The 288,358-nt window shown below is 35.5% G+C and overlaps 1 protein-coding gene across 1 annotated transcript; it reads right to left on the bottom strand.

Moving 5' to 3' along the window:
* Positions 1-146,200: 146,200 nt before the first annotated feature.
* On the bottom strand, positions 146,201-284,471 carry LOC150099522 (core histone macro-H2A.1-like). The gene is given in 10 exon segments (XM_090403370.1): positions 146,201-147,579; positions 156,183-156,354; positions 172,555-172,729; positions 187,309-187,398; positions 203,013-203,103; positions 217,270-217,362; positions 230,408-230,641; positions 247,804-247,851; positions 247,853-247,911; positions 284,187-284,471. Coding segments are annotated over 9 exon segments (1,125 nt in total). The 5' UTR covers positions 284,359-284,471; the 3' UTR covers positions 146,201-147,579; positions 156,183-156,191.
* Positions 284,472-288,358: the final 3,887 nt, after the last annotated feature.

Below are 288,358 nucleotides of genomic sequence, written 5' to 3'. Positions count from 1 at the left end.
AAATCGTTAACATGATTTTCAATATGTTAATATTCTTGAATTTCCATTTTTCATATTATTTAAGTCCAGTAAGAATTATAGTAATTTTAATTAAACTAGGTCCTCAAAACGTATTTTGCATATGATTCTTCTATTTTGTTTGGCTGACTCTGCGCATCCACCCACCCACCCACACATGCTACATATAAACCTAAATAAAACGAAATTAACACATTTATGATTGTACACAAAATACACTATATTTATTCTGCTCTCTTGATTTTATCTTTGATATTCGGTTATGTAGTTTAGTCGTTGGTTAAATTCTATCATTTTACCAGCAGCTTAACTGCATATGCAGTTATCACAATTGGTATCCGTGCCATCTATCGGCAAAGGAGAGAACTTTTCTTATAATTGAATAATGATATTTCCTTGTTAGGTTATCTCAGTATACAATTCACATGAAACAACAATTTGCATATTTTTATTAATCATTTCGAAGTTCATGAAACCTCATCTGTGACATTTTTATGTTGGACATAGCTGAACATAATAGTTACATGATCGTGAATATGACGCTGATTACCCTAGGAACTGCCTCTCAGAAAAATATGCTAAAATATTGCAACTGTTAAACGATATAATAGGTTTGATAACCACTAATCTTATGTTCAACAGACCTAATAGAGAGTGACCGTTTGCAGCCACTGGGCTTAAATCGATGAAAAATCTAGCTCTTTGGGAACATAACACCATTATGTTTCGATTATGGATCCTTATTGAAGCCATAAGAATCTAAGCAGCAGACAGAATGTAGGCCAAAAAATATATAATCTTGAACATCTTTCTCTTCGAATAATAACCTTTTGACAATTAAATCTGACCGGTGGTAGTGCTATCATCAGCACAATAAAATCAATATATGTAATGTTATGAGAAGATAAGAATTAATCCTACCGATAATTATGTTCAAGTCCATGTATAAGACAGCGCATCTAAAGCACAGATCTAGATATAAGTCAGTGAATTATTATATTTTTATTTCTTGTTAGCAAATATACCTCAGTTTCTGATGTAGGTCAATAGGAAGTTAAAATCTTCATTATTTAAACAGAATTAGTAGAGAGTTAAGCGTGCATTCTGCAATGATATTTGCGATGTGTAGAGCAATTTTGTTTAGTTTGTTTCTTATTGCTAAGCCAACATCACAGCACGTGAGCCTAGTGGCAATTATTCAACCTATCGCACGAGTGACTATTATCAACGAAAGGGGTCGAACTTCCTGACAAATAAATAATCCCTTATTTATGAGGTGGCTACCGGGTGTTTGTTTGTTTGACCACTGATTTACGAAGGCGCCTCTGGTTACGCGTAGAAAACAGATGGGCGGTCAACGTATGACATCTGGGGTAGTTACGGGGAAATAAAATAACAAGTGTGGAGAGGAAACACGATTTCACTATCGAGGTAAACTGAGGACCGGAGGGAGGGCGGAGAACTTGTCCCATCATTAAATGTGTGTTTGCACAAAAATATATCCAGGCTGATACAGTCCAATTTGCGCTTGAACTAAATAAAAAAAAATACTTAAAAGTTCTATATGAATTGTAATTTATTGGGAAAAAATATTAACTATGCACTTACAGTTTTACAACGCCACAGTAATTAGGCACATTTTGTTTTTAAAAAAAATATATTAAATTTCATTTTAAAATAAATTTCAGAGAGAGAGAGAGAGAGAGAGAGGAACCAAAAGGAATGAATCCCAACTTTTCTTTATCTGCCCACAAGTTCAACGCTCTCAAATACGATCCCTATCTCATTACCCCTCAAGCTTCTAATAACTAATTATCTTCATCACTTTCTTTAGCTACCCAATCACTTATCCACTGGGGAAGGGGTGATTTTTGTCGGAAGGTTTTTGTGTGTAGCGGTCCCTTAGTCATAAGATGCTTGGCCACCCCTGCACTGCACGTTCTAAACCAGTGGAGCATCCTATGGTGGGGATTCACTACTACCAAAATAATAAAAAAAAAGTAATCTATCTGTTGGCCTCCAAACTAGGGATCGCTCTAGCGAAACCCCTCTAATTAACACAACTCGTTTATTGTTAATTATGTGACCAAAATCTAATTAATGTGGATAGGGCGAAAGGTCAAAGGTTCAGCTTCTGTAGGAAGATACAGTAAGAAGAATTGAAAAGTCTATAAATGGGTGTTTTCCATCTATTGGATTTCTTGCAATTGTTTTATCACAGTACCACTACGTCTTTTGATGCTTTATTTAGTACTTCTATTTTTAAATGATCTGCTTTCATATTCAGTAAATGCATTTTAATACCGTTTTTAATATATGTTTAATTATAGCTCCTAAGCAAAAAAAAGTTGGACTTAACTAATAAATTCCAGATGCGTATAGAGTACTTATCTTTTAAGATAATTATTCTCAGAAATGGTTTCACTAAAGAAATATTTAGTGTTGAAACGAATGATGTTTTTGTATATTTAAATATATCTGTTAGTCGAGATTAGCTTTTGTTAATATCCCACTTTCAATATGCTATTTACAATACTCCAGGAATTGGCTGTTTCGACATGCTGCTAACACCATCAAAATACAAAGAACCATACAACACTTGCGCCATCTAGTTGAAGGACGAGAACCATTGTTAGGCACAATTATGTTGTCACTTTCAACGAAGGCCTATTCTAAGAGCAGCCGACATTACAACAATGATGGCTGCTAGTGCGTGCCCTTTATTTTATTGTTATTTATTTATTCATATGGCCAATATTTGTGAAGTGCATTTGGCTCCCTCTAGTGTCGTCAATGCTTCTTATTATTGCTATTATATCTTTGCTATTTCCTTTGCTCTCTCCATGCTGAAGGACGTACGATTAGATAGTATTGGGCTGCTATCTTCTTAAATCGCTTCATCTTCATCCATATAGACATTCTCAAACAAAAGCTTTCCGGTACAATACGGCTTTCCGTGTTGAGAATGCAGACACGCCCTTTCGTGAAAACGATTTTCACTGTCAAACCTAGGTCAACGAGGCCAACAGTCTTCCATGGCTGGCATTCAACAGAATAATCCTATTTTATGTGCCATTTGTGCATGTGGGTATGCGTGCACGACCACTTTTTTTTTTTTTAATACTGCACTATATTCTACTACCCTGATTATATTTAGAGAGTATTTTTTATTTATTATACGTAGGTATTAATAAAATTATCGATAAATATTCTTATATTCTAATAATACGTTTTCCTACAGGTGGAGATTTTTATACACTAATCATCACACATATTATAAGTTTATCTGTAGATCATGTATAGTAATAAGATGGGGTTTCATAATACTAGTTTTAGGGATTCATCATTGTGCAGCCTGACATCATAGTCAAAAAGTCCCAGTCAGTATCACAATATAATGTCGCAGCTGGGAAATTGGTTTCCACTCTTCTAGTTTCGCAAGATTTAAAAGCGATAATCTGAAGTAGGATTTCCAGTATATATATATATATATATATATATATATATATATATATATATATAATATTACCGACATTTAGTCTTCAGTTCTGGAGATTATATATGGAACTTTTTCAAGTCATCTCAGGCCTGAAGTGAAAGGTGCTTGGAGGTTTCATTGATGCTCGAGGGTTGAGCTTATATTTTCAGTTTAGCTACGTACACTATACCGTAGCATTAGAAAGAAAGATTGCTACGATTATTAAACATCGAAAATATGTTGGTAAGATAACTTTATTTCTAAGGAGCTTGCCAAGTGCTTCTTAAAGCACGTGACTAGTGCCATAACTAGAGAGAAAAAAGCAGAGCGCTTTTGCAGGTAAAGTTAAGGGTGTTAGATAAACAGTAGTGTTTGATGCTTTACATACTAATATTGGTAGAAGTTTTAAAGAAATAATCTTTACGTTATTTCAATAAAAGTGAATAGCGAATAATTATTATTTCGTTCTAGGCAAAAAATCTGGAGGGGAAGAGGAATGTAATTTGCCGAAATTTCTGATGGGAAACTGTTTTTGTTTTATCCTGACTGATTGTCTTTTTATATTTAAATGGAATGTAGAAATTTATTTTAGCATTTAAAGTTAATTTTCATTGACATTTAATGTCATGAAGTTTGAAAGGTTCTGAATCTTCATTCCTTATTCTTAACATTTCAATTACGTGCCGAAATTAACCAGCCCAACGCACAAAAAGTTATAAACCTATATATAAATTTAGTAGTGTTAAGGGGATAATGATGGGTAACCCCTGCTGATATAATATGAAATTTTTTCCAGCCACTTTTGGCTTCCATTAAGCCTAGTAGTGGGCAATCATCTGCCACCTAAAATCATTCATGCAAGCCAAGAAGAATTTGAATCCGGTCTGCTGGATGGAGAGTGAGACACTATCCGCTCAACCAACTAGATCGGTAAACCTGGCGTGCTCATTAAATTTAAATATAATCCTCTGAGTAGTTACATTCTTAGCAGGTCGTATGACTTTTATTTAAATATTTATTTAGACATTATTATTCCTTTGCTCGGCTAAATTCAGATACATCCGGGGAAACTTTTTTTTTTTTTATGAATCCTATCTACAAAAGGCTGTTCGCCTGTACTACACACCGTATTCATTAAGCTAATACTGTGAATGGTCTAAGGAATAATTCAGAAGAATTCTGCTCTATATATCAACATCTTTTTAATCCGCCGTGATCATATTCGATTCCATGTGTGATATTTCTTATAATCCTATTTTTCTTAGACCTCTAGCACGTTTTCTCTCATAAGTAACCACCCAATATATACATCAAATGTGACACCTTACTAGGACAAACATCTGGCTCGCTGTCAAGAAAGTTGTCCACTACTGAGTTTACTCTAATTAGGAAGAAATAAGAAGAGAAAGTCCTTTCTACAAATATGAAATTTTTCATCTACTGAAAAAAAAAAAAAAAAAAATTTACATTCTCTCTCTTCCATCCCAACAGGTTTGCTAGAAATACAGATGGTGACCACAATCAGAATGCATACTTAGTATTTAGCGGACAGGTGCACCTGTAACAAGAAAAATAATGTGTTGAAATTTTACATTTATCATTTTTGACCTGCAGTGACCCCAGGCCTGATGTGAGTTTCAATTTTTCCAATATAACTAGTGTTTTCAGAAAAGATTGCACCCAGCTGCTTAAGATGATAGCTGACAAGCTGCATCTGGCATAATGTTTTGAACATATATTTGCTCTTTCCGTTCTTACAAAATGTTATTGAATTCACTTTAAGCTTCTTAAAAAATTGAAGGAAATTAACTAGCTTCTGGTTTTAGTTATATTCAGAGTTTCAATTATTTTTTAAGTATTTTTAAAAATGAATTTTAAAATGAAGTGAATTTTAATTTTAAAAATTAATTAATTTTTTTCAAATAATTAAATTCAGCCGCGTAAATTTGCAGTCAGTATTTATTATTGCGCTACCGAAATTAAAAATCGCTCATCATTCATTAAAATGATAGAATTGCTTTTCAATATATTAATCAGGGTACAAAGTAGCATTTGGATGAAAATGAACTATAAATCAATACGTATTCATTAAAAGTAGATGGAAGACTTTGGTTCTTATTTGGTTCATCGCTATCAAGCATAAACTTCGTAACCTAGTCGGTATCGAAGGTGCCCTTTGGTCGGAAAGAACTGCGTTCGAATTCCCTTCAAGACGCGAAAAGTCATTATAGAGGTTTTTCAGCTGAAGGGGAGTTTCTCAATTGACAGACATAATACATTGACTTCGTAGCCTGAGTTTTGTCACCGTAAAAACGACAGCCATTAAGCAACTCGACGGTCCTGATGGTTAACAGCTTATTCTTAGCCGTGAATTATAAGTAGAATTTTGATAAAGTGTGTTTATCAAAATAGTACTGTTTGGTGATGAGGCGAAAAATGATTAAAATATTTTCTCTATCAAAGAATTTCAAAATTTTAAATTTCATCAAAAGTTATTCTCCTAGAGAGAATCTGTTAATAAACATGGACCGACATGATTACATGCTTAATTCATCACATGCATAATTTCAAAACGCGTACAAACTTAAAAAAAGCCAGCGGTTAAACTAATTCTTGGTAATGTAGTTATAATGCAGTCAGAAGCTGTAATAAGGTCCGAAATGAATCGTAAAATAATATGGTATATATAATTAATGAAACGGATTTCCTGTTAGCAGAGTACATAAAATCACCAATGTTTTATAGGCCTGTGGGCCGATAAAAACAGATTCGTTTCGATTATATCCTCCCCACCTTTTCTGCAAAACCTCACCCAGTGACCTAGTATAACCGACGAGAGTTCATTAATCCCTGTTTAACAGAATGCTGCAATTTTGTCTCGGAAAATGTGTCTCATATCTCACAAGTCTAGGGTTTGACACAAAGCAGTGTGAAAACCTGTCATCTCCACCCAAGGAAATTCAAAGGAAATTTGTGTGTGTGAAACCGAATCTTGCTTAGGAAACGTATTAGTAATACATCCGTACTGGAGAGTGGGAAGGGGGAGATCAGAAAACGTGTTCAGCGAGATTTTGCAGCAGGTATGTGTGTGCGCGCGCACACACATACCTGCTGCAAACTTTATGCATACTGTAATTAAGTGTTAGTATTCTGGGTTCTAGGAGAATGTTAACAAAATGCTACAAAAAAAATCTGGTAGTAATAATTTAGTTCTATATAACTGTGTTTGAAGGCGTATGTAATATTAATGTGACTCATACCCACGAAAGGTGGCCTTGTAGTACGTAAGTACCTTGAGTGGGTTAAGGGTTTTTATTTTATTGTATGTTTGGTATAGGTACCAAACATGACACATTTTCAAGTCACTTCAGGCCTTCAATAGGCGAGTGGTGATCCCACACACACTATAGGGAATGAAATTCATTTCCCACCTAAAGACATTCACAGAACATCCATGCTCACAATGGGATTCGACCCTGCAGCGCACTGATTGGAGAGCGGATCTGCTATCCACTCGGTCAACAAGGCCGGCAATTCCCGAAATATAGAAGCTAGCAGATAATGATTTGCACAGAATTTCTATGCCTATTATATGAACTCTTTTTCTGTAACAATTAGTTGAATGAACTGCAGATTCTAACCATGACTGGTCATAAGCTTTCTGGGATCTGGGCCATAAAATAATTCAGCGTGTCTTTTAAATTAAATTTTTATGCATCACTGCTTTTTTTTAAAAAAAAAAAAGTTGTATCAAGCAGATGTCTCGTTCCTTCATTTTTAGTTTCGGTCCTTTTTCTGATTACAGACTAGATAGTCTGCTAATTTCTAATTACATCTGATTTCTAAGTACATTTAAATACGATCTTCAGATACTCTTAGCGGAATTTAGCAGTTATGCCTAACTACATGAAACATATTTTCTTTGGTCATTCCGAAAGAATCTGCAGAAATAACGAGGAACAATAAAGAATATTTGCCAGCGCTATGTCCTGAAGGATCAAGACTAATAGTACACGTACTTTCTTCAGAATTAGAGAAGATGCATATAGAAGGTATGCATGTTACATGTGTGATATCTTCACATTTTAAGGCTTTCAACATAATCTCCATTCAGCTTATTACTGCTGCACGACGTTTGCGCAAGGCTTGTATTCCTGCCGACAAAAAAAATATATATATATATATTTGATGAAGCGGGTTACTTCAGCAGAAACTTCACCAGTGGTGATGAAGCATTTCTTTTGGAGTGGTCTTTTCAACTTAGGAAATAGATCGAAGTTTGGAGCAGTCCTACCAGGACTATAAAGGGGAGAGGGAGCGATGAGCTCTTGACCTTTCATGCTTTTTCATAAGATTAGGTACTCCACATGACACGTGGTCTATTGTCTTATTGTCATCTTAATATCATTGGTCCTTCACTGTGAATTTTCGTAGAAAAATCCTGACATATTCGTTACTGGGTACAAAATGTCTTGTAGAAGCTTCCTGTAACATGCTACTGTTACAGTTGATACTACAAGTACTGTCTATCGCTAGCACTTAACTCTTATCTAGTTTCTACTGTGAGATTGACTTTTCAGTTGTGGTTTAAAATCTAGTATCCATGTTTCGTCTATGGCAATGTTCAGAAGCTGATCGCCTTCAGTCCCATAAGGATGCAGCAGTTCTGCAGCCCTCCTGCTAGTTGCTTACTAGTCTTCAATCAACTGATGTCGAACCCATTGGCCGGCAATTTTTTTTTTTTTTAAATGTCCATCAGAATTTTGAAATTAAATGTGCTCGTGTTTTCTTCATTTGCAATTTCATCATGGAGTCTTCCAATAGGATGTTGACGATAACCATTGATGTGTCATTCGTAGCTGTCGCTGACCTGCCACTTCATAGATCGTCTGTAATGCTTATCGGGCCTTCACGGAAGCTAGATGCCTCGCGACATTGTGTTGCAACCCATAAAACATTTTGATCATTTGGGTTTTTCCACCTATTGATTAATTTGAATGCACGAACACTGTTCATTGCGCAATATCCGAACTGACTCAGATTTTCCTTTCAAATTGAAGTCTTATTTCACTGAAGAAATACCAGAAACAGAAAGCAAGCACGCAAATCTTTTATTCGGTCTGGCTTACAGTGGACGTCAGTGGAAACTATTGCATCATCACATTAGTCAGCATGCGCAGTGACATAAGCAACAAAATCCCACTTTTTGAGTGTCGGAATCCATACTGATCAACTGCAGGTTTTTATGCATTTTGGAGGTTGACTTCTCTGTCATTTTAGAACGGATTAAGAGGAAAAAACAATGACACAGTAACTCGCTTGTAAAAATCTGTACAAAAATAGAAATAAACATCTTATTTAATCTCTTATAGGTAATTCTAAAATTCAATTTAAAATCGATTAAAAAACTTAAGCGAAAGCAAGTCAAGTCTATTTTCTTCTCCGTCCTTACAAAACACATTAAAAAATCAAGTTAGAAAATCAGCACTATATAAAAATTAATAATCTTAATTTAAGAGCCCTTTAACGGTTTCAAAAATTTTGAAATGTTTCTTCCAAATACTTGCAGAAACAATATTTAAATAAATGAAAGAAGTGACTAACTCAAAAATTTCCACATCCCTTCTTCCCTCAATCTCCAAATGAAATGTCTACTTTAGTTTTTTGCAGTAGGGAATACAAAACAAAGCATCACCTAAAAGAAATGCATATATTTTCCCTTCGGCAACTGTATTATGGGGTGCATATACAGTTGCCGAAGTAGGAAAAGAACATTCCAAGTATATTTTTCCGTATAACAGATAATTCCTTAGGATGCTTGTACTGAAACGTTATGAACAGAAGGAAAAGAGAAAACAATGTCCTCAATTATTAATTTTATTCTTTTGGTACTGAGTGTGTAGAACCTCCATAGTTCAGTTGGTATATTGGTTGGAAGGATCCAGGCTATGACGTGATTTGTACAGGTGGTAGAAATTTGTTTAAATTTCTGTTAACTGTACAATGTAGTACTTTCTATATATAAATGCATAGAAAGTACTATATTGCACAGTTAATAGAGAGAATCCTTTTTTTTTTTAAGATGGCATGGAGTCGTTTCTCAATGGTATTTTCATTCAACGGTCATTTATTGCACAGTAAGCTTTTTTTTTATCTGGACTGGAAACAAAACAATTATAAAATTTGTAAAAAATAAGTTCGGTTAGTGTTGCTAATCTTATTTTAACTTGATCTGGCATTTGATGGACAGGACAACAAACTGGAAATCCGTGATGAAGAAATTCCCTTGCAACATAAGCCTTTTAAGTTAATTATGATCAAATATCATCAAGATTGTTTCATCCATAAATACGAGAATAAGAAAGTTACTTATTTAATGTCGAAATACAAAATTAATTAATTAGCACATTGAAGTTCAAAATTGCTTGTTGGACAGTTTTAGATACAAGTCATTACAAAACATGAGCCCTAAGTTGGACCTTTTGTATGGTTACCTTAATTTCATCAAATGCGACGAAATTAGCAATTAACGATTTTTTTTTATTTATGAGTGTTTACTGCTTTTACAAATATAAAAACATTCTTAGTCAATTTTTATCTATCTGGAATATTATTCTTTATTAAAAATAAAAAATTGCAATTGTATTTGAATTCAATATCTTATTAAAATTACTCAGATACTGTGCAGTAAATTATAATTTGTAATATATAAAACAAATGATACTAATTAACCTGTTAAAACAGTTGGCCATTTTATATGCTGGATTTTTTTTTTTTTTTTTTTTTTTTTGTTACAGTATGGAACTATAAAAATTAAAACTTGCGTCTTCCACAGCATAAAACAAAATGCGACGTTATTATATTTTTCTTTTATTATTTCTTATGATTTTTTTTTTCATTCTGTTTCTGTTCTGCATTACCTAATCTAGCTAAAGCTAAATAACGATATCACTTTTTCTTTAAAGTGGATACACACCCATCTTAAGAAATAGTGGATGATCACACACTATTAGGGAAAAGATAACAAGAGATATATGGCGTAATTTTGCTTAATGTTCTCAAGCACGCTTTCTGGGTAAAAAGAAGAAAGGGAAAAAAAGATCAGGGTTGACAGCTAACGTGATAATTCTACGTCACTCAAAAAGCAGCTCGCATTGGTAATTAGGGACATTTGGGGATGACCGACCAGGATGATCAAGTACGCTGCATGACAGGACAGGAGAACGTCACGTTAAAAAAGAAAAGTTAACTGAGTGTGTCGATGAAATACTCCAAGAAAGACGGAGTTCACTAACCTCAAAGATCAAGCAAAAGTCTGGAGAGATACACGATAAGTAACCACACCTGCCAAGGATCAGAATGAGATGAACCAGCGAAGTTGGCGGCTCTTTCTTTGAGATACGTTTTACTTCTATTAAGTATATTATTTGCGTGTATACACGTCCCGTGAATATATATTCATTGTTTGATATATATACGCCAGACACAGTTACAGGGGGATGGAGAAGGAGCAGTATCGTTAATCTTTCATACTTATCTGTGTTGTTATCTTTGAGCGTCTGCATGAGATACGCGCGGTATAATAATATCCTATGTCTATTTACCTATCAAAACAGAGACACCGATCTATGAGAGTGAATTCCGAAACTCTGCGATCATTCACAGTGCCATTTTGATGATGAAAATAATTTTCATGAGTGCTTAACATAAGAATGATATACAGAGGGTCATGAATAAATAAAACTCTTCACTGTTAACAAGATGTGCGACATCAAACTAAGAAATGACACCGATTTGCATCGATGAAGGAATATAAATGAAAATACCATTAATATTTAATGTATCTAGTTATTTTAAGTGCGTCTGTCATAATATCGGACAGACGTCGTGTAGATGACATCTACCAGAATGTCGTTTTGCTGTGATGGACGATGACAGATGTTCCATTATATTCGCATTAATTTACAGTTGTTAGCTCCTGTCTTTTTTTTTTTACTAGAGGAGTTTATAAACTTGTCTCGGGGACAAGTAATCTCTTCAGGGTATTAAATATTAAGGTATTAAAATTAATGATTTGTTAAGCGCGTTTCAACCATCCTTAATTTTTAAATATTTGTTTAGTTAAACTTAAAGGTCATATTTCTAAGTAGTAGCATGAATTCAATGTTCTTGTTTTTTTTTTTTTTTAGAAAAATCGCTAATGACCTTCATTTTTGTTCTTCTGGGAACGAATCCTTTATGGCCACGATTAAAGATGTACTATATTATGTTGGACCTTACACTAAATGTTCATGTTCCTACACACGAGTATTTTAGCCCATTCCTCCAATAAATTTGACAGTCAATTTCTGTAAGGAGATTGACTGTGTTAGTTTCATCCTCAGTCCTTCGCAAAATGATCATTTTAAATTTTGTTTCGTCTCCTGCGTGGTTTTCTGGTTTTTATTAAGCAGCATGTTTAAACCTGAACGATCTGCTGAGTATAAGTCTGAGTGTAATGTCGGTTATTTTAAGAATACTTTTATTAAACATTAATACATAGAATAATGAATGTCAGTCTAATCTTTTATTTGCACTAATTCTTCGAAAACATTTATGCTTGTTCATAAATTTTCTAAGATTCGGACAGTAGACTGTGATGTAAGTCTGACCGTTGCACTTCCATTTCCTCGAATCATGAGCCATAATCGTTGCAGTATATGGCGCATTTTCACGTTGATACTCAACTGGATCTGTATGGAATCGCCATAGCATAGGTAATAGAGCCTTCGTAGCTCAGTCGGTATAGACAAAGCGTTTTGGTCAGAAAGGCCTGGGTTCGATTCCCGTCCATGACGTGAGGAACCTTTATCTGGTCTCTTTCGACTAAAGGTGAGTTAGCCGGTCTCATACGGCGGTAGAGGTTTTTTTCTCCCGGAAACTCGGGTTTCTCGTCGCTCAGAACAGGCAAACCAGCCCGTGAACACACGCAACTGACAGATAAAAAATACATTATAACCAAGCGCTTCATGCTGGTTTCATAAGATGGTGCCGTACTATCCATATGGGACTCACGGCCGCTGTATCATCATACGCTAATTAATTAATTAGCATAAGTAACACACAGAATTATCCAGAATACGAATATAACATTCGGCGGTGAAATCATTCCTGGAATTACACTCCACAGTTACCACGTCCAAGAGATGGGATTACACTCCAGAAAATAACATTTTCTGACAATCACTATTCACATGCATGCCCATCTGATTGAAGATTATATATCGTATTTCTTCACTCCATACCACAGCTTTCCAACGAATTTTCGTACCATTTCTCTCGCTTTAGTTTTCACTTAAGTGACTGACAAATTCATTTAAAATTCTAAAAATTCTAAAAATCCCTTGCCTTATGAGCGATCCCAAGTATTAATGCTATCACAACCTGTCTTCAAGAATATTCTTTAAGAGTGATGGAATACAACTACCTATCTTTCTTCTTCTTCCTTTTCCCTTCTTTTACCTTGCGGTGTCGAGGGTTTTCTATTAATTTAATCGCAGCCGTACACAAGAATAAGGTGGTTAGCCCTATTCCTCCCAGTGTATCCTGTGTTTGAAGAAGCGTTGAGTTCTCAAGGCCGGTTTGCCTGCTTGGGGGATGAAAACCCCCAGATAAACTGGGGAGAAAAACCCTGCAGTCCACACCCAAGATCGGCTAACTTGGCTATGGCTGAGGAAGAGCCTAAGCTCCTCACGTCATCTACGAGAATCGAACCCAGGACACTCCTTTCCCAGGCATATGGTTGTGTAGCGCATAGCCACTCAGTTAACCACCTATCTTTATGTATTATTTATCACTTCTCTGTACTGACTTATATACAAAGTAGTTGCTTATTATGGATTGCATTTGCACATTTCGGTTAGCAAGTATGAGTAGAATGTTAATCGCAGCATTCGCCTTCTAATGTTTTGTATTTGTTCTAATTAAACACGATCTCGTAAATTTTTATGTGGCTTTCCGCATATTATATTGGCACGGAGAATTTCTTCTTTTTTTTTTCTCTCTTTTTTTCCAACCTGGATTAGTCTACTGCTGGACGAACTAGGGTCTCCCTCAGTTTTCTCTTTTCAGCATTCTCATCCATTGCACTTCAGCAATCCTAAGAATTTCATGTTGCAATCTCTTCTCTGGTCTCTCATTTTGCCCACTGCCATCAATAGGTCTCCATTCCGTTAATAATTCAGGCCATATTGTATTGTTATATCTTACAATTTATGTAATAATTAATTATGGAAGTGAATATTGTTATTTATCAACGGATTAACATCGATAAACAGTTGTTTATTTACTCAACAGAGAATTTTATTACCTGCAAATAAATCTTAATGATAAGATGGCATAATATACAGTATAAAAGTGTAAGTTTTGTTAATTATTACACTCTATTTATCACCAAAAAGAAAGCTAAAATAACTATAGAAATACTTTTTTTAACACTTAAATGCTAATAACTTTTATCCTCTCTTATACTGAGTCATCTTATTACGGAGTGAAGGGTTTTCCTTTCCAGAAACTGGAAAATATCCGAGCCCTTTCCGGGCCCTTTGTGATATAAAAATTGGAAACGTTTGGAATAGTCCTTTGCTCAGCACCTGGATTCTACAAGCAGTTATGAGCAGTAAGGATATGAGCATTTCAAAGACAACCATACGTCTATGTAGCATCACTGTAAGTAAGCTGCAAGATTTGAATCGTTGAACCATTGTCTACCAAAAAGAGTGGCAACAAATAAAACATCTAAAGAAAGATTTCGGTGGACTGATGGTGACTGTCGCTTACCTGCAGCCGAAAAACATGTTCTGATAGCAATGGAAAGACAGAAGATTAAAGGGAGAGAGACATCTTAATTTACAGATAGCTTCATTCAGTACATTCTATACATACCTCTACATGCGTAGTACATTACAAAGTGCCAACTCTGGCATTTAAAATGGACGTTCTCAGCTGTCAAAAAAAGGAAAGCGCCTTTAATGACATAAGGAATAAACAGATTGGACAAGTGCACTAAAAGTGTCACGTGATGTAGTCAGTGTGGGAAAAAAAAAAAAAACCACTTGACGTATACATCATGATCCATCACCTCTGCCCATTGATGCAACACCCAGATAGAGATCTTAAGAAAACATCTGTATGACGTTTTCTTAAGAAAACGTGGTTAAGAAGACACTGGGCTATCGCGTTTTAATTCTTTTCATCTCAATTCAGTTCATTTCAATTCGTTTTTTTTTTTGATATCAAGCATTAACAGAATCCAAAATATGTAATTTAATTACAATAAATAAATGCTAAACATTCATACATGTAGGTACGGCATTTCAAATTATGCGTGTAGCTATACAAATACAGTACTGTTGTGCGTACGTTTATTTGTCCAGGCAGACGAGAGCATCTCACTGACTTACATAACCCATAAAACATTTACCATGCTGACGTTTTATATAAAAAGCGGTTGTGTTGATCTTCATTTTTGTTATCTTGTCTTATTTCAAATTTATCTTCCTTATTAATACTGCACAATATGCCAAAACGAAGTAACACTACGGAGAGTGATGTCACTTTAAAAATATAATTTAATTAATTTAAAAAAGTGAAGAGGAAACAAAATATGAGATCATAAACAAGCTTTCAAAAATCATTAAAATCATCGTTCATTTTTTTTTAATATTTTTTTTTATTGAGAAATATGATCTAAGCACTTCAACTGTGTGTGCTATTCTACACATTTAAACTGTTCTTACTTTAACTATTTAAATATTACTTTGTTTTTGTTTCAACTATTATTTTCTTGACCTTTAGAAACGGATTAAAATTAACTTATCAAGTGGGAACTATCTGTGCTTGAGAGCCGGTAATTTGGATAATCGGGTTTGTTACAGTATCGAAACTATTAAATCTAAGTAGTGGGGGCTACATATGTCCAAACGATAAGAACGTAGAGCTAATAATAATAATAAATGAGATTATTCACCAATTAAATTATTAACATTTCTCTCTCTGTCTCGATCTCAGGAGTATTTATAAGAACTTTTAGCTGAAGGTAAGCTGGTCTCATGCTGGTCGTTTTCCTCCCGGAAACCCGGATTTCTTTCTAGAATCGGCAGAAGAACATGCGCAATTTAATATTCTTAGTGACCGTAATCTCAACACCTGCCTTTAGTAGGTTGCTTAACCTTGAGTGCTTAAAATCCGATGTTTATTTTATTTTATTTTATTTATTTAGTTTTAGTTTTTTGCTGGATCGATGCACGTTGACTGCAATACGGAGAATAGATGGGCCGCTGATGCAGTCCATGAACCATGTTTTAACGGATTAAATGCACGATGATACCTAATATAATACACAGTTGAGGCATGTCATTAGCATCCCTGAAAAAATAAAAATTTCTAAAACGAGGTACATTAATTGTTCACAATTACTCTGTTTTTATATGAATTCGGGAAAAAAAATAATACAGAACATTCTCTAAAACTAGCTGATACATTGAAATTATCCTGTCCCATATCTCTTAAACTGAGATCGACACGTACACTCCACTAGTTTGTGTGTGAGAGAAGGGAATGAAATCTTCTCGGGATTTTATTCCAAGCTATTCTTTAAAATAATCTTCATCATATCAATCTGTATTCTTAACAAGTTTTGTTTAGTTTGATCGGAATTACTGTCGAAGCAAGTAAGGCAACGAGGCCAGTGGATTCTGTCTGCTAACTGCTGCGTGTATCTTCTTGCCTAGTTTGTCTGTTTCACGAGATGAAAATATCCGAGTCTGCTAATTCACCTTTAGTTCAGAAGAGCTTGTAAAGACTCTTCGCTTACTAGAAAGACATTTTAACAATAAAGATTATGTATTTTTACGAATACACAAGAAAACCAACCCCTTTTTACGCCCTTTCTGAGGACCTTTCCAAGCAGTTTGATTCTAGGATTTTGACGAGCTCATTTCCACTTGTGTATAACATGTCAATAAACTTGTGTATACTTAAAGTACCTAAAGTACATATTTCTGTTTAAAATGAACGGATGAACATCAGCAATTGCTGTGCAGATTAGTAACTAAGTATGGCAAACTGAACGTGGGATGATCGAAGAGTCCTCATAGGAAGACTCTTCGGTAATATTGCTGCAGTCTACATAGTTAAATAATATGGTACATCTATTCAAAGGGTGGATTAGTCTAGTTTCATTTTCCTTTAGAAACAAAACAGGATAAGGAATATAAACGTCTCCATATGGATCAACCAATCATGAACAGCAAGTAGGACGCGAAGAACCTTTATAAGTTTTTTTTTTTAATGTAAGTTTGTCGGTCTCATATGGCTGTGGCAGTTTCTTTTTTCCTCCGGAAAAAAAAAAAAAGAAAAAAAAAAGAAAAGAAACTGTTTTTCATCTCGCAAAACAAGCAAACCGAACCTGAAAACACAGTTGAAAGTCATAATACACTCGTTTCTCAGCCTTAGTTGCTTTGACCGTAATTCAAAAATAACCCACAGCGATGTTGACCTTATCTCTTTGGATTATTCATCATGGTAATCTTTCGTTTGAAGTTAAATAGCATAAGTTCACAGGCTATAACTTCAGAAATAAGAATTGTTATACTTTCATTATTGTCTCGTTTTAAGTCTCACATTCTCTTGAATGTACTTTGGGGAATTAAAAGGATATTTCCATGCCCGATATCCCGCTGCTGGAATTTATGATTGATATGTGTTAGTCACTGTCCATTCATGGTTCGTTTAAAAGTGCCAACTAATTTTTTTGGCTACTATATATAATAAATCTTCCCTCGAGGGGTTTTGATATGTTGAATTCCTTGAAGGGTGATTTGTTGTGAGTTTCCCCTAAAAGAACCCTGCTGCAGTGAGATTAGCGGTGTTGTACCGATGATCTCTATTGCTAGAAGTAAATTGTGCGACCAGTAGGACTAGGTGGCGATGACAGTCTAATGACCTTTGGAGCAGTTTTTTTGTTTCCTGTACCTGTTATCTTTGACGCAGGAAACTGGTCCTAGCATGTGCGATGCTCGAATGACAGCGCGTGCCTACCCTTAATGCCTACCGCCAATTTTTTCCTAACTTCTCGCCTCTCTTCTCCCCCCCCCCCCATGTTTCTTTCTCCCTTCCATTCCCGTCGACCTTCTGCCGGATACTGAAACGCATGCTGACGTGCTGTAGAACTAACGGCAGGGATGTTCAGGTAGAACGAGCAGGGCGTGGTGGTCGGCCTGGATCGATCTAATTTGAAAATGCAAAACAGACTGTTGCAAACGGACCTTCGAGTTAAGGGAAGGACGGATGCAAAACCTTCTCTGGCTTCCTCAAGGTTACTGGGCTATATGAAGATCCGCCAAAAGGAGGTAGAGGTCAACCGGAGCTCCGGCGAATACCTGGATTATGGTGGCCTTGAATGCCCCACAAACGGTACCGCGCATGGTCTTGGGTTCGGTCGATACTGTCTGCTAGCAGGTTTAATTGCTGTATTAGCAAGGAGTTGTCTGTGCTGCAAATGAGAGTTTGGAACTGGCACTTGAGTGACGTGTGGCGAGTTTGGATACTCCCTTTTTCCAGTGACGTATTAATACGTAATTGTGGCGTCATTATCCTATGGCTTTGTGCGCGTGTGCGTGTGTGTGTCTCTTATTTTCTTATTTTTATCCTTTCTGTTTCATACCGTCTCTTTCCATAAAACTTTTTCTGTTACTTGTTTTCTCAATTTTTTATTCTTTCTATTTCCCTCTCCCTGTTGTCTTCAGTTTCTTTTCCCTTTTGAAAAGCTTTAAGATGGAATGATACATATGTCACGTGCATGTACTCAAAGTTTATTAGAGACCATACCATGAAAAGAAAAAGAAAAGAAAAAAAAAGAAAGAAAATAACAAAAAAATTTGTTCAGTCTTTAGAGCAATTGGAATAAATTAGTTCCTGAATAATCACATAAACCTTTTTCTATGGCTTCTAAAACTGCTGTTTCAGCTAAGTTTTTTTTTTTTTTCTGTCTCTCACTCACTCACGGGTATACTCGGTTATTTACGTAGTTTAAAAGGCTATTTTTTCCCCTGATAATCATGAGAATAGAGGGGATACTAACCAGTGGTAGTTATTAAGAATATTCCTTTAACCATTTAAAATACTACTTTGATTAAAGTAATAAACATTATGCCATCAAAGGGAGGGGAAATGGTTTCTAGCTTTCTGTTTCAAAGGTAAATGGAAAGACGAGGAAAAGTTGCGAATTTTTTAACCGTCGTTTCAATCCAATTTACTTTGATTTCTGTGTTTAGATATATTTTGCACGATGAGTTAAGTTCATTTTGTCCTATCCACCCATCCTTAAGCATATAACAACTCTTTTTTGGCAAGATGGAATTTATTGAAATTTAAGAGGTGGGATGCGTTATGCATACTAAAATTCTTCGAATAATCTTAATTTTAGTTTCAATCGGACTGTTTTAGTGGCAGAATTAGGCAAACGTAATGTTATAAGTACTATTACGATTGCCTTGAATTATATATCCAGACTTATTTCTTATCTAGAAAATATGAAATAATTTCACTGTTCGGTAGAAATCGATTTACAGAATATATCCCGGTTTTCTGTATTTCATGTACTGTAGTTATTTATTGCCTTGTTTCTCGATTCGATTTATTAAAATTTTCCCCCTCTTGTCTTCTTATTCTTCCTTCCTTTAGGAGAAGAAAAATCACCCCACATTCGGCTGTAAAATGTACTAAAATTCTCTCTACTACACCAACTTTATTCTCAACATTTAGTGATACCTTGAAATTATTTGTGGTGATTAAGGGATATTTGAAATGCTCTACCTGTCAGTCTGCTTCCTCTAGCAAAATCGTCCCAATTCAAATATTTACTGACGAAAGGGAAACTTCGCCTAACTCGTTTTCAAATATTCAGCTTTTGAATCACTGAAAGGCTGGGAAACTATTGATGATAAAGGCGTGTTCTAGAGAGAGACGGATGAACTCGGGACAGTGACATCCGGTCACGAAACATAAAGTGATCAAGTCTCTCTCTCTCTCTCTCTCTCTCATTCCCTCTCCCAATTGCATTCGTATAGATAACGGCCATCCTTGAAAATATAAACCAGCAGCTCGATAGATATAAAATACTGGACTATGTTGTGCATGTGTACGAGAGATTGTCCAGCTACATTAATAATTAATAGAGACATTAAAAATTTATTCCACAGAAAGAAAAATCTAAAATCGAAGCCATTTTTTCTCTAGAAATACAAAAGACTATCTGAATCCTATTTTAAAATACGATTTGCTAACATGTTTCTGTTTCTCTTAAAATACTGTAAAGTATTGGTTTGTCTTTTCCAGACAAGAAATTGTTATACTGCTGCAAGATTAAAATTGCCAGGAGGTATACTGACTGAGCCCACTTTCCCAATCTTTGTAGTCATCAAAATATGTAGACGTCCTCCAAGTGCTGTTCCTATATATTTCACATTATTACATCCATGATTACGAAAATTTAAATGTAAACTTAAAATGTATTTAAATTTTTAAAGTAAAACGAGGCTTTATAAGAATATATCTCCCCCGTAATTTCATAAAAATTTGTCAAATACTTTTGACCGCAGTAGGTTACAGATATATTGACATAACCTTTATATAAGGTAATAATTTATTTTACGTGCACAGTCCGATAATACTCTTCAAACCCAAAGCTATTACGTGTCACAAATCTTGTTAATTTTTAAAGAGAGAATTTACTAAAAGTAAAAACGGAAATCTAAATTTTGAAGATTTTTTAATTATTTATCATTATTTAGCTCGAATCCTGAGAAAGCATGGATGTTTATTAAAAGTCTATTCCGGACAAATTTCTATAGCTTTTTGAGTTTATAAATTGTTTGTTTTAAAAAATACATTTTTATTACAGTGATAAGCTCATAAATACTACTATTTGTAATCAATTGCCAAACCTTAGTCCATTTAACTTCTATAACCATTTTTATTATATATCACATTTATTGCATCATATCCACTCATAGTAGTACTGCATAATAGAAATGCATTGCCTACCTGTTAGCCGGAGAGGGTATTCACTCTCTCTGGCTAACGTTGTGTGTTTGAATCCCAGCGGGAGCATGGATGTTTTGTGAATGTGTCTTTTGGTGGAAGACGAATTTCATCTCCCGGTGTGAGATCACCACCCTGATTATTAGAGACCTAAAGTGACTTGATGGGTCTCCGGAGCAGGGTTACCATATTACACCACGGTACTGATAGTACTATAGGATAACTAACGTTCATTGCTCTGATTCATATTTAAAAAAAAAAAAAAAATTAAAACTCTCCCCAAATTATGTGGTTACTTTTTACGTACTTAGAAATTAAAAAAAAACTGCAACATTAATAATACTTATTATTAAATAGGTTCTTAAAAGAACCAACCCCTCGATGCGAGTAAGTGATAGCTTCTTCAACGACTTCTCTTTATAATACTAATAAAATAGAAATAATCTCGAATAGCACGATTTCATATTGTCGTACAATATTAGATTTCATTCTGAAAATATGTTAAAAGCAGTAACAGAGGAACATTTGATAATAAGGAATGTGTGCAAAATAGTATTCCGTATTAAAGATCTTTTATATACCCAGATGGTAATCTTTTAACTCCAAAACGTATAACCTTACACTATATTAAATTGGCATTCATTCTTCTCTGCCCATACTGCCAATCTCTTTAAATTATCCTGTAAAATATCAACAAACTTTGGATGGTGAAGGGGTAAATGAGTTTTAAATAAAAAGTGTGCATTCTAAGGCCAAGGAATGGCAAATAATACATGTTCGGAACGAGACTGATTCATTTCTTCAACACAAGGCTGGCAACAATGACCCTCTCTAGTACAGATTTATTAACATATCATTAAGTTTTTAGTATACACATGGGACATATACAGTATTTATTAATTAGTTTTGTTTCGGATCTGCATTTTCAACATATTAAATCTTTTTTATACATTATACCGCAGTTTCCAATCGCCCCTCCCCCCTTACACACACATATACACACTCTCAAACTTCCTACCATTGTTAAGGAAACTGTTGTGAGCAAGGAGACGCTATACTTAATAAATCTCTACTAGACAGGCTCATTGTTGCCAGCCTCGCGTTGAAGAAATGAATCAGTCTCGCTCCGAAATGGGCAAGAATGTGCGACATGCGAACTCTCTTTCCACTATTCACTGAAATTGGCGGGAAAAAAATGTCCATCTGTACCAGTGGGTTGTAAAGAAAGTGGGTGCAAGCAAAGACGCGCTCACGCGCGCGCTTGCATAGGTTAGGTTTCATGAAGCACATCCTGAGGTGGTGTTCTGCTAATAGGCGCAATCAATATACCTTGAGGGGTACTGGGGTTGACAACCAGGTGGTTGCTACCGCGACTCTCTCTCTCTCTCTGCTTTGCCCTGCTGCTATGCGGGAACTAACATTTTACCTTTTTTTTGTCATTTTTTTTTTTTCAGACTTGTCAGTAGCTGTCGGCCATGATTTCTCGGGAGAATGTCTTACAGTAGGGAGAATGAAATGCGAAACACGGACATTTACCATAAATTACTTTTTCTCGGTGGTGTCATAGTATGACATCCTGAATTGCGTTTCTGACACGCTGGTTGGTCAGATAAAGCCTCATTCCTTTTTCTTTTTTCTTGTTTGTTCGGTTTTTTATTTATTTATTATTATTTTTTAGGTAAACATATGCACTTTTTTTTTTTTTTTTTTACACACACATATATATAATGCAGATAAGTTTATCTCTACATATATGTGCTTATCTGTCCTCTATCGGATTCTCACTTACCTTCCGAATATAAAACCCAGAGCAAGAAAAGAAAACTCAACAAATCATGCTATTTCAGATATGTTCATTAGGTTCATTGGGCATAATGAAAGTTGACTAACGAGTTAATAAAAGCGTAAAAAATGTTGATTTATGTTTTTGAAGAGCTATTTTTTCATTTTTTCCATTATTGTATTAATTATTAATTCATTATTAATTAACACTCAATTAATAATAAATGTAATAACGTTAATTGTTATTTATTATGAGTTTGTTATAATATTGTTTCAAATTTGGACTGGTCGGCCGAGTAGTTAGTGTACCGCTCTCCTATCAACATGCTACACTTTCAAATCCACCGTGGGCATGGAGGCTTGCGAATGCTTTTAGGTGGGATATGAATTTCATCGCCCAGTATGACACCACTGTCCCGCATTTAAAGGAAGCTTTGAAACGACTTGAAAAAAGTTCCATATTTTGTCTCTAGAGCAGGGTTTAGGCCAGGTAAAAAATGAATTTACAAAATTACAAGAATTAACAAAAATAGAAAAGATCCTTAGCCGCCCAAGATAATAATGTACTAGAGGTTTATAACCTTCCATGGGTAGGATTCACATTAAAAATTAATAATATGAATTATTAATTTCATGCTTCATTGCAAAGTAAATAACGCTTCCGGAAAAATGTGTTCGAGACTATTTTATTAGATTTTATGACATTTTTATGAGTTTAAATGAAAAAATCGGAGATCACGCAGAGAACTCCAAAACCACAGACCGATTAATTCATCGTGGAATTTTTAAAAAAATCGATTTTTTTTAATTCTGTTAATTTTTTAATTTGATATAAGACACAGCTGGACGATATACTGAGAGTACTGCATGGAGGAAAACAATCACGATCATATTGTATATCATACGCCGAACCTCCTTAGCTCAGTTTATAGACGAACCCTTTGGTTAGACAGATCCGGGTTCGAATCCCTTCTGTGATGTGAGGACCCTTTATCAAGTGTTTTCAATGAAATGGAAAGTTAACCGGTCTCATACGGACGTAGTCTTTTTTTTCCCTTGGGAAATTTGTTTTTATCATCTTTTGAAACAGACAAACTAGCCTAGTGAATACACAACATACAGGCATAAATACTTGTCCTCGGGAGATATAGCAAAGGAATGGCAAGCCGGCTGCATTAATTGCCTGAAACCTCTAAGTAGGTGACTCATTCCGTCTTGGACGAACGAGAATGGAAGGATAGATAATAACGCTATATGTGTAACACGAGATTCTTTTCCTCCACCTCCTATAAGGTGACTTGTGCTTATTCACTCTCTCTCTCTTCCTCTTAGTCTCCCTTTTTTATTTTATTTTTTCATTTTTAAAATTCATTTTTATTATGATTCTTATATGTGCACAACAGAACTAATATGGTCAACACCATATGCATCCCATCCAGCTAATCTTAACATTCGTTACATTGATATCACTTGTCAATCATAAACAGTAGCAATAATTATTAATGATTTTTAGTGTAATAGTAATACCAACATCTTCTGTCTGCGCAGTTAGCCTAGTGGCTTTGCGCTTCGCAACCATATGCATGTGGAAGGAGTGCCCTAGGTTCGATTCCCGTCGGCGACGAGAGGAGGTTAAGGATCTGCCATAGCCAAGTTAGCCGGACGTGGACAGCAGGGTTTTTCTTCCCCAGTTTATCTGGAGTTGTTTTATCCCGCAAACCGGCCCCGTGAACACACACGGATACAGTCAGGAATACTTAAGACGATCCCTCCAGCCATAGGTCTGAATTGTCAGCTATGCCGGTCCCGAGCCCGGATAAAAATAGGTGGAATTGAGGTGGTGCCGTACCTCCCCGTAAAAGGGGCTCACGGCCGTTGATTCACCATACGAAATAAATAAAACTAACATTTTTAAAAGTGTCAGATTATTATTATTATTATATTATAATTATCGGCCGTCCACCAAGAGACTTATGTTCATCAAGCGTGACACGACATGAAATAAATTAACGCCCATATTTTTATACCAGGATATACACTGCTCTGAAAGAAGTCAACGAACACTATATTGTTAAGAATAAATAGCCATCGCGCCCACCTTAATAAGATGCAGGACCTCCTTTCGATGCGAAGATTGCAACAATCAATGGGAACTTTGGACCATTCTTCCCGTAGGCATGTAATGAAGTCCCGGACTATTGTGGGGGACGTACCTTGACCTCACTCGATGCTCCAGTTCATCCCACAGATATTCAGTAGGGTTGAAATCAGGGTTCTGTGTAGGCCAGTCAAGTGTGGTAACGTTCATGTCTCTCTGTCTCTCTCTTAAAGTTGCATAAATTCACAGATTCTATAACCCGTTTATACAGACTATTCCACATATTTTCTACTGGAAAGTAAAAATGAATTTCATCTATTTGTTCTTTCTTCTTCACTAACAACTTTTTACTATGTCATTTATAGAGCCTTGTTCTACCCAAGGCAGCAAACTTCTGGTATCTGTCTTAGACATTATATGCTCTGAACTCATTATATGTCTTTCCAACCAAAGGGCTTCGTCAGAAGCGACTAAGTGGAAGTCCCTTATACCTACTTTTCTCCCTTCAAGATTATTTTAATTAAATCAACAATTTGCTGAGTTCCATTAGTTGTCTTACTACTGAGTAATTTTTGAGCTTGAATTTAATCAAACTGGTTATTTATCTTTAATAAAGATTGTCTTTTTTTTAAGTTACAGATATTTTAATAAATACCAGTATCGTTTTTGAATATACTCTCTTTAAAAGCATCCAGTGTCATTCGCAATAGCCTGGGCAAGGACTTAAAATAAATAAATAAATGAGATTTTTCAATTTGCTCATACGTTTTGTTAGAGCTTCTAAACTAGGGGTTCTCAACCTTTTCCAGTGGCGTACCACTATATTTAATTCAAGATATTAGATGTACCAGTAAGCAAATCTGTTTTCGTACCACCCGGCAGTGGCTCACGTACCACCATTGGCACGTGTACCATAGGTTAAGAATCCCTGTTCTAAACAATCATTCCTGATATAATCTGATATAAGCATTACAGCAACAATAAAAAAGGAAGAAATAAAAAGGAGTCCTGGAAGATTTCTGTATATATACACAAAAGATTGCAGAAACCAAAGTAGTTCCGTATATAGGTAGGGAGTCAAGGAAAAAGTAGAAATATGTTAATATATTTCTTCAACAGCTAATCATTGTAGTTTTTGGAAGAGATGGCGTGAGGAAGGCTACTCCAAAGAACAGGGATAAACGGAACCTTCCAAGACAATATACAATGGATGTTACTTGTTAAAGACAAGTTTTAAGCACAATTGATAGGATAGAAATGGAAAACTTGCTTATTGCTGTCCAAGATATTTAGGACTCTTTTTTTTTTTTATTTCTTTCTTCCTAAAACTAGAACAGAGGAGATGTGGGATAAAGTGTTCTTGTATTGTGAGAGGTAATTTGCTGTGCTGTTTATGCAGGAATTAGAGAAAGAGAAGAAGAAGAGAGGATGTCAGGAGGTCTCCCTTATCTGTGGGCGATATTACGATTGTATATCGAGACTCAAGAGTCATTTGAACGAGAAGGACGCTTTTTTTCTGCATTTGGCTCTTTCAGAATCAGATTTGTATTTTTAATGACTTTTTTTTAAATTGTTGCAAGCTTCAGTCTAAGTTAACCGCAAAACTTCAGTTTGATCTCGAGCCATTTGGAACATCCTGAATATTTTCATGAATTGCCTTGACGCAACCTTTGGCGAATCAAGGCTTGAATAGTAGTTGGAGATTTTGTTTGGAATGAGGGAGATGATGACCTTCATTCCAGTTAGAATTATTTCTGTTATTCAGTGAGCCGGTGTTTGGATCCACGACTTCTATTCCACCGTTTCAGTACCATCACGGAGATCATTCCACTTGACACTATTGTTATGCCAAAGGCTGAAATTGGCTGGATGAAGGAGATTCTTTTTGGACGAGGTTATGGTGTAAGTTATCATGGGGGGGGGGGGGAGACATCGACTTCGTCAGTATATTTGGAAGAGGAGCTGGTTAAGAAAAGATTAGGAGTGTTGGTAGGATGGGGATGTAGTCTTTGGTGGAGTAGATAAAACTGTTTTTGTTAAGTTTGCAAATACTTCGGCATTCCTTTCACTTTGATTAGTGAAATTGGAGCAGGGAAGCGAGTTAGTGTTGTGGACATTGAAGTCCTTAAGAAAGATAACCTCTCTCTTCGAGTGTTTGGATTGTTAGGAAATTTAACTTCAGAGATATTATTCGAAGATAAATAAATTGAGCTTCAGAGATAAATATTCGAAGAGATCAGAGTGGTTAAGAAATTTTGAACCGAGCAGATCAAAAAGAGGGTCAGGTTGGGTTGTTACGTTCAAATTATTTAAGGCTGTGAGACTAGCGTCATAGGCACTCTGGCCAGATTGCCTGTTTTACTGGAAAACTCAGGTTTCCGGTAAGGAAAAACTCTGTCACTTCCTTAAGAGCCCGGCTATCTAACCTTCAGTTGAATCAAAAAGAGATGTCGATGTTTAGCATTCTGTGAATGGAACATACATCAGATCTGACAAATGTACATGTATCTTGTGACGAAAGTAATTGTCCAAGCTCTTTTGGGATTTTACACCTCCCATTTAAGCATTTCAGAGTGAATATCATTTATTAGAACTCTTTCTACCTTCAAGATTTGATAATAAACTCTGTGCAGCATTCCCCCCTATTCGCTGCTTATCATTGGATCTACCATTTAGTAACTCTTCAAAACAATTATTTCGATTACTAAATTTAAGACACAAATTATGAAGGGTGTTGGGCATGTTGGATACATTTCATGTAGTATCTGCACAATACCAAATAATGATCTGCACAATTATATTTCCCTCAAAAATAAGGATTTTTTAACCATTATTAAGCTCTAAAGGTGATTTAGCCTTCTTAGCCTTTTTAGCCCTAAACGCGAGTTACCAGTCTTGTACGAAAGTGGCAAATTTTTTAATAAATTTTTAATAAACTTTAAAAAAATTAAAAACGTTTTCAGAATTTTTTATAACTCTTATACGGAAAATCAGAAATTATTGTCACTATGGAAACATGGACGCATGACGTCACATTGGAAACATCACTGACTCTGCCAATATACGTCGCGGAGAACCTACTATTACTATGGGCACAGGAATAAAAATCACGTCCGTCTTAAACAAACAGAGCTCCTTATATACATAATCAATGATTTACTATACTTGATAAATAACGATTGATAAAATTGGCTGGAAAGCTATTCAAGCTAAATAAAATCATACTATAGGCATTTACTAGTTCGGGACATCAGTGTGATAAATTCTCTCTCTCTTACAGACACACACACACACACACACGCGCGCGCGCGCAAACACAGACCTATATTCCAAGGAAGTTTATACATCATCGTATATATTATTGTATTTTATTCTGTTGGACTTCTGTGCTCATAATTAATATTTCAGAGGAGTGAATTTTGCGTGACCTAAAGATACAGAAACTGTCATTTAGGTAAGTGTCATCGACTTATGCATGCAATCAATATTCCAGAGGTTTTTTTATTATTTTTTTAGTGCCTAACAAACTCAAGTTTGTTTTCCCTAAAGGAGTTTACTTAACGTATTGGGGGAAAATTCCATAAACAAGGTCGTTTTTATATTTGCTGCTCTGGAGAAAATTTTTTTTTTGCCTAATGAAATCAATTTAAACTTATCTTGACGTGTAATAATGATATTCATAGACATCTACATCATGGAATTTTTCTGAAGGACACACGAACACTAGCGAAAGTATGGTGTTAAAATTCTGATCAGACAGCCTTTGCCAAAACGTGACAAAGTTGTTTGCATGCTAGTAAAACTTTAATGACTTTTCCCTTCGACCATTGAACTCTATCGATCTGAAGATAACAGTTTACAGGTCTACCATGAATATAAAATAAACACACACACACACACACACACACACACATACAGAGAGAGAGAGAAAACGAGAGTGTTTTAAAAATGATTCAGTTTCCCCCTCTCTAGTTATCGCATTTATTGAAGGCAAAATAATAATATTTAATCACTTTTTAAATCTGCTATTATGCAATTACTAAGGTTAAACCTATAATTATAGTTTGCCTTTAGCACGAATGAAATAACAACAAAAGTAAATACGACAAATAATTCCTTCAAGCTCTTTTATTCCCTATTTGAAAAATAAAAATTGCTTTATGTGATATAAGAGTGTAATTATTATGCTTATTGACGGTATGGTATGGATGTTGATATTTTACATATAAGTTGACAAAATAACTATTGAACATACTTAGAATTTGAAATAAGTTGTTATCTTGTGTATACTCTCGATTTCTTCCATCATGCAAGAGTACTTTTTTTAAGAAGTACTTTTTAATGCAAAACTTCTATGATTATATCAAAACTAATATGATTTCGTTTGTTAGGCCTAACTTGTTTTGTTGTTAGTATTATATGATTCTATTAAGAGGGCAGGTAACAAAGCCAGGTTTAATTTAAACATCAACAAAACAGAAGTGATGGCTTCTGGCAATTTAAACGAATTTATAATAGAAGGAGATAAAATAGAAATCGTTGAAAGTTATGATTTTCTGGGGTCCAGAATCAAAAAGGGTAGTAAATGTGAAGATGAAATTAAAAGGATAGTCATGGAAAAAAAAAAGCTATGTTAAACTTGACAAAAATTATGAATGATAGAGGTATGAGTGAGACTACGAAAGTTAGAATTGTCAAAGCAATGGCATTTCCAGTAGTGATGTACGGATATGAAAGTTTGTTTATTAAGAAGAAAGACAAAAGCGAATTGATTCATTTGAATTATGGGCGTGGAGGAGACTATTAAGAATCCCATGGAGAATGACCAAGAAGAAGGTTTTAGAGAGTATAAAGACAGAATGCTCCTTGGAGGTGATGATCGCTAAACAGAAGTTGATGTGTTTTGGACATACTGTATTATGTGAGCTGATGAATCATTGGAAAAGGCAGTTATGTTGGAGAAGATTGAGGAAATGAGAAGAGAAAGACCACAAAAAGAGTTGGATGGACAAAATAAGAGAACTTACCAACTTCAACTGACAATAGCTGAAAAAAAGGACAAGAGGCCTGTCCTTTCGGTTCATCCAATCTAATATACGGAAGTAGCAATGTTTTTCACCTCTCAAAGCATTTAAACCAGTCAGAGAAAACATGCAGTTAATAGAGACAACTTATTATCTCACAGCCTTAGTTCATTGCGTCGGACGCAATTCAAACGAATACAATGACCATCACCATCCTCGTCTTGTTAAAAACTTGTTAATGTGAAAGAAAAAGTGTTTCCTCCTCATAAAAATGTTTATCTCGTAAAACAAGGTTTTAAATTGCTAAACCTGATTATCATTATTATATTGAAAAAATTTATTAATTGCTATTTAATTTATAAAATTGACTTACTGTTTCACGGCCCTACTCTTAGTATTTTAATAGACAAATTGACAAATAAATTACGCAGTGTTTATTATTATTATTATTATTATTAGTAGTAGTAGTAGTAGTGAGAGAGACCTCCAGGGAATCGGGGACTCATCGAGGGAGGCCACATACTACACACACACCAGCTATCATACTTATTCTTGAATTCATTCACACTGCTTGCACTCACCACATCCAATGGCAATTCATTCCAATCACGAATCACCCTATCGAGACAAAAATCTGTCCTCACCCCCTTCTTAGAGGCATTCATTCTCAGCTTCCAAGTATGTCCTCTTGTCCTTTCCCCACCCTCTATAAAATAAAAAAAATTCCATCAATTGATATCCTATATGAACCTTTCAGAAGTCTGTAAGTCTCAATCATATCACCCCTCTTTCTCCTGTTTGCTAGTGTCTGCAGTCTACAAATTCTCAATCTGTCTTCACAATCAGTATTCCACAATCCTGATATAATTTTAACACTCTCCTTAATTTTCATAACCTGATTATTATTATATTATTTTTTTTTATTAATTGCTGTCTAATTTATAAAATTGGCCTACTGTTTCACGGCTCTAGTCTTAGTATTTTAATAAACAAATTCCCCAATAAATTGCGCAGTGTTTATTATTATTATTATTTTATATTTTTAAATTGACTCACTAAATGTCACCATGGCGTATGTGGAACAAAGTGGGCCTTTGGCAAGCAATTATTCACCCAAAAACGTTGACGTTTCCCTCTCGCAAATCTGACAAACTGGCAGTGATTGAGTTGGCTGACTAAAATAACTTGTTCGATGACTTTAAACTGCCTTATTGATAATCCTTAATAACCCGCCTTCTGTTGCGGAAAGCTATATTTAAAATGTAATAGATTCCCAATAAACAATCACAAAATTTAACCCTCCACCAAAGGCATTATAACTGATGGACAAATTCATATAGTAAATCTAACTTTATTGTTGTTGTTCCTGCCGTGTAATTTCTAATTTTTGTTTTTTATGCTTGTATTGTTCAGAAAAATTAACGGTGCGTTTTAATAACATGATTTTTATGTTTTATGACACTAAGTAACAATAAGCAATTTAATGTAGCAATGTGTCTTTCAATTGTCAGTTAAACATAAAAGTTATATGCAAATTAGTCCTATGATATAGCTAGCGACTGTCTACCCAATGAAATTTTCAAGGTAATCACTCTTTGTGAAAAAATGAAAAACTAAAACTAAAAATTCCTCTGACCGACAAAACAGTGTTATTGCCATTTGCTTACAAAATCTACTTTGTGGAACACACAAAGCCAACCCGCATTGGATTTGCATGCTTCATCTTCTGCTTCCTAGAGCAACACAAGTAACGCTTCACTCCATTTGGGTTTCGTTCGGCTGCATCGACAGCCTTCCACTCTGCTACCAAACACGTGTTGCATAATTTTCTTCAAAAAAGATCAAAGAAACGAAATAAGACTAAACAGGTGTTCTCTTTTTATGACAAAAGCCGACTGTCGTCTTTAATTTATCTTTCTTCCTCCCTTGAGTTCGTTATTTAATTTCAAATAAACCTTCAGCAGACCGTACACCATGACATGTGACGATTTTTTTTTTTACATTTTTTTTCTTTCGGCCGTGAATTATCTGTTGGTTTTGTATCCTCTTTTATAGTCAAATTATTATTAAAAATCACTTTCAGTTTGGAATAAAAATAAATTTTTCATCTCATGGCTAGAGGATCTTTATTATTGTGAAATATAAAAACTATTACCTACCATAGTGAACTTTTCAGAGACTGAAGAACATGTACGTTTTGTATGTATGGCAGTAAAAAAAATAAAAAAAAATGCAATAAAAATAAATATAAATACAAAAAAAAATTTAAGTTATCAACTCTTGATTTTTTTTCACATACATTGGCGGCACTTGCGCAAACAGCGCTTTTTTGGATCATATTTTTTTATTAAAAAAAAAAGATTGCTTAATCTACCGAAAATAACAGATGCTCGATTTTTCGACGCATCCAGTAATTAGTGGTTAAGAAACAGGAAAAGCCTCTCTTTAAATAACCTCGCAGCTGTTTAAAAGTGCATCACTAGTCCAAATGGCAGACGTAAAACCAAATAATTAACTCATTAGCTCAGGAAGAAATAAAACATCACTAATATTCCAGCGAAAATCAAGTGGTTGATGAGATCATATTACGGATCATTTTTAACTAAGAATTAATTATACCGCGAACTATAAAACAAAAGCAAAATAACATGATCCCTCTACCTTAACGGATCATGTCGTGAATTTGCACGCTTTCCTGCCAGCCTTTAGCGTAGATAAAGCATTTATAGAAATATGCAGGTGGTGCATCTCACCTGCTCTTAACGCTGACGGAAAATTGTCTCCCGTGATTAAATCTACTCAGTATAATAATATTATTAATGGGATTGGCATGAACTAATAGCTTTTAAAGAGAGACGCGTCAGTGAGTGGGAACAATAGGTTTAATTGGCGAAATATTATTGGATTTTATTAGTAACCAAATAACTGTAGAACATATCAAATAATGGTTTTAATGATGCAGTTTATACAAAAAAAAAAAGTTAATTTGTCTGTCGAAGTTACAGTTTGGACAAACATGTATCAGAACAATGCATACAAGAAGAATTTAAACTGGTTTTGAGGTAATAAAAGAATATTTCTGTGAATAGTATTTCTGATTGCAGCATTCTTCACTGAAGACAGGAAAATCATATTGCATATGTCCATTTTACTATGATAAAAACATCGGCTTAATTTAACTCTCTGCTATGGTTACATATTCATAGCTGAAATAATGCCTCGTGGATAATGAAATTAGAAATTGATATATCACTATAGTTTTGCTTATGAACACAATGTGTGTTTCTTTAATAATATCAAACTGCCCCATTTTCATAATAGCATTCATAAAGTTTACTCTCCACCTGTACTCTAAATGCTTATTGAGTTCCACATTGACATAAGACAGGAGAACAATCTTTTTTTATTGCCATTTCTGGACTCATTTTTCTGATAGTCCTCGCTTATGTCTAAATTACTGTTCTGTGTATTTCATCGAAAAACAGTGAAGTCAGAATCTAACTAGTAGCTAATAATATTCTATATTATAATACCATTCCGTAGTTCAGTCGGTTTCGATAAAGCCTTTTGCTTGAAAAGGCATGGGTTCGAATCCCGTCTAGAACGTGAAGAACCTTTACGAGAGTTTAAGGTGAGTTAGCTGGCCTCATACAGGAGCGGGTTTTCCTCCCGAAATTCTGTTTTTTTTGTCGCAACGCAACTACGCAAACTCAACAAGGAGAATACACACACACACACACACACACACACACGACTTATCCCAAAAGTATGGTTACGAAAGCCAATCTAGGCGAGTTACCGAGCTTTAAAAACATTGATATTATGAAGTTTTTTTCAGTCTAACAGACAAAATCCGATGGTCAACCGCAGTAAATCTGGACAAGAAAAAACATTCTGTAGAACAAAAGACATTTGTATGAAACTGCACAGAAAGACAAAATTCTATACTGGATTTAGAGAGCTGAGGAAGAATGCCTGCAATCCTCATATAGCGAACAACAAGTGTTACAAATATAGGCAGAAAAATGCAAAATTTAATTCTGGAAATGACCATAACGGACTTGAATGATTTCAGTAATTCTGCAAATTATACCTTTAACAAAGGCATTTGGACCAGGAAATTTTGCTCCATTCGTTCAACCACAGAACATGGCTGTATCAGTATCTTTGGGCCAGCTGCTCTAAAATATTCCAGATGTTCACGAATTGAATCAGGATTTTGAGTATTCTAAGGCAGGCTTTCCATGTCATTGCATTAAACTACATCCCCCTGTTATGTACCTTCTGCAAAATCTTTTCATCAATGATGATGAAAGAGATTTCGGATAATCCATTTAGATCTTCATGTATCATTTCTCAAAACAGTCTCACTTTAAGACGCTTTCTTCATAATTCTATTGTGACTAATGTTATCGTCTCAGAAACGCTATATTTCATATGCCGTTTCCTCTGCCAATGATTATGCAGCCTGCTACATAGAAGGGTTTAGATATTTTTAACGACTTGTTTTGCTTCAAACTATCCAATCCAGATATGTTGTCATCCACATGCCAATGACCTGGAATATGGATAACATCACATCTGAATGTGTCTACTTTGCTCTCGGATTGATGCATCCAAATACTAGTTGGAAAAGTTAGTGAAAACTGAAAATAAACCTCTTCAGAAGCCCTCAGCAACGAAAAGCTAATGCGCCTTCGTTAGCTTCATTACCTAAAGCTAATGCGCCGTCATTAGGTGGCGCTCCAGGAATATCAAGCTATTTTTAAGTTGATATCATAGAAATCAAAATTATTTTCCATTAGAGTAGCAATAACCGTGACATGCTTCTGTGGAAACAGTTTGATACGACCAATCCCGGTTGTTGTCTGAGTAGTTCGCTTCATATTGAAAAGGTCTGTAACAGTTCCACAGAAGCATGTCACGGTTATTGCTGCTCTCGTGGAAAATAATTTTGATTTCTATGATATCAACTTAAAAATAGCTTGATATTCCTGGAGCGCCACCTAAGCAGTCGTCAGAATGATGCGACATTAGTCCTTCATTTCGGGGTTAGAATCGGTTAGAATCAACGCTTTTCAGTTGAAGGCAGTAATATTAAACCGTCTCGTACGAAAGTAGCAGAATTTTTTCGTTTCGGAAACTCGAGTTTTTCATTCTACAAAACGAACAAATCAGTCAGAGAATATACGCCGTTACACTGAACTTTATAACCTTATTTATTTCAGCTGTAATTCTAACTAATCTCAATCAGCTTTGACAGTCCTGAAAAACTGCATCTTGCGCTGTCTGTTTGGCGTATCCATCCTCTAATGACAGATTTGTAGATTATCCAACTGAAAAAAACATCGCTGCTACACAGTACAAAACGTCGGACGGCATGCAAGTATAAAACTGCACTACTCAGCAAAAAACAGAAGTTTTAAAAAATGGTAAACAAACAAATTCTCTACTTCCTCTGTTGAGGAAATTAGATCCCGCAAAAGCATTGTCACACAAGTGACCTGACCAAGAGGGGGGGGGGAGAGCAATCCTAGTATTCTCGTACTGGGGAATGTTCCATTATTTACTGTCTGCCTTTTATAATAGTAGTGTTACATTGGAAGATGAAATGTTTCTATTAAGTCGTTGTACAACCACTTAACTTTGTTAAGTTGTTGTAAGTGGTATTCCAATATTGTAAAATGTCTTGATCATGATCCAGCAGGTATTCCTGTTTCTTGCAGTCTCCGATGTGATCTCTGTAGGGGATTGGCGGTAAGATTTTATATCACAGCCTCCATTTCAATACCATCTTGCGCTGATAATTACTAGCCTTGTGCTTCCATTTACCATGCCTTCCTTGGTCGGTTATTGCCGTTTTCGGATCCGTTGTCTAGGCACCTTCTTATTTCAGATTCTTCTTACCCATTTTTCTGTCCTCCAGCAGATCAGTTTTCTGATATTCTAGAGTATCTAGACCCTAATCTTGTTCCTACCTATACTTTTGTGCTGAAGGTAGGCAACCATCAGCACAAATGTAGATACTTTGTCCCTTCAGACTGTTCCTGACGCACTATATTCACTTCATGTAAGTTCTCAAGTTAGTTTGTCTGTCTTGCGGGGTTTAAAAAAAACCTGTATTATCTTTTACACACACACACACGCGCGCGCGAAAAACTACCCAAAAGTTCTAAGCCTGTCGTTACAGATTCAAAAGAGCAATGTGAAATAGAAAAGAGTTTGCCTCAGATCTTGTTTTGAATTGAAATAGGCAAAAACTACTTGAGAGATCTTTGCAACATTATAAATAGCATCATCTAGATCAGTGCTTCCCAAACTTCTGGATGTCAGGGCCCCCTTTGGAAAAATTAAAATATTTCATGGCCCCTCTCGAAAAAAAATTTTGGCTTATAAAGAATTTTTTTATAAGTCAAAAATATATAAGACTTTCATTTTATAATTATAAAATGAAAGTCTACAGGTGATAGTAAGCCCAAGATGTAGGCTTAATATATTGATTGACACAGAAACTGAAACTTTGAGAATACTGGCTAATTTATCTCACCTTCAGACCCAAGCGAATCCGTGTTTAGAGATGCAAGAAGGCAGAAACAATTTCAAAAGAACAGTGCTTCATTATTCTTTGTTAAAAATGAATATACATCTTCAATTAGCACAGGCCAATGCATACAGATCCTAGACCGTGGAGAAACAGAAATCATTCCTGTGTGTGTGTCGAAGTCACTCTACACGCTCTCAGTCCGATGCATAGGCTATGGAGGATGTCTATAGAATGCCTTTTATCTGCATTGTACCAAAGAAGAAGTTTGGAGATGGCAGTGTAAATATGTAGTATTGCTCTCCTGGTATATGAATTTCATGTATTGGTTGGTGCATGTACGTAGCGCATGGGCCACGATCATTGTTAGATACTACCTTAGTGTTCTATCATCGTGGCTATTTTATAGTAATTAGCTCTTACACCTTTCAACATGATAATTCTTCATGTCTGGCAGGTAGTAATGATTTCTGAGTTGAGGTTGGGTTAGAATTAAGAAGGAAAAAAAACACCCAGTTTGTTAATTGTCTGTGTTCTGCAGCTGTTTTGTCTGTTTTGCAGAAGAAAAACTCAGAGTTTCCGGAAGAAAAACGCAGGTGACACAAGCTAACTAATCTTCACCTGAAAAAAAAAATGACCTTATAAAGGTTTTCTTATTTCTTAGACGGGATTTGAATACAAATCTTTCCAAGCGAAAAACAAATGATGCCTCCGTAGCGCAGTTGATCGCTACGGAGGCACCGTTCCGGAAGGAAAATCCCTATCGCACACAACACCTTGGGAGGCTGAGCAATTCACTTTCCATTGAAAAGTCCTCATTTTAAAGATTCGTCGCATCCTAGATGAGATTCGAATTGTTTGTTTTTTATTTGGAATTACGAGTACCTGAGGCTATGGAGGCCGGTGTACTATATCTGTTAACACGCAGTTTTAATTGTGTGTGTTCTTCTGGCTGGTTTAAAGAATGAAAAATCTGAGTCTCCAAGAGGAAACCCCATTCTACCCCCGCATGAGGCCGGCTGACTCATTTTCAGCTGAAAAGCCCTGATAAAGGTTCTTTGCTTCCTAAACAGGACTCGAACCCAAGTCTTTCCATCCAAAGAACATCGGCGATACTACCGGCTGATCTATGAAGGCTCACGGAATTCAAATCTAAAACTATCTGACCTGAAGGATCCATATCGTGACCGACTTATAGATGCATTTCAATGATTGTAAACACGTGGTTTTGAAGGAAATAGCATCTGACCTGAAGGAGAGATATCGTGACCGACCTATAGATGCATTTCAATGATTGTAAACACGTGATTTGAAGGAAATAGCATCGGAATACTATAGTGTCCGGCACAGATTTCCGACCTGAATGAGCGAACATCAGTGGGATAAACCTGAACAGCGTTGTATTCATTGTATCCATTGCATGTCCAATAGGGCTTTTTTTTATTAGTGCTATTTACTAATGCTTTAAAATAGCCGAACACAAGATTATCAACGTTCTACTAGAAATTAGTGGAAGGTCTTGCATTAAACAAAATATGCATGTACCCTATAACTTATGGTAGGTTAACGTTATTTGTAATATTAGAGAAATACTATTTTTTTTTCCTAATAAACTCACCTTATTCTAGATACCAAATTCGGTTTATATGTTACTTCGTGCTTAAGCAAGGTGATTTGCTGCACGGGATGATAAAAATCATCTGCTCCCTAAAAGCATTCACAAAGATTCATGTCGAATCGAGATTCGAATCCACAATATTCAGTGGCAAAGCAGTAACTTTATCTACTTATTAACTAGCATGAACGAAACAAGCAGAAACCTTTGTAATTTTACCGATGTCAAAATTCGCTGTTTGTTTGTGCAGTTCCTTTGTGCTCTTTAATAACATTTATGTACTGAAGCTGTGAGTTTGTTGTTAACATCTGGAGTGGGTTTGACCATTCCATTCGCGTTTTTACGGCTGACGGATTCTCTATTTTATACAGGAAGCTGTACTATTTATGATGGGCACGTAACAATTTGCATTCCGTCATAAATTATAACGTTGGCGGATTCATTCATGAAGTGAAGACCACATTGCCAATGGACTCTTATTTGGAATTATTACTCAGAATGTGATGCTAATATATTATGTATGCTAATTTCACGTGTTCTTCTGGCAGGTTTGTTTGAAGAATTCATGAAATAGATGGAAAAAAAACCGACTTTCAGTGAAGAAAAACCCTACCACTCCTGTATGAGACCGGTAACTCACCTTAAGTATTCTATATTCTCATGTAAAGATTAAGCATTTTAATATTGTTCATAGAACGATAAGTAGCATCGAAATTAACAGCAGGTATATATGTATTACAAAGTTTTTCCTGTGGTTATGCAATTACCAAGCACCAGTAAAGTTATGATCGGAAACAATGATAAGAAAGCGCATTTCGAAGAATTCGTAAGATTTTGCGAAATTAGATTCTTTATGTCCATGCGTATACATTTTATAGCTTCGTCCTGGTGGGAAATAAAGTATTGAACTTCGGTATTTTGAATGTTTGCCAAAATTTGTTGAGCCAGACATCTCAATTTTGGTTTCAATCTATTTTCAATGGATTTAGCAGAATGTGTTGAAATTATATGCCGTATATGTCAGCATACAGCTTCGTATTAGACTATTTTTAGGTTTTAAGCTTATGTCGGTTGTATAAGACCACTGCTTCCCAAACTTCTGAATGTCAGCGCCCTCTTTGGAAAAATTAAAATATTTCACGCCCCCCCTCGAAAAAAAATAATGAAAAAGTAATAAAGAAAGAATTAAAAACATAAAAGAAGTTTAATAACAATTTAATGTGATGGATGTGTTTCAATACTGCTAAACAAAAAGTCAATATCAGGTAAAATATATGAAACTGCAATGCTTAGATTTCTGCTTTGAAATGCAGAAATCTAAGCATTGATTATATAAATAAGCATATATTTACTAATATTCATTAAGCGCAGAAATACACAGGAAGCAAAATTTGTGAACCACACCAATGTGTGATTTTTTTTCCATTAAAACATAAAAAAAGAAATAATAAAAAATAAAAATTAAATACGTTTATTTTAAGATAAAAAAATCTACTTAGTCTTAAAACATTTTCAATTTGTTTTCATTATTTCACAGCCCCCCCACCCTCAACAAAACCTACGGTCCCCAAGGGGGCCGCAGCCCACAGTTTGGGAAGCGCTGGTATAAGACAACCCAACAATTTCTTCTTTCTTGTATTAATGAAACGTTAGGTACTGTTGTTATATCCGTTATTTTTATATCTATGAATATCCGTTATTTTTTTGCATAGCATAGATTTAGTATTTACGCGAATTACCCTAATTAAAAGTGATTAGCCCCAATTTTAATTAATTATTAATTTTACGTTTTAAATTTTGGGATTATTAAAATTGTTATCATTTAAAATCATGGAACCAGCAGCAAAACGAAGAAAATATGAAGCTCGATTTAAAATAAGGGTAACTGAAATGGCAAAGCAAACTAATAACTGTGCTTCTACAAGAAAGTTTGACATAACCGAGAAGATGGTAAGAGAATGGAGGAAGAACGAAAATATTTTTAAAAAATTGCCAAAGAAAAAATGTGCGATGAAAACTGGGATCACCCGATGGCCGCAACTGGAAAATCACGTTGCAGAATGGGTATTCGAACAAAGGCAGAATGGTTATCTTGTTACAAGAAATATGATTAGAGCATATGCACTAAAATGGTCAAGATTGAATCCGGATGAAAGTATAGAATTTCAAGCTACTTCAGGATGGTGTAATCGTTTTATGAACAGACAAAATCTGGTAATACGACAAAAAGCAAAAATTGCTCAAAAACTACCAGCAGATCTTGACCACAAACTTACTAGTTTCCATAAATTTATTATTCAGTTGAGACAAGAACATGAAATTCTATTGTTAAGTATTGGAAATATGGATGGAAATTCATATGAGCTTTGATATGATAAGCAATAAAACAGTGGAGTCTAAAGATAATAAGAGTGTGCTAGTTCGAAGTACAGGTCATGAAAAAACATGGTTTACGGATGTGATGTCATGTTTGGAACCAAGTTAAAACCAATGATCATCTTCAAAAGTAAAACTAAACCTAAAATAAAATTTCCTTCAGGTGTTTTTGTATATTTTCACGAAAAAGGATGGATGGACGAAAATGGTGTGAAATTATGAATAAATAATGTATGGAAAACGCGACCAGGCGGTATAATGAAGAAACGCAGTTTATTAGTGTTGGATATGTTTCGTAGTCATTTAACTGAGAATACTAAAAGTCTTCTAGAAAAAATAACACAAAAATTGCTGTTATACCACAAGGTGGTTTAACTTTTATATTGCAATCACGTCTGCTTGAACAAACCATTTAAAGATCACATGCGAGAAGAGTGGAATAATTAGATGTTGACTGGTGAAAAATCATTTACAAACGGTGAATCTATGCACGCTGCATCACTTGATATGTTGTGCAATTTTGTGATTAAAGCATGGAATAAAGTAAAAGTGGAGACTGTAATAAAATCATTTAAAAAGTGTGGTATCTTTAATCTTATGGACAGTACGGAAGATGATCTGTTGTGTGGGACACTGATGACGATGAAAACGAAATCAATTCACCGGATTTGAAATGAGATCCATATGACGATCATTTAAACCAGGGCTGTCCATAAGACGGCTTCGTGGGTCGTATGCGGTCCGCGGTGCGATTTTGTGCAGCCCGCCTGTGGGGGGTTTTAAGTTTCACGAGCGAAAAAATAAAATAACAATTTGAACCGAATGCGTATTAGACATTTTAATTCTATCCAGTGGCGGCTTGTACATAAGTACTGCGACATTACAGCATCTCCAATGAAAAAACGAATTTTTTTAAAAATTTTGTTTGTGTTCATAAATAATAACAATGCTTACAACATTATATAAATGCAATATAATATGTTAAAGGTTACAGCTTATATTTCGACATTGATTGAATAGTTAATAATTGGAATTGTTCGATTAACAATTTTAATTAATAGCTTTATAATAAAATAAATAATAAATCTAATAACTTTAGATTACGAAACATATGCACTGTGATCTAACGCACTGTCGGAATTATCAAGTTCGATCAGCTGCGGCTAGACTCTCTGATATTCGTTTGCACTTGTTACGTACAGTAACAAGTGAATCCGACACTGCTCATTGAGCAGTGTCACTACCAGTGGCGGCCGGTGAAAAATTTAAGTGGGGATGCTGCATATACAAAAAAAAAAAAAAAAAACTTTTTTCCCCTAATCAGTAACGAATTTATTAATAAATAAATTTACATATTAAAAATTGCTTTATTAAAAATATTTCATCCTCACCACGAACAAACACCAATAATAAGTTTCGTATCAATAGCAATGACAAGTGCAAACGAATATCGGCGTTAGATCGCAGTGCATTTGTTTCGTAATCTAAAGCGTTAATTTAGTACACATATAAAGTAATGTGTTAAACATTTGAAATGGAACGTTGTGAATTTTAGTGTTTTGAAGATTATGAACATATAATCACAACGGAAAGGTCTAAAAGTGTGTTGGAAGTCTAAAAAACTTCACCATAAAGAAGACATGTATTATTCGATAAACACTGTGGAATTCAAAGAAATGGGCTTTTGTAGCATGACAGTGCTTTTCCTCACAAATCATTACGTGGGTCACATTCACCGTATATTGTGTAACCGATATGCGGAATAAGTAGCATGATATCGGAAGAGTTTAGAACTTTATAACTTAAGAGTGGTGCATCTAAAGGGATGATGTCCCATTATTTTGTTTTCAAACACGGCGTTCCTATTTCTCTCCCTTTTATATCAGATCATTTATAATTTGTAGCTGTTAAAAATCCCAGTTTAACAGGTTCATATTTTATTTTCAGTTTTATAGAATTACGTTGATTCTAATACAACCTGTATGATTTTCAGCTGAATTTAGTTTTAAATGTTACCAATATCATCATTATAGTATTGATATACGTAATGATGAGAAAGACATATTGTTACGTGTTATTAACAAATTTCTTTATGCATTAAGCTCAGCGCAGCTTGTTACGGCCAAATAACCCTCGTTCGGTATCGATGATGACCTTTTGGTCGGAAAAATCTAGGTTCAAATCCTGTCTAGGACGCGAGGAACTTTTAATAAGAATTCTTCCACTGAAAATGAGTTAGCCATTTCAAAATTATGTCATAGGATTTTTTATTCAATACGCTTGGGTTCTTCATCCTGCAAAGAAGCTTGCCAGAGTAACACACGCAATTTACAGACATCATACAGGGCATCATAGCCTTAGTCGCTTCGGCCGTAATTCTAACCAGCCAACCACAGAGCGACTTCTCTTCTTATAAATTTAATTTTGGTAGTATATAATACTTGATAAGAAAATTATCTTCTTCTAGGCATTCATATTGATTCTAGCATAAGCAAACAATAACAGTGGATACACGATGTATCTTCACGACTACATAGCATAACGAAAGCAATTGACTTCACTCAAATTGCTCTAGGCATCCCACAGTTCAAAGAAACTTAGGACGCTTATATTACAGTGAGTGTAATGAGAATGGCTTCCCAGATAGTTTTTGATAAGTATTGATATCTTTTCTCAGCGGGATGCTAGTTTCATGAAGATCATTCGATTGCGTCGGGTGAAGAACTATAACTCACAAATTGCATTTTATTAATAATATTAAACCACAATGTATTTTACCATTTAAAAAGTTTGTGTTATTGAAGTGCATGTCATGAACTTGTATTGAAAAAATAATTTTAAACATAATTAAAACCTAGGTTTTCGTCACTGAAACTCGTCATAGATAATTTGACAACGGTTATTTGTCGAACCGGGATGATAGAAATCAAATCTTCCGACACGGATAGTAATCTCTTACACTCTCAACTCTACCAATAAATTTTATAATGCAAGCTTCCAAGCATATAGGCTGCAAGGCAGCTTGTATTCTTGAAGGTTTGAAGTGGATCTATTGCTTTCGAAACGCTGGATAGAGTATTAAGAGGTTCGATGTTTTGCACAGTTTTGCCTTTACTTTTCTTTGTCTTTTTCTGATATTAACATGACTAAACATGTAACATTATTAAAAACGAAGGAAGACTTTTGGTCATTGATCAAATTCGATTCATATTGACATTCTTCTATGACTTCGTGTGATGGCTAATAAGTTGGTATTATGGTCAACATCTCAATATCGCACAGTACAATGCCATGCTCGCCTGTAACCAAGCTAAGCAAATTTTAGATTCCCGTCTCCTGGAAATGTGAAGTCTCATATGAAGTACAGAAAAATGTAATGCTATTATAATAAAATGACTTAGGAGTATAGAAAAAGGCTCACACATATTTTAATAAGCTTCACAAATGAGCTGTTTTAGTGATGAAATCACTAGTTTCTTTAATTCAGACGAAAACATAAGGAAATAAGTAAATAATATTTATTTATTTAAAGCCATGTATTTCAGGCTGAATATATGGTTTTAAATAAATAAATATTATTTACGTATTTCCTTGTGTTTTCGTGTCTATTAAAGCACAAGTGAATTAAAGCACCCTGTAGCACAAGTATCTGTTAAAGAACAAAATTACTAGTATTTTGGGTGAAGCTATAATTTTTCTCCTCACTGCTACTCTGTTTATAAATCCATCCAGAATCAAAAGTGGTGGATGAAGAGTATACATCGATTGGAAATTATTCATTTTTTCTTATTTTGTCTACTGTTTTAGTTGATATTAATGTAAATAAAATGGGCACCCCTCTCAAAATAAACTATTTCAGTTGTTTTTCAAAAAATCAAAAACAAATTTTAAAATAGACAATTTGGCCTAATAAACGCTTTGCACAGCTATCTATAACAGTATTTTTAAACATAAATACATAAATCTATGTAATATAAAATTGAAGGAAAAAATCTTGAAAGAAATTTCTTAGGTAGTCAAGCAGAATCATGAAATAAATTACGTTTTGAAACTTTTAAATGAAATACATAAATATGCATAAAAGCCATTTGCATAAAAATAAGGTTATAAGATTAAATTTCATGTAATTAATACTTTTGAACTAGGAAAAAACTACTTAAAAACCACTAGTTAAAAAAACGATGTTCCGAGTTGCTAAGTAGCATCGAAAATACTTTAAAAAAAACCCCATTGAATTGCACAATTAGAATGTACTATCATATTCACGAGGGAAACTAACAAGGATTTTATTTACGTATTAATGGGGCAATATTTAAGGAACACGTACGCACAACATAACGTAGGTATAATTGGGGAAGCGAAATCATTGTTAGTGCTTAAAAAAATTCATTTACAACCGATATAAATTAATCATGCATTAGAGTTTATCATATAGCCACCAAACTATCAATAAGTAGTCAATCATTAATCACGACGTCGGCAATGCAGATAAAGAAATAGGGATAATAAGGATTTTACAGGGATTAACTAGCGTGCAGGTTACGTAAGTAGGTATCATTACATTTCCGTTTTGAGACCACCAAATCCATTCGCATTAGCCAATAAATCCTGCTGAATTTAAATTATTTTGAAAATTAGCTGCACTTCTAAGTGCGGTCTTCTCACTTTTAGCAGATTCTAAGGTGGACCGAAAGAGTGACACAGTTTCCGGGTCACTAGTACCATCCAAGATGCACTAAATACAAAATACACTATATAGAATGCCACGTGCAACACGTCACATGCAAATACGCTAAATGCTTACCTACAAAGTTCATGTTGCGAGAGATTTAATCCACTGCATCCGTTATAAAATTCCTTGGATTGTTAGTAACAGTTTTACCTGTAGCGTATTCGCCGGTCACTATGAGAAGGTCCACTAAGCAATGCAACACTAAGCGTACAACACACAGGCGCATGTGCTAGATTCCTTCACACACCCGAGCACACATTGTGGACAGGTGCATCTGATGGTTGCTCTATTACTTTTTCCGATCACCACAGACAGCTGGTGAGATCACGTGACATAGAATTACACGCTTTGCAGCCCTGTGAAGGTTTCTTTCCCTGCATCGCTAGTAAGCCTTGCAGTGGTTTTCCACTCATAACGGGGAGAGAAAGAGAGAGAGCGAGAGGGAATAGAAAAAAAAAATCAAGTACCAATAAAAATAAATGAGCCTCTAATTTGGGCACACAGAAGGAAGGAGGGTCGTTTGAAGTGTTCAAATATATCCCGCATCAACAGACTGTACTAGGAGGAAAGTGGGGGTAGGGGAGGGGTAAGTCCGGACAACGCGGGAGAGCGTTTCGTGTCGGGAGGAAATGGCTTCCATCGGCGGAAGTTGGTGATAAAAGTAGCTGACGATCCTCGGGTTGTCACCAACGCTCACCCGTGTGTGACCCAGTCTCGGCTTAAGCCTACCTGAAAACAATGATGACTTTTCGGTGCATTGTTTGTGTTCCTCGTGCAGAACTGCTCGTTCGGCCACGCCCTTGAGTCTAGTTGCACCGCTAACGTGCACACGCTTGGACTTTCCCAGATAGTCGAGAAGGGCCGTATCTGAAACCCCTTTCCCCCCACCGCGACGCTAGATATGTGGCTCCGATCGCACATTAATTGATGCTAAAACATGTTAGGAGGTGTGCCAAGAGCAGGAAGCGGACAGCAGCTGCTCATGCGCAGAGGCGCGCGACCTAGCAGAAATAACTACCTCTCTCCGTATTAAGACAGCAGTTGGCTGTAGACTAGAAGGCCGCATCGCCCCAGAGCGTTACGCCGTTCAGATAAGAGCGAGACAGAATACAAGTCGACTGTTACAATACTGTCTCACCTTGGAGAGGTAGTCTGGGGCATTAGTAGCCAAAGGAGGGTTGAACGGGGGGAGGGTTGCAGGAAATTACACGACCATAAGAAACAGCATGTTAATGGCCGCTCTTCTACTCATGCAGACTGCGCGTCGCTAGTCGCCGACTTTTTTTTTTTTAATATAAATCTGTGATGAGTTTTCTTTAGCTCATCACAGAATGACCCAGAAAACACCAGTTTCAAGTGCTTGCGTGTGCCTGCAGATATTGTAGTCTCTTTTTCTGAACGAATGAATTTCCTCTTTTTCCGATAGATGTCACTAGTGCATTATGAATGCTATATTTATTTGACCTATAGCAAAACGCTATCAATTTTTTTTTATGCAATTTCCACTCAAGAAAGGTCGTAAACCTATAATACATAAGTACCATCGGTGTGCTACGGATAATTTTTTTCCATTTTTTTAAAAAAATGTTTATATATTTTTGTATTTTAATTCTTTTTACACAGTCTGGCAACCCTGCTCTAGAGATCAAACATGGAATTTTTCAAGCCACTTCAGGCCTCCAGTAAGGGGGGGGGGAGATGATCTCACACAGGGCGATGAAATTTTTTCCCCACCTAAAGACAATCAAAAACATTGCTCACGGTGAGATTTGAACCGCAACTGATGATGACCACTTGGCCAATCAGGTTTTACTATGACAATCGAATATAATTAATACAATCCCAAAAAACTGCCCGAAAAGTACATTTTGATTTAATCTGATCTCTTTTCATTTCCTGATCTAGGAAAATAGTAAATGCGTAGGTATGTGTTGAGGGGAGAAAGAGAAAGACAGAGAGAATAAATAATAAGCAATGCGATATACATTGAAAAAACAATGTGCCATTATTTCTTCTTCATCAGAAATGTAATACAGGATCTATGCTGTACATTAAACTTAATAACAACGAACCTTGTAATAAAACAGTTAAGATGACTATTAATTAGAAGGACAGATAATAAATGTCTATTGTTATTTTAGAGTCCGCGCGGTTAGCCTAGTGGCTAGGCGCTTCGCAACCAGATGCCTGGGAAAGGGGAGTGTTCTGGGTTCGATTCCCATCACCGACGTGGGGCGCTTAAGGATCTTTCTTAGACATAGCCAAGTTAGTCGGCCTTGGGCGTGGATTTCAGGGTTTTTCCTCCCGCAAGCAGGCGAAATGGACCCTTGAACACGCGCATCTACGGATATACATCCTCTGTTCAAAAAGAAACCGAACTTTTCGAAAATATAAAAAACTAGTGGCGCCACCTATTGTATCTTTTTGTTGTCGAAAGCAGCAATCTTCATTAGTGTTGTATCAACTGTTTATGACATTTGTTTCATTAGAAGCCGAGTTATAGTGGCAAGAGTGACAGTGTGTTTTGACGAACGGTCGGTCGTCACGATATTCATACCGTACGCGACGAATTCTCGCTATCAATTGCTTCAAAACTTCGAGATAAATTCACCATTAACCCTTTGGCCAAGCGGAACGAATTCTTTGTGGATAATGCCCTCGAAATCAGCATTTTCTTTACTTTCGACTTCTCCAAGCGACTTTTTTTTTTTCGGATGCCCTTCTTCTGGTGGTCTCCACTCAGCACTCTAGTGCTTTGTTTCAGGCTCATACTCAAAACACCACGTTTCGTCACCAGTAATCGTTTCAAGGGAGTTTGAGTCCTTACTTACGAGCGGTTTTAATGAGGTCCTTGCAGTGTTCAATTCGATACATTTTTTGGTCGTCGGTCAGCTTGTGGGGAACAAATCGCGAATTCAATTTACGAAGACCCAAACTCTTGGTCAAAATGTTGTGCACAGTTGATTTTGGAATCTCCAATTCATCTTCAATCAATCTGACGGACGATTTCGGGTTTTCTTTGATGAAATCACGCACTTTTTGGATGTTAACTTCGTTCAGTCCAGTTTTTGGACGGCTCGACTTTTCGTAATCCTCAAGCGTCTCACGACCACTTTGAAATCGTTTAAACTGCTCGTTAACTTGAGTACGGGATAATCATTCATCACCGTAAACTTTTTTAAGCATTTGATGCGTTTCGGTAAAACTTTTACCAAGTTTAACACAAAAGTCAATCGCAGCTCTCTGTTTGAAACTGATTTTCCGACCGTTCGTCAAAACACACTGTCACTCTTGGCACTATAACTCGGCTTCTAATGAAACAAATGTCATAAAGTTGACAGAACACTAATGAAGGGTGCTGATTTCTACAACAAAAGCTACAACAGGTGGCGCTACTAGTTTCTTCTATTTTCGAAAAGTTCGGTTCCTTTTTGGAAACCGAACCTTTGGGAAGCCAACCTTATCCTCGGGACGGGTACGGCTTAGAAGCGCTAAGGATAGCCTCGTAAGGATGGCACTAGGCCTAATACGTGAAGGGAAGAAGAAGTTATTTTATAACCAAACTGGTAACAGATTTTCTTTTTAAACTTAAATGTTTTGAAAAGGATGTATAATTTTCTTAAATGAAACTTGATCGTTGCGTAAATGCAAAACACCGAAGAAAACACACACACACATACACACACACAACTTGAACTTGGCATTTAAGCGAAATTTTTTAAAAGAAATATAATAAATATTCAATATTATTTTTTTTGTCTGTGTAATGCAAAGACACTATTAGAGTAATAGTCATTATTTTTTACACTTCTCATATGTGATAAACTAGTCGTGTCACTAGCGCATTAAAGATATAGGATCTTTAATGCGCTAATGTACTTTTCAGGCAGTTTTGTTGGATTGTATTAATTATTAATTATAAAGAAATGCCTACAGCATTTTTTTATTTTTTTTTAAATGGATATTTTTAAATATATACCTTAAATAAGTATGAGAAGGCGAGTTAGCCGGTCTCATACAAAAGGGGAAGTGTTTTCCCTCCCGGAAACTAGCGTTTTCGCCCTAAAACAGGCAAATCAGCCTGAAGAATAGACGCAATTTACAGACATTGGATACTGTATGAATAGGGATTAACCATCCTATTCCATCAAATTTGGTTTCGAAAGCTTGCATGGTCTACGCACAAGGTACAAAAGTAAAAAAAAAAAAAAGAAAAAAAAAGGAAGTATTTATTATTATTTTCTTATGCCTCAACAGCGTCTTGATCACAGTCTTTAAAAAAAAGTCCTGAGACTATTCACAAACGCTCTGGTGACAGCTGATTCCAATAATAGAGTTACATATGCTTCAACAGCTCAAATAATATAAAGCATAATTTTAATTTAATTTATCTGTTCCAAATGAACAGATAAATAATCGATTTTCCATTGTTGGTTTCTACTGCTTTAGCAGCATCTGAAAAGTCTTTTTTTTTTTTTTTTTTTTTACTTCCCTAAAACAACTGGAAAAAATTAGATAAAAACTTAGAGAACAAAGTGAAAAAAAAAGTGTGTCGTAGCTTTCTATGGAAAGATGCACCAATTATCCTTCTCCAGGCTTTACGTGCCACCCCACATGTATTCTGTTTTAGTCATCTTCGTTGCCATCATGTTTGGTCCGTGGATAGCATATTTGCTTTCCAACCTACAAGCTGTATGTTTGAATCCAGTATAAGCATATGAATGTTTGTATTCAGGTAATAAATGATTTTCATCGTCTAGTATGCGCCACCACCTACCCTACTTATTGGAGTGCTTGAAGCGGCTTTAAAAATACTATGTTTGGTCTCTAGGGCATGATTTTCAAACGATCGAATCTTAGTCCAGTAACAGTACTGTTATGCTATTGGTTAATAATCGAAACTTAAAAACGTGGTTTTTCTGAAATACGTTCATTGGATGATATAGCATCCATATTTGTCACACACACACACACACACACACACACACACACACACACACACACACACACACACACACACACACACACACAGTCTGATATTCATTTTTATTTATGTTTTTTTACGTGAATCCACCCATTAAAGAGATTGTAAAACATCGCATATTAATACATCATGGAACCTGCTCTAACTAAACGTGGAACTTATTCAATCCACTTCGGACCTCCAGTACTCAGGATAGTGTTCTCACACTATACAATGCAATTCATCTATCACCTAAACATATTCACAAAAAATCCATGTCTGTAGTGGAATTTGTACCTGCGACCTATGGTTGCTAGTCATTTTATAAAATGACTATTACTGTTATGCATAACGGCAAAATCAATATGGCAAAGAATCACGTTATGTATAAGTCCCTTGCAATCATACTGGTTAATTCTTCCTGCAATCGGTTGCTTCTTTTCTTTCTTTAATTATTAAGTCGTGTTCTCTATTGGCAAAGTAAATTGGCGTTCATAACATAATTTTTGTAGACTATGAAAGCTGTTAGCCCGAATGTCACACTCTTCCATTTTCGACAATTATGTACGTACAGACCCGTCTTTTTTTTTTTATTTGTTTGTTTGTTTGATTTGATGGGGGAGGGAGTAATTCAGAGTAATTTTGTAGCCCCACTATATCCAATGTTCTATATAGTCATTTTGATTTGATATGATGATAATTTAATTATTCAAATATGCAATTTTTAAAAGGTGTGAATTCAGATATTTTACGTAATTAATTAACTTTGAGTTGACAGAATGTTCGTTGTATATTAAACATCGCAAATGCTATTAAAACAAAAACTATTGAAAAGTCTCAACTGAATTTTCTTTAGCACAATCATAAAGAAAATGCACTATTGCAAATTCTCCACTGTGCCAAAGCATTTTCGTGATCTCTCCGTGTTTGCTATAATGAGAGCTGACAGCGTTCACTTATCTTCATAAAGAGTCCATTTTATTATTGTTTGTCTTCTTGCATTTAATATAAAACAAATTCTCGCCTCTTTTAGTCAACATATCCTAATGTGTCTGTGATGGAATTATGGCTCCCGCCTTTATTTGCCTAGGTTAATGGATGCCAATAAGATCGAGGGAATTTATTTAGAGAATATTGGCTAGTGTGTTGAGGGACTGTATCATCAAGAGTCAGCTGATTAGCTAAAAACTGACAAACTTATCTAGCAGGAGACGGAGAGTAGATTTAATTCAAGTTATACGTTCAAGGCGTACAGTATATATGATCGATAGCGATAGTTTGCACAATTAGCTAAATCAGATAACTTTAGAAATACAGTAATTAGTTGTTAGTTGAAAAATAATTAGTTATGAAGGGTTAATTAAAATTAATCATTGTACATTAGATAATGATTATCGAATATATTTTCAAACTATCAGTCCATGGAATTCATGTAGTTCATCTCCTGGGTTTTTAATTTAATTTTTTAAATTTTTCCCAGATGATTACCAACTTTGTAATCATTTCATCTTCTTTTTTTTTTCATGTCATTGTATGTCCCATGCTTATTGCCCACAGTGCTATCTCTGATTTTAATTATTTTCTAGTATGCGCGTGTTATACTTCTATATACAGGGTGTTCGGGATAAATTTGACATATTTATAATTAATTATATTTTTCCGTAAGTTACATGTATTAACACACACTTCTCTTCATTTAAAAGTTTGGACCCTTCTTCATTCATATACAAGATGTCAGAAAGGATGGATAGCTGGAACCCACCTGAATCATGGAAGAGAATAACTTGTATCATGATGATTCGTGCCCGCCATCAAAATAAGGATATTACGACTGCTGCCCAATGCTCCCTGAATACAGTAAAAACAATCAGGCATGAACTAGAGACTTGCAATGGTGACTACGAGGATGTAGCAAGAAGAAAGATCCCTAGCAGACGATCTGATTGCGTTCGTACAGCAGAATTCCTCGCAAATCTGCAGGAACAGGTGTTGAAGAACCCTGGCATTGGAATTCGGGCTTTGTTCGTGGAGTTGCTAACTGTAGTCAAGCCCTGGATAACAAGGGTAGGCAATGGTAGGCCGTATGTATGGCAGCAGGATTCGGCCCCTTGCCACACCTCTGGGAAAAGTCAAAAATGGTTGTCTGAAAATTTCTACGACTTCACCAGTCCAAATGTTTGGCCTCCAAACTCCCCAGACCTTAACCCCATGGATTATTTTGTATGGGGCGCAGTTGAAAAAGACACCAATCGCACTTCCAGTAATACAAAAGCCCAGTTAATGGATAAAATTAAAACAGTTTTTGCGGCCCTTCCCAGGGAGACTGTAGCATCAGCTTGTTCGAGGTTCCGAAGCAGAATTGAAGCTGTGATCGATGCTAATGGTGGTTATTTTGAGTAAATCTTGTTGATAGTATTGTAATTAACTCTGCCTGTAATGTTTTTTTGTCAATTCATTAAATTTAATAGATACAAAGAAGATTTTCTTTTTCCTTACGAAACTATCAAATTTATCCCGAACACCCTGTATTATTATTATTATTTTATATTATTATATACTTCATATTATTGTTATATTCTTTTATATTCAATTCCTTGATATTGTACGATTTTCTGGATTTTGGTTATTACATCGATAATACCCTAATTGACATGTGAAAATTAGCACTTTCATAAAAGCCAAACTAATATATGGAAATACAGACTCATCACCATAACACTAAAATTCGTCTGTACAAAACCGCCAGACAAGTCATATTTACGTATGGTTCCCAGACATAGAACATCACTGCTCAACGCATAATTGATGTTATCAGTGGCTTTAAGATAACATGCATTCGATCAATCTTGGAAAAACCATATTCCTAATGCTGTCATTCTTGGGGAAAAACCAGAAAAAATCTTAAAACCAAATTTAGAACAGTTCAGAAAAGGTCAACATCGGTGGTTGGGACTCAAAGTTTGATGTCGCAATCACCTCATTTGACATTGCTGACATCCATCCTCCCTCACCTATGTTCCATGTTCTTGCTTCATACAAACTTACAAATGGACGCAGAGGAAGGGGAAGCCAACAAAGCGGTTTTAGCAACACATAAGCAAAGTTCTTTTTTTTTGAAGATAACATTCATGCACCAATTGAACATCAATTGCACATAGCAAAGTTAGACTCACCTTCATTTAATAGACTTTATGTCCGCAAGCTGTTGTTATTCGCATGTTTCTGTATACATTTTCTTATTCATACCCGAATAAACTATGTACTTTTATTACACTCGACTGTTCGATGCCCAGCTGACTCAAAGTTGGGGGATTCCTCGTCAAATGCAAGGGTCGTACATTTATTCTTCGGGATTCGAATTCCGTAGACGGGATGAAGAACTTTTATAATGGCTTTCAAGTCTATCACCTCATCCGAGAGCAAAAAAATGTTCAAGGCTCAATCTTCCGAGTAAACGGGGATGCAGACTGTCTTTTAAAACACCAAAGGTATCATTCAGCAAGGGACGGCAATAAATTCTCAAAGCTATGCGAAGTCCTTGAGAAAGTTGAAACATCGAATTAATAGTGTTCGTACCGAGGGATAGCTACCAAGAGCTATTCAAGAAATTGGGCTTGCATGTTTGGAATATCCTCTTTGTAGTCTCCTGCAATTTGCTCCATAGTTATTTCCTAAATTGCATCTGACGATCCTTTTTTGAAAGTGACTCACAGATGAAAGCAGAGGTGAGAAATATGATTTCGAGATAACCTGAAGAGTTTTACTACGTTAAAAAAGGAGGGAAAGAAAAGAAAGAAACTTACTATACCGTGGGAAAAATGTATTGAAAGAGGCAGGAGATTGGAAGAAATACGTATATGAAACTAAGAAATAGAGGAAACAGTGAGGTAGAGACTTCAAACCGAAGATCCTCTGTACTTCAGTCGTTTTAATCATTTGGCTGGAAATAAGTGGGTTCGAATCCCGTCTAGAATGTGAAGAATCTTTATCTAGAATTTTTCAACTGAAGGTGAGTTAGTCAATCTCATATGGAGGTAGCAGGGTTTTCCTCCGGAAAATTTGGGATTTTCATTCCGGAAATAGGCAAACCAGCCAGAAGAACACACTCAATTCACATATCTGCATGCATGAGATCAACCAGCTATAATAACAGGATAATGGTATATCGACGTCAAAGTAATTTTTCAAATGAATGTTGATTATACAAACAATGGATTTTTTAAAGTAATGCGTATAATTACATATAATTAATATATAACTTCTAGCTCTAACGGATGCGTGATACATCCGTGTAAACGGATGTATTATAAAATTATAAATGGTATAATTATGTAGTTCGGCCATAGCCTTTCACGATGTATTGAGACATCGATTTCAAAAAAAGGAAAGGGTAAAGACCATTCGAGAGTAGTTTCACAAAGTTGGGAACTTCTCTGAACAGAGGCTCTTATCCAGACGATCTACAGATGATAAACGAGAGGAGCGAGGAAATAAATTCGGTCCCTATACCTCATGCACTGTTTGGGCCCTATTAACTATAATATTATTGTCCTGAGAAAGGGCAATAATGTTATAGCTGACATCATCCTTGGCGCAAAAGGCGATGGTAAGCTGGTCAGAAGTGGTGTTTAGGTAACAACATTCATCTTCCTCAGCGACGATGAGAGATTCAACCACTTTCACAATAAACATTCATAAACTGCTGGTTTCCTGCTTTTCATAGCTGCGAGATTTCAAGCAAAAAGTGATAGGAAGATGCGTCATTCATATTCAAAATTTAAAAGTGGGAGGAAATGTAGGTGAATTAAACTGGCTATTGTTGTTGTTGTTATTTGAAATTACGGCCGAAGTAACTAAAGCAGAACAGTCTATATTCTCTGGCTAATTTGACTGTTTTGACGCAGAAAAAAAATTGAGTTTCCTGGAGGAACACCCCTCCAGGAAAAAGGTGACTTTATAGTCTTTATAGTCACCAGTCTTAATTTCCATACTTTGCTTCATAACCGAAAAAAACATCTTGAAAGGGCAAAGATTTGAAAGCATCCAGTTCGCTTTAAATAAAATCAAGTTCACTTTGAAAGCTGTTATCAATGTTTTGAACATCTGCCCTGCTAGCTTATTTCCGAAGAAGATAGTTAGTGTATCAGTATCAACATACTTAGTCTTGTTGCGTCGGCTGTTTCATTACTTCATAGCTACACCTCGTATATATACTTTACCACCTGCATTATCAACGCCATCAGATGACTAAAGTAGCATATTAAGTGCGTAAAAATTATCACATCATTAATACTCTACTTACACAAACAATGTTGATATTCACCTCACACCAATTGGCATTATCGGAATGGTGAAATAGGAAGACTAAAGACTTCATAAAATCTGGCTGTCGATGTGATAATATCAGAAAACTTCTAGCAGAGTGAAGTAATCGTTTTCATGGATTTCCAGATACAGTGTATCTAAGATAATTTCTAGAAAGTGACTATCAAAGTCGTATACTAAGAACGCTTGACGTCATCAATAAATCAGGATTACTCTGTATCATCTTGTTAGTTTGCAATGTCCAGCGATAGTCCGAAGTGATATTTAGAATTTCAACGTTTGCAAAATTTCATTTTTGAAATATCGCTGTAATTTTAAAAGCATCGTGGCGAAATTATAATTTCCACAGAATCGATTAAATGATAAAAAAACAATTACAATTACAATTTATAGTTTATTTGGAGTCGAGTTTAATATGGCTCATCTAGTTGGCAGCGACTAATTTTTGCTAAATAGGGATATAATAGGGATATTTCACTCTTATTTGATAAGCCAGAGGTAAAGTTAACTTTATTATTTATAATAATCAAATTGTATTGTTAACAGGTCCTCCCCCCCCCTCTCTCTCTCTCTCTCTCTCTCTCTCTCAGTATGTATATATGTATAATTAAAGGACTTCTCCTTGTTTCCGAAGTCATGGAAAAGAATGCTTCTGCCACCATTCACTTCTATTCGTTGACATCCTTTTCATTTTGATGTAGACGTAGAATTTTGATTTTCTAATCGCTTGTTTCAGAAATTTCTGTCTTGGCCTTCCACGCTACCGCCGTCTCTTATCAGTCACCTTTCCTTAAACAATCATTTTCAAGAAATTACTCTGCCTCAAAAGATGTCCTGTCCATTTTTCCTCTTCTATTTTCTACGGTCCTAATCATATTTCTATCCTCTCGTTTACTCGTCGGAGTACTTCCTCGTTGGTTACATTTTCTGTCCGTTTAATGTTTAGCACTCTTCGCCAACACCATAACTCAAATGCTTCCATTCTTGTAATGTCTTATTTTGACAAAGTTTACGTGTTTCACTTGCATAAGGAGCAATATTCCAAACATATGTTTTATGGATTTTTTTTTCATAGTTCTAAATTTATGTTGGAGGAAAATAGCTATTTCATTTTTGTTGAAACTTCCTTTGCCACTGAAAGTCTACATTTTATGTCTCTTTCACTTCTACCATCCTTTGTTATCACACTTCCTAAATATATAAAACTTACAGTACTGTTTCACTGTTCAACGAGATCTTAGCAGTGGCTGGTGTAAATATACTTATTCTGTAAATATGCTAATTCTAGGAGCTTGTGTGTCCACTTACGAGAAAGGAAAACCGAAGCACTTAAAAAAAATGATCCGAGACCAGTTTCTTCAGTGTGAGTGAGCTGAGGGGGGGGGAGTGAAGAAAAAAACCTTAAGGAAACTTTTTATAAAGATATTCAATCCCTCGCGGTCCTTACACTCATTAAACTAACAAGTTTCACACCTGCAACTACGTCCTTGTTCGTAGTCAAATTTTGCACGTATTAAGGACATAAATAGCAGATCAAACGTGTTCATGCATTGAAACGATCTATTCAACAATTCGAAACTTTTTTTTTGTGGCATGTCGATGAAGTTGTGCTTTCGATAGCTATAATAGGTAGGAGGTATTTATTAATAGAGATTTATTTAGCAAGCGAGTACTCTCTTGTTGCATTCCTGATATTTATGGCATCGGTTGACATGAAGCATGGTGCTCCCATTAACCGGTTTATCAGTCAGTGTGTTGCTTATCGGCCTTGCCAGGTGCGCTGGATTTATCAATCTGTCATTAGCTCGAAGATGGCTTTCTTCAGTATCGTGTTTCTAGAAAGTTTTTCTTTCTCCTCCTTCCCTCTTTAGTTTTATATTTGAAAATATGTAATATTCTAGTTTCGGTGCATATCTTAAAGTGATGTGATATTCAAAATCGAATGATAAGCTTAATTTCTTTCTATACAAAGAAACAAATTCTCTAAGTAACATTCATTTTGTTCAATGAGCTGTTTGCTTCATTTCCTTTGTATTAAACTACTTTTCCAGTTCATAATGTAGACTGTTTATGAAAACGATAATAAAATATTTCGTCTCTCGCTTAATGGTACAACAAACTATTGGAAATTAAAACACTTTAAATAGTTTCAATTTCCCAAATTAAACGAGAGTTTTAAAGAAAGATGGTGTCATCTGGGTGTTCAAAAATTATTTAGCGATTACCCGATTTCATTGTGAGATCACCTCTGTACGTTGTTCTGTCGAAACAAATAATTGGACAGGTTAGATCAGGTTAGACTGCGCTCTCTTCCGGAGCAAACGGAAAATAGTTGTATTTAATGCCAGTCTAAGAGCTAACAGAGCGAAATTCCTCTCTTGCCGGAATAAAAGAGAGTAAAAGTATTTTTCGTAGAGTAGGCCAGATACGACCTTGATGGCCGATTCCGACTGTCTGCAAATGTTTGTTAGAGATAATTAACCAGATTTCACTAGGCCTAATTGCATGGTTTGTTTGTTTACTTCCGTTTGGTATCTTCAGTCTTCTACCTTTCTGGGTGGGTAGGGGTGGGAGACAGCAAAAAATACTTTTCCCTGTTTAGGGTGGAGGTACCTCCCCTTTCCCTCTGTGCGTAGAACTGCGTACAGTCCTTCGTTACCATTGTGACATCACTTCCGATACATTCCATCCATGATTGCTCATGTGCGCACGAACAGGTTCTAGTGGGATCACTGACTCCCGCCACGTGCGGCAGACACTAGAAATTGACGAAAACTAATTTTATTCCGCCATAATTAATGCCCGTCATCTAGTAAATGAAAGTCTACAAAGGTAATTACACCATTTCACGAGGTCTACGTACTGTTGCGAGGAAGAGCTGATACGCGGCGCATCTCTCTCCTGTTTAACTCCGATGGCCGCCACTGGTCAAACTCGAGTCAGCAGTCTAAACGGCCATTGCGATTTTTCAGTCCGCTTTCCAGTTGTAAATGTTAACACATCAGGAACTCGAAATATTAATTTGACAACATAGAAAACTTTCTTTTTTTTCTTTTTCTTTGTATTATTGGATTATCGTTTTGATACATTAATTGATAAATTCTTGATATGTTTACTTGCACATCAGTAATCAGAATAAATTTATCAAAATAAATCTGATTACTGATATGCAAGTAAACTTCTTCCCACGCCTGAAGAAGTCGGACAATCCGATGAAACATGTTGCGTTTTGAATAATCTTAATTGTTATTTCTAGTTCTCGGTTCTAAGTCAGTATATATATATATAACGTGACATTTTGGATTATATGTAGATGATCTACTGTTGGCAGATCAATCCCAGTCGCGTGAACCATTTGAAGTCAAAGAATTGCTTTTTATTTTAAATCTCTATGAGACGTATAGTAACCAAACTAAATAAAAAATAAAATAAAATAAATAGATATTATATTTCACAGTAAGTCTATACATCTCTCAGATGGAACACTTTTGACTGCTAGTTTATAATACGGAGTTCTACAATAATGACGAATTCCATTCATGATTTCTACAAATAAGTGTGAACCTTAGAAACTGCTGTAAATCTGAGCAAGGGAGTGATATAGTTAGTTTCTACGGGACTGAACCAATACCCCACCCCCACCCCCACTATCAGTGACACTCTGTTTATAAGAAGAATTATTAAAATTTCATGGAATAATGAAAGGAATTCAGAACTATTCAGAAAAAAAGTGTATTAGATTCCTCCATTTTCTTTTAGTAATTTACTTTATTTACTAAGACTTTTGTATTATCCTACTTAAATTCCTTATCACATTCCTACAGCTTTACCTTAATTTTGTTTTAGACATTTTTATATTGCTTCCTTCAGTTAATTCCGCACTTTTTTCATCACTATTAATTAAATTTCATAGTACATGAACTAACATAATAAAATAAAATAACAATGAAATTAACAATTGAACATAAAAAACTGATAATTAAACTTTTCGTAAATTATACCCTTGCATGAGCACATTGTTCAATTTTGTAAGTTCTAATAATCATTAACGTCAGTAATATAATTTTTTAATAAATTTTATACTTGTAATCATTGTCTAGTTATTATTAATTGATAATAATAATAATAATAGTGTTCAGCTCAGTAAATAAAATTTCTATTTATTTATTTATTGGAGGGAGAGGATAGAAGTCAAAGAAATATATCTATATATATTAATAAATTTATATATAAAATTTCAGTGATTATTTTTATACTTAAAATAACAACAAACAAAAAAAACGACTCAGCATTCAATAACTAATTACAGGTAAATGAACTTGTATTTACTTGGAAATGAAGTCCAGCGATGTAAATGTCAGCATACATACATACATACATACATTAGAAGCGTGGAAAGTAGGGTGGCGCCATCTGGAGTTAAATGTATGTCATACAAAATTTTACTTCGTTTTATTACTATTGTTATTATTAATATCTGAATTGATGTTTATATGGCTTCCTTGGAAAGGATGAAAAATAGTAAAATATCAATACTATATAAGTAAAACACTAGAAATATGTCACTTGCAAACTTTAATACAGCATTTTTCTTTTATTTTTTTCTTATAAAATCATTCCCTATATATATAAATTATTCTAGAGGTTTAGCAATAATCCAGACTTCGATATTAGAAAAAAATTCCACCTCATTTGCCATAAATTTCTAATCATAATTTTATTACAGCTCGAAGTTATTTTGAACGCGAATTCCCTCAGTATATAATGACGTTAGTGGCGTATGTAAGTCACCGTATGCTATGAAAGAAAGCATCCCCGAGGTCGCTGAGTAAACAAAGGACTGTATTTGAGAGCGAGTGTGGGCGTTGGGCAACTAATGTAAGTACATGGGAGTCGTCTAAATGTATCATCAAAGAAGAGCGCAAGGAATTCGGATAGTTTTATATCACGGGCCTACCCTAAATAACTAAACATTCTTGACAACCGCATTGTCAAGGACTGGGATGGTTAAGAACCTCGTTTAAAGTCTTTTCCAGGGTGGTGGCTAGTTTAAGAGACAGAAACATCTTCATTGTTAAAACACTTCTAACAAATGTAGCATTAACAAATAGTTCCAAGGCTGGGTGGACCGTTAGTAAAGTTGTTTCTTCTCTACATTTAGTAAACAACTTGTACTCCGCCCCATTGCATCTCTAGCAAATCAAGGTTCCAAACATTAGAAACGGGCGGAATAAGATGAAAGCAATGCATTATGCGATGAACAATATTGATAGCCATAATCATCTTCATAAAGGGTATACCTGACAGTGTATGACTGGATAAAAACTCGTCTTCTCTACGGGGACGATAACAAAACAAATTGTGGGAAGGTAGATGACCCAAAGAATAATTATATTGACAATCTTATAAAAAGTTTTTTTTTTTCGTTACTTTCAATATCTACTGGAACACTTCATCTCTAGAGCAAAGTAAACATAATGGTCGAAGGAAGCAAGAAGCAGAAGGATATATTAAGGATCTGTTGACGGAGAATCGGACATTTCGAAATAAAAGAGTAGGATATATTTGTTTACCAGACAGTTTGATATCACGGGTCCATCTTAATTAACCAAATGACACCACGATATTAGTTATTGCCCACTGATAATAATAACAACTAGAACCTGTCATGTATTTAAACTTGTTCAGAGGTTACAGGGGAGACGGTCGCGAGAACAGCTGCTGGGCCAACAGAAAATGGCTTTATAAGATGCGATATCATCGCTTTGCAGCTGCTTAAGCTCACACTCTTTTTTATCACTTTATGCAGCGTTATGATTACGAAATTGCAAAAGCACTGGATCTTGCAGGGGTTGCAAAGTGAATCAATGGTTAATCCACATGTGTAGGTATTCGATAGACTCAAATGGATATGGAATTAACCACGTTTTCAGGAGGACTGTACTAGTGTAGAGCAGCTGTACTAGTGTCGGAGTCATCCCTGTGATCGATACTATTTCCCATATGCTGTATATGTATTTTCACACGCTCTACTTATAATCACTAAAGGCAACAGCACAATCGATTTCATTTAGGGATTCAGTTTTGTTTTTTTACATACAGTAAAAAAAAAAAGTCTGCTTGAAAAGCATCGGGAATGGATGGATTATTTTTATAACAAACTGGCGATATAATTCGATGTCAACAGCGTACTTGTTATTATGAGAGTGCAGGACATGTCTGTGCATATCCTCGTTCGACAAGAATCGACACAAGAAATTCCGAAAATATGAAGAGGTACGTAATTTTGTTCGAAATTAATTATGGAGATTAATGACATGTAGGCATGTGCTAGTCAATTTTAACCAAATATCCAATTATGAAATGCGTTTCAGAAAAGTTCCTGTCGCATTTGCTAACTAACGAGCTCGTAAGCGCAGATTTTTACAAATATTTTGCAATTGGTTAGAAATAATGGCTAAAGCGTATTTGGAAAGGGCTTATTTTAAGGGAGACTAAACTGTTGTAAATTTCATATCATTTGCACAGTTAGTTCGTACATTTCACTTTCAAATCTTCATTATCATTTTACCTAATTCGTGATTACAATTCTGTAAATGTAAGAAATTTATTGTTGAAGGATGTATAGGGGGGAAAAAGACTATTGAATGAGAATTTTTTTTTTTTTTTTTTTTTTTTTTTTTTTTTTTTTTTTGCAAAATTTTAAAGTGGTCCACGTATTAAACTACGTAGGGAAATATAATTTTCTTTGAAGAGTTAGTTTAAAACATACTCTGTATTCTTATTCTTTTATTTTATTTTATTTTTTCCTTTCTTTCTTTTCTCCAATTCGCCACGAATTCCACTGCTAATAACATATTTGCTTTGGCCAACCAATTTTGGTTATCGAAACTCTATTCCAGCGCAAAATTGCTGACCCTTTGTCGATTTCTGCTTGAGCAGTGCATTTTTGCAAAACGTCGTAGGCCAGTCGATTTCACTTATACTTGAAACCATCTCAAGAGTGAGAAATTCGTTCGAAGTTGGCCAGCAGTCACAATCATAATGTGCATTAGCAAACCAGCCTATGTTGGTCGAATAGATACCTGCTCTTCAGCCACAACAGGATGTGGGTTGGAATCTCACTGTGGCATTGACGCTTGTGAAGTCTTTAGTTAGAAGATGATTTTGTCATCTGTGAGATCACTATCCTTGATTATTAAAGGCCTGAAGTGGATACAAAAAAATTTTCATGTTTAGTCTGTAGAGTAGGGAGGGATTATCTAACCTTTTGCCTATTCGTGGTACGAGAAGTTCGATAGATTTACGACCGTTTAGGAATGGGATTCACATTAAAAAATATATAGTTTCAGTAAAATATCCGATGTATACTCACCTTGTTTGATTTACCTACTAAGGAATAATTATTTAATATAGAAGTGCTAATAAATATCGATAAAGTAAATATTGCTAATCTATCTTTATCAATAATAAAATAATATTTATTAGTAATAAATTTTTATTTATATTTTGATTGCATTATTGTCTTAATTACTTCATTTGTTTTTGCAATATCCAAGCATTGTGTTTTTTTGGGGATTGTGAACATATCTTTGAACTTTAGAAACACCTCGTTATAAAATAAATTCCAGGTAATTATAGTGTTATTCCATATATCTTTAATAATATGGAGTACAAGGCAATATTTGCCATTTCGATTGGAGTGATCTGGGTCAGAATCTCATTCTCTTTATAAAGGATTCAATAATCATTTATAAGGACGTTTCAACAGAAGGTGGAATGCATCTCATAAGAAGGTTTTGGTTTTTCCTCCCGTAAACTCACCAAATACGAAACTGCCTGATACGATGAAACTGAAATGGTTTGTGCATATTTGGAAAACAGATCTCATAAGATAGATAAAACGACTCTATCATAGCAACTTTTAAAACCATTTCTCGATTCCTAACGTGAAATTTTCCTGGTCTTTGCTGTATGTGGCCAACTGTATTCCACAACTGAGATGAAAACGCGATCATAGTTGATTATGCGAGAGTGTAATCGATATTGTTACATTCAGCATACTATGTAAAAATAAAAATAAACAAAATGCCCGAAAACTAAAATATATGCTCGGGCCGACTGCATGGGTGTATGACCGAAAAAAAAAAAAAAAGGAAAAAAAATCTGGAAGGGAAAGAAAGATTGTCACTCTAGGGCCAGGTGTCCAACACAACCGCTGTACCAGTAGCTTTAACAATAACACTGGATCAGCTCTTCAATTTTCGTCTGAGCTGTGTTTTTGTGTGCACATTAACTTTCCAACCGCCACTGCGATCTGTCAAATAATCCCCGAGGATGGATACTTTCTGACATTTACTTCATATCCACGCCTTCAGTTGCCTGTTACAATTACCTCGCAATCTTTCCAATTACTATCGACTCTACTTGCAAATTTCCAGTTTTCACTTGTAATTCAGTGCATCGAGTACACCAGCGGGAGGTCTATCCATCACTCTTAACTGCCAAAGGTGCTGTGGTGGTGACAGTTGGAGTTACAGCTATGCCAGGAATGGTACCCGATTTCGATGTTCTCCAAAACCAACTGGATTCTTAACGTCTTAATAATACATCAGGTGCGGTACGTGACTTTTCATAAATTCGCTATCTTCCTTTTTTTTTTTTTTTTGTAGACATTAGTTTGGAGCAGGAGTATTCGGAGCAGTGCTGGGTATAGTTCATCGCTTAATTTGCTATGGCTGTGCACTGCGATTCCACGATTGTTTTATCAGTAGCTTCACAGAGATCATTAATCCGTTCTACACTTTGGCATCGCTCAGATATTAACGGTCACTTTTTTTTGCATGGTAACGCGTTCACAAAGTTTTCAATCCTGTTTTGCTCATTGAGTACCACCCCCAAGTAAGCTCGTTGCAAAAGGTAGTTTCCCGGACTCTTGTGAAATATATACGTTAGACAGACCGGCAAGAAACACCTTAACTATAGATCAGAAGACTACTCCATTTGACCTTGGACACTTTGTTTTTTTAACTTGTAGTGCCCTTAAGCGGTACCTGTATAGTGTAAGCCAAGTTCCGGGACTGCAAATTGCTCAGGCCCGTCAACTGCCGGGCTCCCTTTTTCTAAACATTCCTGAGATAATTAGATCGGCCTTTTGGTTCGTCTTAATTGCGGAATTTATCTCACCGTTTTACGCCCTCCCCCTTCTATGTTCGTATAACGACATGCAGTAGTTGCATAAAAAATATAAAACAAGCGAGTACACTTATTAAATCTCAATTCCTGTCAGGACAACAATAACATGTCCTTCGGAGATTTTTTTTTAAAAGCGGTTATTGTAAATGTAAGAGAGATTTAGATCTAGTTTCTATCAAATATCATTGTTTCGTTTAAAGGCGCCCGAGACTGGCATTCGAAAGCATGACGTATTAAGTGTTGACGTGTATGACAATTATATAATAGAAGCCTTACGTCATGTTCAATAGGCATTTATTGTTTTTTTTTTTCTTTAATTTCCAGTATAATAAAGACACAGTATGATGAAAAGATAAACGGGAATTGGTAATTTAAGGGAGGAAAATGTTATATGGAAGAGAGGATGCAGATAGTAAGAAATACTCATAGCATCCTCATGCATCTAGAACCCCGCAACAACATTCCCCCCCCCATACATTTACTCCTTTAGATAAGTATAGGAAATTATATATGAAGTTCATCTTCGTACTTCTATATAATGGAAAGCTATTTAAAACGGTGAAAGATAGCTGGATATATTTTGATTTTTTTTAAATATAAGAATACATGGAAATAAAATTGCACATTGTGACTAATATTAACTTAAGCATTAAACTAACTAAAATATATATTTAAACATTTATTTATTCATATGGTTCCCCCCCCCCTGTTCCTCATTCGTCCCTTAGGACTGGTTGAGCCCTCCTAATGAGGGATTAAGTATGTATTTTATGACCGTAAATCCGTGTGTGTGTGTGTGTTCACGGGCCGGTTTCTATTCTCAGAGACGAAAAATCCGAGTTTTTTCAGGAGAAAACTTTCCACTTCCGTATGAGACCGGCTAACTCACCTTTAGTCGAAAAGACCAGATAAAGGTTCCTCACATCATAGACGGGAATCGAAACCCAGGTCTTTCCGACCAAAGGGCTTCGTCTATACCGACAGAGCTACAGAAGCTCATTTAATCTTTTTTTTTCTTTTTTCTTTTTTTAAGTTAAGGGATATTATATCCCATATTGTTTCTTAGCCGAATAAGAAACTCAAAGAGTTTCATGCCGAATATAGAAACTATATAAAGTTCGGCGATTCGAAGCGTAAGCAAATACCTGGATAGTGCAGCAACTGACCCTTGAAGGTAGTGCAAGCTGAGGCAACTCATATAAAGGGTGGAGCAAGCTCCGATCACTATTCTTGATATTTACCCATAATGTGAACTTAACTCCTAGGAGCTGTATTTTGTTCAACATTATGAGAGAAGTCACTACCCAGACCGGTTTCGACCTTTCTTGAGGTCTCATCAGTGAGTAGGTAGACCTAGAAATACCAAGTTTGTAGCGAACAGAACTTACATCCCTTCTATGAGAATTGCCAAGAGGTGTCCTATTAAATTTATGCCAAGAGATGTCTTATTAATGAAAAGCCTTTGGCTCTTCATTATAATTAATCATTTAAAGTAGGCTTATTTAATCAAACACACACACATATATATATGTTTGGATTATTCAGGATTTTACATGATGGTGTTGGGGCCCCTTTGTCAAATGTGTTGCTTGGTTTTGGAGTCACGCTAGGGGGATTGAAATGCGACACTAATTGCTTTGTAGCCTTATTTTATTCCACCGCAAAGATCACAAGTGGCATAATTGACGAAGAAAGCGAGTTGCAAATTCTTTCTTTTACTTCTTGGCCTACATCTGAACACCCACGTCAGCAGGCATCCAATAATCAGATTAAAGCCGCACCGGCAGAAGCCACTAGTTATAGATTCCCCTTCTTGGCTCCGGGTTCGTCGCTAAAGCGCATTTCTAAAGACCATCTACGGTGATGGTGTTCTCCGTCACGACCGACTCCGCCTCTCACGTGGCATGGCCTACCGCCGTCAAAGTCAGAGCACGTACCTTGAGTAACGCGCTTTCAGAGTTCGTCAATCAACGCTGCTCCAAACTGCAGGGAGAGTTTTGTTCCCGCGCACTTTTTCCCACACCAACGCTGCGTCGGTGGTACGGGAGGTCGCGTTCGTGGCCACTGTTTGCTTAGCTCCTTGGCCTCCGTCTACGAGAGGTCACTGGGTTTATTGTGTCAGTCGGGGTCTTATTTCGGGCCATTGCTCTGAGCCCTGTCTTTACTTGCGCTTGTACCGACAGCATACCAACTCCACACACCTACTTATCCCTCTCCGAATGTGAAATCTTCATCGTCCCATGCTTCTTTACCCCTTTAGGGCCTCTGTCCTCGTTTCTAAAATAATGTAAATAAAAACTGTCCTGAATCCATCGACTTCTCACAGCAGGAGCCGAACTTGAAGGGGGAATTAACCGATGATTATCCCATCTCCATCGGTCTTGCAAGGGGGGGGGGGGGGGTGACGTGAGTGAATAATGGGAGGAAGAAGGTTCCAACGATTAACGTGCTGATTTTAACAAACGAGAACGATCAGCTATAACTTGGCGATGTATTTATCCCACCGTCGCCTCTTCTGACCGACCTTAAGGTACATCCCATCCTTCTGAGAAACTGCAAACCCACCTACGCCTAATAAATGCTGATACCACATCGGTGGATCACATGGATTGCTAAAAATAAAATAAAGTACTGTAGTACAAAAATTACAACTCTATGATGGAGATACAACGAAAGAGCCCCTATTATATTTCTTTATTTTCTTCATTCTCGTTTTATGTTTAATTGCATTTTTCGGGTAGCAGTGTTACTCGAGATGGTCCAGGTGGATGGATGAGGTTTGTAGCCGAATCGCAAGTTGACTTACATCCGGCTGTGGAGGTCATCAGGGTTTGGCAGCATGTTTCGTCTATAGTGAAGAAAAAGCATGCTCGGAGAATGCCGGAATGTACGGGGGTTGCAAATAGGTGTAACGTGGAAGTCCATAAGGCAGTCACGTGCCATAGCTCAAGAACATTTTCTCCTACCTTAGTTTGATGAACAACGACTTTGTAACATTTCGCCGAATCATTAACAATGACTAATAACCCGGTGCTAACAATGCACAATTACTCAGTTCACGTGAGGCCATTAGATAGACAGGAACGCACAAGAGAGAAGAGACCGAGAGAGAGAGAGAGAGAGAGAGAGAGAGAGAATTGCTATGTAACGTCTAAAAAGCTTCTCAAATTAGAATGATCGAATCTGCTGAGAGTGATGAAACAGAATACATATCACACTACGAAAATAATGGTTATTGTTCGTCGGATTCAGATATGGTAATATATCTTAATAAAAGTGGGGTTACTCCACAATGTGACAGTACTAATTAGAAATCCCCTCTCTTATTCGGTGATGCATTATATATATATATATATATATATAGGCTTTAGCCAGAAATTAATTAATTTACCCTGTCTGTATTAGGGAGCGGGGCGACGTGGTGAAGGAACTCGAAGTCCTCAGCAGAAGAAAGTTAACTGAGCATCATATTGATATAAATTCTAAACCCATTTTAATTTCCTTTTATTAATTATCCCCGGATCACTACTATATTATTATAACTAAATTATCAGTGGGACGTATATGGCACTTTTGACACACGCGCAAATATGATAGTTAAAAGACCAGAGGCAAATCAAGCGAGTGTCGAATCCCTCAGCCGCCAGGAACTCCGAGCTATATGGAAAAATTAAAAGAGATGATCAATAAGAAAGATATAGATATTACGCATTTTGATGATGAATTGCAACAGTTTCAACTATTTTTAAAAGAAGATAAGACGAATTCAACACTATCACACAATTATGTCAGGCTGCAAGAGAAATACCAACTTTTCCGAATGTAGACATTTTAGGGGCTCCGTAAATTTTACTGCCTGAGGTCTTAAGCCGTCTTAATCCGCTCTCCTAGTGAAGACGTAAATTCATTGCGTTAGATTCAAATGATTCAATGGTTGTTTGCCATTTATTATAATTATTTTAGTCTTTCACTAGAAAGCATCTACAGTGAAATGCATGATTTTGTAAATTCCTGTTCTAAATATAGTAAATTTGTAAAAAAAAAAGAAAAAGAAAAAGAAATGAAAAAAAACGTTTATGGCCAGTTTCATGTTTATGATGGGAAATAGAGCACCAAGAATTTTCCCCACTTATCTCAAACAGCTTGCGTTGTTCTTACTCATATCTATTCCGCACTCTTCCTTTTACCTCATCCTTTTTATTGTTATTTTTAAATTTTAATTATTATTATTATTATTACTATTTTCAGGTACACATTTCAAAGCAATACAAAGTATTCAATAATGCTAATTACATATCGGTCATCTAATTAAACTCTTAACCAAACTATACTGATATTATTTATCAATAATGCTCCAATGCTGAAGTGGTCCTAGCCTCTAACCACAAAGATTCTTTCCAGAACAATTCAGTAAACTACATCTTTTTGATGCATTCAGGAGCAAAAAAAAAAAAAAGATAGGAAAAATATGTGTTCAAATCTTGGATGATGTCATCAGGATAATGCGCTTATTCGCTTAGAATTGCTAGCGAGAGTTTTTTTATTATTTTTTATTGAATCTATCAGGTATGTGGCGCAGTCTTCGTAGTAATATTTGCTCTATCAAATAGCAGCTAGTTTATTCATGAATAGGTTGGAAACTAAGGTGATGTTGCTCTAGTGGGTAATGCTATTCTCTAATCAATTCCATCGAAGCAAATGCATCTGCTTCGGTTTAAGCAGAATGAAATTGAATGCATTGCAAGCAGAATGTGCTGCAACTGTGCAGAGCCAGACTTTCATAAGACTTATGAAAGTCTGGCTCTTATGAAAGCATATGAAAGCTCTTATGAAAGCTTATGAAGTCTTATGAAAGCCAGACTCTCATAAGAACTCTATGGAAGCACTCTAGCCTTCAATTTTTTTTTTTTTTTTTGAAGATAACAGTTATTGTACGGAATTGGTAAAAGCAAGCGCACGGCATGTTATGACGTTTATGATTGTTGTCTTAAAAACTATTTCTTCTATCGTAGGAATATGTGCGATTTTGCGATGGCATAACATATTTCACTGGAAAATGGATTTTGGTTATAACAGTGATTGTCCAGCAATTCAATGCTTGACAGCAATATCTTCCGTCTTCTACTTTTGTGCATTGCTTCCAAGGTGCATCGTTTCTGTATCCTCCTCATATGATGAATATTCTGTTATAGTAGCTCGCATGCGCGCGCGCGCACACACACACACACACACGTACATCATTCATTCACAAGCAGAATATTTAAACTGGCTTACTATTATTGTTGGCGATCATATTTCAATACTATTTAATGACATCTAATTTTTTTTTTTTTTTTTTTTTTTTTTTTTTTTGAGCGGTAGCCGACTTAGCCCAGTTGGTAAGGACCTTTGGTTTGAAAGGCCTTGGTTCGAATCCTGTCTAGGGCACGAAGAACCTCCATAAGTACCTCTCGACTGGAAACCTGTTAGGATGTTAGGATTTTCTTCCCGAAAACTTGGGTTTCTCATTCCACAAACCGGGCCAGATATAATACATACATCGTTATCATATCCTTAGTTGTTTTCGCCATAATTCGAAACAACCCGACCCAACCTCTCTCTCTTATCTAGATTATTGCAGTTTGGAGCGAACTTTTTACCAAGTATATCCAGATGTAACTGTTAACCATAAGCATATTCCATTGATAGCATATTTGATTGTTCACGTGAGCTCACCAGTAAATAAATAAAAACAGGATCCGCGGATAATTTTGTCCGGTTTTTTTTTTTCTCCCATTATGGATATACATTATGTGTAATTTTTAACGTCTAAAAACTATTTACTGTTTACAATGAAAAGAAAGAAAGGAATGTTCTTTAAAAAAATCCAACGCTTCCTATCGCCAATAATAGCTGAAATGATACCTACATATAAAAAGCAGAGTAAGTAACAAGCAATAGTTACCATTAAAAGACAGATTACATATCTGAGCTAATTTTGAGCTATTCATATTTGAGCTAATCCTGACTCTTATGTCTGTTATTAGCATATATTGTAATAAATATATTGGCTGGTGTGCTTTTGGGGAAAGGAAAAGCCCAAGTATCTGGGCGATCCGTACAGACAAAAACACAAAAAGTACAAATGAATAATTATCCATTTTGATGACGCTGTCAAAAAAAAAAAAAAAAAAAAAATTAGGTGTTTACTGGCATATATCATAAAACTAGAGTATTACTCTTGTGTTCTATTATTTATCCTGATGAAAAATTATTTCAAAAAGATCAAGAGAATGCTGATGAGATTGAAAATCCCGTCCTTTCGAACATAAGAACATAACTTATCGTTTTTTCGATAAGCTATTCTGGCACAGTTAACAATTTATACTGATGGAATCGTCAGTCAGGTTAAATTATCTATCGAGAGAGTGTTTCTACACACTCTGATTGAAAGACCAACGAGTGTCGAAACACGTTAAGTGGTGTGAAAGATCTGCAAGGAATAAAACTTCCCTGCTTCTGAGCTAAAGAGGTAGGTAGCTCTCCGAAATCTCAAAGAAAGCACTGCTAGGGTCTCCAAAAGTTTTCTTTATACACGCATTTAGTAATATGATAGTCGATGTAACTGGTTCAAAAATCTGGCTTTCGATTAGTTCCACTGAATACGTGAACGAATTGTGTAATTTTCCGGAAGTCGGAAAAGAGATTAGAAGCGTTAACAGAGTAACTCAGATTGCAGACTGGTTTGCCAATCTTTTAATCAGATTTCAAAAATTTACCTTATAAATATCCTGTCCTCTATTTTTATTTTTATTTTTATTTTTTGTTAATTAAAATAGTTCATATTATTTGCCTAGACGAGCAATTTTTAGTCTTAAATGCAATCGCTTTTCATTTTCTGTCTAGATGCAGTGTATTTTGCGCCATCTTGTAGAGAAAAAGGAAACTAAAGTTAAAAAATATCTTCAAATCATTGCATTACATAAATTCGTGCTAAAATTAGTTCATTACAATATTTTAAGTAATAATTCCAATATCACATCTCATCTAATTTTCATATCTCGAAATCAAAGGTAACATATTAACACATATTAAAATTCGATAAGTGTTAACCTGGTAGTTAAATTGTCTGCTGTAGTGCCGAAATTCACGATTGCTACCATGGTTACGCTTTAAGAAATCCAAGCGTTACCATGGTTACCCTCTTTTAGCAGTAGAAGCCATTACGTAAACACGGGTTTAAGTATATATATTCTTTTTTTTTTTTTTTTTTTTTTTTTGTATAACCGGCTGGTCCACTACCGGTGTCGCTAACAGTGGAGAACGACCATTCTCTATACGTATTCTTTTAGACAGTCGCGCTCCGTTGCGTCTTAGCGGACCAATTTAGTTTAACCGACAGTGGGGATAAGGGGAAGGGGGGGAAGCAGCCGCTGCTGCTGTTTCCGTTCACCGATGGTCGGCTGCACCACCTGTGTGCGCGCGTGTATGTGTGTGTGTGTGCGTTCTACAGACACAACTAGCAGGAAATGTCATTTGGGATACAGAGAAACGTTTGAAATGTTGGCAAAGATGGGAAAACATCACCCAGACATTGCATCCTGATACGTATGTGTTGGGCACGCTAGGAGGGGTCTGTTTAAGTCGACATTTGGAACTCATTCGTCATCGAGAGGTCGTCAGTATTGATATAACATGTCGGATGTACACGAATACGACTCGGAAAGAGATATTATGTGTATGACAAGTTGGGATGGTGTCAAGGATAGCACGTTCTTCTTTCAAAAAAAGTCCGTAATTTAGGTGTGAAAAGTTATCGCAGCTTGATATCAGGAAGTTCTAGAGGACGTCCGTGAATGGATAGGGCTAGACATTCTATCGACGTAAGGAAATAATTGGAGACTTCCGCATGGTTGAATCCTCTTCTTCCTTCTCATTGTTTTCTACTATCGTAGGGATGTGATGATTTCAGTTCACTAACAATTAGGACAAGGCCAGGATGGCCTACGGTCTACAATTGAAGAGTACTAAGATTTTAAACAATGGTAAGAATGGGATGAGACACCTGCGCCCCCTAGTTACTCGTTTCATTGACAAGCAGGAAACTAAATGTTTATTTAGTTTTCTATGCAATGAATGTAACTCAGAAAATATCTGAATGCACTTAGCGCCATCTGGTGAACTATAATGTGGTATCATGTTCGGTAAATATAATGCTGAGTATCTCTGTACGAACACAAGACTAATGTTTATTTAGTAGCGAGTCTGTTAATGGATGAAATGTAACAGTCAAATCTTTTCCAGAAGAAAAAGGACATTGATTTGATACTATTTAATGCTCTCTCTCTCTCTCTCTCCTTTTTTTTTTTTTTTTACTATGGCTTGTAACCTTTCAAATTACAGCAGAATGTTCACGATGGCAATACAATACATTGCGTCTATCGCTTCAAATTGAATGAATGGACAGAAACTATTAGGAAAATAGATCCTGCTCTATTTTTATCGCACTAATACATTTCATTGTCTGAATTAGGTAGGCTGGTTTATTAAACTCTTTAGAGACTGGTACTATACTACGTAAGGTCATGTATTCGGAGAAAACATAGCCAAGGACTAGCTATCATTATTCTCTGTTCTTAATAATTTCTCCATCATTGGAGATGCTATTATAATAATTAAATGATTATGTAAACTTATCGTGTAGTAATATCACAGTCTTTTATATACATCTCTTGAGGATATATATCAGAAATTTGATAAAGAGGAATAATTAATATATGATGATATAACAGCCTTGAAACCCATACGGATAGGTATGGCACCATCTTATTTATTTATTATTTATAGAAATGTATTAGTTTGTACATTTTGTGAATTATCTGGTCAGTTTGTTTGTCTTGCGCGATGAAATAATAGAGTTTCAGGAAGGAAAAAACCCTGCTATCTTTTCATAAGACTGACTAACTCATCCTTACTCAAAAAGTCCTCAAGAGATACTTCACGTCCTTTTAGATGGAATTCAAGTCCGTCTCTACATCCAAAGGGCATCATCGTTACCAACTGACCTACGAAGACTTTTTATTATAATAATAATAACCGCTATGTAGTATGCACGCCTGCTCGATAGCAGACGCTATAAAACTAATACTATACGCAGCACTAATGTGTTATATATTCTACAGCCTCTCACTTCTCACTAATAATCACTTCCGGAGTTTCCCCATTGATAAAAAAAACATTATGGTTAAGAAATGAGAACACGACAGACTGTTATTGTTTCATTCCTGGTTTGTAGTTAGGACCTGGGCTGCACTTACACTTCATCATCCAGTTTTTTTCTTGGGCTGTTGAACTAATATTGAACCAACGACAAAATTAAGAGAACTTTTTTTTTTTCACGATATTCTTTTATTTTTAACATTTTCTCCAAAGGTGAATATCAAATATAATAAGTATTTTGTTATTCAAATTTAGAGTAGATCAATTTCTACAACTTAACAGGTTCGTCATCATCCTCATCGTTGAAATGGCGGGCTGTTAGATGACTGAAGCCAGGCAGTTGTATGAGAAGGTGATACGGTGGCTTAATATGTTGCGAAGTGTTGTCTTTCGGCACTATGAACACTTTTTCTGGAGAGAGACAGGAACCATTATTGGCCAAGGTCGCTAAGGGCTACGTCACCGAGAACAGATCACTATTTAGTCCTAACACCAAGTCTGAAACCAGTGATGTCTTATCACTGACTGTCTGTTGAGGTTGCTGCGACCTCAGGGGAACACATTTCCAACCAGATCTATTAAGGACTCAATTCAAGTGAACTCTATGCATGGAAGCCCCTGTTTTGTATCATATCAACCACAAGCCACCGCAGAGTTCGTCGAAACTGGTGCCATGAGCATATGACGTGGGACCCTGACAAATAGCACATAGTATTTTTCTCTGTTTAGTCCAATTTTAGCCTAGATTTCAGACGTTGTTTAATCTAGGGAGAACGGGGAATGCGCCACTATCCCTCCAACATAATAGATATTTACGCTGGAGGGGGTGTTCTCATATCCTTTAATCGAGCATGATCCGCTGCTGTCAAGCTGTTTATCCGGTAAAGGGATCATACGCCGTACTGATGTTATGTGACCATATTTTTGAGCATATTGTATCGACTTCTGTAATGTGATCGCTTTGGTAATCCACATATCTCTATGCAATGTCTATTATACTTGTCCGTCTTTTTTTCGCTGTCTCTTCATCTCATTGTTATTCTCTTGTATTATATCTTACCAGATTTTGTACTGCTTCATCGCTTAAGTATTTTTTAAGTATTTTGATAATTTTGTCGATTTTGTATTATGATGTAGTCTTGTGCCTAGAGAAAAATAGTTCCATATTCCTAAATATGTTATTTAACTGTTACATCATAAATGAACCCCCATCTGTAAAAAGTTACCTGAGACCAATAATAACAGAGGTTCCAGGCATAGGGGGATACTTTCCTAGTTTGGACTAACCCTCACCTTTTTGGTGCCTGACAAAATGAGTCTCAAACGTTATATTTATATTCCAGACAATTATGTATGCCTTGGGTGGAAGATCAACATAATCGCATCATATCATACTGCAAGAGCTGTTGTAGTGACATGATTTGAGAAAATGCGAGTGCGAACGTTAGACTAGCCAGTACAGAGTCCCGATATGGATCCTATGTAATATTTATCTTAGGAAGAGATGGAACATCTTGAGAGAGAGAGAGAGAGAGAGGCCAATGATGCAACAGGATCCGATTGTCATTTTGGCGGAGGAAGAGTATGCAGTATATATGCGTCTATTCAGAAAAATTTAATAGCAAACTTATTCATGAGGTAACTGAGACCAAATGGAGGCCAGTGTTTTGGAATGCATGAAATTAAACAGGTTTTTAAACGCACGTGTGAATATAATTTTTGCAAAATGGTGTGGTTAGCTGAATGTTCTTCATATATACAACTTAGAAAAGACTTCATTACTGACCATGAAAAGTAAAAAAGAATACTTACCCGAGGTAATTATTATTACTACCTTGGGAAAGTATTCTTTGTATCACTTTATTAATAATTACCTGAGGTAATTATGAAAAGTCAAAAAGAAATATAACTGTAAGCGGATTTACATGAAAAACAAAATAGAACGTCCTAAAACTTTTAATCCATTTCACAAATATATTGTGGTCCATTTCCATATGCCTTCAATTATTCTGAACCTTCTGATTTTATATCTTTAAATTTCAACTTTCTCCAATCCTACTTTCCTAACAGTAAAATCATATTCGTTTTTTATTTCTATATTCTTCACTTCAAATGTCTTCCTTTTCCAAATGCACTGATTTAGCTGATGGAGAGGCGATTTGTTGTTACCTATCTACAGCAATCGGAGACGCAACATCCATCTTTCAGTTGAAAAGACCGGGTTCGAATTCCGTTTAGGAGTCGAGGAAGCTTTCAACGGCCTTTTGACTGGAGGATGAGTTGTCCAGTCTCATACGATGTGATAAGGTTGTCCCGCTTGGAAACTCGTGTTTTTTGCGCTTAATTAAAAGTAATTGCATCACCCACGATCTCACTGAAATAGTTACATACCTACCAGAAAACTGTTTTCTTTCTAATTTAGTTTATCATCTAGGTAGTTCAGCTCACAACTCGGTAATGGCTTTCTACTACTCCTCCTCTCCTCCATGGAGAAATGCTCTCATGGAAATTTTCAATCTTAAGTTTTGTTGGCATTAAAAGAATGCGAATGGATATGATTTTTATTTCTTTTCTTCATTTCCTTTGTTGCATTAATGTTCTCAGTATTCTGAGCATTTGCACTGATCACACTAAAACAGCTCTTATAGGTGTGAAAACTTTATTTTCAATTACACTTTAAATTATCATCTTCATTCTAAGCTTGGTGCCAAGAAATGCTGTTGAAGAAAAAAACAAGCTTATTATAACACAACTGACTGTACCCGAAGGATTTGTTTCACTTTCTTCTGATTAACGACGCTAGCGGTAATAGTTGCAAACAATTTATCACCATGTCGAAAAAAAATTATTTTGAAAAGGCCAAAGTAGTGAAACTACATTTTGCTCAGTGGAGGTTGGACTTCTGCTTCCTTGCCTAAGCTATTAGTAGTAATTTTTATCTAATTCTTCTTCTTTCACGTCTTCTGCACCTACAGAGAACGAACGGCATTCGTCTTGCGTTTTACTTTAATTTTTGCATTGATCATTTTCGTAAATGACTTCCTATCAATCCATACATGCTATATTTTTAATGTTTCGTCTCCACAGTGTGCTTTTGTTATGTATCCTTTTTTTTTATATTCTTCTATTTCGTTGATTTATCCAGCATCTTAAAAATTGACCCATATCCGACCTATCCCTAAGAAGGATAAGAAAGCTTTTCCATCAAATCAGCGTTCTGTTACATTCCCTTTAGTTCTTTCAAAACAGCGCTGAAGGCCATTAATAGTTAACTGTAATAATTTTCGCGATTGCCTAAAATCCTTTCATCTAAAATATGATCACTAATATAGATTTCGATCACTTCCTACGCACTAAGAATCATTTTGTTTGAATCACCTACCTTTCGATTGTAGTCATGAAAATATTCTTAGAAACGCAAGTGGTTGTTTTTGATATCTCGGTGGCATTACGTCTTGCTTCCTAAGGCCTTTATGTTAAACACGACATGATCTTGATTTTGTAGTGCTATATTGTGGCATCTTTTGCAGCTGGATTGTCAGGTTATTCTCTGGTCTCTCTCTCTCTCTCTCTCTCTCTCTCTCTCTCTCTCTCTCTCTCTCTCTCTCACACACACACACACACACACACACACACACACACACACACATCTGTTATGGTGAACGGACATTTATCTTCGAACTCCTCAACTAATGCCCGAATACCTACCACAGAGCTCATCATATTCGCTTCCTATCTTTATATCGATGATCTTGTTTTTTTCATCAGACCCGCAAATCCATCACAGTTTTTCCTGTTACATACATTGCGCCTCTCTTTCTCATTTTAGGAGACTTTCACAACACAAATCAACATGACCTCGAAAATATCTGCCTCTGCCACATTAAAGGCGCTTCTTCAAACTTGGAGCATCTTTAACATCCAGTTTTTTTTCTATTATAAACATAACATATATCGACTTCTTTGTGTTAAAAGCAATTAGATTCTTCTGCTCCAGATGTTACTTAATTTCTGAACAACTATTAATACTATACCAATCACAAACCTCCACCAAACTTTAGATATTGTTCATGAGCGCAGGATTTCCTAAATTTTCTAAAATTCTTGAGTCTGTAGAGATGAAAAATTAAGTAGATTAATGACTCTTCTCTTACCAATTCATTGGGCTCTGCCGTTATTTCTTCATATATTTCTGCAGATTGGCATCAGAAATTGATTCTGTCTCTTCGAAATCTGCCAAGAACATGATGCTACTCTCTCACTCACTCACTCACATTTCAACTTCAAACGCACATAAAAAATTTTTCTACCTCTTTCTACATTCACCAAATCCGCGTGCTCCTTTGGAAGAATCTCTTTCCTTATGTATCTCCTAAAAAAGCTTTTCTACCTTCGATTCGTTTACAGTCCTAGTATACGATAGATTGAGTAATGTTTGCGTTTGCGATCACTATAAAAACAAAATTTAAAAGAAAATACGCAGTAAACTCGCCGGTGAATGAAGTGGGAATGCAGCCTCAAATCATACTACAAATTTGGCATGATAGAAAGAGAGGGGGAGAGAGAGAGAGAGAGAGAGAGATTAGCAAAACTCTGACTGATAAAGCACCTAAAATTATGTTTGAAAATTTTCCCACTACCTGGAAACAATTTTTCAATAACACAGCCACACAGAACACGCTATCCTTGTTATCTGTAATAAATAATTGAACCGTATAATAATATAATATAATATACAGAGGTATCCGCTAGTAAAGGAATATCTATCATGACGAGGATTCAAAACGAAGTTTCTAAATGCATATAACGAGAGAGAGAGGTGCATCGTTTCAGATTAATGGAAAGTGAAGCCTCTAGCTACTCTGTTCTTGTCACTCCAGTAATATAGGTCATCGACCACGCTTTTTTAATGTTTATATTGCAGAAATCACAAAGTAGTAGCAGCACAATTACCGAACTGCATTATCATCTGCGATCATTTAATACTGCCTGGTAGCGAAGTATTCGACCATCATTAATTTTGATGTAACAGCACTAAGGCAACTTTAGTGTGCCTGAGAGGGCACCTGAATCAGTAAACAAGTCGAGCAATCAGAACAAGAAGGTTCATTATCGATCACTTTTATAACTCGTTTAAGTCGGGCTGATTTCTTGGTACACATTCCATTGATGGGATAAGCTACGATGCCTTTAAACGAATACTGTCAAGATGCAAATTATGCAAAAGAAGGGGAAGACTAACAAAACATTAGTACATCATTAAATGGAGTTCGTTAGTTGTTGTAAACTTGTTCTCGTGTTTGTGTGTATGTATTCGCTTTATTATGACGAAATTCCTGAGCTGAGTGTTATTGTATACATTTCAAAACGCAATAAATATATGTTTATTTATCGCAGTGGCGTAGCTACAGTACAGTGCTCCCTAAGGGTGTGCTGGGAAAAGTATTTACCAGAATGGATTAAAGATGCACTGTGACAACCTGCGCACGCATGTTGTAAATATTGTAAAAGAATTTCGTGAAAAAAAATGTTTCCCAATTGTAGCTTCCCTTGTAGTGTTGGGATTTTAGCTCTATAGACGTTTTTCTTTACTCCTCATTCCAAATTTGAAATAATTTCAAATAATTAATTTGAAATAATAAACATTTGACAATGTAAGTGGGATTCCTGAAACAACTTTAAATGAAAACGATTTTCACGATTTAATCAATTTAAAGGCTTTATGTTGGTCTGTTCAAAATGACTTTGTTCTTTACGAATAATATTCTTCTGAACTCACCTAAATACCATATTTAGAGCCTATGTCGTCAAGAATTAATATAATTACATGATATTGCTGATTAATTTTTTTAAAACAACCTTATTATTAAAAAAAAACCTTCAGTTACGAACAAAAGATCCTCAAATGTCTCTTATTATCCAAATAAAGTAAACAGAGTTCCTTTAGCTCTAACTTTGAAAGACAACTAGCCTCCATTCGTCAAGCCTTCACTGATAGTGAGCCCAAACTATCAAGTGATCAAGGCTTTTCAAAGGAAGAGAGAGAGAGCAGCTGATAACTGCTGCCATCATGGTCTTAAATTCTAACACTTGTATTATTGTCAGTAATAGTAAATTCTACGGTCGATTTTTTTGAGATGTTGAAATCAAAACACGAGTTTCCTGGTCGGTAAAAACCTATCTGTCCGTGACAGAGAACGATTACTCGGAATCTGCCGAAGAAATGCCCAGAAAAAGTTCCTCTAGTCTTCGACTAGAATCGAAGCTATAACAGTTTTTCTTCTGGCTGCTTAGTGCCGTGGAAGCAAACATCATTTCCACAGGACTATTAAACAGACATCTAGTGGAAATCGACCATGCTCAAAAACTGATGCATAACCGAGTCAATGTGCATGCTCAGTGTGGAAAGGAGGAACACCAATATCCCACAAAAGTGGGACACTAGTGTTGGGTCTTCTACCTACAACACTGCTAACTTGACAATGACAGTGAAGCTAGGTCGAGAGTTATTTTCAAAATGATAAAATAGTAATTTTCATTCACGTAAATATAATGAAAACCCAAACTCAGGAACTAAGGATTGAGGGAAGGGATATCTAATTCCTTAATGAATTCTGTTTGAGTCCAACACAACCGCATGCATAAATAGTTTTCTTGTAAGCAGTAATTCTCCCCAGTGGTGTTGGAGCTAGACAAAAAACTCTTCAGTTCTCAACCTGATAGTTGGTGGGTAGCAATGCTACTTTGCTAGGGAATAGTAATTAAAAACAAGGCGGTATCCCATTGACTTCCTGGTCCAACAGTAAGTATTTATGTCTGCAGATATGTGTGTTCACGGGGCTGGTATATATATATATATATATAAAATCGCACAAAAAAGACCTAACTTACGTTGAAAAATTAGGGATACGTTCCATACTTTTCTAAAACCGCATAAAACCGAAGCAATGAATTAAAATAAACCTAAAATAGCATTAAAAAGAGTATAAAAATTCAGCAAAATAAGAATGCCTAAGTTTGTTTTAAAGCTTTATTCATTTAATTTTATTGAAAAGTAACAATTTTTTTTTTTTTACATTTTGTCATCAGAATTATCGTCGCTATTTGACAATATTCGGCAACGTTTGCGAACGTGCAAAATCACTTTCATCACCAGAAGAGATAGTCAGCGCATCAGATCTGTATGGTAAAGGCAATGGTTCTTCATAAACAGAATTAGCTTCACCCTCGTTCTGTGCTGATTTTTTCTTCTGTCAATGTAATCAGTGATTAAACTTTGCGATGATGATTTTTCTAATTTTTTATACAGCTCTCGATATCCAGATATCCAGTTCTTCAGCTCACGTTGGAATTTAAAGGCTCGTTCAGAATTTGTGTCATTAACAAGAAAATGATTTTCCAATTTATTGCACAGTTCAAGACCTTCTCGAATTATACTTGCACTCATTTCAATTTTGGTTTCGTTCAGGGCATTTATTGCAAAACAAACTAGGAAAAACAATAGAGTATATGATGCAATGTTGAAGTTTAATAAGAAGACGCTTTATAATGTTCAACTTGCCATCAGATTTTTGCGAAGGAAAAAACCATCAGAGTTATTCGAAAGAATGAATGGTGTAGCTTTATCATATTCATCGTGATAGTTCTAGCGAAAATAACTGTAATATTATCAACAGAAAATTCTATTCTCGATATATGGATATCCAGATACTTATTTCAATATGCTGTATGATTTTGAACTTCATATCTACTGTACGAGTATTTTCGGTTTAAGGTACAGCAGATCACATTATTTTGTAGGAAAATTTTAACTGTTTAAATTGCTTTCAGAGCCTGATAGAATTGTAATGGTCTTGGTTAGACCTTGAGTTTAAGTTTGTGTTCCCATGAAGCATTTAAACTAGTTTGTTTTTGATTGTTGTTACTATGTTCGATGCGATCTTATAGGTGTCTGCAGTATTTTACTTTCAAGCTCTCCATTTATGTCTAATCGTCTCAAGGAACCTTATGCAACTTAAGAAAATATCATACTCCAAATTTTCTTGTTTTCTTGAAATCAATTGAACAACGAGACTCTCTCTCTCTCTCTCTCTCTCTCTCTCTCTTTCACACACACACACATTACATTTTAGTCTGATTCGTTGAAGTTTTCAAGAGATGAAATGTAAGAAATGATTGTAATTTAGCTTTGTTCGAAATCAGCTGCAGCAACTTGCAAAGTCTGAGGATAAGAAAAAAAAAAAGACAAAAAGAAAAACGAAAAGGACATTTTGGGTTATTTTCAAAGAACTCTTTATCTTTCATCGATTGAATTAATGCTTCAAATGTGACAGATTGTATCTAATTAAATGTCTCTAGGAAATAAACTTTGCGAATCAGTAATAGTTTACTTAAGAACCAGAGTTACAGCAGATCGAAACGTAGCCTTAATGATTCTTGTAATTAAGAGTAATCAATGACTTTGTGGAGTAGTTAGCTTAGGAGTCACTACCGTGACTCTTGATTGGACAAATTATTCTCATAAGTGCATAGGCCAATGATGCATAACCAACCCATATTACCACCTTAGCTTAGTTTATTTCATTGTCATTTTGGTTCGTAGCTTGGCCTTATGGATCTTTGCAACTAAATTATTATTTGAGTTCCTTTGAATGGTACGGTAACTACTTGTTCAAAAATTATGATTTCGAATATTAGGTATTACTTCTTATCTGAACAACTTTTGTCCTTTTAAAAATCTAGATGTCTCCCAATGACTGCTCCCAGAATTGGACGACGAAGCTTCAAAAACCTTAATTAATTCTCCGTTCTATTCAAAAGAAGAGCAGCAGCATTGACTAATGACTCATTCTAAGATGCTCAGTTTCTATATGATGCCTTCTACGGGTATTTCTAAGGCAATTGCTCAGCTGAATTTTCTTGTCGAATTCTCTTTTCTGCTTAAAATTCAGCTGACGAATGACAATATGCATTTTCTATTAACAGTCAACTTCGAATTATACCCTGTACTAATTCCTCGTTGTTAATCTCCGGTAATGCAGCAAGGAAACTACAATCTACATTATGAATATCAGTTGCTCAAGGCAACTGTCAGAAAATTTTCTATGGTTTATCCTACCCTTCGTTCACACACGACACTATGGATATTTAACCTTTGACCTTTCATCGGTACGGACGTTTTAAAATAATCATAATAAAAATGAGCAAGGAAATTATATTGGACACAATAAGAAAAGCTACGTTTTGTAACAGCATTCCTGGAGAATGAGTAGTTCATATGTATGTGTGTCTGTACTACGAACAAAAATTACTTTTGGACTCTGGTCCAGAACTAGATGAAAACTTATGGAGTTTGGTAATAAACATATCTGTTGAAATTTATCGACACATTTCCAGTTTGTTTTCAGTCGGAATTTGCAATGGCGATAATAGGCACAATAAAATTATACAGTATCTCCGCGTCGAAATTTCCTAAACCGAACTGTAAACGTTGATATACTCATCGTATTTCTATAACAGCACCACAACCACTTGTAGAACTCTTTGAATGCCATACTTTTTTGCCGATATGATGATGATTTCACAAAATCGTGATTGGTCTCGTGAAAGCTATGGACATTTTGGAAATTCATTTCTGAACAGCTTCAAGCTGTATTGTGTCTAAATAAACAATTATAAGTGCCTGATTAAGTGATGTATGATATATTATTCTAATTATTATTATGACATGACACTCCATGGAGCCCGAGGGCTCATTGAAGGAGTTTTTCTTTAAAATTATGACTGAAGTAACTAAGGCTATGAGGCCAGTGTTGTCTGTTGTGACGGTGTGTTCTCTTTTGGTTGGGTTGCCTGTTTTGAGGAATGAAAAATCCCGAGTTTTCGGGAGAAAACTTCCGCTAACTCCATATGAAATCGGCTAATTCACACGTGCTCTTTATACTAAAAGTGTAATACATCAGTGCCATCTGTGTGCAAAAAATCAGCTTCGAACAGTTCACTACGTGAACATGTACGTCGTGGTATGAGACTGCTATTACAAAACGCCATTTTATGAATATCTGCGATTCTTTAAAATAAAAAAGTGATTGTTTACGATTCCTTTGTTCAACTGTGCTTAAATGAGGATTGGTTTAAAGTAAGATTAAATTATAAATAGTTTATTAAGGTGGTAATATATTTATATTAGCGTTAGCCTGTTATTTTAATTTGTCTTGGCATCGGAACGAAAGAAAAAAATCGAAGATTCGTTTTGGCTGGTAGGCCCACCTGTGCGTAACAACTGTCAGATGCGGAGTTATGCTGATCATGCAAAACGCGAAAGTGACGAAGTTATATTATTTGTAAGCAGTGCTTAGAAATTAGGGGTAAGTATAACAAATAAATTTCAGGCTATTGTGCAGTGTACTAAATGCTGATTTTAGGAGGAATCTAACCTAGGATTATCTGATTGGTTATTTTTATTTTTTAGTATTCACAGTTATGTCATCGTATGTAATACGAAGTAACGTAAATGTTTATTAATGATTTAGTACATTTTACATGAATTTTGTGAAAAAAAAATAATGTAGTGATTCTTTAGGTGAAAATAGGGGATATATTAATGAATGGATTGAGTAGGAGGATCTCTTGCTTGTGTTATATAAAGATTTCGTTTTAGGTAGTATGCGATTTAGGTCGCTCGGCATAGACCCTACCATTCTTATTTCAGGCCAGAAGTGGTTGAAAAGGTACAATGTTCAGCCTCTATAGTAGGGCGTGCGCATTACGTACGCCATAATTCATCCACATCACTAAATGTAGCTTAGAATTTAGTCTTTTGTGGTAGAATTCATAAAAAGTTGCCAACATTAAAGTCTAACGACGATTGTTTATTTTATGATTCTATGGTATGTTTGCGTGGAATTGGAGTAAGTAAATTCAGCTGTCTCTAAGGGAAATAATGTAATTCGAGGTGTTTGTCAATGAGATCAAATGATTTAAAACTGGTTATTTATAAAAAAAAAAAAAAAAAAAAACTACCAACCTTCATGCCGCTGAATCAAAATTATAAAGTTTATATTCATAAATAAAATTCTCAGGATTAACAGTGACAAATTCATGATCTGAGCAATGTCAGCTAATAAGATTAAGTACTGTGCACTATACCTACAGTTTATTAATTTGATTTCACTGTGTTCATAATCAGAAATGGTTTTGTGGCGATAGTATCCATCTAACTACTAGTGGATCTATCACCTTGGGCAAGGCCATAAAATTCATATTTTATATATATAAAGCAACGAAACAATGGAAAATTTATAGCGCTTCACTGGAAATAGGGGTGAAAAGTATTCCAAATCATAATAGGAGAAATGTTGGGATTAACCAGCGGAGAACGTCGAAATTCTGCAATGAATAGTATTGTATTGTTGGCAGTTTTTGTTTTTTACTCAGATTCAAACGTAAGACTGTAATGATGTGGGGGGGGGGGGAAGGTTCCACGCCGCTTTCGGTATTTATATAAATTCTCGAAACTTAATAAACTATTTTAGTTTAAACGTTTTGGATAATCGAAGTGCATAAATCATAATGTTAGAATAAACCAAATAAGGGAAAGCTAAGGGCACATTTTATTGCTTATCAAGGAAGATTCAGACTATGAGACGACGATATATTGATTGCAGTCCTGTTGGAGGGTGGGAGAGGTTCGAAAGAGTACAGTGCTAATAAGCATGGAGTTGACACAATTGTGTGTGTGTGTGGTAACGTGTTACTGCAGTGAAGGGAGGTAGTAATAAAGATAAAAAGAAAAGCATTCTTAATGGGGGATTTTAATATTGGAGATACTGATTGGGAGAATGAAAGAGTTGATAGTATAACAAGTATTAAATATTTGGAGCAACTTCGTAATAGTTATTTGAAGCCACATGAACCTATTAGAGGGGGATTCTTGTATTTTCGTTATACCAGAGGAATTAGTGATGATTGGATCATATTTAATTACTAGAGCCCTGATAGCGATCATTTGACCTTGGAACTGAAGTTAAGACTTACAGGAAAAGTGATAATTAAACATCAGGGTTCGAATTTAAGGTATGATAAGAGAATTAAGGAATTTCAGAATTTACTGAAAAACAAATGAAACCAATGCAAAATGGGTAATCCTGGCGGGAAATTTTTGCATAATTTTATGTCTAAGTTTATCCGTGTAAGTTGATTTCGTAATAAATTTAGTTCGCTAGCTGAATAATCAAATTCTAAAAAAGAAAAAAAGCGAGTTAACTGGTAAAGTATGATAGAGTAGAGTATCATATGATCAGCGTTAGTCTCGGTTGCTAAATAATTTAAGTGCAAACATTAGGAGTAAAATTTTTCTCATCTTCGATGACGTGTTCATGTAAGCAAATTCAAGTATATGCACTTGCATAAGTAGAGATAGCATTGCATGGATGTAAGGAAAATTAAAATCTTTTTTTGAAGGAGTCGGATGCAAGGATTTCTGTATTTTGGATAGAAAATTTATTCAGAAATTGACTAGTGAATAGATCGTAAGGAAAATGAAGTTTGTACAAGTCTTGGTCAGGAGAATGGATTATGACTAGCAACTTTACTCACGCAGGTTTTTGATGGAATTGATTCACGTGGATTTATAAGATAGCAAGGTTTGTTGAATTTGGCGTAAATATGAAGAGGAGAGAATGTTATTAGAGTAGTTATCTCCGATAGCCGAAATGTAAAGAAAATCATGCGATTATCATGGCTGGAATACTCAGAAATATTTCATTATAATTGGACTTAAATGGAGAGAGAAAGTAATGGCTTGGACGACACCTAAAGGTTTCTTCGCTCAACCGAGTTGATCGAGTGCTACCAACAAAGCACAGATCAGCTGCGGTTTAGAAGCTGTTGCTTGGCTGACATTATTGCTTTAATTTTAGAATGTTAATTCCTTCCGCAATTTTAGCAAAGCAGTACTGACAGCAAACAACAATACCACTAGTAAAAACGTCAGACAAATATTTGCATCTAAATTGCAGCTAATCTCTTGCTTTTCAGTACTTGGTCCACTTTTGAAAAATGAGATATTTTTAGGCTAAGTCTTTGGCTAAGAGTTAGTAATTCGGAAATCCTACTCGAGAGAGAGACCAAGCATAGCATATTTTCAAGCCATCTTCTAGCCTTTAATGAACAGAGTGGTGGTCTCACACCAACGACAATAATTGTCTACCTTTTTAGACTCACAAATATCCATGCCAGAAATCGAACCTACAACCTTGTGGTTGCACAATGGGTGCGCTGTCCACTCGGTGTAATTATCGAGTAACTGTTTATCCGGTAATCAATTTCATATAATTGAATTAACGTGATTGTGAAAAATACTTCAGTCTTAGGTTCGTGAAAACCATAAGGCATATTAAATATAAAATTCTTAATATAGAAGAAATTTAAAATTTTTCTTATTTTATAAAGTTTACTTGTCGTGCTTGTTTTAACTGCGCTCACATCTCATTGTACTATACCATCACTCCATGCTTTTTTTTATATATATTTTTTTCTTTAGAAAAAGAAGAGCAAATGAAGTGTAGTGAATCAACTACTATTAAACTATGAACTTTAATTACGACGTGAACCGAATATAAGACTGGGTATAATTAGAATGAATTCGCAGTGTAGCCTATTTTGGCCTCGAGTTAGAATTGTGCGAACTGTGCAAGGACAAATACACTTCGAAGGCATAAGAACCTTTTAGCTCAGAGGAAAACACGAGACATGATTTATATGTTAAATGTTACCACTGTAGACACTTATTGTACCCTTTGAATAACGTACAATTAAAGAAACATACAAAAAAATAAACTATCAATATTTAACGATCGACATATTTCTTAATATTTGAGATTAAGGATCGAATTCATCAGAAGAACCCAAATACCAAACACGACAAGTATAAAATTTAAATATGGAATTGAAGAATCAATTACAGTTCAGTAACCTGCTGTAATTTGTGTCACAAAGGGCACCACAGGGTGAACGTTTCACCATTTAACGATTACTTAAAGAGATAAGGGGACTTACCAGCAGAATAATTCATGGTACTACCCGTTCTGCACTCCATAAGGTTACCTAGCCCTGGGCTGGACCACACGTATGTCAAGTGTTCAATTTCCAGTAATGGTCTCTTGCTCTGGCACCTGTCAGTCGCGTTTGGGTTCGTTAAAACTTCCAAGCTGAATGCAGCTATGAATTTCAACAGCTTATTTTCGATTCAGTTTCTTCAGTTGTTTCTCAAATCGCTGATAGGAAATAATAATCATACTATTATAACCATGATAATTTGCTATATCCCCCCCCTCCCCATCCATCACAGTGCACTCGCTAGTTTTTAAAACGTGTCTACCGTGTCTAATGATCTTTGTGTTGCGGTGCATGAATTACAAGTATACTTCGGTATTTCATTTCATTACTTAAATAATTTCCATCTCAAATGCTGATAGGGAAAAATATCCTTCCAACGTGTTTTCTTTGTGTCTTGCTTTAGCTTCGCGTACTTTTTTTATACTTCAGCTGACGAAAATTTTAACGTCATTTTCCTCAGTTCTGAAGTTACTATTGCGGTAGGTGAGTACACAAATATCTCCATTAAGATAAATCTAAATTAGGAATCTCAGACTCCGCGTCCTTTTGCTGCCACCATTTCATGTACATAATACAATAACAACTACGTGTTTGATTTCTGGGTGAATCAAGGTGGACGATCCATTTGTACAGATGACTGGAGACGAAATTGCTGCCATTCGAATATTTTGCTGTTGTTGAGTCTATATTCGATAAGTCAATTTAAATAAATTCAGTTTCGTCAATGCAGAAGAATTGCTTTAATGAAATATAGCTGGCGGTATTTTTGAATTAGAATTAAAGCAAACTGTAAATTGTACCATCCAAATCTACAAAAATAAATAAAATAAGATCACAGTTGAGCAAACAGAAATAGCCAGCATGTTTCCATTAGTTTATATTTTTTTCCTCGTCTCTTTTAACATTTTTGAAAAAAAAATTTTTTTTATAGAACTGTTGCTGCTATTTTGCACTGTATGAGGCAATTTTGTTCATCTGTGTAAAATTGTAAAACTTGTCAATCTTCGTAATCCCAGAAGCTGGCTGCATCAAATCGATCCTGACTGTCACCATTTGCATTTCCTGAATCATTAGGTATGGTAGAGGGCTAGTTTGATTTCTGCTATGATACAAGAAATATAACGAACATGAAATATAACGTGAAATTTCGACAAGACAATTGCCTATTAAAGACGTATACCAAAGAGAATGCCTGTGATTGTCTTTAAAGTGGGAAATGAATTTGATCACCCAGTGTAAGACACCATCTGGCTGCTTATTGGAGGCCTGAAGTGGCTTGAAAAACTTTCACGTGTGGATGCGCCGGATACCCGGTAAACGTCTCTTACCCGAGTGCATAACCCCAACTATGAAATTCGGAGGTGGCGATATGATGAATGGTCCTGGTTTGGCGTCGGACCTCTGTTTGTAGTGCCATGAGAGCATTGAACTCCGAGAGGTATCTGTACATTCTGGATAATGCAGTGCTTCCTACTTTGTGTCGTTTCTACGGAACTGACCATTGTCTTTCACCAAGACCGTGTGATAAGGCTGCTGCTGTAACTGGTGGTTTATGGACACGAACGCCACCATACTTGACTGGTCTCCACAGAGCTCTGACCTCAACCTTATTGAACATCTAAGGGATGAACTGTTAAGTCGTTTGGGATCAAGGGACGTCCACCCCAAGTCCAGGACCTCATTACATGCCTACAGGAATAATGGTTCAAAATTCTCATTGATCGCTATCGTACACTTGTGGAAAGTATGCCCTGTATGATTGCTACATTCATCGCAGCGAAAGGAGGTTCTACATTTTATTAAAGTGGGTGCCATGGTTGTTTTTTTCCTGACACTGTGGTGTCTGTTGACTTCTTTCCAAGCAGTGTACTATTGGTTTACAACCTTTTGTGGATGGAAGTCAAATAAAAAAAAAATTGAAATGATTAAATTTTGCGAATGTTATTTCTATACATACTTCAAATGGTTTCATCACAAATGGTATCCATCCGCTTTCTTCAAAGTTAATAAAACGATATGTACCTGGATTCGTTCATTTGTTATTCAACAGTAAAAGAAATGTCTTTTCTCCTGTTTATTGATGTTTCTATTCTTTACAATTGATTTGATTCACCAATCTGCATCTACTGGAATTACTTTCGAAAAATACTTGAAAATCACGCTCATTGGCAATTCCATGCAGCTGGGGAAGTTGCTAACGTCCCCTCGTGTATTTTTTTTTCTCTTAAGAAATTCTAATTGCATGCTGGTACTGGTTTTCTACGTAGTATAATCTCTACGAGCAAGTTATGTTAAAGAACTAAAAGATCCAGTTAAGCTCTTGTTGAAGTTTTTGTATTGACCTACACAAGCCAAAGGCTAACCGACTTGTGCATTACGATAGTTGCCATTTGCCTCCAGTATTGAGCACAGTATTTTACAAAGGTGTCTGCTTGTGTGCGTGTTTATACAGTAGTAATAAAAGTAGGAAACTACCAATTACTTCTCATTTCTTCGTAAAAAATTACTGCAGGGGGACTTGATTATATTTTAGATTTTCTCCGTTGAAGTCATCAAGAAAGGGTTTACAGCCTCATGCCCATTTTACCATAAACTTCTTTCGAATTTCCCGTCAGCAGCCCTTCAGGGTGGGCGGCGGCAGTTAGAATAGTGTCCTTATTAGTGACTGCATAACGATGACATCGACCTTCAGGTCGAACATGATATATTGTTTGAATCTCTCACTACCCTACTCTTCTCTTTTTCTTTAAGAACCATTTCGTATTTGGACTGGAAGAAGAAAAGTTTTGTTCCTAAAATGTGGGTAATAAACTAATTTTAAAAGTATAAACTGAAGAAATTGAGAATTTGACTCGTGTCATAAGAAATAAATACTGTGGGAAAATTTAAATCTTGAATTTTAAATTCTTAGCTTGACGAAAAGGGAAGATAGCGTTTAGAGTAGCTCTGCTGCGTTTAGTTACTTTCAGCATGGGCACGTTTGTCCAATCGATTCGCCTTGCCGGAAGCATTCCTTAGTGCTGACTACATTCATGCACTTCTTACTCCATTTTACCAGCTGGATATGTCGTTCTTTGACCATCCTCTCTCTTGTATGAAGATATGGAAGTAATACTGGAAGAAATTTGGAGTGGTTAGGGAGGTGTCGGGAAAGAATATCCCGACACCTCCCTTGAATCTTTTCCGAAAGGATTTGAGCAACAAATCGCACGGGAAAACCGTTGAGTCGTTAGGAGGAAGAGGTTTAATTCATCGGGTATTTCGAACTCAGTCTTGTTGGTTATTTTTAGGCATTTAAAGGTTTCACAGTATCGATGGGCATTGATAGCAATAATGCCACATTTCATTACCGGCTTCGGATTAAGAAGTCATTACCATTTCAGCAAATCGTTAAATGCTACATGGATAATCCCATAGTTTCATATGGGAGTGTTCCTCTAGTATTTACATGAGAGATCGAGAAAAGTGTTCACAACATATTCGGAAATGAACATCCAGTCCAAACTTTTCATGTGCGACTTTCATATCTTTGGTCCTCTGAAAGCGACATTTACTCAAAGCATGGCGTTTTCATTTATTTGAAGTGGAGAAAATGACAAGCAATTAGTTTAACTAGTGTGCATGTTTTGCTTAAAAATAAAAGGATTTCCACCCACTCAAAATATCCTGATCTATTCCTATACCAAATGGCAGCGAGCTTTAACGTATTGGTCTTACTATTAGCCAAGTTCCAACTGTTCTTAAATGGGAATTATAAGAATCATTTTGCGACTATGCTGCCAGAGAAACTGTTGCACTTCAATTTCCTGAAACTTTCTCCACATTCTCTGCAATATGGTATAGTGTATATCGTGTTGAGATATCATCTAAGTCCTTTTCATAGAACCGCCACAGAGAATTGTCCAGAAAATTAATATAATGTTCAGTGTCATTTTTTTTTCGAAAAATACTACCATAGATCGTAATCCAAACTTTGGATTACGATATATCATACCATAATGTCACACCACGGCCATCACACTAAACATGAGATGATACAATCTGAAAAATAACGTGCTCTAGCTGTCACCATATCCACTCATGTCCACTTGATTTGAAGGATCATGATTAGCGACTCCATAGCATAGCCTTTCAACAGTCTACCGTTGAAAGTGCTTCTGTAGCTTACTTGATTCGACAAAGCCACATGATTGGAAAGACCTGGATTAAGAAGTGAATATCAACTGAAAGTAAAGTAAGCTTAATAAACGTATATACGAGTAAACAGCATTTCGTTATTATTATTGCAACCAGACCTCCAGGGAGGCCACATATCACTCTCACCACTTGTCATACCCTCTCCTGTATTCACGTTTATGGATCCGTATGGTAAACGTGATTACGGAATCACGTTTACCATACGGATCAAGCCTTGGTCCTTTGTTATTCAATTTTTACATTAATGCCATTAGGAAGGATTTGACATGCGTATGGCTGTTTGCTGAGGATGCAAAGATAATCAGGAATGTGACTGATATGCGGCAATTGCAAAATCATTTGAATAAACCGGAATTGTGGGCATGTGAAAATGGTTGTTATTTCAATGTTAGTAAATGCAAAGCTATGCACTTTTGTAATGAGATATTCAATGACGTATTATATTTGAGGGCTATGTTAGAAGAAACTGACCAGGCTGGAGTTCGAGTTTTAGTGAATAGGAAGTTGATGTTCAGCAGTGGCGAAGTCTCCATGCTTGCTGCGCAAGCTCATTAATTGAGAAAGAAGTAATATTTGTTTGTTAATAAATGCATGCATTTATAAGCATTCCATTTAGGCTTTTATTTTTGTAGACAGAAGACGTCTTAAGCTTGCGCGGCAATAATGGAGCTTTGCGTTGTGTATCGAAGGCCGATGCTTGCTCGTCTAGTCAAAGCTACCTTGGCTTGCTCGGCTGTATGAGCTTCCAGGTCCTCGCTGTAGCACTGTGATTTCATGCGTGAAATCACAGTGCTACAGCCATTTCAGTGGAAATGGCTTTCATAGCCATTTCCACTCCCTTCTTAAACACAGGCCATGCGCAGTCAAAGTGCTCTAGCTAGTGAGCTTCAGCCAGCCTTTACAAGTGTGCGAGTTGCTTGGGAAAATTAAGTTACAACCAACTTTTTATGACGATGTTATTGACCAGTTCATAAAGAAGAACCGTAGGGTAGAATTGAAGTAGCTAAATTGAAAAAGATAGAATATCATTTGTAAAATAAATGTACATAAATTTCTAAATATATAGTTTTAAATGGTCAGTAATTCATTATTTCGCTAATCAGACTTCAATCACACCTCTCACTTCTGAATGATAACAAGAGCAAGCGTGAATTTCAAGACCAGCATTCGCCTCTGATGTTCAGGTGCCATATAGCAAAGATTGAGAATACAACTCAGAGGATAATATAATCCTAAAACGAACATTGACATGAAAGAATATGGAAGTCATTTTGCCTCTTTACAAGGCTTTGATTCTACCTCTTTTGGACTGTGCGCAGATCTGATATCCTAGGTGATGCAGTAGAGAGGATGTAAAGAATGATATCAGGACTTCTAAATGCCGGCAGGTGTATTCCCGTAAGCTCTCTGGTCAACTTATTTTTACAAAACTTTCATGGTTTCTACATTCGGCTTTGAAATAATGCTGGATCTAATATCCACTTGATTTTTATAATTTTTGCATCGCCAAACTGAAGCCTTTTGGCTCTTTATTTTAGTAAATAACTTAAATAAATAAAACTTTACAATATAAAATAAGGTCAGGAAAGAAGAAGGAAAGTTTTTTTCGGAAACGACTTGGACTGATATTAAAACTACCTCATCCCCAAAGGAGTAGTTATTCATAATCCTGTTTTTTGTCACCTACACCAAATGACACTGAAGATTCAGATCGCTTTATTGGATGTAATAAATGCAATCTTCTGACTGATTTAATAAGATAAATAAACATGAAAATGGTATTGCAAAAAACATTTTTCAAAAACAGTGTATGAATCGAACGTACAGTGAATTAGCTGCTAAAGAAGTTTTAATTGGTGATGCAATGCTTATTAAAGTTACGTATTTTTTTTTTTTGTTTTGTTTTTTCAATTGTTTTAGTTTCTGCTATTATACTGCCTCTAACAGTTCTATTAAGTAATGACAAAGCAGTTTCATCTCCATGCATCACCAACGAAGATTTACTAATTGTTGGCACGTTATCTGTATATACAAAACTATGAACGTTTTTCCACACAGAAATCATAGTAGAGTGAAGGAAAGCACATTACTCACATGTAGCAGCGGCAGAAGAAAAACATATAAAACAAACTTCCATTACGGAGGGTTAAAAAAAATTAAACAGCAAAAAAGTATAGTTCCACGTGCTCAACTTTCACCTCAGCCTTAATTAAAGGCTTCCGACCGTCGACCCGACCCTCGAGCGACAACTAGTTCCACTTTACTCTTGGCATTTCCAGATAGACTGGAAACAAGAAAGAAGGGGATAAGAAAAAAAAAAAGAAAAAAAAGAAAAACTGCGATGGCTTCGGTTGGACCTTTCTGGTTATAGCCAGCACCCGACCAGGTTCCATTTAATTACAGCAGTTCGCTCCGCAGTAAGCACTCATAGATCGCGTGGCATACGATGTTCTCATTGTCGTAACTGAGATGTCCCGCTTGGGAGAAAAGGGGGGGGGGACATATGTTAGTCGACACTGGGCTCCATGGAGCACGAAAGAGGGCGTCGCCTGCCACGCGGTCGAGCGCATTCCTGTAAGCAAAATGATGCCACCCGAGACCACGTTTGAAGCTGCCGCGTAGTGTGAGAGAACTCTGAAGACAGCAGAGTCGAATCCAGAAAGGGGAAAGAATTATACTCAAAGGTATACCCCTTCGCGTTTACGATTAACCTAATTCAACACAAAGTGAATTATTAGACGATCCGCTCCTCCTTTAGGAATTGTTTGGGGGAAGTGATGTTAGTAATTTCCCCTGGGTGAGAGAGAGAAATCGAATTCAAAGCAAATCGCAATTTTAGCTCCTATTCTTTTCTTTCTGTTTTTGAGGGAAATTAAACTGTCAAGTTGTTTTAACATCAAAGTTTTATGCGTTCTTTTACCCTCGAAGATTTAGTAAACAAAAATGCACCTGTAACGAATATTTTGAAATTTGAGATTTTTGAATAATTTGAAATTTCTAAAATTTATCAACCAATTCAGTTTTGTTGGTCTGGTTGAGTAATTTCTTCGAATCTAATTTTACCTTCCTTATAATGCTGGTCACCATTCTTGCCTGCACCATATACTGTTCATAACCTTGCTCCTCACCAGTCTCCTTATATACCCTCCACAACATTTTTTTACCGCATGCTTGATGATACTATTCATAAACCGATTTACATTCCTAACCTTGGGTATACAATGTTGATATTGCTTCCTTCAGATACTCCTTAACTATTCCCCCATGGAGTATAAACATCCTTCCTCTTGCACATCTTTATGCAATGGTACTGCTTTGAGCCGCCTCCTAAGCTTGTCATAATCACCTGCCTTGTAGTTCCGCACATACCTCGTTCTTAACTGGAATTTTCACATGTTTTGCTACCTCCCAAGTCGAGACCACATGATCACTCTCTGTTGGAGCCAATGTTACCACCTTAGTTATGAACAGGTCTTCTTATCCTATAACCAGATCCAGCACACTCGCATCCCTAGTACCTCCATCGCATGCTGCTTCAAGTAATTATATCTCAGTAAGTGTATAAATTACATTTCTTTCCTCTTTACAGTATATCTCCGAACTTGAAGTCCCCATAATAATTACTCTTTGTACTAATGATTCTCCGCAGCTCAGTCGGTATGGACGAAACCCTTTGGTCGGAAAGAGATGGGTTCGATTCCCGTCCATGAAGTGAGGAACCTTGATCTGGTTCTTTCGACTAAAGGTGAGTTCGCCGGTCTCATACGGAGGTAAAGGGTTTTTTCACCCGGACATTTGAGTTTTTCGTTCCTTCGAACAGGCAAACCGGTCCGGTGAACACACACGGACCTACAGTCATAAAATACATACTTAATCCCTCATTAGGAGGTATCAACTCGTCATAAAAGACGGGGAGGAAAAGGAGGGGGTGAAACCCCATACGAAATAAATTGTACTAATCATCTGCTGATGTATGTCTTCCACATCATCCCCTGTCTTATAGCACCAACCAATTTTATATTTTGTCCTATTAGCCTCAAAAGTCCAGCAGGTTGTCTCGAAAGAACTGCTATCTACCCTACTGACTCCTACTTTTGTTTGCTACAATTCATCTGCTATCATCAGCAGTACCCCACCCTCCGTCCTATCTATTCTGTCATCCCTGAAAATACTAAATCCATCACATTCTATCACTGTAACTACATCTGCTGTTAGCCAAGTCTCACTAATGGCCAATAACTTTTGGAGAGGTTACATTAACCAATTATTCCTCTTATTCCTGATACATTTAGCGTTAATATATAGAAACTGTAGCATTCCCTTATGCTCACGACCACCTTTACATCCTGAATTGACTACCTCATTCTATATTATTGCCTGAGATACTAGATTCCGCATTTCACACATTCATTCGCTTCATGGGTGCCTTCGCACACACACACTCGCTTACATTCTTCCTGATTTCTTTAGTTTTACTGACTTGAGCTTTCACATCCTCAGTGATCAAAGCTCTTTCTCTAGACATAACTCCAAATCGATTCAAATACAATCTATCTGCATTACACAAATCCTTCCATCCATCACACTCAGACCACAGGTCCACAAACAACATTCCTTCTGTGTAACACGTATTGATTCATTAGCTATCATCATCCTTCTCCCCAGTTTGCCTCTAGCATAGTGTGGCAACAGACTTACTAACTTCACCCTCTCGTTTTTGTGTGTTTCGCTTCTTCCAATAACTCATTCACATACTCCACGCAATACTTCTGGCCTCCGCGGTCACTGGTGCCAGCCCAAACAGTTTTATTCGTATTTCCACCTTGCCTCTCTTCATTCTGACAGCTTCACTAATAATTTTCACATCAGGGAAACAAGATTTTGGCGTAGTTCCTAAAGTGCTGCTGCGATACGATTATTATTAGGCTTAGAATACTTACTATATATATATATATAGTTCCGTGTTCGCTTTTATTTTTAACATTCCTTAAAAACTCAATGAAAAAAAAATTATGCTTCGAAACTGATTCTTACAAAATTTTTGACGCGTAACTGTTTAGTTACGCGTCATGCAAAATCATGAGGGGAGACCTTCGTCCAGCAGTGGACAGAACCAACAGGTTGAAGAAGCAAAAGAACTGTTTAGTTGTGAAGATGTTCCCAAGCATAACAATTCCTGTTATAACAAATTAACGTAGTATAAATTTATCATATTAAAGCATACAGTCATTGTGTAAATGTGAAGATTGCTCTACAAAGTAGTACGTTTAGAGATATCGATAATGAGAGTAGGGAATAATATATATTCCTCTTTGTATGGGCTAGAGAACGCGTTGTTAGAATTAAGGACACTCATCCAAGATAAGATACCACACAACCCAACAGTTAAGGACAGCTGTGGGAAGTTGAATTTTCACTAAATAACAACCAAGCTTCTTTGTAGTTATGTATTACACCTTGCGTTATCCCATTTCCATTTTAGTCAAGACCCTTTTGAGTGAGAGACAAGAGGACGACGAGACTTCCCAACTATCCTATGGGGGGGGGGGGGACTGTAGCCTCTGATAATTCGATTTGTTTGTAACAGTGCAGTCTGTTACTGTTAACAATGTATTTTTATTCGTAACAGTGATTACTCTTTAAACTAGTCATTATGCAAAACGGATTTATTAGAATTTGAACAGAATCAGTATTGTTTCTAAATTTTTAAACGCAAGCTGTAAGTTTTTATTTCTTTCGATTATTAATTCAGCATTTGTCTTGTATGATAATCAAGTTTCTTTGTTTCATCTATTGTGAAAAGTAAAATCTGTCAACCACGGTTACTTAAAAGAATGAAGGAGGAAGTTTTTATCAACAGATGATTAAAGTGAATAACAAATATTTGGAGTTTTGAGGCATTTGTCTCTATCGTACCGCGCTCAACAGTAGTATTGTAGACAAGCCCACTACTGCATAAATCATGGATAGCCACTGTCATCGTTCTGACAGCCAATGATTATGGAATAAGTACTAATATCTATGCGTTAACTTGATTACTCAAAATTATTTCGCAATATCTACTGGCTTTATATAGTCTGTAATGGGACAACATTATATTTGACAATGCAGTAGATACATGGATGATGGATGCAGTAGATACATGGATGATGTGGCATAATACACACTTAAAAAGTGTGTATTATGCCACAGTAAGTTAAAAGCCACTCGCCATTATTCAGACAACCGTGGAATAACTATGTTAATCGTTGCTCACATAACAGCGCTCAGCTGGAGTAACGCTGGCATGTAACTTTAACTACTAATTAAAATTTTGCGACTGTTGCTATGGAAATTTATACCACACCGCTTACAACATGATAGAAAAATGCAAATCATAAATGAACCGTTGGATATAAATGGAATCTACATAAAAGGGGTTATTAATGAATGTTGATAGTAGAGGGGTTGACGGAGGCAGATGAAATAGTTGAGGCTAAGCGGCCACTTGGCAAAGATATATTATCTAAGTGAAGATATTGTTATCGTATAGGTGACAAGGAATGATGCGAGAATAAAGGTTGATGAATTTGGAAGTACTTAGGATTTTGCAGAATCTCAATGCAAATGCACCTGTGGGATTAGATCAGTTCGCGTTTTATGAGAATGTGCAATTTAATTGGCAATGCCTTTGACTAGACTGTTTAATTTAAATCTTGGCTCTAGCAAGTCGCAAAGAAGTGGAAGGAGGGTAGAATAATTCCTTTGCCTAAAGGTAGAAAATTATACACCAATATATCTCATGAGTGATTGTGTACACCAATTATACACCAATATATCTCATGTGAAAGTTAGTCAGAAAGAAAATTCTGGAATGGGTGGATAAGAATATGGTACATTGAGAAGCAGTAATGGTTTTATGAAGGGTTAGTTATGCCTTATTCGTAATTTACTAACTTTTTATATAGTGACAGCTGCATTGGATAAAGGGAATGGCTACACAATGGTACTGCTGGATTTTGCAAAGGCTTTTGACAGGATACCACGTTGGAACTCTGTTCCGCAAATTAGAACAAATGGGGATGGATATGAAACTGGTGATATGGTGTGGCTGATGGACAGGTTCCAAAAAGTAGTATACGGAGGAATAAAATTCAAACGAAAGTGGACGAAAAAATGTATTTTATTCCACCACTTCCTCCTTCTCGGTATGCTCAAAACCCTTGTTGGTTTGGAGAGAACTGTTGCCCCCAATCTTTATTTTATCTTTGTCTTGGAGCCTCCGCATCCCAATCGGTATTTTGGAAAGCGCTAGAATCGAATTCTCTTAGGACGCGAAGAACCTTTATAGGAGCTTTCAAGAGAAAGCGAGTTAGCTGGTCTCATATGGTGATTTGTTGCAAGGGGTTTTCTTGCCTTCCCAAAATTTGGGGTTTTCATCCCGCAAACTGGCCAGATAAACACGTAATTGATTGTTGTAGAAGTCAAAGAAAAAGAAATAGAACAATCGGGAAGAAGGCTAATCAAGACGCTGTATTGAATGACCCCCAAGGTATTTGTCAGGGAAGTTGTAATAAAATAGTTAAATAATGTAATTCAATATTTGAATTTCAAGTTCCAATTTCATCAATGACTGATGGTCATTCATAAAAGTTTAAAATTTTTAAGAACTCGTTACAATTTAAATTTAAAATATTTCAATAAAGTTTAATGATGTATCATGATTTTGGATTCCGATTTAAAGATTTTTCTACTAGTCACTGGAAGAATATGAATAGGAAGTTGAATGGTCAAGAATACGTTATGATTGAAAAAAACAACTAATGTTGTTTTTTTCAATCAAAAACAACAAAAAAAAACAACAAAAAAAACAACAACTAACTCAACTGGTTTTGCCAGTACGTGATTCGATTGTTTTGAGTTAGTGTTACGAGAGTTTCGTATTCTGAAAGCGCGCCTGCTGTCAGCTGCTCTTAACATTTATGAAACTCGATTACAATTTTTACACTTTTGTTTATTTTACAGCATTCCCCCGTTATTTTATGACAGACTGTACCTTTTATATTAATGATATTGTTTAATAAGCCTTTTCCTCAATTTTTGGTTGAAAAGAATCAGTCATAGAATGCAGATAATAGCTAATCCGTATTCATCAACTGACCATAGCCACCGGGGCACTCACCCCGGGTGTGATAAAGCCAGGAATGAAACAGTTTACACAGAAAATGCCGAAAAAAAAAAAAGTCGTTAAGCACGTACATAAGTAATTTAAATACCCGCCCACTTATGCAGGGGTTTTAACCTGGTTTTACTAAGGTGAGGTATCACAGATCCCAAAGATTTTAAATTGACTAACTTTTTAACAACGTGTGGCCGTGAGTCATGCCTCGGTATAGCTTCCCATCCCGTAACCCACTACTCGACGCCATAGATGACAGTCTATTGCGCGCAAGCAAGCTTAGTTATGCAGAGGTGTAAAGTGTGCTGGGGTCCATCAGACTCCACCCTATCAAAAGGAGTGACTATTTACTTCCGAAACGTAATTTGTTTTCATGTATATTCTAGTAAAATATTATCGTTACTGCCGTGTCTTCTGTATTTTTAAACACCAACTATAAGCAAATCGTTTTCGTAAATATTTAGAAGGTATTTTGAGAATAATATCTTTTTTTTTTTTTTTTTTTTACCACATGAGTTACGAGCAGGAAGAACAGAGGTTAGGTCAACTTATAGATGACGCTTTGACAGATAGTGAAATTGATTTAGAATTAGTCAGTAACCATGAGTTTGATACAGGATTTGATACAGGACTGTGAGGAAGAATCCACAAAGAATCCACTAATATTGATTAAAAAGATATGGATTTCTGTAATACACTACATTATTTGGGTGGGTCTGTGGGACCCCACGCTAGTTACATTTTCCCACGTCACCAGCGCCGGATTAAAACACTTCTTCATTCAGTCAATATTCACATGCGACTTTTGATTTGACGAAAGTGACTACTGACAGCGATTCATTTCGAAAAACCTCGCCACTTTTGTATTGGCACCGACGAACTCAACTTGAAAAGGTTCCATACGTCTTAAACGGAATTCGAACTTTCTTTCCAATTATGAAAGTCTTTTCAATGGAATTTCTGGAAAGAGTCTTTCCAGTTATGAAGAGATGTGGAGACAGAGCGAGCGTTTTTTTTTTCTTTTTTCTCTTGGTAACTCGGGTTTTTCATCCCACAAACACGAAATCAATCGTAGAACCCACACTATTTCATACAATAATATATTGCGTTAGATATCTCGACATGGCAACAGGTGTCTGCCATATTCTCTTCACCCATGCTGATTTTAATAATATCATTGATGGGTGGAGATTGATTCCCTTCATTAAAAGTTAGTGCTAAAATGGCCTCGCCTGCATTTTTCCTTGGGGATAAAAGGCGCTAGCGGATTTATTTTCTTTTAGTTGTAATATAATGCTTATATTAGTATTTATTTCAGCATTCAATCTATGTATTGAAATATTACATCATTAGATGTCAACTTATCCTCTAAGGAAAAGATTCCATAAATCCTTCATAAACGAGAGAGATCACAAGCATGTGCTGCACTAAGTCAGTAATGTTATATATACGCCACGTATATGGAAAAAATCCAGTAGTGCGGAATGTGATGATCAAAAAAAAAAAAATCAGCTAACGCCTTTTTATTCCCGTATATAGGGAGTAAGCGAGGCCATTTTAGCCCTATCTAACTTTTGGAGACTGAGTGGCAGTTCGATCTCCACTAGTACCCAATCAGAGATAGCTGGCCCAAGGCTATCACTAATTAAGCTGCACGCAATGAAGAGAGGCGGCTCAACAAGTGCCGCCATCTCGTGGTCCCTAACCCTGACACTCGTATTTAATGTCTGAAATAATGTGGGTTCTACTGTCGATTTTCTTGAGTTTACAGGACTAAAAAACCCGAGTTTCCGGGAGAAAAAACCCGCTTGCCCGTGCCAGAGATCGACTAACTCGGGAACTGGTCGAAAAAAGGCTTAGAAAAATTTCTTCTAGCCGCCGACTAGATTCGAAACCAAGAAGTCTTCCTTCGTGCTGTCAAGCGATGTGGTGTGAAAACGCCACATTCACTGAGTATATTTTTATTAACACTAAAGCATCTATGTACAATCAAAATAAATATATATACAACTCTACGCCACAGTCACTGAGCTACATAGGCTAAACGTACTCCAAAACCAAATTAAACCATATATAGAACTAGCATTAGGAGAAGAACAAGCAGGTTTCAGACCAGGACGAAGTACAATTGATCAACTATTCCCCTTAAGGACAGCTAATAGAAAAACACTAGAATGTGATGATATACCAAGTAATGGTATATCATCATTCATGCTATGATATACCAGGTCATCTACATAGTCTGCTGTGTCTATCAAGTGCATGTGTTCTCTTGGCCGGAGAGTAGGCGAGGCCGTTTTATCTAACTTTTGGAGACTGAGTGGACAGTTCAATCTCCACTGGCAGCCAGAGATAGCTGGCCCAAGGCTATAATTAAGTTAATCGCACACAGTGAAGAGATGGTTAACAAGTGCCGCCATCTCGTGGTCCCTAACCCTACCAATGTCTGAAAATAGTGTAGGTTCGATTTTCTTGAGTTTACGGGACGAAAAACCCGAGTTTCCGGGAGAAAGAACCCGCTTGCCCATGCCAGAGATCGACTAACTCGGGAACCGGTCGAAAAAAGGCTTAAAAAATGTTCCTCTAGTCTATTTATACGAAATGTATAACACATCCTTTGTGTAATATAATTTTTAGTATGTTGGCAATAAATTAATGTCCACATTTGACTGTAGCCATGTACATTTTTTCATATACAGGTATAAATGTAGTTCGTTCTTAGCTTTTCTACACCAGTGTATATATATTTACTTAAGTTCGAAATTCTGAATGTATTAGTTTGATTTCGATCACCTCCATAGCTCAAGCAAAATCAACGATGTCCTCTAGTTGGAAAGACCTGAAATCCGAATCCTGAATTTATTATTATCTGAGAATATTATTTGAATTTTTGTTTTCTGGAGGGGAATTTCAAGCAGCAATGCGTCTTGCTATTGCATCTCGAACGTGTTCTATGGAGTCTGCTGGCCACTCGACTCCATTAATATCCTCGGTCTCCAGAAGTATATCCACTGCCCGTATACGATGTGGTGTTGCATTATCACTCATAAAAACGAATTCTTCACTTTGAAGTTCGTTGCAATATCGTTCACCAGTCATAGCTCCTTTTTTCCAGCACTTGTAGCTCAGTGCATCCATTAAGCATAATGACTCCCCACAACATAACCCCAGCACTGCCGTATCTATTCCTTTCAAGAACATTCTCGGGATGGTAACCAGTACCACTTTCACGCCAGATCAAGTGTCGCCTAGTATCGGAGGAAAGACTGAAACAAATCTCATCTGTAAAGAGTACATTAGCCCATTGGTGTCTTGTCCAATTTTTATGGATATCACACCACTGAAAACATGCTCTATGATGAGCTGTGGATAAAGGGACGCAGACTACAGGCCTTCGGGCGTATAGGCCTACTTGTCGCAGACGTCTTGCCACAGTTTGTCGAGATATCTGCGTACCTGTGCTTGAATAGAGACGACTTGCAAGCTCACCTACTGTGGTGCGTCGATTATTACGTTTTGCTGTTATTACCAAAAATCTATCATCATCATGCTCCATGGTGAAGCGAGAGCGACCTATCAGCAAACGTCTGGAACACATTCCATTGGTTTGAAACGCTGCCCAGAGCATGGATACAATGCTATGTGAGATTCCAAACTCTAGTAATATCAGTAATTCTGTGGCCTTCTTCAAGCTTTTCAATAATTCTTCCCCACGTGAAATCATCTATATGATATCTTTGAAACGTTAAAAAAATATCCGTTTGCAACTTTATTCCTTTAAGAAATGAGCTTCCTTCAAACATAATTCGCGCAGCGCAGCCTTTTGCCCTGTTGAGTGCTATCACATGACCCTTTTATGCGCGATTCGAAAATTTGAATGTGTATACAAATTGCCACAAGTCGATTTGTCTGAGTTTGTGGTTGTAATCTTCAGAAATAGTGTTCGCCTTTTAGGTTTTGGACACCGGTGTATAAACTTTACAGTAATTCTAACACGTGTTTATTAATCATAGAATACTATTTGTTTACGAATAGTGTTATATACCTTTAGTCATACAGCAATCCCTCGATTAATGAGCCCCCGATTAGTGCGTCATTTTTTTTTCGATGCCCAAATTCGATTAGTGCGCCTATATACATTTTAAAAATAAATGTTACAGATTTTAAAAATGTTCGACTTATGCATTTTTTATGGCTAACTATTTAAAAAATCACTCACCAGGATAAAATAATTTAATTACCGATTTGAAACATTTTACAAAGTTATTTTTTAATGGCATACTACACTATTTCCATGTACACTATGTTCCAAATTTACCGCCAAAATTTATGTCGTCTGCTTTACATAGCATTTTGCTGATCATATCACGTGGAATTTTTTCCTTACTTTTTTATTTTAAATTATTTTTCTAACCTTTAATCGTGAGTAAAAGAATTAGTGAACAAAAAAATAAATGTGTGAAAATGATTCTAAAAGTAATCGCATTGGAAGAAAAACTTGAAATAATAAAGAAAAATGAACAAGGCGAGTCCAGAGCAGAGATAGGACAAGAACATAAAAATGGGTAAATCAACTGCTGAATACAAAGAGAAAGGTAAGACTGCTTCAAGTTCATCATGCATGCACTCGAAATCAAAATATTATAATGATTGAACTTCTTATTACTTCTTAATGAGAGACTTCTTATTACATAATTAGAAGCAAGAGGAAGGAACAGCAATGGGATCTCCTTTATCACCAAACCTAGCAAATTTGTTTCTAGAACACCTTGAGGAAAAAATATTCACTTTTGAACCCAAACCAAAAATTTGGCTAAGATATGGCGATGACGTATTTGCAGTATGGAATCATCCCGAACCTGAATTACAACTGTTTCTAGATAAAATTAACCTTCTTCATCATCGCATCAACTTTACGTTAGAAAAAGAATCTCCACAGGGTATCTCTTTTTTGGATTTACACATCAAAAGAAAAGCAGACGGTTCCATCGCCACTTCCGTCTTTCGCAAGCCTACATTCTCAGGTCGCTACATTCACAATTCTTCTGCTCATCATCCATCTCAGAAATCTGGCATTATTAAATCACTAGTTTCCAGAGCACACAAATTCTGCTCCTCTGAAGAATCTTTAAACCAGGAATTAGAAGTTATCAAAAATACAGCCATCCTAAATGGATATAATCCCAAAACAACTCAAAAAATCATCAGTCACTTCTGCATACATCAAACCAGACAGGAAGAAGTGCATAGGATTCCCATACCTTACGTTAAAGGCATCTCAGAACGTCTTTCTAAAATTATGAAGAAATACAATTTTGCCACTACTTACAAACCTATCAACCAAATTTACAACTTTTTACCTTCTCCTAAGGACAAATTCTCACCCTTGATGTTACCTGGTGTTTATTAGATTCCATGCTCATGCAAATTATCTTACTTTGGACAGACAGGTAGGTCTGTTCAGAAACGCATCTCGGAACATCAAGACCACATTCGTCTTCTTAAACCGCAGAAATCTGGCCTCTCTCAACACGGAATTGAAAATCCAAACCATAGGATCCATTGGGAAAAGGCTAAACTTTTACATAGATCTTTACTTAAACATGAACGTTTATACAATGAAAGTTCTGAAGCCCTACTACACAGACCAAACCTAAACCGCAACGAAGTTCTTACTATTCCTAAAGTATGGGAAATTATCATACAAAACTATGTTAAATAATTAACGTTTTTTTTTTTTTTTGTACTACTTTAGCACGTTATGCACGTTTTCATGAGATTCTATTGTAATCATGCGCCCTAACTGTATGTTATTCCTAATTTTTGTTTAAATACTGTACTGATGATGTCCTAAGATACTTAGGATGAAATATTTACAATTAAATAATTTTAACTGTGGTTTATACGTGTGTTTCTTCTAATTATGAACGCACCACAGGTTTCGTTATTTAAAAAAGTTCTTATTACATGGATCAAAGATTGTAACAAAAAACGGATCCTGCTAAACATTGGCCTTATTAAATTAAAAGCGTTGTCTCTTTGTAACCTGGAAAAGAAGAATCCACTTTAGTGCTGGGTGATTTGAGAGTTTCAAAAAGAGAAATAGCCTACATAATGCTCTAATCACAGGCGAAGCTGCAAGTGCAGATAAGGAGATATCCAGAGATTTTGAAGAAAATTGTATAAGAAGGGGACTATTGTGATCAACAAATATTTAATGTCGATGAAACCGGCCTTTTTTTTTTTTTTTTTTTTTTGGAAGCGAATGCCTTCCATGACTTTTCTAGCCAAATCAGAGAAATCTCAGCCTGGTTATAAAGTCGCAAAGTCGAATGAAATTACTACTAGCAATCTGCGAGCCGTTTGGAAGCACATTCTTCTACATTGTGTAAATGATTTTGGAGGCTTTTCAAATGAATCTAAGTTAATGAAATCTCATTCTGAGAAGTTGAGATTCTGACCTGCTAAATTTAGATGCACAGCAGGAAGATCCTCAAGAATATGAAGAAAATTTAATCACTGACAAGCCCAAAGAGATTTCACAGAAACAGTTTGAAAATAGTTTTTGTACAATCGAAGTTTTTAAGAAGCAATGCTTAGAGACTGACCCTGGTGAAGAGAGAACCAGGAAAATTTACAGAAGAGGCAATAGGGCCATACCGTCAGTTGTATGAAAAAAAGAAACAGAATGCCCGCCAAACTACGTTAGCTCAATTCTTTGTTAAGAAGCAGAATAATAAATTTATATTCTGAATATTATTATTATTATTATTATTATTATTAAACAAGACCTCATGGAGTCAAAGACTCATCTGGGAGGTCCTTTTATCTCACACACACACACACCTCATCATACCGTGTCTTAAACACACTCAAACTCCTTGCAGACACCACACTCTCAGGCAAGGCATTCCAATCATTCACAACTCTGCACGAAAAAAACCTGCCTCTCACTCCCTCACTCACACCCTCTTTATACAGTTTCCAGGGATGACCTCTGGTTCTCCCCTGATCTCTCACTATTCTCTGTAGAGCTTCTCCACCACTGATCTTATAACAACCTCTTACCAACTTGTAGGTCTCTATCATATCTCCCCTCTTCTTTCTCTCCACCAGACTCTGCAAATTACATCTTCTCAATCTTTCCTCATACTCAATATTCCATAGGTCAGAAACTACCTTAGTCAGTCGCCTTTGGACCCTTTCCAACATCTCTTCATCCTTCTGAAAACCCGGTGACCAAATCTGGGCACAATAGTCCGTGTGTGGCCTAATCAAAGCCTTATACAATGGAACAAGAATCTCCCTACTTCTACACGTCAGTGTCCTCCGCATCATTCCCAGAAGTCTTTGTGTTGTTTTATATTATATGTTTTATTATCTTTCAGCTTCATGGTTTTCCTTTAACTAGGCCCTGAGACATACCCTAATTCTTTAATAAAAAAAAAAAAATTAAGGGTCAAAAAAGAAATCTGAGGAACGAATTATACATTTTCTAATAGGTTATTATATTCGATTAGTGCGTTTTCGATTAATACGCCTGTTTTAAAGAACGCATTAGGCGCACTAATCGAGGGATTGCTGTATATAGATGTTTTCATTGCAATGTATTGCTATCAACGTTAAGAAAAAAAAAACATCTGTTCTTGATGACCTTAACAGAATTAAAGTTTAATTTTTTTAACAATTTATTCTTATTTTAAACTTTAATTAATTACCACATAAAACACTGCGTGCACACTTTGTCCTGGTTTATTATTAATTTCGGCCTTCCACCAGAGATAAGTTCATCTAAGGTGGCAACGGGATGAACTCCGAATTACCGGAATTCATATTTATATCTGGATATAAATGTAAATACTATCAAATGTGTTCAAGATTCGTTTGTGTGTGTGTGTGTGAGGAGAAAACAACAGTGCCGAAGGAACACGAACAGCAGGTGAACCATGTACTGACTGATCACCACTTCTGCCAAATTGATACGCGTGCTATGAAATGGCCTGTGTATATTCACTCAGCTTATTTTCTCATTCATTCTCTCATATTTTTTTATTTGTGAAAGTAATTAAAATGTATGAAAATAAATCAATCCTGCTACTACTTTACCCAAATATGACTTAGATTAGTAAATTTATAGAATAACTGGGGGGGGGGGGTCTGACGCCTACGGCGCCCAAACCCCCGAGTTCCGGACTGGTAGGCCGGTTCTCCTTGAATTCTGATGACTCGAAAGGGGGATCCTCCCCCCTGGCGCCCAACCCCCCGAGTTCCGGACTGGTAGGCGGTTGTCCTTGAATTCTGATGACTCGAATTTTGAAAACTCGAAAGGGAGGTTTCTCCCCTGGCGCCCAACCCACCCGAGTTCCAGACTGGTAGGCCGGTTCTCCTTGAATTCTGATGACTCGACACTCAGGGTAGCCCCTCAGTTTCAAATAACTTGACAAAAAACGTTACATAAAAAGGCTTATCGTTTTATATCTATAGGGTAGATTTTATAAGATGTTTTCTGTGAGATGACAAAGAATCGGTCACCTATTAAGCTTAGTCACTTTCATTGACCTTGAAAACAAAATGGTACTTTTGTTTGGTACAAAATGCAATACTGAGGAGAAATGAGGAGTGAAACTGATGTCCACAAACAATATTTCCTATGATTTTATTCCTATGAAAAACATTTTGTGCGCAAGTTTCCAGTTTGACTCAATGTGTGTGGTAGTCTGTGCTCACAATAGCGAAAGCCACAAACCCTAAGTGAATTCGCTTCAATTCGCCTAGCTAGAAAAATCCATCACCATTTGCCCAAATTCAAGTGACTGTATTTAGAATGGGTTAGGGTTGTAACGGAATATTGGGGGAGGCATTGTAGAAATTCCTAACTACTGAATTGATTTGGTCTTCTAGTTTTCAAGGGATCTGCGTGTATACACGCAGATCCCTTGAAAATTTGGTATGCAGATCCCTTTGGTATCAACTGAGCTTGGTTTGTTTCTGCTATACACAGAGCCTCCGTATCTCAGCCGCTACCTATGATGTCGTTTAGCTGGAAAACGGGTTCTAACCATGTTCAGGAATTCGAATAACTTTTATCAGGGGTTTTTCGACTGAAGGTGGGTTACCGGTCTCGTGTGAAAGCGGACGCATGACGAAACAAATAGGTGAGAACACATGCAATCAACCTCATAGCTTTAGTTGTTTCGGCTAATTCTGAAACAATCTAATTAATTCAACCCAATCGCTCCATTGGTACACAGTATTTGAGAAAAAATAGAACACCTAGATTACAGCAGTGTATATAACGCATTTTTTTTTTTTAGTGTATTATTAGGTTAACTAAGAATAATATATTCGCACAGGGAAATTATAACATAACAGGTAGGTAAATGAAGAAATCAACTAATAACATTGTTTTTAAACTGGTTTTCATCATCATAACTCTAATTACGGATATAGACCATTTGCTCTGTTCCGGTCTTATTATCCAATCTAATATCCTTTTCTGAGGTCTACCCGGCCTTCTCTAATTTGTTTAGGATATCGGGTGTTGGCCATTCGGTTTACATGTTCTATCCATTTTTGTTTATAGTTCTTTTTTAAATGTCTTCGTTCCTTTTTGGTGTAATGTGTATTTTACAGTTCTTCTCATAAATCTCATTTCACTTGTTTTTATCCTTTGTTTATTGCCCAAATTTCACTGCCATATAATAATGTGGGCACTGCTAAAGTATTGTATATTTTCAAGCGTGATTTCTTTTTGTACTATATTTGGATTGAGTGTTCTGTTTATCAGGCCTATAATCTGTAAAAATTTTGAAGTTTTTAATTTTGTCTTTTTCTCATTCATATATTTCACATCCAAGATAACTGAAAGTATTTGTCTATTATTTTATCTTTAATAACTATTTTACTTCTAACTGGAGTTTGTCCACAAAATGTCATTGTTAAGCAAGAAATGTGCTTTAAATCTTTCTATGCTCTTTGAAAAATACCCCTGAAGAACTTACCTATTTCTGATCCCAACAATTGTTTTCTCTATGCTTCTGAATTTTCCCACGTTATTATGCGAAATAAAAAGTATTCATTTCTCGTGAAGATTTATAACGCTGCTCATCCATATGGCTACTGTCTGTTTCACGTATCCTGCTGATATCCATAATTATCCTGATTGCAGGAGCGAATGCTGGTCTTGAAATTCACGCTTGCTCTTGTTATCATTCAGGAGTGAGAGGTGTGATTGAAGTCTGATTAGCGGAATAATGAATTACTGACCATTTAAAACTATATATTTAGAAATTCATGTACATTTAATCATACAAATACAACATTTATTTTACAAATGATATTCTATCTTTTTCAATGTAGCTACTTGAATTCTACCCTACGGTTCTTCTTTAAGAACTGGTCAATAACATCGTCATAAAAAGTTGGTTGTAACTTAATTTTCCCAAGCAACTCGCTTGAGAAAATTAAGCCAGCCTTTACACTTGTAAAGGCTGGCTGAAGCTCACTAGCTAGAGCTACGTTGACTGCGTATGGCCTGTGTTTAAGCAACAGAGTGAGACGACGTGAAATGGCTATGCGCGCGCATGAAATCACAGTGCTGCTGCGAGGACCTGGAAGCTTCTACAACCGAGCAAGCCAAGGTAGCTTTGACTAGACGAGCAAGCATCGGCCTTCGATACACAACGCAAAGCTCAATTATTGCCGCGCAAGCTTAAGACGTGTTCTGTCTACAAAAATAAGACTAAATGGAATGCTTATAAATACATGCATTTATTAACAAATAAACATTACTTCTTTCTCAATTAATGAGCTTGCGCAGCAAACATGGAGAATTCTCCCCTGCCTGATTGATATTCATCATTATATACATTAATAATTTATATTTTAATGAAACACTAAAAATAATTTCCTGCTTATTTCCTTACGTGAAGCTGAACAATTTGAATTTCATATTGTTTATGATGATAGTTTGGTCTCCAGACTTCTTGTCAAAATTCGAATCCGTCCTTTCGAATTCACTGACGTATTGGTCATGTCGCCATCATTGCGTTTATTTATATCAGTGTATGTGCGATAATTATAGACTATGATTTGTGTAATGAGTTTTAAATGACATGAAATTAAAATAGAAATTCTAAATAAGATTTTCTAAGGCCAATGAAAATGCAAGCTGGGCCATCCAAAGCTATGTGCATCAACTGAAGTGTAATGGGGGAGGGGAGGGGCAGAGCACTCCGATGGACTGAACGAACTTTAGAAATCCTTGTCACTTTCAGAATTTATAAATTGGTGCATGGACGCACACGTCGACTTTCAGGATTCACTTTTCGACTAGAGATACCGAAGCTACGACAGAACAGTTTTTATGTGAATCTTTCCCTACTGTAAGTACGTAGATAATCGGGAAACCCTGCTATAAAGACTAAACACGAACCTTTTTTAAAGCCACTTAAGGCCTCCACTGAGCATACTGGCCAATGAAATTCTACATCTAATATAAAAACGACTGCTTTTCTAGTAGTTACTAGAAAATCACTTAATAGGTAAGAAAGGCCAATCTACTGAATAATGTAACTACGCTATTCTTGAATCGTAAGAAATTTTTTTCAACTTGGATCAGTCTACTGCTGGACTGTAGTCTCCCTCAGTTTTCTCCATTTCATTCTCTTTTCAGCTTTTCTCATCCACTGCAGTCCTCTCTAGCAATCCTAATAAATTCATTTTGCCATTCCTAGCCCTCCTTTTTGTCTACTGACATCCATAGGTCTCTATTCTGTTAATAATTTCGGCCATCTTCTGTTTTTATATCTTGAAATGTGCCCAACTGATCTCTATTTTGAACGTATGCGTTTGATAATATCCTGTTCTTGCTCTTATCAAATGGGAGAGGTATCCCCCCCCCCCCTAAGTATCACATCGAGGAGATTCCTTTCCATTCTTCTCTCGGTAACTTTAAATTTGCGAATCGTATCGTTAAATTAGTGAAATTCCAGCTTTTATTGCTATATGTAATTACAGGTAAGGCACACTGGTTGAAAGGTTTCCTTTTCCAACTAATTGGATAATCGCCTTTGAAGATATTTTTCATTCTCCTTCAAACCACCCAACCTAATTGTATCCTTTTTATTTCTTTTATTTGACAAATTTATGATTTTTCCACATATGAATTTAATCCATCTAAATCCATTTAATCCAACATTAACTCAACATCAAAATTATATTTTGGTGTTGAGTTGTTATTCATCATTATTTTTGTTTTGTCTAAATTTCTTGTCATCTCAATTTGACTGGACACGTAAGCTAATTTCCTTAATTTTATTTCTAGATCTTCTGTACCTTCTATCAAGCGAACTTGGCAAAACAGATGGATCAATCTTTCCATGAATTTTAACTTTTCATTTTTCAAATTCAATTCAAATTCACCAAGGCAAATTTTACACCTGTTTTGGCGATAGTTTATCGCCCTGTCTTACTCTACACTTTATAGGAAAATTTTCACTTTCCTTAGCACTTAATGACAGTAGTTTTACCATGTATTCAATCACTATCTTTCCTCCGAATTTCAATAATTCCTCTTGAATCCCATTTCTTCAAGAGAAATGAATTAGTCTTCCCTGTTTTCAATGAACGAATCATTGCCTCTTAATTCTGTTTATTATTTCCATTTTCTGATTGTCATCATTCTTCCCTTTAATATAATCTTTTATCCCCCCCCCCATTGGCAAAAAAAAATACTAATAATAAATTCTTATGGAATTAAAATCCTATAAAGAAAGTTAATTTAGAGACGGTTGAAAATGGAATGATGGGAAGGATTAGTCAATATGAAAGGAAAAACCAACTTTGGCTATCATACTGCTACTATACATACAGCAATCGAAAAAAACACCGGATGTATTTAGATAGAACTCCTGTTGAAATCACAAAGGTTACGAAAGTGTTACGTAATTTGTGAAAAATATTTTAATATATTTAGACAGTCACTGGCTGATATTTCTCACTTTTACAAACCATATGCTACTGTTAACTTTGTCCCCCCCCCCTTTTCAGGACTATGTCTGTATGGCTACTTGCCGTGAAGTAGGCTATTGCTCTCTCTCTCTCTCTCTTACCTTCACCAGAGCATGCACACGCGCACGCCAGTAAGGTGGGGGGGGGGGGGGATCAAAGCAAAACAAAAACACTTTTGAAGTTCAAGGGCGTTCAGCTAACCGAAGGCCGGCTGCTTCCAAGACGCCGACAGAAATTAGTTCTCCATCTGTCTGTTGATTCTAGTTAGTCGGCCCCATTTAAATGACCCCGTTCTGACCTCATTATTCTGATGTATAACAGAAAAAAGAGGCTAAAGGATACTGAGCGGAAGAAATCAAAAGTAACAAAAAATTATCTTAAAAAATTCAAAGCGCACTATTGAGTTTCCACAAAACGTGCTAAATTACTGCACTTGAAAGACAAAAGGGTGACAAAGAAAGAGGAAACAAACAAACAAAAATAATGTAATATACGCTAAAAAGATAACGAAACAGTGTCAAAAAGAATGATGTGTAGCAGAACGAAAGGATGAGATAGAAAATCAATAGAAAAAGAGGGAACATTACACAGCATTGAAAATAAAGTAGTGTAATGAGAAAAGTAATTTTTAACCAGATGTTTACTGAAAAAATGGTGACAGAGCTTGAAGGGCGGCATGGAAAAGAGAATGTTGAAAAATGACTAACAGGAGAAGAAAAGTAAGAAAACAATGAGAAATGCTGAAAAATAAACTAATAAAAGTGTAAATTAATAGAGATTTTTTTAAGTAGAGAAAATAAGATGATTTGCTTTAAACACGAACGTATACAACTAATCTGTTTTATTTAGCCACAAAGAATTTCCGAAAACGCCAACAGTATACGAAATATGTGAAGATGAAAAATAAAAAGTATTAAAGGAATATAACCTATATATATATATATATGTGTGTGTGTGTGTGTGTGTGTGTACACGAGTTAAAAATTTGGATATATAAAGATAGGAGCGGAAAAGAAATTAAAGTAATAAAATTAATATCAATTACGGAATTCAAATCAGAGATGATGAATGATTGAAAAAAAAATGTCACTTTCTGTTTGCCAGTTCCTCTGTATCATATCACATGGATCTATTTTTACACAGTGATGTAACGGATTGTTGGTTCCTCTCCTCATAATCAGCTTTCACTAAGCCCTTTAATTTTTTGTAAGGCTTCTCTGGGCTGGACTAAACTCTGGATCCTGTTTTGTGAAAACAGGATCCAGAGTTTAGTGTGGATTACAGGGTAATGATAATTAGACTGCTATGGCCCTGCATGTATCTGTATAATAGATAATATTGATACAAAAAAGGGCGAAGATTTATAATGAAATGCGGATATGAAAGGAAAGGATAAGCAGATCGCCAAATAATTCATTGATATCGTGAAAAATCCACATTCTTACCTATTCATTGAGTAGTTAAATTATCAAGATATCTAGGATATGTGAAGGAGGGGTAAAAAACAGAACAGATGGTTCCGATCCCTCGATTTGGAACCTCACATTTTCTCGTTATCAAAGGTGGGAGGGGAGCGAAAAAGCTAAGGTCTTTTGCAGGAAGAAGGATAGTTGTTTTGGATAAACTAAATATGACTAGATTGTTTCATAAACGAGAAAGAGGGTGGGTGAAATAGCATATCCCCAAGGAACGCCTCCATTAGTATTGAAAATATGAAGACAGAGAACACCCTCTGCAAAGAACTTTGAATTAAATTTTCCAAACACGAAAAACTTCAAGCTCAAATGTAAATAGAATTCTTTTCGAAAATTAGTTTAGATTTTATTACACGCAATTCAAATATTTGGTTCATATATTATTCTTATTACGTGACACCTCCACGGAGAGTGACTTATCATGTGAGAACACTACACTACATAACCTATTCTGCTCTACTTAATCAACCATCTATACAACATGCCATCTTCCGCCCACTAATTTTTGATATACTTCAGTTCATATTTTTCCATTCGATTCCAATAATTCAATTAATTCATATTTAGTATAGTAATATACTAAATATGAATTAGTATAGTATATATAAGTATAGGTAATTTATATTACCTATACTTAATATGTGGGAATCTGTTTATAAATATAATGTATTTATATTTATATTTTCCAAATATAATTTTTTTCCCTGCTGATTTAATTGAAATTTGCCCAAGTGAAGTACTAGGAATTATTCGTGATGTTAATTCAGTATAAACAATTTCTGGCCAGCTGTTCTGCACCCGTGGTGCATCATCTATGGGTGCACGGGATTTTTTTTTTTTTTTTTTTTTTAAATTACTCTCAGCACAAGAGGTTGCAAGACCTATAACCGGTGGTGAGTAATAAGGGGCTCGCGCGAGCCCTTTGTTAGATTTTTCTCAAATTTGCGAGCCTCTTGTTTACTTTATTTTTTCAAAAAAAAAATTTTTTTTGAAACATTAAGCGACAAACTCATACGGTAACCTAACAAAAAATTAGTCTATTCGACAGTGTATAGATTATTTGGAATTATTGTTTCAACTCCTCTATAACGAATGCGCCCAAGTTTGAAAATAAAATAAGCGCATGCGCTATCTCTACATTTCCCTTCAAGTAGCCAATCAAATGTTTTATAAAAGATTTCATTCTTATTATATTTGATAGTTAAAACAGTGAAAAAAAAAGATAGTTAAAACACAGTGATTGTGTGCAAATATTTCATGTTTAGATCATGAAATATTTGTTTAAAAATGATAGCATTTGTTAAATTAGAGGTTGATGCTTTTTGAGAGGTTGATGCTCCATGCTTTTTGATTGGAATTTGTACGCAAGCTGTATTAATAAAAGTTTTTGTGTGAAATACTTTTTTTTTTCCCTCGACGATGCGAGCCCTTTGTTAAAATTTCCATAGCTCATCACTGCCTATATCAGTGTTGTATGAGGAAAGGAGAATTTATTGGTGTTTTTTTTTTTTTTTTCTTGAACAGCTGGAGCCACAGATGTGGGAGATTAATACGCGAGGAAGGCTGATCCAGAAGATAGAGATAGATGGCATGAAAGAGGACGAGAAACTGATGCAGTGATTTAAGTTGGACTGATCAGCAACACTCGTAATAGATTTAGAGGAACATGGAAGAATAACGGAAGTTCACCAGAACCGGAATATCTCGCATTTCTCTCATAAAAACTATAAAAAAGGTGAACGGCAGAAACATGTGAGAAAGAAGTCTTAAATTTTCTGGGTTGTTCTTTTTTGGAAAAAATCAATCTTTACGTTGAGGTTGAGAAAATTTGTGATTTGGAATGTTCGCAGTTGTACAGGTGAGAGGTAGTATCTCGAGCAAAGGGCACCACATTTTATACAGGCAAACGATGCTAAGGAATGAGGTATTTGTACCAGGAAAGGCTGGAGATGCAGATCAAAGGAGGAGAGAAATCTGATTTGTCCGAGAATTTCAGTATTATCAGCGGTGGAGAGGGGGGATGAGATCTTTCTTGCGAGAAGATTGGGAAGTCCAAGTGCGCCTAGTATTTTAACGCATTAGTTCTAAATAGACTTGAATACGTAGCAAATTACTGGACAGAAATAATACAGTGAAAGCAACACATGGGAAGATAAGAGTGGTGGATTTAGTAACATTTGCATGCTGTAATAACAGAAGTTACTAACCGCCAATCAATGAGATCCTCTCACGTCATGCTTTTAACATGGGGGGGGGGGACTAAGCATGTACCAGCATCGTTGAACCAAAGGGATGTGTGGAATTGCTAAACAGATGACTCTAACAAACTAAGGAAACTGATGGGGACTTACCATGACACAATACATTGAATGGGAGAGAAATCAGTAGTGTCTGTGGTTGCTGTAATAATTAGTGATGGTAGTATCAGATTGTATCAATACTGCCATCAATTTGATCAGTTGTTGACCCTTACTATTTCGTTGCCTAATCTTAGGAGGAAAAGTAATAGGGATGAATCATAAAATTATGCAGGAGTGCAGAGAAAAAGTATTTTATGGAGAAAATATAAAGAACAGGTTGCTCATCAAGATAAGGCACAAACTATGACGGTGACAAAGCAAGCACATTCCTGAGGCAGCAAAACAAAATCCTAGAGAATTATATAGTTATGTAACTAGTAGAAGAAAGGATGAATATAGAAAATTGACTAGTTACTGGAGATTGTACACAGGTCATATTCCCTGCTATAGTGGAAACGTTCAACCAGTAATTTGTCACCATATTTCATGTTGGGTGAGGTTGGGAGCAGTGTTGAATGGCAATAGAAATATTACATTTCTGAATTGCCCAAGTGTTTGAAATTTTAAGTAAGATAAAATTGTTGAACTGGATGGAATGTCACCACATAATATTGAGGGAATATACAGACCTAACAATGCCCTTAACTTGGCTGTTCAACAAAGCCTAACAACAGGAATAGTCCCAGAAAAGCAGAAGGAAAATAGTGTTGCTGCTGTGTAAGGGAGATGTCTGTAGTGGCAAACTATAAGTCCATTTGTGTATCAGGTGTAGTGGTGAAGCTGGTAGTCATACAGGAACTTAGAATGATGCAAGTAATATTTTCAGAGAGCAGCCTGGGTTTGTTAATGGAAGATGCTTTGCTAATGTAACCTAAAATAAAACCATTTTATTTTATAATGGGGTGACAAGTGCAGTAGAGATGGTGCCTATATGGTCTCTACTTGCTTTTTTTTTAAAGCTGTTGCAGAGGGGCTTTATAGAATACTGCAATACACTATTGTTGCAACTGAGGAAAACGGAGATAGATAATCAGTTGGTAGCCTGCTTACAGGGATGGGATGGTTGATAAATCAGCAAGTTGTGCATGGGGAGCTGCAATGTCTTGAAAGAGAGAGATGACAAATAGTGTACTGTAGGATTCTGTTCTGTGTCATCCCACAAAGCAGGCAAACTGGCCATTAGAACACATGCAATTAACAAACATGATACACTGAATTCATAGCATGAGCTATGAATTCAGTGTTTAATTTATATATTGACAATATTGTTCAAGTTTTTGAGAAATATTCAACTGTTTGCTGATGATGCTAAACAGAGAAAAGTAATACCAGAGGCTCTGATGTTACAAGATGACCTGAATAAGTTGGAGCGTTGAGTGCCAACATATTGGAATGTCAGTTCAATGTTGCTCAAGTGTAAAATCATGCACTTGGACTAGAGAAGGTGCAAAAAAGTTATAAAGGTTACCCAGAAAATTGCTACCATAATGGGAAGGACACTGACATAGGGACAAGAAAATAATAGTTCCATCTTTTAAAACAAATAATTTGGCCTTATATATATGGAACTATCACTTCTGGATTTCTAGGCACAAAAGGTGGCTATCTGAATGATTAGAAAACAGAGTATAGAAATTTGACCAAGAATTAGGAGGAGAGGTTAAGAGAATGTACTCTACAAAACTTGACATAGAAAGATGCGATATGATTGAGACAAAAAATTGGCGAGAGGAACCCATTAGATAGATATGAGAAATACTGTATTGGATAACAGATGGTGAAAGAACAAGAAATCATCTGGTGAATGAGCAGAATGTGTTGTTGGATAGATAGTGAACAATGTTTTCAAGGCAAGACATGAATGGTGGTGTGAAACACTAGTCCTGGTTTTTCTGTTCTTTTCATATTCTCCTTGGTGTATTTTAATCTCTTTATCATTCCTTTGCAACTTTCTCCAGGAATAAAAAAGGAGAGGAATATACCAAGATTTGTTATATTCCAGCCTTTTTTTCCCCTGGAGATTTAGTAAGCAAAGCATTCTTATTGACTACAACAGATGTGTTCATGATTTTGTTTTAAGACTTAAGCAATTTTATTCTAACATTTTTATGTGAGGTAGTAGTGCTGCATGTTATAAATGCAACATTGCTACCTTAAACCACCTGAAAGAAACTTTTCTCAAGTTACCCTATAATACTGAGAATTTATAGTAGTATACATACCCCTATTGGTTTTCAATAACCTTTTGTGAGTGGGATTCAACATTGTGTGTGCGTGCGTGTCTGTCTGTGTGTGTATATACACACACACACACTATCTACCAATAATTGTCAGGACACCCCTATTATTTGAAGTTATGGAACATACCAGGTTTGATAATAAAAACTGATGTACAGATAGTAGGAAGCAGTATTTCATTGTAGCAGTTAAATACAGGTGGTATAGCAACACGACATGAACTCAGTCACTTCGAAAGACAGGTGTCATCGTGGACTGTCACATTGGTGGCATGCCATACTTGCTATTCCTGCTTAACTGGAGCATCCAAAATCAATAGTTGGTGATGTAATCAACAATTGGAGACATTCTGGTATCACTACTGTCAGTCTCCTGTTCTTGTCAGTCATTTTTGGCAGCCACCCTGGGTGGCTGCCAAAAATGACTGACAAGGACAGGAGGGTGGCATGCAAAAACCGGCAATCGGCAGAGATCATCCATGATGAGTTCCAGAGTGGCAGTAACACCATAGTGAGCACTAATACTGCATGAAAAGAACTCCATTTACTGGGTTTCCATGGAAGAGCAGCAGCACACAAGCTAGACATCACAGCAATGAACAAGCAGGCTTGTCTGGCCTGCAAAGAGTATGTGATCTGAACAATTGACCAGTGGAAAATGGTACTTTTTTTGGGTGATGAATCAAGATTCACCACTTTCCAGTCTGATGGCAGGGTGTGGATGTGGAGGCAGCCTGGTGAACACTCGTTACCACAGTAAAGTTTGGTGGTAGAGGAGTAATGGTGTTGGGTGCATTCAGCTGTTTTGGAGTGCAACCAGTGGTAGTTATCCATGGTTCCATGAAGCTAGCTCAGTACCTTGATATTCTTGATAATCAGGTGCTGTCTACACTGTGGAGTTTTTATGGAATGGATCAGTGTTACTATCAAGATGACAATGCCCATGCTACTGTTGTGTGTCGTCCTACCTAGCTAACTGATCCATTTATGTTGGTTTGATGGACTTATCCCTACTTCTTTAATTTCCATTATACTTGGTTAGTTGTTGATTGATTCTCATCTGAATATAAATTTATATTATGCTGTGCCACCCTATATTCAGATTAGTCTAAATAATATAGAGGAATCAATCATCAACTAAACTTATATTATCACTTTATCTTCAGGACGAGGTTATTACTAGTATCTAAGGCTTCCGCAAAGGTCCGAATAGTTTTATGAGCGGTGCAATGAAAGAAAATCAGGCAAACACCAAGTTTAACTCAACAAAAGAAAACATTTAATGTGGAAAAGTATAATATATATATATTTAAGTATATCTATCTGCAAAAGGTTATCCAATTAAAATATAAGAATTCACATTCATACATTAATAACTTCTCAATTAGGTTTGAGGATCATGACTAATACTAACAATTGTTAATTCACAAAGTATTACTATTTCTCTGACATATTTCACTCTAACCAATTGGATGAATCACATCATAAATATATTAGCTCAGTTTAAAGTATTCAGAATAATTACAATCCATAAATTATCAAACATTCATTTGTCAGTTCTTTATGTTCAGTCAATCAAGTTGAAAATAGTTCTTAAAAGTTTGACCTTCCAGATGTTACAATAATTAATCTTATGACAGGCTACACTATAATTTTTCTCAGTCAGCTAACATTCAATAGAACAACATGAGATTTATTATTTTGAGGGGAAAGTACTTTAGTACATCTAACATTCGACCATTAATCGACATAACACCACAGCTAAGGTTAAAATATATCCGACGGAGTTAACAGTTATAGCTTCACAGGTTACAGAAAGGACAACTCTTACCGGGTTACTGCTTCTACACATTACTGAATTCGCAAAGGCACATTTGAAATTCCTGTAGACTTTTACTTTATGGCTACACAATTCTAAAGAAATCTTCCACTACAATGACTGAATTATAGACACAGAATTATACAATTCTTGATGTGCTAGGTTTCAGTTATCTACTAATTCCTTATTTTCTTCCATGTATTAACTCCGGTTCTGCACTATTCTTCCACTAACCACTTGGAAAATATTGTAGTATCAGAACTCCCATAGAAGTAATTCGCGAAGCCTATTATTCTTGTGTAGAGGCTTAAGTGCTGTGAGGACATTATGTTGGAGGTTTAATGGATTTTTTACAACACTCAAAAAGAATTAAATTAGAATTTAATACTTCCTATATTTTGTCCTAGTCACGAAAAAACTTAAACTTTTCCGCTCCCATTCCCCCCCCCCCCCGAATATACGGTTTACCAAAAATCCACAAACCCAATTCCCCACTCAGACCTATAGTAGATGTCACCAATGCACCTTGTTACAGACTGTCTAAACAGCTGGCCAACTCTCTGTCCCCCCTCACCGGAAATTCAGCTTCCTATATAAAAAACTCGACCCACTTTAAAGCCCTCACAGAAAATTTAACCTTGAACAATACAGACATATTAGTAAGCTTTGATATCTCCTCTTTGTTTACCAATATTCCCTTAACTGACACTTTATCTCTCTTAGAAAACGTTTTCCCCTCTGACACCTTAGATCTCTTTTCCTTTGCCATCAACTCTGGGTATTTCTCTTGGAATAACAAAATCTACAAGCAGATAGAAGGAACCGCCATGGGTTCCCCCCTCTCATCCCCCCTTGCCAATTTCTATATGGAAGATTTCGAAAAACGAGCCATAGACTCGGCCCCACTCAAACCTTCTATCTGGCTAAGATATGTAGATGATGTATTCTCCATTTGGCCTCATGGCCCAGACACGTTAGACTCCTTCCTCGGTCATCTCAATAGCCTACATCCAAGAATCCAGTTTACTATGGAAAAGGAAAAGAACAATTGTTTACCCTTCCTAGACACCTTAGTCACGCGCCTGCCTAATGATACACTTGCCTTCACTGTATACAGAAAACCCACACACACAGGCAGATACATTCACAAACTCTCCCACCACCACCCTTCACAACAATTTGGCATCATTAAAACCCTTACCAAGAGAGCCCACAATCTTTGTTCCAGTGGAACCGCCCTCACTACTGAGCTTAACCACATACACAGAACTTTCCTCTCCAATGGCTACAGCGAACACAGTATCAAAAAAATAATCAATTCCTCCCCTGTCCCTCTCGTCAACAAGATTTTAAAAATGCCATCACCATACCCTACATCCGAGGCACTTCGGAAAAAATAGCCAAGATACTAAAAAAATATAACCTACACACAGCATATAAGCCCTACCGCAAACTTGCTACCTTTATCCGTTCTACGAAAGATCAGCTCCCTCCTCTCTCTCTGCCTGGAGTTTACAAAGTACCCTGTTCCTGTAAGCTTGCATACTTTGGACAGACAGGCAGATCAGCATCCATCCGCCTGGAGGAACACAAGTCATACACCGTTAAACACAACTATGGCCATTCAGGCTTGGCTGACCATGTTTTGGACACCACCCACAGAGTATCATGGAAGAAAACCACCATGCTCCACCACAGCAAATTCAAGAAAGAGAGACTTTTCTTAGAAGCAGCAGCAGCTCTCAGAAACCAACCAAATCTTAACAAATACAGTTGCATTAAGCTTCCGAAGATTTGGGAAACACTCATCGCCAGAGGTCCCACCTTACATTCCAGGCCACCTACTACCGCCCTTAGAGGGCTCTCCACCTAGATAGGACTTTAGTGTCACCCACGTGGTTGGGCTTAGTATTGTAAGTTTTTGTGTGCATGTTACATTAATTGTTTTTGTAATTCCCGTAGATATCCTAGTGACTAGGACGAAATATAGGAAGTATTAAATTCTAATTTAATTCTTTTTGAGTGTTGTAAAAAATCCATTAAACCTCCAACATAACGAAGCCTATTAATTGCCGGTCCTTTTGTAGTCGATTTACAGCATATATCAACTCCCCCCTTCTGTTACACACAACCGGTTTCTATGCTCTCTCTAAAGCTTCTCCTTTCTTTACTTTCGTTTTCCAATCAACTACGTTCTATTTTCCCACCAAAATCTGGTCCTAACCAGTTCAGCTTATATCCACTTGCTTCTCTGTTTATATGCAGTAGCTCACGTTCTCAGCACGAGCTAACTAAAATAAACTCCGTTTCTCCTTCAGCAGCCAATCAAATCCAAACAGAAGAATTACATAAAATCACTCTTACATACAGAAATAAAAAAGATATATCGCAATTCGTATAATATACATTTAAATTTACATACACACAGTTTCTTATAATAAATTTTACAGAATAAACTAAATAAAATGAATGACATATTTATATAGTCTTTTCATTATTATTACATATTCTAAGATTAAATAATTAATTAATAACAAACAAAACTCAAAGCATTTATATGAATAATATATTACAAGCAAGAGACTAACAACAAATAATATTTACCAGTCTTGCTTATAACATGGTGGATTATGTTAAATGTGAATGAAGTATTAAAACATACAAAATATCTTCATTCACAATTTAACAAAGGCCTACTCTTTCTCTGAAAAATTTTTCTTTAAAGAAAAATTTTTCGCATAAGATTCATTGGTGGAGGAATCAGACTTCTCATCTCCTTTTTGAGTTCTTAAATAGTTCCTAGTTTGAACACCAAGCCTGATTTGTTATCATGTTTTATATTTTTTATTTCTCTCTGTATTTCCTCTTGGATCTTTGTTGTTTCTAACATAGGGAAACATTTGTTCTCTATGCCTATAGTGAGGTAATGTCCTTTCAGGGTAGAAACTGTTCTCTGTCACTAATACCTAGTCTCAGTTGTCTCACGTCTTGGTAATTCCTTCTGTGATCTCTCATTTCCTTGTATCTCCATTGACTTTCCAAATTTCTAATTCTATTATGTAAAACTTTAACTGTTAGTTGATTTTTCAGTGCCAACATTTGATGGATATTTGTTGCTGTGATGGTTCATTAGCATCTAGTTGTGTTTCAGTCTGATAAAGTACACCAGAATTTATATCACCATCCTTTTCAGTTGATTTACTTACAGATGACTTTACCTTAGTAGATGGTTCCAATTCATTTGGTAAATAAAACTCCTTAGTCTGTCGCCTTGTTCCATCATATATATATGATCACTATGTCTTCTGATACTTCTTTTCCTGTTCATTAGGAAAAGTAAATTACAGGAGAATTGATACTTTGCTAAGAAATTTGTTCCTAATAATGATGTGGGAGCTTAAGTTGGATATTATGGGGACAATAAGCAAATCCTGCCAGACACACAGTCTAAATTCTGGTAGGTAAATCCTTGTGCAAACTTTCTCATAAGCTATGAAGCTTGAGTCTGAGAGAGTAGTAATTCTCACAGGTTCTCTCAGTATGGTAGTGCTCTTCCATAACTTGTTTTTCAAGTTTAAGAAATAGTCCATTCTAATGGTAAAGGCATTGCATCCAGTATCTAATAAGATGCTACACTTAGAGCCTAGGATATCTCCTCGAATTCTCATCAATTGTTCATTTAAATTAGGGGGTTTCTGAATTCTATTATACCTTCTGTGAGGTATGTGTCCAAATTTTGAATCCCATCTGTTATTAGAGTAATTTCTTTTGTTATAGAAACAATTCCTGGCAAGATGTCCAATTTTATTGCAACTATAACATTTGGGAGGATCTCTATGTTCTCTCTGTCTGAGGTTGAGGGACGATGGGTATTTGTTGTTTAACAATTTCTAGTCCTTGCTAAAATGGGTTGATTTTGTTTTGCCACCTCTTGTTTAATTATTTTATTAATTTTGTCTGTTGTGGGGGTTTGGTCTTATTGAGACTTCACAGTAATTGCTGTTAATTGCCTCATTACCTCATTAAGACTATCCATTATTGGTTGTTGTAATTTTTTTACTTCCTGGTGAATTAGGGTTTGTACTTCTGCCATCAGCTTTTTGTTGAATTGCTCTTTACTTTCAGTTATGCAATTAACATTACTTGGACTTTCTCCAATATTCTTTCTTTTCCTTTTCATCTTTATTTTTCTTTTCAATCTCAGATTAGTTCAGGGAACAATCAGTCTTATTTACAACATTCACAAGACCTACATTGGATGAGGGACAAAAATCTCCGATTATTTGTTCTCTTTCTTCGACGCCTTAAAACATTCTTCCAAAGTGTTAATTCTCTTTTTGTGGGCAGTCTCTCTTAATTCTAATTTTACCCCTTGTCGAAACTGTTGGAATACAGCCCAATCTAAATGAGGTTTATCTTCATTAGTCACATTTAAACTGTTTGAAAGAGTCAACAAACGATTGTAAAAATCTGTGACACTTTATCTTTTTGTGTGGTTCTCTGTAGTTTCCATAAGTTCTGACCAATACTTCTTAATCTAGAGTAATGTGAAATCAAAACATCTTTAAATTTATGATATTCTAACGTTTCTTTAAGAATTGGGGATGAATACAAAAATGTTTTTGCTTTAGCAGTCAATTTACTTCTCAGCAATATTCATAATTGAAAGTCAGTCCAGTTTGCTATTTCCCTAAGCTTTTCAACAAAAGAAAAAAAAAACAGCATATCATCTGATTCCTCTCCCAAAAATTGAGGAAAGACCTGTTGTGGGCTTACTGTACGAAAAAATTCACTATCTTCCATTCTCAAACTAGATGAAACAGCCATATTAATATATCAGATATAAAGCTTAAATTTAAAAATCTGAATTCTAAAATAACTTCTTTCTGTGCCTGATTCTGGTTCACAACGTGCTCACAGTGATTCACTTAAATTTACTATTAAGGTTTTAGGGATCACTTCTTCTACTATTATTACACAAAATTTATTTAATTACTTAACTTATATTAGTGAATTCACATCCTGCCAACTGCACCATTTTGTTGTGTCGTCCTACCTAGCCAACTGATCCATTTATGTGGTCTGATGGACTTATCCTTACTTATTTAATTTCCGTTATACTCAGTTAGTTGTTGATTGATGCTCATCTGAATATAAAAAAAATTATATTATACTGCGCCATCCTATATTCAGATTAGTCTAAATAATATAGAGGAATCAATCATCAACTAAACTTATATTATCACTTTATCTTCAGGCCGAGGTTATTACTAGTATCTAAGGCTTCCGAAAAGGTCCAAATAATTTTATGAGCGGTGCAATGAAAGAAAATCAGGCAAACACCAAATTTAACTCAACAAAAGAAAACATTTAATGTGGAAAAGTACAATATATATATTTAAGTATATCTATCTGCAAAAGGTTATCCAATTAAAATATTATAAGAATTCACATTCATACATTAATAACTTCTCAATTAGGTTTGAGGATCATGACTAATATTAACAATTGTTAATTCACAAAGTATTTCTCTGACATGTTTCACTCTAACCAATTGAATGAATCGCATCATAAATATATTAGCTCAGTTCAAAGTATTCAGAATAATTACAATCCATAAATTATCAAACATTCATTTATCAGTTCATGTTCAGTCAATCAAGTTGAAAATAGTTCTTAAAAGTTCGACCTTCCAGATGTTACAATAATTAATCTTATGACAGGCTACACTATAATTTTTCTCAGTCAGCTAACACTCAACAGAACAACATGAGACTTATTATTTTGTGGGGAAAGTACTTTAGTACATCTAACATTCGGCCATTAATCGACATAACACCACAGCTAAGGTTAAAATATATCCGACGGAGTTAACAGTTATAGCTTCACAGGTTACAGAAAGGACAACTCTTACCGGGTTACTGCTTCTACACATTGAATTCGCCAAGGCACATTTGAAATTCCTGTAGACTTTTACTTTATGGCTACACAATTCTAAAGAAATCTTCCACTACAATGACTGAATTATAGACACAGAATTAGACAAGTCTTGATGCACTAGGTTTCAGTTATCTCTACTAATTTCTTATTTTCTTCCATGTATTCACTTTGGTTCTGCACTATTCTTCCACTAATCACTTGGAAAATATTGTAGTATCGGAACTCCATAGAAGTAATTCACGAAGCCTATTAATTGTCAGTCCTTTCGTAGTCGATTCACGGCATATATCAACTCCCCCCCTTCTGTTACACACAACCGGTTTCTATGCTCTCTCTAAAGCTTCTCCTCTCTTTACTTTCGTTTTCCAATCAACTACGTTCTTTCTTCCCGCCAAAACCTGGTCCTAACCAGTTCAGCTTATATCCACTGGCTTCTCTGTTTATATGAAATAGCTCACGTTCTCAGCACGAGCAAACTAAAATAAACTCCGTTTCTCCTTCAGCAGCCAATCAAATCCAAACAGAAGAATTACATAAAATCACTCGTACATACAGAAATAAAAAAGATATATCACAATTCATATAATATACATTTAAATTTACATACACACAGTTTTTTATAATAAATTTTACAGAATAAAGTAAATAAAATGAATGACATATTTATATAGAGGCTTGTCATTATTATTATTACATATTCTAAGATTAAATAATTAATAACAAACAAAACTCAAAGCATTTATATGAATAATATATTACAAGCAAGAGACTAACAACAAATAATATTTACAAGTCTTGCTTATAACATGGTGGATTATGTTAAATGTGAATGAAGTATTAAAACATACAGAATATCTTCATTCACAATTTAACACTACGAAGCTGCAGCTGTTATGGAATGGTATAAAGAGATGGGTGTTAAATTACGACCGTGGTCTGTGCAGAGTTCTGCCCTCAACCTCATCGAACACCTGTCGGACGAATTGGAGTGGCAATTGAGGTCCAGAGCAGAACATCCTCAATCTGTTGCTGAACTCAGTCCTGCATTGATGGAGGAATGGAGACAAATTCCACCTGACATCTGCTGCACATTGGAAAGCCTCCCTCAAAAGGTGCAAGAGGTGATCAAAGCCAAAGGTTGACATATCTGATATTAAGGTACGCTTGCTGGTATCAACTGTAAATTGCTAAAGTGTCCAGACAATTATTGGTAAATTGTGTGTCTATAAAGAAGAAAAAAAAAGGACTAAGAAAGATCAGAGACAATGTCATAAAGTGCAACATGCTGCTTTATTCCCATTCATGTGTTGTCTCATATCTAGGTGGTTGACTACCATGATGTGACTCATGGTTAACTGCGGGCGTTACGACATGTGGTGAGGACCCTATCTCTTCCACATATTGTCATAAGTATTCATGACTGTAATCCATGTTTTTTAATGGGGGCCAGTTTGCCTGTTCTGAGGGATGAAAATCCCGAGTTTCCGGGTGAAAAACCCCTCTACCACTTTATGTGACTGGCTAACTCACCTTCAGTCAAAAAAGACCAATTAAAAGGTGCTGCTTTTTATATGCAAAAAAAAGTTAAAATATATTCAAGAGGAATGCAATCAGTGCAATCATCAGTGTGTGTGTGTGAGAGAGAGAGTATATAATTAATATATAAAAACACAACATGGGATGCTTATGCTTAAGGGGTCAAAGCTGTATAATTGAGAGAACACCTCCACATAGCCTTTAAAGGAATGCAGAGAACCGACCAGGGCTTCTGACCTAATGTCCAATCCTCACCTTCTCATGGTGCGCTCTATTAAGTATCTACCTGGATACTAAATGAATGAGGATGGGCTGGCAATTTTGGATTTAGCTGACCAAATTGTATCCTTATTTGCTTAAACCAAAATATAAAATGATGGTATAGCATGACAGAACTTCATGCCAGCTGAGTCATCGCCTAGTTAAACAAGGCCCCCATTGTTTTTGCCAGGGAACCAAGGCGAACAGTGAAAAAGTCAGTTACTGGAACAAATCCTGAAACACACCCCAACTCAACATCACCAGAGTTCAAGATCGGTACTATCAACATAAGAAGCCTGAATGGCAAAGCGGAGCTAGCTGAGGAATTGGATGAGTACCAGATCGACATAATAGGGGTGACTGAAACAAAAAAGACAAAAACTGGTGAGATCTTTCTGAGCAATAAATACAAAATGTTATATTCAGGTAATAACAATCAAGGAAAAGGAGTAGCCATAGTATTCAACACTAAATACAATGTTAATTTTCTTGAATGGCAGGTAGTCTCAAGTAGAGTGATGTGGGCAAATATCAGAATGGGGATCTGGACAATAAGACTCATTTGTGCCTATGATCCCACAGATGGTTCTACTAAGCTAGAAGTGGAGGAAGTTTTTGAGGCTTTAGAGAAAGCAACTGACACAATGAAAAAGGAAAAGTTGGTTCTTGTTGGGGATCTAAATAGCATAGTAGGAAATGATTGTTAAACATACAAAAATATACTGGGAAAATTTGGAGAAAAGAGCAAAGCTAATAATAATGGCAAATATTTCTTGGATTTCTACTCAGGACATGGACTGGTTATTACTAACACCATGTTCCAACATAAAAATGTGCACAAATTCACATGGAGAGCAGAGGCAAGAAATAAGAAAAGTCTCATTGACTATGTTATTGTTGATAGTGATGTTTTCTCCCTTGTGCAGGACACCAAAGTGTACAGAGGATTTGAAATTGGAAGTGATCACCATTTAGTCTTGAGCAAGATAAAATTGAATTTCATATTGAAAAGAACATGTAAGAAAGTTTTAAAGTGAATAAAAGTTGAGCAGCTTCCAGATGTGAAATGTTCCTGTTCTCAAACTCTTTCACAAACCTTATTCAAGAAAAAAATGAGAGTTTGAGAACAGGAACCAAACCTTGGAAATTCAGTGGCAAGCCCTGAAGAAAAACATTGGTTGATTCAGCCAGAGAGGCATGTGGTGAGGTTGTCTGCAAGGACAGAAAAATCAGAACTCCCTGGATACAGGAAGTTAGAGGCAGTGAATGAAAAGAAGAAAGCATATCAAAAGTTCCTGGCAAATAAGTCAGCTTGTGCTCTTAGAGAATACAGAGACAAATGTAAGAAAGCTAAACAATGTGTAAAACTAATAAACAAAAGTCGTGGGAAAACTTTGGTAAGAACATAGAAAATAAATATCAAGAAGGTGGCAAAATATTTATATTTAAAATTCTCAGAAATGGAGGAAAGAGTGCTGTCAAAGGAATTAGAGATGATAAAGGTGACATGAAATCTGGAGAAAAAGATATCCTTGATATATGGAGTAATCACTTCGAAAAATTGCTAAACGAAACAATTAATGACAGCACATTAGTAAAAAAAAAAAAAAAAACATTCAACAAGCATCTATTATATAGTGCAAGTATTAGAAAGTACACACGTGACCACAGCACTTAAATTATTTAATAAGTAAATATTTTGTCCTAAGTATCTTAGGGCATCGTCAGCACAGTAATTTCAAACAATACTAGGAATAACATATAGTTAAGATGCATGCTTACAATGGAATCCCAGTATGTGTGCAGCAGCATGATATAGAATTAAATTAAAATATCTGATATAGAATAGCATACAGAAATTTATTTTACGCAATTAAGGATGACAATTTCCCGAACTTTAAGGATAGTAAGAACGTCGTTATGGTTTAAATTGGGTCTGTGATGTAGGGCTTCAGCACTTTCTTTATATAAACGCTCATGTTTATATAAGGATCTATGTAATTAATGAAAAACACCAAATTTGATGAAGTTTGGTGTTTTTCCACTGGCTCCTATGGTTTGGGTTTTCAACTCGGTGTTGTGTGAGGCCAGATTTGTGCAGTTTGATAAGATGATATGGTCTTGATGTTCAGAGATGCGTTTACTAATAAATCTTCCTGTCTGTCCATAGTAAGGCATCTTACAGGAACATGGAACATCGTAAATGCAGCATCAAAGGTTAGAGTTTGTCTTTAGAAGAAGGTAGCAAATTATAGATCTGGTTGATTGGTTTGTAGGTAGCAGCAAGTTTGTATTTCTTCATAATTTTTGACAGATGTTCGGAGATGCCTTTGACATATGGTATGGGAATCCTACAGGCTTGTTCTTGTCTAGGTTGATGTGTGGGGAAGTGACTGATGATTTTTTGAGTTGTTTTTGGATTGTATCCATTTAGTATGGCTGTATTTTTGATGATTTCCAATTCTTGGTTTAAAGATTCTTTAGAGGAGCAAAATCTGTGTGCTCTGGCCACTAATGATTTAATGATGCCATATTTTTGAGATGGATGGTGAGCAGATGAATTGTGAATGTAACGGCCTGAGAATGTCTGTTTACGATAGACAAGTGGAGATAGAACCATCTTCTTTTCATTGGATGTGTAAATCCAGAAAGGAGATAACCCTGTGAAGATTGTTTTTCAAGTGTGAATTTGATGCAAGGATGAAGAATGTTGATCTTAACTAGAAACAGGTATAGTTCTTGTTCAGAATGATTCCAAACAGCAAATACGTTATCAACATATTGTAGCCAAATATTTGGTTTAGGTTCAAAAGCGAAGATTTTTTCTTCAAGGTATTCCAGAAAAAGGTTGGCTAAGTTTGGTGATAAGAGAGAGCCCATTGCTGTTCCTTCCTCTTGCTTGAAGGAATTTTTCTTTCCATGTGAAGTATCTGGATGTAATAACAAATTTGAATAATTCAACAATATCGGATGGAAATTTTTGAGTTAAGTCTATTGTTTCCTTGTTCGGGGATATTAGTGAAGAGGGAGCCAATGCCGAAGCTAATTAGCATGTCCATTTCTGACAGTCGAATGTCTATTATTTTTGTATGAAACTCCGTGGAATTTTTAATTGATGAGGCTGAGTGGCCTATGAGAGGCCAGAGAAGGTTAGACAAAAATCTTGATAATTTAAGTCAGACTGCTAATAGAATCCACAACAGGTCTGAGTGGAACGTTGTTCTTGTGAAGTTTAGGTAAACCATATATTCTAGGAGGCCTAGCATGGTATGTTCTGAGTTTTTTTTATGGTTTCTTGATCTAAGGAAGTGATTTCATCTAGTAACTTGTTGAGTTTCTTCAGTTGTCTTTTTGTAGGATCATAATCAAGTTACTCAACAAGCATGCAATAAGGAATACATATCCATACTTGAAGTAGAAAAGCCATCAAAAGCCTGAAATGTGGAAAGGCAGAGGAAGTAATGATATTTGACCAGAAATGCTCAAGTATGGAGGAATAAAAGTCTTACAGTGGCTGCACTGCATAGTTCAGAAGGCCTGGACAGAGGGACGAATTCCAGATGATTGGACTAGAGCTCTCATAGTACCCATACACAAAGGGAAATAAAACAATGTGAGAATTACAAAGGTATTTCCCTACTGAGTTCCTTCTGGGATTTAATGCAAGTATACTTGAGAAACGGAAGCTTGGTGAAGAGCAAGCTGGATTCAGGCCAAATAAAGGCTCTCAGGATCAGATTTTCACTTTACAACAAATTGTTGAGAAATCATGGGAATATAACAAAGATCTGTATTTAAGTTTTGTTGATCTGGACAAGGCATACGACAAGGTGCCAAGAGAAAAGCTATTCAAAACTCTACAGTTGTATGGCGTCAATGGGGCATTATATTAAACAATACCTAATCTTTATGAGTTGTAAATCAGTTAGAATTGAAGGAAGTACAAGAAGATGATTTAATGTTAAATCTGGTGTCAGACAAGAATGCACATTATCCCCCTCTGTTATTCATTATCTATGTGGATCACATTATGAAGGAAAGTGGTATTAAACCTGAGATGGTAAAATTGGATCTCAGCTCTTTACTTTATGCAGATGATGTTATACTTTTAAATAAATCCAGTACAAGTCTGCAAGATTCCATGACTAAATTGAATAACTGTTGTAATAGATTTGGTATGAAGGTCAGCGATAACAAGACAAAGATAATAAAAATAGGCAGAAGCATTGAAAATATCAACTGCATTGTGAATGGTGAACCTAGAGAACAAATAAACATTTCAGCTACTTAGGCCCGATTTTTAGTGAAATGGTAAATTAAATATGAAAATAGACAACAGAATCAATAAAGCTGGTATGGTAGGAAGTCAACTGAATAAATTTATATGGAATAAGAGAGAAATGAGTCAAAACACTAAATTAGCTGTATACAAGACAGCGTTCACACCAATTTTAACTTATGGTTCTGAGAGCTGGGTTAGAAATAAAACACTTGACCAAAGACTAGAGACTGCAGATATAAGAGTTCTCAGAAAAATTAGAGGCGTGAACAGATGGCATCAATGGCAATATCATATTAAAAATGAAGATATTAGGAAAGAACTTAACATTGTTAGCCTCCAGGAATGTGTTAGCAGAGATAATCTCAGATGGTATGGTCACTTAAACAGAATGAGAGAGAAAAGATTAGCAAAACAAGTGTTCTCTGCCAGGTTGGCAGGAAAAAGATCTAGAGGAAGACCTAAATATAGATGGACTGATACAATAAAAAGAGCCTTAGAAGATAGAAATATAAGATCTGATATGTTGGAGTATGACAGGTAACAGATTGATTTGGAGGAAAATTGTAGATAGGAAGTTAGCAATGACGTAAATTTTTCATGTAGTACTATCATATCCTGTACATACTTCAAGGGTACATCAAGAATTTGACAACCCAACACTCGAGGGAATGGGGGGGGGGGGGGTGAGCAGGAAAGGGCATCAGAAACCTGAAATGTCAAAAGACAGCTGGCATAGATGATATGTGACCAGAAATGCTTAAATATACAGAGAAATTCTATTAAGTATTTCAGATAAAATTTGTGAAAGAGAAACTTGGGGAAGAACAAGGTGTTATCAAGATCATATTAAGACAAATATTTGAGAATTTATGGGAATATAACTAGCATCTGCATTTAAGCTTTATAGATTTAGAAAAGACACTTAAAGTGCTAAGAGAAAAACTGTTCAAAATGCTACAATTATATAGGATAAATGGGACATTACAGAGCAACGTCTAGTCTATATTTAAGTTGTAAGTCAGCAGTTAGAATTGAAGGAGATATAGGAAGATGGTTTGATGTAAAAGATGTGAGATAAGGTTGCATGCTATCCCCACTCTTCTATACAGATTACCTTATAAATACAAGTGGCATTTGAAATTATATAAAAATTGCAGCTAATAAAACTTTATTCTTTTCTTTATTTTTTGCAGATGATGATGATGATGATGATGTATTCTTAAATAAATCCAGTTTAATCAACTCTTCTGAAAGATTTTAAGTAAACTGAATGATGCTGATCCATAAACACAGGGAAAATAAAAAATAAATAAACAGTAAGAAAATAGACAGGAACATACAAAACATCAACTGCATTTTGCTTGGAGAACTTGTGGAGGAGGGTCTCTGATCCTAAAATAGAACATCAAGAAAGTAACTGTCATAAAGTACTGTATGCTTGTCTGTGGTCTCCTAAGCCCTTCAAAGCAAAACGAGAAACAAAACAAGAATAATACAGAATGTATTATTCTTGAATAGTTATTATTCTTGTTATTAGTATTATTCTTGAATATATTATTCTAGGAAAAGCTACTTGAAGACAGACAAATCATGTGAAATGCATGTATGTGGTGCAGGTATTGAAATCATGTAAAGCACAAAAATATAGAAAAATCAGGACCAGTACTTCGTGCCATAAAATTTGCAAGCCACAGAAATTCGAAACATATCCTACATCTCTGAAAGAAGATTTAAGGAATTTGCTAAGATTATTCATACCTTAGTATAATAAAAATTATTGCATAGTATTAGACAGCATTTGACCAACCATTATCCAAATGTGGTTTGCTTAAGGATCAAAGCCAGACAAATGGGAGGAGACTTACACAACCTTTAAGGAATGCAGAGAAGTGACTGGGACATCTGAACTAATATCAAATCCTCACCTACACTTAGTGTGCCCCATTAGTAGGTATCCACTGGGAATGAATGAGGATGGGTACAATTTGGGACTTAGGCAATTTGGAAAATACTGAAGAAAACATTGATTGATCCAGCTAGGAAGGCCTGTGGTTGAAGTTGTTCACAAAGATAGAAAAATAAGATTGCCACGGTGGACAGTTAAAGTAGTTAAAGAAACAGTCCTGGAAAAGAAGGCATACAAAAAGTTGGCAGATGACCTAAAAGAATATGGAGAAAAATGTAAGAGAGTTGAGGTAAGAATACAGTAGATAAATATTAGGACTTCATCCTCCTACTGCTCACCACCATCAATAGTATTTTCTGTCTGGAAATTGGTGTTTTTGACCAATTTGCCTGTATGAGAGATGAAAAAACCTGAGTTTCCATGAGAAAAAACCCCTGTTACCTCCATAAGAGATTGGCTAAATCACCTTAAATTGAAAAAGCTCATATAAAAATTCCTCTTCATGGTGAGAATCAAACCTGAGTTTAAATTGAATTGAACTCAGGAATATTATTATTATTAGTCACCTCCAGGGAGGGCATCTAATCTACAGCTCTGCTTCCACCACTCACAATCCACCAACTGACCACAACTACACCAATGCCATCTACTGCCGACCACCACTAGTATTTCCACAGACAATCACAAACATCCATGCCCATGGCAGGATTCAAACCTGCAGCCTCTTGATTGGAGAGCTAACATGCTAATCACTTGGCCAGCCAGGCTGGCATATGGAGGTGTAAAAGTTCTGAAGTGATTACCCAGCATAATTCAGAGGACTGGTTAGATGGTTGAATTCCAGATGGAGTAGAACTCTCAGAAAGTAAGAATTACAGAGGAATTTCTCTACTAAGTTCATGGTAAGATTTATTCACGTATACTTGAAAAGAGGTTGATCAAAATTGTGGAAGAGAAACTTGGAGAAGAACAAGCTGGGTTCAAGCCAAATAGAGGTAATTTAATTATAACAAAGTAAAAAAAAAAACTTTATGATTATGTATAACTTAAAGTGTTGATTTGATCTGAGAAAACAGCAAACATACATCATGGAGTTCATTCTTTTATTAATAAAGCTGCACTTCATCCACCGAATTCTAATAGGAATGATTATTTCATATGCCACATCAATACATCAGCATTTAAATTACGGACAAAAATAATGATCATTTCAATGTCAGTTCTGTTATGAAAACATTGAATCCCCATTAATTAGTACAATCAGCACTGTAGGATAGAAAGGATTGGAGAACCTTTTAATAGAATATCAAGTACTCGGAAATAGAAGAGGCCTTTCAGAATTAGACATTTGCAGCGGTAAGGTATTGCAAAATCAGCAGTGCCCCAACTACAACCATACAGAATTTTAAGCCAAGTTATGATTTATTCATTTGGTATTTGCCAGATCTTTTTATTTTTCTTTCTTTCTTTCTTTTAGTCACATAACACTAGTCATGACCTATGGTTTAACTAGAGGTCATGGTAATGTGATTAATGATATTGGTAGTATTATTAATATATTGTAAGTACCACTGTTATGTTTTAATACTGAACTGGTAACTGATAAGACATAGGAGTTAAAATAAATTGCAGATAGTTTTAATTACTTTCAGTTACTAAGTGTTGCAAATTGTAAAACCAAATTCCATATTATTTATTATTTATTAAAATACAAAAACCATATTATTTATTAAAATAGAGTTCTGAGTTTTGTGTACTCGACATGATTATTATGTAACCATATCTATGTTACTAATTATATGAAGGGAAAAAAGACTATGTAAAATATTACACAATTTTATTCTTGATGTCAATGTACCTCACAAGAAAAAAATCAAACAATGAACAGGTGTTACTAAAAATAGTGATTAAAACAGAAATTGATGAAGACAAATCTGATAATGGCAGACAGATGGAACCATTGACAATACACAGATGAACTAATGGCAGTTTAGTTTTTTTTTTTTTTATATGTAAATTTTTTAGAGACAACTAGCCATGCTGAAATGTTTCATATTCTTCACATACTCTTAACAACATTACAGAAAACAAATCTTAACAAAAACCAACCTTTAACTTCAATCAGGGTTGCTACCGAGCAGTTTCCATGTACAAAGTCAACCAAAGGCTACATTCGTGACAGACATATTTATGAATTAATTTTTATATATTGGGAAATATTTACTGATCACGTGGAATCAGAGATAAAGTAAGTTAACAGCAAATATTGTTAAATGTCTCTCTCTCGATGAAACTGCATATACAGGATGAAAACAAATATACTAACTTTTATAAATATAATAGTAAATATAATCAATCCTATTTAAATTCAAGTACATTCAACTGAGTGTCATATATTTGAAATATTAAAGAAAACACACACAAAAAAAAAAACCTAATGGTAATTCACCTAAACAACTAAGTCTCAACAAATCGTAAAATGTCGCACTACATGAATCATAAAATAAACCTTATCCTTTGATATATCTATATAAAAAAAAGCCTTTGAATATTCATCTGAAAGAAAATGACAAAAGTTTCTCATTTAATGAACAACTCAGTGAAATACTGATTTCATTAAGGTGCCCATTAAAAAAAATTACAAATGTGATGTTAATATTTTGTTTTTAATGTTTCAAAGTGATTACCTATTCTCCTCCCACTACCAAGTGCATGAATTAAATAACAGATAATAATTAAAAATAATTAAATGATTCATATATAGTTATTCAGTTGAAGCAAAGAAGTATTTTTGAACTGAGAGAAGATAAATTGCAAACATGCATTGTTAATAATGCATATAATTATTCCTTGTTTGAAACTGCAAGAATATATATTACCTATCTCATGTAATTATTTTGTTGCTGCAACTGCATAAGGAAGACTTATTAAATCACTAAGTCTGCATTAAATTTTATACTTTGATATTCAGATTTTAACAGCTTTAAGGCAAAATACTGGGAAACTTTTCATAACAGTCCATGAAACAACCTGAACCTATCAAAAATATTACATTCATCTTTTCTTTTTAAGGAAATTATTTACATGAATTTTTATATAGCATTTAAACAACTCTGAGAGAGTCTGCATTGTTAGCCTAGTGGCTTTGCGCCTTGCAACCATATGCCTGGGGAAGGAGTGTCCCAGGCTCGATTCCCGTTTGAAGATATGAGGAACTTCCTCAGGCATAGCCAAGTTAGCCGGTCTTGGGTGCAGGCAGTAGGGTTTTTTCTGCCAGTTTATCTGGCATTTTTCATCCCGCAAGCAGGCAAACCGGCCCCATGAACATACGCCTCTACAGCCAAAAATACATCTCCCCAGCAGCAGACTAAGTAACATGTGGATCCTGCATAGGAAGCGGGAATAACGCGTAGTGAAAGAAGAAGATTTAAACAACTCTGAGAAAGATTCTATCATGCTTCTAGGAAGGCTGATATGTTAGCTGGAATAAACCTGGTTAAAGAAATGCCAAGGTAAGTGAATTCAAATATAGTCAATATAAATATATATATTTCTTTCCAAAAAAGATAGTTGGTTCATGGCTGTTGATATTAATCCTGTTATATTTGATAAGAGTAAGAAATTAATATAAATGCAATGTTATTGTTAGAATAATTTATTAAAATAACATTACTGGGTAAACTTTAATTCTTTTAAAAATATGCATAAAATGAATGATATATATAACTAATCAGTTATAATTTACACCACAGTTACAGCTTTAATAAAACTTTTTCAAAAATTTTTTTTTCTGCATTTCTCAAAATAATCACATGAATTTTCTTACTGTTTTATAAACAAAGAAATGTGAATTGAGTAAAAATATTATTATTATTTTTTTTTTTTTGGAGTAATTAGAAAAATAAAAAAATAATAAAAAAAAAACAGAATTTAAATTTAATACATGATAGTTTTCATTAAATAAAGGTTTGTATATTCTGCTGAAAATTTAATTTTGGTTTTTGGGAGGGGGGAAGGTCTATTAATCAAATTTGAAATTTTATAGTATGACCTGTCTGTTGAAAAGGAAATGAAATATATTTTAATACTTTCCAACATAAATTGCAGTCTCTCCCCCAGTACACATGATTTAACATCAGGGGAATCATTAAGTGCTGATCTTGAATAAGTTACTGAGGAATTTCCCATCTTTAATATCAGGAAATGATATTAATTCTTCCATGTGCTATATAATTAATAAAATCAAACTATTTTTTATAAAATATTTATTAAATTGAATTGAATTTAAAATTTATTTAAATTTCATAATTAAAAATAATTCAAGAACAAACTTTAATAGCATTCCCTCACTGCTAAAGATAAACTGAATTCTTTTGTCATTTTCGCTGCAAGTGACAACTTATGTAAAATTTTAAGTCACTATAATAAAATTATAAAAGTATTTTTCTATTACTTACACCAGTGTCTTATATATGCAAGAAAATTCTACTAATGATGAAATAGTGAGAATAACATCTTTTCTGTGTATGACCTTGCTACTGGGCATAAACAAAAATTATTATTCTCTTGATAACATATATAAAAGGAAGCAAATGCATATTAAATAACAAATTCTCTGTACAATCATTTGTATTTCGAGAATACAAAAATCACATAGCACACAGTTAAAAAAAACATCTGCATAAACAAAATTTTGTGAGATGTACAAATTTTAATGCCAGCTACCTAATGTGGCAATTAATAAAAGAATATACTATGTGGCATATCTGCCTCTGTAAAATACAATCTTATATAACACTAAGCTAAACATCCATATACTAGAATGACAACCTATTTAAATTAAAATAATTAAAATATTTTGCAACCACCAATAATGAGCTGACTAAACTAAACAGTTCCAAACAACTGGCAACCCTAACCTTATATTTCAACATAAATCACATTATCCAACCAAATACAGAGAAGTAACATTAGTACAACATAAGTTTTCCAGCAACAATAAGAACTAATTATCTATAAAGATATAAAAAAAAACAAAAAAAACTTTTGTCTGCTAAATTACTAACAACTGTTCCCTCCTTCATGACTAGCTATGGCTTCTGTCCCTTATGCTTCAAGTGAATGACTTATTACACACTCCAAATACAAATGTGATGCAGGACAAATACTCATTTTTCACAGTGTCACAATGACAATTGGCAGTATATATATGTTGCTTGTATAATGCAAATATCTGACAGTTCACATAAAAATATTTGATTTGGGTGACGAAAAATAAAAAAGCTTGAGGATAATTTGAAGGTAGTTGTTAAAGGGAAGGCACTGTGAAAAAATTATTTATACAAAAATAACAAACAGCAAATAAATGGGAATGAATTTTTCTAAAGCTTGGTCAGGAGGTTAGGAATTATTCCCATGTATCATGTAAGAAAGTACTATAAAAAATAAAACAGAAAAAAAAGTATGGTCTTCCAAGCTGCCATTAAATTTTGATATTTCTACTGTAAACAAAAATGCATGCTTCGTTAATTCAATTACTAATTTTTTCCACTATAAGTAGAATTGTCTGTATTTAGCAATCAGATTCAAAATAAAACATAAGTGTTTAGAAATATTCATTCCCCATTCTTTTCATTTCTTTAAAATGAAAAACTAGTGATTATGATTACGTAATCTCAAGTAAATATTACCTGCACCTTGAGTACATCTTGAGCTACAAATGGGAAAGTACATAATAAAAACTGTATGACAACACAACTTATGAATAAAAAAAAAAAGAATTCACTCTTGTAAATAAGTAAGGAAGGAACAAATATTTTATGAATAGAAATAATCATTCTATTCATAATTTCATTAAATATAAGAACTATAAACTAATACTAGTTGATAAATCTAAATTAATGCTGAAATTCTGCTCTTCATGATTTAGAATAATGCACTTTTATCATCTCCAAGTGTTATGACTGACTCATGTACATAGGATGTATATGTGAGTGTGCTCTTGCACATATGCATGTGATTAAAGAAAATTACCAAATTGTCTGCATGCTTCACTCTACATAAACAGTTTTTAAAATATTTAAAACATAAGCAACCACTACAGGCTGACATATCTTGCATCTTACTTACAGTGGACAGAAATAATTTTGCTAAAATTGCAACAAGACGACAAAAGAACTTCTGAAAACAGTTTCGAATCTGCATATTATACTAACAAATCCATATATATATATAATTATTTTAAAAATAATATGGGCTTAAGTTTTAATCCTTTGTATTTGATATATAATTACAATTAAAATAATATGTTTGCTTTGCTTCATCTAAACACAATCATATATAATACACATAATGAAATGTATATGGAAAAGGAATAAAACATATACGAATAACCCTAGATTACTAACCTTTACATACTTTATATATTATTTTAAATAGTCTTCCTTCCTTTCTGGTAGTCCCATCTGATATAAAGATATCCTGACAGAAATTCTTGTTCCTTTTTTTTTTTCAATGATTAATGTTTATCCTGCAATTTACTATATAGTGTATCAACTGATAAAAGGTATTTTACTGCTTAACAGTATAAAAAAGAGGCTTTGCACCTCTAAGGCCTATGACTATATACCCTCTAACCCCATTAAAGCACAAAACAGAGGGAGATGGGTGGGAGGAAGTCTAGCCTTTTCCTCTTGATTTTTCTGTTTACATAACAGGAAAATAGCTTACAATGGCTTTCTTCTTAGAATACCGCATAATTTAGTATAATAAAACATTCAGTTCATATTCATTTCATGTTTACGTGCGTGCGCGCGCACACACACACATTCATTAACTAGTCTGTGCTCCTGCATGTTTATCCAAACCTTAATATTTAAAGACAGTTAAGTCACAAATTTTATAAGGGTTTGTATTAACATTCTTTACAAAAACAAAGATTAGGAACCTAGTGCTAAATGAAAATTAAACTCATACAATCTTAAATTATGACTCAAACTAAATTTTTAATATTTGGTGATTAAAAAAAAAAAAATGCTATATACTAAGCTGGTATCAATACCAGCACAGCAATATTTTTTTAACAAATATTTCAACTGATGCTAACACAAAATTTGTTAAAATTAACAGACAACTGTCTAATGGCAGTGTTCATAACAACAAAGGTACAATCTTTTTTTTTAACTACTCTAAGATTAATTGCAACATTGCTATTTATTTGTATATGTATACATAATACATGGCAATGTTCAGACAATAATAATAATACAAATAAAATTCAGTGTCCATTAATTAAAACAAATTTCCAGGCCATTATTCATTAAATTTCTTAAAGAACGTGCTGTTGAACATGATTTCATTTATTTTTCTAATCTGTTACTATGTAAAGATATTGAATTATGACTAATAAGCATAATTTTAATGAGCAGTAAAGGAGAAAAAAAAAAAAAAAAGACGAGATACTACAATTCAGAAAATATATTTAGCAGTTCTCGTTTGTATGAAACATATATCTTGCACTTATGGAATTGTAAAAAGATTTCTTAATTTTCAGTTTATCATAATCATGAAATGCTTTAAAATTTTTTTCTGAAGTGTAAAATTTATTCGAGTATAAATTCATTCAGATACATTTTTATTTCCTACACTGCTATAGCTTTCTAATAAATTCTTTGTATCTTGATCTTTCTAATAAGTAAGCAAAAGCTAATTTATTCCTTAAAGCCAAGAATAAATTATCTCAAAACTGATAAAATTCTATTTTCCCTAACTGAAATAGAAAAATCATTATATATGCTATCCTTCTATAACTTAAAATTAACCTGATTGCACTTGGTATAATCCAGCTATATCTCCTTAAGTATATGAAAATTCAAATCAGCAAAATTTAATAGTAAAGTACTTTGTCTATACAGAACTATGCAAAGCTATAATACTGTCATGTTATGTCACTTCTAAGAAATAAATTTTAATATTATATAGTGTCTGACAATTGACTAGTTATAAAGCCATGTAATATGCTTACTAATCTGCAGTTATTATATATATTGTTTTCAAATGGCAACTGAATTAAACATATTTCAAGTTTTCAAAGTGAACACACAAAATGGCAAACTTTTTAATGATATAAAATATGAAACGGAAATAACTTATGATGTCCAAAAATTAACAGCACATTTCAGTCTTTATTTATATTTAATTTTTAAACATTTTTTTTGCTAAGATAGAGGCTTTGGAAAGATTCATGCTGAAATAAGAAATAATTAAGTACTATTAGAATAATAAACTACATAAATAATGTATTAGGTTTCTTCTCCAACTGTCAAAAACATTCTCCTTTGGCAAAAAATGGAGCTTTTTTTTTTATTTTTAAGAGAAAGACAGATTTGAGATAGTGCATCATTTATGTAGTTCATAATGCAGCTTATACAAATGAACACATACTTCAACAGTGTGCAGTACATAGCAGGTTGATCAAAGAATACCTAGAATGAATTTACTGAGTCTATAAACACTGACAAGTATTTAGACTAAGCAAACTGAAGGTGTGTTATTTGCACAATATTCTGATTCACCCATAACCTTAGAACTTGCTTGGTAGAACAAGATGCTCGCCATGCTCTACTGTACTTAAAATGGCACAATAAAAGAGGAGTAAATCTGCAATGAAAAAATGCTTATTCTTCAACTTTCTTGAACCTCTAAGGTTCTTTGCTGCATGTACCAACTTTTCCATTTCTTTCTGTCTTGAGCTCTTTCATTCCAGTCCTGAATTCCCATCTCAGCTAAGTCTTTTTGGATATTATTCTCCCAACACATCTGTGGTCTACCTCTATGTTGCTTTCCATCAGGCATTCATTTTGAATGCTTGTTTAATCATTTTCTCTCTCCTTACTGATTCTTTTCACATATCTTAGCCATCTAAACCTGCAAGCTTTGATTTCATCAGCTAGACATTGGGGATCTATAGTTCATATAGTTCTTGATTATGTCTTCTTTATTTGCCTGTTGTTATCTCTTATAGGTCCATAGACTTTCTAAGGATTTTTATTCTTAAAGATCTGCAGCACTTTGTATCTTGATCTGTTATGCTCCAGGTTTCTGCCCCATATAAAACAATAGGTGTAATGATTATCTTGTATATTTCTGTTTTTAATTGTACTTGATAGAATTTTGAAAGATGGTAAATGATGCAGTGAATAATAAGATCTATTGGAGGCATGAATTCTTTTATTTCTGTACTAATTTTATGTAGGGTGTAATCAACAGTCCAAGATATATGAAGGGAGCAGCACTTTTTAACTTCAGATTTCCCCTTGCTTGTAATTTCTGCAAACATTTTAAATATTCAGTTCTATTCTACTTTTTAAGCAGAAGTTTTGAGTTTTCTAAATGTTATTCTAATGTCTTCAGCATTTTCTCTAATGAGGCATACAATGCCATATAAAAAATTCAATAAAAAAACATCTATAGAGATAGTGTTCTAAAGAAAGTAATTTCTGTAGGATGCTTAGTTCTGAAAATGGATGAACACCCGAAGGCTAGCCAAACACACAGCATCGTCATCTGTTTGAGAAATGAATAATTCATTCACATCTCAGTCAGTTCTCAGATTTAGGAATCTTCCTAAATGTTCTTCGGTACATTTAGGAAGGTACTGAAGATAACTGAAGTTTATTCAGCTGAAGGAAATTTATTAAATTGCATCATAACTGGGAAAAGATCTGGGTTTACAACTAGGAATTCAAAATAGCTTAGTCATCCTAGTGAAAATACAAACTTCATTAAGGCAAATAGTATTTGCAAAATTGGAAATATGCAAGTTCATTCGGTCTTTATACCACTTCCTCTATGATTTTGCTTTCCTCGTTGCATCATCACCTCTGCTCAAGAAATTATTCTGTCATTTAAAATTGCCCCAAATTTTTGTTTCTATTTATTTTTTTAAAGAAATATAAAACTAAAATCAATGTTGAGGCAAAGTGAAATACTAGCATGGGTTGAGTAAAATAAGTGGAAACTACAATGCCAGAGGAAAAATAAAAGCTCTAAGCAGTAAAGAAAACATATGTAAATGTTTTATAAATGAAATAACAAATTTTATAGACACTTAATACATATTATAATAATATATAAGGAAATTTTTGTGATTATTTACTTGATTAAATACAATGATCTCTGGATTGTTGATTAACAATAAGGAACATCATTTGCTAGCCAATTGAATAGCTGGAGTTATTTGAGGGTCGGATAACTGAGAACGTGAAGATTATAATATCACTGTAATTTTTAAAAAGATGTGAGATTCATTATATTTTCATCTCATTGTGTGATCTCTGAAATTCCTTAAAAATAGTTTTAAATTAATTCTGAATTTCAGATTATGACGATCATATATATATTTCCTCTCTTAACAATTTGCAATTTTAACTTCAATTAAAAATTCATTAAACTGAGTGCATGATGCAAGCAGTCTTCTTGGGCTAATTGAATAAAGCTTTCACTTTGTTTACTAAAAAAAAAAACTGTGAACCAGAATTTCACCATTCTTTCTGTTAATAAAATCTGGTGGATATGACCTCACCTCCTTTATGTATTATGGCCTGTACTTGGCTTTTCGTAATTTTGGCATCATTAGAGAAGCTAATCCCATCTCCAGAGTCTGTGTTCTCTGGCTAGTTTGTTCTGTTTTGTAAGAGGGGGGGGGAAACACTCTTTAGACTGGCTAAACACACCTTCAGTTAAAATGTCATTTATAAAGGTTTTTGCAATCATAGACAAGATTGCAAAGACCTGAGCCCAGGTATTTACAGTTCAAGTGTCTTTGCTATAAACTGCACTATAGAAACATCAGGAATAAGATAATAGTATTGGCATTTTAATTAAGGTTCTCTTAAAAAAAAATAAATAGATGGCAGATGATATAAAACATATTTGTTCTCTGGGTACAGGGTTACTAGCTAATGTTACCCTTGCCATCTGTGGTACTATAGGTTTTCAACCTTTTGAGGGCAGGTTTGCCATAAAAATTTCATTTTTATAAAATAATTTAGTATCTTGACTCATCTAGATAAATTATCTGATTTTGTAAGAAAAGCTAAGTGGCTGCTATAGAATGTGAATACTGTAGTCCCCCCATATCTGAGGTCAACTCCGGTCCAAAAATATTAAATGGAAAATTCCGGAAATAAGCAATTTATAATTACATCGGCAAAGTGGATATTAGATCCAACATTATTTCAAAGCTGAATGTTTGCAGTAAGTATGAAAGTTTCATAAGTTGAACAGAGAGCTTCCAAGAATATGATCCTCGGCATCCTCGAGTTGCCTTAGCTTGTACTACTTGACTTAAATAGCTAAGGCAATTTGGGGATGCCGAGGATTTGTATTCTTGCAAGCTATCAGGTCAACTTACGAAACTTTCATAGTTTCTACAAACATTCAGCTTTGAAATAATGCTGAATCTAATATCCAATTTGCCTATGTAATTTTACATCACTGAAATTAAATGGTATGGCTCTTTCTTTTAGTAATAGACAATTCATAAGTTTTAAATTACATGCCGTTCTGAGTAGTTCTCGGTTATCAGATCAAGTGTTGCAGTATCACAACACTTGATCTTGAACACATATGCAGAATTTGTGTTCAAGTAACCCTTATTTTACTTAATAATGGCCCCAAAGCACAGGAGTAGCGATGCTGGCAATTCGGATATGCCAAAGAGAAGCCATAAAGTGCTTCCTTTTAAGTGAAAAAAGTGAAAGTTCTCGACTTCATAAAATAATAAAAAAAAACGTATGCCGAGGTTGCTAAGATTTCATTCAGATTCAGATAAATTTTATTACAGTATGTTGTTATAACTGTACTATTTTATTATTAGTTGTTGTTAATCTCTTACTGTTCCTAATTTATAAATTAAACTTTATCATAGGTATGTATGTATAAAAAAAACGTAGTATATATGGGGTTCAGTACTATCCGCAGGGTGTTTTGGAACGTATCCCCCCCCTGCAGATAAGGGGGGTGACTACTGTATTAATTTTAAACATCCTGTGGTGTGTGTGTGTACATGTATATATATAATGTTCTTTAGGAGCACAATTAAAGATGATTAACAAATTACTTCATTTCTGAATTCTGTAAACCTTATCTTTATACTTTTATCTCTTTTAGCAATGCCCCAAGAAGGAAAAGTATTCCCCCTCCCCACAGTAATGTGGATATATTATAAAATCATACATATTTTACCAGGCAAAACCTTTTCTTGTACCACAACCAGTAAAACAAAATTTCTAGTTCACAACTGCTTCTAAAAACATACATAAAGAAAATAATTTGCCATACATTTCAAAAATTTAAATATCAAGAAACAATAAAATCCAGCATGTTCATTTGAAATATTTTACAATATTTTCAGATAACTAGCATATTTATATTTTATAATTTAAACTCGGTCGCTGTTATTTCTAATTGTGGTACAATTTTTATCAATGTACTACTGCTGAATCAGAGCATACCTAAACACAAATTGAGATTTTGGAAATCTCATATTACCAAATTTCTATCTGCAGTTAAATCCACTGCTAGATTTTACAAGATAAAACTCAATCTGATTTGCAACTATACATAGCAAGAAGCAAGAGCAAGCATACCATATAGAAAGTTGCAATAAAAAGTAATACACATAAAATGCTAGATCACACAAACAAAGTTTCCACTGCAGAGTGTGGAATGCTATGACTACAAACACCAATGAATGAATCAATGACTTCCCATGGTATGATTGTACAAAATTGCGTTGAAATGACAGACCGTGAGGAAGGTAATGGGCCCATTTCCAAAGATGACTTTCAATTCCCCAAAGTCCTTATACTGTCCCCCTTTCTTCAAGAATGAAATATGCACGGTTGCTTTCTGTGAAATACAAATATATGAATGTATAATTAAATGCTAGACAGTAAAATATACATAACACTATACTGGTTTACTCAAGCTATTATCTTCAAGTATAATTCCATTAGTATTCAACTGCAATGCTATTTAAATAATTCACAGAAAAGATACATGTATAATCTTTATGCAGTTATTACTCAAATAAATTTAGTAGATTTGACCTTTACTTAGTTGGATAAGTATTCCCATAACAATACAAAAATGGTAGCAACCTACTTGGAATATATGAGAAACACTGAGCACTCATTGTGTTTGCTGACATGGGCAGTCTGCACAAAATATTTAATGAAACTCAAAGATAAAAACTTTAAAATAAAATGAAGTACATTTTGTGCTTTTGGCCAAATTACTACTTAAATGAACTGGCAGTAAACACTATTAAACATCACAAAGGTGAGCTTGAAAGATAATGACATCTTGAATAAATATGTGATCAATTACGTTTTTTTACTCTGTACTCCAATGCTATTGTTTTTGCTGTAAACTGTTATTTTTGAAATGTTCAGCATTGTTAAATATTAGAAGAAAAAAATGAGACATGAATAGCAGTTTTTAAATGAGAATTTAAACTTTAATTAGCACAGATAACTACAAAGTTTGAGATTGTGTAATGTCATACAATAATCCCCTGCTTTTTTGCCATTCCGCATTTTTGCCCTTTTTAAATATAACCATAATCCTTATACTAGCGTCCGTCGTGGTTCACTCTTTTGCCATGTTTCACCAACCTTCCATGCACTTCTCTCAATCAACTAGCGTTCAGTGTGTTTATAGAAGTTGTGCACTGTGCATTTCTTATATTGTGCTTATAATGGCATCTGAGTGTAATGATAAAGCTAAAAGAAGCCATAAACTTCTCAATTAATTTGCAAGAAAAGCTAGAACTAATCAAACTTAGTGAGGAAGGCATGTGCATAACTGATATACTGTGCAAATTAAGCATAACTTGTAGGCACCATTGTTAAGAATAAAGCCAAAGTGTTAGAGGAAATTAAAAATGCTATGCCAGTGCATACTAATTTCATTTTACTGTACTTTTGTATATCATACATAAATAGCCTCCTTTGGTTTTCTAGCAAAAAAAAAAAAAAGACAGAAGAAGAATACTAAACTATTTAGACAATGTCTTCGAGTCCTGATGGCATCCCTCCAGTTAAACTCAAAAATTCTGCTCCACACTTTCCCATATCATTTCCACAATCTTATCCTCAGCTAACACTTATCCTGATGAATGGAAACAAGCACATATCCAACCCATTAAAAAAAAAAAAAGTCATTAATAGTCAACCTTTGCACTGTCTAGAGTCTTACCAGTTAATCAACAGCTACTATTATAGATTCTGCCAATCTAGATCCAAAGCTTACTTCTTAGCCCACGTCTGGGCATATGCCCTGGAAAGATTTCAAGAAATGTGCTATTGTTCTTGAAATTTCCAGAATTTTTGTCTGGTCACTCATTGTATCAGAGTGGATGGCTCTTTCTCTATGCTTTGCCACCAATGCATGAGTGCCTCAGAGTTCTATCCCCTTTCTCATATATATACATTTTTTTTTTAATAATCGCCCCCTATAGTGCATTGGTTTGGATGAGCTAAGGCTGTTTTTGCTATTTTTCATGAATTTTATATATTTTTTGTATTTTTATTTTTTATATAGTCCACAAACCCTGTTCTAAAAACAGGGTTTGTGGTTCTGCAAAAACAAAACATTTTAAAGCCACTTCAGGCCTTTAATAAATGGGACAGTTGTCTCACAATGGGGCTATGAAATTCATTTCCACCTAAAACAACCACAAATGTCCATGTCCACTGCAGGATTTGAACTTGCAGCTTCCTAACTGCAGAATAGATATGCTAATCCCTCAGCCTAACAAGCCAGCATAAATGACCTACTATCAATCACCACTAATCCTATCCACAGTTTTGCTAACAACAGTATACTCCATTCATCCTTCACTTGACAAACCATACAGTGCTCAGACATTAAACAGATCTCTGTACCATCCTTAGTGGGACAAGAATAACATGATCGATCACTTTCAATGTCACCAAAATGCAGTCTTCTCTCACAAAAGATCTCAGCTCACCTATCCCTTACCTTCAGTAATACACAAGTTACCAGAGAGAGAGAGAGAGAGAGAGAGAGAGGATTTACCTCCAGGAGAGGCTAGAGATAAATGTCAGTCAAAGAAGAGGATCAGCAGTCCCCCCAGACTGATATTTACTTCCAACCCATGGCATAGGCACATCACATGAATAACTTATTAATCCTCTACAAAAACTAGGCATTCTTTTCTGCTCTTGCTCATCCAGCTACTAACTGGATGGGCAAAATACCCAAGAAAATATAATCCAATTGCAAATCAGCTCATCCTTAGAATACTGTTCACGTTTCAAGTGGTGTACCCAAAACCTTCCTAAAAATCTCAAAGCTGTGCAGAGGATTTTTTAGACGATAGATGATCCTCCCATACTCACTTCTATCTCGCAGAAGCACTGTTTTGACTCTGTGTCTTTTCTAGTATGTCCATGAAAACAGCTCTACTACACTGGCAGCCATTTTGCCGGACTTCATAAAACAAGAGCAGTTAGTGGCCAAGTATCCCTTTTCAATATAACTGCAAACACATCGAACCTGCTTCTCCTCTTTAATTTCATCTATCAGTGTACTCTGGAACAGCCTTCCTCTTGAAGTGTTCCCAACAACTATAATCTCCAACTGTTGAAGAAAAATGCCTATGAATTTCTTCCTTCCTAACCTACACTTACAATCCAACATAATATAATATGAAGTAGAAGGGGAGGAAGACTGCTGATCTTCTTCTGTAACTGACACTGATCTCTAGCAACTTGTGTATTACTCAGCTCACCTATCCCTTACTGACAGTAAGGGATAGGTGAGCTAAGATCTCTTGTGAGAAAAGACTGCACCTTGATGACATTGAAAGTGATTGATAATATTTTTCTTGTCTCCCTAAGGATGGTACAGAGATCTGTGTAATGTCTGAGCACTGGTGGTTTGTCAAGTGAGAGGATGAAGTATACTGTTTTAGCAAACCTGTGGATAGGATTAGTGGTGACTGAGGTCATTTATGGGATCCATTTTTTTTATTTTTTTATTTATTCATTTACCATTAGTGAACCTGGGCAGATTAAAAATGCCCTTCAAACTATGCTGTGGTCCTTATCAAGCAATTGATCAAACCTTCACCCATAAACTATCCATAATACACAAAGTGTGCTATACTTTGTATCTGGCAATTTATATTTTACCAATAACAAAACTACACATTTTCTAAACTAGCAATGAGAGTATTCCACTGTTTTCACAAATACAGAAAATCAATGAACTTAAGTGGGCCACAGATAAGTTATTCTACCTGTCAAAATTACTTTACCATGCAGTAGAAAGCATGGTAAAGTAATTTATTGTTTTTGTTATTGTTTTTCAACAATTAAAAAACAATACTGCAGTAGAAAGTGCAATACTGATTTTTAATTGTTGACTTTAGGGGATTGCTTAAAGGTCAGTAAGAAACTTCTGAAAGACCAGACCTAGTGATCCAGTATTCATCTTTTTATGGTGTATCACATTAATATGTATCCACCTGGATACTGAACAAACAAAGAATGTTGAGAGCCAACTAGCATTTCTGACCTAATGTCCAATCCTCACCTTGTAGTGCACTACGAGAAGGTAGATTCAGTATCTATGTGGATACTGAAGAAATGAGGATGGGCTAGCTGTTTGGGATTTAGCTGACCAAATTGTATTCTTATTTGGCATTAAGCTATAATGCAAAATGATAGTACAACATGACAGAATTTCAGGCTAATTGGGGCATTATCTGGTTAAACAAAGCCCATCTTGTTTTCATCAGGGAACCAGGACTAAAAGTGAAAAATATGCTACTGAAACAAATCCTGAACATATCCCAAATCAACATAAACAGAGTTCCAAGATTTGCACCATCAAACATAAGAAGCCTCAATGGAAAAAGAAATGAAACTAGCAGAAGAATTGAATAAGTACCAAAATCAACAGAGCAAGTGTTACTGAAAGAAATAAAAAAAAAAGTGAGCTCTTTCTAAGTAACATACAAGATGTTATATGCAGGCAATAACGATAAGGAATAAGGAGTAGCAGTCATGGTATTTCAACACTAAATAAGATTATGATAATCTTGAACTGCAGGTAATATCAAGCAGAGTGCTATGGGCAAATATCAGAATGGGGAACTGGACAATGAGATATTTGTGCATCTCATAGAAAGTTCTAAGGAAGAAGTGAAGGAATTTTTTGAGAATACTATAGAAGGCAGCTGATGCAACAAAAAAAAAAGGAAAAGTTGGTCCATGTTGGAGATCTAAACAGCACAGTAGGAAATAATTGCCAGGCATGTGGAAATGTTTTGGGAAAATTTGGAGAAAATAGCAAAACTAATAATAGTAAGTACCTGCTGGATTTCTGTTCAGAACATGGTTACTAACAACAATCTTCCAACATAAAGATGTGCACAAATTCACATGGAGTGAAGATGCAAGAAATGTCTCATTGATTATGTTATGGTTGGTAGTGATATTTTCTCACTGGTTGAAGACACAATAATGTTATTATACAGAGCATTTGAAATTGGAAGTGATCATTTGCACTTTCAATTTCAAGTTTGAGCAGGATAAAACTGAACATGCTGAAAATAAGAGTACGTAAGAAAGTTTTAAAAATGAATCAAAGTTGAGCAGCTTTCAGAGGTGAACTGCATACTCAAATACACAGACATTATTTAGGAAAAAATTAGTTTGAAAACAAAAACCAAACATTCGCAATTAAGTGGCAAATCATGAAGGAAACCCTGATTGCAATGATGCTGTCTGCAAGGAAAGAAAAATCAAAGCTCCACGTGGGACTGAGGAAGTAAAGGAAAAGAAGAAAGCATATTGAATGTTCCTGTTGAGCAAGGCAACTTGTGCTTTTAGAGACTATACAGACAAAAATATAAGAAAGCAACGCACTGTGTAAAAACAAAGCCATGGGAAGGCTTTAGTAAAAACACAGAAAATAAGTATCAGTAAGGTGGAAAAATATTCTGAGGCTATAGAAAGAGTTTAGAAATGGATGAAAGAGTACTATAAAATTAATCTGAGGTAACATGAAAACTGAAGATATTCTAGACGTCTGGAGTAATTACTTTGAAAGATTGCTAAATGAAACAAGCAGTGACACCATAGTAGAAACCATTCAATAGGAATGCAATTAAGTTTATATCAATACTTGAGGGAAAATGCCATCTAAAACCTAAAATGTAGAAAGGAAGCTGGAATAGCTTCCTTCTATAAAAAAGGGAAAGAAAACTGAACTGAGAAATTTCTCTACTGAGTAGTTCCTCTTGCATTTATGCAAATATACTAGAGAAGAAAAATTGTGGAAGGTAAGCTTGGAGAATTCGGTTCAAGAAAATAGAAGTTGTAATAAATAGTTGAGAAATCTTTGGAATATAACAAGGATCTGTATTTAAGTTTTGTAAATCTGATCAAGGCATATGACAAAGTACCAAGAGAAAAAGCTGTTTCTAACACTATAGCTATATAGGGTAACATAAAGTTTAGCTATTAGAACTGAAAGTGGAACAGGAAAATGGTTTAATGTTATATCAGGTGTGACACAAGGGTAACATTATCTCTACTGTTAGTCATCTACACTGCAAAGAAGTCAACAGATAGGTGCTATGGTTGTTTGTTCCTTACACTGTATCTGTGGACTTCATAAGACGTATGACCTTCTGCTGTGATTACAGCAATCCTATGGGAATTTTGGCCCATTCTTCCTGGAGGTATATAATGAGATCCTGGACTGTTGTAGGGCAGACGTCCCTTGACCTCACCTGACACACCAGTTCATTCCACAGATACGTGCATTTTCTAGTTATGAATGATGCCACTAGGCATCGTGAGTGCACAGTTTTCCACGCCAGTCTGGCAAGTGGCGTCATCCTGTGACTACAATCAATGAAGATTGTCGAAAGACCATTAAACAAGTTTCTGAAGAGACAAATTTGTCATAGAGTTTGTGCCAGCAAATTTTAACAAGATTTGCAAATAAAATGTTTGCTTACAGAGGATCCAAAAAAAAAACCAAGTGAATGTTTGCCGTGATGCTGTGGTCATTAAGGGAGCAAGTTCTTAATGACCAGAACTTTCAAAAGTTGTGACTTGGGATGAGTCTTGGTGCTACAGTTATGATCTAGAAACAAAACAAGCATCAGGCCAATGGAAACATGCACATTCACCGAGTCCTAAGAAAGAATGTCAAGTTCGATCAAATGTCGAGACAATGTTGATTTGTTTTTTTGATGTGAATGGAACTGTACACAAAGAATTTGTTCCTCCTGGACAGACAGTGAACCAACATTTTTATCTCAACGTTTTGAAAAGACTGCATGATAGCATGCAATGAAAATGGCCAGAAATGTGGAGTAGTGGAGATTTGTTGCTATAACATGACAATGCAACATCCGTCCAGCAGTTCTTGATGAAAAACAGCATGGCAGTTGTTCTCCACCCTCCCTGCTTGTCCAATCTCTCTCCATTCCCATGGATAAAGAAAACCATGAAAGGGCAGCAATTCGTTGATGTGGGCAAAGTGAAAGAAAAGTCACTGGAGGTCTTGAACAGTTCCAGAAATGTTTCCAGCAGTGGAAGGGAAGAAAGAAAAAAAAAAGTTGTTGGAACAAGTGCATTGACTCACAATTCCAGTTATTTTTCGGTATCCGTATCCCCTCGTATGCTTTCTTCTTTTCTTTGACTGCCTCTAACTTACTGAGCTCCCCATGAGTTCTGATTTTTCTTTCCTTGCAGACAACCTCAATCATAATGAATGTTTCCTTCAGAGTTTACCACTGAATCTTTATGTTTGGTGGTTGTTTTAAAACTTTCATTTTTTTCCTGAATGATGTTTGTGCATTTCAGTCTACAGTTCACCTTAAAAAGATCCCTGACTTTGTTTTTTAAACTTTATTGCACACTTTTATTTTCAATATGCACAATTTTATCCTTCTAAAACAAAACTTCTGGGTCTGGCTTCCAATGATGCGTACAAGTGCACATCTCTTATCTCTTTCCCTGAGATATGAGCAGCTCTGCTGGGGGAAGGAATTTGCCTTCCCTGAGTTGGACCACAGCTGAGATCATGGCTCTGCTCGGTGGTGGAATGAGCCCTTTACTGGGGGTTCCTCTCTGTGGCAAGGTGGGACCACTGCTGAGTAAAATGGCCCTTGGGGCCAATAATGTAGCCGCCGTAGCGCAGTTGGAAGAATAGCGGAACATTGCGTCCTTTGAATGAAAAATACCTGGGTTCGATCCTCGTCATGACAAGGAGAATCCTTATAAGGGCTTTTTCAGTTGAAGGCGAGTTAGCCAATCTCATACAGTGGTAGCAGGGATTTTACTCCCAGGAACTCAGGTTTTTTATCCTGCATACAGACAAATCGGCCTTCAGAACACATACAATTTACAGACAAAAAATACTGTTGTTTGTGATGATCAGCGATAGATGGCATTGATGGTAGTAGTGTTGTAGTTAGAGAATTAAGTAGCAGTGGCGAGGACGAGATGTATTTAGCGAAGTAGTGTGCCCTCTCACAATGAGTCCTTGGACTCCCTGGAGGTTTCACATAATAATAATAAATGATCACCACTTCCTATTTCAAATCTTCTGCATATTCTTGTATCCTGAACCAGCATTAAGATATCACTGTCATGTGCCAATCTTGAACTCTGCTGATGTTGAGTTGGGATTTGTTTAAGTAGCTGACTTTCTGCTTTCGCCCTGGTTCCCTGACAAAAAAAAATGGGATTTGTGTATAACCATGCAGTGCCCCTAGCCAGCATCAAATTCTGTCATGTTGTACCATCTTAAAAGTTCATTATTGATTTCATTTTGCAAAATTTAAGCATGAATGCTGAAATGCAGAAAAGATTTTAGTTTAACCTTTATACATTCATAGCTTAAAATATGACATACAAAAATGCCAACAGTCATGTAACTTTCATGAGTTCTCAATGAACCCTTGAGAGGTTATGGTCCTGATACTGATTAAATTTTTACAAGAACTATTGAAGCTTGTTACAGAAAAGGGACGAAGTCACAGCTATCCTCCACTTAGCTATACTTTTGAGAATATTTATTCCTGGAGGACTATGTCCATCCATCCAAGATGGATTAGTTCTCTAAGGATTAAGGCAATCCATGAGGAGGAATATGTATAGCTACATATTTTCTCTCAAGGTTAACATACTGAACCATGAAAGAATATTAAAATACTGAACTTTGAAAGAAAATTCAACCTACGTTGAATTTTCTTTCAAAGCAATTCAATGAAATTTTGTGTAGTTGCATTTTGTAATATTTCTTGCTACTGAGTACAAACTTTAGCTCACTGCTTCTTTTCCTGATAACAAGAATGTGAGCAGCTGAGTAACTCACTTCCTTCTGATTAATCCTCATGAAAGAAATTTGCATAACACAACATATGACAATTATTTAAAAATCAAAGCTTGGCAACTTACTTGTGATAGTTAGGAGTCCAGTTTGGCTAACTCACTGGTATAGATTCCAATGCTTTCCATATCATGCAAAACAAAAAATATTTGCTTCAACGAGCTGGACATCACATTGACAAAGTAGTTAGATATAGCTTTAAGAACTGTCTGTGCTGCTTGCTGCTTCGGAAAACTAGCACTGATAGAAAAATGAAAATAATTCTCAAAACATGAAGCAAATCATAATCATCTAAATAACACAGAAACAGAGAATTTTAAATAAGTCATAACTCCAGATATCATAAACATGTCATTTCTAAAATACTCTTGTAAAGTCTATACTGCATTACTAACCTATTCATCTCTATACTGCATTACTAACCTATTCATCTCTATACTTTCATAGGTAAGTCAAGCTTTTTAATTATTTTTTTCAAAACTCGTTTCTCCAACAAGACAATGGTTACATAAGTGTTCATTTGAATGAAACAGCGCAGACATTTACGTGACTATAGATATAAAAAGTTAAGAGTGTTATTTAAGTTTTTCTTTCATAGGAAGGGGATTTTCATATTAATTTCCAAAATTTACATATTGATAATGCTGTGCCAATATTATTAGGCATATGTGCAATTGTTTGCTGATGATGCAAAGATAGGGGAATCAGAGATGCTACTGATATCCAGCACTTATAAAATGATTTGAATAGGGTGGAAATTTGAGCAAAAATAAATTGCTGTCAGTTTAATGTTGGTAAGTGTAAAGTTATGCACTTTAGCGTGATGAGATTTTCAACGGCTAGGGATCTTGGCATAATGATGAATAGGAATTTGAAGGTTCAAAGGTCACTTAGCAAAAGTTGCAAATACAACTCAGAGGATAATTGCAATCTTGAAGCAAACCTTGACATGATAAGGAAGTCATCTTGCCTCTTTATAAGGCCTTGAAAAGACCGCACCTGAATTACTGTGTGCAGATTTGGTCTCCCAGATTCCAAGGGGATAAAGATGCTGTGGAAAGGGTGCAAAAAAAATTTACAAAGATTATATCCAGATTATGGGATTTAGATTGGGGACAGATTGTGAGGATGTGGATTACAGACTCTGGTTAACAGGAGAAAGAGGGGTGATATGATAGAGGTACATAAACTTCTGAATAGGTGTTATAAGATACCGTCTCATGAAATTTTTCCTTACATGGAAGGTAGGAAGAGAACACAAGAGCATCCAAGAAAGTTACGTTTGTCCACAGTCAAAGGAGTAAGAGCTAGATTTTTCTCTGAAAGAGCGGTGAGTGAGTGGAATAGTTTGCCTTTAGGGGTTGTGAGTATATCTAGTGTGTTAATTTAAGGGAAGGTATGAAAGCTGGTTTGGGTGATTTATAGCCTCTCTCTTGATGAGTCCTTGACTCCCTGGAGGTCTTAAATAATAATAATAATAATAAATTTCCAGTAGTTACTTGGCATCAATTTAACTTAAAGTATCCCACAGATCATATAATTATGTCCTAATAAGGTTTCTCTAACCATTTAAGGTATTTCATTGACCCTATTTTTCTTATTAGAAGTAAGTGAATGTTCATTTAAACATATGAACCAAAGCATCAAAAGTTTTGAAATTTTGGTATTTTTTAAAAATTTTAACAGCACATAAAATTACTATCAAAAAACATCATTCAGCAAAATAAAATGCATTACATCTCTTTCTTGGCAAACAGGTAATCTATCAATAACACCAGTCCTTGCAAGTGAAAAAGATCTTGACACCCAATTAAGTATGTACATGCAGGAAGATGATCGATTAATCAGAACAAATGAAAATCAGATGTATGAGCCATACAGGTGAAAGAGAAACTCTGGCTTTTTTTTTCATGTGCCACTGCATGCATGCACATACACATTTGCAGTCTGGTATTATCTTATTTGAAGGGATACCTACTTTCCATTGACCAAGTTCAAGTGGTATTTGAGACCAGAGAATTTCGCATAGTTCAACTGACAATCTGTAAGTGCTTGTGGCAAGAGTGATAGCAGCCACTGAGAATGAGGTTAATTATTGAGAGTGATGTTACTGTCCTAACTTTCTGACCTTTCACTTTTCAGATATTTTTCACTGTTCTTCTGGTTGGAGTTACGGCTAAGTTCAAACTTCAAAAATAAAGTTATTAAATTAGACAATTTCAGACACTTATTCATCACTTAAGCATTAACACATATGATTCATATATGTTAATGCTACTTTAGATTCATTGTAAAAAGAAATAAAAACTGATGAGCAAATAACTACCGGCTACACACATACACAGCTAATTTTCTTTTTACATGGCTTTTTTTTTTTTTTTTTTTTTTTTACACGATTTTGAAAGATTTTAGAAAACAAAAGCAATTCTATCTTTACATGGTATATTTTGATTCAACATGGTTCAAATGGTGCTTATTTTTAAAATTTCTGTTTGAACTCAGTTCTGTTAAAAAGGGTATTTCCATTATAATTATTTCCTAGAACGGTATATATGTACTTAAACTTGAATTTTGGAGACCCCCCCCCATACAGACATATATATTATTATATTTATTTTATTTATATTCAAGATTTTGCATTTGTAATCTTTTTTGTGCTTCTTATCAATACCTTTGAAATAATGAAACTTATATGAATAAGCATATATTTACTGATATTCATTAAGCAGTGTAATACGCAAGAAGCAAAATTTGTGAACCCGAAATCAATGTGTGATTTTTTTCCATTAAAATATAAAAAATAAAATAAAAAAATAAATAAAAATGAGATGTTTCTTTTAAGATTAAAAAAATATATACTTGGTCTTAAAACATTTTAAATTTGTTTTCATTATTTCACGGCCTCCTCAACAAAACTTATGGCCCCCAATGGGGACGCAGCCCACAGTTTGGGAAGCGCTGTTCTACGCTACAGAATGTAGATAATTGCAGCAACAACAACAAAAAATCAATTTTTGTAATTACGATTTCCCAAAGTTAAGCCGACAGATGATCAATTATATTCACTTGCCATTGGTTCCTGGAAGCAGAAGGGTGCTTTGCTGATTCCTCGAAGTTAAGTACGTCTGTTAGAGGAGACCTACCTATATAAAGCTGCCTGGAAGGAGTTAAGCTGTTTGCTAAACAAGATTTGTTTGTGCAATATAGTTATACAGATATGTATTAAATTTTGAAGTTTTGTACACGTAATATCAAATTAGTAAAATTAATTATTGATTATTTTCAGATATTTTCTAAAGATTACCCCATTAATCACGATGTCAGATAATTCAGTTAGAAGAAGAAAAGATATTTCTTTAGAAACTAAGATCCAAATTTTAGATTGTTTAGTAGCTGGAGAAGGGTCAACATCCTTAGGGAAATATTTTGGATTGAATGAAGCTACCATGAAAACAATTAAGAGAAACGATGAGGCCATTAGAAAATCTGTTCTTTATGGAACAAAATTAGGTGCCAAGTCGTCATCATACGAGAGACATTATAAAAGTGAAGATGGAAGGCCTTAGTGATGTGGACAGAAGATTGCTCACAAAAAGGAATACCTTTAGATGGAAATGTCATCAAACAGAAAGCATTATGGTTGTACAAACAGATTCAGGAAAAGGAGCAACAACATCAAACAAAAATTGTGTGATTTTTCTGCAAGCACAGGTTGGCTTACAAAATTTCTCAAAAGATATGCACTTTATAATGTAAAAATAAAAGCCGCACCTGCAGATGAGCCACCAGCTAGGGAATTTCTTTCAAAACTATCCAAAATTATTGAAAATGATGGCTACATTCCTGATCAAGTTTGGAATGCAGATGATTCTGGGCCTTTTTTTGGAAAAAAAATGCCAAGTAGAACTTATAATCACAAAAAATCACAAAAAAGTGTTGGTAGCTGGCTTTAAAGCAGCTAAGGATCACGAGACTATTATTTTGCAGCAATGCTTCAGAAGATTGTATATTAAAACCTTTACTCATTCATCGACCATGGGCAATTGAAAGGTGTGGATTTTAACATGTTGCCAGTGCACTGGAAGGCAAACAAAAAAAGGTTGGGTTACAAAAGAAATTTTTAATGAATTTTTAATTTAACCAATGTTTTGTTCCAGAAATTAAACACTATTTGATGGAAAAAAAATCTAGACTTAGTTTTATTGTTTTATTGATTATAGACAATGCTCCCGGCTATCCTGTTTTAGAACACCTGAATGTGGAATTAGAACACCTGAATGTTTGTTTTCTGCCACCTAATACAACATCCTTAATACAACCACTAGACCAGGGTGTGATCGCTACCTTCAAAACTTACTACATAAGAACATTCCAATACATTTTGGATAAACTAGATAAGGATAATTTATTGACAGTTATTGATACGTGGAAGAAATTTTCAACTTTGGATTGCGTCAAACTTGTTAAGTTGGCATTATTAGAATTGAAACCATCAACTTTAAATGCATGCTGGAAAGCTACTTGTCCAGAATGTGTGAAAAAGAAAAACCCTGTACCTTTGCATACAACTGAATATCCCAATATCCCAGATTAACACATCCAGTTGGAGGAGGAGGAGTTGATTTTTTTGTCTACAGATATTGAAGAATTAATGGTTGACAAGGCTGTTAGTGATGATGAAATAATAGCTGTCCTTGAGAATCTTGATGAAAAATGATGATGATGAAGAGGTTACACTCACTGCAAGATTAATTTAAGATGAGCTTCTAATGGCTAATAAATTGCAAAGTCATTTTCTTACACATGATCCAAATACTGAACAATTATACAAAGATCTAGTCAAAACAGGATCTCAGCAATTAATTGCAGAGTTTGTGATAAAAAAAAATCAACCTTCAGAATCATTGGAAATTAGTGCTAATTTAGTTCCTTTTACTCAAGAAAACGTTTTGCCATTGCAGTATGAACAGGACAGCCAAAGTGTTTCAAGTGATAGAAGTGATTTAATTCCAGTCTCACACAAAAGAATGCAGTTACTGTCAGAAAGTGACTGCGAATAAAATTTAACTAATAACCATATGTGTGGTGTATTTGAGCCTTCTTAAATTTCTGTTTTATTAGTGACACACTATTTTCTTTAAGGAAGATACATATGTATATACTTTAAATACGTATTCAAAAAAAAATTATTTCATTAAAATTAAATAATTTTATTCGATGATTTTCATATGTTTTGATTGAAAAAAACTTATTGTTCGTATTGGGTTTTCACATCTGGAACCATTCTTCTATTTTTTCATGTGCACTGTTTTTTTTTCTGGAACCAATCTACCGTGTAAATGGAGAATGGACTGTGTCTGCATGTTCAGACACTGCCCACAGATACTTGTTTTACCATGTGTGTGTTGCTTCCATGTTGGATAGGTGCATTTTCACAAAGTTTATACATGTCAATTGCACTCTTTGGTAGAATTTTGTGTGTAACATTAGTGAATTGCCTTAATGATACTGGAAATCTCAAATGCAATTTGAACTGATTTCAAGTTGTACATGCACATATGTGTATATACATCTTTATTTGCTCTACATAAATCATTTGCTTTCTGCACCCAGTGACTGCATTATAAATACACATATCCCTCAATGTTACTGCGCATATCAAAATCGAGTTACTCAAATATAATAATCAAAGGTAAAAAAAAATTACAATTCATTGCCGCAGTATGACAGTGAAGAGTATAAGGAAAATACTACGGGTCAGAGAGTGCTTGACCTGGTAATTGCATCTGAGAATTTGGCTGTAACGAATATGACCACGTTGCCACCAATTGGTGAGAGTGATCATGAGGTCTTGACTTGGGAGGTGGCTAAAGGTGTGGAATTTATAATTAAGACAGGGTACATGTGGAATTATCAGGCTGGTACGTATGACAAGCTTAGGAGACTGATTGGTACAGTGCCATGGCATGTACAACTGCAAGGGCTAGAAGTTGACAGTGCATGGGAGGTGGTTAAAAAGTGTTTGCATGAAGCAATGGCTGACTGTATACCTAGAGTCTGAATAATAAATCAAGTAGGAGTTAAATGGATGAATAACACCATTAAGCTTGAGCTGCAAAAAAAGAAACAACCATGGAGGGAATTTAAGGAGAAAGGTGACCGGCAGGCACATGAACAGCATAAAGCCCAGGCCAGAAGGGTAACGAGTGTGGTAAAAAAAGCAAAAAAGGATTACGAAAGAACATTGGCCATGCAGGCTAAAGAGAATCCTAAACAGTTTTTTCAATATGTTGCAAGTAAAAGAAAAAATTTATATGGCAGAATGATTTTAAAGAATGCCGATGGTAGGGAGGTAACTGAATCAGTTGATATAGTTGAATTACTGAGCGAGCACTTTGCAAGAGTATATCATCCAGGTGGTGACATTGCAGAAATGAATGAACCAATAGATTATACGGGAATTGTGGTGAATGAAGTGGAGGTGAATAGTCTATTACAAAACCTCAATGCCAACTCATCTGCAGGATTGGATGGTATACCAGCTCGTGTCGTACGAGAAGCGGCTAAAGGATTGTCAGTACCCTTGACCATTTTGTTTAATCTGAGTCTCGGGTCTGGGTTAGTCCCGAGGGGGGTGGAAAGAGGGGAAAATAGTTCCACTGCATAAAGGAGGTTCCAAGACTGTTTACCGACCGATTAGCATATCGGGAATCGTTGTCAAGGTCTTGGAGAAACTAGTCGAGAAGAATACAGGATTGGATAGATGAAAATGGGATACTGTGTGGGGGGCAACATGATTTTGTGAAGAGTAGATCATGCTTCAGTAACTTGCACATTTTATAACACAGTGACAGCTGAACTGGATAAGGGTTATGGGTTTACAGTGATTCTACTGGACCTTGGCAAGGCCTTTGATAGGATACCACATGGAACTCTAATCATTAAACTGGAGCAGATGGGGATGGATATAGGGTTGGTGAGATGGGCAGGAGGGTGGCTGATGGAGAGATGCCAGAGAGTGGTTTATTCAGGAGTGGAGTCCAAAAGATGGCTTGTGACTAGTGGTGTGCCGCAGGGTTCTGTTCTTGGACCACTACTTTTCAATTTGTTAATGAACAAATTCAAAAGCAGGAAAGGATCTGAGAGGGAGTGTTCACTTGTTTGCTGATGATGCAAAGTTGGGTAGAGCAATTGTGAGTGCACAGGATGTCAAAATTTTGCAGGATGATTTGGATAGTTTGGAGGACTGGGCTAGGGAAAATGGATGTCAATTTAATGTGGCAAAGTGTAAGGTTATGCATTTTGGAGTGAAAAGATTAGCAGCAGTATATCACATTGGTGGAACTGTACTCCAGGAGATTGATGAGGCCAGGGATTTGGGAGTGTTGGTGGATAGAGAGTTGAAGTTTAGGGGGGCACATTGCAAAAGTGGCTAAATCAGCTCAGCAGAGACAAACAAGTTATTGTTTCTCTATATCGAGCCCTGATAAGACCACATCTGGACTACTGTGCCCAGATATGGGTGCCAGGGTTTCTTCTTGATGGGGAGGAGGTGGAGAGGATCCAGAGATGAGTGACCAAGATGGTGGCAGGTCTGTGGAATGAACCTTATGAGAGCAGATTGAAGATTTGTGGGTTGCAAAAATTGGTTGATAAGCAGAAAAGGGGTGATATGATTGAGATATTCAAATTACTGAAGGGTTTCTATAACGTCAATCCAGAAGATATTTTTGAGAAAAGGACTGGTGGTGGGAGGACTAGGGGGCCATACATAGGCTTTGAAAGTTGCAATGACACCCATGTCCATAGGTTGTAACGTATTATTACTATGTAATATATACACAAATTCACTTTAAGACAAATAGTTGAAAAATCTTGGGAATATAACAAGGATTTGTATTGAAGTTTTGTTGATCTGAAAATGGCATATGACAAGGTGCCAAGAAGAAAGCTCTTCAAAATGCTACAGTTATACGTGTAAATGGTGCATTATATCAAGCAATACATAGTCTCTATTTAAACTTGTAAGTCAGCAGTTAGAATTGAAGGAGGTACAGGAAGATGGTTTTGAGGTAAAATCAGGTGTGTGACAAGCAGTGGTGAGCTATAAGGGGCTCGTGGGAGCCTTTGTTAAATTTTTCTCAAATTTGCAAGTCCATTGTTCTTCTTGTTTACTTTTTTTTTTTTTTGCAAAAAAAATTTTTTTTAAACATATTAAGCGACAAAACTCATATGGTAACCTAACAAAAATTAGTCTATTCAGCATTGTATAGATTATTTGGGATTATTGTTTCAACTCCTCTATAACGAATGCACCCAAGTTTGAAAATAAAATAAGCGAATGCTCTATCTTTACCCTTCTCCCTTCTGATAGCCAATCCTATGGTAAAACCAGTGGCCAATCAAATGTTTTATAAAAGATTATAAAATATTTCATTCTTATTATATTTTGATAGTTAAAAAATGTTTTTCTTATGTAAGATAAATTAACACATTTGATTGTGTGTAAATAGTTGTTTAAAAATGATAGCCTTTAGAGGTTGATTATCCTCTAATACGTTTTGATTGGAATTCAGCAATTGTATTACAGCAACAGACATCGAAGAATGTCTTTAAATACTTTATTGGGCAAGAAGACATCAGGAAATTCTGGAATTTTGATAACAATAACTGGATTATTTGCAATTCATTTTAAATGGTGTGTTTTGGGACTGACTGATTTTGATAACAATGGAAGGGCTTTACAATTTTAGGTGGCATCAAAACTATACGAGATGCATGAAATGATGATTTCAAGCATCTCGTATAGAAAATCCTGTACTTGAAGTAACTAACAATATTGCAGACATGGCAAGGCAGAACTAGAAGTGGAGCCACAAGATGTTGCCAGATTTATGGAGTTCTATTCTCAGCCTCTCAACAATGAAGATCATCTGGTACTTGAAGAGCAGAGGCAAGAAGCTATATCTGAAGAGGTATTGATCATTAAGCCTAAATGCCTAACTAAAGTAAATGCATTATTGTAAGAGATTATGCATGTTACATGGAAATTTACAGAGAAAAGACAATAGCTTACATACACCCTTAGATAGGAACTTCTGAAAAAGACCAACATCATCAATATCACCCCAGTCTCATCAAATGTAGAAGATACATACAGATAAGACACAGTGCTATGCCTGACCAACAACAGATGGCATTACAGCACACAAACTTAATCAATAAACCAGATTTCAAACCATTAGGTTTTTTTATTATTATTACTTCAGTCATAACTGCACTTTCTCCAAACTTCAACATAATGCTTCAAATTAAAAACGTTTTCGAGTTATGTCACCCCTCTGAAACTAAAGGTGACGTAATTCCAGAGTATGAACTCAAATCCTCTGATATCATTACACATCCTGTCCTCTCCTAGCTTGTCTGTCATTCCTAAAAATAAAGCCTTTGCAACCAATACCAGTTAGTATACTGCCTATGAGGGCCAGATCATATGTCTACAATCTGATGCCATATATTCAACAAGGCAACAAACATTTAGTCCTTTGTTCTTGATATTTATATACATTCATTCAGGCTTTTTTGTATACTCACCTATGTAGTCAGCATGACTCAGTTGGAACAACTTGAAGTCTATTTTATCTAATGTCTCACTTATGCAAATATCCTTGCATATACAGTAGACACCACTTATTGCGATCACTTTGGGACAGTTTGCTTTTCGATAACAATAACCGATATAAAAAATTTGCATTGTTTATTTCAATTTATTGTTATGAACATCATTTAATTTATTTTATGTTATAAATACTTTTTAATAAGCAACAACATAAAATTTATTTTAAAAACTTATCTAGTGTTGTCTGTGATGTGTTTGAATATAGTAGTTCACGAATAAATTGCACATATTCATAATGCCTTTCGAAGTTTGTTGCGCACCACGATGAAGTGTTCGTAGAGCTTCTAAAATTTGTTCTTCTGTATTTGTATTAGGTTCACTTTCTTCTACTAGTTTAAAGTTCTCATTGGAAGCTGCTTGACATATTTCCCAACACTGTCATTGTAGCCACCACTTCAACATTGTTATCAATATCCAACCAATTTTCAAATTCTTCTTTTGACATACCATCTGTGGTTTTATCAAAAATTTCATTTGTAAGATATTCAAATTCTTCAGAAGGAGTTTCAGAATTTGTTTTAAAAAAATCCATCTTTTTGGAAGCAGTTTTCAATAATCTTCTCTGAGACTTGCTTTCATGACATTGCTACCAAATGCAATGCATCAAGAAGGAAAATCTTTTTTTTTTTAGCAATTGCACTTGTATCAGATTGGTCTTTTATATAATCAAGTTCAGCTATAATTTTCACACGAACTTCCCTGCAATAATAAGCTTTAAAAGCATGTATGATGTCTGGTCACATGGTTGAATTAATGATGTAGTGTTCGAAGGCAAGAAGATTATTTTATCATTCTTTAATGATAAATTGTATGTGCTTCATACAATTTATGAAGCACATACAATTTATTAATTGTATGTGCTCCTTACTAACACGACAATTTTTTGTTTTAATTTAAGATCCCACTTAACTAACCAATTGTTGAAAATGGCATTCGTCATCCAAGCATTTGCACTAGAACAGTAGTAACATGCAAACTTTTGACACCTTTAAAACACAGAGGATTTTTACTTTTTCCAATCACTAGAAGCTCTCTTTTCTCACAATAAAGAACTGTCACTTGCTCTTTTGAAGATTTAAATCCTTTAGTACTTTCATTTTTAAACAAATAAGTATACTTAGGCATTGCACAAAAATAATCCTGTTTTGTCTGCATTGTAAATATCCTTGGGAGAATATTCAGCAACCATTTTTGGCCACTCGGTCTTAATCCACATATCAGCTGATAAAGAATCAACACTTTTTTCCTTCACCATGAATATGCTTGTGTGAAATTTTCTTTGACCATTGTTTTTTCAAGTTCTGCTTTTTGAAGCATCAAAGGCCCATTAATCAAAGCATTTTTTTCACGAACATTACTAAAGCAAATTTTTAATGCTGATTCAACTTGAGTATCGTTATCAAATCAGGCTCTCTTTAGTAGAGCTGAAGTTTCAATGTTTGATCTGTTTTTTGAGACCTTACACAAGAGTTGTTGTGAAATGTTTAAATGTACAGCCATGCTATTCTGACGCATTCTGGGCAACTTATCATAGCATTCCAAAATTCTTTGCTTTTCTTGAAAAGATAAATCTTCATTTTTTTTACTTGCTTCTGCAATAATGCTAAGAGCTGTTTTAATGTGCACTTACTGAAAGAAAGCACGAAAATAAACGCAAAAAATCACAATTGGACTGTATTTACACCCACCTGCATTTGCCTGGAAGATTTAAGATTTACGGAAGATTAACACAAAAGTTGGATTTACAAATGTCCTTTGTTTAAATTTCTCCTTATTAACCCTTAAAGTTCTTAATTCTGAGATGCAAAAGGCTAAACATTTCAGAATTTTGATAACAATAACATTGTTTTCTATTCTTACCAGACCTACTCTAGTCATTTAGAATTCAATTACCTGACTAGGCCTTATGAATAATACAGTGCAGCAACTACAAAACGTTCACATCTCTCTAACTGAGCATTTATGATGGAATATCACCTACTCCATTCCTACTTCAAGTACATTGAGGTGTAATCCTGACTGCATTCTTCATGAACATTTTCTGCCATGTTCTGTCACTGCTTGTTTCATTTAATAATCTTTCAAATTAATTACTCTAAACATCCAGAATATCTTCAGATTTTATTATTATAAAATTTGAAGTTGGCAGACTGCAAATGTTGGATAGTTATTATCTGAAACTTCCAGGAAATCAAGGAAGGCTATACATCACCCGAAACTGACTGTCATACCTTCTCTTAAACTCATTCACACTAGATGTACTCACCACTTCAAGTGGCAAACTGTTCCACTCACTAACTGTTCTGTGAGAGCAAGCCCAAACTATCCGTAGTGTTCCACCACTACGGATAGTTTGGGCTTGCTTATCATGTCTTGGACACCCACTGCAAGATACAATAGAAAAGACACCTTACTCCATAGGAATAAATTTAAATATGAAAGACTTCTTAGAATCTGCTTCAACCTTAAGGAACTATCCAAACTTTAACAAATCTGGTTGTATGAAACTACCTCAATCTGGGAAGCACTCATCCTTAGAACTTCATTCCAACAGCCAAGAACATCCATCTTAGCCCACTAAGGGGTACTACTTAATTATCTATGAGACAAGATTTAGTTTTTTAGTAGACAAATAGAGAGTTAAAAGCAATGTTATATTAAATACAGAGTATTAAAATTATATTAAGTGCTTATAATTTGGTAGTAATATTAAGTGGCATCATCGGAACAAAGGCAAGAAAGCAATCCAAAATATTGCTTTCTTGCCTTTGTTCTGCTTCAATCATACTTGCCTTATATACTGGCTGCATGCATGTATCAATTTATTCATTGTTCCCTGATGAGGGCAATTTGACTTTGTCCAAATATTAGAAATATTAATTAAAAGTAATTCTAATTAATGTATAGTGTACATATAGTGTAAGAAGCAAAAAAGTTTTGTTTTTGCTCTCAAGTGCAGCATTTCAAGATAATCTTTCATCCAGGCATGGTTGGAGTCACATAAGAAGCAGGATGTTCAGAATCTGTTCTGCTCTCCCATAATTATGTTTTAAGAATTTCCACATATTCTCCTTCAATGGTTAAAATTTCTATATAGTCAACATATTACTCCCCCCCCCCCCCCTACCCAAGACAAGTTGTATCCGACAATGTCTGTTGTGTAAATCATCTCTTATGTGAAAGATATCTCAGAAAATATTAGGTGCATTTTAAAAAAAAATGTTTAATTCTACTTTTTCTCTGGCTCCAAAATTTGCTTCTTTCTATCTTCTATGGAGCAGGTTAGCTCATAAATTAAAGATGCCAAGAAATTTTATTCTTGGTTTTATCCTTTATCAGAGTGTAAGCAAACAAAGTTGTGCATGAAGTAACTTCACGACTGGGCTATTTGTATATAGAGGCTAATGACTTCATATCAATTGCTTTAGTATCCCATAATGCAATATACATATCCCTACGAACTGTATTATAGAAGGGCCACTACCCAGATTGTTTCAACCTTTATTGATAGACTTACCATGACATTTTTGAGAGTTTGCTCAAAACAGAAAGTAACTCCTTCTACGCTAAGTACTTATGATTCAAAAGGCTAAATAACGGAGTGGTTAACAAAAAACAACATTTCGTAGTAATAATTTTTAATTACTCTTAACTGAACATAAATATTAATAAGTTATTAATGTTTATCACTAGCGTGAACTTTCTTTAAAAATTCTTTGTTATTTTTAATCGCATCGAAAAATTCACTACAATTTAGTTCACTATTAAGTTTGCAGTGCAATACAGCTTTTACTGTTGATTCAGCCATTCTACCTCTTTCTTCAGACCATATGTTATTCATTATTGAGAATATCCTTTCAACAGGTGAAGATGTGCCTGGCAGGCTGAAAATGTATTCTATAATTTGGACAAGATTGGGCAATGAAATGTTCTTTTCTTTGAAATGACTGAATAGTTGTATCCATTTTTCTTAGCAACTTATATTTTTCAAAATATAATAGTTTGCCGACCAAAAAGCTTTTGCAATCACCACTTCATCCATGTTTATTGCATTATTTGCAAGAGTTTCATTATTTTTTTTCACCTGAAACTTCAATTTCTGACCAAGTTAATTCATTGTTGTTTATCCAAGTAAAAGATTCTGCTCCACCAAAACTATTTTCCCTAAACTCTTGTAGTATTGTATTAACATTTCCATTATTTTCCAGTATTCTAAAAATCTTTTTTGCTTCTTGAGGTATAAATTTATTATCACGCCTTTCCACAAGATTTGTTTTTAATTTTCCAAGTTCAATGACAATATCTGTTGCACTCGCTTTTGTACTTTCCATAATCAAGATAGATTTGTTACACAATTTGAGTTGCCCGTGCACAAACCACAAATACCTTTCATCACAATCATTATCAAAGAACTGTTTTATCATCACCGGACAGTGTTCTTGTGAAATAAAATATGATTTCAGTCCCTCATAGATTTCAAGTATTCTGTCAATAGCTGGAAGTAGCAAAAGAAAATGGGTGTTGCCATGTTGAAGAACTTTTTATACTCTACATCTACAAATTCACAGAAAGCTTTTAGTTGAGTGACTTGAACCGTATAAATGTGGAAATATTTATAAATTTTGACTACTCAAGCTTTTATTTCAATAGGTAGAACATCAACTGCAGTTTGAAGACAGTTGTGAACGATACGAGCACCGCAACTAATGCCCACAATATTTCTTCCTAGTTCCTTCTTCAATCGACTGTAAATATTGTTTTCTCCTCTCCGTTTTACACCCCCAAAATTGGTATTGCAGTTATCTCCACAAAATCCAATAATTTTTTTTTGTTATATTATGAGTTTTCATAACTGACATTAAATGGTTTGCCAGTATTTCTGCAGTTTCACCGGGAACTGATTGAAAGTCTAAGAGTTTAACTTTTACTCCACAATCTGGTGCAAAATACTGCACAACACATGGCACAGTTTTAATTTCTTTCCTGTTGGAAGAATCAATTGATATTATCACAAATGTTTTGTTTAAATCTTCACAAAGTTGCTGAAACAACAGTGGCTCAATCACATTAACAATGACAGCTTCACATTTTGTTCTACCTAGTCTAAACTTTGTTTCAAAAAGCTTTGATATCAATTTAGATGAACAATCGGCAGACTTAAAGCTAAGATTGTGAATAGCAACATGAAATGCAAAAGTTGCTTCTTTAGCAGCTATTAAAAATTCTTTGTCACCTGGATCGGCACCCTTAAAATATGACAATATCTTTGAGGAAGTTCCTGTTGCTGCTAGACTAGCCTTATGTTTCACACATGTCAAGTGATTTTTTTATGTCTGAACACCCACCATGAGCAACAGAAAATTCTAATAATTTTCTGTTCAGAAAATTCTGAACTTTGTCAATATGACCACAAACTTTTTTCAAAAACAGATAATCCTTTTTTAATTCATCGTTAAACACAGTTTCTTTTTGGCATTTTCGGGTTAAATTAATTTAATGAAGTAAAAAAAATCACAAACAACACGCAGAAAAGAAACACCAACTCGCAATCTAAACTCAACTAAGATTGCGCATGCTCAACAATGACTTGAGACGCGCTGTACAGGCTAGTCAAAGTGGGGTATTCGTGTTGCCTAATCGCCATTTTCCGAGGCTGCACTTTTTGTACTGCGTGTATAATCTGCACTTTTAAATTTTTACCAAATAATCGTGACAAAATGACAAACTGGCTGGTACATCGAGACCATACCTTCAAACTGGGATGTATGGTAAGCCTATTTATTGAGGTCTCATCAGTTGAATCTGGCATAGCATTATACATGTCTGCAGGGATATGTGCATTATGAGATAGTGAGGCGATTGATGTGAGGTCATTGGCCTCTATATACAAGTAGATCAGTTGTGAAGTTACTTCCTGAGCAAATTTACGCTCGAGTAAAGGATGAAACCAAGAATAGAATTTCTTGGCATCTTTAATTTATAGTATAACCAAGAGAAAAAAATTTCAACAAGCTAGCTCATGTTTCCTTCAAGTGCTTAAAGAATTCCTTATAAAAGTAATCTGTCCATAATTTTATCTGGCTACTATACAGAAATTATAAGGCAAGAATAGATAACATGATTTCATCAGCATGCTAAAGTCTACAGGTTTATGTGGAACACATGATCCTATTAAACTGTAGTTCTTTAAATTTACATGTGTGTTTAAAGAATCTAGAGGCCTTTCTAGGTCTTTCTTCCTAAACAAATATGACACAATATCCACCTCACAAATATGAAAGTATCCATCTGTAACAGTGGCCATTATAACTCTTATTTAGATAGCCTACACATCTGAACAAATTTTCTATTGGTATTGAAAGTCTGTCAGTCTGCTCTCATGAAGCTAGTTAAAATTACTAGTGAAATATAAGTAATAAAATATTACTTGCTATCTTAAACTCAAATCTTCTTCTGTTAAAGAATTAAATCCATAAAAGATCAAATTGAAAAAAAAAAGTTTTAATAGGAAAAACTATGAATGAACTCTTGAATCAAATTGTTGTAGCATCTGATACATCCCTTCATTGTAGATTCCAGGGAATTATGATGATATTGTTTTTATTATGTTCATCTCCTGCTCCAAGAATGTGATGAATATCCAATGGTGGTATAAAAGCAATGATAACTACTAATTTAATATATACACACACACACACATATATGATTTCCTTAATATATGATAATATACATAATGCTATTAATCAAAACACTTTTCTTACCTGCCACTACTTACTGAAGGAATTGCAAGAGACTTAAGATTTTTCTCATCTGCCAGAGACAAACAATTCTTTACTGCTTTTTCTAACATTTCACCAGCATTACTGGAACCATATGAAGGGATGTTACAATGAATAACATATTTGGCTGGAAAATTGTGGCCTGGGCAAATCACAGCTAAAGACAAACAGAAGATTTAGTATATAAAGTGAATTTAAGTATTTTCATTTCATTAAGTTATTTTTTTAGGTTGAAACCATTAACCACGTACCGGCCAGGACATATATATACGTCCACATTACCATGGATGTGAAGTGCATATTAAAATTGTAATACCATTGATATTACATTGAAATTTACAATGAATACGAAGCTTTTGAGGATGTGTATTTGATCTTTAATGGCCGGGAAGGTGGTTAAGCAATAAGCATAAAGTGTAATGACAAGAGTGCTAACCAATTCCAAAAAGTGTTGGATGGAAGTAATAGGACTGGCAATTCATAATTCCTTCATATATCTGACAAGTGTCTGATTTTATTATGAAAATAAAGCTCTTCGGAATAAGAATTTAGTTTATAATTTCTGTTCTAATGTATATTTTACATATTGTAACTTTATTTCCTTTATTTATTTTTTAGAAAGGAGATGCTGATGATATAATAAACAAAAAAAATCATTTCCTATATTTTGTCAAATTCAAATTAGTATTTTCAGGAAAATACTAATTTGAGTGCTATTGGATGTTGGGCTAAATGTCTGAGAATAAAGTTTTCTACATGTAAGACACTTTTATGCCTTCAAAATTACAAAGATTGGGATAATGGTTTTCAAGAAGGAATATTCCTTGAATATTTCAGTTACTTTTTTTTTTTTTCTCCTCTATAGAGGTACACTGTCTAGGTTGGCTTCAAATAAGAGAAAGTACAATCGCTGTGTTTATAATTAAGAAACAAGAAAGGAATCCAGTCAGTATCCCCCCCTCCCCAAAAAAAAAAGTTATTAGTTAATGTTGTACTGCAGAGCACTATTAATACAATTAATGAACAACTAGGATTTTTTATTATTGTACTTTATCGGGAATTCAAAATCTTTTGTAATGTGCAAAATTAGATGAAGCAGTGCTCTGAGTTGAAACTCAAAAAAAAAATACATAATGGAATGTAACAAATATTCATTGATGCGAGCCATTATCAGGGCATCTGTCCTAATAACAGTAACATCCCTCAAAAGAATTTCAGATGTGCATGCGGATTTTCTCCAAACGAATTTCTCAAAACTTCAAATTGCTCTTTGTACAAGTTGAACAATCAGTGGCAGTGCAGCTATTCCAGTGAGCAACAATTTCCTTAGAAGACAATTTCTAAGGAAATTGTTCCTCACTGGAATAGCTGCACTGCCACTGATTGTTCAACTTGTACAAAGAGCAATTTGAAAAACCCTTGTTTGGAGAAAATCTGCATACATATCCGAAATTCTTTTGAGGGATGTTACTGTTATTAGGACAGATGCTCTGATAATGGCTCGCATCAATGAATATTTGTTACATTCCATTATGTATTTATTTTTGAGTTTCAACTCGGAGCACTGCTTCATCTAATTTTGCACATCACAAAAGATTTTGAATTCCCGATAAAGTACAATAATAAAATTCTAGTTGTTCATTAATTGTATTAATAGTGCTCTGCAGTACGTACGACATTAACTAATAACTTTTTTTAGGGGGGAAATGCTGACTGGATTCCTTTCTTGTTTCTTAATTATAAACACACCGATTGTACCTTCTCTTATTTGAAGCCAACCTAGACAGTATTCCTTGAATATGTTTCTGTGTAGAGGAATCTTGTTCAAAGTAAAAAAATAGCTGTACTTTCATTAAGAGATCATTTAATGATTTCATATCCTGTTCATTACGATATATTAGGAAATTCATAATAATTCAGTATTTTTTATTTATTTTTTTAAATACCAATCCAATATTATAAGAGGATGAGAAAACTTATGTAGTACATTAGTACTACGTTTTTGGATGCAGATGATAATGATTAAAGAATAAATCTACTAACATTTATCTTGAAGAGTTGGATGTTATAGCTATTGGAACACTTAGTGAAAAGGCAGTTCCAGGAAGGAGAGAGAGAGAGAGGGGGGGGGATGGAATAAAAGAGGAGATGAGAAAGAGGTATGTTTTGTTTATAGTTGGAATGAAAAGAGATGTTAGGCAACTAATGCTCCTATTTTAATAGGCTCAAAAGAAAACAGAGGCATTACTGATGTTAATTCAGTGAGGCAGTGTCCACAGATATATACCTCTAGAAAAGACAGAGCTGAAACAGTGAGCCAGTGAGAGAGAGATCATTTATCAGCCAAATTCTCTCCTCTGGACAGCATTGAATCTTTTGGAAGGTTTTAGGTGTCACCCGAAACATTCAAAGAGTATTCTAAGGATGGGTGGATGTGGAATCTGTACAGAGTTAATAGGTGGATGGGCTGAAAATTAACAATTTAAGCAGAAGAGAATGCTTAGTTTTTTGGATGCTATGAAAGCTGCCATGTGATGAGTTTATGCCAGGAGAGGTTGAAATAAATGTCAGGCCAAGGAGAGAGAGATCTAATCCTGCTTAGTAATTTGTGTATTACTGAGAGTAAAGGCAAGTGAGCCGAGATCCATTTTGTGAGGAAAAAGGCAAGACTGCATTTTTGTAGCTCTGGAGGTGACTAGATTATTCTCATGCCAATGATATGGAGATAAGTGTTTAAGCACTAGTTGCAGATCTCAAAACTTGAAATGTTTGAGCACTGCATGGTTTGTCAACGAAGTAAGATGAATGAAGTACAAAGTTGTGGAGGGAATTATTAGTGACTGATTGTCATTTATGTATAGGAGAAAGAGGATAGGTAATAAAACAGATCCATAAGGCACTCATGTATTGGTGGTTAAACTCAAAGAGAGGGAACCACCCAAGGTAACACGTAACAGGGTGCTTAAGGGTCAAAGCTGTATAACTGAAAGGAGACCTCCACATAGCCTTTAACAAATGCAGAGAACTGACCAAGGCTTCTGACCTAATGTCCAATCCTCACCTTCTCATGGTGCACCCTGTTAGGTATCTACCTGGATAGTGAACAAACAAGGAGATGGACTGTCAATTTAGGATTTAGCCAATCAAATTATATATATATATATATATATATATATATATATTGGCTTAAACCACAATATAAAATGATGGTACAACATGACAGATTTTCATACCACCTGGAGCGTTGCCCGATTAAACAAGGCCACCATTGTTTTCACCAGAGAACCAGGGCGAACAACGAAAAGTCAGCAACTGCAAAAAAATTCTAAAATACACCCCTACTCAACATCACCAGAGGTCAAGATCAGTACTATCAACATAAGCCTGAATGGAAAACAGAGCTAAATGAGGAATTGGATAAGTACCAGATAGACATAATAGGGGTGACTGAAACAAAAAAGACTAAAACTGGTGAGATCTTTTTAAGCAATAAATACAAAATATTATATTCAGGCAATAACAATCAGGAAAAAAGAGTAGCTATAGTATTCAACACTAAATATGAGGATAATCTTGAATGGCAGGCAATGTCAAACAGAGTGATGTAGGCAAATATCAGAATGGGAAAATGGACAATGAGACTTATTTGTGCTTGTCGTCCAACAACAGGTTCTACTGAGGTAGAAGTGGAGAAATTTTTTGAGGCTTTAAAGCAACTGACACAGTGAAAAAGGAAAAGTTTGTCCTTGTTGGGATCTAAATAGCAGAGTAGGAAATGATTGTCACACATACAAAAATATGTGGGAAAATTTGGGAAAAGAGCATAACTAATAATAATGGCAAAGACCTGTTGGATTTCTCCTCAGGACCGGTAATTACTAACACAATGTTCCAAAATAATGTGCACAAATTCACATGGAAAGACGATGCAAGGAATAAGAAAAGTCTCATTGACTATGGTATTGTTCATAATGATGTTTTCTAACTGGAGTGTACAGAGGATAAAATTGAATTTCATATTGAAATGAAGAACATGTAATAAAGTTTTAAAGCGAATAAAAGTTGAGCAGTTCTCAGATGTAGATTGTAGACTAAAATACACAAACATTATTCAAGAAAGCATATCAAAAGTTCCTGGCGAATAAGACAACTTGTGCTCTTAGAAAATACAGATGTAAGAAAGCTGAACACTGTGTAAAGCTAGCTAAACAAGTCATGGGAAGACTTTGATAAAAACATAGAAAATTAATATAAGGAAGGTGGCAAGATATTCTGGAGGCAATTGAAAAAGCTCAACAGCCTCCAGAATATCTTGAAGCTGTTGAAAGAGTGCTGTAAAAGGAATTAGAGATGACAAAGGTGACATGAAAATCAGTAACAGCATACAGTGGTAAAAAAAACAACCCTCAAGGCATGCAATCAGGAATACATATCCATACTTGAAGTAGAAAAAGTCATCAAAAGCCTAAAATGTGAAAAGCAGCAGGAGTAGATGATATTTGACTAGAAATGCTCAAGTATGGAGGTATAAAAGTCTTACAGTGGTTGCACTGCATAGTTCAGAAGGCCTGGACGGAGGGACAAATTCCAGATGATTGGAGTAGAGCTCTCATAGTATCCATACACAAAAAGGGAAATAAAACTGAATGAGAATTACAGAGGTATTTCTCTATCGAGTGTTCCTGGTAAGATTTATGCAAGTATACTCGAGAAGGATTGTGAAACGGAAGCTTGGTGAAGAACAAGCTGAATTCAGGCCAAATAGAAGCTCTCAGGATCAGATTTTCACTTTACGACAAATAGTTGAAAAATCATGGGAATATAACAAAGATCGGTATTTAAGTTTTGCAGATCTGGAAAAGGCATATGACAAGGCCAAGAGAAAAGCTGTTCAAAACGCTACAGTTGTATGGTGTCGATGGGGCATTATATCAAGCAACTTAGTCTTTATTTCAGTTGTAAGTCAGCAGTTAGAATTGAAGTACAGGAAGATGGTTTAATATTGAATCTAGTGTCAGACAAGGATGTACATTATCCCCTCTGTTATTCATTATCTATATGGATCACATTAAGAAGGAAAGTTGTATTAAACACATCAAAATTGGAGATGGTAATCTCAGCTGTTTACTTTATGCAGATAATGTTATACTTGTAATAGATACGGTATGACAGTCAGCAATAACAAGACAAAGATAATAAAAATAGGCAGAAGCATTGAAAATATGAACTGCATTGTGAATGGAGAACCTATAGAACAAGTAAAACATTTCAGCTACTTAGGTAACATTTTTAATGAAGATGGTAGATAGACAACAGAATCAACAAAGCTAGTATGGTAGGATGTCAACTAAATAAATTTATATGGAATAAGAGAGAAATTAGTCAAAACACGAAACTAGCTGTATACAAGACATATCCTGTAGTTTTTCAAACCAACTTTAACTTATTGATCTGAGAGCTGGGTTAGAAATAAAACATTTGACCAAAGACTAGAGACCACAGATATGAGAATCCTGAGAAAGATTGGGGTGGGAACAGATAGCATCAATGGCAATATCGTATTAAAAATGAGGATATTAGGAAAGAACTTGACATTGTTAGTATGCAGGAATGTGTTAGCAGAGCTAATCTCAGGTGGTATGGTCACTTAAATAGAATGGAATAGGAAAGGTTAGCAAAACAAGTGTTCCCATGCAGGTTGGCAGGAAAAAGACCCAGAGGAAGACCAAGATTTAGGTGGATTGATACAGTAAAAAGTGGCTTAGAATACAGAAATATAAGATCTGATAATGTTGGAGTCAGTCTTGACAGGTAACAGATTGATTTGGAGGAAAATTATAGACAGGAAGTTAGTAATGATGTAAGTTTTTCATGTAGTACTATCATATCCTGTACACTCCTTGAGAGGCACATGTCAGGAATTTGATGATGAGAATTTACTGAGCAGGCTTTGATGTCAGACATGGAAATGTCGAGAAGGACAGCACAGTTCTCCAAACTTTTCCATGACATGTGTCGAGTGATGTAGAAGAAGAGGTCAGCAATGGATCATCTAGTTGGTGGAATCTGTACTGTGGTTGCTGATTAAATGATAAACCATTAGGTAACAGAGAGGTCCAGTTGATGATTTCCTCCATTATTTTGAAGAGGCTGGAGATGATGGCAATCAGGTTTTTTTGGATGCTATGGAAGCTACTTATGTGATGAGTTTATGCCAGGAGAGGTTATTCTGGATTCCACCCATTGGAATAAATGAAACTGATTTAAAATATTGCAGAGATGATATAGGATAGATGTCATTCCTGAAGCATATCTTTTAAGTACAACTGAAGAAATGCCATCAGCCACAGACTTTTTAATGTCCAAGCTTAGTATTCTTTTGATGTATTTTCACTGAAAAACTACAGGATATGCACATGGTGCTCTGTTTCTGGTACAGTATAAGATGATTTATCTTGGTGATCTGTGCAGGAGTTAGGGGAGAAGAATGATGCCAGGAAGTCAGCTGTATCTTTAGGTGCTGTAACAGTGATGTCATCTGAATAAGAGGTGGAAGAGCAGATAAGAAGGCAAAATTCCCACTTGGATAGGAGGCAAGTTTCATGCTGTTGGCCATTACAAAGTCAGACTTGGCTACTGATGGTTGTTTTGCATTTACTGCATGCTTCAGGATAGGCTGAATATGAAGTACAGGTTCTTTTTGCAAAGCTATCAGCAGTATGGTGAATTTTGTTCTTTGACTTGGTTGCATCTTTCCACGCCATGGAATGAAAAAATGAAATTATCCTCATTGGCATTGAAGGCCTTCATGTCCGTGAGGATAATTTCTGTAACTTGCTCAGAGCATGTATTTAGATCAGATGAGTGGAAGCAGTAGTTTAAGCAAGAAAAAGTAGAACTTATGGAGATCATCCCACTTTAGCACCTTTGTAGTGCCTAAGGACAAGTTGCAAACAGGATAACATTTTTTCATTAACTAGCAACCTATAAACAATTTATTATTATTACATGACACCTCCATGGAGTCCAAAGACTCATATCAATCCACCTATATCTTGGTCTTCCTCGGGGTCGTTTTGCTGCCAACCTAGCAGAGAACACTTGTTTTGCTAATCTTTCTTCGCCCATTCTGTTTAAGTGACCACACCACCTGAGATTAGCTCTGCTAATGCATTCTAGATGTTGAAAATGTCAAGTTCTTTCCTAATATCCTCGTTTTTAATATGATACTGCCATTGATGCCATCTGTTCATGCCCATAATCTTTCTCAGGACTCTCATATCTGAGGTCTCTAGTCTTTGGTCAAGTGTTTTACTTCTGACCCAGCTCTCAGATCCATAAGTTAAAACTGGTTTGAGCACTGTCTTGTATACAGCTAATTTAGTGTTCCGACTAATTTCTCTCTTATTCCATATGAATTTATTCAATTGACTTCCTACCATACCAGCTTTGCTGATTCTGTTGTCTATTTCTATATTTAATTTACCATCTTCAGTAAAAATTGTGCCTAAGTAGCTGAAATGTTTCACTTGTTCCACAGGTTCTACATTCACAACACAGTTGACATTTTCAATGATTCTGACTATTTTCATTGTCTTTGTCTTTTTATTGCTGACCTTCATACCATATCTATTACACCAGCTATTCAATTTAGTCAGAGAATCTTGCAGACTTGTAGCGGATTTATTTAGAAGTATAACATCATCCGCATAAAGCAAAGAGCTGACATTAACATCTCCAATTTTGATATCATGTTTAATACCACTTCATAATGTGATCCATATAGATAATGAATAACAGAGGGGATAATGTACATCCTTGTCTCACACCAGATTTAACATTAAACCATCTTCCTGTACTTCCTTCAATTCTAACTGCTGACTTACAACTCAAATAAAGACTAAGTATTGCTTGATATAATGCCCCATTGACACCATATAACTGTGGCGTATTGAATAGCTTCTCTCTTGGCACCTTGTCATATGCCTTTTCCAAATCGACAAAACTTAAATACAGATCTCTGTTATATTCCCATGCTTTCTCGACTATTTGTCGTAAAGTGAAGATCTGATCCTGACAGCCTCTATTTGGCCTGAATCCAGCTTGTTCTTCACCAAGCTTTTCTTCCACAATTCTTCTCAACCGTTTCTCAAGTATACTTGCATAGATCTTGCCAGGAACACTCAGTAGGGAAATAACACTGTAATTCTCACATTCAATTTTATTTCTCTTTTTATATATGGGTACTATGAGAGCTCTACTCCAATCATCGGGAATTCATCCCTCTGTCCAGGCTATCTGAACCATGCAGTGCAGCCACTGTAAGACTCTTATACCACCATACTTCAGCATTTCTGGTCGAATATCATCTACTCCTGCTGCCTTTCCACATTTCAAACCTTTGATGGCTTTTTCTACTTCAGGAATGGATATGTATTCCTGACTGCATGCCTGGTCAGTGTTTTTTACCACTGTGCTGTCATCACTGCTTGTTTCATTTAACAGTTTTTCAAAGTAATTACTCCATACTTCAAGGATACCTTTTTCTCACGTTTTCATGTCACCTTTATCATCTCCAACTCCTTTTACAGCACTCTTTCCACCATTCCTTAGCTTCTTCAACAACCTCCAGAATATTTTGCCACCTTCTTGATATTTATTTTCTATATTCTTGCCAAAGTCCTCCCATGACTTTCGTTTAGCTAGTTTTACACAGTGTTTAGCATTCTTGCATTTGTCTCTGTATTCTCTAAGAGCAAAAGCTATCTTATTTGACAGGAACTTTTGATATGTTTTCTTCTTTTCCTTCACTGCCTCTTTAACTTCCTGTGTCTACCAGGGAGTTCTGATTTTTTTATCCTTGCAGACAACCTCACCACATGCCTCTCTGGCAGAATCAATCAATGTTTTCTTCAGAGTTTGCCACTGAATCTCCAAGGTTTCATTCCTGTTCTCAAACTCTTTGTGTATTTTAGTCTACAGTTCACATTTGAGAGCTGCTCAACTTTTATTCGCTTTAAAACTTTCTTACATGTTATTTTTTTCAATATGAAATTCAATTTTATCCCGCTCAAGACTAAATAGTGATCACTTCCAATTTCAAATCCTCTGTACACTCTGGTGTCCTGCACCAGGGAGAAATCATCACTATCAACAATAATATAGTCAATGAGACTTTTCTTATTCCTAACCTCTTCTCTCCATGTGAATTTGTGCACATTTTCATGTTGGAACATGGCGTTAGTAATAACCAGTCCATGTCTTGAGCAGAAATCAAACAGGTATTTGCCATTATTATTAGATTTTCTCTTTTCAAATTTTTCCAAAATATTTTTCTATGTCTGACAATCATTTCCTACTCTGCTATTTAGATCCCCAACAAGGACCAACTTTTCCTTTTTCATTGTGTCAGTTGCTTTTTCTAAAGCCTCAAAAAATTCCTCCACTTCTACCTTAGTAGAACCTTCTGTGGGACCATAGGCACAAATAAGTCTTATTGTCCCAGTTCCCCATTCTGATATTTGCCCACATCAGTCTACTTGAGACTGTCTACCATTCAAGAAGATTAGCCTCGTATTTTGTGTTGAATACTATGGCTACACCTTCTTTTCCTTGATTGTCATTGCCTGAATATAACATTTTGTATTTATTGCTCAGAAAGATCTCACCAGTTTTTGTCTTTTTTGTTTCAGTCACCCCTATTATGTCGATCTGGTACTTATCTAATTCCTCAGCTAGCTGCATTTCTTTGCCATTTAGGCTTCTTATGTTGATAGTACCGATCTTTAACTCTGGTGATGTTGAGTTGGGGTTTGTTTTCCGATTTGTTCCAGTAGCTAACTTTTTGCTGTTCACCCTGGTTCCCTGGCGAAAACAACGGGGGTCTTGTTTAATTGGGCGACGGCCAAGCCGACATGAAATTTTGTCATGTTGTACCATCATTTTTTATTTTGGTTTCACCAATAAGCATACAATTTGGTCGGCTAAATCCCAAATTGCCAGCCCATCCTCGTTCGTTCAGTATCCAAGTAGATACCCAACAGGATGCACCACGAGAAGGTGAGGATTGGACATTAGGTCAGAAGCTCTGGTCAGTTCTCTGCATTCCTTTAAAGGCTATGTGGAGGTCTCCTCTCAGTTATACAGCTTTGACCCTTAAGCACCCCCTCCAATATTATCAGAGCTTATATTTTAATCTTTTAAGATATTAGTATTATCAATTCACTTAAATCTTGATCTTACTCTGGGTCATTTTCCTGCCATCCTGGAAAAAAAAACTTGTCTTGCTCTCCCATTCTGTTTTAAATTACCACAACATCCTTGGATCAGTTCTGCTCACACATTCTGGAATGCTAACAATATCATGTTCCTTATATAAATGTATTCCTAATCCCTCTGAGAAAGTAAACAATGCTCTGGCACTGTCATAATTAGATGTAAAATCAAACAGTTTCATTGTAATTTAATTATCAATAATTACTCATATTTCTTAGAGAGAAATATGTTTTAAGAGCTCTTTATGGTTTAATATTATAACATCATCTTAAATATTCTTTTTTTTTAAATACTTTTTCTTATAAGGCTTTTCAAGAAAATTCACAATCAAGAATACAAATCTGTTATTGTTAACCAAACACTGGCAATTAAAATGTAAGTTCATTCATGAAGGAAAGGATTTAATGAATGAGTAGATGTCAGTTTACCAGTCTTGAGGATGATTGATGTATCCTCATAAAATACACTGATTTGGATACCTGATACTTTTTTAAGTAAATATCCAAGTTTTATCATTATACTTCACAATAAGAAGAAACATCTGAAAATAACTATTATTATTAAGTAAGCTCTTGTATGACATGTATAGAGCCTCCATAGCTCTGTTGGTTTAGACGAGCCCTTTAATTAGAAAAGCATGGGTCCGAGTCCTGTTTATGACGTGAGGAATCTTTACTAGGTGTTTTCAATCAAATAATGTGTTAGCCAATCTCATAGAGATGGACGATTTTTTCCTTCCAGAAACAGGAAAACTGATCCCCATGAACACACACACACATACTCACTCACGGAATATGGAATAGGTTGGCTAATCCTTAGGATTTCGGTTTTGAATGCCTGCACAGTGAAGTGTGGGTCTACACCTGAGCATAAATAGGAAGAAATGTATATTTCACTTTTTTTTATTATGATAGTATTTATTATTTGATTTATTATCATAATAATCATAACTATTATAATGGTGGAGTGAAGCACGTCCACATCATGCTCCCTAGGGCCTACCGTAGGGTACACTCCCTATAAGAATGCTAACGAACCTCTGTGAAGAACAATGGATAAATCAGCGGAAGAGGATTCATATCCCAACGGTGATATGTGTGGAAGAACCTTGAGAGGAGCAGACCTCTATAAACAACTCAGGCTCAGCTAGCTCCAGCTCCTACCTAGGATTATAAGGAAAATTAAAGGATTCAATCCTCTGACAAAGGGAAGCAGCTTTGTCAGTACTGACACAAGGTTGAAGTCTCATGATGATGGTAAAGCTCGTGATTAGAAAATTGCAGATGGCAATACAGTTTGTGTATGTCTGTAATACTGCAGAGCAGAAAGCCAAATGAAGAAACTGCTGCTCTATTCTCTCTCCAGACTAACCACCATGGTGAGCAAATCTACACAAATGGCCCCGAGTTCCTAGCGTCCCTTAAATGGGACAGGGGGGGGGGTGCAAAGAATCTCCAGGCTTAAAATGGTGTGTTCATTAAAACTAGGAACCTGGAATGTCAGAACCCTGTATGAAGCAGGTAAGCTTTAGGAATGAGTGAAGTTAGGTGGCCAGGATCAGGCAAAACTCAAGTTAATGACGTGACAATGTATCACTCTGGAAGTAGTGAAAACAACTATCAAAATGGAGTTGGAATAATATTAAACAAAGTTGGGAAAGGTAGAAGTGGAGATGTAGTTGGCGAACATGGACTGGGAACAAGAAATGAGAGAGGTGACTGTCTTATTCAATTCTGCCAGGAAGAGAAGCTAATAATCACAAACACATGGTTTACGATACCATCCTAAAGGCTGTATACTGGGTGATCACCACAGGATAATAATGGGAATATAGTCAAAAACCAAATTGATTACTTGCTAATTAATCAACGATTTCGAAGTTTTATAAAGAGTACAAAAAAACTATCCTAGTGCAGATATTGCTTCTGATCATAACCTACTGGTGGCAGAGTTAAAACTTAGACTGAAAGCTATCGAGTCAAGATCTGAATCAAGAATGATGACATCATGAGGGGTTGAAGAATCATGGGATAAATTAAATCTGTCTTCATAGAGAAATGTACCAATACCTTGCGTCCTCATAGAGCAGTAAAAAAGACAGATTGGATAACTGATGAAATTTCTTCTCTCATGCATCAACGCAGATCATAAAAATCATAGTCCAACAAAATATAAAGAGGTTCAGAAAATTATTAAACGCAAGATCAAAGAAGCAAAAGAAATCTGGATGAATGAAAAATATAAAGAAATAGAAATTCTACAGGAAAAGCATGACAATTTAGTGCACATTCTACCTCTGATCTTAGAATGCATGAACATATGGAAGGTCCATGCATTCTAAGATCAGAGGTAGAATGTGCACTAAACTCAGCTAAAAATGGTAAAGCCAATACTAGCAGAAATAATTAAGTTATTAGAAGGTGACAACATTAATATATTAGTAAAGCTATTTAATAAGATCTACGATACAGGCATAATCCCCTCAAGACTGGTTACAGTCGACCTTCATCATGCTACCTAAAAAAAGCAAATGCAAAAACTTGTAATGACTATAGAATGATCAACCTAATGAGTCTCATTAGGTTGATCAAAATGTTTCTGAAAGTAATTAAAAAAAGAATATACAGAAAATGTGAAGACACCATCAGTGATACCCAATTTGGCTTTAGAAACGGTTTGGGAACAAGAAAGGCTCTTTTCTGTTCTCAGATCTTATTCCAAAAATGTACTGACCAAAACGAGGAAATATTCATTTGCTTCATCAACTTCGAGAAAGCATTTGACAAAGTCCAACATGCTAAAATGATTGCACTATTAAAAATAATTGGATTAGATGGTAAAAACATCAGGATCATTGAAAACTTATATTGCAACCAACAGGCATCTGTTCAAGTTGATGACATTATTACAGACTCCATTAACATCAAACGAGGAGTAAGGCAAGGATGTGTACTGTCACCTCTTCTTTTTAACATATACTCAGAAACCATATTTCAAAAAGTCTTGAAAGGAAGGGATTAATGTAAATGGTGAAATATCATCAGTAACATCGGATATGCTGATGACACAGCTCTCCTGGCTGGCAATATTCAAAATCTTCTGGAACTAGCGAATGAAGAGAGTGAAAAAATGGGATTAAAAATATCACCAAAACTAAATTCATGGTCATAAGCAAGAAACCAATTCTTAAGTCAGCACTTTCTTTAAATGGAAAACAAATAGAAAGAATGGCAAAGTTTAAATATCTTGGATGCTAGTTAAATGAAGATTGCAAACCAGAAATTTAAATAGCAAGAAAAAAATTTTCTCTTGATGAAATCAACATTGTAACCGCAGTTTAAATTTAGAGCTTAGAGTGTGCATGGTTAAATGCTATGTATGGTCTGTACTGCTGTACGGTGCAAAACTTGGACCTTGAAGACAACATCAATAAAAAGACTTGAAGCCTTTGAGATGTGGTTATACAGACGAATGTTAAAAATCCCATGGACAGTAAAAACGTCCAATCAGGAAGTACTGGAACAAATGGGAAAATCACGTGAACTTTGAAATACCATAAAAAAAAACAAAAAAAACTACATATCTTGGTCATCTACTTCGTAATGAAAAATATAAGATACTTCAAATTGATTATAAAAGGGAAGAACAGGACAAGGAAAACGAAGAAAATCTGGGCTGGCAGACAGTGGACTGGCATGAACTCTGAGAGACTGCTCAGAGTGGCTGAGAATCGCTCAAAATTTGTCAAGGTGGTCGCTGACCTCCGATAGGAGATGGCACTCGAAGAAGATTATAATGGTTCAATGAGGAAACAAATCTTCATGAGTGCATTTTGGAACTTCCCCATCAGCATAAATGAAAGTGATCATGGGAATATCTTGAGCATTTCATTACCAATGTTATTTGTTGTGTTTAGTGAACAGGGTTCATAAACCCACTCTATGAACATGAAATGGTAGAAAACTTTTATTAATGATACAACCTATAAAGGTAATGAATTGCAGATAATCTTCTGTTCTCTACAACTCAAAACCATGTTGCCTTTAAATAATCCCAATAACCTGATGGTAATCAGTATTATGTTTATGGATGGCTCCCAATTTCACAATATGCACCATGCCTGTTTAATGGTATCAATAAGTCGATGAAACAAATTACAGATGTTTCCAGCATTTATTTTTATTTTGATGGCTGGTGGACTCTAACAGTCTGCCAGCCATCAAAATATCTTTTCAACTGATAAAAAAAAAGAAGATGGCAAAATATTTTATCAAATAAAAAAATGCTTAAAAATGACTGTTCGCATTTGAATTTTGAAGTAATAATTAGAAACATTTAACAGGCCAATTTTTCATTTTTTTTCTTTCTGACTATTTCACTTTTCATGAGCACTGACTCTCACCTTCCTCTCAACCCCACTTCAAGCACTATATACAACAATGGAAGAAAAAAAAAAGATACCTCCAGCTATATCTAATGGTCCATTAGAAGCTAATAAGTCTTTGACTTCTTGCTGGAATTCCTTGCCACCTGCTTTTTCCAGTGCTTGACCTACAAATTTATATGAACTGGAATTAATTACATGCCATATATAAGAATAATGCAAAATTTTATATTTGCATGTGCTAGTCTAATAAACACACACTAGTTAACTATAATAAAACTAAAGACAACACACACAACAAAATAGCATTTATGCTGATACTCTGAAAAAACTATTTCAAACCCTATTACAGATTTGAAAGTAATCCTTGTTTAGAGAGGGAAGATTTTATCAAAATATCTGTAGGATGTTTTTTCTTGACCTTTTTTAAAAAAAACAATCTTCATGCTTAGCTGATATTACTTTAATATACACTGATTGGAAAGAAGTTAATGGACACCCCCCCATGGGCAAGGTGCATCATGCCATGTAAAGAGTCGTGTATTTGTAGCCAGTATAAATTGGAGGAATATGATGATCCCAGGTCAGAGCAACTGTGTCCAGATAAAATGGCTGCAAGAAGGGAACTGACGAAGTTTGAAAGAGACATTATGATAGGATGACGTTGCAAGCCATTTGTTGACAAATTGGGCCATCCCAGGTCAACAATCAATGATACCATACTGAAATGGAGGCATCAACTGCAAGTGCTACCTGCAGTAGAAAACCCACCACAATCACCAAATGTGACCATAGGGTGCTATGAAGGATAATATGTAAAAACCATCATTAATCAGCCAATACATTGAATGCAGACAGTGTTCCAGTCAATACCTGGAACATTCTAGGCATCAACTGGAACATGAAGGTTTCATGTTCCAGTTGATGCCTCACAACATAAGGTTTCCATAGTAGGATTGCAATATGTAAGCTCCACATTATTAAGCTGAACCAACATGCAGCATCATCATCTTCGGTGTATACAATGGGACATGGAAGCTTGGAAAGCTGTGTGATGAATCATGCTACACCCTCAACCAAGCATGGTGGATGCCCAATGAACGTCTCTTACCAGAGTATGTAACACCAACTATGAAATTTGGAGGCAGCAGTGTGATGGTATGGTCCTGGTTTGGCCTCAGACCTATGGTGTGCCACGAACATTAGACTGAGTGGTATCTGGACAATGCAATGCCTCCTGCTTTGTGGCATTTCTATGGAAATGAACATTCTCTTTCAGCAAGACTATGTAATAAGCCTGCTGTTGTAACTGCACGGTTTGTGGACATGCATGTCACCACACTTGACAGGCCTCCATGAACATGTATGGGATGAACTAGGGTGTAGGGTAGGGTGAGATCAAGGGATGTCTGCCCCACAACAGTCCAGGACCTCATTACATGTCTACAGGAAGGATAGTCCAAAATTTTCAGTGATCGCTATTGTACACTTGTGGAAAGTATGCCCCATAGGATTGCTGCAGTCATCACAGTGAAAGGAGGTTCTACATCTTATTAAGGTGGGTACTATGGCTGTTTGTTCCTCATACTATGGTGTCTGCTGACTTCTTTCCAAGCAGTTTGGTTCCAAACAAAAGTATCCAACAGAGAAACTGAAATTTCAGATACTACTAGGTTTAACTTTTCAATAAATTGTCTTATTATTTACCTTACATCAGAAGTGAAATATTGTGACTTTATTTTGGTTTGAGTTTTTTTTTTTTTTTTTAAACTATAAATGAAATCTTTCAGGCTAGAGATTGGGTGTAAGATAAGAACTGAAGTTCAGGCAACATATTTTGAACATGATAAAAATAGGAAAAAGGGTTACTGGAATGCTGAGAAAGATAATGACAAAGAGGAAAAAAAAAATTACTGTTCTTTTTACATCGCATATAAAGTACACTGTGCTCAGATATGGTGACCAAATCTGATCACAGTACTTTTCATTTTCTTTTGCATGAGGTGGAAAAGAGGGAATATAACAGATACATTAATTATTAAAACGGATTTTATAGGATAGATAAACTTATTTCAATGCATGGCAAGATGAGAGAAAACAAGGGGTTAATTCAGTAGGCATGTAGTCAACAAGGCTATGAAAGATATAATTAAATTAAACTTGCAAGAAAATATATTTTTGTTTAATCCATTATCCAAGTATAAGTAAACAAAGTTTGCATGTGAAGTATCTTCATGACCAGGCTACTTGTATATACAGGGTGTTCGGGATAAATTTGACAGTTTCGTAAGGAAAAAGAAAATCTTCTTTGTATCTATTAAATTTAATGAATTGACAAAAAAACATTACAGGCAGAGTTAATTACAATACTATCAACAAGATTTACTCAAAATAACCACCATTAGCATCGATCACAGCTTCAATTCTGCTTCAGAACCTCGAACAAGCTGATGCTACAGTCTCCCTGGGAAGGGCCGCAAAAACTGTTTTAATTTTATCCATTAACTGGGCTTTTGTATTACTGGAAGTGCGATTGGTGTCTTTTTCAACTGCGCCCCATACAAAATAATCCATGGGGTTAAGGTCTGGGGAGTTTGGAGGCCAAACATTTGGACTGGTGAAGTCGTAGAAATTTTCAGACAACCATTTTTGACTTTTCCCAGAGGTGTGGCAAGGGGCCGAATCCTGGGGCCATACATACGGCCTACCATTGCCTACCCTTGTTATCCAGGGCTTGACCACAGTTAGCAACTCCACGAACAAAGCCCGAATTCCAATGCCAGGGTTCTTCAACACCTGTTCCTGCAGATTTGCGAGGAATTCTGCTGTACGAACGCAATCAGATCGTCTGCTAGGGATCTTTCTTCTTGCTACATCCTCGTAGTCACCATTGCAAGTCTCTAGTTCATGCCTGATTGTTTTTACTGTATTCAGGGAGCATTGGGCAGCAGTCGTAATATCCTTATTTTGATGGCGGGCACGAATCATCATGATACAAGTTATTCTCTTCCATGATTCAGGTGAGTTCCAGCTATCCATCCTTTCTGACATCTTGTATATGAATGAAGAAGGGTCCAAACTTTTAAATGAAGAGAAGTGTGTATTAATACATGTAACTTACGGAAAAATATAATTAATTATAAATATGTCAAATTTATCCCGAACACCCTGTAGAAGTTGATGACATCACATCAGTTGCCTCACTATCCCATAATGCATGCACAGAAGTTTTAAATGCAATATCTTAAGGGGAGATTTCTAGCCAAGGCAGTTTCAACCTTTACTGAGGTTTCCACAGTGGAAGCTCAAGTAAAGTTATTTTGCAATTTTTTAGGAATGCAGTATGTACATATAAACAAAATTACACCAATACACAAATAGTAAAAAATAAACTAATAAATTATGTACAAAAATTAAGTTAAGCAATGTAGTATCTACATATAAACAAAATGTAATTTTGTTTATATGTAGATACTACATTGCTTAAAAACAAAACAAAATTGTCAAATGTGTGTACAAATTAATTCTTTGTAGAAAGTTAAAAACATCATACATCTGTCTGAGTGTATATAGCTGTTGAATAGGTAAAAATTTCATTCCTCTCTCTCTCTCTCGTGTAAAGTGTTGGCACTCCACCAGAATATGACAAATAGTGATGTGTATTGCATTTTTCACACATGGGAGAGTTATCAACCTTTAGTAAATAAGGATGGGCTGCCAAGAGGGGTGACACCTGAGACTTTTGTCACGGGCCCGAAGGTCGGGGCTCAAATTCACATGCGTTTCACATCTTTAAAAAACATTCAGAATTTATTTTCACCAATATTAAATTTTCAAACAATGAATCATCAAGCAATTTCTGACTCTTGCAATAATTTAATAAATAAATATTCGAAAGACTTAGCATCATCTCTGAAAGACGAAATCTATCATAAAAAAAAGATTTATAATGCCACGTTTAAAGATGTTATACCAGGACTAGATTTATTACCATTTATAAATTTCAACGTCACTGTGTTTTTCCCAAAATATGTACTTCAATCAGAATTTTTTGCACAGTAACAGTTGCCGAAGGTGAAAGAGCATTTAGTAGAGCTTCAGTAGATCATCAATGCTCCAGGAAAGATTAAACGGCCTAGCTTTGCTATCAATAGAACATGACCTGGCAATGAAAATTGATTGTGAAGAAGTGGATGATGTAATAAAAATTTAAAAATTCTCTTTTTAATGTTTGTATTTTGTATGGTATGTAATGTATCAAATTTTGAATTCATTGTACACTTTTTTTAAATAAATGTTTAATGACTTTTTTAATTAAACAAACTGTTTTTAATTGGGTCCCAGACCACAGACTTGTCACGGGTCCCAAAATTTCTCTCAGCGACCCTGTATGCTGCACCTAGCAAAAACAATTTCCTCTCTTCTCTTTCCACTAAGTTCCTCACTTATTTAAAAAAATAAATATTTATTTATTTATATTTAGACAATATAAGGTTAGAAAACATTAGCTGATTTAACACTTTCATTGCCAAGCTGAAAATTGGAATTCCGTGTGGTGGCCAATTTTTTTTTTATTTTTTCATTTAGTTAGTGACAGCCACGCGATAAATCGTGATCGACCACCAGAGAGTTCGCATCATGCGATATCGCGTGGTTGCGTTCATTGCCGGTCTGAAAATTGGAATTTCGTGTGGTGGCCAATTTTTTTTTAGTTAGCGACGTCCACGCAATAACGCGTGACCGGCCGTTTGTCGAGAACTCAAATCACGCGATATCGCTTGATTGGCAATGAACATGTTAAAAAGTACTATTTCCCACAAAGGGGACAGACATAGACCATCAGAATATTTAAGTTAGGACAGTGAAGTAAAGTTTCACACATTTCTTTATAAAGCCGTTCTATGAGGAAACGACATTTATGAAGAACTCGTCTTGTTCCAATGAACTCTGTTTAGTATTGATAGCATGCTCTGCAAGTCCAGACTCTTCAGGCCCAAGGTATTGAATATAAGACTTGTGTTCTTCTAGCCAAATAAAAGCAGTTTTAAATCAAAGTGTTTTTCATCCTGCATACAAACAAATCAGCCATGAGAGTACACATAATTTACAGACAAAAAATACTAGTAGTCATGGTGGTGGGCAGTTGATAGCATTATTGTTGCTGTGTATCCTACTACTGGAGAATTAAGTAGTAGGATGCACAGCAAGATGTAGGTAGCAGAGTAGAGAAGAATGTCTTCCTGCGATGAGTCCTTGGCGGTGTTGTAATAATAATAATTGAGAGGTAGAAGCTTGCCCTTAGGAGAAGTGAGAAAAGTGAAGATTTTTCTGATGGCAGAAAAAGCAATAAAAAAATATTCAGTGGTTTTAAAACTTTCACTATGCATTCACTAATGCCTTGCACATAAGAAATAGGAATGGAGTTACTTCTCCATTTGAAGATGTAGAGATAACATCACTGTTAAAAGCTCTTTTGATGAAAGAATCCTTAAAGCCATTAGATAAAAAGGTGGAATTAATCATCTCTGTAACAGTTTTTCTGAACATAAAGAATGAGCATGATGCACCAATGTTTTAATAGTTCCAGCCTTTTGACTAGGATAGTGATGAGATTCAGTGTGAATATAATGGCTGTATGAGTCTTCTTCCAAAAAACTGAAAAATGTAGGCTACCAACTGGTTAACAAAGAATTAAACGCTAAAAAAGCTAATTGCTTATTTACTTCTAAGGTAAAGTGGATCCTAGAATAAGCGTATTTAATTTGAAAAGAAACTGCTGTAACTCAGAGGAAGAGCCATTCCAAATTGCAAAAATATCATCCACATATATGAACCAGTGAGCAGGTCTAGGTGAAATGTTATCAAAAATAAGTTGTCCAAATTCCATGCTATAGTAGGAGAAATAAGATTGTCCATGGCTGTTCCTTCGATTTGTTGATATATTTTGTTTTTAAAGGAGAAATAATCAGAATATATTACAAAATTAAATAGTTTATCTGACAGCACTAGATTACTTCAATGAGAATTTCCTTCAGATATTGCTGAAGGAACATTACTAAACAAGGATATAATATCTAAACTAATAATATCTGAAGCATTCAAATGAAAATCAGAAATTTTATTTTTAAAATCCAAAGTATTTTTTAAATAAGTAGCAGTTGTTCTAGTTGAAATAGCAGGTACATTAGATAAAAATCTAGAAATTTTATAAGTGGAACATCCCATACAGTCTGATTGGTCTTAATGGAACATGGAGGCTTGGCACTAAGAAGAATTTCTGCACATCCAAAATGAGTACTGTTAGTGTTTCTTTTTAAGATTAGAATCGAAGACCTCTTCTTTCATTCTGCCTAATCCCATGTTAAACGGGGTCGGCGCACCAATCTTTAACCTTCCTCTTCCAAGTTCTCCGGTCCAGAGCATCCTTCGGACTCCATCCTTTCTCCCTAAGATCCTCTGTCATCTTATCCCTCCACCTGAGCTTGGGTCTGCCTCTTTTCCTCCTTCCCTCCAACTCCATATACTCCACTCGTTTACCAACATACTCCTCACCCTTCCTAACAACATGTCCAAACCACCTCAGCCTACTTTCTTGTATCTTCTTGCCAATTAGTCCCACCTTAACTGTCCCTCTGATGTAGTCATTCCTTATCCTGTCCTCCTTTGTCACACCACTCATCCATCTCAACATCCGCATCTCTGCTACCTCCATCTTCCTCTCCTGTGCCTTGGTTATAGGCCATGTCTCCGCACCATGGAGCATCGCCGGCCTCACCACCATCTTATAGAGCTTTCCTTTCCTCTTACGACTCACTCTCTTGTCGCACAGGACCCCGCTCATCTTCCTCCAATTCATCCACCCGCCTGTTATTCGGTGCTGTATTTCCTCATCCAGGTCACCATTCCTCTCGACAACCGACCCAAGGTACTTGAATTTCTTCCTTGAAATTAGCCTTTCACCCTGGAGTCATATGACGATATCCTCGTCACTCCCCGCTGACATATATTCAGTCTTCACCCAGTTAATTCTCATGCCGCTCTCCTCCAATGCCTTTCTCCACTCTTCCAGGGTATTTTCAAGCTTCTCTCGGGATGATTCGCATAGAACAAAGTCATCGGCAAACAGCATGCTCCATGGTGCCTCCTTGACATCCTCCACTAGTACATCCATGACCAGGTCAAAGAGGTAGGGCTCAGAGCTGACCCTTGGTGTAGCCCTACGACAATAGGGAACCCTTCTGTCATGCCGACACTAGACCTGACCTGAGTTTCTGCTCCCTCATACATCTCCTTCACCAACCTCACGTACTTCTCCGACACCTCCATACCTCCTGCCTGGCCACTCTGTCGTATGCCTTTTCCAGATCTATAAACACCATGTGCAGATCCACTTGCATCTCTTTATATTTCTCCATCAATCGTCTTAGCGCAAATATTGCATCCGTTGTCCCTCTTCCTGGCATAAATCCAAACTGCTCCTCACCAATTTTCATTTCCTGCCGTAACCTTGCTTCAATTACTCTTTCCCATATTTTTAATGTGTGTGACATCAGCTTGATTCCTCTATAGTTGCCACAGTCTTGAACATCTCCTCTTCCTTTGTAGATTGGAACGAGAATACTTTTCCTCCATTCCTCTGGTATCTTTTACTGTTGGGCTATATTACACATCAGATCCCATAACATATCCACGCCCTCACTGCCCAAACTTTTCCACACTTCTCCAGGTATCTGGTCTGCTCCCACAGCCTTTCCATTCTTCATTTTTCTCAGACCACTTCCTCTCTACTTTTGTCTTGCACCGGTCTCTCATTTACCTCTTCATCGTCGCACCTCTCTCTTGGATTCTCCTCATTTAGTAGTTTTCGGAAATATTCTTTCCATCTTCCTCTGATTTTGTCCTCGTCTTGTAATACGACTCCTGAGGCATCCTTTATCTGCTTGACTGATGTTATGTCTTTCGAGGCCTTATCTCTGGCTTTCGCTATTCTCAACAACTGAGCTTCGCCACCGTTTCTCTCTAGTTCTTCATAAACCACATCAACTGCCCTTCCCATAGCTCTCTTTGCATTTTTCTTTGCTAATCTATATGCCTCCTTGTCGGCTCTAGTTCCAGTCATGTCCCATTTTTTCTTTGCCTCTTTCTTTTCCTTGATCTCCAACTGCACCTCCTCATTCCACCACCATGCCTCCTTATCCTCAGGTGGTCCCTTTCCTGATGTTATACCAAGCACCTCTTCTCCAATTTTTCTAATATTCCGACTATTAACGTCCCACCATTCTTCCACATCCTCTGGTAGAATCGAAGACCTCTATGATACGAAAAAAAATCCATAAGGGATACCTTATTGGGAAAGATAGAGAAATCATGTCCTTTTGATGAAACGAAAAGTTCGTCCTCTGTTAGCTGACAGCTAGAAGCATTGATAACTAGTCTAGCCATATCACATATGTTATAAGCTGCTCTAGACACAATACTCATAAGTGAACCAAACTTACTTTCAATTATCACAAGCATTAAAAACATGTAGATATGAAGTTGATGAAATGCACAAAATAGTATTAAAAATTTCAGCCACTAAAACAGATTCTAAAGCATTCTTGATATATAAACAATTTCGTTATTTAAGAGGGCTTTGTACAGCTGATAACTTAAAAGACTAAGCCTTTAAATAAATCCAATGAACTTTACAAGACCTATAAACTTCTTTTAGTGAAAGTTTATTTTTCACTTGGTCAGACTATAATAAATGTACTTTAATCCTTTATCCAAGTGTGTGTGCAAACAAAGTTTGTGCCTGAAAGTATCTTCAGGACTGGGGTAAACACATCTCCTTGCAGATATGTATAATGTTATGCATTAAGGGAAGGGCCACTACCCAGACTAGTTTCGACCTTTATTGAGGTCTCTTCAGTGGGAGCCAGGCCCAATAATCTGCCTCTTATCTCCACTTGGGCCTGGCTCCCACTGAAGAGACCTCAATAAAGGTCGAAACTAGTCTGGGTAGTGGCCATTCCCTTAATGCATAACATTATACACATCCGCAAGAAGATGAGTTTTGCATTATGGGAGATACTGAGATAGGAGTGTTGGTAGCTTGCTCCACCTTTGCAAGGAGTTGCCCGGTTTGTACCACTTTACCCCAGTCCTGAAGATACTTTCAGGCACAAACTTTGTTTGCACACACTTGGATAAAGGATTAAACTAAATTTATTATAAACTTCTTTTATTTTACAACAGGTAGGAATAATCTGAGTCATCTTACAGTGTTATAGAAATATAATTCTGTTGATGCATTCAACCTTCTTTACTAACACTTTACCATATCTAGCATACTGTTTAGAAGTAGCCTCTCCATAAAGTCTAGATTTTTGTTTTGGTAATGAAATACCGTGAGTTGGCATATTGAAAAGAATTTTATTTAAAGGCTAGTAGGTCACTTTTAAATTATCTTGTAGTAATCTAGAATTTCTGTCGAAAGCCTTCGTCTTCATAGTTTAACCACTTGACTTCCTTGAGCCACAAGTTATTGTTTTTAGTTGATGGCACAAGACTCCAGTGTTTTTAATACTTTCATCTTCAGTTTTACAAAGAGTTTTAAAATGAATACTAAAAAGTGTAGTTTGCATCTCCTTTCATTTATTGCATAATGAAGGGTGAATTTATATAAATAATCCATAAGAATAATTCAATAAAAAAGATATAAAAAAAATTATGAAAACATAAAATGGTCAGCACCAGCCAGACTAACTTTTCACTATCTCGTGTTAATATCGAGATCTGGTCTCTGACTTGTCGTTGCAAGATAACTGTGTTTCTTAAGTTACAGTACTGATTAAAACCCCTTTTCATCATGTAAAATGTTCATGTATATAATTACACTAAGATAATTCATGTTGTGAAAATAATCTTTTGCCAGTATTATGTTACAAATACATACTACTTAAGAGTTAAAGAGGGTGCCGGGAGAATAAGAATATAAATTTGTCTTAATTACAGTTGGCAGCGAAACAAATGAAAATTGGTCTTGTCAAATTAATTTTTTTAAAAATAATATTTCTGATTTTTATAAGAATGGCAATGACTTGCTATTATGCAAAATAAAATATTGTTTGAGAATAGTTGATTACTTATTTCAAAATTAAGCTATGAACATGGAGTAAACTTAAGTTTAACAGGGGTGAAAGATAGAGAACCTGTTGTTGTAGACTAGAATTATTTCAAATTTCAGAAATAGCAGCGAGGCATGTATTTGAAAATGTCTTTGGGTAAGGGCAAACAGTGTATGAAGGAATTAATTCCTTTATAAACTGTTAAAGATACTGTCTCCTGGTTGAAAATAAAATTTTATTACATTCATCAGAGGCCACTTATGATCAAATAACTTTACAAGAAATGCAACCATTTAAATGAAAAAAAGAGAAAAAAAAATGTAAATTATAAAAAGTAAGGCAACATATTTTGAGCATTTAGAATGAGGCTGCATATTCACTAGCCACTTGTCTCAGACAACTCACCCAGAGCGAGAGGATTTCTGGAATCGAATCCTGCAAGCATGCTTGCATAAATTTTACCATCAAAATTTAGTAGCGAAAATCCTGTGTAGTTCTGACATTATTTTATTTCCATTTTTATAGATTTTACTACGAGATCTCTACTTTTCTACTAGAAAGACATCAGAAAAATCTTGAATAGTCTGAAAACCAGTCTAGTTCATTTTATATTGTCTCACTGTCTTGATTTTCTTACTCACTCAGCTTGGATGCAAGTCTCCCAATGCCCTCATCTCAGTTCTCTCAAAAAATAATACAGGTCATCAAGTATCAACCTCTTTACTGCCTAGAGGACCATCAATTAATTCAGTCACTTATCAGTTAATATGAATTCTAACACTACTGATATCAACACAGCAGACCTCCTAGCCAATATTACCTACACTAGGCACAAGTTGTGTAAGTCATTTGATAGGGTTGGGCATAGAGGCCTACTTATCAAACTACCTTCTTAGGGTTTACTTTCCACTTTATAACTGAGTGTCCTGTAATTCTACATGTTGTGACAGATGACTGTTTCATCTGTTGCAATATGTAGCTTCAATTGCCAGATTTTTCTATCAATCTTATAGTATTCCAGGGATTTATACTTTTGACTACCCTCATCTTTGCTATATTATACCTTTTTCCTACATAAATCAACACAAGAGGTTACAAAAGCTATAGCATAGATATTGGTACCCAATGTAGGAATGCAGTTTAGGAGAAAGAAAAAAAAAAATACATAAATCACTTTCTTGCACTAACTGAAATCCCATCCATAGTTTTGCTGCTGCTCACATTTCAAGAGATGAAACGAAGTATTCAAATATTCCAAACTTCAAGATTTTCATAACCATTGCTTTAACATCTTCATGTTGGAGGTTTAATGGAATATTATCAGTACTGAGAGAGGATTAAAACTAATTTTAATGCTTCCAATATTTCGTCTGTCACAGAGCCATCTTCAGGGATTACAACACACACAAATACAATACAACAGTGAGTGAAACTAAAATCCTATCTAGGTGATGCACCCTATATGGGCATTTGCAGGTGGCTTAGGATGTAAAGAGGTATCTCTGATAATTAATGTTTCCAAAATTTTGGGAAGTTTTATGCAACCGTATTTGTTTAAATTAGGTTGATTCCTGAGTGCAGATGCAAAGAACAGTCTTTCTTTTTTGAATGGTGGTTTTTTTCCAAAACATGGTTCTGCAAGGCCAGATTGACCATAATCGTGATTGCAGATGTATGACTTGTGTTCTTCTAATCGGATGGTTGCTGATTTGTCTGTCAGTCCAAAGTAAGCCAGTTTATAGGAACAAGGTACTCTATATACTTCAGGCACCGAGAGAGGACGGAGCTGATCTTTGGTGGAATGAATAAGGGTAGTAAGTTTATGGTGGGGCTTAAAAGCTGTATGGAGGTTGTACTTTTTTAATGATCTGGCTATTTTTTCTGATATGCTATGGATGTAAGGTATGGTAATGGCATTTCTGAAGTCCTTCTGAAGAGATGGTTGGGGAATGGAAGGACTTGATTAATTTTTTAAATTCTGTAATCATTGTAGCTATTGGAAAGGAAGGTGTTGTGTATGTGTTTGAGTTTGGTTGAAAGGGCAGTTTCATTGGAACAAAGATTGTGGGCTCTATTGGTTAGAGGTTTAATAATGCCATATTGCTAAGAGGGGTGGTGGTGGGAGAGTTTTGTGAATGTATCTGCCTGTATGAGTAGTTCTATATACAGAGAAAGAAAGGCTACCATTAGGAAGAAGTGTTACTAAGGTGTCTAGGAAGGTAAACTATTGTTATTTTCCTTTTCCATTGTAAACTGCATTCTTGGATGTAGACTATTGAGGTGACTGAGGAAGGAGTCTAATGTGTCTAGGCTATGAGGCCAAATAGAGAACACATCATCTACATATCTTAGCCAGATAGAAGGTTTTAGAGGGGAATAGTCTATGGCTCGTTTTTCAAAATTTTCCATGTAAAAATTGGTGAGAGGGGGGAACCCATAGCAGTTCCCTCTATTTGTTTGTAGATTTTGTTCTTCCAAGAAAAATAACCAGAATTGATGGCAAAGGAAAAGAGCTCTAAGACAGGGGTCTTCAACCTTTCAGACAGTGCTGGCCGCATTAAAAATTTCAATGAAGCCCGGGGGCCACTAAGCTATACTGCGGTATTTAGAATTGTAAGATGCTTTCCAGATTCACAAGGAACGCTGTGCATTTAATACTTTACATAAAATCCTATAAAAATAAACAAACTCAGCTTTAAGAGTGTAGGTAGAAGTCGGGTTTATGATAAGTAAATGCAATCAATACTTGAAAAAAGATAATTTAATGAAGAAACATTCATTTTTTACAATGTCAATGGGCAAGTTAGCAATGTTTTTCCTTGACCAGCTTGTTGATGTTGGAAGTCACTATGCACAGAGTATTCTCGAGATGTTGGTCCATAATCTGAGTTCTTGTCTTGGACTTCACATGCATTGTTCTGGAGAAGAACTGCTCACATAAGTATGTGCATTCTAACAAAGTGCACATCTTCAAAGCATGCAGCATAAAAATTAGGGAATGCATCCTCAGAAATGTAGTCTTTGTAAAATGTAATCAAGGGCTCATTGAATAATTTTTCTATCCAAGAAGAGTTGTTTTGGCATTCAAGCAGCTCCATTTGTACTGAGCCTGGCATTTTGGCAGCATTGCAAATAAATCTGAAGACTGTTGGTTACGAAAATCACTAAATCTCTCTTCGAACTCACTTCGCAGCACGGCCAATTTTGTAGCGTATTCATCAAGAGATGAACAGTTGGACTCAACGAGCGCTAGCAGTTCTTCTGTTACAGTGAATTGTTGATCAATGCTACTACGGACAAAGATAGTCAGTTGTGCTGTATCCTTCACATCTGTGCTCTTATCTCAAGCAAGTGAATATGATGTAAAGACCGTAACTTGCCAATGAAACTGAAAGTTCCTTCAGTGTCATTGGCAAGTTCTTCGACACGTTGTGTTACAGTTACCCCAGACAAACTTGATTTTTTAAATATTTCCTCCTTATTTGGGCACAGAATGTCCCCAGCAGCAATGAGAGACGCTTTCATAAACTCTCCGTCTAAGGCAGAGAGTTTAAAAAATTGCTAAAATTTTTTTAGCAATTTTTTCAGCTATTACATAACTTACTTTGACGCACGTTTCACTCTCTTCCCTCTGCCTTTTAAACATACCCTGCTGGCATTTGAAATCAATTTGGAGGCAGTTCACATTGTCCACATGAAGCTGCCTTTGTCTCATAGTGTCGATTTATATTGTATTCTTTTGATACTGACACTGACTCACAACAAATTAAACACACTGGCTTATCGTCGATCGGCACAAAAAAGTGCAAATTGGTTCACGTTTCATTAAAACAACGACAAGAATCACTTGATTTACGCTTTTTACTCGTAGACCACATAGTGATGGAAGGTGAACCCACAAAATGATCCAAAATGGCCGTGTAACAGTTATCCACTGAATATGTCTCACACTATTGAAAAAAGTCTGGTAGTATAAAACCACAATAGGCTATGGCTGACACGACGAACCTGCGTGAGCTTAGACACAAATATCACAATGTTCATGACTGACTGACTGACTGGATGAGATCCTCTTGTATTTATATGAAAATAAAGAAGTATTGAGAACCTTCGAGATGTACCTGGAAGGCACTAGACAGTGCACTCGAACGAACTACTGCTTCAGCTACCTGCGATGTTAGTACTAGTACTTAAGTACCGCTTGGCGCTGGTAGATGGCTGAAGAAGCATGTCTATTTAATATTTATTTTTATGTGAAGTATCAAATGCACAACGTTCCTTGTGAATCTGGAAAGAATCTTACAATTCTAAATACCATAGTATAGCTTAGTGGGCGGCAGGCTTCATTGAAATTATTTTTTATTTAATTGCATTTTAATGTTAAGTAGTTATTTTTTCAAAATGGCTGGCAGGCTTCATTGAAAATATTTTTTATTTAATCGCATTTTAATGTTAAGTAGTTATTTTTTCAAAATGGCTGGCAGGCCACGGCAAAGAGCTCCACACGCCATGCATTGAAGACCCCCTGCTCTAAGATATCAGAATGAAAAACGTTTTTTAAGAGTGTTAAGATGTCAATAAGATGAATATTGGTAAACATGACATGATGTCAAAGCTGACCAATATGTCTGTATTATTTAAAGTAAGATTTTCAATTAAGTTTTTAAAATGGATAGAGTTTTTTTACATAAGATGTGGTAAGACCAGTGAGGAGGGGGGTTCAGGGACTTAGATAGTTTCTTTGACAATTTGTAGCAAGGAGTATTAGTGGCATCTACTATAGGTCTTAGGGAAGAATTAGGTATTAGGTTTGTGGATTTTAGGTAAACCGTATAAACAGGGTGGGGGGGGGGGGTCGAAAGGTTTGGTTTTTTTTTTTTGTAATATCAGGAGGACATTTTTTTTAAGTAGGTTTTTTAATTTTTTAACTAGTTTTTGTGGGATCATGTTCAAATGGTATGTAGGTAGAGTGATCCCGGAGAATAATATCCATTTTTCGATTATATTCCGAGCCTTTAAGAACGACTGTGGCATTATCCTTATCAGCTCTGGTGATGACGATAATTTTTTTCTTTCTGTAATTTTCTGAGGGCAGAGAGTTGTCTGGAAGATAAATTAATTATTGGAGGTGACAATTGGCAGAGGATGTTAGGCCTTTGCACCCCTCCCCCCCACTCAAAAAAAAAAAAAAAAAAAAAAAAAAAAAAAAAAAAAAAAAAAAAAAAAAAAAGCTTTAATGTCATCCAGAAAAAGATAATTCAGTAACAGCTCTCTGTCTCACAGATGTTCTGCCGCCTTAAGTATTTTCATTGGAACTATGGCACTAAACTGGCCACAATCAATTTCTCCATTTTCCCATATGTAAAAAACACAAGCAGTTGCCAGTCAATATCCATAACAAATTAGCTCTGAACTTACCAGACCACCTTCTCAGATACTTCTCCTTTTTTTTGAACAGCCTTTCTCTCATAGTTTTTGTCCATGGTGTCCAGCTCTTTGAGAAAATTTATCAGTACTTGTCCACACAACTGCAATAATGTGCCATAGAGGTTTTATATATATAAATAAAGGACACTTGTATGACACCTTTATCAACATCACATTATATTAATTAAATGGTATATTTAAAAAAAATAAAGAGCTATCTTTTTTTTAACACTATCACTTACCAATATCACTGCCCATGTAAAAGGAAGCATTTGTAGGATGTAGAATGGAATCTGCAGAAACACTAATAACATCCCCTTGAATCACAGTGAGCTACATAAATATATTAACTATAATAAATATACATTATTCTAAAGCAAATGATCATTATGAATTTGAACTGATATAGATTATATATTAACTGAACAAAATCTTCTATTTGAGATGTATTTATTCCAAATGCAGATACCTCCTGAATAAAAGTAGTTGTATTCTTGAAAAAAAAAAAAAGTCATGTAATCAAATCATATTATGTATGCATGTATTACTACCTATTTCTATATATCTGTACACCGGAGGTAAAGGGCACCATGTACATTTTTTTTTTTTTTTTTTTTAAACGGAATTGAGTTTTAGGTATATTGTTTTGTTTCACGCTCTTTTCAGTTGTGCAAAGCACTATCTCCCGTGTGTAATAATAAGCAGATTAGCCAGTTGGAAAAGGCACTATGTGCCATCATGGTATCAAGCACTAAGTAGATAAGTAGCCATTTACTTCGGATGCGTAAAAAATGGACATAGTGCCCTTTACCTCCAGTGTACAGATATATATCCATCCATCTATCTGCATTTATGTACATATAATCTATAAGGTATCTTTATCAGCCTCCTTAAAGTAGTGTACAGAAAATTTGCTATCCTTCCAGACTAATAAGATTCAGCACATGAACAAGAAAAATTTATCAGAAAATTTGAAGCTTTAAAAACAGAGGAACAACAATGTCTTTTTTTTTTATTTTTGCAAAAAATTTTTACAATTAAATTGGTCCTTATTAAAAAAAAAGTTAAGAGAAATTAGCAAATGAAGCCACTATAATTCGAGATACAGAAGACTATCATTATAAAATATTATAATTACTCAATACAGACACTTATAACAAAGGAAAGAAAGCCAAAAACTGTACCAATAATTTAGTCAAAACAACTGTAGAATTTACAAGAGAAATAGTATCCCATTCGCTTCTTCCTTTATGTCCTTGCATTTATATGGTGTTTCCAAAATACACAAGAAAAAATACTTCTTTTAGACCTATCTTTGGAGGTACTGACTCACCTGCTTGTAGTAGGCCAAAAATTTATATAATTAAGATGAACTCCACATTTTGTTTTTAATAAAGGATATCCACCTTAAAAGATGAAATCATGGTAAGCTTTTTGATGCTATTTTCCTTTTCTTTTTTACAAATGTTCTTATTGAAGTAACAACACTACTGGAAGACACTTTCCAGAAAGTCATGACACTCCTAAAACACTGTATTAACTCTCGTAACTTTATATACAGGGACAATATCTATAAAGAAAACTCTAACTTGGCAATGAAAAATCCTTTTGTCTCCTGGTTAGCAAATATCTATTTGGAAACATTTGAAGAAAGAGCCATAAATCCTTTCCTATTAAGACAAGACTGTGGAAAAGATATATTGATGAAGTTTTCGTGATACAGAGTTATGGTCGTTCCACACCCCAGGAGTTCTTAAATCATTTTATCCTTGTTGCATGGAATGAAGAAGAAAACTTCAAACAAGATGGAATCCCTAAGGAAGCTTTAGAATTTTGGCAAGCAGAATCCAAACATCCAAAAATCAAATTCATGGCAGAATTGGAAACCAATGGCTCACTTCCCTTTCTAAATGTCACTATTACTTCTTTTGAAGATCACAATATACAAAAAAAAACCAACCCACAATAACAGATTGCAATGCTCAGTAACATATTATTATTCATGACACCTCCAAGGAGTTCGAAAACTCATCGCGGGAGGACACCTACTGTACAACTCTCCATCTCTACTGTTACACAGAACCTCTACTACCAATCGCCTACATCAGTGTTTCTCAAAGTGTGGTACGCGTACCCCCCAGGGGGACGCAAAAGGTCGTAAGGGGGTACGTGGCAATTTTCGGCTATGCATAATTAAAGGAGTCATTATATTTTTCAACAAACAGTGCAATTAGAGACAACCGGGATAAAACGGCACTAACTAATGAATCGCATCCCCTCTCCAACAGAAACTGCTCTATAGACCAAGCAAAACAATATGTTGCCGGTGGAACATATGGTTTTGCTTGACACCACCCCTGTCATTAACGTGTTAAAACTAAGAAATATATAGCGAATGTGTTTCAGATATTATGGAATTCGATTGAAGGGAATTAGCATTTCAACTCAACTGTTGAAATGCTAATTTGTCTTTGGTTCGTGCGATCTTTTGTTAATACCGCACCAATCACATGCAGTTCTTCGCTGCTCTACGTATCTCAAATCTTGTAAATTACTGGTAAGTTTTGCTTGAAATGATGGGAAAGAAGATGATGCTATTTGGGTAGATGACTTTGACGATGCACACGAAGAAACTGTTCTCGATGCCAAAAGTAGCGATAGTGAGTAGGAGCTTCTTAGTAAGTCACACCATTTTCAGTTTTTTTCTAAAAACTTTAGTTTCCGAAAATTCCGCACATATCTCGCAACACGATTTTTTAGCTTTAATTTTGAGAAAAAAGTTATATTCGAGTATGTACAGTATTTTTTTTTTAGCTTTCAAATTCTTACGTATGGATCATTGGTTAAAGATTGGTTTTATAAAACCCCCAAAAGAGAGCAATATAGAAAATACAAGTAGCTGTAGCAACAAGAAAATGTTGATATTGCATCTGGATCAAATGAAATTGATGAGTGTGTTGTCTGACATATCTCTAGAGAACCAAAATTTTGAAATAAATCATATTTTTTGTTTACATGAACATATAAATTCAAATAAAATAGATATTTAATTTTAATTAATATTTTTAATTAATTTATGTATTTTTTAATTAATTAATCAGGGGTACTTGATAATAATGAAAATTTAAGAAGGGGTACACTGATATCTGAAGTTTGAGAAACACTGGCCTACATCAACTGCTCACCACCACCACAGCTAGTATTTTTTGTCTGTAAATTACGCGTTCTGAAGGGCTGATTTGTCTGTATGCGGGAGAAAACACCCTGTTACCTCCATATGAGATCGGCTAACTCACTTTCAATTGAAAAAGTCCATTTAAAGATTCCTCCTCATGACGAGAATCGAACTCAGGCCTTTTCTAATCGAAGGGCGCAACGTACCGTTGTTCTTCCAATTGCGCTACGGAGGCAATATGAAACATATTTCCATATATTTCATCATTACTGACCCCAAAATCCATCAACATTAGGAGAGATCAAGCCCACACTCTCAATAATGATGATGAAATAATCAAAGAATTGAAATTTCTTTTGGCAATATTTCACAAGAATAGCTAGTATAAAAAAATAAAAATACCAGACTTCTGGTATTCTTAAAAAAATTATATTTCTTTCCTGTACATTGGAAATATTATTAAATCTAAACCACATTCGCACCTCTTACCAAACTATAAACCTTGCTTCCTGAAGTAACCAGATGTTTACTGCCTTCGGTGTGATTGTAATGTTCCATATTATAGACAAAAAGGAAAATCTATAGAACAGTGTATAGAGGGAAATGTTAAAGACTTTACATATGAGGGATCCAGAACATCAGCTCTGTCCCGCCATGTTCTAAATTCTGCAGATCCTTACAACCACCAATCTACTAGGTATCAAGTAAATTGGGACACATCAGAGATCTTATACTGATACTAAGATGAGATCAAGAGGCAAATATCAGTATCTACAGAATAATGCTCAACACTGGTAAATCTCAGCTACAACTTATCAGACTGTTATTCAACTGCAGTTCAGCAGCTATAGTGAACACAAGATCACTATGCACATGTGTTCAATAATATCAATAGATCAGAATACTTTATTTTTTGTGTTGCCGTCAGCTTATTTATTCATAAAAATTTATTTAATACAGGTAGTCCTCGACTTATGACGGGGTTCAGTTCCAACGTCTCCATAAGTCGATTATGACGTAAGTCGGGGACTTTTTTTAATTCTTGATTTGTTTGATTTCTGTTATAATGTTTTCATAAATTAGGTTTCTATTTAACTTAAAATGATTAAAAATGTATAAACTTACATAAACATGTATAAATTATTTATTACCACATATACATATCATCATCAAATTCCTGACATGTACCCTCAAGGGGTGTACAGGATATGATAGTACTACATGAAAAATTTACATCATTGCTAACTTCCTATCTAAAATTTTCCTCCAAATCAGTCTGTTACTTGTCAAGACTCCAACATTATCAGATCTTATATTTCTATCGTCTAAGGCACTTTGTACCATATCAATCCACCCATATCTTGGTCTTCCTCTGGGTCATTTTGCTGCCAACCTGGCAGAGAACAATTGTTTTGCTAATCTTTCTTCGCCTATTCTGTTTAAGTGACCATACCACCTGAGATTAGCTCTGCTAACGCATTCCTGGGAAATTCCCATGCTACTCCTCTAAAACACTATTAATATGATTAACGGCTATTTTAGCCTGTTTTTGTTTAGGAGTGTCCCTTATATTTAATACATTGGCTAACATAACTCAAAAGGGATAAGTATATATTTTAGGGCATTACGGGCGAGTGTAGAAGGCAATCATGGTAGAATAAAAAATGTGGAAAAATTATGTACATACCTTGACTTTGGTTTAAAGATGCCTTCTAAATCCAAGCTCTTGTTGAAAGGGGGGGGGGGGAAGAGAGGGAAAGAACATGGGGATGTACTTGAGACACGGGAAATAAGTTTGGGAACCCGGGTTACTATTAATGATATATATATATATATATAAATTTATATATAAATTTATATATATATATATATATCATTGTCTCAAGTACATCCCCATGTTCTTTCCCTCTCTTCCCCCCCCCCTTTCAACAAGAGCTTGGATTTAGAAGGCATCTTTAAACCAAAGTCAAGGTATGTACATAATTTTTCCACATTTTTTATTCTACCATAATTGCCTTCTACACTCGCCAGTAATGCCCTAAAATATATACTTACCCCTTTTGAGTTATGTTAGTCAAGTTTTTTCCTAATATCCTCGTTTTTAATATGATATTGCCATTGATGCCACCTGTTCATGCTTATAATCTTCCTCAGGACTCTCATATCTGTGGTCTCTAATCTTAGATCAAGTGTTTTACTTCTGACCCAGCTCTCAGATCCATAAGTTAAAACTGGTTTGAATACTGTCTTGTATACAGCTAATTTAGAGTTCAACTAATTTCTCTCTTATTCAATATGAATTTATTCAATTGACTTCCTACCATAGATTCTGTTGTCTATTTCCATATTGAATTTACCATCTTCACTAAAAATCGTGCCTAAGTAGCTGAAATGTTTTACTTGTTCCACAGGTTCCCCGTTCACAATGCAGTTGACATTTTCAACAATTCTACCTATTTTCGTTGTCTTTGTCTTTTTAATGCTGACCTTCATACTATATCTATTACAACAGTTATTCAATTTAGTCAGGGAATCTTGCAAACTCGTAGCGGATTTATTTACAAATATAACATCATCCGCATAAAGCAAAGAGCTGACATTAACATCTCCAATTTTGATATTATGTTTAATACCACTTTCCTTCATAATGTGATCCATATAGATAATGAATAACAGAGGAGATAATGTACATCCTTGTCTCACACCAGATTTAACATTAAACCATCTTCCTGTACTTCCTTCAATTCTAACTGCTGACTTACAAATCAAATAAAGACAAAGTATTGCTTGATATAATGCCACATTGACACCATATAACTGTAGCATATTGAATAGCTTCTCTCTTGGCACCTTGTCATATGCTTTTTCCAAATTGACAAAACTTAAATACAGATCTCTGTTATATTCCCATGCTTTCTCGACTATTTGTCGTAAAGTGAAGATCTGATCCTGACACCCTCTATTTGGCCTGAATCCAGCTTGTTCTTCACCCAGCTTTTCTTCAACAACTTCTCACAATCGTTTCTGAAGTACACTTGCATACATCTTGCCAGGAACACTCGGTAGGGAAATACCTCTGTAATTCTCACATTCAGTTTTATTTACCTTTTTATATATGGGTACTATGAGAGCTCTACTCCAATCATTGGGAATTCGTCCCTCTGTTCAGGCTTTCTGAACTAAGCAGTGCAGCCACTGTAAGACTCTTATACCACCATACTTCAGCATTTCTGGTCAAATATCATCTACTCCTGCTGCCTTTCCACATTTCAAGACTTTGATGGCTTTTTCTACTTCAAGTATGGATATGTATTCCTGATACATATCCATAAAAAACACTGACTGCATGCCTGGTCAGTGTTTTTTAGCACTGTGCTGTCATCACTGCTTGTTTCATTTAGCAGTTTTTCAAAGTAATTACTCCATACTTCAAGGATACCTTTTTCTCACGTTTTCATGTCACCTTTATCATCTCTAACACCTTTTACAGCACTCTTTCCCCCCATCTTCAACAACCTCCAGAATATTTTGCCACCTTCTTGATATTTATTTTCTATATTCTTGCCAAATTCCTCCCATGACTTTTGTTTAGCTAGTTTTACACACTGTTTAGCTTTCTTACATTTGTCTCTGTATTCTGTAAGAGTAAAAGCTGACTTATTTGACAGGAACTTTTGATATGCTTTCTTCTTTTCCTTCACTGCCTCTAACTTCCTGTGTCCACCAGGGAGTTCTGATTTTCTTATCCTTGCAGACAACCTCACCACATGCCTCTCTGGCAGAATCAATCAATGTTTTCTTCAGAGTTTGCCACTGAATCTCCAAGGTTTGATTCCTGTTCTCAAACTCTTTCATTTTTTCTTCAATAATCTTTGTGTATTTTAGTCTACAGTTCACATCTGAGAGCTGCTCAACTTTTATTCGCTTTAAAACTTTCTTACATGTTATTCTTTTCAATATGAAATTCAATTTTATCCCGCTCAAGACTAATAATTATTCCTAACCTCTTCTCTCCATGTGAATTTGTGCACATTTTTATGTTGGAACATGGTGTTAGTAATAACTAGTCCATGTCCTGAGCAGAAATCCAACAGATATTTGCCATTATTATTAGCTTTGCTCTTTTCTCCAAATTTTCCCAAAATATTTTTGTATGTCTCACAATCATTTCCTACTCTGCTATTTAGATCCCCAACAAGGACCAACTTTTCCTTTTTCATTGTGCCAGTTGCTTTTTCTAAAGCCTCAAAAAATTCCTCCACTTCTACCTTAGTAAAACCTTCTGTGGGACCATAGGCACAAATAAATCTCATTGTCCAGTTCCCCATTCTCATATTTGCCCACATTACTCTACTTGAGACTGACTGCCATTCAAGAAGATTAGCTTCGTATTTTGTGTTGAATACTACGGCTACTCCTTCTTTTCCTTGATTGTCATTGCCAAAATTAAGAAAGAAAAATTTAAGAAAAAATACATAAACACATATCAAAAATAGTGCACTTACTTTAATTTGAAATTCCTTTAAATATTAGTTAACATAAACATAAACAAAAAAACTTATTAACAGTGTCTTAATTAAACAGGCGAGTAACTGCCACTCATTTGGACAATATGGTTTTTTCTCGCAATCAGGAGTGGCTTTTTTAATCAGAAAATTGGTTAATGTTGTCTGTTGTTTTTTTCCCATATATTTCTCGATAACATCTGACTGCTTCTCGAATGTGCTTTTCCACTTTGACGAAGCGATCAGCGTCTTGATCCATATTTTCGAGTAGCTGAAGTCCTTGATTTAGTTTAGAAAATACTTAAGCTAATCCTTTTACAGTAAATTTTTTAAACGATTTTCTTCTTCATCTTCCTCATTATTCCTTTCTTCTATAACTCTTTCATTTTGGAAAATCGTCTTGATCAGTCAGTTCACCATTTTCATGATCTGCTAATTCTTCTATATCAGTAATATTGATATCTAGATCCAGTTTTCTTGCAATTTCTTCACCAATTTGTTCTAACATACTATGCTCATTGTACTCTGTGAGTGTCTCCTGCGGTAGTAACTTCTTCCAAATTCCTCGCATGCATTGTTCTGATCCTTCCATAAAGTTCCAATGTTCTGGATACATTGGTTAATATCATAATTTTTCCAAAAATCGTGTAATGTTATAGCATCGTTGTCCATTGCTGTTATTGATTGAGAAAAATGTAGTTTTTAGATAATATGTCTTGAGTGTAGCAATCGAACCTTGAATCACAGCTATTGTATTGGGCAGTAGATACATCACATTTATATTTTCATTCAAATTGCCAATGTGAAGAGGATGTCCTGGAGCATTGTCAAGCAGCAATAGAATTTTAAAAGGAATGTTTTTTTCAAGACTGTAGGCACGTACTTCTGGAATAAAACAATTTACGAACCAGTCTTCGAATAAAACAACTGTCATCCAAGCCTTAGGATTACTCCTGTAGTAAACCGGCAACTTATTCTTGTTAATGTTTTTCAAAACTCTGGGGTTTTGTGAACGGTAAACAAGAAATGGTTTTAATTTAAAACCAGCAGCATTTCCTCCAAGAAGCTTCTCTGCAAATGCAAGTTCTTTCTGGTATTCTTTTCCAGAACAGTCTGGTTTCATCTATGTTAAAAATCTGGTCTAGCAAATAGGCCTTCATCTTTTATCATCTATTTCAGATTTTTCTTGAAAATTTCGGCAGTTTCAAAATCAGAACTAGCAGCTTCTCCCGTTATTCGTATGTTATATAAATTAAATCGGCTTTTGAATCGATTAAACCAACCTTTACTAGCGTTAAATGTATGCTCGCCATATTTATCTTCTTGTTCATTCCTTGAATTGTAAAATAGGCTGCATGCTTTGGTTTGAATCGTAAACAAACTGAGAGGAATATTCTTGTTGATTTGATCATCTATCCATATCATTAATAGATTCTCAATTTCATGAATTGGACCTGCTCTTTTTTTCGTTAAAATTGTACATTTCATATTAACTGCCCCTTTAGCTGCCTCCATTATTCTTGATTTATCTTTTATATTTGTTGAAACAGTTGAATGCGATAGTTTTTCTTCTCGTGTTTCACAGACTTTCTTTCCTTTTTCATATGCTTTAATGACCTTCATTTTAACATCTAAACTTAAAGTTTTCCTCACCTTCTTTTTTATGTTGGAATTTTCATCAGTAGTATTACTTCTCTTACTGGACATACAACGAGATAAAAAAATTGCAACGAGAGAAACGAACACTTCGGCTATTGAGTATTGGTGATAGGCTTTGCTTGTCGACTAATGGTTACGATGCGTATACAAAAGTAATGTGATATATATGTATGTATATGCTGGCGGCAAAGTTAAATTAGAGAATTAATAATAATTTTTGGCCGTCATAAGTCGAGGACTACCTGTATATATAAATATACATATAAACATCAAACCCAAACAAAAAAAGTGCTTTAATGTGCAAACCTCTATAGCATATTAATGTCATGTGTAAATAACAGATTAAGTAGAATGAAAGAATTTACTGATGTTTATTTAATAATTAATTATAATTACAGGAACATTGACAATAGAATTAAATGGGATATTTTTGAGGAAAGGTAGTGGTAGTTAATTTTAAACAACAATGTATTATGTTAGAGCTGTTGTACTGCATGCTGGCAGAGAGAGAGATGTGGAGCAATGACCATAAAAAAAAATAAATAAATAAATAAAATGTGATTAAATAAGCTCAATAGTGGGTTTATGAAAGATATTACTGTTAGTTTAGGTAAGTGAAAATGAAATAAAAGATGTATAAAAATATTATGTTGATAAAAGTATGTCAAAATGATACCAAAAGCGTTGTAGTTTTACTATTAGTGGTTGACTAGCAAGGCTATTAAGCCTAACTGCACCTCATTGGTAGAAATACCCTATCATTCAGCAAGATTAATTGGAATTAATATGCCATTGGAATTAATATACTTGTAGGCAATTTTCATACTGTGAGTGCAATGAAATAATCATCAAGTGGAAAAGTAACCTCGTTGCACCACAAACAAAATGTATCCAGTCCACCATTACTGAAAAAACTCCTCTTCGCTGTTCATGATACCTGGCTGTTGTGATGTCATTTCATGCAGTCGCAACTGAGGGAATACAGCATGTGCTCAACTGTGATAAGGGAGAGTTGGAAATAATCCCATTTAAGAAATGAGGAAAAATATGAGGAATGAATGGCTGTATTTTGCAGGTTCCTTATATGTTCAAGTTCCTATTGAGAAGTTTATATATCTTGACTGTTGTAATTTTTTAATTTTTTTTTGAAAAGCTATTCTTAGTTTGTGTGGCACTAACAATTATCTAATAAAAATGCTGGAATGTTCCATATACAGGGTGATTATAATTAAAATTCACATTTCAAAAGGCTACTCAATATAGAATACTCAACTAGCAACCAAGAATAAAGAGAAAACCAGGAAGACCACCTACAAGATGAGAAGATCCACTAGTGAAATCTATGGGTATAACATGGAAGAGAGAGGCTCAAAATCGAGATCGTTGGAGGCATCTTTGTGACCTGCACTCATGGAGAAATCCTGAGTGAAATACGGGTCCATCAAGGTAATTTCAAAAGGCTAACTAGGTAACTACTAAGCAGAGCAATTTAATAATTAACATGATGTATGTGAAAAGGAATTTTATTTTGTGCAAAAATCAATATTAGTTCTCAAAGTTATACCACTAGGACAATACATGGCACTTTAATACAGATGGGTAATTCAAAATGTCATAAAACGGCAAGTTGTGTGGTTACACAACAGTATTATGCTGTATTCCGTTGCTGGTAACATGCTGAAATTGCAAAATCACATACTCTACCACAGAACATAGAGTTCTGTGGTAGAGTATGTGATTATGTTGTGGATATGGCATGTAATGTGCCCACAATAGACAAATGTCATTGAGATGTCCCCAAACCCAAAAGTTGCAGGGGTTCAGATCCAGCAAGCATGCTTGCCACATTGTATGAAAACAGTGGTTGATGATTCTGTCTCGGTAAAATGTGTCAAGCAACCACTTAATGGAGGGGATATGAGGAGGGGCACCATCCTGCATAAAAAGTGTTGAAGTGTTGGAATCACCTGATTGACTAAGATAGATGCATATTGCTGCCATTAACAGTGGAAGCAACCGCAAACCTGTACGTCATGTGACAGATTCTGCTTCATTCCCTGAAGGTCACCATTTGGTATGGTTTTACAGCAGAATTCATTATTGGACTTTTTTTTTTTTTTTTTTTTTAAAGTAGCTTAGTCCTGCTGGTCTTGTTACTTCCAGTTCAGTCCAAGCAAGAAACTGCAGGGCAAATGTTTCTCGTGCATCCTGGCCAGGAATAAGCAACTACTGAACATAGGAAATCTTGTAAGGATAACAGCGCAGAATTTGCCTTAGAACTTTGAACCATGTTTACAGGATTGTTTAAAGACCATGCAATACGCTGTGCGCTGCCACTTCCTATGACATTTGCCATCTTTCTTCCTCTAATGCTGTGGCTACTTCCTCCACTGTCTGTCATTCAATGGGCTTCCATCCTCTGCCAAGTTTGATATCTAAGGAACCTGTCTCTTCAAATTTCCAGATCATTTTGCGCAAACCATTTGCAGTCATAGGACCTGCTTTTAATCCCTTTACGATTCTGAACTTTTGCAATACTGTCAAGGCACAGCTGTTATTTTGGTAAAACAACTTCAGAAGTGCACAGCCTTTGGTAATGGTGACATTGTGCTTTAACACACTGTTAAAGCACAATGTGTTAAACTGCCCACAAGCAATGAACTAATGCATTCTGCAGTTACCTGCTTTTATAGATGCTTCTTTTGAAGCATACATCATTGGAGACAGTTGTCATTAGCATAAACAGTATGGTTGCAGCATTTCACTGCATACCAGGAGTATCATACATAATTTACATGTATTGTAGCACCATGTACTGCCCTAGTAGCAAATTTTAGAGCTAATGTTGGTTTTTGCACAAAATAAAATTCCACTGCTGCACACATCATGTTAAAAATTAAATTGCTCCACTGAGTAGTTACCCAGTTGCAGCTTTCGAAATATGAACTTTAATTACTGTATAATCACCCTGTACCTTGTTTTCTGCTTCAGTACTGGATAGCTGAGTTTTATGAAGTAAACTGTTAATGTTTAGGGTAGTACTTGTTTTTAAGTGTTAAGTGAATATGCTAGAAGTAAAGCATGTATTGAATACACAAGTATGAGTTGTCATTTTTTCTGTGTGATTGCATGCAAGAAAATTTGTTGCTACTGTCTCTAAGTGATCTTAAGAATTGATGAGAAACTTGTATTCTGATTCTTCAGAGCAACATTTACTAAGTTTTCTGTGAATGTTTGAGTTTCTAAGATATGTTACTTCTGCCTTTGCATATATCTTGTATTTGATGCCAGAGGACCCAATATTTTAAGGTTATGACAGTGTGTGTGAGTGAATAAAAGGTCACTTCTGTTTTAATACAAACTTATTTTAATGTTGTGTTTATACACACATACTTTATAAAATATATAAAAAGAAAGCTTAGTTTTCACATATGTGGCATAGTGATACACTAAATATATAGGCCTGGGGAAAGAACATGTATAAAAAAAACTTTAAAAGAAAAATTAACAGTGACTGAAGCAGAACTCTCTTCAGGTTATTTCAATGCTTCCCTTCTCTTCATCTAGATAACAGGTTCATGCTATTTCAGTGTCTCCAGAAAAGCATGTGGTGAAGTTTTCTGCAAGGATAAAAAATCTGGAACTTCATGGTAGATTGAGGCAGTCCTGTAAAAGATGATTATTTCCAAAAGAAAACTAAGATGATATGTGCCCTTAGGGAATACAGAGAACAGTGTAAGAAAGCTATGCAAATGTGTAAAAGCAGATAAAAATCATGGAAAGACTAGAAAAAATATAGAAAATAAATATCATGAAAGCTGCAAAAAAATTCTGGAAGTAACATTAAAGCAACAGATAATGATAGTATGGATGTCTGAAATAATTACTTTGAAAAAGTGTTAATGAGATAAGCAGTGACAAAACAGAGACAGAAAATATTCAAGAATAATGAGGAGTACATACCACTACTTGAGGTATAAAAAGTCATCGGAAAACTGAAATGTGGAAATCAGCTGAAATAGATAATACCCAATCAGAAGTGTGCTCAAATATAGAGGTATAAAAGTTTTACAGTTACTGTACTACAAAATTCAAAGGGCTTGGTTAGAAGGTGAAATTCCAGATAACCAGAGTAGAGCTCTAGTAGTGCCCTCCATAGAAATAGGAATAAATATTCAAAAAAGTGTAAACAAAGCAAATCTAAGATGGTAATATCATTTAAACAGAATGGGAGGTGAAATTAGCAAGGCAGGCATTTGAAACAAAAGAAGCAGAAAAAGACCCATAAAATACTGTTTTAAATGGCCTAGTTGGCCGAGTGGTTAGCATATCTGCTCTCCAACCAAAAGGCTGCGGGTTCGAATCCTGTCGTGGCCATGGATGTTTGCGAGTACCGTGAAAGTACTACTGGTGGTGGTCAGCGGTAGATGGTGTTGGTGTTAGGGAATGAAGGTTGGTGGAGTAGTGAGACATAGAGTAGATGAGTCTTTGGACTCCCTGGAGGTGTGATGTAATAATAATAATAAAAAAAATAGAATATAGAGAAGCAAGAATGATCAAATCAGACTTCATAATTATCATATCAATTAGGAATGAAATACTGTGCTAGACTGACATGATATCCACTACACTCCTTGAGGGTATACATCAGAAAATTATAATGCTGCTGATCACAACTGGCACATCAACAATGAATTCTTTGATAAGGAATATGTTGAAGATTTTGTTTTTACCAATAAAAGTTCACTCAATATTTGCACTAAAATTAATTAGAATATCATATGGGATATTTTACATGATAACACATTAACCAGATGCTAAAATATTACTAACTCTAATGTCTTGAAATTTCTATAAGGAAAAGAGATGGAAAAACTGATTTTTGCAAATGGTGCAAAGCATTTCTGTTTAACATATCCAATGTTGTTGTTTTTTTGTCTTTTTCAACAAAGGTTACCTTTATAAAAGCATGCTTGCACAGCAGTTCAACAAATGCCAGGCGATTAACATTACAGTTTTAACAGCAGTCATGTGCATACCTTGATACATATACTTTTTTTTTTTAATGTAACTGCACCTCATAATAATAATTGTCTTTAAACAATTACTTTTCTTTAAACAATATTATCATGACAGAACCATAATATTAAAAAAAATTACCTTTTGGCCAAGAAATAATTTCTTTTCTGATAATATGGTGATGGCTCCACTACCACTTTGACTATTTAAAGCATTAGGTAAATCTTTTCCACCCTAAAATCAAAAAAATCACACAGTAAGTATATTTACTCTTGTTTTAATTTTTACCCAAGTATAAACAAACAGTATGTATGCAAAGCATCTTTATAACTAGTCTACTAATAGTACATAGATTTCACATTGATTGCCTCAGTATCTTATAATGCAAAGATTTACAGGAAGGGCCACTACCAGACTTTTATTGAAGTCTTGTCTCGTCAGTGGAACCAGACTTAAAAAAAGATGGATAATGATCTTAAATGAATGCAGAAGCCATATATTTTCTTCATGCAAGTAGTAAAGTATACTGTATCATTATATTATTAAATATGCCAGGCCAAAATCAGTTGTAGAAAGTTTTACCACTAGGTAACGAAGCATGAGGGAAAGTCAGTAAGCAAGTTACAAACAAAAGTAGAACAAATGAATAGGAAGTGAATGGTTTTTCAGTATGCATCACTAGGTAGCAGCGTCTAGAATAATGATGATGATGACAGTACGTGCACTGTCATCATCCTATTTTCAGCAGTCTAAACTGGCAACCATGCTCAAGGAGTGTACAACTGTCGAACAGCATGCTATTTTGCATATTTTATGGGCATGACAACTTCCTGAACAGAACACTCAGAAAGAGATGTACCCTGCTTATTGCAAGAAATGTTTGTCACATGCAGCAGTTCACAACTGGGTCCAGAAACGTTTGCAAAGATGCTCAACACTTGAAGTCTGGTCACTCTGTTGAGATTGCAACAGAAACCACTGTGAGATGGGTAGAACAGATGATCCAAACTGATAGGCAACATAGCAAGTGCAATAGGTTGTTCCCATTATGCAGCCTACAGCTAAAAATTTGAATGCATGATCATTCAAATTTTTAGAAAGTGCACGCATGGTGGATGCCCAGAGAAGTGAGCCCTCAGCACATAAAGAAGTGAATAGGTCTGGCCTTGTAAACATCTGTTCTACTATGCAGATGAAGGAGAAGATATGGACTGTTAACAGGGGATGAATCATGAGTTCACCATTACAACCCAAATCAAAGCTTCAATACAATGGAAACATCCAATTTTACCAGAAGGCAAGAAGTTCAAGATTATACCAGCAGTGGGAAAGCTTATGCTTTTCCACTGCTTATGCATATGAATTCATTTTCAAAAAGTGGCACTTTTTGAAAATGATTTTACCAGTCTAACAAATGTAAGCCTGTTGTGTTTATTAAAGTACTAAAAGTGGTAATAAAAAAAAAGACTGTTGGTTTTAGATTGTTAGAGATGATAGCAACCTCAGAGAATTCAGTTGTGAATAATGCACCAACACCTCACTCAATAGTGAGTGATTATGAGATACCTGGAAGGTAACCAAGAAAATTTTTAGTCAAAAAGATATATGTGGAACTATAAGATTACTGATTACAGTCAGCTCTGTGGTCATATTACAAGAAAACGAAACTAAAAGAGCAAAGGGGGGGGGGAGTTAAAACATTCAGGTGGAAAAGCAATACATAACTGTATATCAGGAAGTCAGGATAAATAAAGTAGGCTTATAGCAGGTGAACAGCAAAAAGTTCTTACAGAGAAACTACAAGACAGACAATGACCTGATGCATAAATATAAGATTCAAACTATAAAAAATACAAGACAGGGAAAAAGAGTGCAATACCAAAAGAAAATGGTTCATCAGGCCAAACAAAATCCAGAATTCTTTCAGAACCAATCAAATCATTACAGATAATTGACACTGGTGAATGCTGGCAAAGTAATCACTGCAGCAGCTGTAGAAGAATATTTAATGAGCACTTTGTGGTATAGGTTTTCTGACTTCTCATGCATGTGGGACTGGTATAAAAAAAACCGGCATTCTTAAGATGGTCAGCATAAGTTTGTAAAAGGGTATCTTTCACTTCAGAAATCTACTTGCATTTTATGATAAATGTAACAAATATGCTGATAAAGGAAATTCATATAATATATATATATATATTTTTTTTTGAGTTCATAAAAAAGTCTTATCAGATGCTTTTATGAACTCCAAAAAATATATTATAAAAATTGCCATATGACAAATTGGTATGCACTTTGAGAGAGATGGGGATGGAAAATACATTAATCATGTGGATAGGAGCATGGTTTGTAAAGATATTAGAATACTGCATATGAGTAGTGAGCCAGTAGTATGCCATAGGGTTGTGTTTTTTGGTCTCAATAAGTTAACAAATTAACTTATTTGTTACTGATATTTCAAATAGATTCACAGGGATATTCAGTTGCTTGTTGCTGATGCAGAGTTGAGAAGTCATAAGAAATGACATTAATACTAAGACATTTCAGATAGATTAAAACTAAGATTGCCAATGGGGTTGAGATATGTCTTGAAAGAGGGGTTGATGCATGTCAAGGGGATTGAAACAAGATATAAAATAATATATGATTTAAAAATAAATGCTAACCTTGTTAATTTTCAGTTAGCAATTTAGCACTGGACAGTAGAAAACTATAATCCAATGGACAGCATATGATATGATTCTTGAATAACATGATACACGTGTTATTCAAGAAATAAAACAGGACTGCATTTTACTAGCAGTGAAATTAATAAGGTTATCAGAATTCCATTGAAAAATGGTTTGCAAATCAGGATTTAGGATAGTAAAAGTTGATATTCCACGTCCGGTGATTTGTGTAGTGCAAGTGTTTTTTGCAGAGGAGTGCATTATCACCAGCAAAACTGTATAGCGGATTTGTGGTCAAGTGGAGAAGGTCACTGATATATGTATACACAGGTCTTTGAAATATACAAGAGTACCTGGGCACTGCTCTTGAAAGCACAGTAGTGATATTTGAAGCTGGAAGATGTCATATTTTAAAAATAATTAGTGATACCGGATTCATTTTTAGTGGCTTATTGTTTTTATGAGTGTCTGCTTCTTTGTTCTGAAGTACCGTTTGTTATTGGGGGGGGGGGGGACTCTGTTAACCGCACTGCATGTTATATGGCACCAATATGTACGAACAACGACAAATGACTTCAACATGCAAGATTTTGTTTTCTGAAAAATGTAATCACCTTGAAAGGTGAAAAATAGGTGGAAAGAGTGAAACTGGTGAGCATGCATGTATGTAGGAAATGTTTTGAGAGTAAGTGCTTGAAGTGTGGAGAAAGTAAGAAGTATGACAAAGGAGTAATGAATGACAAAAGGTGTGAAAAATGTGAGAATGTTTGGCAAGGTTGTTATTGAAAATAAGGTAGTGGACACAAGCATAGGTAAACAACGTACGAGAGGGTATAAGTGATAATATGGAAAAAAAAAAGTAGAAAAATTATAAAATTGTAATGACAGAAGCAGTGTTCTTACATAGGACCAAATGTGAAATGCAATGAGTGGAGAAGTGCCTGGTGAGTGGTACAGCAGAGAAACATAAGTGTGAGGGAGGAGAAAGTAGAGCACGAACAAGTGAAAGAGGGAGTGTAAGGAGAGAGCGTTTTGTATAGATACTCTATGATAAGAGATGTGCTTCAAAGTGTGATGAAATAATGTTTCCCTGGGATGCTGTTAGGATGTAGAGAAGAAAATTAAAGACATGATTCTTTTGGCAGGTACAAATGATCCAGCAAGCATCAGGTATGATATAATATGAAAGAATTACTGACAAGTGAATGAGAAGAATCAGAGAGTAAAGATTGAGTCTGCTGCCACGGTATGATAAAGGCAAATTGAAAGAAAAGCCATGATTGCAAATGAATCAATGCATAGGTTATGCAGATGGAATGGTATGGGGTTTCTGGATGTGCAGAGTGAGTTTGATGGTTTAAAGGACTTGAGTATGGCTGATGGTTTGCATTTGAATGGATATGGAGTTAGACACTTAACTCCACAATCAGTTTTGACTCCATAAAGATGCCTTAGAAAATTATATGTAGAAAGAACAAATTAGATGAAGGCACACAGCTTCATGGAACACCAGCATTAACTGCATATGTGATAATTAATACCCATTCAGAAAAAAGCTGCTGATCCAGTTGTAGAAGACAGACCAGGTAATAGGAGCTTATTTAATAGGCTTTGGTGCCAAACCTAGTCAAATGAGCTCACACTTCAAAGTGGCATAGAAGTCAAGTGCTAATGGTTTTCTCTATTACTTTATTTCTAAAGTAATGAAAAAGAACTAAAGTAAAGTAAAGAACACCTCTTAGGAATGGATTAAAATATGGACTTTTTTTTTTCCACAGTGGAAAAAGAGAGAATAAAAAGCAACATAGAACAGGAGTCAACTCTGGAGCACAATCCTTTAGTATAACTGGAGAAATGCTATCAGGACCAGAAGACTTTCTGGTATGTAGTTTAGCAAGATTCATCTGATTTCTTTCTAGTGAACAATCCAAAGATAAATTAAGTGTGTTAGGAGTGATATCAGGACATTTACAAAGATCAGCATGCAAGAATTACAGGAAAAAACAAACAAACTAGGAGATTGACTCTTTTAGTGATGATGCGTCCCCAGGTGGCGGATCGGGGAACAGCCTTCAGATATGGGGGTTAGCTGCGATATAAGCAGAGCAATCTGGCGAATAAGCAGCCGTGGACCAACAGCGACTGAGCTATCAGGGCGTGGGGGAGCAGAAGTGGCAACTCTGTCTCACTTAAAACCTCACAAAGCCCAATGACAACTCGGTGACATGGCGAGTAGTGCCGCCATTAAATAAGTACCTACTGGGGTCACCGCCCCTGACATTGGGAAGCAGCATTGTCAGTACTGACACAAGGTTGAAGCCAAATGATGACGGAAAAGCTTGTGATCAGAGATTTACAGATGGCAATATGATTATATTGTGTACGTTTGTAATACTGAGGAGGAGAAAGCAAATGGAGAAACTACTGCTCTACCTTATCTCCAGAACAACCACCATGGCGAGCAAGCCCTTACAATTGGCCCCAAGTTCCCGGCGTCCCTTAAATGGGACAGGGGTGCGAAGAATCTCCGGGCTCAAAATGGTGTCCACTTTTAAAATTGCAACTTGGAATGTCAGAACTCTGTATGAAGCTGGCAAATTAAGAAATGCCACAAGAGAAATTAAGAGGCTGGGCATCCGGATTTTGGGAATTTGCGAGACAAGATGGCCAGGATCTGGAAAGTGTCAACAAGATAATATGACAATGTATTACTCTGGGAATGATGAGAACAAACATCGACATGGTGTAGCTGTAATAGTAGATGAAGAAATCAATAAATCAGTAATAAATTGGATTCCATTTTCTGAAAGGATAACGCTGTTACAACTTAAGGGAAACCCCGTTAACATAAATATCATCCAAGCTTATGCACCCACAGCTGACAAAAGTGAAGAAGATGTTGAAGAGTTTTATGAACACCTAAAAGAGATTAAAAACCTAACAAAGAAACATGATATAAACATAGTGATGGGTGACTTCAATGCAAAAGTGGGAAGAGGGGGTGATGGAGAAATTGTTGGCGAACATGGCTTAGGCACCAGAAATGGCAGAGGAGATCGCCTAGTCCAATTCTGTCAGGAAGAAGATCTAACAATAGCAAATACCTGGTTTAAACTTCCACCCAGAAGACTGTACATTTGGAAATCGCCTCAAGATAACCAACATAATATTGTCAGAAATCAAATTGATTATATACTGATAAATAAAAGATTCCACAGTAGTATAAAGAGTGCAAAGACTTATCCTGGAGCAGATATCTCATCAGACCACAATCCCATAGTTGCAGAAGTACGTCTTAGATTAAAATCAGCTAAAAAATCACAAAAGAAGAAAAAGAAAATTGATGTAGAAAAACTGAAAGACCCGAACATAAATAAAAGTGCCAAGACACAGCTTAACCTGCGATTACAACAGATTAACATAGAAGAAAATAAAAGTGTGGAATCTCTTTGGAATAGCTTAAAGAATGCCATCGTAACAACTAGTATTGAAGAAGTAGGTTATGTGAATAATATAAAACAACAGGAATGGATGACAGATGAGAGTCTTTCTCTTATTGATACAAGAAGAATGTATAAAAACAAAGACCTAGCCAGGTATACAGAAACACATAACATCATCAAGAAAAAAATAAAAGAAGCCAAGGAAAATTGGATGAAAAATTTATGTACTGAAATTGAACTGCTTCAGAAACAACATGATAATTTCAATCTGTATAAGAAAATCAACGAAATTTCCGGAAAACTGAGGAAAAAGCAAATAGTGTCTCTAAGAGACGAAAATGGAAAAATAGTTCTAGAAGAAGAGAATAAAGCACAGATTTGGATAAAATATGTAACAGAACTTTTCAATGATACTAGACAGAAGCCTATAAATATAAAAGATAACATTCAAGGACCAGCAATCATGAAATGCGAAATAGAGAATGCTATACAAACAAGTAAAACAGGAAAAGCCAGTGGACCAGATGGTGTGCAAACAGAATTTTTAAAATTAATCGAACCAGATAACATCAAACTTCTTGAAAAACTATTTAATAAAATATATGAAAGTGATGAATTTCCATCAGATTGGCTCAAATCTACATTTATCACTATCCCAAAGAAACCCAAAGCGAATTCCTGTGGTGACTTCAGACTTATTAGTCTAATGAGCCAAACATTAAAAATATTTTTGAAAGTAATTCAGAATCGCATTTATAGAAAAAGTGAAGAAACTCTAAGTGAAACACAATTCGGCTTTCGGAATGGTTTTGGTACTAGAGAGGCCCTTTTCTGTACCCAAATATTGATACAAAAATGCATAGAAAAACAGAAATCTGTCTTTATGTGTTTCATAGATTTTGAAAAAGCATTCAACAAAGTCAGACACACCAACTTAATAGAAATCCTTCAACAAATAAGGCTAGACGAACAAGACATAAGACTAATAACAAATCTGTATTGGAATCAGTCAGCTACCGTTCAATTAGACAACATTACCACCAGTGATATTAACATCAAAAGAGGAGTGAGACAAGGATGTGTGCTCTCACCACTCCTGTTCAACATATATGCAGAGGTAATCTTTAAAAAAGCATTGGAAGAATGTCCAGAGGGAATCACAATAAATGGAAAGATTGTTAACAACCTACGATATGCTGATGACACCGTGCTAATTGCAGATAACATTATGGATCTCCAAAAACTCGTTGACAGAGTATACATAGAAAGCCAAAGAATGGAAATAAATATAAACATCAACAAGACAAAATACATGATCATCAGCAAACATCCAGCCTCATCAATGAAACTGACACTCAATGGGAAAAATATTGATCAAGTGTCAAGATATAAATATCTTGGTTGCTGGCTTAATGAACAGTGGGATCCAGAAATAGATATAAAGACAAGGATTGAAGTTGCATGGCAGTCCTTCATGAAAATGAGAACACTATTCTGCAATAAAGACCTAAACATGGAAGTCAGATGCCGAATGCTGAAATGCTACGTGTGGTCTATTCTGCTCTATGGAGTTGAAACATGGACATTGAAGGCGACAACCATCAAGAAAATCGAAGCCTTTGAGATGTGGCTATACAGAAGAATGCTAAAGATATCATGGACAGAAAAAATTACCAATGAAGATGTCTTAAAATCCATTGGCAAAGCTAAACATCTTGTACAAATAATCAAGAAACGAAAAACATCATATCTTGGACACATCATGAGAAACAGCAAATACCAACTTCTACAAACTATTTTGGTAAGAAGAATTGATGGCAAAGGAACTAGAGGAAGAACAAGAATATCATGGTTTGACAACATCAAGACGTGGACAGGAAAGAGCAGTGCACAACTGCTCAGATTAGCACAAGAGCGCAGTTTGTTCGCCAAGATGGTCGCTGACCTTCGATAGAAGATAGCACAATAATAAGAAGAAGTGATAATGCAATGTAACAATCCAAGTACAAAAGAGGTGAAACCAGAAAGCATGAATGATATTTGGACATGATGCAGGTTTACTGCTTTTAAACTCTAAGCTAGTGTCGCACATGGCATCATGTACAGTAGTGTATGGGGTACTCAGCTCCCAGATTGCACAATGAATGGATTTTTGGAAATTATGTTAGTTTTCTATAGCATTTTAAGCTGATCCACATCCATGGCCCAGTTTCACTTCTTTCTTAGCACAGAATTAGTTTCCAATAACTGGTTGCCACAATTGCCACAACAAACAATTTGCCATAATTTTTTTATACATTCCTGCCTTTGCACAGTAACTAGAAACTTTAATTCAATAAGCTAAAAACCATACTGCAATTCTGCTGCCATTTTTGACACTTAGTAAAACACACATGCAATGCAATCAATATGATCATTACATGAACCACTAAAACAGATCCATCTGTGAGTAAAAATCCTGCAATTCTATCGATGTTAACTTTACAAAAAATATTTCTATGACTACATTTTGTTTCTTCCCACAGTTCTAATTCTCTTCCTGTCTTCTCCAAACTTTAATTCTTTCCAACTTTTATTTTAAATGCTTCATTTATATGATTTACATAAAATCTGATACTATCCTTTTGTTTTTTCTTAGCCCTTAATTTCAATTTAACTTCAGCTATCAATAATTCATGATCTGTCCCAATGTCTTCACCAGGCAGTGGTTTTGCTGCTTAGATAGCACTTCTCCACCTTCTGCTTGCAACAATATAATCTATCTGATTTCTGTATTCACCATTAGGTGAAGTCCATATGTACAAACTTCTTTTATGTTGTTGAAAGCAAGTATTTGCAATAAAGCGACTGTTCTCAACACAAAATTCCAACATACTTTCTCCTACTTCATTTCTTGGTCCTAAACCGAATTTTACAGTGATGCCTCATTCTTCCTTTTCTCCCACTTTTGCATTTCAATCACCTCATATGAAGAGAAAATCTGTATACTACTTGTTGTATACTACTGTAAAATTCTTTGACCTCATTTTCACATCAACCTTTATTCTGATTAGAATTATTCTATTGGACACTGAGTTGTAACTCAAAATGTATTTTCTGTATTCTCTTCTAACCAAATGCTACTCCATTTCTTCAAAGGTTTCCATGTCCAGAGTAATATATCATGTAATCATCGGTATCAGAAGTGGTTTGCCATTGCCTTCTTCTGTGTTTATTTAGCCTACATTTAACACCAGGCAAATAAAATACCTGGGAGAGAAGGCAGATTCCCATTGCAATAGATGAAAAGTAAAATAGAAAAGATGGGGGGGGGGATGAAGGAGCATGAAGAAGGGAAGGAAAGAATGAAAGAATAGGGACTAGTCTACAGATAATATAACAGATGTATATTACATGAAGTAAGGCATGTCCACCAGTATAAGGTACCTAGAAGAACAATGCCCAATGTAATTCTTTACTGCTAAAAATGTTTTCTGCTGCAACTCTATGCCTATTAACCAATTTAAGTTTATAACATCATTGCTCTCCAACTAACAGAATGTGGTTCAAATCCTACCGTGGGCACGAATGCTTGTTAATGTCTTTCGGCTATAGATGAAGCTCAATGCCTGGTGCAAGATAGTCACTTTGCTTATTGAAAGCATTAAGTGACTCAAAAAAAGTTCCATCTTTGGTCTAGAGAGCAGTTTCCAGATAATCTGATCCTTAAGCCCACCGATTGTGATAATATAGTATAGGTTTACTCACCACCTAAAGATATTTGTTAATGTCTTTAGGAGGCAGATAAAGCTCAATGCCTGGTGTAAGACTGTCACTGCTTATTGATGGCAGTAAGTGGCTTAAAAAATATTCAATTTTGGATCTATATAGCAAAGTTTCTAGATAATCTAATCCTGAGCCCATCAACTGTGGAAATGTATGATGTGTGTACCACCTTACATGAGTTTGATTCACATAAAAAAAAATAAACATGTAACAAATGTGAAGGTCAGCAATAAAAAAAAATATATATATATTAATTCCTTCATACTACTTATACCACCAGTAACTTACTTTGCTTACTTATGTATACTTTCTTCTCTTTTTTTTAAAGAGAAGAATATTAAAAAATCAAATAAAAATAAAAAATGGGAAGATGTAAGACAAGTTTGATGCATAATAGCAGAGAAAAATCCACACCAAACCAAGATAATATATAGATAAATAGACACAATTAGGATTACCTCAGAAAACACAAAAGAACTGATTGAACTGAAGACCTTACAGTAACAGACAAACTTAGAAGAAACTTCAGAAAAATAAGCAGATTCACAACCAATAAACTTTTCCCCATGGGATATATGTTTATAAATGCCATTTTAGCAAACTCCCAGTTTTTAAAAACAAGTCATTCATTATTCAACTCAGTTTCAAAATTGTTAGGTATGCATATGATTGTCCAAATAAAAAATTATAATCAGATGGGGAATATGGAGAGGAGGACAGAATTTTCTAACCAGTACTGCATGCAGCTTGTCTTGGACCACTTGTATACTATGCAAGGCACTATTACTATTATTAATGTATATTGCAGTCTTTATATTGAACCGGCATGGGTTCGGTTTTGAACAGCACATTCTAAACCTGCTACAACTGTGCTGAGTAGAGGTCCTATGTGAACCATTTGGCCCATAAAATAGCACAATGGATGATACACTGCATTCTATCAGACACAAAATCTTCTGATGGTGAATTGTGATCTTCAATATATGCAGCACAGGTTCAGTGGATGATAACTAATGATGTGAAGATTTGATGTTGCTGTACATGAGCCATTCTTCATAGCAAAAATATTATTCTTAAAATGATTCATTACTGTGACACAAAAGTGGCAATAAGCAATCGAATCCCTGAAGTCTATTACCATCTGTGTGTTTATGTGGAACCTATTTGCTAAGTCTTGGGCACAGTAGCTTTCTCAGTCAATGAAATGCAAGCACCTTCACATGTCAGACATGAAGCCAACTCAAAAGAAGCCTTCTGTTCACTGTCATCAGTGATGGTTGGTCATCTCTCAGAGGTGCATCATCAAATGACTTATTACCTGATGCAACTTTTTTTAAATCACTTTTGGGCTGTACATATCTTGCTGGTTGTTTGTATAGCATTTGTGAACAGTTTATAAAGTAAACACATTCAATTAATTGGAATAGCCTATTTTCATCACTTTTTACTATTTTAGTGAACTACATTTCACACTTGCTGGTATCAACTGACTCAATGTCACATGTACTTTCAAAGTACATTATTATTACTATTATTATGCAAACTCTCCTCCAGGGAGTTAAGGACTCATATGAGGGCCTTTTCAGGTTACGTAATGCTTAAATACTTATCATAATTTTCTTTAAAAAAATTCACCAAAGATGAGTTCACAAAGTGGTACCCATTCCACACACATACAAAACCTGGATCTCATATGCTTCCCAACCATACTATTACCTAATTTCCAGGGATAACAGAGTTCTTCCTCACTTGCCATGTTTCTATCACTTCCTATTCTATTACTCAAACTCTGAACACCACATTCCTTCATTCTGTCTTTATCATATGCATAACTCCATAGGCCAGATATCATCGTGATTACCCTGAGATAAATCTTTTTAATCTTCTCCTCTGAACTCAAGATGACCATATATAAGCAAAACAGTCAAGATGTAGTCTAATCAAAACTTTATACACTGGGAGAATAACTGCCTTACTCCTATAAGTTAGTGCCGAATATTGCAGTTATCCAACATGATAACTTAACCACCTTAGCAATGTGGCCCCCTTAGCTTTATACCGTCACTCCATCTCTTACTTCACCAGCCATTTATAGCAAATTACTATTAATATAATAGTCTATCTGTAATGCTCTCAATTCTAAAATACATAACCTTGCACTTAGCAACATTGAAATTAGATTTCCGTTATCAGCAAATATTTATATACCAAAATACAAATACATATACAGGGTGGTCCAAAATGCACCTACCAAGTTTAACCCCGAACCAGCCATGACGTCTATAGATGTCCAGCTAAATTTGGATACGATTCTGTAACACCCGTTGAATAACATGGTAAAAAAGTGCAATTTGGTCTCACTATTTCATCCACCTCGACGGTAGGGAGGTTAAATCCAATTTTCTCTGCAATTAGCTATAATTAAGCACCTCTGTAGCACAATTGAGAGAATGACTTATGTTGTGCCCTTCGATTGGAAAAGGCCTAAGTTTCATTCTTGTCATGATGGGAGGAATCTTTATATGGGCTTTTTTCAATTGAAGGTGCATTAGCCGATCTCATACAGAGGTAACAGGGTTTTTTCTCTCGGAAACTTGGGTTTTTCATCCCACACACAGATAATTTAGAGACAAAAAAAATACTAGTGGTGGTGGGCAGTCAGTGGTGTAGATGATGGTGACAGATGAAAGTGGTGGAAATGAAGTGTTGTAGAGTAAGTGCCCTTCCTCGATGAGTCTTTGGACTCCTTGGAGGTGTCATGAAATAATATTAATTAGAAAAAATATTTACTGACACATTATAGTCAAAAGCAAATGGCTTGATGGCTATGTGCCGGTAAAGTTTTTTCTAATTATACCAGGTAATTACAGAGAAAACTGGATTTAAACTTGGTAGGTACATTTTGGGCCACCTTAATTGTATATCAATACCAATTCCAGCATTAATATTAAACAACCCAGTGACCAATGGAGTACAACAGAACCTGGTACTCTACTGGTCACCCAATTTTTACTTAGACTTGATGCCTTTAGTAAGGTAGACTTGGAAAGTATATTTTACAGAAGTAATTGCTTAACAACTTCACTTTACATGTGTTCTCTGACAAGTTTAGAATTTTTCTGTTGCAAAACAGACATACTTCTAGACAAAGAAATGCACCAACATCAGCTTGTATAGCAAAAGCAAAACATCGACTGATTCACATACCATTACCTATAATTAACTATTTGTTGGTATGGCTTATTTATAATATTACATATAAAATATCTTGAATGATACAAGTTTAATTTTAACCAAATAAAAATTCAATTAATTAAAAGTTTCAATCCAGATGCGATGGTAAAAATTCCTTAAAATATTAAAAGGACATTAAAACAAGGAGAATAATATGAGATGGCAGACCTTTCCTTTTCCTTTAGTCTTGCTCTTTGGTGAGATAACAGCTGGTGAATTTTTCTTAGGAGTTTTTTTTGGAGGTGAAGAAATTTTAGATTTTTTAGCAACAGTGGTACTAGAGGTTTGGCCTGAATGTGGAGGCGATGCCATAACAAACTTTCCACCTTTCTTCTTGGCAAGTAATTCAGGATGAATCTTTGGCAGTACTCCACCAGAAGCAATGGTCACACCTTTTAATAGCTTTAAAAAAAATGAGTAGTAAATATTAGAAGGAAGGATATTTAATAATACTGTATGATAAGTTTAAAATTTTTAATAAAAAAATTTAAATTTAAACGTTTTTTAAATCACATAACTGTGGGCAACTGTCAGTGACCCCAATCAAATCATCATTCTGATGGCACCCATTTATAAGTAAATCTTATATGCAGAGCCTCTGTAGCTCAGTCAGTATAGACAAAGCCCTTTAACAGGAAAGACCTCGGTTTGAATACAGTCAAGAATGCGAACTTTTAACAGGATTTTTCAACTGTCAGTGTGTTAGCCCGTCTCATACTGAGGCAGGGTTTTTTCTCCTGGAAACTTGAGTTTTTTGTGAAGTTTGAAGAGATGTGAAGTTTCTGTGTTATAAATATTCTGTTTCAAACCTACAATTAAGAATACATGTATTAACTGCATGTATTCTCTTGCCAGTTTAACTGTTTTATTATTATTGTGTGACACCTCCATGGAGTCCAAAGACTCATTCTGACTCATGACTGTTCTACCTCCAGTTGATGATCATACTATACTGACCTAGGAGGTGGCTAAGTATACAAATGTTCCATTCATTCAAAAGGTTAGATGCTGAACTACAAAACAGGAAATTAAGACCAAATGAGGAGAATACCATATTAAGTTGCATGGTATTGGTGGCAGGGTGGGAAGTTAATCTATTGGTAATGCAAGGAAAGCATTAACTTTACATGATGCAATAAATTATAAATGAAATGGATGTATGATCTTATTAAGCAAGAGATCCTCTAGAAAAAGATAATGTGGAAGAAAGATAATGTACATGAGGATGATGGCAGTTATGAAAATTATAATGCAGACTGGAAGAGTATATAAAAAGCTAAGTGTGAGTTTGAAAACAAACTGCAAGTTAAACACTACTTAAAATAATTCTATGATTATGCTGCAAGTAAAATAAGAAATTAATGTGAAAGAATAGCTATTAAATGCAGATAGTATGCAGACTAGATTGTTCACCTAACAAGTGCCCATTTTGCTAAGAGTTATCAACCTGGTGCATGTAACATGGAGCTCAATACTACCTATACCAGATGAAGAAACTCAGGTATATGAGGAGGAACTAAAACTATTGCATAAACTGAATAAGAATTCAACAATGGGGCCTGATAGAATATAGGCATAGTTACTAAAAGAAGGTTCAACTGAACTGGCTGTATAATTTGAGTCTCAGAACAAAAGATTCCACAGGAAACAAAAGAATGTATGATAATTCCATTATATAAGGGTGGATGCAAAGACTGATGTATCTATTGACTTATCATTATCTCTTGAGTGGTGGTGAAGATTTTAGAAAAGGGGTGTGAGAGAGAAAATCTATACTTTGCAATGAACATCATGGGTTTACTAAGGGTAGGTCATGTTTCAGTAACTCTCACATTTTATAATAATGTTACAGTTGAGTTAGACAAAGAGAATGGATATACCATGATACCTTTAAACTTTGCTAAGGCTATTTCTAGTATACAGCATGGAAGGTTGTTACATAAGTTTTATATACGTATGTTTTATATAATCCAGTTTGTATCCAAGATATAAACTGGATTATATCCTGGATAAGATGACTGACTGGCAGGCATAAAAAAAAAAAAAGCTATTTCTAGTATACAGCATGGAAGGTTGTTACATAAGTGTTATATACGTATGTTTTATATAATCCAGTTTGTATCCAAGATATAAACTGGATTATATCCTGGATAAGATGACTGACTGGCAGGCATAAAAAAAAAAAAAAGTGGCATATGGAGAGTGTGAGTCTGAATGATTTAAGGTGATCAGTGGTATACCACAGGGATCAGACTTTGGTTCATTATTCAATCTTTTCAGTAATAACATTGAGAAAAATTTGATAGGTAACATACAGCTTTTGCTGATGATGGAAAGACTTACTGACAGTAATCAGGAATGCAACTGACATGCAGTACCTGCAGAATGATTTGAATAGGCTGGAATTGTGGGCATATGAAAACAGTTATCAGTTCAATGTGGTAAAGTGTATGAGACATCCAATGATACTGATAGAATTATGCTAGGGGAAACTGATCAGGCTCCAAGATTGGCTTTTTATCTAGGAGTTTTAATAGATAAAAAGTTGAAGTTCAGCGGTATTGTAGCAAAGATTAGAACTCAGAGGATAACTGCAATGCTGAAATGAACATGGATAGTGATTTTGCTTCTTTACAACCCATGTGCACCTGAAACAACATTACCAGGCTACTAGACACAGATCTTGTCTTCTTGTTTATGATGTGATGCAGATACAGTGCAGAGGATGAAAATGAGAGTGTGAAAGATATCAGGATTGTGAAATGTAGATTATGAGCACCAACTGAGAATGTGTGGATTGCAGACACTAGCAAACAGGTTGAAGAAAGAGGGATGATATCATAGAGACTACAAACTTCTAAAAGGATAGAATACCAGTTAGATGGAATTTTTCATTTTATGGAAGATGGAAAAAGGATGAAAGAGCATCCATGGAAGGTGAGAATGAATATAGTCAAGAAAGAGTAGAAAGCTATGTTTTTCTCTCAGAGGGCCATTTGATTGGAATAGCATGTCTTTAGAGAAAGTGAGTGCAAGTAGTGTGAATGAATTCAAGAAAAGGTATGGCAGCTGATGTTAATGATACATGACATCCCTCAATGATTTCCTAACTACCTGGAGCCTACAGTAATAAGAATAAATCTTTCACATGCATTTCAGATTCTTTAACCAAATTATAACTAATTGTAATAATTTGAATTTCTGAAAATTATCATAATGTAGTTCCAATTTTTAACATCAATATAGAACAGCAAACTTAGTGGAAATAGAACTGTCCTTATATAACAAACCCATAAATCAAAAAAACTTAAATGTTTAAAATTAGTGATTCAATTTTATTTTAGAGAGAATATCAATCAAAAAACATGCCTGAATATTCTTAAAGAAAAAGATTATCACCATATTTGTAGAACCTTGCTCCACCTTTGCAAGGAGTTGCCCTGGTGTTGTACCACCTTACCCCAGTCCTGAAGATACTTTCAGGTGCAAACTTTGTTTGCTCACACTTGGATAAAGGATTAAACTAAATTTATTATACTCTAACCAAGTGAAAAATAAACTTTCAACATCTTTCTCTAAATCCAGAGTAATTTATTAAAAAAGGGTGGCACACCATTTGGCAAATCCTATAGGAAGAGATGACCTTGCTAATGCTTCTGCCTGGTATCTCCACTTAGGCCTGGTTCCCACTGAAGAGACCTCAATAAAGGTCGAAACTAGTCTGGGTAGTGGCCCTTCCCTTAATGCATAACATTAGACATATTCGCAAGGAGATGTGTTTTGCATTATGGGAGATACTGAGATAGTAGTGTAGGTTGCTTGCTCCACCTTTGCAAGGAGTTGCCCTGGTGTTGTACCACCTTACCCCAGTCCTGAAGATACTTTCAGGCGAAAACTTTGTTTGCTCACACTTGGATAAAGGATTAAACTAAATTTATCATGAATATGAGAGTTCTGAGAAAAACAGCATCAATGGCAGAATCATATTAAAAATGAAAACATTAGAAACTCAACATTGTTATCATTCAATATTATTATTACTGTATGGGTGTCCCATGGAGTTCGGAGACTCATCGTGGGAGTCCCAAACTATCCACACAATTTATCATACCTCTCCTTGAACCCATTAACAAACAGAGCACTCGCAACTAACTCTGGCAAACCCATTCCACTCATTCACAACTCTCCAAGCAAAAAATCTAGTCCCTCACAACCTTACTAACCACACCTTTATTCAACTTCCAGGGATGACCCCCCCTTGTTCTAACCCCTCCAGCCAAGTGCTGAAACATTTCCCCTGCATTAATCCTATAAAACCCTTTAAGCAACTTAAATGTTTCTATCATATCCCCTGTTTTCCTCCTATCGACCAACTTCTGCAATCCACACACCCTCAATCATATTCATAGGGAACAATCCACAGACCACCCACCATCTTGATAATTCGAATCTGAATCTTCTCCACCACTTCCACATCCCCAAGAAACCCCCAGGAGACTAAACTTGAGCAAAGTAACCCAGATGTGGACATATCAAGGCCTTATAAAGAGGAACAACAACTTTCTTATCTCTACTTGTTAGTGTGTTCTTCAATAGCCAAGTAATTTTATGAGTTAGCTTAGTAATATGTCCTTTAAACTTTAACTCTCAGTCTACCACCACTCACTAAATCTCTAGCTTCTTCTATTTTGTGTAGTAAAGTGCCATCAATGTGATACACAGCTTGCAATCTGTTTATTCCAAAATGCATAACTTTACATTTCTCCATATTGAACTGTGACACTCATTATCATTTTCTCATACTGAGAGCTTATTCAAATCGTCCTGCAAGCTTGCCACATCACCTTGATTAACTATTACTCTACCTAATTTTGCATCATCAGCAAACAACTGAATATTTCGTTTCAAGTTATTTCCTATAACATTTATGTACAAATTAAACAGCAATGGTCTCAGTACCGAACCTTCTGGCACACCACTAGTCACCTTGTTTTTGCCTCGATTCACTCCATATATACCACTTTTTGATATCTGTCCAGTAGTCACCATCTTATTCATCCCATTTGTTTTAATTTAAGTTCTATGCAGTATTCTGTCAAATGCCTTTGCAAAATCCAGCAGAATCATTGTGTAGTCATTTCCTTTATCCAACTCAGCTGTTATTTTATTATAAAAAAGTTAGTAAATTACTAAGGCATGATATCTACTCTTCACAAAACCATGTTTCCCCTCATACAGGATCATATTATGTTAGTTATATGTTATATATGTTAATTATCAGGATCAGCTGAGAGAATGTGGACTGCAGAGTTTTGGCAGATAGAAGAAGGAGAGGTGATATGATTGAGACTTTTAAACTGTTGAGAGGTGGTTACAGGGTTGACACTGGAGAGTTCTTTCGCTTGGACAGCAGGAAGGAGTGATGACAAGGGGCCATCCCTGGAAGTTACAAAAGGAAACTGTGAGCAAGAGGGTGAGGAGTGGTTTCTTTGCATGGAGGGTGGTTGAACCATGGAATGCATTGCCTGATAGAGTGGTGAGAGCGAGAATAGTCAATGAGTTTAAGGAGTGGTATGATAGACTTTGTGTTTCCTACGAGGGACCTCCCACGATGAGTCATTATAGACTTTGCTTCCTAGGAAGGACCTCCAGCGATGAGTTTTTTGACTCCATGGAGGCATGAATAATAATATTTTTATCCACCCATTCTTGAATTCTCTTTTTGACTAATTTTTCCAGTACTTTTACCACCACAACTGAGATCCTGATTGGTCTATAATTTGATACGGCAGTCTTAGAACTTCCCTTATGCAAGGGATTTATTTTGCTCTCTTTCCACTTATCATTTCACATATCATTCAAGAATGTGAGAGTAGAGCTATTCTCAGATGGGATGTTCACTTACAAAAAAAGAAGAGAAAAGGTCAGCAAAACAGATGTTTGATACTAGAATGATAAGAAAAAAATAAATAAATAAATAAAAATACCTAGGGATGGATCAAGTTCTAGGTGGAGTGAAAGAAGACCAAAATATAAGATCTGACAATATCAGAATCCCGAGAAATAATAGACTAATTTGGAGGAAAATTAAGCTTTTCATTTTGTACTTTCTGCGAGTACATATCAGAAATTTGATGATGATTTATTGGTTTAATGCAGTGACTGATGACTAGTATGCATAACTTTAATAAACTGTGTTAATATGACCAGTCTTTTTTGTACCGGAGGAATGAAATGAAGTGTAATTTCCATTATTTTGTGTGTGTGTGGTGATATGATCATGTCATGTCAGGATCAAAGTTAAAAAGATGAAAGATTTTTCTTTCTCATATTCAGCTGTGAATCATAATCTGTACAATAGTAATAAACTGGAACAGTTTTAGTACAGAACTTTCACCACCAATACAGAGTACACCATCAAACTATCTACCATAACATGAAATCCCCTGAGGGAAAATGGGGGGGGAGAGTAGAAATTGCGATTCAATATAAGCAAGTTCACTAACATTGTCCACTAACATTCTGGCCCATTGGAAGACTGCAAATCTATTTGTAACTATTTTATATATTTTTAAAAAAATTTGCTAAGATTATCATATTAATTAGTGAAAGGATATCTGAAGGAGATAATTTTGTCCATTCTGATAAGATGTGGTTGTCTATAGCAGTGGTTCTTAACCTGAGCAGTAGTGCCTCCAGCATTCACAGCACCTCCCTGGGGGCACTGTGAATGCTGAGAGGGGGGGGCAGTAAGTGTTATAAATCTACTAATATAAAAGCAAAAAATTCTATATTTAATCTATCATCCCTATTTATATTGTACATTTGGCAAAACTGTTCAGAATATTGTATGTCTACCAATACTGTTCAAATTTATTCACGACTTATTTTTTAGAATTTTTACATTGAAAGTTAATTGGGCTGCTTTTTGGTCCGAATTTTCTACATTGAAAACAATTAATTTTGGTTATTTTTAGCAGAATCCACTACCTTTATAAGCTTTATCTGTTACTTTTCCTAACACCTATCTGACAACCCTGGTTTGCAGTTTACATCTAGCCCATGGTATCATGTGGCACACTTCGTTGATATTGCGTAGCACTGTAGCCCATTAAAATGAGTGAAAAAAGAAAGTGTCGTCAATATTCAAGTGAATATTTAAAATACGGAGTTATTCCGTTTATAAATAATGAACAGTTACCAGTATGCTTAATATGTGAAAAAACTTTCTCAAATGGAGGAATAAAGCCTTCAAGAATGATTGAAAATTTAAAAACAAAAGCATCCAAATAAAGCAAAAAAGGATGCAGAGTACTTTCGCAAATTAAAGACTAAATTTAAAAATCATCTTGGACTAAATGGTTGGTTGCAAAACAAAGTAACCAACAAGAGAAGGGACTTGTCTTACAAACTTTGAACATTAATTGCCAAATGTGGAAAGCCACATACTATTGGCGAAACTCTCATCGTACCCACTATAAATGAAGTGTTAGATACGATGATTGGCCCAGGTAAAAGTAATATGAGTCATCATTTCCTATCAGCAATACTTCAGTATCAATAAGAATTGACGAAATGGTAAAGGATATTGAAAAAAAAATTTATGATGATTTAAAACCCACCATAGAATTTTCTTTGCAACTAGATGAGACAACTTTACATGACAACGAAGCATTGTTAATGGCCTATGTGAGTTATATAAATACTGAAGAAACATATAATGAAGAAATTATTGAAAAGTTTCTATTTGCTGAACAACTGAAAATTGACACAAAAATTCTACAATTTTCAAGGTTGTTAAAGATGAGCTGCAGGGAGATTATAATATGTAAGGAATATTTTGTCAAGAACGGGTATATGTGGAACTGCAAGGTAGGTGATTATGACAAGTTTTAGGAAGAAGCTTAAATTGGTGCCATGGAATAAAACACTGCAAGTGAAGGATGTTAGTAGTGCATGGGAGATAGTTAAGGGTCATCTGGAGGAAGAAATATTAAATTGTATACCTAAAGTAAGGAGGGTAAATCAAGTAGCAGTTAAATGTTTGAGTAATATCATTAAGGATGAGCTACAGAAGAAAAAAATGATGTTGAGGGTATATAAAGAGAAAGGTGACCAGCAAACTTATGAACAGTAGAAGGCTCAGGTGAGAAAGATGACCAGAATGGCAAAATCAGATTATGAGAAGAATCTAGTAAGTAGGCCACAGAAATCCCAAAGAGTTCTTTCATTATGTGATGTTAGATACTGAATGGAGAACTTCTTGATAAGTTATTCATTCAGGATCTAACATGTAAGCTTTACAAAATAACAAACAAACTTGCATAATACCTGCTTACCAGTAGAAGATGAAAAATACCTAAATTATTGTATGTGAAAGTTTATATCAGAATGTGTAATATATTGGAATTTATTTATTGTAAAACGGAAAGCTAAAAATCAAGAATAATGTCAGATTAGCATTTCATGTAAAGGAATAATGGTTTAATTTATGTATTACTAAGCTATCATAAAATCGTAAGTCGCCAGGTAAGAAATGACTAATAGGATCAACGGTCACGTCTCAGTACCTGTTGTAACGCCGAAGGCTGTAGCGTACAGGGAAAGCTGACATAAGTGCTTTTCCTCGAAAACAACACCTAATAGCAAGGGAATCAACCTAAGAGTGATAAAAACTATGGATTGTGCGAAAAACGATGCTGAGAAAATGCGCCAAGCTCAGGGCGTTTTTCCTGTTTTCTTCGGAGATTTTGGAGATCGAGGACTCTCAACGAGTGATCGGAGATAGGACAAGCCGAGGGTGCTATGTCGAGGACAGCCGGCTGTATTCATGACCTGCACTGAGAGGTATTCTGCAGAGATCCGTACGAGAATCAACAGCTCATGGAGAATGGTGCCAAATGCTGTACGATCCACCCGAGCGAGCAGAGAAAGTTCGTAGCAACAGTCATTTCTTGATTTGTGTCTGGTAGCAGAGAACGGAATAACTCAGTCACAAGACGAAGGATGACCTGAACAACACGTGGCAGCTAATAGACCTTCGGAGGGACTTGGTAAAGTAAAGAGTCTTTTGTTTTATATCTTGAGATTGTTTGAAGGTAGAATTTGTGTCTTGATAAAGCAAGACTGAGGACATTTTAGAGAACTTTGATAGGATAAAGTAATTAATACAGCCAATTCTATTAGACAAAGAATTGTATATCATAAATCTCTAGCGTGTATATGATTGAAATAGTGAAAACTCTTTGTTAATTGAGTAAACTTAACTAAGAGAGAAATGATTTGAGAAATATCTATTTAAAGTAAATGTGAATGAAGGAACTTGACTTGAGTGTAACATTGTTTAAATTATCCATTGTATTACATGATTTGCATGTCAGTTTATGTGAGAAAGTCAGATTAGTATTGAACAGTTTGTATTAACTTAGCTAGAAATTCAGAAGTTTTGACAACGTGATACAAGATTTAACGTACCTGTCTTTTAGTGTTAATAAGCATGTTTTGTTATTTGAATCTGAGTCTTGCCTGAATTCGAGGTGTCAACCTACCACTTATAAAATTCGAACCAAATAGCAGGAAAGAGTTTAGAAAATTATATAATAGAGATTAGATCTTAGGTCACGACTGCAAGGAACCAAGATCTATATACTCGCGTGTGAATTTAGATTAATGTATATGCCTAAAACCTAGGAATATTTCCCTGAGCCTGAATTATATTCTTATTATAGGAAGCTGGCTGGCGCAGTTAAAATATAAATTTGCCAGTTTGTGAAGAGGAAATATCCATAGGGGTCAACACAGGTTATATATGGTAGCGAAGATATTAAGATATACGATAGAGAGGTAGAGAACAATATATATAACAATGAACGATATGTAAAAACATTACAGTGGCAAGTAAAAGGGAGAATGACTATGGAAGATCAACCTAAATGAGTGACGTTGGTCACAAAGAGACAGAATCAGATAAAATAGTGTATCTGATGCAAAATGACCACTTTGCAGGGGTATATCATCCTAGTGAGGTTACTATAACATATGTGGCAACAGAGATGGATGAATTGGAGGTCAATAGGATATTGCACAATCTCAATGTAAATACAGCTGTGGGATTAGTTGGAATATCATCTCATGTTTTGTGAGAACGTGCAAGGGAATTGGCAATGCCTCTGACTAGGCTCTTTAATTTAAGTCTCAGCTCTGATAGTTCCAAAGTGGAAAGAGGACAAAATAATTCCCTTGCATAAGAGAGGTTCAAAAACTGCAGTATCAAATTATAGACCAATCGGTATCTCAGGCATGGTGGTAAAAGTACTGGAAAAATTGGTCAAAAAGAGAATTCAAGAATTGGTGGATAAAAATGTGATCCTGTATGAGGGGCAACATGGTTTTGTGAAGGGTAGATCATGCCTAACTTTTTTTACTATCTTTAATTTACTAACATTTTTATAATAAAATAATAGCTGAGTTGGATAAATGAAATGGCTACATAATGATTCTGCTGGATTTTGCAAAGGCATTTGACAGAATACTGCATAGAACTTGGTTAAACAAATGGGGATGGATATGACACTGATTAAGTGGATAAGAGGGTGGCTGCTGGATAGATATCAAAAAGAGGGGTAGAATCGATGCAAAAACAGGTGGCTAGTTCGTGCAGCAAGGTCAGTGCTGGGACCATTGCTATTTAATTTGTACATAAATGATATAGGAAATAACCTGAAAGGAAATATTCAGTTGTTTGCTGATGATGCAAAATTAGGTAGAGTGATAGTTAAGGCAATGTAGAAAGTTTGCAGGATGATTTCAAATAGGCTTGCAATATGGGAAAAGATAATGGGTATCAATTTAATGTGGAGAAATGTAAAGTTATACATTTTGGGATAAATAGATTACAAGCTGTGTATCACATCGATGGCACTGTACTCCAGGAAATGGATGAAGCTAGAGATTTAGGGGGTGGTGGTAAACAGAGTTAGTTTAGAGGACATATTGCTGAGGTTGCCAAAGTAGCCGATATGCTTACTTGGCTATTAACAAGTAGAGGTGTTGTTAGTCCTCTTTATAAGGCCTTGATATCATTTGGATTACTGTACTCAAGTCTGGTCTCCTGGGTTTCTTGGGATGAGGAAGTGGTGGAGACGATTCAGAGGCAAGCGACCAAGTGGTCTATGGAACGTTCCCTATGAGGAGAGATTGAGAATGTGTTGATAGAAGAAAAAGAGAGGATATGATAGAAACATTTAAGTTGTTTAAAGGGTTTCACAGGAGATGCAGGAGAAATGTTTCAGCACTTGGCTAGAGAGGCCAGAACAAGGGGTCATTCCTTGAAGAGATGTGAATGAGTGGAATGGATTGCCAGAGTCAGTTTTGAGTGCTTTGTCTGTTAATAGGTTCAAGGAGAGGTAAATAAATTGTGTAGATAGCTTGGGTCTCTAGCAATGAGTCTTCGAACTCCATGGAGGTGCCCATATAATAATAATAATAAAAGTGTAATTAATTGTTTATAATCTTTTTGTTGTGTAAAACCTTTTTGTATTAGTACCCTTGATGATGTAAGTCTGACAACTTACAAAACTTGTCAGGTTTTAATTGCTCATTTTAATAATAGTTGTTCTGTGGAAACTCTTTCCCACAGAACAACTATTATTACCAGAGCTAAATTGTGTCATGAAGGGAGCATATAATTGGTAAAAATAATGAAGTAGGCTGGGAAATTAGTTGCTGCTCCAGCTTCACTGCCAGAATACCCTAAACATGTTCCACATACATCCCTACACCAATCACTGCAAGAATGCAGTGCTGAAACCTGGTATAATTTTATCCATAATCCTTGTGTGATTTAATCCATACTGTCGCAACACAGCTCTGCTGCTAGCAAAGAACTGAAGCCAGGAGACTTTTTCTTCCCACTCTTCTAATGTCCTGTCACATGTTTAGTATCCACTGTTAGCTAAAGTTGCTTGTTTTTCAATGGCAGGCATAAAACAAGATGAGCTCCTGATAAAAACTGATGAGTCTGTGCAGGATGCAACACATTTTCTCTTGTAATATGCTCCATTTTAGACCACTATTGTATTGCAATGCCATCTCATACTGTTGCAAAAATAATCATAATTTATAATTATGAATCTTTTTACAATTATTTCTCTGTTAGTATATTATTAGTTTTGGTTTCATAACACGTATATAAGCACTTGCGATGTGCCTGTCATTGATATTATTATTATTGTCAAAATGAAATGTAAAGCATTTGAAATTTTGATGTACTCATTAGAATCTGATGATTTGTAATAACAATTTGTGTGATTTGTAATAGTGATTTGTATAAGAATAGTGAAAGTGATTTGTAATAATGTAAAGTTTGAAACCTGAAGCACTCGACGCTCTCTCACGTGGCCACAACTTCGCTACTGCGCCCGGAAGAATACCTGCTGAAGACATTATGATACAAACTGAACGCAGGATTCGACACCTTCCAAACCACGTTGCCAACGATATTAGACTGGATGTAGCTTGTGTTCTGACCAAAGTAAAACCACCAAAAACCAACATGCCCAATAAGGATATTAAATCTCCGCAAGAATTAAAGAAAAACAAGGAAATAATAATCACCAAACCAGATAAAGGGAACGCCATAGTATTGCTTTATTACACAGGTAAGCTGAATGCTCTATTGTTAGATCAGGCTACTTACCTCCCTATCGAGTACAATCCCACCAACTCACAAATCAGAAAACTCCACAGGCTCCTTAAGAAGGTCACTTCTTGGGCCTGTAGAAGTCACTAACAAATTAAAACCGTTTAACTGCTTACCCCCCCCCCAATATATATGGACTCCCAAAAATACATAACAAAAATGTGCCATTACGTCCCATAGTGGATGGCATTGATTCCCCCACGTACAAACTAGCAAAACATTTGGCCAAAGCCCTCACACACTATACTGGCAACACACCTTCACACAATAAAAACTCAGCCCACTTCAAAGCCAGCATAGAAAACCTTACACTGACGTAATGGTCAGTTTTGATGTCTCCTCCCTATTCACAAATGTCCAACTCAAAGAATCCTTAGAGCTAATCCAAGCTAAATTTCCTCCCAATATCACAGCCCTATTTCAGTTCACAATGAACTCAGGCTATTTTGTTTGGAAAGGAAAATTCTACAAACAAATAAAGGGGACAGCCATGGGTTCTCCACCCTTGGCCAACTTCTATATGGAAACTTTTGAAGAGAAAGCCTTAAAACTCTGCCCCACAAAAACCAACCATATGGCTTCACTATGTTGATGATGTGTTCGCTATTTGGTCACATGGCTCTGATGCACTCCTCTGCTTTCTAACACAATTAAACAACCAACACCCCAGAATCAAGTTCACCCTGGAAAAAGAGGAAAACAACAGCCTCCCTTTCCTAGACACACTAGTCACCCGCCAGCCTGATGGAACCTTGGTTTTCTCAGTTTATAGAAAACCCATCCATACAGGCAGATACAATCACCAACAATCCCCCCCCTCACAACAATATGGAGTGGTGAAAATATTATACGACAGGGCTAAACTAATCTGTTCTAACGACAAGGCCCTAAACACTGAACTAAATCACATCCTCAGCACTTTCTCAGCCAATGGCTACTCCCCCCAAAAAAATCCAAAAAAAAAAAAAAAATATTAAAACCTACAAATCACAACCCCCCCCCCCCCTCCACAATAAGGATTACTCTAAATCCATCACCATTCCCTACATCCGAGGCACCTCGAAAAAAATTACCAAAATCTTAAAAAAACATGACTTAACTTCTTGTTACAGACCTTATAAAAAATTGGCATCCCTTATCTGCTCCACTAAAGACCAACCTCCCCCCCCCCCCCCCCCCAGACCTACCTGGTATATATACCAAGTCCCTTGCAGCTGTAAGCTGTCCTACTTTGGCCAAACAGGCAGGACAGCTAATATCAGAATTTCAGAACACAAGGACTACATCCGGTTTCACCAATACAGCCACTCTGGTCTTGCAGACCACGCGGAGGATTCCCACCATAGAATACGGTGGAAGAAAGCCACGATAATACACCGTAGTAAATTCAAATACGAAAGGCTATTCATGGAATTAGCCTCAGCCCTAAGAAACAATCCAAACCTCAATAAATTTGGTTGCACGAGACTGCCCCAAATTTGGGAAACCTACATCAGAAGACCTTCAGCCCAATCGGTCAAGAATACCAACATTGCCTGCTAGGGGGGGACCATCAGGACTTTTAGGAGAAAGAATAGCTTCCTGCTTCATTCCTCATTTACTGTTTGTTGTGCTTGCATGCACATGTCTTGTATTTAAGTTCCTGTGATAATGGCAACGTGACGCCGAAATATTGAAAGTGTATTAAAATTTATTTTAATGTATATTCTATTGTACGTTGTAATTTCCTTAAACTATTCAGTAAGAATGTATAACCAACGTCTAAGCCTTTCCATGAGGATTTGTAATAATTTGAGTTTTTTTTTATTGTAATTAAAATTTTCAAGTGTTGAAATATTTGTTGTGTTTTGAAAAGACATTCTCATTATGCTAATGGAGACAACATGTCAGCCTTAGCTTCTCGCTCGCCATTTACATGGAGTGTGCATGCTCTCTGAAGAGTTTGATGGGTAATTGACAACTGACAGAGAAAGCGTTTGATATCGGGGTAACGAGAAAAACGAAAGAGCTAATGGAAGTTTAAGAATGCAGACCAGAGAAATTTTGCTCTTAGCAAGTTTTAAAGTTTTATGTGACAGTTGGAAGAATGTTAATAGAAGATTCTGAAAAGGAATCGCAGAACTGCGAGTCTTTAATCTGGAGGAGTTGAGACTGTCAACAAGTATTTAGTAAATAAAAGAAGATACTGCAGTTGATGTTCTAATTGAATGTTCGAGGAAACACTGATTGGAAAGTTTCATCTGTCTTAAGGATGTCAAATCTACTTATTTCTACTGGAAAAGGCAACAGAATTAGCTCAACTTAGATATGTTGTTTATGAAGTAGTAGAAGAAACTTTTTTCCTCTGGTACAGTAAATTGTGTGTCAAATAGAACTGCAAGAGGTAAGAAATATTTATACTTCAGTGAAACAGGAGGATTAATATTATATGCTACACAAGGGCGATAAGAAAGGATCCCATGGAAAAGAAGAAGAAAATGTTTATATTTTCAGAAAGGGCTTAACAAAGAAACTGAACTCTGGTGAGCAATTTTGTTGTGAAAACAAGGTGTTTAGTCTGATAGACATGATTAAGTATATGTCAAATAATCTAATAATAGAATGAGTGAGAGAATGGATGATTTTAATATCACTATATGCTAATGATTTTAATATCACTAAACGCTGGCCAAGTGGTTAGCATATCCGCTCTCCAGTCAAAAGGCTGCTGGTTCGAATCCTGCCTTGGCATGGATGTTTGTGTTGTCTGTGGAAATACTAGTGGCGGTGGTTGGTGGTAGATGGCGTTGGTGTAGTTGCAGTCAGTTGGTGGATTGAGTGGTTGAGACAGAGTTTTAGAGCAGGTCCCCTCCCTCGATGAGTCTTTGGACTCCCTGGAGGTGTCAAATAATAATAATATTTTTGAATAAGAAAATCTCTAAAGTGTAGATTTATTTTAGAAGGCCTTGGATCCAGTTATTTTTGTAGTTATGCAATTTTATTTAGAGTGTATATAATGTTTTAGTTTCATTATATGTATATAAGTTTTTTTTTATTTGGTCTCGAGTCAATAATTTTCGGATTCTAAAAGAAATAGTTAAATCATTGCACCAACTGGAATTGAACCCTTGTGTAATTAATACACACATTCAGAGTAAAAATCTCTTTATAGAGATAAATAAAAATAAAAAGTAATTGCATAACACTGTGATCTATCTGTTAGATGCACCATTCTGGTAGTTCTTTGCAAATTAACTAGACTACCATTCCATGGATGTACAAGATAGCTTCAAGTATACTAAAACTCAGTTCTCATTTTGTAGATTGAATAAAGCAAAATCAAATACTGATTACATTACATAAATAATATCTTCATTATATTAAAATCATAAAAGAAGAAAAAAAAAAACATTTATCAAATCATCTACAAGTTCAAGAAAGAAAATTATCACAAATGAAAACCAAAGTTTTAATGAAGTGTAGATTGATATTTTTTTATATTACTAGGAGGATCTATTTTAAGAAGAATTATAGTTAAAGCAAGCCACTAAAGATTATGAAGACAGCATGTTCTGTCTTAACTGTGTATATGTTGTTTTCTTCGGTTGGTTTGTCTGTTTTGCAAGATAAAAAGCCCTACCAACTCCATATCACTAACTCAGTTGAAAAGTTCTCAGAAAGGCCAGTGTACTAGATGGGATTCAAATCCAAGTCTTTCCAACAAAAGGACAAATATCACATTCATCGAACTCTGCTACTACAGCGCTTATTCAGATAGCTGATTCATGCTCTGTAGCACCTACCTCTTAATCTATGTTATGATATAATAGATTTTTTTAAAGGAGCTTTATTGTATGATGTCATTTTCCTTAATAAAAGAAAATAATTTACAATAATTTAAAATAATTTTCCCCTTCCCCAAAGAAGCGCCCTTAAATATTATAATATATATATATATACTATTTTAAAAAACCCAGGTTTTCTAATTAATCTTACCACCTTGCCTCAAACACCCCCTTTTTGAACAACCTAACAGCAGAAGTATGGAGAACGAAGACATCCTAACATCCAAAACAAGGTATGTGCAAAATTTCTTCCTCTATTAGTCTGCATATATTTACCTATATAGAAGACTGGACCTATCTCTCATACGAGGAATGCAGCAGAGAGGTGCAGAATAGGACATGGTGGAGACACATGGTAGTCAATCTCCTGAAGGGAGAAGACACCTCACAGGACAGGATTTACCTTCAAAATACACTTATAATACCCTAAGAATACTTGAGTAAAAAGCCAATGTATTTAAAATAAGGGATACTCCTAAACGAAAACAGGCAAAAATAGCTGTAAAAATAATAATTTACAACTTTTAAAGACTTACTTTCTTCTTCTTCCCCTCCTACCCATTATGGTTTTTGACAATGTAAGTTTCCAACACCGCCTCTAGGCATCTGTTTAAATACCCATGCAGTTGTGATACTTGCACAAGAAAGAATGTCTAGCACCAGCTATAATATCTTGTTCAAATTACTGTTGGCTCATAATCACAATGAACTGCAAGCATATATGCTATGCACATACATATCATCATCTATCTGCCTACCTACTTCACAGAGCTTAAACAAACATATAACAGTTTCAAACAAAACAGTAAATTCCATGCATGATGGAGAGAGGGAGTCTCTAATAAACTGCTCACCTAGTGTGTGTGTGTGTGTGTGTGTGTGTGTGTGTGTGTGTGTGTGTGTGTGTGTGTGCCATACTAAGACAGAAGAGATATTTTACATCCACTAGCAAGCTAGTCAAAATGTTATTCCTGACAAATGTAGGTCTTTAAAATTCTTTTAGTAGTTTTGGCGATTTGTAGATTATTTAATAATCATACCTGATGTAGCTCTTCATCGTTAGCCACTGCCAAAAGTATATGACGGGGGTGTTACTCTTCCTTTTTTGTTATCACGAGCAGCATTTCCTGCTAATTCCAAAATTTCAGCTAAATGAAAAACAGAATAAAATAAATAAATGTATTTTTTAAATATATTAAATATATATATTTAAAAAATATTATATATTTTATATTATTATATATTAAATATTATATATATATATGCAATAATAATATTCTCAAACAAGTATGTAGATTTAGACTTAGGTTTCTGTGGTTAAGCAGTTGTGTAGGTAGTTTTCAGTATTGAGACCACATTGTAATATAAAGAGTTTATTAAAAATAAACAATTAAAAAACCTGACAAGTTTCATGTGTAATAAGACTTACATCATCAGGGGTAATGGTACATAAAATTTTGTGCAAAACTTATGTACCATTACCCCTGATGATGTAAGTCTTACGATGCACAAAATTCGTAAGGTTTTTTAAATTGTTTATTTTTAATAAACTCTTTACATTACAATGTGTTCTCAATACCAAAAACTACCTACAAAGTATGTGGATTTTTAAAATAATCAACAGGAATGTATTTATATGAAATGTGTGTGTGTGCGTGCACTTTAAACTATATATATATATATTTTTTTTTTTAGTTAATTCTAATTTCAAGTACAATATATATAAATAATTTAAGTAAAATGAAGTGAAGGCTTTTTTTTCATTCCAGAATTAATAACTGGAGCACATGCCAAGAGGGTGGGGGTGTGTGTGTGTGCACTTGCGAGAGAGAGATGATATTAAAAAGCAATAAAAGATGGTCTCAGGCAAAGCAAGGATAAATAATTATTAATGATTGTACAAGCATCTCCATGGAGTCTGAAGACTCATCATGGGAGACCTAAATTATCCCCACAATATCTATTATACCTCTCCTTAAATCCATTAACAGACAAAACACTCACAACTGACTAGTAATCCATTCCATTCATTCACCACTCTCGAAGCAAAAAATTTAGTCCTCACACCCCCTACTAACCACACTCTCACTCAACTTCCAGGGATAACATCTTGTCCTGTCCTCTCTAGCCAAGAGCTGAAACATTCCACTACATCAGTCCTATAAAACCCTTTAAATAATGTTTCTATTATATCTCTTCTTTCTTGCCTATCAACCAACTTTTGCAACTCACACACCCTGAATCTATTCTCATATGGAGCATTCCATAGCACACTCGCCTCTAGATCTGCTATACTACTTCCTTATCCCTAAGAAATCCAGATGTAGATATGTAGATGTAACAAGGCCTTATAAAGAGGAATAATAACTTCATTGTCTCTACTTGTTAGCATGTTCTTCAATAGCCAAGCAATCCTATGAGCTAATTTGGAAACCATAGCAAAATGTCCTCTAAACTTCAACTCTATCTACTGCTAGCCCCAAATCCCTAGCTTTATCCATTTCCTGGAGTACAGTTTAATGAAACTACTGCAAATGTGATACACAGCTTGTAATCTATTCCTCCCAAAATGCATAACTACATTCCTTCATATCAGACACCCATTATCTTTTGCCCATACTGGCAGCCTATTTAAATTATCCTGCAAGCAGCTCTCCACATCACATTGATTAACTACAGGGTGTTTCAAAAAGAATGATCGATTTCAAATAATTATATTTAATAATGAAAATGTGGTACAGTTACAAAATAAATTAATGTTGACTAGACGCCATCTTCTCATTAACTAAGCGTAGCGGCTATTTGGGTGCTAGTAGTGGCATCTAGCAGTTGTCATATCAAACTCTAAGCCAAGGCTGTTCGCATGGTACAAGTCGCATTCATTTGCGGTTCGTGGTTGCAGAGATATTTTTTTTGAAACACCCTGTATTAGTCTACTCAGTTTTGCATCAACAAACAACTGAATATTTCCCTTCAGATTATTTCTTATATAATTTCTCTACAAATTAAACAGTAGTGGTCCTAGAACAGTACTTTGCAACACACCCCTTTCTCCTGGATCCTGCTCCTCCGTACACCACTTGCTGGTATCTGTAAATCAGCCGCTCATATCCATATGCACAGTGTCATATGGTACTCTGTCAAATGTTTTGCAAAATCCAGCAAAATCATTGTGTAGTCATTCCCTTTATCTAACTCAACTATCACTCTATAATAAAAAGTTAGCAAATTAATAAGGCAAGACTGATCCTTCACTGATTATCCACCTATTCCTGAATTTGCACTTTGACCAACTTTTCACCACCACTTCTGAGATATTGATTGCTTTATGTTTTGCTACTGCAGTCTTAGAGCTTCCCTTACGCAAAGGAATTATTCTCCCCTCTTTCCACTCCCTGGCACTCTGCCAGAGCTGATGAGACTAAAAGAGCCTAGTCAGAGACACTGCCAGTTCCCTTGCACATTCTTGTAAATATGAACTGATATCTATTCTAATTCCATGGCCATATTCACATTAAGATTTTACAATATCCTAAGAACAGTCAATTCATCCAGTTCTGTTCCCACATCAGTCCTTGTCACATATGTTAGAACAGTAACCTCACTTGGATGATATATCCTTGCAAAGTGGTCACTCAGTGACTCAAAATTATGAAACACTCTAGATACCTAACACTGAAACCCTTTAACTGCAGTTCATCAGCATTATACCAATTCTCCCATCCATCAAACTCCAGACCATAGGTCCACAAGCCCTACATCATTTCTTCTGCATAACCAGCATATTGATTTGTTTGATATCAGTACCCTTGTCCTCAGTTCACTAATATTATAGTGTGGCAGGAGACTTGCAATCTTCACCCTCTTGCTTTTCTTTTTCACCTTATCCAAATCTCTTTCACATTCTCCTCCACAGAATACTTTTCACCTCTCAGGTCATTAGTACCAACCAGACAATTCTTTCACCTTACCTTTCTGCACCCTAAGAGCATCACTAATATTATTAATTTTTGTGCCAGGGGAAATAAGATTGTCATGCTTTTGTTAAGTACTCCTGATCATAGAATCTCAACACAAAATTTTCTCATCTTATTTCTCTCATTTATTCATATGATCTTGATTTTACCTCAAACCTGCTGTTTTTATTCTCTTCTCAGCTCTGTTAATTTCTTGTCATTCAGCAGTTTTTCAATTTTGCACTTTGTACTGTGAAAGATCACATGCAAGTGTGCAATTTCCTTATTGAGGTCCACTTCGTTCTCTTGACCTTCCATGCTCAGCATTAATTCTGGCAAACATTTTCAAGTCTACCCTCAATACTGTCTACTCTACTAACACATGCTTTGTTCTTACCACCCACCTGGCACTCTCAGAAACACTTGATATACACTTGCTCACCCAGTTTTGCTCTCCTTCCATAAATCCTTCAACTTTTGCAATGAATATATATCTCATATACTGCACTGAACAAAATCACATAATTCAATTCACCAAACAAGGATGTCATTGAATTTAAACAGATATACAAGGTTTACTTAAAACTAAACAACTCAGCCTATCACACACCCATATAAAACAAAAAATATACAATGAATTAACTTATTATTATTAATTAAATTATGAAAAAATGACTTTCAGCAGTGCTAATAACCGACAACTTATACTATACTATACACCACTTTGTAGCTGGACAAATCCTTCCTTCACTTCATTCTTGCTTAAAAAATAATAATAAACTGTAAAGGAATGGGTGTGTGTGTGGGGGGGACATTGAACTCTTCAGTTGGAAAAGATACGAGTTTGATTCTTGTCACAAGAGGAATTGTTATATGGAATTTTTCAATTGAAGGTGAATTATCCAATCTCATATTGGGTTTATCATCATACATACAGCATCCTGACTAGTGTAAAAATTCGATATTGCCAAAATAAATTATCTAAAACATCGCCATTTTACAGTAGGAATTCACCTAAATTTTCTTGTACAAATGTAAATCTTATTTCTCTATGTAAAGCTATCTGTATAAAGAGCAAAATAAGCCCAAAGGGAATTAACTCGCTCATTGTTTAAGAAGGGATGTAGAAGTATTGAAACCAAGTGCATCGCCCGCCCGAAATTCGGCAAGTCTTTTGAAAATTGTTTGCAAGTCCCATTGCAAGTGACCTTCAAGGTCAATATTGAAAGGGCGTGGCATGAATCAAAAGAAAAGGCCCATAGGCAGGATTAAGGAGAAAGTAAGATTGTTGGCGAATATTCGAGAAACATTATCCAGAGTTCTAAAAACTACCAGCAAGACTCGCACGGGGACGTTAGGGGTCTCAAAAACTTAATCCAAGGTGCAGGGACACTGGTGTTTAAAAGGTTTGGTTCCGAGATGAGAAGAGCTTCCTTTTCTTCATCCTGCGTGATCCATCCACGAGAGACTGAGATCGAGAGGTGCCGTAAGTTCCGGTGGGGAAGATGGAGAGACCCATCCACCGATAGCCACTCCAGTCACAGCTGAAGATATCCAGAGGTGATAAGTTAAGGAGAAATCTTGCCGTATTAGTCCTGAAGATCTGACGCTCGTTTGGGTAAGTGCATGACCCGACCTTCGCTGGGTCGTGCACTAGAAATCCTTCGCCGGGCAGTTCAAGACACCGGAAAGCCTATCCTATATCTCACCAGCTGCCGCGACTATTTATCGGTGCCCTGTATCGCTTCGAGGAGAAAACATGGAAGACACATGCAAGATAGGAAGAGACCCATGTGAGTCTATCTATTAATTAATTGTTTGTGAATTAAGAAAGAATTCCCTATCAAACTGTTAAATTGTTTAGTTTAAGGAGATAGTATTTAGAGTGTTAACATTTCTTGTAAATGTGTGTAATCGCTAATGAGTGAAGCATGAGTGAAGTTAATTTCCCTCGAATAAAATATTGAGCTATTGAAATTTCTGTGATTAATTATGTGTACTTATGATTGAATTTTATGGTAGAGTATGTTCCTGCTATCATATCATTGGAATGTTTGAAACTCAATGAGGTGGATTGTATAAATATAATTGCCTAGATTATGATTAAGTGTTTGAAAGGAATGAGATTCTGAGAGATATGTTTGTATACATGTATGTTGTATTTTGATTGATGCTAAATTAGGAATGTCAAGCACACCTAACGAATTCATGTTATGTGTATAACTTCCTGATAGTTGTAACATAAAGTATGCTTGTTGAAAGTCTAGTAAGTAACTGCGAAAGAATATACTAGAAACCAAGTTGAGTGATTGAGAAAGACTAAAATTACCTTTCATAAATGAATCTTGTGATTTCATGTGATATGTACAATTATTAGACCAGAAATTAAACTTATTGTTATTGTTGATAAAAATAGTTGTCCGATTCAATCTTTTGCAATGCACTGATCCTAAAAACACTATTCGGACCTGATAGCGGAACCCCAATGATTAGTAGTGATTTAAGATAAAAAGAGAGTAAAAAAGAGAGTAATTTTTGCCATGACTGCAAACCTTGGCTAAGATAGGATATAAGTGATTATTTGATCTACTAGGATATGAAAGCTTTCTTTTGCCTATAGGGGAATTTCAGAGGTGCAGTCTTCAAACAAATAAATATCTGGAGAGCCCAGGCATGAGAAAAAATACTTAAGGTAGAGTAAGAAAGGAAATACAAAAATATTAAGATAAAGAAATATTGTTGATAAGATATAACATATAAAGAAAAAAAACCCATTTACACTAGAACACACACATAATATACAGACAAAAAAAAAAATTACTGGGTAGTAGATGGTGATGTCAATAGATGGCCCCGTGCATAGATGGATAATTAAGTAGTGTAGACAGCAGGTTGTGAGGAGTAGCATATCTCCTGTGATAAGTCCTTGGACTTCTTAAGGTGTCATGTAATAATAATAATAAAGACTGACAGCAGGAACAGAAATGGCTATGTTTAAAGAATTAAAGTTGAATGTGACATCATTCACATGGAGAACACAGGTTAATAATGAGGTTGTGTGGGAAAGGAGGATAAGGAAATGAGTTTTACCTTGTGAAGAAGTATTACAATAAGAGTTCATGTCACTGATTGATTCATTTTTCCCAAAAAATATTTGTAAGGCACATGGTGAAACTTATTTGTGGCTTATGATAGTCACATAATAAAACTTAACTTTTCATCCTTGTTACAAGGGCATTATCAAGGAGGAAGTGCATTATAATACAAAATAGAATACTGTATCCAATATCGTGGCTAATGAGATTGTGTTGCAAAACGCATGCCACATTTTCACTGCTCCTTTACTATAAAAGTGTGGCCTCAAAAGCAGGAAATATTAGCATATTCATTCATTCTTGTTCAAAGTTGACAGGTCCCAAATAGTCAGAAGTTACAACTGTAACTTCTGCTGAACTATTTGGGAAGTCTTATCTAGTTCTGTGGAAAATTCTGATCCACAGCAACATAGTTATGTAGCAACACAACATGACTCGTGCAGTAAGGCAACTGCACATTTTCATTAATGTGAAATAAAAGACTAAGATAAAAAGTGGGCTCATTATAGCAACATGTCTTGTAAATTTGACTCAATGGATTCAAGGAAAAGATGTTTACAATTATGAGCACCACTTGCTTGTTACTTTAAGTTTAACCAATATATAATCTAAATTTTCTATGAAAAACAAATATTTGACATTGCATCTGAACTGGCTATGTAATCTTCCAAAAAACCAGTGCCTCACTTCAAATCTTCCAGCACCAAGAGGTAGATGATTGTTGTCCAATACAAGTCTTTGCTTTTTGAAGTTGAAAGTGGCTTGGAAAAAAGGCTTCCATACTATCTAAATCTTAGTTTGTCCACAATGCTAAAATGTATGATAGGTTCATGAGCAGGATTTGTGTGTGTGTGTGTGTGTGTGTGTGTGTGTGTGTGTGTGTGTGTGTACACACACAGGTATCTCTTGATTAAAGCAATTAATTAATCACTCGATCTTACCATGTATATCAAAATCGCATTAATCAATGGTAAAAATTGCAATTCATCCATGATCAATTATTGTATTAATAATTCATTTTATATGGTACTCTTTTAGGAAAGATAAAAAATGAATGCAAAGTAAATGTTTAATAAATGCATGTACTTATATTAATTACAGGGGTATCTCGCTAATCCGAACTAATAAAAACCGTGCTCATTTGGATTAGTGAATTTTCTCCAAGAGACAACAATAACTAGTGTTTAAGACAAAAATAATCAGATTCTAATGGTACATCAATTTAATTCTATAAATAAATGAACTGATAGAAAAAAGAAGCTACTGTGCTGTAATGTAAAACTTAAAAAATAATACAGTACAAAAGTTTATTTTGGTAAAAAATTTAGTTTGTATGTACCTGTATTGTTGAGGATTATGATTTAATAAAATTGTATAGTTCTGTACATAACTTAATTTGCGTGAAAAATATCACTTTCTTGTGCACAACACAAAAAAATTTCACAAAATAACACAAAAAAAGTTTTTTATTTCTTTGTAAAAAAGTCACCGATTTTATTCTGCTTCTTGGAAGCTAAACTTTTTTCAAATGCTTCTTGGAGCTGCATTAGCAATAAAATTTTATGGAATGGCGTATCATTCTGCTTAGCCCATTCTATTCACATATTAAAACTGTCAACTGCCTCTTCATGTTTTATTTTTTTTTCTTCGAGTTCTTTATCATCATCACGTCTTCTAATTCATTCTGCATCGTCATATTTATAATTCCAGCATCTGATTTGATTTCGAATTCACTTTCGGTTCTACCTGTAATCCATTCCGTAACATCTGTTTGTGAAATTTCAACATCTGGATTTAGATTTTTTACCAAATTATGCATGTTTTGAATTTCCTCTTTTGGTGAATCACCGAAGTTATCTTGGTAAATTCTCGAAGGGCACAGATTTTTCCATGACACTCAAATTGCTTCGGGTTCAACAGCTTCCCAAGCAAACATGAACACACAATAAATCAAAATAGGCTACAGCAGGGGTTCCCAACCTTTTTGTTTCCTAGAGCACATTCTAAAATACCGATAGAGCAACGGGCACCATTTATTTTTTCAAGCAAATTTTTTGAATTCTTTTGTTAAATGAATATATACAAAGTTTGCATTATAATTAAATGTTTTATTACTTAAAAGTTTACATTATATAAAAATTTAAATATATATATATATATATGTAAGTTAGTGTGATCTTTGACATTCCATTTCATTGGCCAGTGCTTCATAATTAGGAGAATATGATGATATTCCAGTTCTTAAACTGGAATGACCAACTTAGAATGCTCGTCTACTTTACATTGCATGCGTTTAAGACTCGTCATGTGTCATTAATGCATGCATCATATAGCATGCCATGAATTGTTGCGTGATTATTTCACTATACGGCACACGGTTGAACAACGGCGGGCACACACAAATTGGTCGACAGGCGCCATGGTGCCCGCGGGCATAGTGTTGGGAACCCCTGGGCTACAGTATAACCGTACAATTGACAGTATGAAAAAATACTGTATTGTAATAATAATAATAAAATAAATAATAATAGTTAAAATGATAATTATTAAAAAAAATAACAGTACACAAAATAATAATACGTATTAAATAAAACTTCTTGTTTCAAACCGCAGTTCGGATTACTGGCGGGTTCGGACTAAAGAGGTTCGGATTAGCGAGATACCACTGTACTGCAATTTTTTTTTTATCGAAAAAAAGTTATCAAGAGTCGTTTGAAGAGTTTTTTCCTTATCAACATAAATTCTACAATAACAAGCAAAATGACTCTCTAGACTTTGGCAAACAAGCATTCTTCGATTAACATCTGAATTAATAACCATTACTTGCGGCTTAAGCGATTCTAAACTGCGAAATATTCCATCCAGTTCTTTGATTGTTATCTCCTATGGAACCTCATCTTCATATTCCATTTGTTCATTGTTTTCATATGCACGTTGTTGTTGTTCAATTTCAAGAAGGCCATTGTCACTGAAATCTTTTTGAATTTAAATCCAATAATTCTTTAAACATCTTCTGCATCGACACTATCAAAACCAAGGTCTTCACCAATTGAAAAGATTTCTTCAACCACGCTGTTCACAGGATTTTGAAAACCACCTAAGTCATTAGCACATTCTGGCAAAAGGTTTTTCCAAACAGCTCTCATGCAGTTTAGAAGACACTTGTCTTCTAGCTCCCAGGAGTCATGAATGTTTTCAATTGTGTGTTTAATGTTAAAAGTTTTCCAAAATTCTTGGAGCATAATCACATTTTCTCCCGTTGTTTCTACTGCCTTTGAGAATGTCTTTTTAAGAAAATAGGCTTTGAAATTGCAATGATGCCCATGTCCATGGGTTGTAGATGTCGTATTTGTTGGAAAAAATAAAACTTTCACATTCTCACACAGATCATTAAGAGAATTTATATGAAATTCTTTCTTGGATGAAAAAATTTAAGAAGAATGTAATTTGTAAATACAGCAAAACAATTGGAGCTTGTAATACACCCACTCTTAATGTGTAATGAAAGGAATGACGTCATCATGCTCACGGCTTTCTTTCACTCAGCCAGGAACCACTCCTCGAGGCTTGCATGTTTTTGCATGGTAAATTTAAAGGCATGTTAATTAAAACTTGCCGCATATATAAAGGAATTGTTGCAATTAATTTTGCTGCGTTAATCAAATCCTGCGTTAAGCAAGGGATACCTGTATGTATGTATGTATATATATATACTGCTCAACAAAATGGTTCAAAACTCATGCAGTTTGTAATGAAGTAGGGCAAAATTTGGTATGGCAGTGTACAATAGACTAACAATGAAATGAAATGAAAAATATCATCATCATCAATTTCCTGACATGTACCCTCAAGGGGTGTAACAGGATATGATAGTACTACATGAAAAATTTACGTCATTACTAACTTCCTATCTACAATTTTCCTCCAAATCAGTCTGTTATTTGTCAAGACTCTAACATTATCAGATCTGATATTTCTATCGTCTAAGGCACTTTGTACGGTATCAATCCACCTATATCTTGGTCTTCCTCTGGATCGTTTTCCTGCCAACCTGGCAGAGAACACTTGTTCTGCTAATCTTTCCTCGCCCATTCTGTTCAAGTGACCATACCACCTAAGATTAGCTTTGCTAAGGCATTCCTGGATGCTGCCAATGTCAAGTTCTTAACTAATATCCTTGTTTTTAATATGATATTGCCATTGATGCCATCTGTTCACGCCTCTAATTTTTCTCAGGACTCTCATATCTGCAGTCTCTGGTCAAGTGTTTTACTTCTGACCCAGCTCTCAGATAGATAAGTTAAAACTGGTTTGAATACTGTCTTGTATACAGCTAATTTAGAGTTCGACTAATTTCTCCCTTATTCCATATGAATTTATTCAATTGACTTCCTACCATACCAGATTTGTTGATTCTGTTGTCTATTTCCATATTTAATTTACCATCTTCACTAAAAATCGTGCCTAAGTAGCTGAAATGTTTTACTTGTTCCACAGGTTCCCCGTTCACAATGCAGTTGACATTTTCAACAATTCTACCTATTTTCGTTGTCTTTGTCTTTTTAATGCTGACCTTCATACTATATCTATTACACCAGCTATTCAATTTAGTCAGAGAATCTTGCAGACTTGTAGCGGATTTATTTAGAAGTATAACATCATCCGCATAAAGTAAAGAGCTGACATTAACATCTCCAATTTTGATATCATGTTTAATACCACTTCGTAATGTGATCCATATAGATAATGAATAACAGAGGGGATAATGTACATCCTTGTCTCACACCAGATTTAACATTAACCATCTTCCTGTACTTCCTTCAATTCTAACTGCTGACTCACAACTCAAATAAAGGCTAAGTATTGCTTGATATAATGCCCCATTGACACCATATAACTGTAGCGTATTGAATAGCTTCTCACTTGGCACCTTGTCATATGCCTTTTCCAGATCGACAAAACTTAAATACAGATCTTTGTTATATTCCCATGCTTTCTCAACTATTTGTCGTAAAGTGAAGATCTGATCCTGACAGCCTCTATTTGGCCTGAATCCAGCTTGTTCTTCACCAAGCTTTGTTTCCACAATTCTTCTCAACCGTTTCTCAAGTATACTTGTATAGATCATGCCAGGAACACTCAGTAGGGAAATACCTCTGTAATTCTCACATTCAGTTTTATTTCCCTTTTTATATGGGTACTATTAGAGCTCTACTCCAATCATCGGGAATTCGTCCCTCTGTCCAGGCTTTCTGAACTATGCAGTGCAGCCATTGTAAGACTTTTATACCACCATACTTCAGCATTTCTGGTCGAATATCATCTACTCCTGCTGCCTTTCCACATTTCAAGCCTTTGATGGCTTTTTCTACTTCAAGTATAGATATGTATTCCTGACTGTATGCCTGTTGAGTGTTTTTGTACCACTGTGCTATCACTGCTTATTTCATTTAGCAACTTTTCGAAGTAATTCAAGGATTACTCCATACTTCAAGGATATCTTTTTCTCCTGTTTTCATGTCACCTTTATCATCTCTAACTCCTTTTACAGCACTCTTTCCTCCATTTCTAAGCTTCTTCAACAACCTCCAGAATATCTTACCACCTTCTTGATATTTATTTTCTATGTTCTTGCCAAAGTCCTCCCATGAATTCTGTTTAGCTAGTTTTACACAATGTTTCGCTTTCTTACATTTGTCTCTGTATTCTCTAAGAGCAAAAGCTGACTTATTTGCCAGGAACTTTTGATATGTTTTCTTCTTTTCTAACTCCTTTTACAGCACTCTTTCCTCCATTTCTAAGCTTCTTCAACAACCTCCAGAATATCTTACCACCTTCTTGATATTTATTTTCTATGTTCTTGCCAAAGTCCTCCCATGAATTCTGTTTAGCTAGTTTTACACAATGTTTCGCTTTCTTACATTTGTCTCTGTATTCTCTAAGAGCAAAAGCTGACTTATTTGCCAGGAACTTTTGATATGTTTTCTTCTTTTCCTTCACTGCCTCTTTAACTTCCTGTGTCCACCATGGAGTTCTGATTTTTCTATCCTTGCAGACAACCTCACCACATGCCTCTCTGGCTGAATCGATCAAGGTTTTCTTCAAGGCTTGCCACTGAATCTCCAAGGTTTGGTTCCTGTTCTCACACTCTTTCATTTTTTCTTCAATAATCTTTGTGTATTTTAGTCTACAGTTCACATCTGAGAGCTGCTCAACTTTTATTCGCTTTAAAACTTTCTTACATGTTATTCTTTTCAATATGAAATTCAATTTTATCCTGCTCAAGAATAAATAGTGATCGCTTCCAATTTCAAATCCTCTGTACACTCTAGTGTCCTACACCAGGGAGAAAACATCACTATCAACAATAACATAGTCAATGAGACTTTTCTTATTCCTTGCCTCTTCTCTCCATGTGAATTTGTGCACATTTTTATGTTGGAACATGGTGTTAGTAATAACCAGTCCATGTCTTGAGCAGAAATCCAACAGGTATTTGCCATTATATTGGGACTGTAAATAGGGATATATAAGAATCGCCAAAAAGATCACATTACAGAAGTTGACACAATATGCTTGAAGATTTGGTCTGACAACATCAATGTGGCATATGATTCCTTCTAATGGATAAACAATTCTGACAGCAGTGGATCATACTTGATATTGGGGTGTCTATAAGATTTTGTGGCAACAAATCCAATTCTTCCGCCAGGGCAAAGTTTAGCTCATCAAGTGACCAAGATGATAGTTGTTGGCATACAATATGACATCCAAGGGGGTCCCACACATATTCAGATGTAAGTCTGGTAATCATGCTGGCCATGGCAGTCATTGGATATCTTCATTTTCAAGATACTCCTCTACCACTTGCAGAAGTAGTGGAGCAGATACATGAAGGAAGTATAGCCATTAATCATTATTCCTCTGCACACAAGATGCCTCCAACATGAGTGTCCCCTTCTCTGTTGGAGGGGATGGTACCACATTCCTCGTTCTCTCCAGATCGAGCAATGTCTAGAATCTGTTTGTGGGCTAAAACAGAACTCATCTAAGAACAGAACTGTACTCTATTTGTCAGGGCTCCAAGTCACATGTTCATGGCATCAGTTTCAACAAGCTCTGAGATGGTTAATGGGATACAAACTACTGGTTTTCTAGCATAGAGTCCACTCAAACTGAGTCATCTTAACACAGTCTGGTTGAAATGTTTTCACATGTGGCTGCATTAACTTCATGAGACAGTTAGTGACAGGATGTCATAGGGTTCCATCTTGCTGTTACAGCAACATTCCATATTTCTGGTTGATGTAGCTCTAGGACAACCTTGACCAGCTTTTCTTGTAATGGTTCCTGTCTTCTGAAACTACATCCATCGTGACACTTCATGGCAGCCAACGTGCCACCTTATGCTGCTACTGCCTAGCTTCAATTCATCCAACAGCCCACCATCTCAAAGAATCATCTAAACAATGATTTGCTACCCTGTACTGAAGATGTGGCTAACCCACTGAGCAAGCCAAAAAAGAGAATAAAGTGATGGAGTTGCAACCTGTTATTATAGGCATGAGTAATTTGCATTGTGTGCAGATCTATTGAATGGTAGATCAATTTCTATTGGATACTTGGAATTTTTATGCCAGATTGTTTATTATATCAAATATTCACCTTCAGAGACACTGTTAAAAATAAAATTCATATTATGTTCATATTAGTGACTGTTCAACCAATCAGTGATAATGGCTCACAGTATGTTTCTGCTTACACTTTTTCTACTGTTTTCTGCTGTTCCACTCTGGCATCTATCATCCCTCTGCTTTCTGTTAAACATAATCACATGGACAGCAGTCATTCAATATTCATTCCATATACCTCTATTATCAGGAACAGCTTCCCTTATTAATATCCCCAAACACTACAGCCTTAAAGTATTCAAAAAGAATAATAAATTCTTCTCTATCTCTCTGCCCACACATGCACAATAACATGTTGTAGGTCTGTAATTTCTTATGTGAGAAATCAATATTATTATTATTCAGCACCTCCGTGGAGTCAAAGACTCATCATGAAAGGCCCATCTTAAGCAACACAAAGTCTATCATACCATTCTTTGAACTCGATCAATGTTCATGCTCCCACTACACTATGAGGAAATGCATTCCATGGTCCAACCATCCTCCATGCAAAAAAAGCCACTTCTCACTCTCTTACTCACTACTTTGATTTGTGTAACTTTCGAGGATGGTCTCTTCTCCTTGCCTCTTTTTGTTATACCATACAAAAGAACTTCTCAGTGTCAAATCTGTAACTACCTCTTAACAGTTTAATTGTCTCAATTATATCACATATCTACCAAACTCTACATTCATCATGCCCTCAGTCTATCTCCATATCTAACACTGTGCAGTCCTCATATCATTTTTGTTATCCACCTTTGCTCTCTCTCCAAGGTTAATTGATCTCCTTCAAATCTGATAACAATAATCCATGTATGGTCTGCACAGGGCTTTATACAATGGAATCATCACTCTTCTATCTCTGCTGGTCAGCATCCTTCTCAGTATTGCAGCAATCATTTGGGTTACCTTCCCCACCTTTGGAATATGTCCCTTAAACTTCAAGTTTCTATCAGTCATCACTCCAAGGTCCCTTAGCTCCTCCACTTCTCCTAGCACAGTTTCTCCAACAGAGGGTGCAGCCTTCCATCAATGAATCCCAAACTTCAAGACCCCATTCACTTGCCCATCTGTCCAGCTTATTCAAATCCTCCTGAAGCTACCACATCAGCACTATTACTAATAACCCTTCCTAGCTTCACATCATCTGCAAACAACTGAATATCTTCCTGCAATCCATTGACAATGTCATTGATATAAAGGTTAAAGGAAAAAAGTCTTTTTCCTTTAACCTTTATAGTCTAGTTTTATCTCCATCTGATTAGGTGCACGGTATCCAAAGGATGGTCAGCAAGGCCAAACTGGCCATAGTCATGTTGGCACATGTGTTTCTTGTGTTCATCAAGGCAGATGTCAGCAGATCTCCTAGTATGACCATAATATAAGTTGCAAGAACACAGAACCTTGTAAAAACCTAGAACAGAGGGGGGAGGGAGTGGAAAGCAGATAAGGGCAGTGAGCTTCATATGAGATTTGAAGGAATTATTAAGCTTGTGTTTAATTATTTTTCTGTGCTGTATTCATTCCATTATGCTTAACTATGAGCAGGAAAGTGTCAGATCTTTCAAAATAGTTATTACAGGATTAATTTAGCAGGATTATTAAAGAATTAGCTATCAGAATGCTAATATGCCTAAAAGATAGAGATGAATAAGATGGAAGTCTCGAAGCTATTGCAACAGCTGGATCCAAACACAACAGTGGGATTGGATGGAATATGCAAGAGTTAGCATCATCTAATTTGGCTATTCAACTTGAGTCCCAATATAAGCACAGTTCCTAAAAGATTAGGATAGAGTCAAGTCAGAAGAAACCAGTCATAAAACAATCAGTATCTCTCAAATGGCAATTAAAGTGGTGCAGAGACCAATTAGGATCTGCATCCAGAGGCAATAGTACTTTAATCCTCTATAAAGAAACAGATGGCCTTGTTAAAGACAGGTCTTGCTTTAGCAATTTGTTCATGTTTTGTCCAGAGCAGAGTACCAGGGTTTTGTACATAGACCATTGTTATTTAACTTGTATATTAATGATATTGAAATTGGTATGATAGTAAGACAATTATTTGCTGATGATGCACAGTTAGAAAAGGTGATAAGGGAAATTACCTATACAAAATCCTTGCAGCCTGATCTGAACAAACTGGTTCTGTGAACAAAGGAAGAAAATGAATGTTAGCTCAATGTTGCTAAGTGCAAGATTATGTAATTTGGACTGAGGACACTGCAGGCAGAGTGTTATATTAATGGTAATTTGCCACAAATAGTCAATGAAGCTAGAACCCCAGGGATGATGGTAGACAGAGTTAAATTTTAGGGGGGGTCACATTGCTAAGTCACACTAGATAACTGCAATGTTGAGAAGAATAGTAACTTGTAGAAATAATGAGGAAACGACTGTTCCACTGTACAAGGCTTTGATAAAATCACATCAATGACTACCACGCTTGGATGTGGTTATACCTGGATTTAGAGGAAACAACTGAAAGATTGGATGGTGAGGAATCACAGTGATATTGGATCTATGGAAACGTGCATATGAAGATACACTGGGGAATGTAGTCTTCACAGTTTGAATAACAGATAGAGGAGACATGATAGAAACAAATACATTGGTAAGAGAGTCTTACAGTATAAACACAAGTGAAGTTTTACAGCACTTGGCAGGTGAAGAAAGAACTTGGATTCATCCCTGGAAAAGGAGTAAGGATTGTTGGGATGCATGCGAGATCCAGGTTCTTCATATAGCACATAGTGAGTGTATAAAATGGGCTACCAGTGGATGTTGTAGGTGCATCTTCAATGAATGTTTTCATAGAGACAACAGGTATTTAGACATGGCCTGGAAAAGGACTTCCCTCAATGCATTCTCAATCCATGGAGGATGCTTGTATTATAATAATAATTACATCTAGCAATAATTATATTTACAAAAACCAACTTTGCTTGGCCTTAATAGGATTTTAATCCTAATATGTAAAGATAGGATGGACTAGATTATTATTATTTGGGTACTTTTATACTCAGGATTCATCAAACAAGACTCATTTTAGCTCACACAACACCTATTATACTTCTTAAATTTAGTTCCTGCATCACCATTTGCCATAAAAGAAATCTGCTCTTATGAAAAGTCAGAAAAACAAAGACCAAAATGTCTTCCACAAGAGACATTTTGGTTGTGTTGTGGATAAAGGTTTGTTAAGGTTAAGATGTTTCCCCTCTATTATATAGATATGCTATTTCAACATTGAAGGACTCCAAAACAAACACAACCAAACTGTAAAGAGTGGGTACTTGTTTTTATCATTAAGGAGTCTCCCAAATAGCCAATGCTGATTACACTTGTTGGCATCATGTAGCAGTCTCAAAATAAAAATGATTTAATAGGAAGTACTTTGGCAAATACTATCAAATTTACCAGAAGGTTTCCTGGTTGACAGATATATCTGGAATATGTATATAAGAAAAGCCAAGTGGTCCCTAAGATCTCATGATTACAACCTGAAACTAGTTCATTCAGAAATTGACCAAAATAGTTGGGGGATAAAGAAGTAATTGTTTTAGAATGCAACTTGTTAAAAGCGTTAATGCTTTCTGAAAGAATACACTGTACTAAGCATTTCATTCCATTAGCTGATAGTGAAAAATGTCAAGCTCTAGTCCTGTAAATCAGTAACTTGGTTCCATCTTACAGTGTTTAAATTACAAATATAAATCAGCCTGTGACTCATTCATGCTGCCTTTGGGAACAGTAACTCATTTAATTTAACCACTACTTTCTGTACTTCACATGTTAAATGACTACCTGTTTTCCCTGAATTGTTCAAGAAATTTCAATCAAAGAAATTCTATTAAAAACTCTAGTTGTCATATTTTTTTACTCAAGCTACAGTTGTACATGAATATAAATACACTAACTACAGATGAAGACATCAGTGTATGATGACTTTTAGAATTCATAATTATCTACATATCAAATATTATAATTTTTAATTCTATTTTGTCAAATAACATAGTTGTCAAACTAGGCTACAGTTTGATAAAATTTTATGTATTTGAGATATTTCACAAGCAGACCTAGTTGTGAAATATCTTCACAACTAAGGTTATTTGTATATACAAATAACCTTAGTTGTGAAGAGTATTTGAGTTCATGTCAAATTACTCTTTGTATCCCATTAATAGCACACTCTCTTCTAAGAAACATATAATGCCATGCATTATGGTAAAAGTTAGTCTAACTTTTATTGAGGACACCCATCTGTGAAAGCTAGATCTGTGGTACTTGGAGCTAACTCAATGGCAGAAATCATATTTCCAGACACAAACAGCAGAATGGTGTAAATCACATGGTAAAGTATAATTTACTATCTGTCCTAGCAAAAAACTTCTATAACTATCTCTAAACCAAAATATTTGCAATAATATAGCAATACACTATTTTTCTATAAGTATATGAAACAGAACTTCTACTACCAAGTTAGTTCTGAGCATCTGAGCACCAAGGATCAAAACTGGTCTGGATAATGATGTACCATAATTATTATGGTGAGAATCATTACCAAAATGCATTCTGTTCATTCATCTGCTCCATTAGAGTCCAGATACTTGAGCCCTTTTATGATGTAGTAAATCTCATTGTAAAGAACTTATTGCCTTTATTGAACTGTTACAAGTTTATGTCTAAATGATGATATATTATTATTATTCATGACACCTCCAAGGAGTCCAAAGACTCATCGCGGGAGGACACCTATTGTACAACTCTCCGTCTCCTCCACTACACTGATCCTCTACTACCAATCATCTACATCAGCGCCATCCACTGCCCACCACCACAGCTAGTATTTTTTGTCTGTAAATTATGTGTATTCTGAAGGGCTGATTTGTCTGTACGCAGGATGAAAAACCTGAGTTTCCAGGAGAAAAAACCATGCTACCTCCATAAATCCTCCATATGAGATCCTAACATTTTCACAGCACTTTATTCCTACTTTATACATTTCTGTATTCTTAACTAGAATGTATAGCAATTTCAAGTGCAGAGTCATTCCTTTTAAACAACCACCATATAATTTTGAATACTGTTAAGGTTGCCATATTCACATTTCAACAGAAAGACATCATCACCAAGTCTCATTAAACACGTTTCAAGTAATCTTAATCATTATTACTAACATATATATATATAGAAAAGTAAGATTTCCTACAATGTATTTATATGAAAATCTGTTATTTATATACATAGCAATCAATGATATCCCATACCATGAAAGGTGTCTGCACTATAGATTAAATAAACCAGGTACTCAGCTCTAGAGACAAAAATAGATGCTCAGGTTCACAACATAGAAGATGAAGACATTATTATACCATGCAGCTATTTTTAGTGCTTAGTATGACATTTTCACAGTACTTTATTCCTACTTTATACATTTCTGTATTCTTAACTAGAATGTATAGCAATTTCAAGTGCAGACTCATTCCTTTTAAACAACCACCATTTAGCCATAACTACCTACTACTATTATCTTAGCGCTGTGAAAATTGCTTGCAACAGCAATAGTAGTTTAGATTTTTGCATTTCAGAGACAATACCTCATTAAGAATCCATTATATATTTTTGACATGCAAAGTACTTTATTTTTAATTATTCTAAAAATGTTTAGTCTTACACAAACAACATTTTTCAGCATTTTACAGATATTCTTTAACAACAATCAAAGATTTTGCAAGTGAATTACACAATGCACAAGATTTCACATAATCCACTGCAATCTTGTAATGTAACATCCTTACAACTGCTTGGTTGATCAACTGTATCATCAGTTTCTCTTCAGCTACATTAATTTTAAGCATATGCCAAAGGTTTTTCTTTTGGGTTTAGGTCAGGTGAAGTGAGTCCATAACATGTTCACTGATATTGTTCTATCATCTGACAGCATTGCTACTATGTGAAGATGCATTATCATGTTGAAAAATTTGATTAAACCTATGGCCTATTAGTTGGGGAATGGAAGTGCTATCCAATTAACCAAATCTAATTAACCAAATTTATCTAATCTGGTTAGAAGAAAATTAGAAGTGAGCAGATGGCATCAATAGCAAAACCACATTAAAAAATGAAGATACCAGAATTAATCAAAGATGGAACAGTAACTTAAATTGAATGGGAGATGATCAGTAAAATATGGGTTTAAGACAAAAATAGAAAACGATCCAAATGAAAAACATATAGGTGGGATGATGATGATGTTCAGCATGCTTTAGAACAGAGGTCGGCAACGCGGTGCCATGGTGCCCTCAGAGAAATTATTGTAAACTGCTTTGGAGCTCACAGCAGTAATTTTGCAGCATAGATCGCAGTATATCTGAGAGATACATTCATTACTAGTATGTGCTAAAATGCAAGAAAGCATAAAGAAAAAATACTACAAATATAATACATGATGGTACAAATTAAGTGAATATTGAATCCAACATTATTTTATAGCCGAATATAGAAACTACAAGAGTTTCGTGCCAAATATATAGAAACTAAAAGTTTCGGCACATGCAAGCATAAGTAGTGCCTTATGGGCAACTCATAGTAAAGGTGGAGCAAGTTCCAGATCTCTTTTCTTAGTATTTTCCATAAATGTAAAGCACATCTTGCAGAGGCCAGCAACCTTTTTAATATGAAGAGCACATTATAAAATTTGAAAATTACGGAGGGCTCATGACACAGGCTTAGAAATTCTATGATTAGTTATTTTTAAGAAAAATGATATTTCAAATTTTAACATTATTTTATTTACCTCCCTTTTACAGTATATTTTTGTCACATATGAATGAATATAAAATACCATAAAAAAATAAAAATAAAAAATGAATACAAAAAGAATATTCATGTTAACAATTAACATGTATCTCTCAGATCAGATGCGAGCGCCTTGCTTTATCAATCATAATGGCAAATGTATTTGTTTATTATGCAATAGTGTGGCTATTTCTAAAAAAAGTAATATAGAAAGACATTTCAAAACCATTCATGTGAATTGTAATTTTAAGTTTAACTATTTAAATCAGGAGGAGTCAGCAATGCAGCACCCGCGAACTTCATGGTGCCCTTCACATTAAAAAGGTTGCCGACCACTGCTTTAGAAGATCAACATATAAGAACTGATCAAATCGGAGTCCGACCTGGAAAAAGTTGATCAGAAACTAGTCACAATGTTAGCATTAATCAATCAAAATACAGTACCCCCCCCGAGTTACATAAGTAATGGGTTCCGTAAACCTTTACGTAACTCGAATTTTACGTAAGTCGAATTTGTAAATTGCTTAAGTGTAACTTTGTAAGAAACTGCAATATTTATTATTATATGTATGTATATATACAGATATGTACAGTATATTATTTACATAGGGGTAAATATTCGGGGTCGTCTGAGTTGTCATCTTGACATTGTTGTGAGCGGCATCTCACAAACATGTCTAGAGTAGATTGTGTGGTCACACGCTTTTTGTCATCATAGATGGCCTTGCAGCTAGACATATCGGAATGGATACGGCGGCTAACATTCTCAAAACTGCGTTATCAGGTTAATAGCCTCGGCTAGTCCCTTTGTTGTAAATTTCTTAACGTCTGGAGTTAGCGGTTCAATCAGCATAGCATTTTCTTTGGAATTTCGGAATGCCTTCAACTGAATAAGGTCATAATTAATAAGCTCTTCATCGTGACTCAAAAGAAGCTCGTTAACATCAACAAATTTAGTTTAATCTTTTATCTAAGTGTGAGCAAACAAAGTTTGCGCCTGAAAGTATCTTCAGGACTGGGGTAAGGTGGTACAACACCGGGCAACTCGTTGCAAAGGTGGAGCAAGCTAACATTACTCCTATCTCAGTATTTCTCATAATGCAAAACACATCTCCTTGAGGATATGTATAAAGTTATGCATTAAGGGAAGGGCCACCTACCCAGACTAGTTTCGACCTTTATTGAGGTCTCTTCAGTGGGAGCCAGGCCCAAGTGGGGATACCAGGCAGAAGCATTAGCAAGGTCATCTCTACCTATAGAAGTTGCCAAACGGTGTGCCACCTTTTTATTAAATTACTCTGGATTTAGAGAAAAATGTTGAAAGTTTATTTTTCACTTGGTTAGACTATAATAAATTTAGTTTAATCCTTTATCCAAGTGTGAGCAAACAAAGTTTGCGCCTGAAAGCATCTTCAGGACTGGGGTAAGGTGGTACAACACCGGGCAACTCGTTGCAAAGGTGGAGCGAGCTAACATCACTCCTATCTCAGTATCTCCCATAATGCAAAATACATCTCCTTGCGAATATGTATAAAGTTATGCATTAAGGGAAGGGCCACTACCCAGACTAGTTTTGACCTTTATTGAGGTCTCTTCAGTGGGAGCCAGGCCCAAGAGGAGATACCAAGCAGAAGCATTAGCAAGGTCATCTCTACTTATAGGAGCCTGGCCCTTGATCCATAGGTTGCAACAGTGCGGTGGTTCTAGGAGGCAGGTTAATAACTTTTACGTCAGAATGAAAGTCATCCAACTCTTCTGGGTGGCTGGGGGCATTGTCCAGGAGGAGAAGCACTTTAAATGGGATTCTTTTCTTGGCCCAATATTCCTTCACCTGGGGAATGAAGTGGTTATTGAACAAGTCTGCGAACAGCACATGTATAATCCAAGCCTTGGTATTGGATTTCCAGATTATGGGCAGCTTACTCCGGTCAATGTTCTTAAAGGCCCGCAGTCTCTGGGAATAGAATACTGTAAGCGGTTTAAGTTTCAAGTCCCCTGAAGTGTTGCCGCCAATCATAACATTGATCCGATCTTTTGCGACCTTGAATGCAGGCGTAGATTTTTCCTCTTTTGCAATAAATGTCCGTGTTGGCATCCTCTTCCAAAAAAACAGAGCCATTTTGTCAACATTAAATATTTGCTCAGGCAAATAATCCCCCTCCTCAATTATTTCTGCCAAAAATTCGGGAAATTTACTTGCCATGTCTGTATCTGCACTTGCTGCCTCACCCATGACTTTGATGCTGTGTAGATTTGTATGCTTCTTGAATCGTTTGAACCCTCCAGCACTAGCTTTAAATGCACTCACTGTGTCATTAATGCCGGCCACTCTTGTAAATCTTTATGTAAAGACCTAGCCTTCTCCTGGATAATCAGAAAACTGAACAGTATCTGCTTCTGTGTCAGATCCTCGATCCAGTAAGACAATTTCTCCATCTCTGAAATCAGGTCCAGCCTCTTCTTGGTAATGATTGTGCCCTTCAACGTTACCGCACCTTTCATGCTTTCAACAATGCGAACTTTATCCTTCACTACCGTATTCACTGTCAAAATAGGTCGATTTATATCACAAGCTATTGTTGATATAATTTTCCCGTCTTCATACATACGAATTATTTTCAACTTTTCTTCTAAAGTAATTGCAAACCTGTTTTTTAGATTTATTACCAGTGCATTCAGTTTTGCATTTCGAATCCGTTTTAAGGGTAAATAAATAATGAACACTAAAGTTGTTTATTTAATGTTTGTTTATTGATAAACAAGTGACTAAACTAACCACACGAGGCCGTAACACGCAGAATGAGGCTGTTTACGCGTGAGGCCGTAAACACTTCCTCCTTTTACGGAGTCTTTATTTCTAATTGGTTGGTAGGTTTCAGTTTGAATGTTAGGGCTTTTGTGCACTTGTCCTCTGCTGCTCTCAGCGTTTACCGGTACCCTGTCACTGCCTGTTACTATTAGTTACATTTGCTGTGAATGCCGAGTCTAGTTAACATTATGTCGTTGCATACTGCAATGGATGTCAAAGATGCAAAAGCATGTTCATACGTGCTAGTAGTTGTAATTTTTGAGATTTATTACGTAACTGCGAATTTACGTAAGTCGAGGGGGGTTACTGTACTTGGCACAGTCCATGATTGTATGCACTAGAAAATGATGAAAAAAATCATTTAGGCACTGATTTAAATTATGTCTGTAAATTGTACAGACCAACCAGTATAACTGTCTGTCAATTAAATTGTATGCACTCACTCACTGGTCTGCCTGTTTTGAGAAATAAAAACCACATCAGTTTTAGTATGAAACCAAAAAAAAAAAAAACAGTTAAAGGTTCCTTATATCTTCAAAGCACAGTGTGCATGTTTTGCTTTTATTTCTGAATATTGCGAATATAATACAATATGCTCAATAAACAGTGTTTATACAATACTGTATAATTTAATTTCAATCAAGTAAGTAATCTAAGATTTCACTTTTATTTCCATCAAGTTAGTAAAATTTCAATACTGGTTATTACTAACCATCATTCATGCTCTCCCATTTATATGACAAGTAAGTGGGAGAAACCTATATACTGAAAACAGAAAATACATTTTTTCCCCGGATAAGAGTTCCTTTGTCTTCCTTTTGTCACATGATTATGATATAATATAACATAAAAATAATATATGATATAATAAAGAAAATTTATGCTTTAAATATTTGTTCCTAACTATCATTAGATGAAAAAAAATCAAGAAACTGAAATAAACGTATATAAATACAGAGTGTGTGTGCAACCAGTTATTTATTGCAATGCCCTCTTATAAATTTAGGTTTCCTGAAGCCTCTAACAGGAATTTCACTGTAATTTTTTTGATGCCTTTCCCAACAAAGTTTAATTAGAAATCTTGTATTAAAATGATTTATCAAATGAGAAGAAAAATGTAATGAGGGAAAACAAAAATCTAATGGATAATTACAAGAAATTAATAATATAACATATAAAGAAGATACACAGGGTGAGACAAAGGTACCAAGATAATTCAGTACTAGACTATAAAAATAAATTAAGGAAATATGTTGGAAAGGTCAATAAACAAAAAAGATAATATAATAGAGAAATAGGTTCAAGGAATTTTTTGTGATAAATATAAGAAAAGTGATTACGTAACGGATTTAGAAAACACCTTCGAGCAGTGGATGAAAGAATGGCTAGGGAATAAAATGAAATAAGTATTTGATTGATAGGTGTGAAAGGGGTGATATAATTGAGACACACATTACTGAGGGGTTTTTACAAGATTAATTCAGGGGAAATTTTTCAGTCTGATGGTTAGAGAACTAGGGGATATACATGGAAACCAAGTAAGAGTATAGTTGGCAAGGATGTTAGAACTAGTTTTTTTTTTTTGCTTGGAGAGTAGCGAATGAGTTCAAAGCAAAGTATGATAGATACTGTGCAAATGTTGGATAGTTCTTTCAATGATGATGCCTCCCTCGATGAGCCCATAGCAACAATAAAGAGAGAGGTGGAGAGCAGTTGCTTGAGGAATATAAAACTTAAGCTAGGAAAGTGACAATAGTGAGGAAGGCAAAGTTGGAATAGGAGAGGAATTAGCGAAGACTAGCAGTGCAATCCAATGAGAATCCCAAAGAATTCTTTCATTACCTGGACAGTAGAAGGAAGAATGATTGTGGACAAATGATCTTGTTAGATGGAAATAGTAGAGTGACTAATTTAGATGACAAAGTAGAACTGTTTAATTATCACTTTACTGAGATCTTTCTTCCTGGTAAAGAAGATTTTATTCATTCAGGGATGTGGAGGTTTAGAGATTTAAATGAATGTATTTCAAATATTAAGCACTCTGCATGTCAATACGGCATCGGGACTGAAGGGGTTTTCACCACGTTTTTAAGGGAATGTGCAAAATAACTGGCAGTGACCTGGCTGTTTAAATTTTTGCAAATAGAAAAGTCCCTGAGAGTGGAAGGAAGATAACTGCTGTTTTGTTGGTTAAAAAAAAAAAAAAAAGACAAACCTTATAAACTTAGAGCTGTAGATACTTGTCTAGAGAAGGCTTTTATAAACATCCATGCTCAAGGTGAAATTCCAACCCACAACTTGTTGGTTGGAGAGCAGGTATGCTATCCACTCAGCCAACCTGTAAGTGCAATTCATAAGGGTAATAATGATAAAGCAGAAGGATCAATCTATACACTAGTTCATATTTCTTCTGTGGTTTATGAGATTAGGTCGAAATTAGTAAAAGATATACAGAATTAGCCAGGTGAGGATAATATTATCTAAGGGCTAGCATGGATTTGGTAAGGGACTCATTTCATGTAATCTGAATGCCTTTTATAATAAAGTAACAAAAAAAAAGGCATATATACTGCCATTTTTCTGGATTTTTCAGTCATGTGACAAAATGTCATGCTAGGTTGATATTTAAGTTGCAACGTGGATTTTGATGTCAGACTGGATTAGAAACTGGTTTCTAACAAATATCAAACAGTTGTGTATAGTGAAGCAATGTCAGAAAGAAAGAGATTCCGTTGCTCGGTCAGTATAGACAAATTCATTTGGTCGGAAAGACCTGGGTTCAATTCCCATCTGTGATGTGAGGAACTTCATCTAGTCTCTTTTGATGAAAAGCGAGTTAGCCCATCATCATACAGAGGCAGAGGTTTTTTTCACCCAGAAACTCGAGCTTTTTGTCCCCCAGAACAGGCAAACCGGCCCCGTGAACATACATGGATTACAGCCAGGAATACTTAAGACCCATCGATAGGCCTCATTCGTCATCTATGCCAGTTCTGAGTCCGGATAAAATTAGGGGAATTGAGATGGTGCCTTACCACCCCATAAAAGGGTCTCAAAGTCATTGTATTATCATATGAAATAAATCAGAAAGAAGTAACATCATAAGAAGGATTCCACATGACTCAGGAGTGGGACCTTTACCACTCAACCTTTATGTCGATGAATTAGTGCCTAGTGATATGAAGCTGGAGAGAGTTAGTATTGAAGCTGTGGACTTTCAGGGGATCTTGAATAAACTAGAAAGCGGGGGCAAATGAATTTGGATATTGATTTAATGCAATTATCATTATCGGATTTCCATGGGGTCCAAAGACACTGTGGAAGGTACTTCTGTCACATACATCAAAAGAAGGTGCATTCACTTTGCCTTCTCTCTCTCTCTACTTATCAAACTTTAAGGTATTGAATTCCAATCACTCACCATGAAACAACCTGCTTATCAATCCAGCGCTCACAACCTTTTTATACAGCATCCAGGGGTGGCCTCTTGTTCTCTTCTACATTAATCTGGTAATAACCCCTTACCAACATATATGTCTGTATCATATCCTCATTCCTCCTCCTATCCACAAGACTCTGAAATTTGCATTTTCTCGACCTATATTTATACTCAACATTCCAGCAACCACCTTAAGTCAATCAACTCTGGCTCCTTTCCAACATCTTGTCACCCTTTTAAAAACCATGTGACCAAATCTGTGCATGGTCTATATGTTCAGTTCAAGGCTTTATACAATGGAATCATAATTTTCATACTTCTAAATGCGTGTCCACCGCATTGCTAACAGAATCCACTGTGCTGTCCTCACAATTTTAGTAATGTCCCCCCTTGCCATAAATTTTAAGTCGTTATCCACCATCCCCTCTTCCTGCATCCATCTTTGTTTTCCAAATTGTATAACTATAATGCTTTGCAACACTGAACTGTCAACCCAACTTATTTGCTCTACTCTTCAGTTCTTCCTAACTCTGCATCATCTGCAAAAAAGTGCACATTACCATTCATACCTTTCCCAATCATTACTATGGCTGTATAACATTGCATGTTATACAGCAGTGGTTCCAACACAGACCTCTGGGGCACACTGCTGGTACTTTGATCTTCTGGAGTATTGCTCCCCCCTCCATACACAATTGGCTGACCCCTATCGGCTAGCAAATTCAGTGCACTAATTATTACCCAATCCCATCTGTTCCAATTTAATTATCAACATGTCATGTGGAAAATACATTTACACTTGGGCTCGCTGATAGTTTTTTCGCATGAAACGCTATGGATTTCGATCTGAGTTTCGTACCCGGCTATAAAAACATAAAGGGATTTACTATCCCCCTTTCTATTAACATATTCGCCGGTAAAATAGCCTTTCGGCTTATTAAATTAGTAATTAACAATAAATATAGGAGTACGTCACTTCGGCAATTCGATAGTAGAGGTATGTAAGTTCGTGTTCACTTAAAACTTTGATATTCCAGGTCTACCTACTCACTGATGAGACTTCAAAAAAGGTTGAAACCGGTCTGGGTAGTGACCTCTTCTCATAATGTAAAACAATATATATATATATACACATCTCTTAGGAGCTGAGTTTTACATATGAGAGAATATTAAAGTTAGTGACGGAGCTTGCTCCACCTTTGCATGGTGGTTGCCATGGTGTTGTACTACCCAAGTGATCATTTACACTTGGGCTCGCCGATAGTTTTTTTGGCATGAAACTCTATGGATTTCGATTTGAGTTTCGTACCCGGCTATAAAAACATAAAGGGATTTACTATCCCCCTTTCTATTAACATATTCGCCGGTAAAATAGCCTTTTGGCTTATTAAATTAGTAATGAAATATCTTTATGAACCGCTCATTTAATATATCAACTATATCCTCCAGAGTGGTTATCCTTCTACCATTGTCAATTAAATGAAAGATCTTGAATTTTTCTACAAATGACAGGCTGTTCAATTGGTGGTAAAGCTATACTGGGGAAGAATGAGATCTTCGAGTGATGGTTGATAGCAATATGAAATTCAGAAGACATACTGAGACCATGAAGACATTCCAGAGGACTGCTGCAATACTGAGAAGGATACTGACCAGAAAGAAGAATTCTGGTAGATAGGCTTATACATTGGTTACTTATAACTATTATTTTTTTGTAAACAAATTATACTAAAAATGTGGAGTCATTAATTATAAAAACGTTAATTAATACTAAGCATTAATCCTCAGATCTTTAGCCCAATGGTCAAGACTACCACTAGGGTGTTCCTCTTAGGACTCTAGGCCCAATTTTGGTCGACTTTCTTCAACCTCATTTGCCTAGTGTTAGTGCCTGCATGCACATATCATTTTTTTTTTTTTGAGATTTCTGATGATTGCAATGTAACATCGCCAAAATAATTAAATTTTTTAATTAATATTTGAGTATATGTTATTTCCCAAAAAATTATATTACTTTCTTCTTCTTTCCTTAATTCTCGTGGAAAGGCTTAGACATTGGTTATACATTCTTACTAAATAGCTTAAGGAAATTACAACGTACAATAGAATATACATTAAAACAAATTTTAATACACTTCCAATATTTCGGCAACGTCACGTTGCCATTTTCACAGGAACTTAAAAAACAAGACACATGCACAACAAACAGTAAATGAGGATGAAGCAGGAAGCTATTCTTTCTCCTAGAAGTCCTGATGGTGCCCCCTAGCAGGCAACATTGGTATTCTTGGCCACCTGGGCTGAAGGTCTTCTGATGTAAGTTTCCCAAATTTGGGGCAGTCTCGTGCAACCAAATTTATTGAGGTTTGGATTGTTTCTTAGGGCTGAGGCTGATTCCATGAATAGCCTTTCATATTTGAATTTACTAAGGTGTATTATCGTGGCTTTCTTCCACCGTATTCTGGTATCCAGCGCATAGTCTGCAAGACCAGAGTGACTGTATTGGTGAAACCGGATGTAGTCCTTGTGTTCTGAAATTCTGATATTAGCTGTCCTGCCTGTTTGACCAAAGTAGGACAGCTTACAGCTGTAAGGGACCTGGTATACACCAAGTAGGTCTAGGGGGGGGGAGGTTGGTCTTTAGTGGAGCAGATAAGGGATGCCAATTTTTTATATGGTCTGTAACAAGAAGTTAAGTCATGTTTTTTTAGGATTTTTGTAATTTTTTTCCGAGGTGCCACGGACATAGGGAATGGTGATGGATTTAAAGTAATCCTTGTTGCGAAGGGGGGGGGGGGGGATTGTGGTTTCTTGGTTTCAATATTTTTTTATTTTTGGGGGGGGGGGGGTAGCCATTGGCTGAGAAAGTGTTGAGAATGGAGTTTAGTTCTGTGGCATTGTCATTTGAATAGATAAGTTTAGCCCTGGTGTGTAGTGTCTTAATGACTCCATATTGTTGTGAGGGGGTGGTGGGATTGTTGGTGAATGCTGCCTGTATGGGTGGGTTTTCTATGAACTGAGAAAACCAAGGTTCCATCAGGCTGGCAGGTGACTAGTGTGTCTAAGAAAGGAAGGCAGTTGTTTTTTTTTCCTCTTCCAGGGTAAACTTGATTCTGGGTGTAGGTTGTTTAAGTGTGTTAGAAAAGGAGAGGAAGAGGAAAAAAACAACTGCCTTCCTTTCTTAGACACACTAGTCACCAGCCAGCCTGATGGAACCTTGGTTTTCTCAGTTTATAGAAAACCCACCCATATAGGCAGATACGTTCACGAACAATTCCCCCCCCACACACAACAATATGGAGTCATTAAGACACTACACAACAGGGCTAAACTTATCTGTTCAAATGACAATGCCCTAACCACAGAACTAAACCGCATTCTCAACACTTTCTTAGTCAATGGCTACCCCCCCCCCAAAAAAAAATCCACAAAATATTGAAACCAATAAACCACAACCCTCCCCCTTCACAACAAGGATTACTCTAAATCCATCACCATTCCCTATATCCGTGGTACCTCAGAAAAAAATTACAAAAATCCTAAAAAAACATGACTTAACTTCTTGTTACAGACCACCATATAAAAAAATTGGCATCCCTTATCCACTCCAGTAAAGACCAACCTCCTCCCCCCTAGACCTACCTGGTATATATCAGGTCCCTTGCAGCTGTAAGCTGTCTTACTTTGGCCAAACAGACAGGACAGCGGCCAGGAATACCAACATTGCCCGCTAGGGGGCAACATCAGGACTTTTAAGAGAAAGAATAGCTTCCTGCTTCATCCTCATTTACTGTTTGTTGTGCTTGCATGCACGTGTCTTGTTTCTTGAGTTCCTGTGAAAATGGTGAAATATTGGAAGTGTATTAAAATTTATTTTAATGTATATTCTATTGTACGCATTGTAATTTCCTTAAGCTATTTAGTAAGAATGATATTACTTTATTATTTCCAAAAAAAAGTTTTATTATTATTATTAATAATGTATGGGTACTTCCATGGAGTCCGAAGACTCATCGAGGGAGTTGTATAAAATCCGGATTAGTCTGCATCTGATTACTGCACTCTGTATATATGTAAATATGGCCAGATATTTAAAGATGATGAAGTAATCTTGAAGAGCGTAAAAAAAAGGAAAAGCCGTTAGCGAAAAATGATACGTACGGATGATTAAATGCATGGAAACTGCAGTTTGGCAGATAGAAAAATGGGTAATCAGTGATAGATTTAAGCTACTGAGTGATTAGGATCAACACTGGAAAGATTTTTCTTATGGTTGAACAAGAAGTAACAGGGACATATGGCTGCCCTTGGAAATTGGAAAAGAAAGTGTTAAGTGAAAGTGAAAATAGTAATAGTATTACTATAGCCTGTATGAGAGAGGGGGAAATGGAAAAGTTATCTGTGATGCATACCACCCTTGTCAAAAGTGCCTCCAACTTCTGTTTGTTGTGAATTTCCCTTACAGGTGAATTCACCTTTATTTGCCACTGATTACACCAATGATTACAATGTCAAAAACATTAACAAATTAGTTGTTCTTCCTGTCTGCTCACATCCCTCTCAACACACAGACTAAAGTAATGCTATTACTATTCCCAATATCTGGGCACCTCAGAAAAAATAGCCACAACTCTAAAGAAATATAATCTCTGCACTTCTTTCAAAACTCGTCTGAAGTTGGCTGCCGTTATCAATTCTCCTAAGGACCTCCTCTCTTTGTTCCAGGCATTTATAAATTCTTGTTCTTGCAAATTATTAGGTAACCAAAAAAGTTTGTGAAGTTTTTCATAATAAAATTAAATAAGTGCAGAAATTTTCAAAAAAGTTTTATTCATCAAAATAAGCACCTTCACAATCTACAACTCTTTCCCAACAACATACAAGTTTATAAATTCCACTTTTATAAAATATTTCGTCTTTAAAAGTAATAAACCCACCAACCTCCACTTCAATCTCTGTTTTATTGCAGAACTGTCTATTTCGCATGCAATTGTCTAGCACCAAAAAAAGGGATATCACTTGGAAAAATGTCAGGAGAATATGGAAGATGAGATAGTATCTCCCATCCTAAAGCACAAATCTTCTCATGGGTAAGTTTTGCAGTATGATGTTTTGCATTGTCCTGTAAGAATAGCACTTTCTTCCAATTAACTAGTCTTGGCTGTTTCTGAAGTAACGCATCCTGCACAGGCTTGAGTTGCATCAAGAGTAGACCTCAGCTGTAATTGTTTGGCCACCACACTCAAAGCATAGTCTTCTGGGGATGAAGCAGTACCTTTGACAGAACTGGATCATTTAATGACAACCAATGATAAGTTTACTTCCTGTTAGAGTACCATTTTTCATTACAAGTGAGCAAGTTATCCAAAAAATGGCTTGTTTTTATGATGCGAAAGAAGTGAAGAACAAATTGATAGTCTTTGAAGTTTATTGTCATCTGATAATATATGTGGGACCCATTTGTTTAGCTTCCATGCTTTTCTCAGTTGAAGCAAGTGTAAACAAATTATTTCACCGCTCACGTTAAACAGCGGTGAAAGTTCTTGACATGTTAATCTTGAATTATTTTCAACAGCAGCATGTAATTCCTCATTATCAATAATGGAGAGTCTTCCTGAGGGTGGTGCATCTTCAAGTGATTCATCATCAGAAACAAATATTTTAAACCATTTCTGTGCAGTAAGTTGTGCTATGCATCTTTTCCAAATGCCACACATCTTATGGGACGGTTCTGAAGTCTTCAAACAGAGTTTAATTCATAAAGCAAACAAGCCCGATTATACCAGGTTCAACTGACATTTTAAAAGGGTTCAAAGTTACAAAAAAAGAGTATACACCAAGTTAGAGTGCACCAGTTGACTGATGCATATCTGTGCCTTATGACACACATAAAATATTGAGTTTTGCAAACCACTACAATATAAAACAACTCATTGCAGTGGACTCTACTGAAAACTATGCAAACTTTTTTTGGGGGGAGGGGGGCTATCTGATATCTTACTATGGTCAAACTGAGAGATCTGCCTAGAAGAACACAAGAAATACATCCACTCCATAACTACAGTCAATCAGGTCTAGATAACCATGCCTAGGATACCTTGCACAAAATCAAATGAAAACACTACTATGTTTCACTGCAACAAATATAAACTTGAAAGACTCCTCTTAATAATCAGCAGCAGATTTGAAAACCCAACCTAAAATTACTAAATACAGTTGTCTTGAACTTCCCAGGATTTGGGAAACTTTAAATTCTTAAAGGCCTTCTGCCCAACAGCATCCATAAAGGACACCCCTCAGTTAAACTAAAGCTTAAGGCTTTTAGTCTAATAATTGGCATATTGTTTTGCATGCTTTTGTGTGCTTTTACAATTTTAAGATTGTATAACTGATGATATCTATAACAGAGATGATATACAGGATTTGTTAAACTCATGTTTCAATGTTTTGCTGTGCTGTTTTCATTCCATTAAATTTAATATGTTTTCATTCCATTAAATTTAATAATGAGTTTAAACTAACACATAAAAACAAACTGATGCCAAATTCAGATCATACCAAACTAAAATTAACAGATGATTATACTGAAATTGTGAAGGACTATATTTACCTTGGTCAATTAGTTAGTTTTTAGGGATAAATAAGTAGAAGAATCATACAAGGAAACAAAGCATTTTGGTTGTATAATTGTTATTATTATTATTATTCCTGATACCTCCAAGGAGTCCGAAGACTCATCGTGGGAGGACACCAACAACTGTCTCTACACCTAACCTCTACTACGAATCATCTCCATCAACACCATCTACCGCCCACCTCCAACACCACCACAACTAGTAATTTTTGTCTGTAAATTGCGTGTGTTCTGAAGGGCCGATTTGTATGTATGCGGGATGAAAAAACCAGAGTTTCCAGGAGAAAAAACCCTGCTACCTCCATATGAGATCGGCTAACTCACCTTCGATTGAAATCGACCAGATAAAGATTCCTCCCGTCGCGACGAGAATCGAACTTAGGCCTATTTCAATCGAAGGGCGCAATGTACCGTCGTTCTTCCAATTGCGCTACGGAGGCCAAATAAAGATTACTTGGTAGGAGATTTACCTGTATATCTAAAAAGAAGGCTCTTTAATATATGCATTATTCCAGTGTCTACCTATGGAAGTGAGACATGAGCAACAACTAAAAAACAAGATAAGCTGCATGTGGCCCAAAGATCCTTGGGAGAGAAGAATGCTCCACATAACAAAAAGGGATAGAATAAGAAATACTAATTATAGCGATGACTGAAGTAGAAGATATTGTAAAGCATGTAAGTGGAGATGGGTGGCCATATTAGTGGACTACCAGATGAAAGGTGGTCAAAATGAGTCTTTTGACTCCATGGAGGCCTGAATAATAATAATAATAATAAAAATTAAGCACTGAATGAATACCAAAAGAAGGAATGATTATCAAAGAAAAAGTAGAGGAATAATCTATAGACTTGACATGAGATGATGGACATTGGCTAAAAAGACAGAAGTGGAAAGTTAATGGGGAGGCTTATATCCGGCAGTTGATGGAAAATGGCTAAAGAAAATGACAAGAGGATATCTATATAAAACTGTCATCCTACATAATTCTTGTATTAAATTACAATCATTTTTAGTAACACAAATGTATTTTATTGTATGGAAGTGAATTATAGACAACAGAAACTGGAGAAATGAAATTTCTACAAAGGACAGCAGTGTACTCTCTGAGACAAAAAAAAAAAAAAAAAAAAAAAAAGAAGCACAGAAATGTAAAGAACTAAAAATAGATTCAGTGTTGGACAAAGTATATGAATACTGAAAGAAGTGGATCAAACATACTGAAAAAATACACAGCCCCAAAAAGAGATACTCTGATACTACCCAATTAGAGGACACAGAAGTCAGGGACAACCAAGGAAAAGATGAAATGAGACCAGAACATTGGGCCTAAATCCCTCAAAATATGATAACAAATGCATTTTAAAAATTAAAGAATTTATGAAACATCTATAATGAAATTTAAGAATTACTTGTGTACTGCAAGTAGAAAATAAATTATTCATTTGCAAATTATTAAAAATGAATAAACTCACAAAAACTGATTAATGAGATCAAGATGCATTCCTGATAAGGCTATATCTCTGTCATGAGGCATTTATTTTATTTTCATTTATTATTTTATTATTTTTTTTTTAATATCTATTGCTATCATACTGTTTATGCATTTGATACTTTTACCACTCAAGTTTTTGATATATACATATATGAAACCAGAAATAATATCAAGATTTAAAAACACTCATGAATCTTCTTTACTTAAAGAACTGTAGTATAGTATAAACTTTCTCTTGATTCTGCTATACACAAATGTTTTTAATAAATAAAACAATAACTCTATAGCTAATATACCCAACAAAAATACTAATGTTTCTAAACTTTTTCGTTTAATTCAAAAGAATGAACTAATGGATAATAAATTCATTTCATAACCAATTCCAAGTATCAAAATAATAATGAGAAAACATGCTGGCAATTATCTCATGATCATGATAGATATACTTTTTTTTGTTGTTGTTGTTTTCTTTAATGACTAAGTTAACAGGATACATGATATGAACCCATATATTTTTTTATTTCCGTGTCATTTTTGGCAGCATATTACTGATTCTATTTTAAAACATACAATTTTTTTTTTTTTTGAAAAGTGAAACCAACAAAGCAGAAACGTTTAGTCATCCCTGACCCAATTCTTTATTTTTTATATAAAACTAATTTTGATTATTAAGAAACCAAGTGACTGATAATTTAAAGTTATGTCTTTCCTTTTTGGACGTTGCACTTTAGTATTTACCATATGCTTGACTATCATATGTGGTTTTAGAGCATCAGCATCACAATGAATGTATGCCAAGCACGCATATTTTCATGCAAGCATATTTATTTTGATAGAATTTGTTGCAATTTATCATATGGATAAATGTGTAGGATTAAGAAAGGAAACACTGTTTACTATTTTGATGGCATTATTCCATCGACTTATGTGGAAAAGGTTCGCAATGTGAATAACCTCTACACTTCAACATACGCAAGTACTCAGAATCCCAATTGCCTATAACTAACATACGAATATAAAAAATGAAAAAAAAAAACTAAATAAAATGAAAATCGCGAAAAAACACCTTCGTGAGTGATTTACAGGTGCTCTAAGTAAAAACAGGCCAACGCCATTCAGAATCAACTTCGGATCCTTATAACTTTCATGCATAATATCCTAGTAAAGAAAGCTAAAGTACATTAATTGTGATAATTTTATCAACTTTTAAAAAGCTTTGCGAAATAATTTCTCATCTGAGGACAGTGACATGTCATCAAGTGTGCAAGTTAACAAAACTTTATTCTGCTTTGTTTCGTGATCTAGATTTCATAAATTACTGACAAATGTTGACCACCAAGAATTTAGTTTTGCGATGACTATTTTCTGCCACTGATATCACAGCATAAATTAAGCCATTGCGATTTTTGCTAATGGGCATAGATTTCGAGTTTCCCACCTTAAAGAAAGAATTACCGACGATATTAAAACTTATTAGTCCTAACACAAAACTAGCGACGCTAAGCGTCGTCTCTATTTACCAGTGAGATATTCGATCACCGCTGCCATGTACACAGGCGCTCCCGCTCCGATGCGCTGGTGATGAGTACCGTTCCGCAGGTATCGATGCATCCTTCCGACTGGAAACAACACACCAGCTTTCGCTGACCTAGAAGTTGCCTTACTCCTCTTCTTTCCACCTCTTGCTGACATTATGAGCACTTAAGGTTGCAGTCTTACAGCTGCCAATTATTCCCAAGAAATGAAACCACCTTGAATATTTGTTCACTTTGTTAATCACAGACTTTAGAAAACACTTCCAGACATAGAGGACCACACCGCTTGAGAACCGGACGGACGCACACGTCGCTGTTCAGTTTACCGGTAGTACTTCCGATTTACGTCTGGTGGCAAGTCTAACATAACATTATACTGTCATAAATTCACTCTGAAGTTTATAATACAGTTTCCAAATTTATACTTGTGTATGAATTAGGAAACTACTAATTAAACTTCTAATGCTTTAAATTTAGATGGTTTAAACAATTTCACACTTTCCCCCTTGTATTTGTTAGTATTTGCCTGATTGATCTGGTATTATAAATTCTCATATTAGTATTTTCATAAAACTTTTTCACTACCTTTCCCGATCTTGTGTCAAAGTAAGCCTTTTCAGTACGAGAGAGAGAGAGATGTAATGATAGCACAGGCATTGTTGGAACAGGTTGTGGTTTTTTTTGGGGGGGGGGGGATAAGGAGAGATTATTTAGATTTTTTGAGGGGGCGATGAACACTTATTAGCGTTTTATTTATTTTGCTTCTATTGATAATATTCTTCAAATTTTTTCAGTAACGTGATTTTTATGTTTATACATGTTGTCATTTTAAAATTATATACACAAGTTTCCTTTTTTCTTTTTTTTTTTACCCCCCAGCTATTTAACTGTATATTTGGATGTACTGTATATCTGAATGCTAGGTCTGGCTGGGAAAAACATTATAGAGTCCATTACAGGAACGTTTTTTTTTTTCAACCTTTTTTTCTTTCCGGAAAATTCCAGAATTAGTTGATCTCCTGGTGAGCAAGTAAGTTTTTTCCCCTCCTGGAAGAAACTAAAGTTTTTAATCCGCCAACTTAAAAAATCGCACACAAACACATAGAAGGAACCTACACATAAATACGAGTAACAAGATTACGAAACATCGCATGTCATGTAGGACGCCATGGTAATGCTCTCTTCGTTGGCGATGGAGAAAAGTGAAAGGCCAAAAAAATTTTTTTAAAGTTAAAAAAATCGAACACACAGAAGGACATATAAATAAATACCAGTAACAAGATTATGAAACATCGCCTCCTAGGTAGGACGAGGCGACCAAGCGCAAGAACGCAAGCGCCAATTCCACTGATCTACACAGGCCCTGCCATACCAGCTCTTATATCAAAAACAGCCTACACTTCAAAGAGAAAATAACAGATCTACATTTGTCTAATAACGAGATTATGGTTTCTTATAAGCGCAAACTTATAGTTCAAGTCTAGTCGCCGACTGAAGAGACTTTTTCTAAGCATTTCTTGAATCAGTTTCCGAGTTAGTCAATATCTGATACGGGCAAGCAGGTTTCTTCTGCTGGAGTTTTTCGTCCTGTATAGCGTTTTATTTATAGATTTATTATATAGATAATCGACCGTAGAACCCACATTATAGTCACCCCTCGACTTACGTCCGGGTTCCGTTCCATCCGACAGGATGTAAGTCGAATCGGACGTAAGTCGATACATTAAACCAACATAGTTATAGGGGTTAGGGACTTAACCATAATAAGTATACTGTCATTTTTAATTTTTAAACCTTATTATAAAGCTATACTGTGTGTTACTGTCACTATTCCAATGTGCTTTGCTTATTCCTCTTCTTCTTTTCATCATAAATTTGTTCATAGGAACAAACACGTCATGTACTTTCGTTTCTATTAATAAGTATCATTCAGCATTGGGGTCCATGTCTTCAACCATTTTGAAAACATCGCTATCTGCAGAGAACATTTCTGCAAGACCCTCCACTGTGAATTGTTTAACTACCTCTCCTTGTTTCTCTTTTCTCTCTTCCTTTTCTCGTTTTTATTCTTTTGCAACAGTTGTTCCTCCAGTTCGGCTAATTCTTTGTTGGTCAACTCTTCAGAGGAACTTTCTATGAATTGAATTATGTCGTCATCGTTCACTTCGAGATTCAGATTGTTTGCTAGGCCCACTTACAAACTTCCAAAATCATCCACAAACATTTTTAATGTCTTTGCCACTCATACATTGATAGGTCACTTCGTCCCAAGCCATAGCAATATTTTTAATAGCATGATAAATATTGAATATTTTCCAGAATTGCATGAGAGTCTGGTCATTTCCTTCAGTGGCAGAAATAGCTTGTGAAAAAGATGCCCGTAGATAATAAGCCTTAAACACTGCAACAACTCCATGATCCATCGGTTCGATCAATGAAGTAGTGTTCGGAGGGAGAAACATGACCTTGAACTTGGTGAAGATCACCGCTATAAGACTTACAAGACAGATGACCTGGAGCGTTATCTAGAATTACTAAAATTTTAAATTCTTAATATTTTTTACACAATAGCTTTTTATTTCACTCACATAACAGTTGATTAAGGCATCCTCAACCAATTTTGAGTCATCCACGACTTCTTATTGCTCCGATAATAAACTGGGAGTATGCTTCCTAATGTTTTTGAAGATTCGTGGATTCTCACTGTGCCATATCACAAATGGTTTAAGTTTATATCCAGCCACATTATCTGTAACAGAATCATAATACGAGCATTAAGAGCTTTGAAACTAGGTATAGATTGCAGCTTTTTGTGGGTGAATATCCGCTCGGGTATTTTTTTCCGAAACAAGGACGTCTCATCCATATTAAATAATTTCTGTTGCAAATAATTTTCCTCCGTAATAATTTTATCCAATTTTTCCACAAACTCCATGGCAGCCTTCTTAGCACTTATAGATTCCCATACATTTTCATATTATACAGTGCAAAATCTGCTTGAATCTCATGAACCAACCAGAAGAAGCGTTGAATTCATAGTCATAATCGGATTTTGCTTTCTCCTTCAACATGTTGAAGACACTTAGTGCGTTAGCAGTTACAGTCACAGTGCTAAGAGGTATGCGCTTTTGGTTCAGGTCCTCTATATATAGCCGAAAATATTATTTATTCCCTTATGGGATCACGAACGTATCTTCGAAAGGACGTAAGTCGAGGGATGACTGTGTTTCAGACAGTAACATATCCCGTTAGGTACCAAGAGATGGCAGCACTTCTTTGCTAGTCTCTTCATCAGTGGTCGCCTATAATTAGTGATAGCATTGCCCAGCTATCTCTGATTGGCTACCGGTGGAGAGAGATAGAACTGCTCACTCAGGTCTCCAAAAGCTAAATAGGGTTTAAAGGGCTCACCTACTAATAAGCTAAAAAGTTAATAATAAGCTGATATCTTTTATTCCCTGATAGGGAATAAAAGGTGTTAGCTTATTATTATTATGCAAGCACCACTTCCACTGAGCTACAGAGTCATTTGAAATTATATTTAAAATAGAAAAGATACTTCAAAATAAATACAAATGTAAGGAACATTTACTGAAATAAGAGCCGATATGCTTCATAACATTATACTGTTATAAATTCACTCTGAAATTTATAATACAGTTTCCAAATAAGGTAAGAAACATTACTGCCACACCCAAAATATTATCCATGGATGTTATATATTGTTAAAAATAATTAATTACACAGAACTGCCTACTCATCTCGAAAAGTTAGATATGACTAAAACGTCCTCGGCTATGCACTATAGCAAAATAAAAGGCGTAAACTGATTTGATTGATTTTTATTTTCCCCTCTTTGGTTGGTTTTATGACTGTTAGTTTTGTGCTTGAAGCGTATGTTTAATGGCTAAGATTTTCCACATTATAGCTTAGTTTCATCAATGTTAGTTTTTTACTAGATGTAAGTTTTAAAGAAACCTGTGTAGCTCAGTGGAAGAGACATGTGCTACCACAGCACTAGGCCACCTGAAGAAAGAGTGATGTAAATTTGATTCTAATCGCCTAGTAAAGGAACCTCTTCCAAACCTTTCTTTGACCAGTTAGTGAGATAGTCAATCTTTGGCACGGGAAAGGAGGTTTTTCCAGGAAACTCGAAT

This window comes from Typopeltis vanoorti, chromosome 14 (genome assembly GCF_054136105.1).
Source record: "Typopeltis vanoorti isolate ZY-2024b chromosome 14, IOZ_Tvanoo_1.0, whole genome shotgun sequence".
Lineage (NCBI taxonomy): Eukaryota > Metazoa > Arthropoda > Arachnida > Uropygi > Thelyphonidae > Typopeltis > Typopeltis vanoorti.
This window is presented reverse-complemented; position numbering and strand designations above follow the sequence as displayed.